This window comes from Dama dama, chromosome 7, assembly GCF_033118175.1.
Source record: "Dama dama isolate Ldn47 chromosome 7, ASM3311817v1, whole genome shotgun sequence".
Classification (NCBI taxonomy): Eukaryota; Metazoa; Chordata; class Mammalia; order Artiodactyla; family Cervidae; genus Dama; species Dama dama.
In genome coordinates, this window is record NC_083687.1 from 41,368,160 (window position 1) to 41,615,000 (window position 246,841).

General features: G+C 42.2%; 1 protein-coding gene and 1 long non-coding RNA gene across 11 annotated transcripts in view; one reads left to right on the forward strand and one right to left on the reverse strand.

The window, feature by feature from the left end:
- The first annotated feature begins 48,434 nt into the window (after window positions 1-48,434).
- On the forward strand, window positions 48,435-243,482 carry KIF13A (kinesin family member 13A). 10 transcript variants are annotated; one of them, XR_009693639.1, is made up of 40 exons: window positions 48,484-48,544; window positions 48,840-48,930; window positions 128,198-128,210; window positions 143,847-143,907; window positions 161,421-161,513; window positions 162,533-162,713; window positions 165,471-165,558; window positions 167,189-167,323; window positions 168,205-168,317; window positions 181,067-181,178; window positions 181,563-181,775; window positions 184,205-184,315; window positions 186,241-186,375; window positions 188,265-188,395; window positions 192,021-192,107; window positions 192,206-192,372; window positions 197,836-198,049; window positions 200,278-200,440; window positions 201,653-201,793; window positions 202,676-202,825; window positions 205,460-205,621; window positions 206,490-206,663; window positions 209,948-210,099; window positions 211,539-211,671; window positions 211,848-211,994; window positions 215,577-215,615; window positions 217,219-217,318; window positions 218,935-219,061; window positions 220,400-220,455; window positions 221,718-221,842; window positions 222,107-222,283; window positions 223,970-224,062; window positions 224,214-224,370; window positions 225,683-225,756; window positions 228,969-229,013; window positions 230,072-230,183; window positions 231,574-231,725; window positions 232,240-232,344; window positions 234,913-235,160; window positions 238,373-238,502. XR_009693639.1 is itself a non-coding variant. In XM_061147544.1 (40 exons), the coding sequence occupies exons 1-40, from the start codon at window positions 48,490-48,492 to the stop codon at window positions 241,922-241,924; spliced, it is 5,397 nt and encodes a 1,798-aa protein (XP_061003527.1). In that variant the 5' UTR covers window positions 48,484-48,489; the 3' UTR covers window positions 241,925-243,482. The 10 variants fall into 10 exon arrangements, 9 of the variants coding, with proteins under 9 accessions (XP_061003523.1, XP_061003527.1, XP_061003524.1 ...); XM_061147544.1 differs by lacking the exon at window positions 234,913-235,160 and adding an exon at window positions 241,904-243,482 and having other exon boundaries at window positions 238,373-239,164; XM_061147540.1 differs by lacking the exon at window positions 234,913-235,160 and having other exon boundaries at window positions 48,435-48,544; window positions 238,373-240,335.
- A 2,766-nt stretch (window positions 243,483-246,248) lies between these two features.
- The window catches only part of LOC133059188 (uncharacterized), a 15,054-nt gene continuing 14,461 nt past the window's right edge, over window positions 246,249-246,841 (reverse strand). The window contains exon 3 of the long non-coding RNA XR_009693489.1: window positions 246,249-246,516. This is a non-coding gene — a long non-coding RNA (uncharacterized LOC133059188). The remainder of the gene's footprint in view (window positions 246,517-246,841) is intronic.

A 246,841-nucleotide genomic window follows, 5' to 3' on the forward strand; every position in this document is an offset into this window, starting at 1 on the left:
CAACAGAGTACCAGACTTTCACCATGAGAGTCCAGGGTTGAAGTCTGTTCAGAACCATGGCTCTGTTCCTTTCTTCTATCATCACAGATAAACATAGCCACAGTGGCGAATTCCGGTGGCCAGTTATTAGCTCACACTCTTCTTAGGGTATTATTAATCACTTTGTAAGCATTCAAGTAACTTTCTGTTTGTCTTCTTTTCCTTCCTTGGACTAGAGTGTTCTCTTTCATGCATAGAATAATACAAGCAATTTCTACCTCTTTTCTACATAGACATTTTGGCCTTGGACACACCACTAACAATCATAAATCCAGAGGTTTACAGGGCATCATTCAGGTAACACACTGGATTAGCCAGGATTGAGAACCACTGACTTCGATGAATCAGGACTTATCCCCAAACCACATCAGGGAGAAGTGAAATCAGGGGTCAGCCAGAGGACAAGGGGAAATAGCCCTTAGATAGGCAACTCACAGATGACAAAGAAATATTTGTTGAATTTCTCCAAAGAAGATGCACAAATGACCAACAAGCACATGAAAAGAAGCTCAGCCACTAATCATTAGGAAAATGCCAGTGAAAATCACAAGGAAATACCACCTCATACCCATTAGGATGGCTACTATTAAAAAATAAGAAAAAAGCAAGTGTTGTGGAGTAGGGAGAAATTGGAACCCTTGTGTACCACTGGTTAGAGTGTACAACGGTGCAGCCACTGTGGAAAACAATATCGTAGTTTCTAGCAAAATTAAACATAGAGTTACCATGAAAAGTTGAAAAAGTTAAAGTGTAAGTCTCTCAGTTGTGTCTGACTCTTTGCAAACCCCTCGGCTATAGCCAGTCAGGCTCCTCTGTCCCTGAGATTTCCCAGGCAAGAATACTGGAGTGGGTAGCCATTCCCTTCTCCAGGGGATCTTCCTGACCCAGGGATTGAACCCAGGTCTCCTATATTGCAGGCAGATTCTTTACCATCTGAGCCACCAGCAATTCCACTTCTGGCAAGGGCCCCGAAAGAATTGCAAGCAGGATCTGAAGAGATATTTGTCCACCATGTTCATAGCAGCATTATTCACAATAGCCCAAAGGTGGAAGCAACTTAAGTGGCCACTGACAGATGAATGGATCAACAAAACATGGCCTATACATACAACGAAATGTGATTCTGCCTTAACAAGGAAGCAAATTCTGACACACGTGACAGCTTGAACAAACCTGGAGAATATTATGCCGAGTGAAACGAGCCAGTCACAGAAGAACAAATACTGTATGTCTCAGTCAAATCCATAGAGACAGAATACAGAATGCGAGTGCCCAGGGGCTGGGAGAAGAGGGTAACAGGGGGTTGTTTAATGGGTGTAGAGTCTCAGTTTCATAAGATGCAAAGAGTTCTGGAGATGGACTGCACAATGAATATACTTACCACTTCTGAACTGTACACTTAAAAGATGCTTAAGATGGCAAACTTTATATCACGTTTATTTTGCCACAACTGAAAAATAAATGTTCACCAATAGACGCAGAGCTGAGAAAACCATCTGGCTTCTGTACTGGAGACTTGGTGGTGGAGAACCCAGAGGAAGAAGCTGCATAGGTGGGGAGAACCCTGAAAGCAACATATTGCACTTCTTCAAAGAGCAGTGAACTTCAGATCCCTATGGTGTTCAGAGAGGAGGAAGGGCGGGAAATAAGAATCCAGAGAGAAATTCCAGCAAGAGCCTGCACCTAGATAGTTATCAGCCTACAGGGCAACTCCTGCCAGGTGTTCTTTGCAAAATGGCCTGAGGACCTGGCAAGACAAGGCAGCCCAAGAGCCCGTGGATTTTCTAAGTCTCAGAAGGGATTTTGGAAGGGGCAGGCTGAGCAGATGTCTACTCAGCCCTCCCTTTCCCATTCTAATGAAGCCACCGGGCCTGGGCAACCCTAAACCACGGGTGATGGCAAAGCCTCTTCTGTTTAGTTTAGGGCTGTTTGAGTACTGACGTTTACATCTGAATGGATATGATGGAGAGGGAATTTGTAGCCCATAAAGGAAGAAAATGAAGTCGTACTTCTAAGCTCCAGGTGGCGATTCAGGAGACACAAGAGGCAGGGGTTCAATCCCTGGGTCTGGAAGATCCCCTGGAGAAGGGCATAGCAACCCACTTAAGTATTCCTGCCTGAAGAATTCCAAGGACAGAGGAGCCTGGCAGGCTACAGTCCATGGGGGTCACAAAGAGTCAGACACAACTGAAGCGACTTAGCACACAGGCTAAGTCCTGGTGATGTAAGCTGGAAGCTCTCCCGTCAGTCTCACCTCCTGCGTGTCCAGGTCCAGCAGAAGCCATCTGCTCAGTTCCTCCCTGCTCACACTCCCCAAGGAGTGTAGACAGCATTCTGTAAGCCAAGGAAAACCACCAGCTTTCCCCACCCTCTTCCACCACTTCCACACCTCCTCAGCTTACTGTCTTTTTTTTTTTTAACCTCAACACTTCCTCAACAGGGCAGAGCACCTAATTAAATATTTTGGTGTAAAGGGGTTTTTCTTTAGGCTGTTGCTGATGAAAGGGAATTCGTCTTAGTGCTAAGACAAAGACTTTGAAGTTTTCAAACTGTGCTTCCAGAAGTGTGGACAGCTAGCCACCTGACTCGGAATTACCTGAGACAGCTGTTAAAGATGACACTTCCTGGGCTGTAACCCAGACCCACTGTTCCATGGTCTTTGGAGGTGTGGCCCGGGAACTGCCTTTTAACAAGGTGATTCTTAAGCCATTAAGCATTGAGATAGTCTTCAAAGAGCGGTTGCCAGAGAGAGGCTGCTGAGTGAGTGACCTTGAGGCAAACAGGTACAGAGACAAAGGAGGAAACATTGATTATCTCTTTTTAAGTATTTTGTATATAAACTATGCCATTTAAAGTTATCAATGGAAGATTGCCAACAAAGGTCCATCTAGTCAAAGCTGTGGTTTTTCCAGCAGTCATGTATGGATGTGAGAGTTGGACTATAAAGAAAGCTGAGCACCGAAGAATTGATGCTTTTGAACTGTGGTGTTGGAGAAGACTCTTGAGAGTCCCTTGGACTGCAAGGAGATCCAACCAGTCCATCCTGAAGGAGATCAGTCCTGGGTGTTCATTGGAAGGACTGATGTGGAAGCTGAAACTCCAATACCTTAGCTACCTGATGCAAAGAACTCATTGGAAAAGACCCTGATGCTGGGAAAGATTGAAGGCGGGAGGAGAAGGGGACAACAGAGGATGAGATGGTTGGATGGCATCACCGACTCAATGGACATGAGTTTGGGTAGACTCTGGGAGTTGGTGATTGATAGGGAGGCCTGGCGTGCTGCAGTCCATGGGGTCACAAAGCGTTGGACATGACTGTGACTGAACTGAGCTGAACTGAACTGAACTGAAGTGACTTGCCTAAAAGCTGAGAAAACTAGAATGTGAATCTAGTTTGTTGTTTGTTTGTTTTAGACGGAAACACATGACTTAGCAGGATCTTAGTTTCCCAACCAGATTGAACCTGGGCCCCTGGCAGTGAAAGCACAGAGTCCTAACCCCCGGACCAGGGAATGCCTTGAATTCAGTTCTAACTGAAAGCCCATGGCTCTGCCGGCTCCCAAAATCTGTCCACTTTTGCATTTGTCAGGAAAGCCTAGAGTGTGATGAACCGAGTGGCTGGCTGTCTCCTGTTTACCTTCATACCCTGTATTCATTTACGTCCATTGTACCCAGAGACCATTATATCTGTAACGCAAGCCCTTCACCCAATAGGAGGCTCAGGGACCTTCCAGGCACCTACTCCGTTAAAATTAGAATGTATAAACAAAACGTTAAAAATAGAAACAAACAGCTCCTCCTCATGGGGCGAGTGTGACTTCTGACAAAAGGAAGCGACACACCCTCAAATAAGGAAGAACTAGCCAAGTCCATGGGTGTGGTCTGATAGCAAATGCTCCTCTTCAGATCACATTTGAGCTTTGACCAGCTGCCGTTTTCATTCACCAGGAAGAGTTCACTTTCTGAGCTCTTGTGTAGTCCTTTACATCCTCGTCCATAGGAAGGTTCTGGTGGTCACAGAGGTCACAGTTCTTGGGAAGGCGATCAGGCACTGAAGCCAATCAGATGGTCATCCCACCAAGGTTTAGTAAGAAGCTGCAACTGTGTGCAAAAGTTAAATAAGGCACCACACCTGCTCCCAAGGAGCTTACAGTCCAGTGGGGGAAGCCACAGGAGACAGCCTGTTTTAACAAAGATCCACGCACAGTGAGTTTGGGGAGAACTGTGGAGCAGTGCTGAATCATTGTGGCCCAACCCAGGACCGGGCAGCAGAGAGGGCAGGGAAGGCTTCCTGAAGGAAATTACATCAAGAGAAAGGCTTAGAGGGATGAGGGGAAGTGACTAGCTGAAGGGGACTGAAGAGCCACCATGAGCAAAGCCAAGAAGGGAAGAAAACAGTGTTGAGACTAAAGATAAATCTGCATCTACTGCAGAGATTCCCATCAACCATTTCCACGTGGCTACGTCAGCACGTTGTTTTCTAGCAGATTTTCCCCAAACCTGTACTTCCCCAAAGGCCTTTTGGCTGTTGCCCTTTATTGTTTCCCTGACCAGCTTATTAACTCTGAAATTAGCAGAAGTTCATCTGGTCTACCTTTCCCTCCATGCAGAAATCTTTTTTCCATTTGAAGTTTAGAGCATTTGTATTCTGCTTTCCATCCGCACTCAATAATTCCTTAATGTTTAGACATTCTGTTGGGAGACTGTTTTTAGTTGAAAAGGCTGAAACTATCCTATTTGATTATTGTGGGATGAGAGAGAAGAGTAAGGTATGTATCTCTTGATGTTAAATCTGGAAAGTAGAAAGCTTACTTGAAGAGGTGTGATGACTCTGAGGGAGAGTATCGCCCATCCATTCGAAACACCCCCAGTGAGGTGTGAAATGCTTTGGTCTGGCCGACCAGCAAATGAGAAGAGTTCCCTCTTTCGGCCAGTCTTGAATTTTAAGCGACGTATTTCATCATTCAGAGCAGGCCCAGCGCCACACAAACAATCTCCTACATTTCTTTTAATTACTTCCTCATGAGAACAGATTTTTATGGATTGAAAGTCTATATTAATACAAATAGGATGAGAAACAGGAATCTGAGCCAACTGACTATTCCCAGGGGAAATGCCACCACACATTCAGGAATTGATTGGAAGGGCCCAAAGATGTGGAAATCTTTAGAAATTTTTCTGCAGGAAAATATAAGTTTGTGGAATTGCAATAATGAGCACCGGGCCACTGGAGCCTCAGTGATGACACATTACAAATATAATAAGCTTTCTTTTGACCTTAAAGGAATCATCCCAACCCAAGCTATGTGATCACCAATGAAAGTCTTACAGCACTCCTGACAGAAGACTGAAATTCAGTTGTTCTCTTAAATTCTCAATCATGCCTTTGTAATCGAACGATGAATCATAATTGCAGAGCCCAGGAATAACACAGTTATTAAGGACCCCAGTCCTAAATGGAAGGCTAGACCACTGTCTTAAGTTGCGTTCAAGACTGACTGCATAATTTGCAGAACCCAGTGTGCAATAAAAACATGGGGCACCTTGTTTATGAATTATAAATAATTTCAAGATGGCAACAGTGAAGTGTTAAGATCTTTCACAGGTCACACACACATAAAGCTAGCCCTAAAGTTCTTCCTTTGCAGACCCAGAGACTCTAGGTTATTTGGGAGGTAATTCCATGAAGCATCAGTAGGAGGAGTTGGGAAGGGCCATGGAACTGAAAATGTACCGTGTCCCTGGAGAAAAAGAAGAAAAAATTAAAAGGTTTAAGTATCTTTGTTATTCAGTTTTTAAAAGTATTATTTATTTGGTTGCACTGGGTCTTGGCTGCATCACTGAAGATCTTTGATCTTCACTGTGGCACGTAGGATCTTCACTGTAGCATGCAACATGTGGGATCTAGTTCCTCCCCAGGGACCAAATCCAGGCCCCATGCATTGGGAGCACAGAGTCTTAACCACTGAACTGTGAGGAAAATCCCTACCCTACCTATTCTTGCACAATGTCTATTTTTTCCATTAGACCCCTTATCATATTAATCATAGTTATTTAAAATTCCTGGCCTGATAATTTTAACATCTCTGTGATATCTCAGCCTAATCTCATGCTTGATCTGTCTCTTCTGTGTTTTTTGCCTTTTAGTCAGTCTTGTAATCTTTCATTCAATGCTGGATGTGGTATTCTGAGTTTTTTTTAAAAAAAACAACTCCCATAAACAGGCCTTCAGTGATGTGGTGTTAAGGGGTGACAGAAAGGGGAGCATTTTTTTTTTATCATCCTATGATTAGGACTCAGTCTTTTTTTTCTTTTAAAAATTTTTTTGGCTGTACCTTGCACGTGGGATCTTAGTTCCCCGACCAGGGATCGAACCCACACCCCCTGCAGTGGAAACAGAGTCTTAACTACTGGACTGCCGAGGAAGTCCTAGGACTTGGTCTTTTAGTGCACCTATGCCTCTGAACTGTGAACTTCACACGTAATTCTCAGTTTCCCTCCTAATCTTCAAGTAGGGCAGGATGACTGGAGTGGGCTCTGGAATTGGGTATTTCTCTCCTGTCACGTGGAAGGCTCAAGCCAGCTAGTTAAGTATTTTTCTCTCCCAAGATCCGTTAGTCCTTGATAAAAACCCTTGAAGATTAGCTCTGGTTAAACAGTTTCTCCTGAGAACAGAGTTTGTTAAGTGCAGAATGTATTTCAGGTGTATTTCAAAATGACTCCCTTTCCTGTTCTGCTGGAATCACAAGGGGATTTTTCTCTGAAACTCACTGTGAGGATCTGCTAGAGATTCTGAAGGCAAAGCTCACAAAAATGTGGAGTGGCTCCCAATTACTGGGTCCCTCTGGAGTTTTTAATCTCTTAGTCTTATCTGCATGGAGCCTCCAGCAATTTGTCAACTACAGCTCAAGTTCCCTACTCCAGCCCTGGTTTCCGCAAAGGTTTCTGCTCCAGTAAGTTGTGATTCTTCTTCTTTGCCTGTCAGTCTCTCTAATTCTGGGGGCAGCAGTTTGTCCTGTGACCTCCCTTCTCTTACAGATTTAAAAAGAGTTGATTTTCAAGTTTGTTCAGTTTTTTACTTGTTGTTAGGACAGAGAGGTGACTTTTAGCTTCTTATATGCTGGACCAGAAACCAGAAGTCTTATTAGAGTCGATTTTTGTTTTTATTGTTAGATAACAGATTACCACAAATTTAGCTACTTAAAATATTACTGATTTATTATATCACAGTTCTGCCAGTGTGAAAACCCGGCACAACATGGCCAAGTTCTCAGCTCAGGCTCTCACAAGCTGAAATTATGGTGTCAGCTGGGCTTGATTTGGAGACTTGGCTGATGAAGAATCTGCTCTGAGGCTCTCTCAGGGTGTTGACATAATTCAATTCCTTGTGGTTGTAGGACTGAGGTCTCTTGTCTTCTCAGTAGATGTTAACCTCAAGTCACTCTCAATTTTTAGAAGCCTTTCCGCTGTGTCCCCCTCCATCTTCAAAACCAGCAGCAGAGAACCTTCCTGGTATTGAGTCCCTTTCCTGCTTTCAATCTCTTCTTCAGGGTGAGCATACATGATTCAGTCAGTCAGCAGGTAACCTCCCTTTCTTAGCTCTGCCATACAACATGACCCGATCAAAGGAGTGATTCTCATATCATAGTCACAGGTCTTGAGGATTATGCAGGCTGTGTGCACCAGGGGCAGGAATATTAGAGGCCACCATAGAAATTTTGCCCACTACAGACTAAGTCCCTTGAGGGCAGAGATTGTATAGAAAATGCTTCAGAACCTAGCGCAGAGCCTGCCCATAGAGTTGTTGTTCAGTTGCTAAGTCAGTTCCGACTCTTTTCGACCTCCTGGACTGCAACACACCAGGCTTCTGTGTCCTTCACTATTTCCCGGAGTTTGCTCAAACTCATGTCCATTGATTCAGTGAGAACTGAACAACTATTGTTGAGCTAAAGAAGTACATCACTGACCATTGCATTTAAAATGGCCCGCACTCAGTAACCTTTTATGTACTTGATCTTCTTAGCACTGTTACCATCTGACATTATATGTGTATTTGTTTATTTATATATTATTTGTTCATTTTCTGCCCTCCTATCACTCCAATGAAAGCCCCATTGAGGCATGGACTTTTTCTAGCTTATTCATTCACCACTGAGTCCTCAGTGCTTAAAATGGACAGTGCCTGGCTTCTTGTGGCACCCGTTAATAAAAATTTGGTAAACAAATGAATCGCAAACCGTCCACATGTTAATGAAGGTGCTACTTTGGGGCTGTAGAGTTATATGAGTAAGTGTTCCAAATTTCAATCAAGGATAACTTGCATGTATTTGGAAGACACCAAACATGGGCATTCCTGGAATGCATACCGTGTGCCCAGCAGGATGCCAAGTATCTTACCAGCGCGGTCCATAGAGCAACCAGAGACAAAAAACTCAAGACCTAATCAGACCACGTCCCTCTTCGGCTCAAAAGCTCCCGATGGCTCCCATCCCACCCGGGGAAAAAACAAAGGTCATCCTCATGGCCTGTAAGGCCCCAGTGACCTGCCCCTTCCTCGTTGCCCTCTGCCTCATCTCCTCCCAGTTTCCCTCTGTCTCCCCTCCAGTCCTCCTGGCTCCTGGATGTTGCTTATACCAGGCTCGCTCCCAGATCAGGGCTTTTGAGCCTTCTACCGGTCCTGCTTCTTCCCCAGATGCTTGCCTGATTAGTTCCCTCAGCTCTTTCAAGTAAGTCTTCACTCAGTTTCCACGTTCTAAGTGGAGACTTCCATGGCCACTCTATTTAAAATCACAGGTATTGATTATCCCTCCTCACCTAAAACCCTCTCTCTCTCCCCTGTTCTAGTTTTCTCCTTAGTACCATGTACCACATATATTTCCTTTATTTGTTTTGTTTATTGTGTTGTCCTCTCCCACTGGAATGAAAGAAAAGCAGGGATTTTTGTCCATGTTGTTTGCCCATTGCTGTATCCCCAGTACCTGGTGCAGTGCCTGGCACATAGTAGGTCCTTGATAAATATTTGTTATATCCTTGAGAGCTGACAAGGATACAGCAGCAGCTCCAGTGAATTCTGAGTCAATATTTACCTGGTTAATTTCAAACTCCCAGGTTCTCAGGCTCTTATCCCGAGGAAAAATACAACCTCATCTCCTACCCTGCAAACAATTCATAAACCCCTCAGGAGAAGAGATTTTGATGTCTTCTAAGGAACCTAGTTGTCTTATTCTTTTCAATAGCAAAGTGCTTCTTAGCAACTCCTAGTAACATCTGAGCCTCTTGTTGCCTTTGTAGTTGGCAGGAAGAAGTAGGTTAAAGTAACTGAGCCTTTTATCTGAGCTAATGAAAGCACTTTGAGTCATTGTTTGCAATGGCTCGACCCTCCTTAGGAGAACTGTTGAACAAAAACATAAATGTGAGGTCTTGGGATTTCAAAGGGAAGATCCACAAAGGCTCAGGGGAAAGGGGAGTGTAGAAAACCCTGTAGTTATTACGATGCCTGGGCATCATCCAGAGGATTTAGGTTTGGACGGTGGAGCTGTGTTTGAATCCAGTATTGGCAGTCCGTGACTGGCTCTTCTCTGCTCAGCCCCCGTTTTCATTTCATTCAGTTTATAATAATGCAACCTCACATTTCACACAATTGCAGCTCGTAACCTCACTCCCAGCGTGACTTTATTCTAATAAGCTAACCACACGCAGCAGTTCCTAATGGATTCTAAACAGTGGCTGGACAATGTCTATAATTTGGGGTTTTGAAGAAAGTGAAAGAACCATAACGGTCCTCTCTCCTTCTGAGTCTCTGTCTGTGGTAGATTTGTCCAATAGAAACTCAGTCATGCTCGCAAGCCTCAGAAACCTGGAAGAATAGACACATTCCTTGGTGTTTTCTCAAGAACTAACCCCCTCAGAGCCTGCTCTGGTTAGCCTGACTATTGATATCTTCCTCAGACATAAGGATGAGCCAAGATCTCATTTAACTAGTTGATACTACAAGAGATGAGGTCATTTGTACCAGCCAGGATGTATGTTGTTCTTGAGTCCTAAGATGGATGTTGTGTTGTCTATATCGATAATTGCATTTTATATAAATATAAGCACCTGCTTATATGTCCAGAACAGAAAAAAAATGTGGAGAAAGAACAGATCAGAGGTTTCCTGGGATAAAGAGGTAAGAGCAAGGATTGACTGTTTGGGGAGATGCAAGTATTCTAAAACTAGATCGTGATGAGCCTTGCACAATAATATAAATTTACTAAAACTCATCAAACTGTACATTCAAAAATTCCACATTTTTAAAATTCAATTTACACTAGCATCAGAAAGAATAAAATGCTTAGGAATAAATTTAATCAAGAAGATGTAAGACTTGTGCTCTGAAAACTATAAAACATTGCTCAAAGAAATGAAAGAACTCCTAAATAAATGGAGAGACATGCTGTGTTCATAGATTGGAGGACTTATATTGTTTAAGATGTCAGTACTTCCCAAATTGACAGAGTCTGTGCAATCCCGATCAAAATGTCAATGGCCTTTTTTGCAAATGTCCTCAAATTCACGTGGAAGTTCAAAGGATCTCAAATAGCCAAAACAAGAAGCTATGTAAGTGACTAATGAGCACGTGAAAATATGTTCACCTTCACCAGACATTAAGGAAGTGCAAATCAAAACCACAATGAGATACTGTTTCACACTCACTAGGATGGAAATGGTACCACCACCCCAATAACAACAGAAAATAACAAGCATTGGCAAGGATGTGGAGAAACTGGGACCCTTGTACCTTTCTGATGAAAATGTAAAATGGAACAATTTCTATGGAAAACAGTTTGGTGGTTTCTCAAAAGCTAAACATAAAATTACTATAAGACCAAACAATTCCACTCCTAGGAACATACCCGAAAGAACTGAAAGAAGAGAGTCAAGTGGACACTTGTATGCGATTGTTCACAGCAGCATCATTCAGAATAGTCAAAAGACGTAAGCAAACCAAATATCTATCAACAGATGAATGAATAAACAAAATATGGTGTATACATACAATGGGATATTATTCAGCCTTAAAAAGAAATGCTGAAGTCCTGACCCACGATCCAGCAGGTACTATAAATGCATGAACCTTGACAACATTTTCCTAAGTGAAATAAGCCAGACACAAAAGGACGAATATTATAGGATTCCATCTATATGTTTAGATGAGGCAAATTCATAGAAGCAGAAGATAGAATGGTGGCTGCCTGGAAAATGGGAAGTTATTATTTAATGATTACAGAGTTTCTGCTTGGGGTGATGAAAAGTTTTTGGAAAAGATGGTGGTGATGGTTAGACAACACTGTCAGTGTACCTAATGCTACTGTACACTTAAAATGGTTAAAATGGCAAGTTTTATGTTATATATATTTTACCACAGTAAAAAACAAATAGAAGCAACCAGGTCACTCTGGAGAAGTTAATTTAAAAACTCTGATTTCAAAAAATAATAATGTGTACTGTGTGCAATGACTCCATCTGTTTCTTATCACTGCCGAGTAAACCCAGTCCTGTGTCATATAGAATTTGAGATACATGAGCACTCATTCAACGCTGACTAACCCTTTAAAATGGGATGATAGAAAAATCAGTTATAAGGAGGATAGCTCTCATCTATAAAATCATATTAAGATTTACCAGGTAACATTCATGGAGAGCAATCTTCCAAGCAATAAGACATGTTTCCCGAGTGACAGAAGAAACTGCTCTCTATTGAAACAGTTGCTAGTCTGGTATGCTGCTGCTGATGAAATGTGGAAGATGCTAGAATTTCCCATGGACATGAATGACAAAAATGATAAATAAAGGGCACCAATTAAAGCATCTTCCCTACTTGTTAAAGCAAAACATGCCCTAAAACACTGGCAACAATTTTCCGATGTCAGCCAGCAAATGACACCATCATCAAAACTCTGCTAAAATTTATTTTTCACTCATGTTCTTGCCAACCCAAGCTTTGTCAACTTTGCATCTGTCATACAGGCTGATGAGGACTTTTCCTTTGCTGGTGATGGAATTTAGTGCAAGGCTTAGAGGGATGCTGGCTTCCATGGTGGCTGAGATGGTAAAGAATCCGCTTGCAATGCAGGAGACCCAGGTTTGATCCCTGGGTCAGGAAGAACCCCTGCAGAAGGAAATGGCAACCCACTCTAGTATTCTTGCCTGGAGAATTCCATGCACAGAGGAGCCTAGTGGGCTACAGTCCATTGAGTTGGACTTGGCTCAGTGACTAACACTTTCACTTTTCTTTAAAGGGATTGGTCTGAGGCTTTCTTGTATCAGCCACATGTGAAGTACTACTGACCTGAGGGATCATCCGCACTGGTTAGAGGGGCCACTGATGGGAAAAATCTTATTTTTTTTCTTGTCACATACTGCTTTCTGTGTTACCATATTCCTCTTTTTTTTTTTTTTTTTGATTGAAGTGTAGTTGATTTACAATGTTGTGTTAATTTCTGCTCTACAGTAAAGTGACTCAGTTATGTACATATATGAGGCTTCCCTGGTAGCTCAGCTGGTAAAGAATCTGCCTGCAGTACCGGAGACCTGGGTTCAATCCCTGGGTTGGGAAGATCCCCTGGAGGAGGGTATGGCAATCCACTCTAGTATTCTTGCCTGGAGAATCCCTATGGACAGAGGAGCCTGGCGGGCTATAGTCCATGGGATCGAAAAGAGTTGGACATGGCTGAGTGAATAAGCACAGCATATACATATATACATTTGTGTGTGTGTCCTTTTCTATTACATTTTGTCCCAGGACATTAAATATAGGACCTTGTTGTTTATCTACTGTATGTCTGGTGGTTTGTATATGCTAACCTCAAACTCCCAATCCATCCCTCCACCTTGGTAACCACATATCTGTTCTCTCGGTCTGTTTCTGCTTCATAGGTAGGTTCATTTATGTCATATTTTAGATTTCACATCATATGGTATTTGTATTTCTCTTCGTGACTTACTTCACTTAGTATGATAACCTCGAGGTCCCTCCATGTTGCTACAAATGATATGATCTCTTTCTTTCTTAGAGCTGAGTATTTCATTGTAGATATGTATGTTATCTTCTTTATCCATTCATCTGTTGAGGGATATTTAGGCTGTTTCCATGTCTTGACTATTGTGAATTGTGCTGCTATGAACATAGGGGTGCATGTATCTTTTTGAATTATAGTTTCGTCTGGGTACATGCACAGGAGTGGGATTGCTTCTGCATTGCCCGCATTGCAGCCGGATTCTTTACCACCGCAGGGGATCTGGGTTCAAAACCTGGTCAGGGAAGTCGATCCCACGTGCCTCAACTAAGATTTCACAGGCTGCAACTAACGATCCTGCTTGCTGCAACTGAGCCCTGGTGCTGTCAGATGAATAAGTATGGTACATAAGGAAATACTTTAAGAGAAGGTGGTGAAGCACTCAGGGTTCTCCCTAAAGAGCGCCCGGGGCCACGCCGAGGACCAGGTTGGCTCCTGTAGCTCTAAGAGTGGCGCCTGCTCTCCTTCAGCCAGTGCTGGGGTTGGCCTTGCCCCCCGTGACCGCTTTGTCAAGGTCACTTCTTGGTATGGCGATGACTTCGCCTTCAGCAGCAGTGTGGTTGGACTTAGAGCCCACATGGCCTCTGAGGAGCACCTTGGGCCACCAGCCCCAGTGAGATCATGAAAAGACGAGAGCGGCCCTTGGCAGCTGGGGAGATCTTGCCCCACCCCCATACCCCAATACACTGAGCATCTCCTGTCCTCAACACGGTTTCCATCCCAGACCCCTGAAGATGAGGAGGGGCTAAGAAGCCCTACCTTGTCATGTGCCCTCCATGAAATATCCTGTCCCACCCCCCAAATTAGAGATGCTTAGATGCACCATTAAGTGCTTAAGCAAATATGCTAAAACATTAATAGTAGCATCGAGGGGGCAAGTACATGGAGATTAACTGCACAGTCTTTCCATTTGCCCATGGCTTTTGAAGCTTTTCCACAATTATATGTTGGGAGGGGCCTTACTACAAGACTGAGACTCATAATGTAATACAGGTAGCAAGTTGTCTGGAATCGTGTTACCAAGGTGTTGAAGCAACCTGAAAGCAGCATGAGAATTAATTCCACATGTGGACTAATAAGTCTGTTTACACATCACTGTCATCTAAAGACTTAATTGAGTGCTTATCCAACATGACCTTTGCTTTTAATCTCTGATGGGAAATGATTAAAGAGGGTGCCAGCAGAAAAACAGCAATCAGTTGCTACTGTGTACAGGTTAAGTCCTGTGCGATGAAGATAAAGAAGAGCTTGTATTGCAATTCCCTGCCCGCCTCCCCAAGCCCAGGATAGTGGTTGCAGGAAAAACATTTGGATTATAAACAATTAGAAAGTATTCAGTACTCTTATACTTCAAATGCTTTCTGTGGTCATTCAATCATTCTTATTTTATTTATTTTTGGTTGTACTGGGTCTTTTGTTGTTGTGCTCAGGCTTTTTTCTAGTTGGGGCAAGCGACCCACACCACTCTAGTTGTGGTGTGCAAGCTTCTCATTGCAGGAGCTTCTCTTGTTGTGGAGCACGGGCTGCAGGGTGCATGGGCTTCAGTAGTTGCAGCATATGGGCTCAATAGCCGCAATGCACAGGCTTAACTGCTCGGAGGCACATGGGATCTTCCCAGACCAGAAATCCAACCCATGTCCCCTGCATTGGCAGGCAGATTCCTATCCACGGTACCCCCCAGGGAAATCCCATCCAATCATTTAATTTATTGGACAACTATTTATTGGAAGCTCATGATGTGTTGGTTCTGTTCAAGGTGCTGAGGATTTTTTAGAAAGCAGTGACTAAAACAGTAAAATAATACTAGCCTTTTTGGTGCTGACATTGCAGTGAAGAGAAAAAGACCAAAGAAATAAATAAAGTAGATGTCACCTGGTAGTAAGTGCGATGGAGAAAAATAAAGATGGGAGGGAGTCAGGGGGTGCTGGGGTGGAGATGGACTGGGTTGCAGTCCCCAGGATGGTTAGAAAGCGCATTTCCGGAAGGGAGCTCTTGATCAAAGACCCCAAGTTGGTAAGGTAGTGAGCCAGGTGGGAACCTCAGAGAGGAACATTCCAGGAAGAGAATAAAGACTATTGTAAAGGCACTAAAGGGAGAATGTGCCCAGTGGGTCAGGGAACAAGATGGAAGCCACTGTGGGGTGGAGTAACTGACGGGGTTGTGAAGGGAGGTGAGGGCAGAGAAGTGGGGCACAGGCTGGGGAGATGATGCCAGTCCTTTGAAGCCCTCATAAAAGTGACTGTGGCCACTGGAGGATTCTCGACAGAAGAGTGACATATTTGCCTGACGTTAAACATTTGTTGGCTACCGGTGCTGTTCTAAAGGGTTTGGACCTTCCAGGCATGGAAAACCATAAGCATAGGGCTTGCTTATTAGTTAAGGTTAACCTGGAGAGTGAGAATTTTCCTTTCTTTGGAAATTTAGATTTTTCCTTTCTTTGGAAATAAATTTTTTAATTGTGTTAAAAACACATTAACATAAATTTTTACCATCATAATCATTTTTAAGTATGCAGCTCAGTAGAGTTAAGCCTGTTGACACTGTTGGTCAAAATATCTCCACAACTTTTTCGTTTTGCAAAACTAAAACTCAGTGCCCATTAAACAACACCTTTCCATTACTTCCTCCTCTCAGTCCTTGTCAACCACCATTCTGCTTTCTCTCTCTATGAATATGACTGCTCTAGGTACCTCATATAAGTGGAATTATACAGTATGTGTCTTTTTGTGACTGGCATATTTCAGTTAGCACACTATTTCTCAAGGTTCATGCATGTTGTAACAGGTGACAGGATTCCCTTCCTTTTCAAGGCTGAATAATATTCCATTGTATGGTTCTAGCATATATTTTGTCTATTTATTCATCCATCGACGGATACATGGCCATCGCTTCTATCTCTTGTCTATTATCAATAATGCCACTATGAACATAGGTGTGCAAACATTACTTTGAGGTCCTATTTTCAATTCTTTGGATATAGGCCCAGAAGTGGGATTGCTGGATCATATGGTAATTCTGTTTTAAAATATTTGAGGAATCACCATACTGTTTCCATAGGGCTGGCATCATTTTACATTCCTACCAACAACACACAGTGGTCCTAGTTTCTCCACATCCTCACCAACACTTGCTATTTTTCTAGTTTTTTTGATAGGAACCATTCTAATGGATCTGAGATTTCTCTCTTTCTTTTTAAACACCACAAATACACAGATTCTTTATTTTTTTAAAGATATATATTTTTTTTATGTGGACCTTTTTTAAAAAAAAATCCTTATTGAATTTGTTACAATATTGCTTCTATTTTATGTCTTGGTTTTTTTGGCCACGAGGTGTGTGTGGAATCTTGGCTCCCTGCCCAGGGTTGGAACCCACACCCCCTGCATTGGAAGGTGAAGTCTTAACCACTGGACCACCAGGGAAGTCCCTCTTTCTTTGTTTTTAACTGAAGCAGTCACTGTTCTCCAGTTCTCTTTACCACTTCTCGTTTTCTCTCTTACACCAAGCAAATTTCCACTAACCCTTCTATTTCTATTTTTCTGGAACCGGTTGTCTGGATACGGAGGCCAGGCCGGAAAAATTCCGAGTGACTGCAGTCCTTCTTTTCTCCGCCCCCCACCGCCCTCCCCATTTCATATCAGGGGAGCTGAGCATAAACTTTGCTAGGTTCTGGGGACAAAAGGTCATTTTTAGCACTGTGTGTTAGCCAGATTTCACCACAAAACACTTCAGAAATCTAGGAGAGAAGGAGTTTGATTTGTAGCAATAGTTCCCTTAAAGCGAAAGCGGCGTCCTCTGGGCACGGTGAGAGCCACCCGACCGGAATGTGTTTTGGCCTCTGTCGTGATCCATACTTAGATCGCATCCCGTGTTTATTGTCTGCCCGTTAAGATGTGTGTCTCCAGCTGATTAGATAAAGAATTCTGAGCACGGGTGGAGGAGGAAGATGATAACATTAAAGGCTTTTCTCTGGCAGTTCCTGCTCAGTGAAGCGGCCTTCACGCTCTGAATTTCCCTCAAGGAGAGCCACTTAGTAACCATGTCCTTGGCAAGTGTTGACACGTGTTTAAAAGTTTTCTGCTTTGAATAAAAAGTCTTTGATTTTTTTTTCCCCTTCTGCCCTTAAAATAAAAAAATGCTGTAGTTAAGTGCCCTGGGCCAAATTCTGCTCTTAGTTACTATTTCTATGGCATCTGTATTGTACACACAAGCAAACCCTGAAGTTGATTCCATTGCAGGGTTTTAATAACAGTTTACATCTTTGTATCATTTTATGTTGTAGAAGAGGATTGCATGTACATTTGCTCATCTGATACACACACACACACACACACACACAACTATGCAATAGGTAAGGTAGAAATATTTAATCCTATTTGATAGGCAAGATAACTGAGACACAGAGAGGTTAAGAGGCTGGTCCGAGGCACACAGGCAGAGATGGGGCTCAAACCCAGACATTCCAATTCTTAAATCTGTGCTATGGAGGGTTTTGTTTTGTTTTTGATGATTATGGAATTATCAGTACACATTGATAATTATATTATTCCCACATCGTGTATGGTGCTTCCAAAAGATGTAAAAAGTGAGGAAGAAAACATAATTGAATGAAAGTAACCAAATTTGTCATCACAGCAGCTGGCTCGGGGGTAAAGAATTGGCCAGCCCATGCTAAGAGACACAAAGGACAGCAGGTTCGATCCCTGGGTCAGGGACATTCCCTGGAGGAGGAAATGGCAACCCACTCCAGTATTCTTGTTTGGGAAATTGCATGGACAGAAGAGCCTGGTGGACTACAATCCATGGGGTCGCTAAGAGTCAGACACGACTGAACATACTCGCATGCTACCAAATTTGTGAAATGCAGGATACAGGTAAGAACTTTGTAGGAACTGTTTGAAAAGATTATGATAGACTGCAAGCTACTAAAGGACAGTGACTGAGGCTTAGTTATTTTTGCATTTTGTATAATCCCCAGCACGGCATATCTTGCATCTAGTGAGCACTGAATGTATGAAAGAATGAATGAGAACAATTACCTCAAGTCCTAGAGGAAGCTCGCCAAGGACTTGAAGTGGCAGGGAGAACTTCATGGAAGTTTAATGAAAAAAAAAATTTAATAAAGAGTTTAATGAAAATTTCATGAGGCTCTTCAGGAAATAAGGCCCAACTAGCTAACCGGAGATTCTGCTTCCATGCACCCAGAGAACAGGAAGAGGGGAGGAAATAGATGAAGAGCTGGCATTGATTTACTGTGACTTTTATTCCATCCACCTAAGGATTATATGGGTGATAATAGATACAAAATTGAGTGAACAACTTTTGCTGAGAATTTCCATTTTTTTAAACCTGTCATTATTGCTTTGACCTTATAGTAATGTTAATGATCCACAAGTTGATCTGAGTGTCTGGGGTCAATTGGGGCAGCACCTGACCCAGAGCAGGTGCTCAGGAAATGTTACTGAAAGAATGAATGAAGGTCAAGCATTAACCAGACAAAAGCAGCCTGCAGGGATGCCCTGGTGAAGGACGAGCCTCAACACCCTCTCCCCTAAGAGCCACTAAAGAGTGGGACCCCCAGATTGGAGGAACAGCACCCCTCTGCCACTCTCTCCTTCAGACTTAGGAAGGAAAAAACTCATAATCACCAGGCAAGCCCTTTGGCAAGAGCTCCTTAAGAGGTTGTATGTATGCTGTTCACATCGCCAGTGACATCCATTGATGTTTTTGAGGTCCACTTTTCCAAATATCTAGAGGGGATGATGATGGTTTATTTTAAAAGATACAGGAAATTTCTAAATGGATTCACAATTTAAATGTTTGTGTGTGCCTGGTTGCTCAGCCGTGTCCGACTCTTTGTGGCCCCATGGACTGTAACCCACCCGGCTCCTCTGTCCATGGGATTTTCCAGGCAAGAATACTGGAGTGGGTTGTCATTTCCTACCCCAGAGGATCTTTCCAACCCAGGGATCGAGCCCTTGTCCCTTGTGTCTCCTGCATTGGCAGGCAGATTCTTTACCACCGAGCCATCTGGGAATCTTTAAATGTTTAAAGGGAAGATTTAAATGTTTAAAGGGAAACTATAAAAATTATTAGGTACAATAAAGAATAGACATACACACTTCAGCAAATTGAAGAATTCTTTTATGTATTATCGCACCGAAAGTTACAGATTTCCTAAGTGTGTTTTTCATATTTCCAATTTTGTTTAAAGTCAGGTAGCCTATATTTTATAAATGTCAATTAGGTCCAGTTGATTGACAGTACAGTTCAGTTCAGCGATGTCCTCACTGATTTTCTGCCTGCCAGGTCTATTAACTACTGATGGAAGAGTGTTGATGCCTCCAGCTATAATAGTGGCTTCATCTATTTCTCCTGGCAGTTTTTGCCTCCTGTATTTTGATTCTCTGTTGTCAGGCACATATACATTAAGGACTGTTATGCCTTCTTAAAGAAGTGACCCCTTTATCATTATGTAATACTTCTTTTTATTCATGATAATTTTCCTTCTTCCATAGTCTGAAATTCACATGCTACCCTAGCTTTCTTTTAATGAGTGTTGGCATGGATTTATCTTTCTCCAGCTCTCTACTTTTCATCTGTCTCTGTCTTTATACTTAAAGTGTGTTTCTTGGATCTTGTTTTTAAATTCGCTCCGACAGTCTGTATCTTTTAATTGGTGTTATTTAGACTGTTCACATATAAGTTGATTATTGATATATTTGGATTAATATCTACCACGTTTATCACCATTTTTTTGTTTGTTGCACTTGTTATTTTTGAAAATTTTATCCTGTTTTTTGGCCTCTTAATTGAGCATTTTATGTGAATCCATTTCCTCTCCTTTCAGCGTATCAATTACACATCTTTCAAAAAAAATTTTCTTGGTGGATGCCCTAGAATTTGCAATACATATTTGCAACTAACTTAAGTCTACTTTCAAATAATGCTATGCAGATTCATGGAAAGTGCAGACAGCTTTTCATAGAGTATTTCTGATTTTTTCCTCCCATCCCTTATAACATTGCTGTCATTGATTTCACTGACCTATATGCTATAATCATCTAATACATTGTTATTACTATTACTTTGCTCAGTTGTCTAGTAGATAAATTAAGAATAAGAAAAATAGGGACTTCCCTGGCAGTCTAGGGGTTAAGACTGCAAGCTCCCACTACAGGGGACATGGGTTTGACCCTGGTCAGAAAACAGAGATCCTACATGCCATGTGGCATGGCCAAAAATAATAAATACAATAAAATAAAAATAAAAACAACTCTGTAAAAAAGAATAGGAAAATAAAAGATTTTATTCTATTTTCACTTATTCCTCTCCAACATTCTTCATTTCTTTACATAGATCTGAGTTTCTGACCTATATCATTTTCTTTCTCTCCGAAGAACTACTTTTGATGTCTCTCACAGGCAAGTCTACTGTGATGAATTTTTTGTTTGTCTGAATAAGTTGTTTTTCTCTGTCACTTTTTTTTTTCTCTGTCACTTTTGAAGGATAATTCCACTGGCTATGGAACTGTAGGTTGATGGGGTTTTTTCCTTTAAATACTTTACATATTTCACTCCACTGTTTCCTTGCTTGTATGGTTTCTAATGAAGTCAGATAAAATCCCCATTTTTGCTCCTATATAAGTAAGACTATTTTTTTTCCCCATGCTGGCTTCGTTTTTTTTCTTATTGTAAGAACAGGAGCGATGACTTCCAAGCATTTTACATGTTGTCACTGAAACTGGACCTCTATACTTAGAAAGATGCCTACTCTCTATTCACCCTTCCTTCTGGTAGAGAGCTGGGAACACTAAAGCAGAAAGTTACCAATGAAGGGAGGCAAAGTGATGACATTCAAGCCACATCATTCTTAGTTCCTAAGCCTTGATGCTATAAATTGTGTGCTTATCAGATATACTCCTCCTTCCTCTTGACTGGGTTATGATAGAAGAAAATACTACCAGGAGAAGAGATTTGAACAAGCTTTTCTACTCTGCCAAGGGTTTCGTTTAAGCATGCACAAATAGGTCACATAAATCAAGGGCTTCAAAGTCTAGAGGAGGGAGTTGTAGTTGCCTTGTTGAAAGAAAGCCATTCATGGAATATATGTGAGTGAAGACAAGGGAGGAGGAGTTACTTGGCTCAATCTCAAGATCTGACTAAACCCACTTCAGATGACGAGGTTCCACTGTTTTCAGACAGAAAAAGTGAAACTTAACAATTGCCATGATGGCCAAGTCAGCTTTGAACCCTAGACATGAGGTTTGAATGGAAAATAATGGGAGAAGAATCTGGGGGGGAGGGGGTTTATCTTTGGAATCCTCACACTTTTCTGTTATCTAGGCTGCCTTTCTCTAGTTCTTATGGCACAATCCTCTCTTCTGTCTTCCTGAAAATATCCAGTACCCAATTTTTGAAAGTCTGATTCTCAGGTAGTCATCAGCTACAGTAATGACCTTCTTGCTTGCATGACCAGCACATCCTAGAACATGCAAAGGTATGACCTTCCCAAAGAGCATGTAAATCTTGACAAGGGACCCCTTAGCATGAAGAAACTCCTAAGATAGTCACCAAGGATATATAGACTATGTTTCTCAGGCAGAGGATCCTACCTGACCTCTGATACATCCTCTCAATGGTTGTAGAGCCTCTCTTTTCATAGAAATGATTTACCCTTAATCCCTTTCATTAGTGGGCAGAGGAAAAGCTTAATATTAATCTCTTTAGAAGAAAAAAGTAATTTTAGAACCACAGGAAAAGTGCCAAAGGAAGAGACACTGGAATACAGCCTATGGATACCCTACTTCTCCTTGAATGGATAGCCAAATGCCATTATTCACAGCATACAATTTTCATTTTGAAACTGGTGGAGAAGTTTTTCAGAGAAAAGAGAAACTTGTGAAAGAGCTATTTAAAATCCAATGTAGAGTAACTTCCTGGTTTTCACCTTTTTCTTTTGCCCCTGTTTCATTTTTCAAAGCAAATGTCTTCTACATTTTGGGGAAAGATGTTAGGATCCAGATTACTTTTCTCTATCATGACTTTATTCTTGTCCACCTCCAGTATGACTTTGAAGTGGAACTTATGAATGTCAGTCCTGGACAAAAGCTCATATTGTAAAAGAAGAAAGAAATCTTTATTTTTAACTAGAGAAAAAAATTCCAAGAATTTTTCATCACTGAGTGGGGAAGAATACCTGTACATCTACAAGCCCAAACCTGTAATAATGCATTTAATCCTAGGCAATTCTTTTCTAGAAAGATAGATTGAAAACAAAGAGTAATTCAAAGAGGAGTAATATCCAACAGTATTTTAGTGATTGAGTTAAAGGAAAATAAAAAGATATTTTGGATACCATGTACTTATTTTTAGTTATTTAGTTGCTATTTAAGTTAGTTGTTATAATGGCATTGCAGTGAAATTTTAAAAGTTCCATAAATTCTGAGATGTATTCTAAAGTATATAGGGGTGAAAAAACATGAAATTTGGAATTTGCTTTAAAACATTTCAGAAGAGACAGAGTATTGAAGAAAGGAAAAAGAATAGGTAAAGCAGATATGGCAAAATTGCGGTTTTGAATATGCATGATGGGTATATATGGGGCATACCTGTTTCCTGAGACTGTCATAAAAAAGTCACTCTAACCTTGGGGGCTTGAAACAATAGAAACTTATTCTATTACAACTCTGGAGACCTCAAGTTTGAAACCAAGGTGTTGGCAGGCCCATATTCCCTTGGTAAGCTCCAGGGAAAGGACTTTCCTCACCTCTTCTAGCTCCCGCTAGAGGCATTCCTTGGCTTGTGGCTGCCTCACCCTGGTCTCTATTTCCATGGTTACGTCTGCTTCCTGTGTCTGTCTTCTCTTCTGTCTCTTATGAGGATACTTGTCATTTGATATAAAACCTGCTGGATAATCCAGGATGACCTCATCTCAAGATCCTTAATTATATCTGCAAAGATCTTTTTTCTGAATAAGATCACATTCATAGATCCCCAGCGTTATTGCATAGACATACCTCTGGCGGTGGGGGGGGGGGCGGGCGGGGATGCTTCCCAGGTGGCACTGGTGGTAAAGAACCCGTCTGCCAATGCAGAAGACGTAAGAGCCACAGGTTCAATTCCTGGATCAGGAAGATCCCCTGGAGGAAGGCATGGCAACCCCCTCCAGTATTCTTGCTTGGAGAATCCCCATGGACAGAGGAGCCTGGTGGGCTAAAGTCCATGGGGTTGCACAGAGTTGGACACGACTGAAGCGACTTAGCTCGCATGCATACATACTTTTGGGGAGGTGGGGGGACCCCAGATGGAACCAGGCAGCCATATTTTCCACTGGCCTCTCCTGAACATGGCTGGTTGGAGCAGGAAGAAGTGCCTGAGCCAAACAGGTGTGGGCTGTCCCTGGGCTGCCCATGACTTGCAGCCTGAACATGGCCAGGCAGCCACTCTCTGCCCCCGATTTGAACAGAAAAGTAGCCAGAAGAGGAGCTGGCAGCTGGAAGGACAGAAGCCAAAAAGATACAGAGAGTGTTGCCCAAGGTACTTACTTTGTGGCCATGAGGGCAAGTCAAACGTAAGGAATAGAAACTATGACTAAGCAGAAGAAACTCCCAGAGAGGAGAAGAGAAGTGACAAAGAGAGAAACAGAGGGACCCAGTGTTCCCTGAGAGACGACAAGAAGGCTCAGATCCCTGGAGGAGCCCCACTCCTGGCTCCTTTCCAGGTTGAGGGCCAGTGCCTATGAATTGTTATCATAAATCCCATTTTTCTCAAGACAATTTTATCAGATCTTTCTTACATCCAAAGTATCCAAGTCACATCACTTCCCAACTCTGTTCTGTTACTTGGAATCAGTCGTGATGGTGAGAGTGTTTACACCATGGATATAGGTAAATGGTGCCAGTCAGGACTTTCTCCCATGCAACCTCCTTTGGAATGAGAGAGAACGGGTAGGAAAGAGAGGAGTCCGAACTGACTCCCAGGGGTGTGCATAATTTTGGTTTACCCCAGTTACTCTTACTCCTGTTAACATCCCTAACTCGTAGAAACATAAATGTTAAGAATGGATTCGCTGTAATTTTCTTGCCTGGAAAATCCCATGGACAGAGGAGCCTGGCGGGCTCCAGTCCACGGGGTCATAAAGAGTTGGACATGCCTGAGCAACTAAGCAAAAGTAAGCACCTTTACTTTCATTAGGCTGTTGGGAACCAACATTGAAGACAATTACTTAAATGTCAAAAACAATCTAGAGATGTACTCCTCTTTGAAGAAAGAGTATATTTTCACTTAAGTTTTAGAAATTGCTTCCTTATTCCTTTAACAATATTATGTTACAAGCACAGTGTTTATTTTGTTTGACTTGCGAGTCCATAGAACATTCTAACACTGGCCCCGTAGAGTCTATGCCCAGAGTTTCTTTTAGTTAAAAGTTTGGGAGAGGCTATAAGGAATGTTGAGGGGATTGAGAATAAATAGAATTGTAGAGAACAAATAGGCTTCCAATGACCCCCAGAATTCAGGGCCCCAAATTCCTAAGCCCTCTCCAGCTGCTAATGAAACAGCTGTCCTCCCATGAGTTTCTCAAGAGACATATGTGCATAGGCTCAGGAACACTTGATGAAAATGACTTTGGATCCCGAACCTCAGTATTGTTCTCTAGTGAACTAGGCTGGATCTTATTGGTTGCATCACCTTAACTTGCTCCTCTGGCTAAGGCTTATACTTTAAGTGCAAAATAAGTTCTTTGTGCTTCTTCCCTAGGTCAGAACAACCAATATCTCACACATACATGGCCACTCCCACTTCTGTGGCTGTAGTGGATACTGTCGTATGCTACCCAGACCTCCCTTCAGGACCCACACATGCATTCCCCCAAGTGCTAGGAATGTTGGCTGCTGATGGCTTACAGTTGCATCCTTCTCCAAGGTTACAGCCCTCCAGGGTCAGTGTTGGGGAGAGTTGGGGAAAGGGGTTAGTGTTCGGGCCTGGCACTTTGCCTGATTTGGGACAGCCCAGTTCCAGATTCCCCCATGAAACTGGCTAAGGCCTTCATTGCCACTGCAATCTCTCCTTTTACTTCCCTCGTTTCCTTACAAGGGTTGTTCTTAGGGATACTTCCTGCAAGCAAGTCTCTAAATCTCAGAGTCAGTTTTTGTGGAATCCACCTAAAACGGTGGCCATTTTGGAATATATTGCTAATTAATCATGTTGCTTGCTTTCTCTTGCTGAGCAAGATTAAATCTTAAGGGTCCTCAAAATAGCCTTCTATATAATTACAAAAAAAAAAAACCAAACTGCAGTGATAAACAAGTTCAAACCCATTTATCATCCCTACTCTAAACCCTCACTTTAATATCACTTCTTTTTTTTTTTTTAAAGATCAGTTCTCTAAATCTTAGTGTTCTAATGGCAGGAAGAGACAAGGAGAGATAAGCCTAAGGAAAGTGCGTCAAGGAAATAAGAAGGCTACTTGAATTTAGCTTGAGCAAAGCCAATCTAAAATGTTTTCCTCCAATTATCCATGGGTCCCCTAAGTGCGAAATAACCAGTCAGCTATTTAGGGGAAGCCAACCCAAGTGGGTCAGTCCAACAAGAGGACCTGTCACTTATTTTCAACATCTCTACTGTCTGTCACATCAAATTTCTACTCCCTCACACCAGAGCCATAAAATATCCGTGGCCTTGACCATTCATGCAAAGATCCAAGAACTATCCCTTGAGGTCAACATGGACTAGAAATCTGGTGAACTGTGGTCTGTTCCCAACACTTGCAAGAAAATCGGCTTATATTAGAGTAAGACACTGGCTCACTTACCCAGTTATGAAATATCTTGGTTAAATAATAAGAACCTAAATACTTGCTTCATTATAAGACCTTAGTAAAATCCTTTGATGTCTCTGAACATTGTTTTTGAATCTATCAAGTGGACTGTATTTGTCAGAGATTTTGGTTGTGATGTCAGAAACACAACAGAAAATATCTTATACAGTCACTCTAAGCTCACATCTTTCTAGCTTAACAACTCTAGAATAAAACAAGCTTCTGTCTTCAGGAGCAACTCTGAGTAGTGAAGCTGGGATCACAAAGCATCCCTGAGACGATCACTGTGGCTGGCTGGAGTCCATATACCCTTAGAGTCAGGGAAGAGGGAACACCTCTATCGACATCCCCGCTGGTACTACACAGAGTAAGACGGTTTTCTTCAAGGAAAGATACTGGTAAAAAACTTGCTTACTAAAACAATGAAGATGATGAGAGTGATGATAAGAAAAAGGCCTACACCAAGGTACTTAATTATAAGTTTTCTGAAAACTGGGGATAAAGGAAGGATTTAGTTAATTTTGGATGCTTACATGCTGTCGCTTCAGTTGTGCCTGACTCTTTGTGATCCTATGGACCGTAGCCCACCAGGTTCCTCTGTCCATGGGATTCTCCAGGCAAGAATACTGGAATAGGTTGCTATGCCCTCCTCCAGGAGATCTTGATTGAGGGATCGAGCCCAAGTCACTTATGTCTTCTGCATTGGAAAGCAGGTTCTTTACCACTAGCACCACCTGGGAAGCCCAGTTTTGGATAATCATCATCAAAAATACTCCTTGATGAGGACTGAGATGATTGTGTGTATGTTTCCTGCAAATGCTATGTTTTCTGGAAATGTTCTCTTCTCTTATTGAAAGCCACTATTATTTTCCTTCCTTCTGCCCTTTGAATTCTGCCCACCATAAAATAATAAGCCAAATCTCTTTTCTTTTGCCAGCAGAAAATTGTCAAATGTTCAGGGGACTCATTGACAGAGTAGAATTCTCAAAGGAAAGGTCTGGAGTCCTGTTGCATGTTAGGGTTGGCTAAAGCAGGTAACGAACCTCAGCAAGTGATGCTTTTAAATTCATAACTCAATTGGAACATAAAGGTGTCCTTCTCTTGAAAGGCTATTTTTCAAACCCTCTAATGAAAAAGCTGGGGAATATTGCTATCAATTCTTCCTTTCCTCCCCAAGCAAATAGCATTCCTCCGCCTTGAACAGATGGGACTCTGTGTGATAAATGGCCCTGCGTTTCAGCCCAGCAGCGGATGGCACTGACATCTTGTCCCCAGTTTATAAGCTGGGCTGTCCCTCTGCCTTCATTTCCTTAAGAACTCATACATGGCAGGGGTTCGTTCCAACCCTCCTCGAATTCCAGCCATTCCTTAGGATAATGATGAGCAGGGTGAGTGCCTTCTAGGAAGGATTCTGGAGAGGGTGGGAGGTGCGGAGGAGGAGAGAGCACAGCCTCTCACTCCTGCACTGCTTTAGTGCTCGCTATATTAATAGCTCGGGCACGGACTGCTGCCGTGAATTGCTATTCCCGGAGGGTTCCGCTGGCTTTCCATTTACAGAGGCAGTTCTAACAAAGAGGGTACACACACATGCGTGCTACACACACACACACACACACACACACACACACACACACAACACACCCATGCCACTATTCCTGTTCTTCCAACTGTCTCCTGATGGTCTTCACTGGAGGCCCCCAGACTCACCATCATTGCTAAAAAGAATGTCAATCACCAGAGAGTGAAAAAATCACCCATCTCTTAAGGAACATCAGACGAGAGTGTTTGCTATTCTAATGATTTCACCTGCATTGGATGGAGCTTAGAATATGATTAACATGGCATCAAACTCCCCATTGTCACACTCTTGCAAATAAGGGCAGACTGCAGCAGCTACCTTCCAAAGGAGAAGGGATGGGCTATGTGACAGTCAGCGATGGAAAGAGCCAATTCGTTCTGGAGCAAAGGAATCTGTGTACATTTCCAAGCTTGTGATTTGTTCCTGTGATGTTGAATATTCTTCATAAATATTGTGGGTTGGTTCAAAACCAATGACATTTACATAGTTCTGTATATAAGTACCTTTGGATACAATTTTCCTTTCTGCCTCTGTTTGACACTCATTAAACAAACAAAAAAACATGTAATGAGGACCAGGTGCCAAGGGCATAATGTACAGGATCTCTAAACAGTGAACCTCAACAAATCTTTCTTGATAGGCTCTGAATGCTAGGTGCAGGGGATTCTAGCCCTCATGGAGCTTCCAGTTGGATCATTTAACATGTCTCATGAGTGTAGAATCCAGGTTGCCTGGGGTCAGAGGTGGGAGGAGCAGCTCTTTAAGAAAGACAGTACTGGGGAATTCTCTGGTGGCCCAGGGGTTAGGGCTGGGTGCTTTCACGGCTGTGGCCTGGGTTCAATCCCTGGTCCGGGAAACTAAGATTGCAAAAGCTGGACAAACTATCCCAACTAGTGTGGCCAAAAAAGAAAGAAAGAAAATATAAATTTACTATGGCCACTATTTATTTAGAATGAATATAGAAATTAACAAAAATTTGTAAGAGAGGCCCATCTGGGTGAAAGACCCATCTAATAAACCTTAAGGCTCAAATGTTTCATGGTAAATCCTCTGATGGGAAGTTAGGTATATCTTATCTCAGTTTGGGGCTTCCCTGGCGGCTCAGCGGTAAGGAATCCACTTGCAATTCAGGAGATGCAGTTTCGAGCCCTGGGTAGGCAAGATCCCTGGAGAAGGACCTGAACCCACTCCAGTACTCTTGCCTGGGAAATCCCATGGACAGAGGAGCCTGGTGGGCTACAGTTCACGGGATCTCCAAGAGTCAGTCACAAGTGAGCACTGAGCAACAACAACATCTCAGGTTTACAGAATATGAACAACTGAATACTCTGCGAATCAGTGTCTGATCTGGGTTCAGTAAGACAAAGCATTCCACTACTTGTCAATCGGGGAAGTATAATCAAGGACCAGAGGGTATCCAAGTGGAAACTGCTCTTCCTCAGCCAAGGCACAGTTCAGATCCTGCTGGCAGGAAAAACAAGAGGCTACCCAGACATCTCTGCTTCCATCCAAACCAGGGGACAGTTTGTCCCTCAAAACATTTATCACAGTCTTCGAACTTATTTTCCATGGGGTTCTGGTCCTTGCAATTCGGATATTTCTGACTTTCATTGCGGTTGAATGTGCTCAATTGTTTCAGTCGTGTCCAACTCTTTGCAACCCCATGGACTGTGGGCTGGGGCTTCTCTGTCCATGGGATTCTCTGGACCAGAATACTGGAGTGGCTTGCCATGCCCTCCTCCAGGGAATCTTCCTGACCCAGGGACTGAACATGCATCTCCTGTGTTTTCTGCATTGCAGGCAGATTCTTTACCGCTGGTGACTCAGATGATAAAGAATCCACCTGCAATGCAGGAGACTCGGGTTCGATCCCTGACTTGGGAAGATTGCCTGGAGAAGGGAATGGCAACCCACTCCAGTATTCTTGCCTGAAGAATCCCATGGACAAAGGAGCCTGGCAGGCTACAGTCCATGACGTCCCAGAGAGTTGGACATGACTGAGCGACACTTCTTTACTGCTAAGCCACTGGGGAAGCCCCTCACTCTGGTTGGGCCTGGTTTAAAATTCCATATCTGGCCTTCTGTGACTGGTGTGTAGAATAAAGAAGATGGACTAGGTTATCATTTCCCAAACTTTTCCTTAGAGCATTAGACCTGCAGGATGTGTACAAACACGCATAGCCTTTTGTATGCTTTATGACCTTCTAACCGAAAGTGGTGACAATCTCTAGGTTGTTCCATCATCTGCCACTGATAAGGTTGGACTGTTCTTGATGATGATGATGACAGTTATCATATGTTTCTCTTCACATGTACCATCTGTCATCCTTACAAAGCTCTCTGTGAGCATGAAAAAGGATGTGTTATCTTGCCCAAGGCCATACAATTAAAAAAATGGATCTGGGATTTCAACCCATGTCTGTCTGGATCTAAATGTACCATCCCTGGTACATTTCACTGCTCTAATTCCCCTGGTAGGAGTTTCTTTGCTACTGCTACCATAGTCTTCTCTTAATTCCAATGGAACCCTGAACTTTTTCAAAAAGAAACTGCCAGGGAGCCTCACACGTGACCTTCTTTCCCTCAGAGCCTCCTCAGTCAGCGCAGAGTAGGGCAGCCCCTCGGAGCCTTTTCCCGTCCTTTGTGGAGCAACTCCTTCAGTCTTGCTGATCGTAACTGCTCCTTGGCACTTGATAATATTCATCTTTATATCTGATAGCAACACAGACGGAGTTATCTTTTTAAATATATGTCGTATGCTATTTACACCAGTAGATTGGTAAACCTATTGTATTTTTTGGAGGACTGTTTGGCTACCTTTCAAAAGTCACTAAAATAGTCATATTCTTTGACTCACTAGTACTATTCCTGGGACTCGATCACAAGGAAAATACATTTTGAAAAAGTGACAGGTCATGATGCTTATAGTGGCATTTATAGGATATTTTAAAAATCAAAGACCCCCTCAAACCCCAGGTGTTTAACAGTTCAGAGTGATGAAGATTACATATGAATGCTGAGATATTATATAGCTACTGAAAAGAATAAATGTGATAGCTATCCTAACATTGAAACCAGTGAAAGAAGCTATGATCTAACTATGTGAAAGCAACACGCATATATCAATCAATCAATCAATACATGCATATTATCAAGGTTGGAATGAGTTTCATAATTAGAAAATAGAGGTACAGTTAAAGTGGTGTGAGAACAGGTAGAGATTTTTTTTCTTTTTTATTAGAATTTCTTCTTTGCAACGTTTTAAGATTGATGGAATGGTGGATTGTTAAAGTTCTAGAACAGTTTCGGGGGGTGTCTCTTCATTAATACTCAAGTTCATCTATAGGTGGCAATGGCTCTTCACGCCAGTGAGCAGTACCAGTCCCAGGCGTGACAGCTCTGGCTTCTCAACAGGTCTCATATCAAGAGTAACCTGCTGGAGAATTTAATTTGGGAGGAATGCATCCCATTGACATTGGAGTGTGAAGGGCCAGGAAACAAGAAAATGGGATTGATTTGCACATCATTTTCAGCTAGAATACCAAACCAGGCTGGTCTGTAAACAGATAGGAACCTCTGAGGCAAGCTCAGTAAAAATGAATAAGGTAACCTAGTAAAAATTCAGCCTTTCCCCCAAATCAGAGATTGTTTAATTTTCTCCTCCCTAAATTCTTTCTTAGATGAACCCCACCCCCATATGTTGCTCAAACACATTCTTCTTTGCACAGTTAAAAAAAAGCGGGAATTTTTAGTGGTGATAAATTAAATGTCTATCACTGACCCACTAGGATCCAGATAGTAAAATGTTAATCAGAGAAGTTAAGTAAACCATTTAAAAAAGTCCTCTGTCATACCAGTACTTCATCAGCAATGAAACAGACATGACCGATCTAGCCCCAGAGACACTCAGAGGGCAGACTCACCTGCAGAAGTCATCTCAGAGACATTCCACAATGATGGTGCATCGTACAGGCCACGACGTGAAAGTGTTTGGTCAGGTTGAGACTCAGCAGCTCTCCTGGGAAGCACCTCATGCTTAAAAACTAATAACATTATCCCAGAACTCGGAGAAAAAATGAACAGTTGAGCTTCAACCTTCAGATCACACGTGGTTTCCCCAGAATATCTGAATCCTTGAAGCTAGAAAAAGAGGAAGGATGTTTGCAATCACATCATAGCTCTGGAAACACTGAACTTCCTTCAAAAAGGCAGGATGGGTGGATGTTGAACTGAATTCAAGGGTGTGTCTGTTCATCATGGGGTGGATCAGGATGATGCATTAGTGCTGCTTCACCTACAGACAACAGGGTGATCCCAGCCCCGAGCAACAGCTCTGTTCTTCAGGTACAGCCCCTAGGAAGCCCAGGTTGAAATAGCTTCTTTGTATTATTAGTCAGGCACCAGCTGTTTTTAAGATGAATACTCCATTCATCCTTGCCGTGTGACCACTGCAGTCTGAAGGCCCTGACTCACGGCCCTACAGATTGTTCTCTGACTGTATCTTTATAGTTCAAAGGCAAGATGCTGTGCTTGGCTGAGAAAAGGAGCGATTCCTATTGCATGACCAGAGACTGGGGCAGGTGGTCAGGAGCCGAGGCTCCAACATTCAACTCAAGTTATGATGGGTATGGAGGGAAAGTACCAATACATACATTTAATGGCTACAAGAACAAGACGCTCGTGTTAGCTCAGGTCCTCCAAGAGCCAGATGTCAAGTTGGGATTAAAGTGAGATAAACGGAGCAGGAAAAACCCCTGTGTGAGAGAAAATGAAGAGAAAACCATGTGAGGCTAGGAGGCCCGTCAGACCATCATGCCAATCTGGTTCCAAGTGAAGGTGAGAGGGAAGGAAGATTGGGTAGAAGTGTCCTCAACTGCCATGCAGTCAAAGGAAGGCACAGCAAACCACTGGGTAGCCCCCAAACCACAGTCGTCAGCTGGAGAGGCATCCCCTGTCTTGCTGAATGGCCCACCTTAGCATCCTTGCTTCCCGCAGTCCCCAGCAGCCCGTGGAGGGGCATCCCCTTAACCCTACACACTTTAATGGGTTTCAGAGCACAGGGCTGGGGTCCTTGGTCAGTTACACTCTCCAGAATTGAAGATCTCTAAAGCATAGTCTCAAGGCTGTCTCCGAGTTGCCTACAAACCAAAATCCCACTAGTATTGGCCAAAAGAGTGGTTTGAGTTAGGATATAGATTATTTTTTTCCTTTTTCTTTTTTAAAAAAATTAATTTATGTATTTGGCTGTGCCAGGTCTTAGCTGTGGCACAAGGGATCTTTAGTTGTGGCATCTGGGATCTAGTTCCCTGTTGTCGTTCAGTTGCTAAGTTGTGTCTGACTCTTTGAGACCCCATCAACTGCAACATGCCAGGCTTCTCTGTTCTTCACCATCTCCTGGAGTTTGCTCAGATTCATATCCATTGACTCAGTGATGCTATCTAATCATCTCATCCTCTGCTGCTGCCTTATCTTGCCCTCAATCTTTCCCAGCATCAGGGTCTTTTCTATAGAGTTGGCTCTTCACATCAGGTGGCCAAAGTACTGGAGCTTCAGCTTCAGCATCAGTCCTTGCCATGAATATTCATGGTTGATTTCCTTTAGGATTGACTGGTTTAATCTCCTTGCAGTCTGAGTTCCCTGTGTTGGGAGTACAGAGTCTTAGCCACTGGGCCACCAGGGAAGTCCCTAGATTAAGTTAATACGGGAAACTGATGGAAAACAAAACAGGAAAACCAAGAACCAAGCTTTGGGAGAAAGTAAGAAGGTGAAAGTAAAAAGTAAGGTGAAAGAGAAAGTAAGAAGCTACTGGGGCTTCCCTAGTAGCTCAGTTGGTAAAGAATCTGCCTACAATGCAGGAGACCCGGCTTCGATCCCTGGGTCAGGAAGATCCCCTGGAGAAGGGAATGGCAGCCTACTCCAGTACCCTTGCCTGGAGAATTCCACGGACAGAGGACATGCCAGGCTACAGTCCATGGGATTGCAAAGAGGTGGACACCACTGCGTGACTAACTTTCCTTTTCCCTTCCAAGAAGGTGAAAAGAGAAATGGCAGGATCAATTTCTTACCTTAACTTTGTAGCCCACTCACCTGCTCAATTAATCCACAAAAACAGACTGACACTAGCCAGCTATTTTGCTGTAGAAAAGTCAACATACACTCACTACTCCTGATTGTTGTTATGGTTTGGACTTCAGTCTCAAAAGATGAAGAAGATTGTATTTCAGCAAATGGAAGATTTTAGAATATTTTCCCTGACCTGTTGGATATATTGCTCTGGATGGAGTTGGAATAAATTTCTACCAGAATCTTGGCTATCTGCCTGTTTATTTTGAATAATACCAGACTAATAACATACAGGCCAAAGCATCACCCTGAGACAGATCAGTCAAATCAAATGAAACATATGGAAAAAGACCCATGTGCAAATGAAAATGTACTATGTGATAAAGCTGGCATTTCTAATTAATAGGCAAAAGATAATATGATTATATTGTGTTGAAACAATTGGTAGCCAATCTGGAAAAAAAACGTTGGATACTTATCTAATATGTTATACCAGAATAAATTCAAGAAAGATTAAAGATTTAAATATTAAAAATAAAAGTACTGATGGTAGAATTTTAAAATCCTCTCTCAGCGGCAAAGGACTTTCAAAATGTGAAACAAAACCCAGACACCATGAAAAAAATAGAAATATTAATTTGATACAAGTAATTTTTGCACGGGGGGAAAAAAATCCTTAAAAACAGAAGACATAAACTACAAAAATATTTTTGCAGTTTGTATTTCAAAGGCCCAAACTCCCTAAAATATAAAGAGATCCTATAAGTCTGTAAGAAAGACCATCAACCCAATAAAAAAGATGGGCAAAGGAGATGAAGAGCTATCTTATGAAAAAAATATATATAAATGGTTCTTCAGTATAAACATGCAGCTTCACTCATAAGAAAAATACAAGTTAAAATTATGCTAAAAAGTGAAAAATCAGAATTTTTTGAGATGCTAGATTTTTACCTATTGTACTGGCAGAGATGACCAATATGCTGTTGTAACTCTGGTTTCCTGAAAAGCAGGGATCAAGATGGGATTAGACATGCAAGAGATGGACTAGGGGAACTCTAGTGAAGGCAGAAGAGAGCCCTTTAGCCCATGAGGCTAATCTGACGCTTGGGAAGGCAAGAGGGGAAGAGGAAGGAGGATGGGATAGGGAGAGTCTCAGGCTTCAGCACTTCTAAGAGTTTGGCCAGGCTGATGGAGAGTCCTTGAGCTGAAGTCACCGGCAGAACAATCCCACATCTTTCGGGACTGGGCCTTCCTGAGGGTCCTGGCTGCACTGAGCCCCTGCCTGGGAGGAGCCTCTGGGAAGCCTGGACTCCGTGCGTGGGCAGTGGTGGATTCCGACCCTTCGGAGATTACATTTTCTGCAGCACAAAGTCTGAGTGGTGCATTTTCAAGGCAGTATCATGCATGCTTTGGTAGCAAAGGTAGAGGAAAACAGGCATTCTACACCGCTGAAGGGGCTGTAACTTGGTATAACCACTCTAGATGTAAAACCTCTCAGAATTTTAAATGTACAAGTCATTTGAACCAGCAATCCCACTTCTGTGAATTTTCCCTTAAGACCTTTGTATGTTTGAGAGCATTCACAATAGCAAAAGACTGGTAAGAACCTAAATTGAGCCCTAATGCAAAGGTGTAGGCTCTGATGAACATATACCCTTGGCCCTGCAGACTTCTTACCCCAGGAGAAGGGGTCTGGCTGGAGAAGGGCAATCCTCTAAAGCAGAGCAGCCAGGTCAGGGTTCTCAGGTGCCCAGGAATAAAAAAACAGCCCAGGGTAAGAGGACAGAAGGTGCCTGGAGAAAGGCAGCTATTTAAGACAGATGGTCAGGGAGACTGTGAGACATTTTCTACTACTTTAACCTTCCGATTTCTCTATCACGGTCATGCTCCTGTGTTCAATATTGTCATTGTGTCTGATCATGAATTATTGACGAAGTTCATGGAAAAACCTAATTTGCTTTGCACGAGGTTTGCAAATGACCTATTTTTGGTTCATCATTATCTCCATTTGCAAAATGCATCTACTTGTTTTGTGAGTAATGATCTGTTTCTAGTATTAGAGTTTTCTTTAGAAATTTTTAATTTGCATTTTTATTTTAAGAACACTTTATTATGAAATCTTCTTAAACATTATGAATCAAGAGAATATTATAATAAACCCCAGCATAACAGTCACCTATATTAACTGACATTAAGTCACTTTTGCACCATCTGTGATACATATTTGATAAAGAATTTAAAGCAAATCCCATACATATTTGCCTTTAACTATTTCAGTATATATCTTTTTAAAAAATGACATAATTTACATGACCAAAATATTATTATCACTTCACAAAAGTAACAATTTTAAAAATGTTTTACTTAATTATCTTGTAATACCCAATCCATATTGAGATTTCTCTGATTGGCCCCAGAATACCTGTTCATAGTCAATTTGTTTGAACTGGGATCAAATGCTCCATACTCTGGATTTGGTTAAGTTTTGTATAAAAGACTTTTATAGGAAAATTTATTGTCACTCCTTTCTCCCTTTGTCAAATATATGAAGATATTTGACCTTTTATAATAATGATTTCATAGACTATGGAGTCAATACATACATATGCAGCTAGAGCCTTTCCAAGGTCAATAGATGCTTGAACTTTGTAGAGCTCTGTGGAGAAAGCATTCAGATAAACAGCCAGGGTCTCAGTAGCCTCACAAGTGTTGCCTTACAATCTATTTTTGGAAACACATCTGTCCGTGGCCACTTCAGTGCATTACTCCCTCCACAAAAATGTGGGGTTTTTTAATTCAAAAGGGAACAGTCATTTTTAGTGCTGTTTTTCTTCCACTTGTCTCAGAATTTTGCCAAAGTCTTTAGGAAATGCTTTCTAAAATTACAAAGCTGTACCAGCAGCACTACCTGGAAAGCAGAGCAAGTGAGAAGGGAAATTAACCATCCCTGAGCAAATGCTTCATATGGAAACCTGAACGCCTCAAAGACCCTGCAGGTTATTCTTTCCCTTCCATCTTAAACACCTTCTGGAGACAACCACAGTCCCTACCAGCAAAGATGTGTAGAAGTGCTTAAGGAGGCCCTCAGAAGTTAGGAATCCTAGTTCAAGGATCGGGCGCACATCCTGAATCTTTTTGAAGGAAAAAGGGATTTTTCACTCCCATGGGGAGGGAAATATTATTTCATTTTGGTGTTCAGTCGCTAAGTCGTATCCGACTCTTTGCGACCCCATGGACTGCAGCACGCCAGGCTTCCCTGTCCTTCACAATCTCCCAGAATTTGCTCAAACTAAGTCCATTGAGTCGGTGATGCCATCCAACCGTCTCATTTACAGCTGCCTTTCACTGACTCCAAACATGGTTAGTGTGTGACTTTCCCATGAAATTTTCACTAGTCTATCTTTTAAAATTTTTCTTATTTTTATTTGTTTTAAGATTTTTGTTTAATGTGGACCATTTTTTAAAAGTCTTTATTGAATTTGTTACAGTACCGCTTCTGTTTTGTTTTGGTTTTTTGGTCATGAGGCATGTGGGAACATGCCTGACCAGGGATCAAACCTGAACCCCCTGCATTGAAAGGTGAAGTCTTAACCACTGGGCCACCAGGGAAATCCCTGTCTTCTTTTCTTTTAATATGAAAAACTTTTAGTAATTTACTCAAGTATCTAATTGTTACAATTCTAGTAACAATTAATTTATAGATCTATAAAACCCCTTATTATACATATTATATTTTGGTTTGTATTTCACTCTTTCTTGCATTTCTGTTCTGATCTGTTTTTCCTATTCTACTCATTTCAAAGTACATTATTTATTGAATTTATAATACATATTTTAAGTAATTACTATTATAGTAAATCTTATTTTATTATTTTAAATCACTATCAGTACTTTATGTTTTAATATTTACTATGTATTAGGCACAATGCTAAGTGCTTTAAATGGATGATAGCACTTAATACTCAGACTACTACAAAGGGCATGTTATATCTATCTTAATCAACTGAAGTAACAATGGTTCAGAGAATGTAACTAAATTATCCACAATGACATAGCTAACAACTAGTTATATGTCTTGATAGTAACATGATAAAAGAAAGCTGTTCTTTTTAAACAAATGTGTCCCTGCTTGTTCATCACCAAGAGCATGGTCTTTATTGAACATCCCAAGTAGGCAGGAGTTTGTGGGAGCTGGGGGCAGGAGCAAGGTAAATTTGTATCTTTGGTTGTATCAGATCTCGGACTCTGACAGATTAGTACTTACAGGAAAAGACAACAGGAACCCTTCTTCACTGGGTTATGCAGGAGAGTTAAGCTCCAATGCTCCAAAGTATCCATTGTGTGTACTGAGTTAACTTTTCTCCCAGGCATCTAGAATGGGGCTAGTTAGGAGTTAACCTTGGGAGAAATGATTAAAATGTCACTGGAATCATTTTCTTAGTTTCATGGCTCAGAGGAGGAGCTTGGGTTGATGAAAGTCTACAAAGCATCAAGTTAGAAGGCTTGGGCAGAGTTGAGGTCAAGTAAGATGCTGAGGCTCTCCAGGCCTGCAACTTCACAGAAAAGGAGTTTTAGGTGAAAAACCTGTGACCTGGCCAAGGGTTAACATCCTGAAAGATGTTAGGGATTGTGGGGGGCTGGTGTGGACAGCCCTCTTCAAAGCCAGTTCACACATTTCATTGATGACATCTTAGCACTTTGGGGACTCCTCTTTTGGAATTGCCATCACTCTTTTTTCTTTTTTTTGCCATCACTTTTATGAGAGCAAGACAGACTAGTTTATTTTCACTTATATCTTGGTTTTGAACCAACCAATATTACCCAGAGGATTCACCCATTTTATCTCCAGACTTAACTACAAATAACTTTAGGCTGTTTATGAAAAAAGTGAGAAGACAGTCCATGGAATGGGGAAAAAATTTTGCAAATCATATTTGGTAAGAGGTTAATATCCAAAACATATAAAGAACTCCTATAACTCAATAGCAAAAAGCCAAATAACACAATTTAAAAATGGGCCAAGAACCTAAAGAGATATTTCTCCAAAGAAGATATAAGAAAGGCCAACAGGTACATGAAAAGCTGCTCAAAGTCACTAGTCATTACGGAAATGCAAATTAAAACCACAGTGGGCTATCACTTCACATCTGTTGGAATGGCCATCATCAAAACCAGACAAGAGATAACAAATTCTAGTGTGGGTGTGGAAAAGGGAACCCTTGTGCACTGTTGTTAGGACTGTAAATTGATGTAACCATTATGGGAAACAGCATGGAGAATCCTCAAAATGAAAATAGGGCTACTATGTGATCCAGCTGGGAATATAACCAAAGGAAACTAAAACACTCACTCAGATACCTGCACCCCTATGTTCATAGAAGCATTATTTATAATAGACAAGCAAGCCATGGAAACAACCTGTGTCCATCAATGGATGAATGGAGAAATTGTGTGTGTGTGTGTGTGTGTGATGGAATATTATTTAGTCATAAAAATGAGGCAATCCTTCCATTTGTGATAACATGCACGGACCTTGAAGGCATTATGCTACGTGAAATAACTCAGAGAAAAACAAATACTATATGATCTCACTTATATGTGGGATTTAAAAACCTAAACCAAAAAAACAACAACAAACTCATAGTAAAAGAGATTAGACTTGTGGTTACCAGAGGCAGGGGGTGAGGTGGAGGGGGGCGGAAATGGAGGAAGGTGGTTAGAATGTCCAGATTTTCACTTATAAGCTAAATCAGTACCAGTTCACTGTAGTGAACACTGCCAGATGATACACAGGAGAAGATGGATGTTTGCTGAACCTATTTTGGTAATCATTTCACAATATATGTAAACCAAACCATCATGCTGTGCGTCTTAAACTTATAGTGATGTATGTCAATTACTTCTCAACAGAACTGGAAAAAAATCACACCCATCTTCCTGGCCTTGTTACTGACCAGCTGTTTAACTTCAGTCTCACCACCTAGTGTCTCAGGGGCCACTTCTTCTAAGGCAGTGACTGGATTAAATGATCTCTAAGATTCCTTCTTGCTGGAAAATCCCAGGACCAGGTAACCAGTGAAGATCTGACAATGCTGAGAATGTTCAAAAGAAGGCATCACAGACTCTGAAGGGAAAATAATTTGAAAACATCACAACAGCCTATGCGTTTACTTCCATGCTATTTTGCAGAGGACAGAGACCCTACTACCCCATTCATTCATTATGGACTGGCCACATTCAGACGGGCAGGGCAAGTTTCTCCCATGCTCAACAACAGTCAGGATGAAGATAACTTCCTTTTACTGCGGCCCTTCAAAGTGCCTGTCACTTCGTAGATTCTAATTCTTTAAGGACTTCACAGTCCAAGAGGGAGACAATCAAACCAATGGATTACAGCTGCCTTTAACTAACTCCAAGTAAGTTTACTAATTTCCCATGGAATTCTCATTGCCTTGAGTCTGTCTTGATACTAATTTGACTAAATGAAAACTGTTGCTTTAAAAAAAAATATATCAGTGCATGTTCACTGACAGAAGCATTGTCCAGACTGGACATCATTACTAATGGTGTTACTAATAATGCCCCGTCATCCCCCATTTTTCTCGTCTGTCTCCCATAATGTTTTATGACCCTTTTATGGAAGCTACATAGTGCATTAAACTGTAAATCATAATAGTAACAGACTATTATTTATATTGCCTATTTAATTTTTTTGCGCCAGAAAAATATAGGTGAGTCAGGGGAAATCTATTATCCTTTTTATGAAAATCACTCACATGCATGTTTCAATTTGTATGTGCATTGAAATCCCAAGGCTGCCACTTCCCTTCCTTGAACAGCTTACCTAAATTTTCTCTTTATTTTTTAACCTATCATATAATGCAGGATAATAATAGTGTGTGTCTCAGAGGGTACTGTGAGAATTAAATAATGAACCTGTGCTTGGGAGGTAGTCAATGTTGAATAAATATTCGCTACCATGAACCATTGTGAGATATAAATGTTATTGTGGTAGATGGCTGGAGACCTTCTCTAAAGGAAAAAACACACTTTGTTGTCCATCTAGTCACTGAATACGTCTGTACTCCAAACAGGTAGGGTTTTTCCTCATACTAAGCAGTTCTCCAGTTTTCAGGAGATTCCAACTGGTGCCCTACAGAAGTGTTAGTCACTCAGTCATGTCCGTCTCTTTGTGACCCCCTAGTCTGTAGCCCACCAGGCTCTTCTGTCCATGGAATTCTCCAGGCAAGAATACTGGGTTGCCATACCCCTCTCCAGGCGACCTTCCCAACCCAGGGATTGAACCCAGGTCTCCTGCATTGCGGGCAGATTCTTTACTGTCTGAGCCACCAAGGAAGCCCAATTTAATTCAGTTCTGACAGCATCCACCTGGATGTAGCATTGGATCCCACAGGTTAAGGGCTCCATCCCTCAAGACTGTTCTCCCTTCCCACTTCAGACATCAATAGCAAGTCCAGGTCATGCTACACATTCCCATGACCCTCTCCTCTGTTCAGTAATTTGCTAGAGCAGCTCACAGAAGTCAGGAAAAAAGCTTACTTACTAGATCACTGGTTGATTATAAAAGGATACAACTCTGGAACAGTCAGATGAAAGAGACACAAGGGCAAGGTGTGTGGGAAGTGGCACGGAGCTTCCATGTTCTCCACGGCAAGCAACCTTCCCAGCACCTCCACGTGCTCACCAACCTGGAAGATTCCCAACCACCATCATATTTTTTAAATGGAGGCTTCCTTGTATATGACTCACTTGAAAAGACCCTGATGCTGGGAAAGATTGAAGGTGGGAGGAGAAGGGGACAACAGAGGATGAGATGGTTGGATGGCATCACCGACTCGATGGACAAGAGTTTGAGTAAACTCCTGGAGTTGGTGATGGACAGAGAGGCCTGGCGTGCTGCAGTCCATGGGATTGCAAAGAGTCGGACACGACTGAGCAACTGAACTGAACTGAACTCCTTGTATACATATGGTTGATTCAATCACTGACCACTGGTGTTTGATTCAACCTCCCTGCCTCTGAGATAGAGGTAGAGAGGGTAGGTGAGTTTTTAATTCCCAGCCTTGTAATGACATGGTCGGTTTCCCTGGCAACCAGCCCTCATCCTGTGGTTATCTTTCCAAAAATCTCCTCATTTCCCCTTTAGTGCTCTGGAGCTATTTCAGGAATGAAGGATTAAAACCAAATATTATAATGAAAGATGCTCCTATGCTCTAATCACTTAGTTAATTACAAGAGTTATAAGGAGCCATGAGCCAGGACCCATGATGAACCCCAAAATATATATTTCTTTAAAAAAACATTTTGCATCTTTGATAGAAAATGATAACACAAAGGTGCACTAGAATGGCCACACTTTTATTCTGATGGCAGTAATTTTTCCTATCAGTTTCTCTTGGGAAGCAATTTGTCACCAGATATAAATACATTCCTATCTGGTTCTCAGCATTGTGGGAATCTTTCCTGGCTTTAATAATCCAAAATGCAGAAGGTCCACGAGTGGAGATGTTTCTTGGTCCAGTGAAAATTGAGAAATGATATGCATAATTTCTGAGCAAAATCTTGAAGAGTCATTGTGTGGTCTGCCATCCTTTGCTTTCCTTCTGCCACAAAACTGGCATTGTCCCAGGTGGAGGCTGTTTCATTGGCCCGGGACTTGAATGTGACAGGGGCAGAGCCACAACCGAGCTTTGGTGGACACGTCACCTGAGTTGGGCATAAAGCCTCATTTACACAAGCCCCCAAGATTCAAAGTTTGTGGGGTTACCACGGCATGACTTAGCCTAGGCTGACGGATACCGTTGTTAAAGTAGATTTATGGAAATCCTCTTATTTAAGTATTTGCCTTTGCCATCATTACTCTTTGATCCTCTGTAGACTTAAGCCATTAGCAGTTTTGACATCAGCCTGGCAGCCCCCTTCTGGCTGAAATAGCTTGAAATCAGATGATTCCAGAGTCCTCGTAATGTTTGTGATCGGGTGTCTGTTGGGTTCTTCAGATCCCAGGGCATTTCCGGTTTCTAAAGTAAAGGCTCTTCCTAACAAAGAGCATATGTGTAAAGTGCATAGACTGGGTGGATGGGGGCGTGTCTAGTGTCTAGTGGACGCAGTAACTGTATTCACTGGTTATGCTGGACTTTGGGGATTGCAGAGATGCTTGAAAAGAAAGTCTGGGCCAGGCTGTGCTATCAGCAAAGCTCCCCAAAGCCTGTGCATAGCTCGGACCCACAACCAGGATCTTCTCAGTCTAGATCAGCTCTCTGATGAACCTTTAATTCTCTACGGCAGTCTCGTGGCTGCAGAAACCCCAATGGTTGTCCACCTAAGAAGGATGCTGCCTTGCTGTTCCCTGAGCTGCTTTGTCCTCAGACCGACCCCAGAGTGTGACACTGTCTGGCCCCAGAACTCCCCTTGATACCACTAGAGAAAAGCACATCCATTCTTTTATCAGCTTTTTTTTTTTTTTGCTGCTTACTTCAATTAAACAAAGACAAGAATAAACAACAGCAAAATCCAATAAAGCCTTATGCAATAGAAGAGTCCAGATTCTTTTGAATAAGCCCATCCAGTTAAAATCCCTGGTCTACAGCCTCTGACACCTTCTTAGATCGATAACCACTGGGATTTCTGCCTGCCAAATGCCTGAGGTCGGGTTTCCCATAAGCGCTCCTCCCCTAAACACCCTTCGGGAACTTCTTTCTACGGAAGAGCCCTGGGAACGGCCCCCACCTCATCCCCTCGTAGCAAACCGGCCTGAAGAGCCAATTGTGGCAGGACGACAGGTTCCCTTGTTGGCCTTGAGTGGGCCATGTGCACGTTTGGGGTGTTGCCTCTGCGCATGTCAGAGCTGGAATCGGAACCCCGGCTGCATGAGCCCAGGGAGAATGCCTTCGCTGCCTGCTCTGTGCTGCCTTTCATGCCTCATCATGTTTATAGTCTGTGTCTTTCCTCCACATACTCCCCTTCTCCGGATAGGGGTCAATGCCAACAATATTTTGCGTCACTTATTGACATTCTCCAAGTGGACAAAATACCATTGCTACTGTTCCATGAGCATCTTCTGCCTTCTCAGGTCCATTGCACTTTTTCCCAGGTCAGTTCTCTTCTCAGTGTAGATTCAAGGAGCAGGAATGGAGCTCAGCCTTAACAGAGTCTAGAAGAAGAACCTGGAAGGATCTTAGAAACCTGGAAACGCAAACCCAAACAGTTCTCACTTCCCTTAATGTCCTGCAACAATGACTTCTGAACTCTTTTTCAGTGTGAACCTCCCTGTGATCATGAAGAAGAGTCTTTCCAGAGCCCTCAGGTTGATTCCAGGGAGGTGCCAGCTTCCACTTACAATGCTGGGATGAGATCAACACAGATATGAACTCCTTTTATCCTCATAACAACCCTATGTAGTAGGGACTTTTTCCATCATCAATTACCATCATCCGAGTTTTTTCTCCATGAATGCATCTAATCTTTATAAGTAAACACTGGGCTTTATGGGCTTCCCTGGTGGCACTGCGGTAAAGAATCCACCTGCAATGCAGGAAATGGGGAGACATGGGTTCGATCCCTGGGTTGGGAAGATCACCTGGAGAAGGAAATGGCAACCCATTCCAGTAACCTTGCCCAGAAAATGCCATGGACAGAGAAGCTTGGCAGGCTACAGTCCATGGGATCACAAAAGAGTTAGACACAGCTGAATGACTAAACAACCACAGCATCATCCAAATAAGGAAACTGAGGCCCAGAATAGTTAATACATATTTTCTTGCTCAGAAAAGGAAGTTTCAGGATTCAAACCAGACAATTTGATTCCAAGAGTCATACTCTCAGTCACAACCCTCTGAATCCCGAGCCTAGATTTCCAGGGGGAAGAAACGGATAGATTCAGCTTGTGGCAGGAATGGCCCTTGGGGTCCACTGAATTTTACCAGGAATGTGGGGTTATATCGTACAAACATGGTAGCTGAGGTCCAGAAGTCAAGGGGTGATGGAGGGAGAGGGAACAGCTGCTCTCAGAAAAAGTGAACATTGTATGCCAGGCATTTACTCAAAAAGGTGTTTAGTACATCTTGTGGGAGAGGAGTTCATAGTTCTTCTTTACTCATGAACCAGTTGAAAATTTGTTGTGGGGAGTTCAAAATTTGTTCCAGGCCACATGTGAGACAAAATTCAAATACAGTCTATCTCATTCCTAAGCCTTATCTTTCTTGTTTTTTTTTTTTTTTGGCCACATGGAGTGGCATGTGGGATCAAACCCATGGCCCCCTGCCTTGGGACCGAGGAGTCTTAACCACTGGACCACCAGGGAAGTCCCCTCACTTTGTAATAGTTTCAGAGAAGGATGCCCACAACAGTTGAGAGAATCCAATATGTGGCAAGCTGGCTGCACTTTACAAAAAGGGCTACAACAAATGCCTCCCACATCACAAGATCTTGAAAGATCCACTCTGACATTTCCCCCAGTGAGATAAGGGGACTGTAGTTCTCTCCTGGGATCCAGGAGGGCTTGTGAGACTACAGAAGTGGCACTACAGAGCTTCTAATGTAAGGTCATAAAAGCTGGAAGAGCTTACACTGCGACTGTTAAAATGCTCACACTTAGAACCTAGCCACCATGCTGTGAGGAAGCTCAAGCCACCCATGCAGAAAGACCATACGGAGAAAGCTTGAAAGTACCTAGAGAGAGAAGAATGTCTGATCTGCTCCTGCTGCTCCAGCTCCCACGTTCCAGCCTCAGCTACCACCTGACTGCCATCTCTGCAATCTGATTGAACCAGATGAGCCCTTCTCAAATGGCTTTAAGCTGTAAATCTGCCGGGAGGATGTGTTATATAACCACAGTAACTAGAACAGCATATTCTTTTTTAAAAAAATAATTTATTTATTTATTTGGCTGTGCCAGGTCTTGGTTGTGGCATGTGGGATCTTCTATCTTCATTGCAACATTCGTTGCAGGTCTTTAGTCGTGGCCTGCAAACTCTTAGTTTTGGCACGTGGGTTCTAGTTCCCTGACCTGGGATGGAACTCAAGACTTCTGCATTGGGAGCATGGAGTCTTAGCCACTGGACCACCAGGGAAGTCCCTAGTACAGCATATTCTGAAGAAAGGTCTTCAGAAGAGCATGAGAGCCATTTTCAAGTGTCTGAAGGGCTGTTGGTGTAGAAGAGGAGTTTAATTTGCAGTGGGGGAAGCTCTAGACGGCAGTGCTGAAATCCACAGTTACAATTTACAAGGAGGCAAATTTGATTCTTCATGGTGGTTTAGTTGCTAAGTCGAGTCAGACTCATGTAACCCCGTGGACTATAGCCTGACAGGCTCCTCTGTCTATGACATTCTCCAGGCAAGAATACTGGAGTGGATTGCCATTTCCTTCTCCAGAGGATCCTCCCGACCCAGGAATCGAACCCCGGTCTCCTGCATTGCAGGCAGATTCTTTACCAACTGAGCTAGGAGGGAAGCGCTTGTACGGAGCCCTTCTCTAACAGTAGAATGTTAGAGTCACCCATGAGAGAGCACTCTGCCAGCAAACAAACTCAAGCAGAGGGATGACCATTTGGGAGGAGGGTTGTAGAAGTGTCGTAGGGACGTGCTAAGTCATGTCCAACTCTTTCTCGACCCCATGGACTACAGCACACTAGGCTCCTCTGTCCATGGGATTTTCTAGGCAAGAATACTGGAGTGGGTTGCCATTCCCTTCTCCAGGGGATCTTCCCAGCCCAGGGATCGAACCTGCATTGCAGGTGGACTCCTTATGGATGGGGCCACCAGGGAAGCCCAATCTCACATGAGTTAGGGTTAAAACTGTTTGAAGAAGAAACATTTGGTAAACTGTTCTCAGAGGAGGTAAGGATTGATTTGGGACTTTCAGTTTGAGAAAGATGGAAAAACAGAAGGACCACTTGGCAAAAACAAACAAAACCCCAACCAACCAACCGACCAAAAAACAAGAGGAAACTGTTTAACCAGCAAGGGATGAGATCAACACAGATATGAACTCCTTTTATCCTCATAACAACCCTATGTAGTTTAACCAGCAGTAGCAAATTAACCATGCCCTTCTCACCTTAAGACCTCTTATCTATCTATGGTGTGTTATGGGCCAGCATGGGCTTCCCTGGTGGCTCAGAGGATAAAGAATCCGCCTGCAATGCAGGAGACCTAAGTTCAATCCCTGGGTTGGCAAGATCCCCTGGAGGAGGGCATGGCAACCCACTCCAGCATTCTTGCCTGAAGAATCCCATGGATAGTGGAGCCGGGTGGGCAGGCTACAGTCCACAGTCCATGGGGATGCAAAGAGACACGACTGAGCCACACACACACACACACACACACACACACACACACACACGTGTGCCAGCATCTTCCCAGACCCTCAGTTCTCACATCCCAGTGGCTGCTGAGTTATTTCACTCTTATCTCCACAGTAAGCCCTGCTTCCTGCATCTTCACCACCGCTAGCTCTGCTCTAGCCATCATCACCTCTTATCTTGATGAGAGTCTTAGAGTCCGTCCCCGGCTCCAAACCCAAAGTCTCCATTCAGTTTCCCCTTGCCTTTCGAATAAAGTGGAAATTTCTTAGGTATTCCAGGCTTTCATGATATGACAGAGGATGGGGGTGGGGTGGGGAAAGAGTCAAGCCCCTACTTGGCACCTGTTGGAGGCAGAACTGAACCTCTTGAAGCACCTCCCAACAGTCTGGCGTCACACCTGAGTCGGTGCTATTTTTCTCTCCATAGAGTGTGTGTCTGCAGTACTGGATGCTTGACTTTATTCACGTTTTTGCGTGTCCTCCACAGCACCTTGCACACAGTAGGCCCCCAAGACAACTTCGAATGACCTTATGAAAAATTGAATTTCTACATTTAAGCGAGCTAGAAAGATTTCCCCTGATCTCAACTCGGGATTATAGACTCTGTGTACGCTTCAACAGGCCGGGCACCTAGTGCACGCCCAAGAAGCACTTGTTGAACCGCGCAGAATAAATCAGATCCCCCCCCACCCCCCCCAGTCCCGCCCTGGCAGCGAGGTCGGTCTTTGGCAAGCGCGACCAAAATCCATGGCTCTTAAATTCTTATGTAAGAGTTAATGACCCTCCCAGCCCACTCTGGACATCTCTCCCGCCGGAGAAGCGCAAGGGCCGGGAAGGAAGCGAGAGCAATCTTTGCAAACACGCTCGTTTGGTGGCGGAGGCACGGATTGACCTCCAGCCTCCTCGGCTCAACATCGGAAAACGCCGCTGCGCGCTGGGCGCGGGGCGGTGCGGGGCGGGCGGAGGGGGCGGCCGGCCGGTGGAGGCGCGTTTCCCCCGGTGGGTAAGGCCTGCCCACCCGGCACGCCCAGGGGCTCCCGGGGGCTGCGGTGACAGCGGCCCCAGAAGGTGACTCGAGTTCTAGGCGGTGCCCGTGGGGTCCCCGCCGGCGCCGGGGGCGCGGGGGACAGGCCGGGCCCCGGGGGGAAAGCGAGCGCCCCGATCCGGATCGCAGCGGCGCCCCCAGCCCCGCGTGCGCCGCGCGCCGCCCGCCGCCCCCGCCCCGGGTGCCGGCCGGCCGGGCCTCCGGGCGCCGCGAGGCGGGGAAGATGGCGGCGCGGCCCGGCCCGGGGCGGCCGCGCGGGGCGGCGACGCTGTGCGCGCGGCTGGGCCGGCGCGGCTAGAGCAGCGCCTGGGCCCGGGCGGCGCGGCCTCCTCCCCGCCCGCCGCCGCCGCCGCCGCCGCCGCGGCCGCCGCGCCCCGCCCCGCGCGCCCGCCCGCCCGCGCGCCCGCCCCTCCCCGGGCCCGGCCGTGCCCCGCGTCGCGCTCCCCCGGGATGGCCCGCGCGCCTCGGCGCTGCCTTGCGGAGCTCACGGCGGAGCGGCGGCGGGCGCGCTCGGGGGGCGCGCGTGCAGGGGCCGCCTGGGGGCCGAGCGGGCGCCGCCAACATGTCGGATACCAAGGTAAAAGTTGCCGTCCGAGTCCGGCCCCTGAACCGACGAGGTGAGCAAGCTTTCCGCTCCTTTGCGCGTTGCGATCGGGGCTGAGGGCGGGGGGGTGGGGGGCAACTTTGGAAAACTGCGGGGCCGCGGGGCTGGGGGCGGCGGGAGCGGGGAGGCGAGCCGGGGCCGGGGTCGCTCCGGGGAGGAGGCGGCGCCCGCCGCGGCCGCGGGGACCCGGTGCGCCGGCTCCCGGCTCGGGCCGCCTCCCGGGGGAGAGCGCCGCGCGGGCGCGCAGAGGCGGGCTGCGGGCGCGGATGCTCGGCTCTGCAACGCTGTGCCTACCCTTTTGCTTTCAGAACTGGAACTCAACACCAAGTGCGTGGTGGAGATGGAAGGGAATCAAACGGTCCTGCACGCTCCTCCTTCTAACAGCAAACAGGGAGAAAGGTAAAAGCGGGTGCAGCCCCGCCGCCTCCTACAAGTTTGAGCCAGGAAAATGGGAGTGCTCTTTCCTATTGTTAGGAGGACGGCTTCAAGTTTGTCGCACGCTCCCGTCTGAAGCTCTTGCAAGTCCAAGTTCCTCTCTGCCTTCCCTCTGCCCCCCTCTCCCTTGTCCCCTCCCATCTAGAGGCAGGACTCCCCGGGCCAGAGCCGGGACCAGCCCTGTGTCCCCGGCCCGCGGTGAGACACCCCGAGAGGGCCGGCTGGGACCCTCGAGATGATGGTCCCATCGCCACATTTTACAGATGAGAAAACTGAGGCCTGAGGCGAGGAAGTGACCACCCAAGGCCGGCACCGTGGAACCCGGTGCCCCTGGTTCTTTCCACCCCTGCGCTGTTGGCTTTATTTGGCAGACTTGTTAAGGAACTTTGTGTAAAATCGGGAGTGGGAGGGAACCCCCCACCCCCACCCCCGCAGTAAAGCAAAACAGTTTTGTACGATGCAGGCTCAGGCCTGGACCATTTAAGATCTATTATTTTGTTGGTGCTGGGTTGAGATAATGCCTGAATGTAATGCGCGAATTTTGATTTTCAGGAAAACAAAAGTAGTGCCCGGAGCTGTGTAGACACTGGGGGGATGTTTAAGAGGGGCCGCATTTACTAGATGGCAACATATTTGCATGTGAAAAGTGGTAACTGTTGGATCCTTATTAATTCTGCTCTATTCCACGCTACAGTATGGGAAAATGCCCTAAAATAATTTGAATATTTGGCATTTTTCTGGTAAGCCCCTGAGAAGAAAACGGTTGGAATTCATTCAGTAAAGCAGTGCGGTAGCTTGGAAAAATAGGAAAGAGAAACCAGGGAGATTTGAAAAATTAACTCCTCCGGAGTGAGTTTGTGTTTCTAAAAGTCACCTGTTACCTGTTGATTGATGTGATACAATTTAGCAATTTTTTTGCTCTCTGGAGATTTTTTTTTTTTTTTCACTGAACAGCATCTCTGAAGTAGGGTTTGTTACTTTATTGCTAAAGGAAGCAATTGCCTTCATTCTATAATCATGCAGTGTCCAAGGCATAGTTTACTAAATTTGGGGGAAAAAATTATCAGGAGGTAAGTTTGAGAATTTTTTGCTTTTTGTGCTGAGGCTAGAAATTTTTATCCAGTGTGCAGATTGTTATGGTGATAGTAAATAGCTAAGTTATATTTAAAATGTATTAAATGCTTTTTAACAGTAATGGTTGTATCCTTGGATAATATTTTTAGATACATTTTAAATATTTATAGTATTTTAGATCCATGTATAGCAATATAGTTGTATATTTCATGTTAATAGCAAGTAAACTCATTGAGTAAATTAAGATATTTACAGATTACATTGGCTGCCTAGATCACCAGTACATTTCCCCCATCCCCCCCACCCCCAAACTGAATATTTTCACATGTTTCAGAAGAAAATTCTGCTGGGTCAGATTCTTCAAAGCAATCTAGGAAACAGGTAGAATTGTCAACTCCTATGTTTCTGTGGCTTCTATTTTCCTTGCTGGTTTGGCACCTGCTTCTTGCCACTCTTAACCATAAGGATTGTTACTATTAGCTACTATTTAATGTTATGAAGCTTTGTCCATTGTGGACAGACAGGGATTTAATTTTGTGGAATGTGGATAGACTTTACAACTGCAGACACTTGGCTGGAAAGGCTAAATAATCAGTTGATCATTTTTAGGGCCACCACCGTCATTATTAATCAGGATCTTTTAAGTAATGATTTGAAGGGTGATTTGGGGATTTTGCCATATGCTTGCTTCTTGGAATAGCCAGTTATCTGGAGCTATAAGAATAGTGCTGAAACATGTTCTCACCTCCTCACAGAATTCTTTGAGTGGTGGATGGGCTCTTTCTGTGGGTTTTGCCTAGGTACCTGTCATTCAGTTTATAGACAAACGGGGAGGATTCAACCCAGCAGCACTGCTTGCACATTAGGATTACTGTCTTTGCAAGGATGGAGACATCAAATGCGTTTTGATTTTCATTATGCAGCTTGGTTTCATCTTTCTCCAGTGGGTTTTCCCTTAAAGCAACAGTGCATTTAAAAATAGACACAGTTTCTCCCTTGCATTCTAGGTTGATTAATTGCAACAATGCTTCTTGTTATGTTTGCAATTCATTTCTTTCATTTGTTTTGGAATCGAGCTCAGAGCAAGGTGAGACTAGTATTTTTCTTACCTAGAAGTCCAAGGCTTGAAGTGTAAGAAGTTTTTAAATGAATCTTGGTAAACCTTATCAAGTTGAAATAGCTGTTTTTCCAAATATTGCAGGAAATTACTAATGTATTAATGGTGATTGGAATTTTAAGTTACTAGGTCCAAGTTTTCAGTCCTACTAGTAAAAACAAGCAAGAGTACATTGGTTTCCAGGAAGAAACGGAGAGGCTTAGCTTTCATAATTTCCCCCTTTATGGAATCAAAGCCAACCTACATGTTAAGGTCTAAGAGATCACAGGGCTTCTGACGTTAAAGATGTTTGTTTTGGTCCTAAAATTCTAAGATTATAATGTACCACAGAATTCTAGATTAATAGTTGATAGTTAATAAACCATTCTGAAACATTAAGAGTTATATGGATGGGTTTCTTAACCTACCTTCCATTACAATGCAGGAGACATGTATGAAGTTCATTATAAAGTTCAGATCATGCTGGTGCCATGCTCAGCATGGGGGATCCAAAGACCACTGTGGACCCAGAGCCTATGCTGGAGGCTCACACCTTTGAGAGATGTGAGAAGAGAGAAGCAAAACTAGTTAAAATATAGTGCGGTAGATCATTTAGCTAATGCTTTTGCCTTTATATATACCATATCTCTTGAAAATTGCCTGTTTCCTCTTCTGTCTCCTCTCCTTTCGGTTGTCAGCTCTGGGAAGGCAGGAACCTTGTCCTACTGACTTTTGTCTTCCATACCTACCCACAGCACCTGGCATGTAGCAGACCCTTAGCAAATGTCTGCATGGTGATGGTTTGTACTGTGATGGGAATGCTGAGGAGGGGCTGTGGACGTGACCCGGGGCCTTGGCATCCTGTAAAGACAGGTGGCATTTGTGCTGGTCATGGGGGGTGCTAAGAGTGCAGGTTCACTTTTTCAAAATCGGTAGAAAGTCCTTAGTCAAAGAAACTGAAAGCATACCTGCCACAGATTACTTCTGGCTGATTGTGTGTGCGTGCGTGCAGAATGTGAAGCAGGGTGCAGGATCCAGGCGATTCAGGAAGGAGGACAGAATGAGAACCCTTGACTTGCCAAAATATGTAATAGTTTAAAAATCCAAGTATCCATTGCAAAGTTTTCCTCTCATTCCTGCTGTCATCCTTACACTTTATATCCTCTCACCTCTCCCAAAACAAAAAAGGTGACCTCTGTTATTGATTTCCCATGCATATTTTCAAATACACACACAAATATATATATATATATATTTTCCACAAATATCTTTTCTATCCTTTAATAACAGTATGTTGACTCCTTAAAAAAAAAAAAATCCAGTATGGGTGGTAATTGTGGTTTTAAAAACATACATGTTCGTGTGTGCCCGGTCATGTCTGACTCTTTGCAGCCCTGTGAACCGTAGCCCACCAGGCTCCTCTGTCCCCAACTTTCCTGGTAAGAAATAATTGGAGTGGGTTGCCATGCCCTCCTCCAGGGGATCTTCCCAACCCAGGGATCTAATGCATCTCCTGCATTGCGGGTGGGATTCTTTACTGCTGAGCCACTGTGGAAGCCCATAAAAAATATATATACCCATGTATATATCAATCTGATCTTTGTAGCTTTTAGGAAGTGAAGCTTTATCATCAGAATGTAATGGAACTTGCTTTGTACAGAGATTTTTGTTCTTGATTGTTTTAAACCATTTTTAAAGTAAGTAAATTGTAGGGTAAGCAACTGAAGCAGTGTGCATATATAACCTAGTTAAGTTAAAAGAAAAATTGGATAAATTTAGGCTCTTAGTAAAAGAGCATCAGAGTTTTAACTTCTGGCCCAGTTTTTCCATACTGGAAGATGGGCAGTGTAGCTTACAAGGTACACGAAGGTCAGACAGTGGAAGAAAGCTACGGCTTGGTCGATTCGACTGCATCTATATTTTCCAGTTTATGGATTATATGTTGCAAGTTTTTGATTGTTTATTCCCCCAGACTGGTTTCCCCTGCTATTACAGTGGTTTCTAGGATGGTTTCTTCTCCTCAAGTAAAACTGTAGAGTGAAAATGGAAAAATTAGTTGAAATCATATCAAATGAAAAAGATCCATCACCAAAGAAGCAGTAATATTCTACATTATCTAGGTGACTTTGAGTTTTATTGTATTTTCTGTGTTGTTACTCTTCTTTATGGCTCAGTATTACAAAGTTGATTATAAGAAAGCAGAGTATTTAGATTTCACTAATATAGGAGTGAGCATTCTTCGTGCATGATATCAGTGGTATTTTTAAGAATGTTATAATGGAATATTTTCATTAGATGTCCACGGTTTCCATTTTTGTTTTAAAATAGGTTGTCATCTCTCACTTTAAAAGACAAGCCTAAAAGTACTTATAATGTACTAAAGATTAGTGACTAAAAATTATTTTGTTCACAGTTGAAAATGTATTTTACATTATGCACTGTTGTGTGCACCTATATAAAGGTTCATTAAAAAATTTACTATGTGCAATATCTGTTATTTTTCTACCCCTTTCTGTTCATTCATTTTAGAAACATAGGTTGTGACTTACCAAATTAACTTCAAAACCTGCTAAAGGATCACAAGTTTATAATCTGAAAAATACAAGTTTAGTGGGTAAGACTTTGGGTTCTGCATACATACATATGTATAAATATTTTAAATCAGTGTAAATACTTTGAAGTGTGGAGTAGTTTTATAATTTATAAAGGCTATGCCTGATGCAGCTATCATCCTGGGGGTTCCTGCCACATCATTCTGAGAATTCCTTTTACAGGCTCTTTTCTGTGTGGAATCTCTTGTTTTTCTGTTTCTCTTTTCTTTCTTTCTTTGCTGCCTCAGTTTTGTAGAGCATATCCTTTGGTTGCTTCCCCAGAAAGAATTTTGGGAGGTGGAGTTTTTCATTTCAAAAATGAAAATATCTTCATTCCACCCACTTACCTCGTTAATAGTTTGGATGGGTGACAAATTCTATTTTAAAGATGTTGGTTGCTTTAATGTCATCTTGCCTCCAGTGTTTCTGTTGAGAAGTCTGAAGCTATTTGGATTTCCAGCCCTTAAGACATGACCTAGATTTTCCCTTTCTGGAATCCTATAGAATATTCTTTCTTCTCCTTTTTTGTGAAATCACAGTGGTGGGCCTTTTGGACCTGGAAACTTGTATCCTTCAGTTCTGAAAAGATTGATTGAATTAATTCATTAGCAAATGCTCTCTTTTTATTTATTCTTTTCTGGAGCACTTATTTAGACATGGAGTTTCCTGAACTGGACATCTGATTATTTTATTTTTCCTTTCTGCTTTTCATCTATTGTTTTTGTTCTGCCTTCTGGGAGGTTTATCCACTTTATCTTCCAAACTTTATGTTTAAATTTCTCCCCTGATATCATATTTTTAATTTCCAAGAACTCTTTTAGATTAAAAAAAATATATAGCATCCTTGCTTATTTTCTAGTTGTGGCATTTTCTGTCTTTCTGAGGACCTAATGATACTTTTCTCTATATAGTAGGCTTTTTCTTTCTTGTTCTTTTTAAAGTGCATAGTTTTGTTAGTGTTGGTGTCTGCCTTTTATGTTAAAGGGTTTTCTCAAATATATAGATTTGGGGCTTTCTCGAGGACAAGTACTATATATGATTTATCTTTGTATTCTCAGGGCCTAGATTCAAGAGTGCCCAGTGGACAGAAAGCATTTTTGTAAATTCTTTGTTGTTTTTAAAAAAATTATTATTAAATGTTCTGTCAAATCCCTTTTCAACTTTCAACAATAGAAATAAAATTGTTTTTTTCTTAAGAGCACATATAAATGCTATAATTAAAGGTAGTAGTTGCCTTATGCAACTCTTAGTTACTAGCATTCATGAAGATAATTAGTTGTTATCAGTACAAAAGTTGAAAAAAATTAGAAAATCCTAATTTTGTATTACTATTGCAAAAATATTAGTTGAATTTTTTTCCTTTGTTTTTTTGTTATTGTTAAGCTTAAAATATATATGCTTGTTGGGCTGGGGAGATTTTTCAAAATGATAACAAACTAGCCAGTTTATCATTCTACCACTTGGATTCTTCTGGCAAAACCTAGTCAGAGAAAAGTGGATAACTTGAATTGTTTCCAGTTTTCAATAAAATTGAAACATATGCTATGACTCATATTTTAAAAACATTTATAAGAAAACTTCTTCCCCAAATAGTAGGCTTTCTGAAGACATCAAGGTTTCTCAGTTATTCAGCCACAGTTACCCTTTCTCAAATCTTTCCAGGAGCTAGAACAAAGAAGGTGTTTCTGCATTTAGAATTTAAAGGACTTTGGAGAACGTTACCAGCAGAGGAAACAGAATGGCAGAGAAACCAACAAGATATATAGAAACACTCAAAGAGAATTTTGTACCTTAACAACAAAAATGAAATTTACTAACAGCAGAGCTATCAAGAAAGGAAGTATATACTAAAAGTCACATGAAAACAATCAAGAGTTGATTTGTATGGAATTCAAGAGCTATCTTTTCAAGATCACTCTACAAAATATTATATTTCTGGGAATTTAGCTTTGCAAATGTAAGAGGAAAATATCAGAAATTCTTCCTTGGGTATTAGTTTATTTGGCATTTTACCATCCAACAATGATATGGAAACCAAATAAGCATGGAAAAATGTCAAGTTTTCATAGCTCTAAAATTTTATTGTAAAAATGAGTAATTTGTTTATTTGATTGTAAGATCTAGGGTTAAAAAAAAAAAAAAGGAAAGTTTTTTATTTTTCCTTATAGGCCCTCGTAGACCCTCAGAATTAGGAGGATAAACAGTCCAAGCCTCATCATTTGCTTGAATGCAGTCTCAATTTTATGTTTTACCAGCTGAGCCACCAGGAAAACCCCCCAATTTTATTTTTTGCACTGGAGTGTAATTGCTCTGAGTGTTGTGTTGGTTTCTGCTGTTGATTTCCTTTTACTATGAGATGCACAGTTCAGTGAGTCATTAATAAAGTACTAGAAGTATTTTACCAAATTGTTCTTGAAGTGAACTTTTCACATCAAAGCACAATTGTATCTTTTTAAAAGATTGCTTCCTGAGATAGTCTAAAATGTTTTATAAGAAGCATGGCAGAAGTTTAAAAGCGGGGGCAGGGGGAACGTGTCATTATTCAATCAAACCTAACATCCGTTATTCTTCTTTTTCCCGTTCCTTCATTTTGTCCTTGTCCATAAACATAAATATTTGTAGTTAAAATTTTGTGTTTTGCTTTTGTCCCATTTACATTTGGTCAGGCAACATGGTTTTCATAATTATAATTTTAATAGTTGAGTACTGTAGTCTGTTGAGTTTCATAACTTTAAAACCATATTTCTATATTTCTGGACCTAAAAGTTGCTTCTCTTAACAATTATAAATAACAGAGAGCATAAAAATAACTGGAACTTTTTAAGAATCCTTTGCCAATTGCAAAGCATTTCTTCCTAAGCGAACTTACTCAACACAAAAATGCATCTCTGAAATTGTATGACAACATGAACCATTCCCTTACATTAGTATGGAGTTCAAAGCTTTCATATGTAGGTATGAGCTAGGCCATGGAAAAAATGATTTTGTGTGGATCTAATAACAGCCCAGGGGTTCTCACACTTGAGAGTGCATTAGGCTCATTTGGAGACCCTCACTCCAAAAAGTTCTGAGCCATAGCTCGGCCTGATATCTTGCACTTGTAACAAGTCCCCAGGGGATGCTGCTGCTCTGAGCTCAGGACCAAGCTTTGAGAATCACTGCTCTAGACCAGGACTGGTCCATTAGAATTTTCTGTGATGGTGGGAATATTCTACACATCTGCTGTCCACTGTGGTAATCGCTAGCCGTGTATGATGACTGAGCACTTGAAATGTGGCTAGTGCAACCAAAGAACAGAATTTTATATTTTATTTCATTGTCATTAAATTTATTTTACTTTTAGAATTTTATTTATTTATCATCTATGGCTGCACTGGGTCTTCATTGCACTGGCTTTCTCTAGCTGTGGCAAGCAGGGGCCGGTCTCTAGTTGCAGTGCGTGGGTTTCTCCTTGTGGTGGCCTCTCCTTTTGCCGAGCATGGGCTCTAGGGCTTGCGGGCTTCGGTAGTTGCAGCCCATGGGCTCAGTATTTGTGGCTCCCAGGCTCCAGAGTGCAGGCTCAGTAGTTGTGGCACAGGGGCCCAGTTGCTCTGGGGCACGTGGGATCTTCCTGGATCAGGGATCGAACCCGTCTCCTGCATTGGCAGGCAGCTTCTTCACTACTGAGCCATCAGTGAAGCCCATTAGTTTAAACAGCAGGTGGCCACTGTGTTGGACAGTACAGGCCTGGACATGGTTCTAAACCTTGGTTGCACGTTAGAATCATCTGGCGTGCTTTAAAAATGGATGCCTGACTCCTACCCCTAGCATTTCTGGCTTCATTGGGCTGAAGTGCACCGTAGGCATTGGGATTTTTAAACACTTGCCAGGTGTCCCAGTTACTGTTATTGTTTACAAATCAGCCCCAAAGTTAATAGTCTGAAAACATTATTTTGTAATGCCCCTGAATTCTGTGGGTCAGGAAATCAGACAAAGTAGACATAACTTGTCTCTGCTCCACGATGTAGGGGTCTCATCCTGAAGACTAGAAATCTGCGAGTGTAGTCATCAGAGGGCTTGAGTTGGTGGAATATCCGAGATGGTTAACTCACATGGTTGGCAGTTGAGTCTCATGTGTAGCCAAGGTTGATAAACGCTGATCTAGTTTAATAAATTAGGTTTTAAAGCCTGGTTTCACAAGTTGTTCTTTGGTTTATTTCCCTATTTTGATTGTGATCATGTATGTACATTCTCAGAACCATTAATGCTCTCAAAACTAAAATCTGAAAGCCTCAGACAGTAAGCCTTATTTTATCTTATTTACCTTACTAAGTTAAGGGTTTTCCCTATTAAGGCAACTTATGGAAATTTACTGAAGTCTTCCTGTGCCAAGGGTATGTATGATTGTGCAAGTGAAGCCTCACAAAGTTGAGTTCTGTCCCATTAAAAAAATAAAAGCCTCCTATTCTCAAGCCAGGTGTATTTCATCAAAATGCCTCTTTTTATTTGTTTTTACTTGGAATTGTGGCAGAGAGGGAAGGAATTACCTCAGTTATCTAGATGCAGGGAACTTGCTTATCCTTCAGTCAACCGCTTCACCTGCCTCTTTTTCATCTTTCTAAGAGCCTCCTGATGAAAGTGAAAGAGGAGAGTAAAAATGTTGGCTTAAAGCTCAACATTCAGAAAACTAAGATTATTGCATCCAGTCCCATCACTTCATGGCAAATTGATGGGGAAACAGTGGAAACAGTGGCTGACTATTTTTTTGGGCTCCAAAATCACTGCAGATGGTGATTGCAGCCATAAAATTAAAAGACACTTACTCCTTGGAAGAAAAGTTATGACCAACCTAGACAGCATATTAAAAAGCAGAGACAGTACTTTGCCAACAAAGGTCCGTCTAGTCAAGGCTATGGTTTTTCCAGTAGTCATGTGTGGATGTGAGAGTTGGACTATAAAGAAAGCTGAGTGCCAAAGAATTGATGCTTTTGAAATGTGGTGTTGGAGAAGACTCTTGAGAGTCCCTTGCACTGCAAGAAGATCCAACCAGTACATCCTAAAGGAGATCAGGCCTGGGTGTTCATTGGAAGGAGGGATGCTGAGGCTGAAACTCCAATACTTTGGCCACCTGATGCAGAGAGTTAACTCATTTGAAAAGACCCTGATGCTGGGAAAGATTAAAGGCAGGAGGAGAAGGGGATGACAGAGTATGAGATGGCTGGATGGTCTCACCGACTCAATGGACACAAGTTTGGGTAGGCTCTAGGAGTCGGTGATGGACAGGGAGGCCTGGCGTGCTGCAGTTCATGGGGTTACAAAGAGTTGGACACGCCTGAGCAACTAAACTGAACTGAATGGCCTGTGGACCACGGTTCCCTGCTTCAGGCCCTGGAACTGTATGGCATTCCCAGCCTTAGCTCCTGTACCACTGCAGGATCCCAGGCACCCCTTCTATGTGGAGGGTCAGGATGGTGTGAGAGCTGGATGGGAAGTCTGGATGCTGCCTGGTCCTGCCACTAACATGGTCTATACCCTTTGAGCTAGTAATTAATCCTTTCCATCTGAGTCTTCATCTGTCAAACTGCAGGCTAAACTAGGTAATCTGTAAGGTTTTTTTTTTTGGGTTGCGCTGGGTCTTCGTTGCTGCACGCGGACTTTCTTTTGTAGTGGAGAGCGGGGGGGCTGCTCTCTAGTTGTGGTTTCTAGGTGTGGCTTCTCATCGCAGTGGCTCCTCTTGTTGCCTAGCATAGGCTCTAGGCACACGGGATTTGGTCGTTACAGCACACAGGCTCAGTATTTGCCGCCTGCTGGCTCTAGAGTGTTCGGGCTCAGTAATTGTGGCACATGGGCTTCGTTGCTCCATAGCATGTGAGATCTTACGGGACCAGGGATCGAACCCATGTCCCCTGCATTGGCAGGTGGATTCTTATCCACTGTACCACCAGGGAAGTCCTGTAAGGTCTTTTTAGCTTTAAAATTGAGATTTATCCCAACTGTATTTACATGTAGGTGGTAGTGGTGGTTTAGTTGCTAAGTTGTGTCCGACTCTTGCTATCCGTGGACTATAGCCCGCCAGGCTCCTCTGTCCATGAGATTCTCCAGGCAAGAAGACTGGAGTGGGTTGCCATTTCCTTCTCCAGGGGATCTTCCCAACCCAGGGATTGAACCCAAGTCTCCTGCAATGCAGGCAGATGATTTGCCAACTTACATGTAGAGTTGAGTCAAATAGAGTCATAGGTAACATTTACAGCTTCTGAAATGGGTTAGGTTGTAATTTACTTCTTGTGACAGTGTTAGGAAAACCAGGGAGAAAAGGTCACTTTTCTTGGGAGGCTGAGTTAGCCTGCAGTAGCTGATGGGAGAGTGGAAGGTGTCAAGTGAAAGAAGGCAGCCACGAGCTCCAGATAGCAGAAGCCGCTATCAGCCAGCCCGGGAGCGTGGGCTCCTTGCAGACATTCTACGAGCCTCTTGTCTCAGTTCAGACAGCAGCTTTTCGTGTGCCCTACAGGACATTATAAATCTTCTGACTTGGACCTTTCAGTTAGTTTTCATCTGGTACAGTTGTGTTCTGTTGGGGGGAAACCAGTGATTTTAAAGGTATTCTTGCAGGCATACAGCTGTTTTATGTGATAAGTATGTATGTATACGGGGGTGAAGAAAGGACATTTCCAAAGCCTGTTAGCCACTTCCTCGGGCAGCTTGTTTTGTTTCTGAGGGTTCTGTTGTCACCCTACCAAAAGTATGGTTAATCCCCAAGATTTCTTACCTTCCTTTGTGAGATGAATTCCGATCAACAGGCGAGAGAGAGAGAGAGGAAGGGAGAGTGGGTGTGTGTTTCCCTTCTGGTTGTCCTCTTAGCCATTCTTTTGAAAGCAGAGTGGAGGTATTGATTCTGCCTGGCCCTTTAGAGCCGGGTCTGTAGGTGTGATGAGCTCTGCTGCTGTTAGAAAAGGCCGAGGAAAGCAGCTGTGCAGTTCCCTTGCGGGAAGAAGTTCTTTTTTTCTTTTTTTCAAAAAGACAGGGAACAGGAAGGAAGGCTTTGAGGAAGGGGAAGCTTTGCTATGGGCTCTTTGTGCAGTCTTGAAAAAAAAAAAAACTGAAAACACTCCCTAGGTTGTCCACCCACCAGGAATGACCACAACCATTCGTGTGGGGAAAATCAGAAAGGGCAAGCCATGCTGAGCTGCTCGGGTGTTGCGCTGCAAGTCCTGAGTCGATTCAGCCCCAGTTTTGGAAGGGCCATGCAGTAAACCCTCATGTGGTTCGTTGAGCAGATTAACAAGCCTTTAGTGTACTTAACGTTTTGTAGTTTAATAAAACAGGTCCCCAGAATCGATGCTTTGGTGCCCACCAGTCTGTAATCCCAGCTCAGTAGAGAATGTGTCACAGAGCTAAACTTGTAACTGCCTTTTTTTTAAATTGGATAACAAACTGTTAGGGTTTTTGTTTTGTTTTGTCTTTTGTTCTCTATCCTTAACGACTTCTATTTATATAGTTTAATTAAAGTTTAGTAGTCACTATCCAAATTGTAGTGGGGATGGTTACTTTATTGCCTCGAGAAAGATCCTTAAAATTACTTGTTTCAAGAGCAATGTTTTGAGTAAGGAGGGAGGAGAGTGGTGGGGAAAACTTATCAAGAGAATGGTGTTAAATTTGAGCAGCCTTATCCAGTTTTAAACATCTCCTTTTTTTGATCTAGAGTTACTGTAACAAATAGGTAACATTAGCATGGTAAGGTAACTAAATTTTTTTTTTTTTTTTTTTAAAGCCTTTAAGTATTACTGGCTTTGAGAGAATAGTATTCCCTTCTCTACAATGACAACTTAGTGTGCATTTTTTTTGTGATGAATTAGGCAGTGGAAATAACTTCCCCCATTTTCCTTTTAAAGATTGAACAAAGATTCTTCCCTGTTTGTGTGTATAATTGAACTTTTTGAATGGCAGGGTACATCTTTGCTTTTGTAGTTTGATACATTGAACTAACCTCACCTGTCTATTTAAAAATTAGCCTAAAGTTGAAACGTTCATAAGCATGTGAATTACTTTGTATTTGAGCCAGAGTTTTTAACTCAGTGAGAGGAGATCTTGTGTTTGCCTTTTGTGTGTTTCTGTGGCCATCCACTGGGTGTGAATAACTAGTTGTGTAAAACACTGTCAAGTACTGTGACAGAGTGATGTGGTGGTCAAGAGACACTCGGAGGACCTGGGGGGACAAACTGCTTATATTTGAAACTGACCATGCAACTTACTAGATGGGAAATGTTTGGCAAGTCCTTTAACCCTCTATGCTTGAGTTTCCTCACCAGTAAAATGGGAGTAATAAAATTACAGACCCATAGGGATTCTGAAAATTAGTTACCCAAAAGACTGGGTTCACCTCTTGGTGGGTATTAAACCAAATGACCCAATCAAGAGGGAGCAGGAGAAGGAGGATTTATTACTTGTAGCCAGTTAAAGAGAACATCAGGGATCTTGCTCCAAGCTGTGGCTCCCCCATAGCAGAATTGGGGAATTTTTTAAGCCCGGGGTGACGGGGCTTGGGTAGTATATGCATATTCATGAAGGGGCTGGAGCCAGGAGGATTCAGCATAGAATTGGGGCAAAGGTCAACATCATTTCCATCCTCCACCTGGGGGGTGGACTCAAAAATTTGTCTGCAAGCTGCAGTACTTTGGCCACTTGATGCTAAGAGCCAGCTCATTGGAAAAGACCTTGATCCTGGGAAGGATTGAAGGCAAAAGGAGACGGGAGTGGCAAAGGATGAACTAGATGGCATCACCGACTCTGTGGATGTGAATTTGAGCACACTCCGGGAGAGAATGGAAGACAGAAGAGCCTGGCATGCGGCAGTTTGTGGGGTTGCAGAGTCGAACACTTGATTTAAATACGGACACTTCATGCGGTGTGTGTTTGAAAGACCACTTTTATGGTATCAAATCAGCCATTTGCCATGTCTCAGCTGACAGACCACTGCTCTGTGGGGATGGGCGTGTTGAATTTTCTTGAAAGGGAAATTCCTTCTATAACAGCTGTTCCCCAGTCTGGTCATTTGTCAGTCATTCATTTGGGTAAAGAGTATATGTCCAGAAATTGTATGTGAATACATTGAGAAGTAAAATGTTCTTGACCCGTGTGTGTGTGTGTGTGTGTGTGTGTGTGTGTGTGTGTGTGTATACACTCAGTCATGTCCGACTCTTTGAGACCCCACGTACAGTAACCCACCACCAGGCTCCTCTGTCCACGGAATTTTCCAGGCAAGGGTACTGGAGTGGGTTGCCATTTCCTTCTCCAGGAGATCTTCAGCACCCAGGGATCAAATGTGTCTCTTGTGTCTCCTGGATTGGAAGGTGGATTCTTTACTACTGAACCACCTAGGAAGCCTGACACAGTTTTGACGCTTTTGTAAAAGTGTATTTGGGGAGAATGAGGGGCTGGCGATGGGAGGGCCCTGGCGCCCTGGAATGAGATCTGAGGGGGGAACCTCACGGCAAAGAGCCTGCCCTGGAATCTGACCCATCACCAAACTATCTGAGTAAAAGGAGAGCCTGTTTGGAGACCTGCCCTGGGTCCCAGGGATGGGACTGTGGCTCTAATCCTGCAGCTTCAGCTCTGGGTTCTAGGTAGTTCATTGTTCCCGTAGACATAATGCGTTCTCAGTAAATATCTGTTGTATTTGATCATACCTATTAATTGGATACATGTTACCAGCCTGTGGTTAGTATAGGAGATTTGTAGATGGTTAGCACTCCCTAGTCATAGACTGACTTCTGAGGAAATGAACATCTGAAACTAACAAAACATGGTGTTCAATAATACTGGGTTTCTATACTTTTAAATTTTTTTTTTCCTGAGGAAACTGACTTTCTTGTCCCAGTTGGTAGGCTGTGACTCTCATTCCAGTGTTTACCATACTCGAGACATAGACTCAGGGCCTATTAAAAATTCAAAGTGGAGAAATAGTTTTACTTGTATATCTGGTTCTCTGGCATGCCTTAAGTGAGTATGTTTTATCGCGAACTCTCTTATTTATCTGTTTGTTGTGATCTTTTGGTTTTTAATAGCCTTCTACTGGCACTCTAAAATTCAGAAAATATATTTAGGCTATTTCATAGAAACATTCGTATTTCCTTTGAACTTACTAGTCATTGTCTTCAACATTTTCCCAAAAAGATGTACAAATATGGAAATCTGAATACATGCAGATGTTTGGTGTTTCTTTTTTTTTTTTAATAAGGGAGAGATGTGAGCGGTCTCAGAAATTTTGATCCGGTTATCTAACTTCCTGTGTGCAGAAATACACAGAAACTAAAGAAGAAGATGAAGAAAGGTTTTGTTGTCGTAAATACTTTGTGCCTTTACGTGAATGAGCATCAAGTGTGTGCTTCGCTTTTCTCCTTTCTCCCTCTGTGTGTAAAACATCTCAGCCGACATCCCCCGCCCGTCTCTTTGTTCAGTGGGGAAAACATAGGCGTGTTGCTCCCATGTGCCTCACCCTGCTCTCAGCTGTGCTGTCTGATGTCTTCCAGGCTCTCCTGAGTTCACGGCTGCTGCCCTTGTTCCACCCCTGGAAGCAGAGAGTTTGGTGGGGGCAGTGGGGAGGAATTAAAGAATTTGATTGGCCTGGCCCCAAGCCTTGCAGGCCATTCCCAAAGCCTTCTCCGTGATCTGGGGTCAGCATTAGGCCAAGATTGGAGGGGGGCGGACGGGCTTAGACTTCGTGTGCTCCATTCCACAGCCGGAATGATTTTTAAAATATCAGAGGTATGTATTAGATATCTTGAGTTTTCAGTTGGGAAGATAAAGCCCTTTACTTGATTAGCCCTTCGTGATTAAACGGCTATTGATTGGCATGAGTCAGAGCCAGTCAGAGGGTATCATTCCAGGTGGGTCCCTGGATGCAGAGGAACATTTTAATTTTCAGGATTCTGAACATGAGATCTAATGACAACATGAAAGTAAATAAATTTCAGATCAGTTCCATGCTTACAGCGGTTGGCCTGCTTCAGTTGCCATTGTGGTTTGATTTTGATCAGTTTCAACGCAGCCTTTGAAAGGTCTGGATCCTGGATAGTCCTGGCTCTGAGTGTTAGCAAGGAAACTCCTCCCTAAGCTTCTTATGTAGTGAATTCTTTCTGGGGATGTCGTTCATAGGCCCTTGTAGGAGTGCTGAACGGAAATAGGGTACAGTCCTTTAAAAGCCTTGAATCTGTTCTCCTGATCACTCTGCCCTTCCTCCATCCATGTGGTCAAAACCTGTAGTCAAAGAAATAAGCATCACAGAAGGCCAGCTTGTTCACAGTGCTCGGCTCCGTGGGCGGCTGTGAACATGCAAGCGGATTGGTCCTTGATGTGTTTCAAGGTTTGGTTAAGTACAAGTCAGGTGGCACTCGTGAGGGGACTGAAAACTCCTGTTAGTATTTGGGCACGTAGAAACTTAACCAGACCAAAGCTACCTTTTCTGGCATCTCCTCCTCTATTCCCCCAGTCGCCTGGGTAGAATGAGGGAGGGTCATGCTGCGTGTAACGTGTGCAGTGCAGGTGCTTCCTGGCGGGAGCCCCTCCGTCCCACGCTTGGAGCCTCCCTCAGCCCTGCTCGCCACACAGGTGCCCCGTGTCCTTAGGACATCGCGGGCTGCCCTTTCTCTGAGCAGCGTGGAGTTGAGAGAAGCTATAGTTCAGGAATTGATGTACATTTTGAGGCCTGTACATTGGGGGTAAAAAAGAAGCCATTCATGCTTCTCTGTGTGTGTGTGCTCACTTCAGTTCAGTCGTGTCCGACTCTTTGCGACCCCATGGACTACAGCACGCCAGGCCTCCCTGTCCATCACCAACTCCCAGAGTTTACTCAGATTCATGTCCATTCAGTCAGTGATGCTGTCCAACCATCTCATCCTCTGTCTTCCCATTCTTCTCCCACCTTCAATCTTTCCCAGCATCAGGGTCTTTTCAAATGAGTCAGTTCTCATCAGGTGGCCAGAGTATCGGAGTTTCAGCTTCAGCATCAGTCCTTCTAATGAACATTCAGGACTGGTTTCCTTTAGGATGGACTGGTTGGATCTCTTTGCTGTCCAAGGGACTCTCAGGAGTCTTCTCCAACACCACAGTTCAAAAGCATCAGTTCTTTGGTGCTCAGCTTTCGTTATAGTCCAACTCTCACATCCATACATGACTATGTTTGGAAAAAACCTTAGCTTTGACTATATGGACCTTGGCAAAGTAATGTCTTTGCTTTTTAATATGCTGTTTAGATTGGTCATATCTTTTCTTCCAAGGAGTAAGCATCTTAATTTCATGGCTACAGTCACCATATGCAGTGATTTTGGAGCCCCCAAAAATAAAGTTTCTCACTGTTTCCATTGTTTCCCCATCTATTTGCCATGAAGTGATGGGATTGGATGCCATGATCTTAACTTTTCTGAATGTTGAGCTTTAAGCCAACTTTTTCACGCTCCTCTTTCACTTTCATCAAGAGGCTGTTTAGTTCTTTTTCACTTTCTGCCGTAAGTGTGGTGTCATCTGCATATCTGAGGTTATTGATATTTCTCCCAGCAATCTTGATTCCAACTTGTGCTTCTTCCAGCCCAGCGGTTCTCATGATGTACTCTGCATATGAGTTAAATAAGCAGGGTGACAATATACAGCCTTGACATACTCCTTTTCCTATTTGGAACCAGTCTGTTGTTCCATATCCAGTTCTAACCGTTGCTTTCTGACCTGCATACAGATTTCTCAAGAGGCAGGTCAGGTGGTCTGGTATTCCCATCTCTTTCAGAATTTTCCACAGTTTATTGTGATCCACACAGTCAAAGGCTTTATCATAGTCAATGAAGCAGAAGTAGATATGTTTCTGGAACTCTCTTGCTTTTTCAGTGATCCAGTTGGCAATTTGATCTCTGGTTCCTCTGCCTTTTCTAAATCCAGCTTGAACATCTGGAAGTTCACAGTTCACGTACTGTTGAAGCCTGGCTTGGAGAATATTGAGCATTACTTTGCTAGCATGTGAGATGAGTGCAATTGTGTAGTAGTTTGAACATTCTTTGGCATTGTCTTTCTTAGGGATTGGAATGAAAACTGACCTTTTCCAGTCCTGTACATTTTGAGACCTGTACATTGGGGGAAAAAAGGTGCCAATCATGTTTCTCTGTGTGTGTGCGCGCTCAGTTGTGTCCAACTTGTTGGGACCCCATGGACTGTAGCCCACCAGACTCCTCTGTCCATGGGATTTCCCAGGCAAGAATGCTAGAGTGGGGTGCCATTTCCTTCTCTGGGGGATCTTCCTGACCCAGGGGTCAAGCCCAAGTCTCCTGCATCACCAGCATTGGCAGGCGGATTCTTTACTACTGGCCACCTGGGAAGCTCTTATTCACGTTTCTAGTTTTCTAGAGCTGTCTTTCATGAGAGCTCTTCAGTTTTCTTGTGGCTTCTCACTTGCAGAATGTGGCCCTTAAATGAAGGCTTCTGGGACTTCCCTGCTGGTCTAGTGGTTAAGAATCCACCAGCCAATGCTGGGACATGGGTTCTATCCCTGGTCCGGGGAGATTCCAGACTAAGCCCCTGAGCCACAACTACTGAGCCCACGTTTTAGAGCCCAAGAGCTACAAGTCTTGAGCCTGTGTTGCCTAGAGCCGGTGCTCTAGAGAAGCCACTGCAATGAGAAGTCCTCGAAGGACAACTAGAGAGCAGTCCTTGCTTGTCACAACTAGAGAAAGCCCGCACGCAGCAACGAAGATGCAGCATAGCCAACAGGAAATAAATAAATAGGAAGTTAATTTTTGAAAAAAGACTTCTGTGCTGAAAGCAGGTTGTCCCATCAGCACACACAGCCACGTGGCACTGGCGTCCTGACTGTGAATGTCCCCACGTGAAAACTGTCAGTGGGGGCAGAAGCCCCGGTCGGTGTCTGGAGCCACCTGCTCCGGGGGCTGTAGCGTGGAGGCCAGTCAGGTGGAAGGTGCCTAGAATCTTCTATAGTCCTTCTGACGGGGCGGCAGACAGATGCTAACGGGGCACCTTGCTGCCCTGCAACGGCTTAGTGAGTGATCTTTCGGGTGTGGAATCTTCCAAACTTGAAGCACCTGTTTCTCCTTTTGGCAGGCTGGATCCCCTTGACATTGGGCTGGACTTCTGGGAGGGAGCTTGGCATTTTTACATCGAATAGTCCATCCAGTCTTCTTTGTCTCTCTTGGCGATTGGGAGGCTCTGTGGGTGGTAGAGAAGAGATAGAGCACATCTAGGGATCACGTGGATACCTTGGTCCAAGTACACTGACCATTTGCCACCTCCATCCCTTGGGAGGGTGGGTGCATCCAGACAGACTTGTTCTGAAGAGGGCACCCAGGGGCTTCAGGTTATATGGCTCAGGAACCGTAGGTCTGTGAAGAGCTATTCCAGGCTCTGGTCCTTCCTCACTCGTTTCTAGAGTATTCTACAGATTTGAGACCTGGCTTAGTGTGAACATTCTGTTAGCTCATGCATGCGTGCTTCTGTACTTGCTTGATTATTTGTTTGTTCTGCTTATTTGCAAGCAGAGTGATACTTGTCTAGTGCCTTGTGTTCACTTGCTGACAGTTCATTATAGCTCTGTGAGTTCTGCCATGGAGTCCTGAGTCAATATTTTAAAATACTTGAGTGTAAGAGACTAATAACCAATTCCATGGCCCTGGAGAATTTGTGCAAACAGTTTACTGCCCCTGCTAGATCTAAGCTTAGGGGAGAACCCCTGGTCTTATTTATCTTCGATTTTTCCTTTGTACCTTTCCCTTAGAAGCCAGCACATGCCTTGTACATAGTAGGTGTTCTCTAGATGTTTGTGATCAGACATAGTGAAAGGTATGGATATGCATTTTACAGGAAGGCTGTGCCTGGTACGTGAGTCTATGGGTGGAGTGTTTTTGTTTGATCCTCAGGCTGTGTCTGTCATGTCACTAGTGGTTCTGCTGCTTATTTAGTCGGGCCCTACGAGATCTTTAATTTTTGCCTTCTGTCGTTACATCATGATAGGCTCTGCACTGTTTTGTGATTTGTTTGTTTGTTTCTGATAATGGCAGCGCTCATACGTCTCCTGAGTCTTACAACTTTGACTAACGCTGCCTGGGGCTGACAAGCAGAGACGATAGCTGCTTAAGTGAGTGTTAGTCGCTCAGTCGTGCCTGACTCTTTGTGACCCCATGGACTGCAGCCCACCAGGCTCCTCTCTGTCCATGAGATTTTCCAGGCAAGGATACTGGAGTGGGTTGCCATTTCCTTCTCCAGGGGATCTTCCCAACCCAGGGATCGAACCCGGGTCTCCTGCACTGCAGGCAGATTCTTTACCGACTGAGCTACCAGGGAAGCCCATAGCTGCTTAGTGTCGCTTAAGTAAAGATCAGTCCGGCCAAGGTGTCACCCAGACTTTGACAGAGTTCGCATATCTAGTGTCAGCAGCACAGCATACGTGGCAGCCTCAGCAGCGAGCTTTGTACAGGTAATTAGCAGAAGAGAATCCTGTTCTGGGCAAAGTCATGAGGCTAGGTGCGTTTCACTTGCTGTAGCACGAGATCTGTTATCTGCCCCAGAGGCGGTATGTGGTCCCAGACTTGGGTGGATCCCACAGCAGGCTGACTTGGCCGTGGTGTGAGTCAATATGGGGAGAGAGGAAGTGTTATGGGGAGAGAGGAGTGGGGAGACAGAACGAGAGGAAGGAAAGATACTGGGGGGGGGGGCGGTTTGCCCGTGCACCTTCTTCCAACTTTACCTGGAGTCCAGTGCCAGGTCACTGGGGTCAGCTCCCTGGGTGGCAGGGGCTGCTGGCCCACGCCCTCTACTTTCTCCTGGTGGGTTAGGGGCGCCTCTCATCCTCTGTTTCCTTGGCAGTTGCGTTGATACCACATCTGCTTGTCCTCAAGGCAGTGTTTCTGTTGTTAACTCTGAAGCAGACGTACCAAAGGATGCTGCTAAGGTTATCACTCCCCCAGGGGTTCCTCGAGGGTGGTAGGCAGTTTGTACCATATTGTCCAAGGATGCATATGGGAGTGGAAGGCATGTGAGAATGGGCCTCTGTAGGGATAGCCAGTCTGTTTTTATTTGTATTTTAAGTAAGCTATTACAGACTTTATTGTCTCTCTCAAGTCTATACAGACTTTATTACATAAGTACTTTATTAACAAGTTACTTTTGATACATCTCACAGTGATTACCAAACAGACACTGGTAATAGTCCCATGGATGAGCCTTGTTGCTTCAGAAATCAGAGCAGGAAGGCAGAAGGCTCAGAGGCGAGCTAGCTGAGAGCAGCGGAGAACCGTGGCTGCAGGTCTTACCAGTGAGAGAGGCAGGGCGGTTACTGGGCGTCGTTGCCCACAGCGGTCTGTATGGTCAGGTATTTCTTGACCCTGGAGAGAACCAGGCATCCAGGCCCTCGGAACATACAGGCTTCTGGAAAGCTTTGGAATTCAGATAATTTTCTCTGCTTTAGTCAGGTTTTTCCAGTCCTTGAGCAATCTAGTGTAAGATGGGATCCCGCTGTCTTTCCTTCTTCACAGCACTTTTGAAATGACAGAGTAACAGATAAATCTGTTCTACTTTCATTATTAGTTTTTATAACCCAAGGGGCTGGGTAGCTGACCTCTTGGGAGCTCACAGCTGACTTTTGCATGGCTTAGGGCTTCCAAATGCAGGAAAGTAGGAGGCATATGTCCTTCCTTCTCTTTTTGGACTCTCCAGTAACTTTTTTTAATATCATTTTTCTTCTAATTATAAAAATGATGCATATTCAGTGTTAAAAAGCTTAGAAAATATAGACTATTAGAGAGATGTAAATAAAACTTGCTCCTCATCCTGTTAATATTTTGATGCAATTCCCTTTTTTTGTACATGATATTTTACACCGCTGAATGAAGAACTTCCTTCTTAGGGTTATGAAAACACAGCACTTGCACACTGCCTCTAGGCTCTGATGCTGTCTAAAATTTCAGAATACTAACTTCATCTCAGTATTTAGTCTAAATGAGTTCTCATTAGACATTTTATGTGTGTGGTACTTTAATATCTCCCGTCACCAATGCCTTCCCCTCCTCAGACTACTTTTTCCTCGAGAAAGAGCTCAGCACCAAAGGGAATAGAACGTTTACTCAGTCAGCCAAGCAGGATCTGTGGAATATTTGGAATGTTCCCTCCCTCATTGATGAAGCAGCATTAGTGGATAGTTCTGGAATCCAGGCTCCCTGGGTGTCAATCTCAGCACCGGCTTAACCTCACCGAGTTTTAATTCCCAACTTTGTTTAAAATAGATAAAGCAGTTAAAACAGTTTCTGGAAAATATTGTGTTAGCTCTTTTTATCGGCACATTGTCATAATGCAATATGGTAAGAACCGTGAGAGGGATGACGCTGATGTAGTATGATGAGTAATGATGAGAAGAACAAAACTACTTTGAGATAATTTCTCAGTTATTTGATGAGAGGATGCAGTTGTCTGTGCCTGATCTATGTTGAAACAATCAAACATTGTACTGTATTTGGATTAGATCTGGTTATATTCATACCCTCCTTTTTGTAAATGCTCAAATGGTCACCAATAAGAATCTTCTGAGTTGTGTTCTTTCAGCTACGCTTCAGAACTTTTGAAAGTGCACTTTGCTTTTGGCAAAAGTATGTTCCAGAATCTTGAATACTTACTGTGTCAAGCTATAAACTCATTTAGTGGAAAAGAACATTAGAGACAAATTCCAGTGGATGTACCAGGTTATTTCTTGTCAGTATTAAAGTTGCTATGTTAGGTCACTTTCGAGATAGAATTAAAAATATACACGTGCAGATTGTTTAACTTTTTTGAGTTGACTTTGCTAATTTTAATTTTAATCTCTCCATGATCATCTTTGCATTAAAGAACTATGGACAGAGGTTTGCTTGCTCCTTGATGAAAAGCTATGACCAACCTAGACAGCATATTAAAAAGCAGAGACATTACTTAGCCAACAAAGGTCCATCTAGTCAAAACTATGGTTTTTCCAGTACTCATGTATGGATGTGAGAGTTGGACTATAAAGAAAGCTGAGTGCTGAAGAATTGATGCTTTTGAACTGTAGTGTTGGAGAAGACTCTTGAGAGTCCCTTGGATAGCTAGGAGATCCAGCCAGTCCATCCTAAAGGAAATCAGTCCTGAATATTCATTGGAAGGACTGACGCTGAAGCTGAAACTCCAATACTTTGGCCACCTCATGAGAAGAACTGGCTCATTGGAAAAGATCCTGATGCTGGGAATGATTGAAGGCGGGACAAGGGGACGACAGAGGATGAGATGGTTTTATGGCATCACTGACTTGATGGACATGAGTTTGAGTAAACTCCAGGAGCTGGTGATGGACAGGGAGGCCTGGAGTGCTGTCGTCCATGGGGTTGCAAAGAGTCGGACACAGCTGAGCGACTGAACTGAACTGTGAGAGTTGGACTATAAAGAAAGCTGAGTGCCCAAGAAATGATGCTTTTGAACTGTGGTGTTGGAGAAGACTCTTGAGAGTCCTTTAGACTGCAAGGAGATCCAACTAGTCCATCCTGGTGGAAATCAGTCCTGAATATTCATTGGAAGGACTGATGCCAGAGCCGAAACTCTAGTACTTTGGCCACCTTATGTGAAGAACTAACTCAGTGGAAAAGACCCTGATGCTGGAAAGATTGAAGGTTGGAGGAGAAGGGGACGACAGAGGATGAGATGGTTGGATGGCATAGCTGACTTGATGGACATGAGTTTGAGCAAGCTCCAGGAGTTGGTGATGGACAGGAAGGCCTGACATGCTACAGTCCATAACGTCGCAGAGTCAGACATGACTGAGCAACTGAACTGAACTGCCATGATCAGCTACTTACCTGTCTGAAAGTTTTTAGCCCCACTGTTGTATTTCTTTTTTATTTGATGAGCTTGTGATTATTCCTTAATCTAAAACTGTGACAAAAGCTAATGTGTGCTTTATCACCACAAAGGTAAATTTAAAATAAAGCAGTAAAGTCAGTATCAACCCTGATAATAAAACTACTGAATAAGTCATAAGATTTAACATCACAGATGTCTTCGATGGTTGTACTTGGAAAACATCTCACTAATGAAGCAAAGTTAAATTACTTTGTTTTGAGTCACTTGTAATAATTTTTTTCCCTTCCTGCTTCTAAAAAAAGAATGGAACTTTTGACTTAGTAAAAGCTATGTGAAATTTTGTAAGGGCCAGGGAAAGAGTTTCTCTGTCTGAACAGTTTCTCTCAATAATTGTTGAAATACTGGCCAATAAAATGGCCTTTAGGAGACTTGAATCAAATAGAACAAAAGCCTTATTCTTCCCCACCTGTGATTTTTAATATTTGAATACTGTTCTCAGACAGTCAAGTTTTAGTATGTTTAGCATTGCTGGAAGTGTTTCTTTATCACCAAATTAAATATGTGGACAGACCATATCTAGAGATTGACCGAAACTAAGAACTAGCAGAGAAAACTAAACCAGCATTTTCAGTTAGGATGCTTTAGTTTCCTTTAATTTTTTTTTTTTTTAAATGTACCTTTCAAAATTCCAAAAACATTTATCTGGAACAAAATCAAATAAGCTTTGAAGACCTTCAGATGGCGATCACCTTAGCCTGTGAAAAATTTGTCAGATTAGTATCATTTTTGTCCAATTAATACCAGAAACAAAAACAAAAACAACAACAAAAAAAACCCCAAACCAAAATTCCCGAACAAACAAACTTGAAACTTCTGTGTTTCTTTTCAGGAAAGTAGCATCAGTGTATGCTCAGTTTGACAGCATCCTACTTTTATTTTCTTTCTCTGTGTAATTCAGTAACTATTTTGATGAATTTTTTTACTTCCGCTTTATTAGTGATGGGGTTCAATACTTATTATCTTTGCTTTTTCTACATTTGAGGGCAATAGGGAATAAGGTACAGTTTCCTGATGTTAACTTACGAGAACCACAGATTGACTTATTAAAACATTCTGTTAGGCCAGTGAATGATCATAGCTTCCTAGAAGTAGGCGAATGGACTTACTTGAATATTATTTGCATTTTGCCTATTTTTCAAATGGATTTGATTTGATGTATTGATTTGATATATTTGCATATTACAAAATGATCACCACCTTAACTTAGCACACAGCTCCGTCATGCCTCATAATTCTATTTTGCGGTGAGAGCATTTAAGATGTGGTCTCTTAGCAACTTTCAAGTATGTGATAGAGTATTATTAACTATCATTGCCATGCAGTAGATCCCCAAACTTTAAATACAGTCTCTTTGACTGGAGTGTTTTTGTCTGTTTCATGTGTAATAGTCGGTAATAAGTGCAGTTTGCATCTTGGTTTGGCCTAATTAAAGGATAATATAAAGGGCTTAAAATATGTTTGGTATTTGTTGGGCCAATTTTGTGGTGATTTCAAGTCTCTGACTTGCTTGCTGGAATTCAATTTAGCTTGTATCTTAATAACTTGCTTGATTATCTCCACATCAGTTGCTACTTCTCACCTTGGTCATCTCAACTCCTTGTTGGGTTTCCAATTCTCTCCCCCAGCTAAGACTCTCCCCTTAGCATGCCCACATCTTATTAAATTACACATTCAAGTTCTTACATTCTTATTTTCTCCAGTCTGAAATGTCCTTTTAGCCTCTCTGTCCATTCATGTTCATTAGTTCCTTCTATATAGTCATCTAGATCATTCATTCAAAATTCATTTCATTCAAAATCCATCCTCTTTTCTATGAACCTTGTTTTAATGTCAAGTCCTCTTAATGTTATTTAGATAGTTTAGCCATGTTATCATGAATTCGTTCACTTACTTTTTTATAAATAACCCCCCCTTTATTTCTTCTTGAAAGAAAGCTTATAAGTTGTCTTTACTTCAGTGCATCAAAGGTGTCTAGTGTGCCAGAGGACACTCAAAAACATAGTGGGGGAATTGGTGATTTGTGGTGCTCGGAGCTCTCTTTTTAGTGGTGGAGTCAGAAGGGCCTTCTTTCCACCTCCCTTCTCTTTTGCTTTGCTGTTTCTCATGCATGGCTTCATGATGGACAGTACATCACGAGTCTACTTACCTGAATTCTCCAGGGAATTCTTACCTGTATTTTTCTTCAGATAGCATTTTTCTCCTGAGCAATGACATAAAAAGTATTTCTCAAACATTTAAAACCATGGCCCCTTTGGATCACTCTGAAAATCTCACATCCTCCTGAGAGACAATATTCTCATATATCCTCTGAGAAAAGGAAGGGGGAATCCTTGTAACTTTATCCCAAGTATAATTGATATGACTGTCCTCTTACTTACTGATGTTGAAGATTATTACTGTAAAATAATGGCTACTTTTTAGGCCAACCTGATTACATTCATAAATGTATATTTAGGGTATGAAAGGAAAAATTGTATTTGTGGAGAAAGACTTGCTAAACGAAGAGGTCTTGGTTTTGAAGCTCATCATGGTTGTTTTTAGTTATATTCATTTGTTAAGTTCACAGCAAACTGGGAAATTCTTAAAGAGAGACGAATACCAGGCCACCTTACCTGTCTCCTGAGAAATCTGTATGCACGTCAAGAAGCAACAGTTAGAACTGGACATGGAACAACTGACTGGTTCAAAATTGGGAAAGGAATACAACAAGGCTGTATATTGTCACCCTGCTTATTTAACTTACATGTACATCATGTGAGATGCTGGACTGGATGAATCACAAGCTGGAATCAAGATTGCCTGGAGAAATATCAACAACCTCAGATATGCAGGTGATACCACTTGTAATGGCAGAAAGTGAAGAGGAACTAAAGAGCCTCTTGATGAAGGTAAAAGAGAAGAGTGGAAAAGCTTGCTTAAAACTCAGCGTTAAGAAAACTAAGATCATGGCATCTGATCCCATCACTTCATGGCAAATAAATGGGGACAAATGGAAAGAGTGATAGACCTTATTTTCTTGGGCTCCAGAATCACTGCAGATGGTGACTGCAGCCATGAAATTAAAAGACGCTGACTCCTTGGAAGAAAAGCTATGACAAACAGATCGCGTTTTAAAAAGCAGAAACCTCCCTTTGCCGACAAGGTCCATCTAGTCAAAGCTATGGTTTTTCCAGTAGTCATGTATGGATGTGAGAGCTGGACCATAAAAAGACTGAGTGCCAAAGAGTTGATGCTTTTGAACTGTGGTGCTGGAGAAGACTTGACAGTCCCTTGGAGAGCAAGGAGATCAAACCAGTTAATCCTAAAGGAAATCAACCCTGAATGTTCATTGGAAGGACTGATGCGGAATCTCCAATACTTTGGCCACCTAATGTGAAGAGCTGACTCATTGGAAAAGACTCTGATGCTAGGAAAGTATTTCCAGTCAAAGTAAAATCCAAAATTATTTTTCATGACCCTCAGTCCCCAAAAAGTTTTCAAACTGAAATGTATTTGTCATATAACTTTGTGTGAATTTAAAGTGTACAACATGTTGATTCGATAACCTTATGTATTGCAGTATGACTGACATTGTATTGTTAGGCACTGTCTCTATCACACCACATCATTATCATTGCTTTTTTGTGGTGGAAAAATTAAGATCTAGTCTCTTAGCAAGTTTGATGTTTATAACTCGGTGTTGTCTATAATTGCTGTACTGTGCATTAGATCGCCAGGATTTACTTATCTGCTAGTTGCAAGTTTGTATCCTGAAACAACATCCTTCCCCACCCCTGATAGCTACCATTATATTCTCTCTTCTTATGAATTCAGCTTTTCTTAGATTCTACATGTATGATAGCATACACTGTTTGTCTGTCTGCTTTTTGCATTTAACATAATGTTTTCAAGGCCACCCACATTGTTGCAAATGGGAGCATTTCCTTCTTTCTCATGGCTGACTAATATTACACACACACACACACACACACACACACACAGTATCATCTTGATCCATTCATCCCTTGACTGGAACTTAGGTTGTTTCCATTTCCGTATCGTTGCTATTGTGAACAACGTTGCGATAATCATGTGAGTGCATATGTCTCTTTGCTCTCTTGTTTTTATTTCCTTTGGGTGTATACTCAGAAGTGGAATTGCCTGATCATATGATAGTTCTGTTTTTAAGTTTTTTGAGAAACCTGTGTGTTGTTTTCCTTAGTGGCTGCAGCAGTTTACATTCCCACCAAGAGTGTACAAGCGTTCCTCTTTCTCCACATTCTTGGCAATGCTTGTTATCTCTTTTCTTCTTGATGATAGCCATTCTAACAGATGTGAGATGATATTTCATTGTAGTTTTGACTTGCATTTCCGTAATGGTTAGTGATGTTGGTACTTATTTGTGTACCTGTTAGCCGTTGGGATATCTTCTTTGGGAAAATGTCTCTTTCGTTCCTCAGCTAGTTTTTAAATCAGATGTTTGGTTCTTATTATTGAGTTATATGAGTTCTTTATGTATTTTGGATATTAACTCCTTATCCCATATATGGTTTGCAAATATTTTTTCCCACTCTATTTTCATCCTTTTCATTTTGTTGAATGTTTCCTTTGCTCTGAAGAATTTTTTATTTTTGATTTCCATTGACTCATACACTTTTCTTACGATTCTGCTGTTGGCAACTTTTAACTCCTAACATTTCTCTGCTGGTTATGGAATCACAAATGTCATCCAAAATGAATGTACAGTGCAACTTTTCCCAGACTTTGACCATAGTGCTCTTGAAGGGGTCATGCTGTTTGGTGGAAACTGAGAACTTTTAATTGCATGAAGAAACCTACCATTAGATGTCTCCAACATTCATATTCATTTTGGGGGTGAATGCAGTGGTTTAATAAGTGTACATTGAAAATAACCTGTCTCGCCTAAAGAGAAGTCCTCTTTACTTCAGGCAGAATGGTGTCTCAGCAGTAAAGAATTTGCCTGCAATGCAGGAGATGTGGGTTTGATCTCTGGGTTGGGAAGATCCCCTGGAAGAAGAAATGGCAACACATCCCATTGTTCTTGCCGGGAAAACCCCATGGACAGAGGAGCCTGGCAGCCTACAGTCCATGGGGTCACAGAGTCAGACACAGCTGAAGGGACTGAGCATGCACACAGGATACATCTCTACTTGTTGGGGACAAAACTACTAATACAAATGGGTTGGGATCATCTTATTTGGGGATTGTTTAGTGACTGCCTGTTTCCAGCCAGTTTATTTTTCTAAGAATACATTCTTTCCTCTCCTGCTTTCCAACTCTTGACTTGTATGTGTCCATACAGAGAAACATCTGGTATTCTGAGAATTTTATTTTTGGTGGCAACTGAATATTTTTATAGCACTGTGTTTGTATTGTAGCTCCCAATCATAATGGAGAATGATTAATAAAGAGCAATTTGCAAATGTACATAACATACATGATTTTGTATGAGTATGATTGAGTGTTCCATGAGGCTTTGTGAGCATAAACGAGAATTTCTCTCGAGAAGCACTCATGAGCTTCTGGCATCATGTCAGTTTTACTTGTCATTGTGTACTTAGCACAAAGACTTACAGTAAACCTTGAATGAATGGTAAGATGTGTATAGTTCCTAAACATGACTTGTATGTGGCTTACCAGCATATTCATTTTTTACTTAGAAATAAATACATGAAATGTTTGCATTGCCAAAGTAAGCTCACAGTTGGATTTTTATATGTTCAGGAAAATAAATAGGGGATGAAAATCAGTTTAGTGTTGGGATGACTAAAACCATGATGATGGGTTAGATGGAATAAATGAAGTTAAAATATAAGAATAAGCCATACATCAAGAATTAATTTGAAGTATCACATTATACATTCAAGGTGATGATGAAGCAGTTGAATAGAAGTTTGAAATATGAAATGCTATGAGGATAGTAGATTGGAAAAAGTAAGTTGTTGTTAGAATATCCAATTGTTATGGTCTTTGCCTCTCAAAATTCAAATAACAGCTGTACTACATTTATAGAGAATAGTCTTCACTATTTATAGCTTGAGAACCAATGTTATAAGCAGGAAACTATGTATTAAGATATTTATAGAGATTTTACTTCACAATTTTAGATGCGCAAAAGTCTGATGTATCTAGTTTTCACCAGTTTTAGAGTTAGATGTGTGCTGTGCAGAACTCTCTATGCAAAGAAACATTTTCTAAAAGAACAATTGCAAGAAATTTTTCTGCTAAGAGGGGCCAGAGATCACATGTTCCAGGGAAGAGTTTTTGCAAGCCACTTTGGTGGGTTTTGAGGCATTTAGGTCGACATGAGGGGTCATCTGGACATAGTAGATGAAATCAATATCACGAAGACAAATTGATTAGAACGGATGGTGACTGTGCTTTGGCTAAATCCCTCGTTGTGCAACAAGGTATAATTGTAACTAGATGAAAATGCAGCGGCTTGTAGAGGCGGGTGTCTGTTATATAAAGAGATTTCTATTTCTGTGTGAGGTTTCGGACAGAAGGCTGCTTCAACAGCAGGGCTTGGGGATAGTTTTTAGAGACATTTCGTGGTTGAAATGTCTCTCTGTGATTGTTTCCTGGCAGAAGGCCGGTGCAAGACTGTAGAGTGTTCCTTTAAAGCTTTTTGAGAAACTCTGGGAACCATTGTGGTAGGCAGTTTCATGACAGTGTGAACTGAAGGAGCAAACCGCTATCAGGCTCTTAGATGCTCCACACATGTCATGTCTTCAGATGCTGTGAGAACCCCAGCACTGCTTTCACTGATCATTTCGTTTAGGCATAACTTGTCTCCCTAAATTAGGTGATTAATTTCTTGTATATTGAGATCCTGTCTTAGATTCCACGTTTCTATGTTGGTTGTTGTTACAGTGCTAGGCAAGAAGCAGACGATCGTAAGACTGTGCTAATTCATTTGGAAAGGTTGGCCCATAAGCAGGAGCCCACTCATAGCTGCGTGGTTGATAGTCTTTGCAAGAGTGTGTACACAACTGGATTTCTGTGGACCTTCTGCACAGTGGACCCATAGGGCGGTGGTTATAAGCAGAGACTCTGGAGCCAGACTATCTGAGTTCAAATCCCAGCTTTTTCAAATACTGCTGTGTGACCCTGGACAAGTTCCCCCATCTCTCCATGCAAGTTTCCTCATCTGTCAGTGAGGATGACAGGACCTGCTTGGGGTGGATGTAAGGATTACAAGAGTTAACACTCGAAGACTGCTTAGAACAGTGCCTGTTGGGACTTCCCTGGTGGTGCAGTGGATAAGAATCCGCTTGCCAATGCAGGGGACATGGGTTTGATCCCTGGTCTGGGAAGATTCCACGTGCCACAGTGTAACTAAGCCCACTGGCCAGCGTGCTGCAACCACTGAAGCCAGCGTATCTAGAGCTTGTGTTCCACAACAAAGGAAGCCATCGCAATGAGCAGCAAAGAGTAGCCCCTGATTTCTGCAACTAGAGAAAGCCGGCGCAAAGCAGTGAAGACCCAGAGCAGTTAGAAGGGGAAAAAAAAAACCCAGCACCTGGCACTGAATCTGTGTGTCAGCTTGCTCTGCTTTCTGTTCACCCTCAAATTGTTAGCCAATAAGATTTAAAGTAATATTTACTTTTAAAAATTGTATTTATGATCTGAAACAGATGGGTGTCATTTCAGAGAAACCTGTTCACAGGGATAACAGGCACTATCAGTGGCATCATCTTAAATATAAAAGACAATGGTTGACTGGGGTGATGAATAAATTTGCATGTATTTAAGCAATTATATGGATGTGTGAACACCAAGTTGGTATAAATTAACTCACAGGTTAACGCATGGAAATAAACCATATTGATTTGGTGCAACCTCTTCCTGGGACTTGGCAAGGAGTCACAGTAAACGGGGGATTTATTATTTACACATAGCCCACAGCCTCTTTGGTTTAGTAAACCATGATGTTCCTTTTAGCTGTTATCACATCCAAATGGCCAAATCATTAAAGATTAGTTCCATTGGTGTATTGAAGTAAGATAAATTTTGACCCAGAAATGGATACTTCTTGTGTTCCAGACACTGAGTAAATGCATATTGTTGTGTCTGTTTAAGAAAGACACTTGTTCAAGAATATTCTGAAATTACAGGGAAGATTTTACTTAGTGTCTGTGTGATTTGTTAGCCAGATATCCAGATTGGTGTGCAGGGAGAGAAATTCACATGAAACTTTGTCCAGTCAGTTCTTTACCTGAGTGGTTCAGAGGTGAAAGAAAGCAGAATGGGCTGTTCAATGAACTGATAGAATAGATTTCTTGTTGTTTTGTTATGTTTAAATAAAAATGGATGGAAACCCAGGTTCTAGTTCTGGCTCGGCTGCTGATTGCCTGATCCTCGATGAAGTAATTAACATCTGCAGGAAGAGCCCCAGTTTGTAAATTGAGGAGGTGGTACCAGATTGAGGAGGTTTGGCCTAAGGCCTCATCTGACTGTCATGTTCAGCGATTCTGAATTTAAAGAATTGTGTGAAAGTCCTTGTAAAAGGGCAGGTGCTATAGTCAGTTGAACTTGGGTCATAGAATCAATATAATTCTACCTGTTGTGAAAATGTCTTCAATGTAAAGGAAGATACAATGTTGAAAACCAGGCAAAATCAGGTAATTAGAGTGAAAACTAAGAAAAGGTTTTCAGAACAAACCTAATACTGTGTTCTTCTTTCTTTGTTTTTGTCTGTACTGGGTCTCTGTTGCTGCGAGGGCCCTCTCTTGTTGTGGAGCAGGGGTGTAGTTGCTCTATGGCATGTGGAACCTTCCCCAAGAAGGGATCAAACCTGTGTTTCCTGCATTACTTTACCACTGGAACCCAATGAAAGCCCCTAATACTGTATTTTGGTGGTGGTGGTTTGGTCACTAAGTCATGTCCGACTCTTGCGACCCCATGGTCTGTAGCCCGCCAGGCTCCTCTGTCCATGGGGATTCTCCAGGCAAGGATACTGGAGTGGGTGCCATTCCCTCCTCCCATACTGTATTTTAAAGTATGCTATATATTATACTTTAAATTGTAATACTGGTAGCATGTTTAGTAAGCTGTGTTTATTGAGCAGCTGTTCCAAACCGAAGGAAGGATGAAGTTTGTGAAGACCTTAGTCCTCCTCCCCTCAAAAAGCAGGGGAAGATGTTGTCTTTGAACCATAGGAGTTTATTATCTGTTCAGAATTGCTGATCTAATAATTGTCCAGTTTCCAAAGATTTTTTGCAATTTCAGTTAAGTGATACCTTTCACAAGGGCTTAAACTTTTTTTTTCTTGCCTTTCCTTCTGATTATTAGGAGAATAAATGATAAGCAAGAAACCTCTGCTTTCCCTTTTATTCCCTAAAGGCAATCGTTTTTAAAAGTTTGTATCCTTTGAGAAAGAGACGGACTATGGAAGTGTATTCAGGCACGTGTGTTTACACGTATATGTGTGTGTGTTCAGTCACTCAGACATGTCCGACTCGTTGTAGCCCTCCAGACTCCTCTGTTTATGGGATTTTCCAGGCAAGAATACTGGAGTGGGTTGCCATTCCCTTCTCCAGGGCATCTTCCCTGATAGAACCAGCATCTCTTGCATCTCCTGCCTTGGCAAGTGGATTCTTTACCACTGTGCCCCTGGGAAGCCCTTTTACCTAAATAAGATCATCTATATGAACTGTTCTTTAAGTTGCTTTTTAATTTAACAGAATACTGCCTTCCTTTCTCTGTGAATGTGTATGCAGCTACCTCAGTATGTTTAACTGTTTCATTTTATGAGAATGATAATTTATTTACTCATTCTCCTATTGAAGCATACACATGGATAACTTTCACTATAAACAGTACTTTAATGAGCATCATTTTTCCTTTTGAAGCCAAAGAGTGAGTTTATTTGGGGTTTGTTAGGACTGCAGCCCAGGAGACACACACAGACCCAAGAAGCACTTGAATTGTGCTCTACCAAAGTACAAAACGGGGCAAGTTTATTCCAATGAGCATCGTTGTACATTTATCTTTACCTTCTTAGTTATTTCCTTAGAACAAATTTTTTGATGTAGAAACCCGAATAAAAGGTTATCAGCATTTACAACTTAAATACAAGCCATCAAACTGCTTGCAGAAAAGTTGTATATAAAATATTTTTGAAAGTTTAAAATTTGTTTAAAAAGTTCATTTTTAATTTTTAAATTAAAATATATGTAAATAAGTTCAAAAAAATTTAAGCACAGGGAATATAGCCAATATTTTAAAATAACTGAATGAAGTATAATCTATAAAATTTTTGAATCACTGTGCTTTATATTGGAAACTAATATATTATAAATCAACTATATTTCTATACATGTGTGTGTGCATATGTATATAACTGAATCTCTTTGCTGTACACCTAAAACTAACACAACATTGTAAATCAACTGTTTCAATACAAATTTTAAAAAAATTTTTCAACAGAAAAAGATTTGATGAATATGAGGCCCTGAATGTCTTACAACTGATGACTAGATAAATAAAATATGATCTGTCCCTACAGTGGAATATTACTTGGCAATGAAAAGGAGCAAAGTACTGACGTGTGCAGTCGTAAAGGACCACATATTGTATGATTCCATTTATATGAAGTGTCCAGACGGGCAAATTCATAGAGACAAAGTATGCTTGGTGATTGTCTAAGCCTGGTGGAGGGAGGGAGTTGAGAGGACATGAGACTGCAAACAGGGGTAGAATTTTCTTTGAGGGTGTTGAGAATGTTCTACAATTAATTGAGGTGATGACTATGCAACTCTGTGGGTATACCAAAACCCTTCCCTGGAGGCTCAGATGGTAAAGAATCTGCCAGCAATGCAGGAGACCTGGGTTTGATCCCTGGGTCGGGAAGATGCCTTGGAAAAGGGAATGGCCACCCACTCCAGGTTTCTTGCCTGGAGAATTCCATGGGCACGGTACCTGGTGGGCTGCAGGCCATGGGGTAGCAAAGAGTCGGACACGACTGAGTGACTATAACACTTTTCAAAGAATTGTATACTTTAAATTGGTGAATTGTATGGTATATAGATTATATCTCAATAAAGCTGTTATTTAAAGATGGAGTGTATGGAAAATTGCATCAGAGCAGACATGGAAAGTGGAGGTTGGCAGCAAGGAGCTCCTTAGGCATGGGTTAGCAATAGCCCACATATTTAGTCATTCACAGCCAATAGTATTCTTTTAAGATATTTAAAATTAAGAAAAAAAAAATAAAGTCCTTTAGTAATCAGAGGCTTTTCTAGGTGGATGGTTAAGGGATATTTCTAACCTTTATAAGTATTTTTTAAAATGTTTTATTTGGATTTGGTTAGGTATGATTAAACTATACTTGAGGATTATTAGAGGAATAAGGATAAATTCCTAAGATTGAGAGATAGTTATTGCTTTGTGGTTTTGCAGATGCTCAACTGTTGAATAAATAATGCTTTTGTTAAAATTCCATGGGGCACTCATCCGGAAAATAGGGTATAAGAAAGGAATGTGTGTTTGTGTGCATGTGTTCTACTATCTGTTGGTCCTAAAGAACGTAAGAAAGTAAGTTTGACCAGTGAAGTTCATAATTATGGTGCTTTATTTGGTAATCCATTAATGAATTATTTTGTAACATCACATGTATTTGAGTAATTATATTTTAAATCTTCTGTTTCTCTAATCAGAAATAAAGTTTGCAGTCAGATTTGTTCAAATCCCTTCTGGTTTGTTAGAATTGAATCAGCTCGCTCATAGCTCCTCTCTTCCTTGTACTTTAGGAAGCAGAGATTTGTAATTTTGTATTTACGGAGATCAACAGAAAAGATCATTTGCCCCACACTCCGAGACTCTGCCAGATGTAATTTACATTTGAACAAGGATTTACAAAAGAACAAGGATTAAGTTAAACAATTAGAGCAGTATGCTACAGACTATATCCTAGGAAAACTATTTGGGTCAATAGTTTTTGTTTTCAACAGGCTCTTGCATTGTGAGTGCCCAGTAAATTGGTTGTAATTAATAATGGTCTTAGTGCTATTCTTTGTTTAGGAAGAAGGGAGCTAACTAAAAGAAGTTTCTGACTGCATTTTGTATCATCTTGGTTAATCAGAGAATTTTGTTAGTCTAACAACAATTATAATGTTTACTTTTAAAGTCCACCAGTAGTGTATTTGTCATCTCTTAGCTGTGCTTAAGGCTTCCCTCGTGGCTCCATGGTAAAGAACCCACCTGCTAATGATACAGGAGATGCAGGTTCGATGAAGATTCCCCTGGAGGAGGAAATAGACCACTCCAGTATTCTTCCCTAGAAAATTCCCATGGATTGAGGAGCCTGGTGGGCTACAGTCTGTGGCACGCACACACACACACACACACGCACACGGTCGCAAAGAGTCAGACATGACTGAAAACACACACACACACAGATGTGTTTGTGGGTGCATGTGTAATTTCTAAGGGTGGAAGTTCATATCTTTCATCAAAATATCAAAGATCTCCACAACTCTAGAAAATTAAGAACCCTGGTGTCAGGTGTATTTTATGACTGTGCTTAGAAGCATGTTTTTCTTTTCCTATCCTGACTGGTTTCTTATTCCAGCCTCACTAACAGCAGAATACATTTAGAGAGCCAAGGTCTCTAGACTTTAGTCACTTTGTTGTTTTTACCAAAGTGCTGAAATATAACAGCAGCTGCCTGTTATTTCTCTAATCACTCAGTAGCCAGAATGAAAATGTTGTGGCTGGCTTTCATTCATTGCAGAAAGGCCTTTGTGGTCACTATAATAAATATTAATCAGAACTTCCCCAAAAGCCATTGGTCACATGCTTTGTCTCACTAGTAATTAACTTATCAGTGAGCTATGGCACACTCTGGTGACATTTCCCTAAAAGATTTATATTTAAGTTAAACCAGGGCATGATAAATTTTTCTATGCAAAGTGCCTTTTTGACCCAGAGGAGGCTAATGTAAATTTCTAATAAGCTATGATGTATCGTGGTCAGTGAGTTTCAGCACTTCCTTTGAGATGGTATACACCCCCATCTCATCTGGTCCTGTTTTTCCTTAGGCCATGTTGTATAGTGTACATTTGACTTGTGTATTCATAGTGAATGTAATATTCTAAAGCAAGAAACTATTTATCATTAGCTTTTGCTTTCAAAGAGCTGGTAATCTCCTGCATAGCGCTTCTGTGCTGTGAAAGTGGACCTGTGATCCACTGTGTGTCAAGTTGGGGAACAAAAACATTTCCCTTCAGTGTTCAGGCAGCGTAACTTATTTTGCTCTAGAAAATCCACAGTGCTGGAGAGAGTGAGTTGATTCCTGTCACTGTCTTCAGAAGTTGGCAGACATTTGTCTTTTTGTATTTCTTGGTCTGCAAAGAAAACAGTGCTCTTTGTAAACAGACGTTTGTGAATCTACAGTGTCCTCATCCAAAGCACCAGCACTTGTGGTATCATAAGAAACCGCTTCACTATTATGACAGTTTTAGGCCAGGACCTCTTAATAATGTCCTTTTGGGTGCTTTAGTCTGGGCATTCCAGAGTCTCTTCATCTGAGACCAGTGGGAGGGAGCAGGTAACGCTCTTCTGCGATTCTTTACAATCCAGCATGATTAGAATAGGATCGAGGCATTAAAAAAAGTATCCTCAGTATCCAGTGACATTTCCTATGCTGAGTTTTTAGTCTCTCCTTTTTTTTTCCCCCCTGCTCAGTCGTGTCCGACTCTTTGTGACCCCATGGACTGTCCATGGAATTCTCCAGGCCAAAATACTGGAGTGGGTAGCCTTTCCCTGCTCCACGGGATCTTCCCAACCCAGGGATCGAACCCAGGTCTCCCGCATTGTGGACAGATTTTTTACCAGCTGGGCCACAAGGGAAGCCCAGTCTCTCCTTGGGCATCAGTTAAAACAATTTTTTTTAATTTTGAAAATATGTCAGGTTGCAGATTTCCACCTTTTAAGCCTTTGTTGCTTTTGCTTTATGATATCGTTCTATGTATATGAGATGTATATATACCAAACATATATATAATTTATTTTTTAAACTGTTTGAGAATAGGTTGCATACATCTTAGCCCTTTAGCCCTGAATATTTCAGGGTGTATTTTCTTAGAAGATAACCAAAATTAGAAAATTTAACAATCAAATTTTGACATTAAGGAGGAATCTAGAAATAAAATGTGGATCAAACCCAGGTCTCCTGCATTGCAGGCAGATTCTTAAACAGCTGAGCTGCCTGGGAACAAAATAAAGTAGCTAGCCTTAATTATTATTTGTTACCACATTTTGGTAAGATAAATTTGTTCTTTTACAGTCAAGCTCTCTAAAACAGAACTATGTAAATTTCCTTTATTACAAAGTTTTTGAAGCATTGCATGTATAATAAAGGAGTGCATCATTTATATATGTTGCGTTTTAACAGTAAAGAAAAATGTTGAAGTACCCAGTATCACTACCCAGTTTGTACTTTTGAAGTCCCTTGTACTGACTTTTCCTCACTCCATTCCTCTCCATGGCCCCAAAAGGAAACTACTCTCTGACTTTCGTGTACCTCTTTCTCTTCATTTTCTTTATGACATAACTAGATTTAGTTTTCTGTTTGCCTGATAATCATGAAATTAAATCTTTTTCTAAGTGCACTGATACTTGTTGTACTTTCCTCCCCACTTAATTTGCTTAACTTTTGTGGGGTAGAGCTTTATTAAGGCATAATTTGCATGTGGTAAAATTTACCCACATATTGTACAGTTTTTGGTGCGTGTTGGTAAATGTACACCATTGTGCAGCCATCTCCACAGTTAACTTTGTTTTGAAGATTCGTTTGTTCAAGTTGATACAAGTAGCTGCGGTTTATGCACTTCTGCTGTTGTGTGGTATTCCATTGTACGAATATACTACAGTTTATCCTTTTGTTGTTGGTGGACATTTGGGTGGTTGCCAGGTTTGGGCCTTTATTAACAATGCTGCTATGCACATTATTACTGGACTGTGGGATGTGTGCGTGTGTAACATTTTTTCCAAAGTGGTTATGTCACTATCAGTAGTATAGGATAATGATACTACTTGTGTCAATGATAGTACTTGATATTATGCAACTTTAAAATTTTTATCAATTTGGAGCATGTGAAATACTGTCTCAATTGTGGTTTTAATTTGCATGTCCTTCATGACTAATGGCTTCCCTGGTGGCTCAGATGGGTAAGAATCTGCCTGCAATGCAGGAGACCCGGGTTCTTTCCCTGGCTTGAGAAGATCCCCTGGAGAAGGAAGTGGCAACCCACTCCAGTATTCTTGCCTGGAAAAGCCCATGGAAAGAGGAGCCTGGCGGGCTACAATGGGGTCACAGAGAGTCAGACTGAGCAACTAACACTTTCACTTTCCTTCATGACTGATATGATGAACATCTTTTCAAGTATTTATTGGCTGTTAATTTGCTTTCTTTTTAAAGTGCTTGCTCATTATTTTGCCCACTTTCCTTATTTTTTGCCTTTTTTTAAAATTGAGTCCTAGAAGTTATTTTCAGACTGTTCATATCACTCTTCTGTCATATACAGATATCTTTTCCCCAGCTTGTGGTTCCTCTTTTCACTTGGTTTTAATTGCTTTTGATCATCAGAAGCTCTAGTTTTAAAAATACTCAAATCTACTGTTTATCTTTATTTAAGATTAATATCTTGTGTGTCTTGTTTTAAAGAGTCCTTTACTGCCTGAGGACTATAAAATATCCTTGAATTTTCTTCCATACATTTTGAAGTTTCACATTTCACATTTGAATCTTTGAAATCCTTGAAATTGATTTTTAAAAATATGGTATGAGGCAAGGATTAATTATCCCTCTATACAGATAACCTGTTGCCCAGCACTGTTTATTGAATAGCCCAGCCTTTCCCACTTACCTATTCTACTAATTCTGTCTTATCATGTTTCCAGATAACCAAGGATCATTTTCTGAGCTCTTGATTCTGTTTCAGAGCCCTTTGTATCTTTCCCTGAATACTCCATCCTCTGCAATACTGATAACCATAGGGCCAGCTTCCCCTCTTTGTTCTGCTTCATGGGTAGATTGGTCCTTATAGATTTCCATTAAGAAATTACATTGTGGGTCTGTCTCCCAAGGCAATAGAAATAAAAGCAAAAATTAACAAATGGGACCTAACCACACTTACAAGCTTTTGTACAACAAAGGAAACCATAAAGAAAACAAAAAGGCAGCCTAGGGACTGGGAGAAGATATTTGCAAATGATGCAACCAAGGTCTTAATTTCCAAAATACACAAAAAGAAATTATGTTGTGATGGCTTTGGGTGTATAGCTCAAGGTGGAGGGAACTGACATCTTCATGGTATGGGATTTTCTAGCCCGAGAATATGGTGTCTCTCTCAACTTCTTCTTTAACAATGGATTTTAAATTTAAGAAGTCTTCATAAAGTTCTTACACAGATTTTCTCAGATTTGCACATAGGTCCTTAAATTTGTTGTTTTGCTATTATTAATTGGTATCTTTAAAAAACTTTTATTGCAGTATGTAATATGATGTGCAATTTTTTTTTCTGCATGTATAAATGCACAGTTTGCTGAGTTTTAGAACGAATCACCAGCACCCTGATCAAGAACCAGAAGATTCTGCAGCAGCTCTGCTCATATTCCTTTAACTGCCAGCCCCCTAAGGGCTGCCCACTCTCCTGACTTCTAAAAGCATGGGTCAGTTCGGCTTGTTTGTGGACTTGATGCCGATGAATCAGAGGGTTTGTGTTCTTCTCTAACTGGCTTCTTTTGCTCAATGTTTTATTTGTGTTCATCTAGTTGTAGACGTACAATAGATTCTCAATGTGTAGTATTCAGCTGTGTGCCTGTACCACAAGTGGTCATTTTAAGTTGCATTTTCTGAGTCTTTTTGTTATGCTAATGACTGTAGCATATATTGATTTTTATAGGCTGTAAGCCTGCTAAATTCTTGTTAATTCTAACATCTCTTGGTAGATGGTTTGAGGCTTTCTTTACAGTTGCTCATATTGTTTGTTAATAATGATTTTCTATTTTGGGTTTTTTTTCCCCCTTAGTCCTTATATCTTTCATTTCTTTTGATTAAGATAAGAAACCAGCAGAAGAGAAGCCAGATGTGAAAATCATGGGATATGTATTTTCTAAATAAGTTAATCAGGTTTTCCTTAGATCTTGGAACAGAAAGTGGCTGGAATTTCTACTGTTTTTTTGTGTTTTCCCAGCCCTGAGTTCGGCTCCCTTCCAGCGCCTGTTCCGCTTAGACAGGAGAGTCTTGAAGTCGGTGAGACCAGGGGCGGTAGCTCCTTTGCCTGTGGCCTCTGGTTCACATGTGTGTGACCGGAAATGAGTCTTTTTCCTGGGGATCTTGCCAGCCTGTCATAATTGGTTACTCTGTTCTTGGTTTACCAGTACAGTTGGAGAGCCAAAGGATGTGGAGGTCATCTGTGTTCTAGCATATGTTTGTTGTTTAATTGAATGAAAATAGATTTGGGATGCGCTGAACCCAGAAAGGCACAAGGAAGTTCCAGTCTCCTGGATCTGCTTCTGAAGCACTCCAGTGTATATGAATTAGTCAAAACTCCTAAGAAGCAAGGTGAAGTTTTCAAAGAAACTTACTAAAGTCACACAAAAGTCTTGAATCACAAGTTACCATGTCATTTCTCAGATGATGACAGTGATAAAGACAGTAAGGCTCACCTGTGAAGTCTCAACAGGGAATTTTCATACCTACAAATGAAAGCCTGATCGATCATCCTGTATAGTAATGTAATTATAGCTTGAGATGCTGAGTAGTGAAGAAAGTCTTAAATAAGCGTGTGATGATTAGAAAAGCACATTTCTAAGTCAGGATTCTTCTCCCCTGTGTGTTGAAAGTGGATGTGGGAAAGTGTCAGGCATCATCTTAGTACAGTTGAAGTTTTCTTAACTGATCTCCACTTGCCCAGTTCGCAGCACTGACTGGTGTTCCCTGCTGTTTTTGTACCACAAATCAACTGATGTCCATGGTAGGTATAAGGTTAATGGACATTCCAGTTGGACCCCCAAGCATTTCCACCCCTCCCAGTGGAAGCTACCAAGCATTTGTCCTCAAGTTGTGGAATTTAAGAAAATGTTATGTAGGTCAATGAAATATGAATGCAGAAAGATCCCCATTCTGTGAAAGATGGAAATCTCAAATCGGCAGCATCAGCATATTATGGGAATTGTTAAAAACGTAGCTGCTTGGGCCTCATCACAGACCCGATGAATCAGAAACTCTGAGAGAAAGGCCCAGGAATCTCTGTTTTACCAAACCCCCCAGCTGATTGTGAAGCATGCTAATGTTTGAGAACCACTGTGCTGAGAAATATTGCAGTTGGGGGATTCCCTGGGGGTCCAGTGGTTAGGACTCTGGGCTTTCACCACCAAGGGCAGAGGTTCAGTCCCTGATTGGGGAAACTGAGATCCTGCAGACTGTATGGTGTGGCCAAAAATACTGCAGTTGAATTAAGTACAGGAAGAAAGCGGGATTATAAAAATATAGGAAACTTCTGCACTCAGATTGTGTTTCAAAGATCTTTTAGTTCTTGAGTGTCTCTAAAGAAACACAAGTCAAAAATTGATTACGAATCATGGTGTCGTTTACATAGAAAAAAACAACCAGAACTTCATTCAGCAGACCATTTTCAAAGAAATGGCCTTTGCCTCACAACTTAAGGTTGAGGAATGAATGAACATATGACATCAATTGACATAAACGTGTTTAGAAGTGCCAGTATCAGTTTTTACGATTCTCCGCTTTAATCTCTTTTTCCACTGACTGTCCAGCTGCTGAAGTGAGTCTGTAAGTGAGGAAAGCTTTGACTGTGTTTGATAAATCTAATAACCAGGGCTGATAGACATCCAGTACACATTGGAAGAGCTGATCAGCCAGCGTCTGTTCTGAAATCTGTTGTGTTGTTTAATCCGTCTCATACCTTTATGAAGTAGGTACCCATTTTAGAGGTGGATGGGGCTCAAGTTTGAAGACTGTACAGCTAATTAAATGGCGGCACCAAAATTTAAATCTCTGTGAGCTGCAGGTGGTTCTGCTGGTGGCTTTGTCTAGATGCTGGTGAACAGAAGTATATAACTGATATAGAATACCTAGCATCGTTAGAAAGAGAACAAATACTTTGGTATCTGTGACAAGGCCTTCTAATTCTCACTAGGGGCTTCCTGTGCCCCAAAATTGCTTCAGTCATGTCTGACTCTGTGCGATCCTATGGACTGTAAATTGCCAGATTCCTCGGTCCATGGGATTCTCCAGGTAAGAATATTGGAGTGGGTTGCCGTTCCTTCTCTAGGGCTTCTTCCTGACCCAGGGATTGAACCTGTGTCTCTTATGTCTTCTTCATTGGCAGGCAGATTCCTTACCACTAGTGCCACTTGGAAAGCCCTAAATCTTAACATGATTAACTTAAAAGATTTCATAATAAGAAAGTGAGTATTATTCTCTGAATCACACATATAAGAGTATAGTGAGTTTCTGCTGTCTTTCACTCTGACTTGAGAATGAAAGCAAAAAGCAAATGTATTAGTTCGCTAGGGCTACTGTAATAAAGTGGCATAGACTGGGTGGCTTAAATAACAGAACTTTATTTTCTTGTAGCCCTGGAGGCTAGAACTCTAAAATCAAGGTGTGGGTAAAGTCGGTTTCCTCTGAAACGGCTCTCCTTGGCTTGTAGATGGCTGCTGTCTGCCCCTGTCTTCAGGTGGTCGTCCCTCTGTGTGTGCCTGTATCCTCATCGCCTTTTCTTATGAGGACACCAGCCATAGTGGATTAGGGCCCACTCTAACAATTTCATTTAACTTAAAGACCTCCCCACCTCCAAATCTAGTCATGTTCTGAGATACTGGAGATTAGAACTTCAACAGAAGAATTTTGCAGAGACCCAGTTAAGCCATAACATCAACTAAGATGCTTTTGGTAAATTAGAGTTTTTTCCAGAAGGTCAGGATCCTTCATTTGAAATTTGAATGTCCTTCCCTCTTTTTTTCAACACAATTAGACCAGAGTTCATGGAACCAGGCCAATTTGAAATCCAGGTAAGAGCAAACCAGCTTCTTAATGGGTTTTAGGAGAGTCATCTATTTGGGTAGCAGAATGGATTCCATCCTTCAAAAACCAATTAAAGACTCTTTGATGATTTAGAATCACATGCGTTAATCCTAACCAATTAAAATTTCATCATAAAAACTGCCAACTACAGGAATTCATGTTATAGAGGGAATAGACTTGTAGGATTTGAAATGTAAATAATCCTGTTTTACGTCAGGTTAATTATTCAGTCATTACTCCAAGTCATGCCTTCAGCTGTATTTTACATACGTCCCTCCTGTGAGAGCGGCTTCTGGAAGCATGTCACCTGTGTCTGCTAAGGAGAAATGAGATTTCTCCCTTCACTCTGCTGGTGCATCTTGAGAGAGGGGAAACGGTCACTGGCAGGACAAAGTATACGCTGCATATGATTGATTTTTGACTGCTGGTTAGGCTGAATCTTAGGTTCACTCACCGTGTTTTCTTCCCACGTGTAAAATCCACTAACAGAAAAGCTTTCTTCTTGGCAAATAATTCCTGTGCCCTCACGTCTCATTACTCATTGTGACACGTGTGAGAAATGTAGAATCTCAGCCCCCAGTCCCAGGTTTCATGAGCCAAAACCTGTGTTTTCACACGATTCACAGGGAATCTATTGCATAGTCACGTGTAAGAAGCACCGCTTTGAATGATGAGAGCAGCAGGACTTTATGGGATTTTTTTAAAAATTAAAAATGCCCTACAGTGTGATTTGCCTCTGTTTTCTGTTCCAATGTTATCTCCAGCAGGTCTCAGCAGAATTCTGGAGGACTCTGTGGCTTGTAAGTTGTGGCTTGTTGGTAAGGCTTCACTTACCAACTATATAACTTTGTTTTCCTTTTCATTTTGTCCTCACTTATAAAAGAAGATAAGATCTTAGGAAAGATGAAAGGAGTAAATATACATAGGGTTCTTAGAACAGTGCAGGGCACGGTGAGTTCAGTCACGCTGACTTTGTTGTCATTATTATCCTCATTAATTATTCCTACCAGTCACCACTGCTGCTACCATAACTGAATCAAACAGCAATTACTTGGTCTAGTAAAATGCCCACTACAGAAGTGAGTGATAAAATGTCACGATTACTTTATGAAAAGCAATTCCTACCATCAGTACAGATGTCATACCAACCTATCAGATAATTCACCCAGGCTTTTAAACCCCGCTTTGAAAGAAACACCAAATTACAACAAAATATTTAAAAGCTTAGTGGAGAAAAAGTGTGCATGAAACCATCCATTTTTCCCTTGCCTGTCTCCCAGCAGGAAACTTGAGCTCTGTGTTCAGTCAGGATGTCTTTAACAGAAACTGTCGTATCCTTAACCAGAGAAGTTCTGGCTGCAACAGTATTGGTGCAAATGGCAGGCCGGAAACCTGGGGCCCTGCTCCTGTGTGTCACTGACCAGCCGTGCTGACCTGAGCGAATTTACACACATGTGAAATGAGACTGGACTCCACCATCGCTGTGGTTCTGATTCTGCGTGTCAGTAGCGTTCTAGCCAGTACAACCTCCGTGAGCCTCATTTCCGTTTCAGATGGTTAGACTCTCAGACCGCAGAAGAGTTGAACCATAAGCTTCTGTTTGAGGAGTAATTATAAATCAAAACACGTCAAGTATAACTTCTCTTTCTTTCTTATGTCACACTGAGGTTTCTCATCCCTGATTTGGATGATACTGGATTTCAGATGTACTAAAACATCTGTTACTAGGATATGTACCAGAATGCCTTATGTCTTCCTCACAGGAAATGTTGTTTATAGACATCTTCTGTTGTTTTAGTATTGTTAATATGTAGCAGATGCATGGGGCGGTGAGGGGAGCGGCAGGCGAGGAGGGGGAAGCAGCCTTGAGCACCTTAGAATTGTTCCAAGATTTAAATTTGTTTCTCTTTGAATTTTTATTCTATAGGAACAAATAACAGAGGTCTTAAAGAGATTTGTGCCAACTTGCTTGCATAGCAGTTGCATATGTATTAGGGTGAAATGACACTTGTCTTTATCATCATGGGGTTTTTGACATGTAAAGACTATAAAATTGAATGTGATTGGTTGACTAAATTGAACTGATTTTACAGAATAAGTAAATAAAAATTAACTGAGTACATCCTACATATTAAAACAGTGCTTTTACTCGTTAAAGATGTAGCTGCTTCAGGAGTTAGATCTAAAGACTTTCAATTCCCAGAGACTGGTTCAAGGAAAACCTACATAGAGGAAACAGGTTTTTTGTTTTTTTTTTAAAGTACCATATTGAATCCATTATAGTTCAGAAAACTAAGGTACTAGTTTCTGACATTTCGGTGAGACTTAGTTGCCAGGTTTCGAGGGAAAGATATTTCAATTAGTGCTTCTTTATTCTTTGAATGAAAGTAATTTTAGATCAAGTCATAAATGTGTTTCAAGGCTGCCAGAATAGAATAAGCCCTATTCTTCATTAGGTGAAACAGTAGACTGACAAATTGCCTCATCTTTCAGGGCCAGGGTGTATATTCCATCTTCCTAAAGGCATTCATGATTTCTTCTGCTGTCATCTATGTCTCCACCCCCCAAACTTCAGGAACACCTCATACCTTTCTTATCCCATTGTGCACATTTTATGTTATTCTACCATTTTTTCATACATTTATTTTATCTCCGTCTCTCCCTCATCCCTTCCTTCCTTCCTTCCTTCTACAGGTCTTTATTGAGTACCTACTGTGTGTCAGGCACCCTGATTCCTAATTGGATTGTCATCTGTTTAAACGCAAGATGGGTTCTTGACCATTGTTACATCATACAACTAATAATTAAGGAACTTTGATGCTTGAGGTGCTGAGTCTATCTCTAGAATTCTCTAATTTCACTTGTCAAAGGCCTGAATAAATCACCCTAGTTCTGCACTTAAAAGTCACCTTTGTTTGCTTCCCATAACTACACGAAGAGACCTTCTGTCACTTTTCCAAATGTTGTAGTTAGACACACAATCTTCAGGGCTATGGAATAAGCTCTTGCAAGCTATGCTCAGCAGTTGCAAAAAGCGTCTACAAGGGTGTCAGAGTAAAGCAAACACAGATCACTACTATTAATACGTCAGAATGTAATCCATACTGAGGGTGTGCTTTCACTAGCGTTTAGGACTGGCCAGCAATAACACCTCTTGGAATTGCTGGAGACATCAAATTGCTGTTCTTGGCTTTCGGTTGTTGGTGGTCTATGTGAAATCCTGACTCCCTTTTCTTTTCCCCTAACAAACTTTCCAGTTGTTGCTCTTCAGTTTTCCTTTTACCCCTGATGCTGCTGCTGCTGCTAAGTCGCTTCAGTGTCCGACTCTGTGTGACCCCATAGACGGCAGCCCACCAGGCTTCTCTGTCTCTGGGATTCTCCAGGCAAGAACACTGGAGTGGGTCGCCATTTCCTTCTCCACCTTTTACACCTAAGGAAATGAAAACATATTTAAATGTAATACATAAATCTGCTTCATAGAAACCCCACCATGCATTAAAAATAAATGTTTTTAAAAATAGTATGTTAGTGTTATTGTTGTTCAGTTGCTAAGTCATGTCAGCTCTTTGTGACCCCATGGACTGCAGCACACCAGGCTCCTCTCTGTCCTTCACTGTCTCCCGGAGTTTGCTCAAACTCATTTCCATTGAGTCAGTGATGCCATCCAACCATCTCATCTTCTGCCATCCCCTTCTCCTTTTGCCTTCAGCCTTTCCCAGTATCAAGGTCTTTTCCATTGAGTGGGCTCTTTGTATCAGGTGGCCAAAGTATTGGAGCTTCAGCTTCAGCATCAGTCCTTCCAATGAACATTCAGGGTTGATTTCCTTTAGGATGGACTGGTTTGCTCTCCTTGCTGTCCAAGCGGCTCTCAAGAGTCTTCTTCAACACCACAGTTGGAAAGCATCAGTTCTTCAACACTGCCTTCTTTATGGTCCAACTCTCACATCCGTACATGACTACTGGAAAAACCATAGCTTTGACTATATGGACCTTTGTCAGCAACGTGATGTCTCTGCTTTTAATATGCTAGTTACTGTTGCTCGTTAATTTTACTTGTGAATATACTTGAGACTGTTGCCTTGCTGATTTTCAGGAGGTTTGTTAATTTTCATGAACCTCTTCTGTGAACTAGGGTAGTAGTAGCAACATCATGGGATTATGGTGCTCAAATGAAATGATACTTGGCACCAGGCCTGGCACATTGTACTGGGTTGGCCACAAAGTTTGTTCAGGGTTTTCTGTACCATCTTCAATTTTTTTAAATCTCCTTTCTCTTCTTACAACATTGTTCATGACTGTGAAGCCTAAAACAGTGCTTACATTTAAGCCTCTCAAAGATGAGAGGCTCGTGTTTGGGGAGTGGGTGGGGTGCAGAGACATCTCACTGCCTTACTGAAAATGTAGGGCAGTGTGAAATAAGAACTGTGTAAATAGCCTCTGCCTATGTTCCTGACACAGAAATCCTTAAATCCATTGGATCTTTCTGGGTGACGAGGACACCTTTTGTTCTAATGAAGGGACTCCTGGTGGGCTCCTGGTTGAGGACTGTTCACAATAAAGACCAAACCATGAATAGAAGCTTGGACCCTTCAGCACCTTTCTCCCCTTCTGAAAGGTGATTGGAAATGTAGTTAATAATCTATCATGCCTAGGCAATGAAGCCTCCGTTAAAAACCCAACAGTTTGGGATTTAGAGGGCTCCCAGGTTGGTGAACCAACATCCATGTGCCAGGAGAGTGGCCCATCCCCCCTCTACAGGGTATAGAAGCTCCCACACTCGGGACCTTTGTGGATCTCTGTCTACGTACCTCTTCATCTGCTTGTCATCCATATCTTTTCAGTTCAGTTCAGTCGCTCAGTCGTGTCCAATTCTTTGCGACCCCATGGACTTCAGCATGCCAGGCCTCCCTGTCCATCACCAACTCCCGGAGTTTACCCAGACTCATGTCCATTGAGTTGGTGATGCCATCCAACCATCTCGTCCTCTGTCGTCCCCTTCTCCTCCCGCCCTCAATCTTTCAGAGCATCAGGGTCTTTTCAAATGTGTCAGTTCTTCGCATCAGGTGGCCAAAGTATTGGAGTTTCAGTTTCAACGTCAGTCCTTCCAATGAATATTCGGACTGATTTCCTTTCGGATGGACTGGTTGGATCTCCTTGCAGTCCAAGGGACTCTCAACAGTCTTCTCCAACACCACAGTTCAAAAGCATCAATTCTTTGGTGCTCAGCTTTCTTTATAGTCCAGCTCTCACATCCACCCATGACAATTGGAAAAACCATAACTTAGACTAGATAGACCTTTGTTGGCAAAGTAATGTCTCTGCTTTTTAATATGCTCTCTAGGTTGGTCATAACTTTTCTTCCAAGGAGCAAGCATCTTTTAATTTCATGGCTGCAGTCACCATCTGCAGTGATTTTTTTAGTATACCCTTTATTACCTGATGAACCAGTGTGTGTGTGTGTGTTTCCCTGAACTCTGTGAGCTGTTCTGGCAGGTGACTGAGCCTGAGGAGGTGGGTTGGGAACCCCCGGTTTAGAGCTGGTTGTTCAGAAGCACAGGCGATAACCTGGACTTGCATCTGGAGTCTCTTGCAGTGGCGGAGAGCGGGGGGCGGTCATGTGGACCTGAGCCCTTACCCGCAGGGTCTGATGCTCACTCCAGGCAGACAGTGTCAGAATGGTGTGGTGGGGAAACCCACAGGTCTGGTGTCGGAAGAGCTGTGAGTGTGAGCGTAAAAGGCGAACAGTGGTGTTTTTCTAGATAGGCAGTGAAGAGGTGGCCCAGCTCTCTCCTGTGATGTCTGATCAACTGTTCTAATAGTGTCGATTTATCATTGAGTTTTACGTAAGTGATAAGTCACGATTAGTTATTCGTCTTCATTTGTGTTGGTTGTGTAGGGGCTTCTGTGTTATTCTCATTGGAGGAAATTTCTGTTTTCATTTAAGAACGACGTCTGCACGAAGATGAAAGGAGGTGAGCTTTAAAAAGTAGAGGTCATGTGGTTTTAAGATCTCTTTAAAGCCAAGTAAACCACCAGATTCTGTCTTAACTCAGAAATTGGGTTGGAAATGAGTAATTTCTCTTTTTAAAATCCTCATTTATACTAACCAGTGTAGTGGAAGTTAACTTTTGAATTTCTAAATGAGCCAGTGTTTGCTATACCTGTATAAATTGAAGATAACAAAATTTTATTTACAAGATAATCTTATGAAACTGTCAAGGGTAGTCTTCCATCGTTCCCCCTTCCTCTCTTCTGTAGATTAGGGCAAGAGTCCCGGGTTTTGAAAGAACTGCAGTTTCTTCTCCCTTGGGGGCTTGGTGCTTGGAGCTTCATGGACCTACTAAGGTATTAATTCTCCATACCTGGCTACATGTTAAAATCACTTGGGTGCTTTTAAAAACATATTCTGCATAGCCCATCCTTAGAGCTTCTGAGCTTCATCACTTCATGAGGACAGAAAGATACAAGATGAATTGCTTTTGTGGGGCAGTTGGGAGGATTGTATGCCCAGGTATTCCACACCCCCTTCCTCAGGCAAAGTTGCAGCTGAGCCAGGGGTCAGGGGCACTGAATTTCCTTCCCTGAGCCCCTAGGGACTCAGGGTTTTTCTGCTTCCTCCTGCCTTGGGTCTCAAACTGGCTATATTTAGCAGGAATTATCTGCCAAGGACAGGAGGTGGTTAAGCAGGAATTTTTTTCCCTGATGAGTATAAATGTTTCTTGAGCATCTGCTTGTGACATTTACTCAGGAGAGTAACTATCTTAAAAGAGTACTAAGGCATTAAAATGCTCATCGTAGAGAATTGGAGAACTGTGGAAAAGCAAAGACAAGAAAAGGAAAAAGTATCTGTAGTCTCCTCTCCGTGAAGGAGAACCACCGTTAGCATTTTGGCCTTTTAATGCCCCTTCATCTTGCCCAGGTAAATGAAGAAAATGACAAAAACAGGCAAAACTAACCTTTCATTTATTGAGTACTCATTTGGGGCCAACAAGTGAAAGTGCTGTTACCCTTAGAGTGGTAAGAAGCCTGAAGTTCAAGGTAGAAAGGAACTGGCTTCATGTGTTGCAGCTGATAAGCCAATACAGGATCTACCTGGGTGCAAGGTGAGGGGTTCTGATCCCTGGGAGATAGATATGTTTATATTTGTGTAATGCTTTAAAAAAAAAACCAAAAACTGGGTCACATTCTACATTGGGCATTGGCCATATTTATGACTTGCAGCAGTTAGCACAAGAGTATTATTTTTAGATGTTGTCTTTCTATTATGACATTATAGGGGAGTCTGTGTTTATAATATTAGAATATTGCTAGAATATCTCCTTTGACATTCTAGCTGTGGAAGCATGTACCATGGGGAGAGTTCAGAGTTCCTAAATTAGGAATGGGGTAGTATTCAGCCTCGTTGTCTTTAGTAAGCAGCTGGCTGAGGTTTCTCGCATGACCACCTGCCAGGGAGTAAGAGCTGCAATCTGGACTCTGCTCTGACCCCGCTGGGGTCACTTAAGGATTTGAAGAAGGGCATCACCCTCTGGTCGTTAGGCAGTAGTGACCAAGATATTGCCTCCTTTGTAATTACAATGAAAATCTGCCCTAGATTTTATTTAAAATTTTTTCCCTTTTTAAACTTTTTTCCACCTAAATACTTGTTGCCTCCATTTTTTAAAAAAATGAAATTGACCCTAAATGACACAATTTACATGGAACTCAGTGATAAAAAAGCAGCTCTTTTTGTTTGTAAGAGAAAATACAACTTTTAAGTCCTATGTTTCCATAGTTACATTGCATTGTAATAAGATAAAAGTCAGGCTGAAAGATTGGAAAGGCACTCCATGAGCTGACGGAGATCAATGTGGTTAGAAAGCCGCAGTGCCGGGATTTTAGTCAGGCATTCGGCAGGCAGGCTGGACTGGTTGAAATTTTGCTTTAGAAGAAAGGCATTTCTGATGCTTTGTGTTTAAAGGTAAAAACAAATCAGGAAAACTTGGACCATTACTTCTGTGTTGGAAATTTGTATTTTACCAATACTTAGAAACACAATTTGCTCATATTGAAAATGTACACAGTTTTCTTCCCCCATGCGGGAAATAAATATGAAAATCTTAATTACCAGCTTGATCATTTTAATTTCTGCTGCTTTTCAGCTCCCATTCATTTCATTATTTTCTTTATTCCATGAGTCTTGGAGACTTTAGGCTAAGTGTGTACTTTGTATGCATGTGTGTGCTCAGTCACTCAGTCGTGTCTGACTCTTTTCGACCCCATGGACTGTTGCCCACCAGGCTCCTCTGTCCATGGAGTAGTCCAGGCAAGAATATTGGTGAGGGTTGCCATTTCCTACTTTACTGGACCCCAATTTTTTGTTTCTTTTATTCTGCTTATTCAAATAGCATTACCAACAAGGACCTAGTGTATAGAACAGGGAACTATACTCAATATCTTGTAATAACCTATAATGGAAAAGAATCTAAAAAATATAATGTATGTACATACATATATATATATAACTAAATCACTGTGCCGTACACCTGAAACTAATACAATATTGTAAATAAACACTATTTCAATAAAGATTTTAAAATAAATGGCATTAATTTAAAAAAGTTATTTAATGTGCTTTTGTGATTAGATTTCTTGATGAGACCTGGGGTGGGAGAGTGAGGAGGAAATGGCACATGATCAAAAAATTCAACAGTAATATTTTCTATTTGAAGCATTTATTATTGTTTTTCACAATAAAACTAGTGTGAAGTCATCCAAGTTGTTTGATTTTTGTTTCATTTTCTAAGCTTAATAGGAACTCAAAAAGGATAGATTCAAGATTTGGTATAGAGATTTCAATAGTGATTAATAGTCTCCACTATAGAGTTGTAATAAAAGTGTTCATCACTCAGTCGTGTCTGACTGTTTGTGACCCCATGGACTGTAGCCCGCCAGGCTTCTCTGTTCGTGGGATTCTCCAGGCAAGAATTCTGGAGTGGGTTGCCATTCCCTTCTCCAGGGGATCTTCCTGACCCAGGGATTGAACCTGGGTCTTCTGCATTGCAGGCACATTCTTTACCATCTGAGCCACCAGGGAAGCCCTCGTAAATTACCTTTGGCTCAGTCTTTTTTTTTTAATAGTTTAATTTTGGCTGTGTTGGGTCTCTGATGCCGTGAGAGTTACTTTCTAGTTGCGGTGAGCGGGCTTCTCATCGCAGTGGCTTCTCTTGCAGAGCACAGGCTCTAGGGTGCCAGGGCTTCAGTAGTTGCAGCTCGTGGGCCCAGTAGTTGTGACTCCCGGACTCGAGGGCACAGGCTCAGTAGAGGCGGTGCATCGGCTTAGTTGCTCCGTGGCATGGGACTCGAGGGCACAGGCTCAGTAGAGGCGGTGCATCGGCTTAGTTGCTCCGTGGCGTGAGGGATCTTCCCACACCAGGGCTTGAACCCTCTTCGCCTGCACTGGCAGGCGGGCTCTTTACCACTGAGGCACCAGGGAAGCCCCTGCCTCTACCTCGCTCCGCACTGGACCAGTGTGAACACACTGCTCTGAGCGCTGGTAACGGGGCTTGTTTGCCCCGCTGTCCATAGTTTATAGATTAATTTATGCTGTTCTCGGAGATTCATAGCTGCTCTTTCTGTTTGATGTACCACAATTCAGCCTGATGTGTTTTCTGTATGAGAACATAAACAACTAACTCTGAAGATGTTTTTGGAATTTGAAGCAGGAACTTTAGACGGGCCATGAGTGGGATCTTATCATTTACGAAGTTACTAATCTCATGGATGATCATTTCCTTAAAAATCTGCTTTGTAGGATAATTGTTAGTCTAATTTACAAGAAAATGGAAGGTATTCCCTGCTTTTTTAAAGCATCCCTCTCCCCTAAGCAGGGGAAGTATACCATTTATTATCCATGGCATCAAGTTAAAAGGACATTTTAATAGCATAAAATGTCTAAGGGTAAAAAATGAGGTTGGAAAACCTGATTGAATTACTCTCTTAAGAAGAAAAGTATAAAATTTCTTCCATTTCCCCCCCCCTCTGCTTTTTTTCCTGTGATTAATTTCAGGAAGTAGCTGCTCAGAACTTTTCATATTTTTCACATAAAGTGTATTATAAACATGGTTTTATTTTCAGGGCAAGGGCCTAATTATTTTTATGTTTCCAATTTATTTAGTAATGGTTTCAGTTATGTATTATGGTTCCTTCTTTTAACTTTCTGTCAGTCTTTCAAAGTGATTCTCCCTGTGGCCTATGTCATTCATTTTCTCCCCTTATGTTGTGCTTGTATTTCCAGGGTTTGCTGCTGGAAATTGTTTTCAGGAGCCTTTGTCTCATAAACTGTGTATGACATTTGCCTACTGCCTGAAAAATAGCCATTAATAAAATGATTTTATTGCAGAATCAAATAAGATGGCTTTCTATGAATGAAATTCTTCATCATGTCATATCACTGCCTGATAAGAACAGCCAACCAGATTATGGATGGGGCAAACATTCACGAGGAAAGTTGTGCCCTGTCTTTTGTTTCCTAGTTACTTGATATGGAGAGTGATGGCTCCATTCATTTTGGCCCCAGCCTGTGGATTGTGATACTACTGGATTGGCCAAAATGTTGGTTCAGGTTTTCCATAACATCCTTTGGCCAACCCAATACAAATTGCCATTATTATTAATACAGGTGACGTGGTTAATTTTTAAAGAAACAAAGTGTGCAATTGAAGCAAAATAAAACATTTAAGACAGAAGAAACATAGCTATTTTTGTAACCCAAAGACAAAAAAATATTTTGGTGCGTGGTTTTGGTTTTCAAGGAGGGTGACCTCTGAGCGAATCGGTAGAGTCTGTGGTTTGGCCTGGGTCTGGTCAGTACTGCTCTGCTCCCTTTGGGTCATCTCTGCCTAATGCAGGCTGCTTTCACCTTCCTGGTGCAGGCCATAACTCTCAGTTTAAGCAACTTGTTGGAAGCCACACAGCTCAGAACTGGAGGTGCTGGGTTTTGAACTTAGTTTCTCTTCTGCCTGTAACCTTGAGTCTTTTCTTGGAGCTACTTTGTTTTTGAACTTTGTGTTTTTTCTTGGAGAATGGCCGATTAACAATGTGATCGTTTCAGGCAGACAGCAAGAGGACTCAGCCATACATCCACATGTATCCATTCTCCCCCAGATCTCTGAGCCACTTTGATCTCTAGATGCGGGTGGACACGTTGCCCTTTGAAAAACAGTGCTGTCGTTCACGGAGTAGGTAGTCTCCAGTAGGATTTAGGGCTAACTGACCCAATCCATCGTCTGCCTTGTTGGCGGTCCCAGGTCATCTGAGTACTTATTATATGGTTTCTGGCACAAGCTACATTTTAGTGGTGCTTGCAGGCCATAGCTGCTTCATAGTTTCTACCCCTTAAGAACATCCAGTAGTATTGCTAACAATATTGTTGATCATTCTAATAGCTAAAACACACAGATAAGAAGTCGTCTTACGTACTTTTCACAATCACTTAATCCTCACAAAACTCTGTCAATCCCATTTCCTAAACGAGAGAACCGAGGTTCAGTGATGGGTGACGGGCAGTTCACCCAGTTGGTAAGGGGTAAATCCCGCTCTCCGGTCTGGGCATTCTGGCTCCAGTCTGCACGTTAGCTGTTCTCCACCATGCCTTTCGTCCTGTGCCTGCAATACCTTGTCGAGCTCTACTTGTGAAGTTTCTCACAAAGAAGAATGTCCTCGGAATGGATTCTTTTCTTTGTTGTTGAGGGGAGAGAGTGCGAGCCAGTAAGTCTTTCACAGATGGCTGCAAATCTTGTTATACTCATAGCCCTGTCTTGGGTTTCCTTTGTGGCCATCACTTGTCAGCTCTTCAGGTCAATTTCTCCAATCACATGACTCTTACAGAAGAGGAAACTGAGGCCCAGAGAGATTTAACAATGTGCCCAAGGTCGCCAAGCTTATGTGTTTTATAAAGTAATAAGGACAGAGTACAGATATTCTTATCTTACCATGCATTTTTTTTTTTTCCAGTTAGGCTTTTTGGATAACCTTGAGCAAATGAAAAGTTTGCCTTTTCCCTCTGCTTTCCTCTGTTGTGGTTTCCCGGGGGCTGGCAGAGATTTTCAAAAGTTATGTGTTCCGGGACTCGAGAAACAACTTGGCAGAATTGAGCAAAATCTTCACTGGATGTTGGTGCCACTCGCTCCAGTTTTCTTTTCTTCCTGTTCTCACAGACTTCCTTCTTGCTTTGACCCTTGCCTCATTATCTCACTCAAAGACCCTGGCCTGAACACAGGCTTCCAGAGCTTGCGGTGCTTTTCTGGAATTCGTGCCGTGGTGGTCTGCTCTGGTGGGCGGAGGTGACACGAACAATATTTGGGTGACAGTTCCGGTGTGTGCAGACTGCTGGATCAGGGAGCTGCTTCTAACCCTGGGATGTTGGAAAACAAAAGTAAGTTTCTAAGTAACCCCAAAATAGAGTCATGGACAGGATAGAGAAGCTATTACACATGTTCCTTATTTCTTTCTTTCTTTTTTTTTTTTTTTAAAGATAAGATCTAAAAACCTTATGAAACTGTTTAGGGGTTTTTTAAAAGTGGAGTTTGTTAGGTCCCCACATTGTTAACTGACTTGTTTATTATTGAGCCATCAGTGTTTTAGGCTGGCTGACTCTGATGTTTAATTGCATTTGTTACATGAACCATTTTGTGATATTTTTCACTGAGGCAGAAGACATTCAGGCATACAATAGAGTGTGCAATATTTAGGTAGCTTACGAAGTAGAAGTTTAATATGGGTTTAAAATTTTAAATAATGTGTATATCATAACCCCATTTTGGGGAGAGAAACGTGTCCGTGTGTTTTGTGTGTCTGTGTGTGTGGCCTGTGTTAGAGATTCTCAAACCTTGGCACACATCAGAATTATCTGTACATAGGATTTCTTATTCTGTAGGTCTGGGTTGGGAGAATTTGCTTTTCTAACAGGTTTTCACATACTGATGCTCTTAGTTGGGGTCCATGTTTTGAGAACTGTTATGGGAAAGAGAAGCATAGAAAAAAGGATGCTGCACCATAATGTTGAACCTTATTTCTGGGTTCATAATTTCTGGGTTCATAATGTGTTAACCTCATTTCTGGGCAATGGGATTACAAGGGCTTTTAAGTTCTATCATTTTTCTTTTCTGTATTTACCACTCCCCGCCCAGTGACTATTACTGTTATCATCAGAAGAAACAGCATTTACAGTTTTCTTAAAAGTTCTAATATTTCTATGCTGATGAGCATGCATAGAGTCTATTCTCCATTATACCACTGCTGTTATTTTTTAAAAGTTTTAAGAACTCAGTGTTGTTTTTTTTTTTTTTAATTTTTTTAATTTTTTTATTAGTTGGAGGCTAATTACTTCACAACATTTCAGTGGGTTTTGTCATACATTGATATGAATCGTGTCCCTTGTTTTTATTTTGTCTTCCCAAGATGTGATTATATAGCGGGCCATTTTTGTCACATGGAGTTCTTCCCAGTCATGGTGCTAAACATGACATGTTCAGTAGGTTCTCAATGGCTCAGTTAGTTAGAATACCAGATTCTTTTATGCCACATCAATTCTCTTGAGACCCCATGGGATCCTATTTCATGAATCCAGATTATATTTGACATGCCTTTGGAAGAGCAAAGTCTCCTCAGAATCTGAAAAAAGAGTAAGACATTTGCCTAAGACAACCAAAATAAGTCGAGACCGAAATGATCGTGTTAACTCTCTTGACCTCAGAATAAATCAACCAGCCACCAACCAAAAAAAGCCCGTAACTGAACGATCACTTCATTATGTAAAAGGCTCTTCCTAGTTCACCCCTTCCAGTTTTCAGAATAGTATGTACATAACAGTAGACATGAAAAGCAAAGCCTCAAGAATGCAGTGCTTTGCCACAAAAGAATAGCAAGGGTATTATGCATATATATGAGTTCCATTGATGTTTTAGAAAGGACCTCTCTTAATTGAAAATATATTTAGATATTGACTCGCTGAGGAAACACAGGACTTAGAATCTAGAGAACTAGTTTCTGGGTCCAGCTCTATCAGACTGTAGGCACGTTACTGAGCCCCTTGGATCAAACCCTAGTCTGTCAGTGGGTATATTGGCCCTGTGAACGCCCTGGGTAGTTACCATGATCAAGTGAGTCAGCTGTCAGGAAAGCTGGTTAAAAATGTTTTACAACCTAAGGCAGTGGTGTGGTCTGAACAGAGACCAGCACTGCCCTTTCTCTTCCCCAGCCTGGGGGTCTCTTGTGGAAGTTGACGTAGCTCGTGGTCTTGTGCCTGAGAGAAGGTTGTGGCTCAGCTTGGCAGATCCAGGTACTTGTCCACCCCTCCATCCTGCCCGGCCCTTCTGGCCTTAACACTGATTGACCTCTGGATGACCTCTGAAGTCAGCTTTAGAGCAAGCAAGATCTTTTCTGAAGGGTGTTTTTCCTGATAACACTGTTAAGTTCCTTTCCAATTATGATGTCTCCAGGAAGTTAAAGTAGTTACAGTCTCTATGGAAATACATAAATCTGTTATATAAAAAAAAAAAATGATCTCTCACCTGAGGAATTTGTCACTTCATTGTTCACTCCCTGTCTTGGGAAGCTAGGGAACTAGTCCTTTGTGAACCCTCCCTTATAAGTTCGTCCTGTTCTTCACAGTTCCAGCTAAGCTGACACTTCATCCGTCCACTTCCTAAGTATTAATAAATGTTCCAGAATGGTTTGATGTGCATTGATGAAAATGTCAAAATTGCGAATTCTTAAGAAAGGGGTGGTTTTGCTCTGCTTTCTGGTTCCCATAGCACCTGGCCAAGTTTGGGGGTGCCTCTTAATTCTATCCTTCAGAGTAGAAGGGTAATGTGCTTCAATAATGGTGCCATCTTTTTAAGCATTGCCAGCAGACTATAGCACCATGTGTCTTAAGGTCTTTTCTTTGTCTTAAGGGCTAGTGAGTCTCATGTAACTGTCTTCCTGCTCATCAGCTGTCCTTCAGTTGTATTCTGTTGACTGTGTGTGGCCTGTGGTCGTGGGGTTGTTGCTGTCGTGAAGGTTGGTTAAGACATGCACATACCAGTGCTCATTCCGGCTGGAAAAGGAGGTCAAAGAGGTAAAACCAGGCGACTGGAGTATGGTTTTTAGTCTAAAACGTACATTATTCTGATCTCTACAAAGCAGTTAATGATTTAGAACGTTAATTATGGGAGTCTTATGCCTTTTTCTCGAAGAACTCCTCTACTTGTTGGAGAAACTCTTGTTGGAGTTGTTGCTTATGACATAAGCTTGTTCTGGAATGCTTCCGCGGTGTTTGTCATCTTGTTTAGCTTTTATGTTATTTATAGTGTCTGTGATCTTACCTTAAATTCTTCCTCAGTATTTCCATTGCATACTGGTCTTTCTATTAATAAGTTCACCTTTAAAGTATTAGCATGACTCAAATTGTTAAGTTGAAGTTTAGGATTTGATGTGACCTCTAGTAGGTGTTTTTGCTAATGTCTTTTTAAATATTATCACTTTTTTGGTTATCGTATGATGGTATTTAACACAGTAGGGAAGGAAAGATGATTTTCCCTCTATCCTCTTGTGTTCATGGTTGAAACCCCCTGTAATGAAAGGTTAACAAGAGAAAAACACACAAGTTTATGAACATATATACATGAGAAGGGGCTTCCCCAGGTGGCTTGGTGGGAATCCACCTGCAATGCAGAAGCCCAGGAGCCGTGGGTTCGATCCCTGGGTTGGAAAGATCCCCTAGAGGAGAGTATGGCAACCCACTCCAGAATTCTTGCCTGGGAAATCCCGTGAACGGAGGACCTGGTGGGCTATAGTCAATGGGGTCACAAAGAGTCAGACACAACGGAAGTGTCTTAGCACACAGGCATGCATACATGGGAAGACCCAAGGAAAAATGAGTAACTCCCTGATACCTTAAATACCATCTTCCGCTAAAGACAAAAGAAAGGGTGTGTGTGTGTGTGTGTGTGTGTGTGTGGTGGGGCGGTTACGTGAAGTTACCAGGAAAAGAGCAGTGTAAACAAGAGAGGGTAAGGTTTGTTAGGCTGAAGACCGTGCCATGTCCATTGAGTTTCTTGTGATTTAAAGTCGTCCTTCTCTTCCTGGTACAGTGAAAGAGGTAATCTTAAACAATGGTTATTTCTTTTATAAATGTAGATGTCGCTTAAAAAGGAGGAACGTCTCTGTTTTCTGAGCTTCCCCTACATCTGCTATTTCTCAAAATAATCCTTATGCCAAAGAAGCATGTTTTGGGGTGGCACGATCTGCTGCCCTTCAGCACACATGGCCTTACTTGGAGCAGGGAGGTAGTTCTTGCTTCATACTGTTGTAATAATAGTAAGATGTCTCGGACTGCCTGATACAGAGCAGCGAAGAGAAGGTATTTATAGTGAGGCTCTTGTTGCCTTGCCATCTACTTGCAGCATACAGCTGTGGAGGCCCGACTGTACTTGGCCATTTTATGTAAGGGATGGACTTGAGCACCTGCAGATTTTGGTATTTGGAGGGTGTCCTGGAACCAATCCCCTGCAGATACCAAGGGATGACTGTCTATAGCTGAATAAGATGAACTCTGGACTGTCTTTTCCTTTGCTCCGTGAATAGCACTCTGGTCAGTGAAGTAGGACTCTGTAGCTTGTTTCCCATTGTGTCCGTCGGTGGTGGCCTCTGATGTAGCAAGCAAACTGGTATTGCCAGCTTCTAATTTGTTTCACCGAATCCCCAGGTTTTTAGCTCCCTGGTCCTACTGCCGCCGCCACCCCAGGCGTCCTGAGACCATCCTGATGCTTGTTATCTGTGCTAACTGGTGTGAAAAGATTCCTTTGAGCTCCATCCAAGACTGGTTTGGAGCACTTCAAACATTTTGAAGAATAAGAGACTTGAAGACAGCAAGGGCAGTATAGGGGTAGGGGATTGAGAGGTACAAACTGTTGTGTATAAAATAACCTACAAGGATGTATTGTACAACACAGGGAATACAGCCAGTCTTTTGTAATAATTGTAAATGTAGTATGGGCTTCCCGGGTGGCTCAGTGGTAAAGAATCTGCCTGCCAATGCAGGAGATGCAGGTTTGATCCCTGGGTTGGGAAGAGCCCCTGGAGAATGGAATGGCAACCCACTTCAGTATTCTTTCCTAGAAAATTCCACGGACAGAGGAGCCTAGCAGGCTGCCGTCCAGGGGTCACAGGGAGCCGGACATGACTTAGTGACCGAGCACACAATAGCACATATTGTATACCTGTAACTTACATAATATTTTGCATCAACTCTACTTCATTTCAAATAAAAATGAAGCTCCAAGAGTACGTTTACACAAAATACCCAAGCTGTAGAGAAGCATATACATACACAAGTGTTGTTCGTTTTGGTTCCTAAAACCGTATTTGGCAAAATCTGAAAGTGAGATGTGTTGGTTCAGCTTACTATCAACAGCTCCCTGACTCTGACTTATTTTCATGCTAAAACCAGCCTGGGAAGTAGAAGCCTCAAATTCTGCCGAAGATTTATAGCTTTCAAGTATTGTGTTTTCTCATAGCTTGCACTTTAACCCCATGTACGTAATAGGATGATTCCGAGTGGCTTTTCTCTTCTAAGTCTGCCTTCACTTATCACCTGGTTACTGATGGTGAACAGGTCAAATATTATTACTGCTCGCCAGCGTCTGTCCCCGGGGTGTTTGGAGGTTGGGGCGCCAGTGCTTCAGGGGTGTACGTGGCTTGTTTATACCAGGAGTCTTCTTGCCTGGGCCAGACTCCTCTGCATTGACACCTTCCTGTTCCTTCTAGGAGAAATCTTGCTCTCCTATCCATCTCTGAACTCAGTGATTATGAAAGTAAGGAATTATCTATGCTCTGGTTAGATTGCTTATTGTGGTAAAATATTCATGACGTGCACTTTGTCATTTGAACTGTTTTAGTGTGGAATTTGGTGGTTTTCAGTTCATTCACACTGCAGTGCAGCCATCACCGTTTTCAGAACGTTTTCATCATCCCAAACAGAAGCTTAGTCCCCATTAATCAATAACTTCCCATTCCTCCTCTCTTAGGCACTGGTAACTGCTAGTCTACTTTCTGTCCACGTGAACTTGAGTATTGCAAGTCCCTGATAGAAGTAGAATCTTTTCAGTATTTGTCTTTTTGTTTCTGGTTTATTTCGCTTAGCATAAGGCCTTCAATGGTTCATCCATGTTGTGGCATGTATCAGAATTTCCTTTTTAGGCTGAATAATCTTTCCTTTTGTGTAGACATCTTGTTTGGTTTATCCATTCTTTTGCTGATGGTCATTTGGGTTGCTTCCATGTTTTGGCTGTTGCCAATAACGCTGCTATGCACATGGGCTTGTAAATATCTCTTTGGGTCCTTTCTTTCAGTTCTTTGGGGTTCATACCCAGAAGTGGGATTGCTGGAATCTCAATACATTTTAAGACACCATTTTCAGATCTGACCACAAGGTAGTCTTCGTCTGAATATTCCCTAGTTTACTTAAGCACTCTCTAGTTATTATGCATTTAAATTGTAAGTAATTTTTATATCACAGAAACTATCAGCTCCCTTCTTATTAGTCCTCTGCTTTCTCAATGAGTGTGAAATTAGCAATATGGTCTAGTCAAGAAGCAGCTAGCTAAACTTTCTTTTGAATACTGGAAAAAACGGCTGTGTTCTCAGAAATGCACCAGGAAATAAATAAGTTTTAGGAGCTCATGGAGCTATTTAAGAACTGAATTTCTTGGCAGGCTTATAGTTCAACAAAATATAATGTCTTTCTTCTCTTTAATAGAAACTTGGACATAATGACCACTTCCATCCCATGTTTGTTTGACATCTTCATTGTAAGATGAGTAGGTTACTCAAGGATGAAATAAACAGGCCTGCATCTTCTGGTGCTGATGGGCACAGCAGATTCTCTTGAGAGTCGGATTAGGGGTAGGTAGAAATAACTGACAGCTTTAGTAAATGTCACTGTTGGTACTAGCAAAAGGTTTCCTTCTGATTTGCCTCTCTCCTAGCCAAATACTCACTTTAAGTAAGTAGTTTCCAGAGCAAACTGACATCTAAGTATCTCTTTACTGAGTGTCCCCTGCACTTCTAAGATGTAACACTGTTTGCTTTTGTCTTTCTATGGCTACCCTCCATGGGAGACTGTGGTCAATTGAACCTGTTTCTTAATGGAGCACTGAGATGATGAACTCTGCTTGAATGCCGTGGACACATATGCTCACACTATCTGAGATCTGCCCCTGCCCCCAGGGATGTGTTGTTTAGATGTTCTCCTAAGTTCAGTGTCTGTGACATTCTTCTGCTTTCTGATGTGAAACACCCACTAGCCTGTTTCTTTGTAGTGATGGAGAAACCATTTACACAAGATAGAATATAATGTCATCCAAGTACGAAGCTTAGAGGATAGTCTTTATTCCGACCTCTTGTGTATCTAGACTGCCCACCTGCCTTCTCCACTTACATGTCTAATTGGCGTTTCAGACTCCTGCTCTACCTACAAAACTCTTCTCACAGTCTTCCCATTTTAGTAAAACACAATCCCAGGCTTCCTCTTGCACGGCTCTAGCACGCAGAGGCACAAGTCTCATGAATTCCTCTCTTCCCAGACATTGCATGCTGGTTCACCAGCACATCCCTCTGCTCTAATTTCAGACCATGCCCTGGAGGTGACACTTAACATCTTGGTCCCCAAGTGTGGGCTTGCCTCTGTTTTTGCTCTTGTCAGTCCCTTCCACTGGAATCTCGTCCTCCCTGGTATCTGGTCATTGGGTTTGAAGCCTTTGTTGATTTTTTTTTTTTTTTTTTTCTTTTGAAAGACATGTTTGGGGAGGGGCGAATTTAATTAGATTCTTACATGGAGATCCTGTGTAGAGATAATACATTTTCTTAAGACTATAAGGCTATCTCTCCCTTTTCCTCTTAGATAGTGCACATCATAACGTGTAGGGGAGCGCGGGTAACCCAGGTTTTAGGCATTTGTTGCCATCACTTCTGTTTTTATCTATTTATTTATTTGTCCATGCCACATGGTTTGTGGGATCTTAGTTCCCCGACCAGGGATTGAACCCACACCCTTTGCCTTGGAAGCTTACAGTCTTGACCACTGGACTACCAGGCAAGTCTCCTGTTGCTATTACTTCTGAACCAACTAAATGTTGCTAAATGTTCATATCATACCCACCTACAATCAGTAATATGAGAAAAAATTGTACACAAAATATAATAATAATTATGTTGTGTATATTTCCATCTACACAGGGAGACTTTGCTGTTTAATAGTCTTCTTTGAAGGTTCTTTTTCTCTGTCTTGCCCTTTCTAATCCATGTCTTCTGAGATCCCAGTGCTGCCCTTCCTATAACTCTTTGTCCTTGTTCTGTTGTCTCTAAGGGAGACAAATTTTTTCTTTGGGCAAAGAAAGAATATTTAGTCCCCCAAAATGCAAGCTTTATTTAAAGGAGGCTCTCCTCAGTAGAAATGTGTTTATTGCTTATAGACTTTTCATTTTACCTGCCAAGTCCTATTACTTGAGGGACTAAAAAAAAAAAAAAATCTTACAAAAGTACTTTTATTGATGAACACAAGGAGAAAATTAAGCTTTTAAATCAGACAAAGGGAGAACGAGGCACACTAATACACTGAACTGTAAATTAACAGCATGGAGTGCATCCTATGGACCGATAGCCTAATTTACTTCAAATCCAAGACTGGACGTCATGCAGAAAATCCCCAAAGTGTCTATTGTAAGCAGCTCTAACAAGTGTTGTAATTAATGGCAGGAAAATATTCCAGACCAAATACAGGTCCTGCTGGAACCTATGGGTGTGACTTTTCTAAAATGTTAGTAAACTGTATCTCAGATATTATATAACTAGAAATATAATCTCTGCTCATGATAGCATCTTTTAGTTTTAACATTTACTCAATAATCCTGAGTTTTTCAAAAGTTTTAAATAGAATTAATTTAAAAATCCTAGAATCTTATTTTAAAGTGAAAGATTTTTGAGCACCTCCATGTATCAGCTATTGAAGAAGCTACTGAAGATGCTGTCGGACTGAGACCTGGCTGACCTAACGTGCTTACTGTGTGTGTGTGCATACCGGTTACTATCTTCCTGGGGCTGCTATGCTGGATGAATCTCAGGGAAACATTCTTGAGAGTTTTGCCCTCCCCGCCCATCTGAGATCAGACACCAAGACTGCTGGCATATTCCCAGCTGAGATGCTGGTGAAAGGTGACTGGAGGATTGGGATATGTTGGGAAAGAGTTAAAGAGCTTTTGTGTGAACCTTCAAGTGCAACTGTTGGAAGATTTTGGTCTCCTGCCTTTTTGCTGTCCTTAGTCATTTGTCTGTATGGTTCATCTGAAAAGTTGTCTATTAATGCAGTAATTATGTGAGGAGGGTTGCTCCTAATCACCATATATTGTCTTTCCACAAGCATGAAAAAAATCTAGACTGCCAGCTCCTGAAAAAACCACAGGGACTTGCATCTGGCAGCCTCCAAGTCTCTGGTACAGGGAAGATGTCATGGAATTTCCTGTTTTAATTGCAAAGACCGATTGAATTCCTGGGGCATTTTTGACCTCACCTTGGTTGATGAGTCTCCTGACTCATCCACTTTATTTAAAAAAAAAAAAAAAAAAAAAATTTTTTTAAGAAAAAGCTTAAGGAAAGTCAATTATTTTAAGTTTTGAAATATATCATATCTGTGTGTATGTTAGTTGCTCAGTCGTGTCAACCGTTTGCAGCCCCATGGACTGTAGCCTACCAGGCTCCTCTGTTCATGGAATTCTCCAGGCAAGAATACTGGAGAGGGTAGCCATTTCTTCCTCCAGGGGATCGTCTCGACCCAGGGATCAAACCTGGATCTCCTGCATTATAGGCAAATTCTTTACTGCCGGATCCACCAAGCATATAAAACACACATAATGACTAATAATAATAAAAATGAACACCTATATGCTCCATTCATCTGAAGAAACAGTTTACCTGTGCTTCAGAAAAGGCGAGTAGACAGAAAGCAGTATTGCTTTCAGAATAACCACATTCCTGATTTTTGTGTTCATTATTCCTTAGCTCTTTTCTTTCATTTTTTTAAAGCATTTTTACTTTTAGCTCTGTATCCCCTGGATAATACTTTGTTTAGTTTTGCCCTTCTTGGAGAAATAGAAATGGAATCATGCTGAATATTTGGGGGGACTTTTTTCTTTCTCTCAGCATTTGTTTTTGAGATTCATTCAGATTGATGTGTAGTTCACGTGTAGTTCATGTTCTTGCACTGCTGCAAAGGGCCACATTGCGTGGATCACCTCTGTGTATTTTTCCGTCCTCCAGGTTTCTTTCTTTCCTGGGGTCTGGAAAGCAGCGTGCTGTGCTTAGTCGCTTCAGCCATGTCCAACTCTGTGCAGCCCTATCGACTGTAGCTCACCAGGCTCCTCTGTCCATGGGGATTCTCCCGGCAGGAATACTGGAGTGAGTAGCCGAGCCCTCCTCCAGGGGATCTTCCCCACCCAGGGATCGAACCTGCGTCTCTAAAGTCTCCTGCATTAACAGGCAGGCTCTTTACCACTAGCATCACTGGGGAAGCCCCCTGGAAAGCAGTGTGGACCCCAAATTCAGCAAGTCAGCTAGCCATTGAAAGCTTCAAAGATTGACCCCTTTCTAGCCAAATTCCCAAGTGGTTTGCTTTCATTTGTGGGAATGGTGAAGGCCCTCATTTCTGGAGACTTTCTAGAGCATGGACTTGCTTTTTGCCTTCTCCAGGGGCTGTTAGCTCTTGACCTGATTCTACTCCGTCCGGAATCACAGCCCTGTTTCTGCAGGATCTTCCCGAGGCTTTCTTCCCTGTGTCCGAGTCCTTCCCCCCTGTTCACCACACTCCTTTTAAGGACTGATCTGTTTTGGGGGTAGGGAACAGCTAGGAAACCAGATGCTCTAGCTAGAAGGAGGCTAGTCTTCAGAGACAGGAAGGTACTGAGACTTTCTTCTTCCTGCACTTGCCTTTCTAAGGGCCTTCTTCCTTCCTTCCGCTCCGTCCCCACCTTGTTTCTCATCAGAAATTGGCAGATGTTCTGTTCCACCCCTGTCTTAGTGTATCTCGCAGTAGTAACCCTCCCCAGAATACTCCTTGGGAAAGGCATCGTTAATATATTTTCCATTTGTTTACATTGGCTCCTTTTACCTAGATCTCAGGAGTGCAGTGGAATCTTCTAGTACCTTAAGATAAGTCCATTTATCTTGAGGGAGAATGTGAACCATTAAGGGCAAACTAATTTTCAGTTTGCATTTGATTTAGAATGTATAGACCAAATGATTTTGTGTGTGTGTGTGTGAATGACAGTAGGGCAAAGAAGGAATTTTGTAAGTTGACAAGAAGAATACAGTCTCAGCTTATAAAGGATATTTATTGCCCTTGGAATTATATTCTATGAAAGTAGGAGAGTAACAGAAAGGGCCCAAACCAAAATTATCTTTTTGTAAATGTCTCCAGGCAGAGAAAGATTTTGTACATAAAAACACTATGAAATGGTTGATCTTCCTAATGATGGTAAATGAAAAATTCTACCCTCTTTCTACTCCTTCCCTCCCACCCTCCCTCCCTCTCTCCCTTCCTTTTTGGCAAGTGGACAGAAGTGAAGGTGAAGTCAAGGACATGGATTTATCCTTTGTTAAAAGACTTTGTTTTATGACAGGTACATGCTCTGCTGATCAGGGTATATTAGATAGATTTTATTTGGGGTTTGTCCAGAATATGTTTTCTTCTGTCAGTTACTTTTCTATATCCTCTTGACTTTGAATGGATAAAAGAGATGGAGACTGAAATGAAAACTGCATCTAATTTCACCTTTTCCACCAAAATACTAAACCCCAAAGCAGAGAAGCTCAATTCTGAATAACTGAAAATTGGGTATAATCCTTATTTAAAATACTTCTTATCCTGATTAAAAAAAATTTTTTTTTCAAGCTCTTCCTGCTGCTCAGATTCTCTTACCCATAAGTATTTTAATGTGAGTAAAATTTCCAGCCGACTGGCTCCTCTTGCTTCAAACACCAGACCTGAACCATTTTGCCCTGTTTGCCGCTCTGTCCTAAGCAGAGGCCGGAGGTGATTGGACGTGATCACGAGCAGCTGTTGCTTTCTGGGCGGTGAAGCGAGCTTGGCTTGCTCTCAACTTCCCATCTCTTGTCACAGTGATGGGCTGTCAGGAGACCCATCCCGCTGTCGCCTCCCTTTCGCCCTGTGTAGTGGCTGTCATATCTGCTGCATGCAGGAAAGCCAGATAACAGATGGGAGTGAGTACTGCAGCCTCAGAATGGATGAGTTAGGAGTGGAGGCGTGGCTGACCCCTTGGGGCTGTCAGACATCTATTTCTGGGGCTCCTACGCTTTCCTCTGGACACAGGAGGACTAAAGTCCCTGGGAAGGGAGTGCCTGCTGTTCTCACTTCCCTGTAAAACCTTTGCAAATTTGTAATCTACTTGTTTGTTTCTCCAATCTGCATGTGCATCTGCCTTGACATTAATAGAATTTTAAAAATTCTCTAATAGCCTTATCTCAGGAGCATCAGCTATTCATTATCTACACAAGACTGGCTCTGTATGCATACTTCTTAAGGATGGGTTTATTATGCTCTGTTGTTATATGGTGGATGTGGTGTGATGGTCCATGATGCTATACTACACTATTCCCTTTCCATTTGTGTGTGTTTGAAATTTCCCCCAGTAAAGCTTTTGTGAAAATGCAACACTGCATATATATTTGATTGGTCTTCAGATAAACCCTCAAGAGTGGAGTAACTCAGGGAAACATTGCCATTGTCTCAAATGGTACTATCAATATTAATAGTGATCTGGTGATGTGTCTTCATATATTCATTCATTCACCTATATTTATGGTGCCTGACTATGTTCTAGGCACTGGGGGACAAGCTAGAGGGAAGCCCCTATATCTATGAATCTTCTAACCATTACGTCCAGGGGAGAAGGTCTGTAGATAGGTAAGTAGGTAAATAAACAAGATGGTTTAAGGTGGTGCAAGGTGCTGAGGGAAACAGAACCAAGTACTGTGAGACAGTGGAGGTGATTTGGTGCAGACAGCTAACATGAAAGTTAAAGAAGGCTTCCCCAAGAAGGGGAGCAGGGTCGTGGGGAGGGAGGGGTCCCCAGGCAGAGGGAGATTCTGAGCAGACGTCCTGGGATGCCAATTCTCTGGGGTGGGGGGTGCCTCTCACTTTTAGGAAGGCAGCCCCAGAGAATGTACAGTCCAGCCAGTTCATCCGACATACGTACCTCCCGGCACCCAGAGTTGGAAATTAGCCTCCAGCCCAGTACCTGCTGCTTTAAGAGCTATCGAGTGAGCCAGTAAATAAGCCAGTAAATATATCCTTATTAAGAGGGCTTTCAAATTAGTGGTTAACCAAAACAGTCACTTTTCTGCAGTAGTAAAATAAATGTACCCAGTTATTTGCATACAAATAGGCTGCCTTTCAAGTATGACCATCATAAATGGCCTTGTGGGACACCTGCCTACTTTCTGAACATGGTTCTGAGGTTATCTTTTAATGCCTCTGTGTGTGTCTTTGGTAAACGCATGTTCTGTCCTGGGCAACAGGCGCCGTGGAGACTGGACAGGACAGAGTGTGACCCAGCCTCCGCCTGGGGGGCACCCAGAGAGGGAAGAGGCAGGGGTCTGTGACCAGGCCAGATGCTTACCACGTGCCAGGCGTGGGGTCAGTGGTCGCGAGCAGAGCAGACAGTCCTAATGCAGCTCAGCTTCACGTGGATGAGACAGACAATAAATCACAGTGCTGACGAAGTACAATGGATGCCACGAAGAAAATTGATGCGGAATTCCAGATGGGATGGTCAGGGAAGGGCTCTCTGGGGAGGTGACGGTCACACCTAGTGTGAAAAAAAGAACCAAGGGAGAGGACGTTCCTGGCAGAGAGAGTGGCGTGGATGATGGCTCTGAGTCAGAGAAGAGTTTTATGAGTTCACGGTGCGTAGAGAGGAGGAAATGAAAGATGGAAAGGTGAACAGAGGCCAGATCCTATCGATGACATTAGAGAACTCATTGACATTATTCCAAGTGCACTTGGAAGTTATTGCAGGTGTTAAACAAGGAGAATGGTAGGAAATGTATTTTCAACATATCACTTTAGTCACAAGGTTAGATGTAGGCTTAAAGGGATTCACCAAAATATCCTAATCCTAGTTTTTGCCTGGTCTTTACCCTAGCCATGCATTTACTTAGCTATGTAGGCTGTTTATTCATCTGAGAAATGGGGGTAATACAGTCCACCTCCTGTTGTGGTGAGGATTGAGTGAATAAGATAAGGTGTCAAGAACCATGTACAATGGGCAGAACGTACTCAATAACATCAGTGCCCTCTTCATTGTCCCTCCTTCCCATGGAGTAAAATCTAGGTGCAAAGTGTTCTGGGGTCAGTCTCTGTGGCCCTGGGGCCAGCATCATGGAACCCAGTGGCAGCTCCATGAGGTGATGGCCACCACGTCCTGCTGTGGGGCTGAGTGCCGAAGAATGGATGCTTCTGAGCCGTGGTGCTGGAGAAGACTCTTGAGAGTCCCTTGGGCTGCAAGGAGATCAAACCAGTCCGTCCTAAAGGAGATCAGTCATGAATATTCACTGAAAGGACTGATACTGACGCTGAAGTGCCAGTACTTTGGTGACCTGATGCGAAGAGCTGACTCATTGGAAAAGACCCTGATGCTGGGAAAGATTGAAGACAGGAGGAGAAGGGAACGATGGAGGATGAGATGGTTGGATGGCATCTCCAACTCAATGGACATGAGTTGGAGCAAACTTTGGGAGATCGTGAAGAACAGGGAAGCCTGGCATGCTGCAGTCCATGGGGTCACAAAGAGACAGACACGACTGAGGGACTGGACAACAAGTTCAGGGTTGATTTGACCCATTCAAGAGCTGGATTAGTATTGGTGGCTTTATTAATGACTTGTTCTAATTGAGATGATTGGTTTAGTCTAACAGTTTCTCCTTTTTTCTTGATGCCTTTTGAAGGAAAGAACCAAGTTGCAAATGGAGCACCACTGTTGCCCTTTCACTGATAATTCTAAGTTCTCTTAGGACAAACCTTCATGCTTCTTGTTCATATCTGAGACTCTCATTTAGACTAAAGACATGTTCTTCGCTTGATTTACATGGACTTTCTTGTTGTTTTGAATCTCTAAATGTCTTCTGTAAATAATCAGTGTCTTATACACTTTTGAGGGAGCATTTAATTCTCATGAATTCCATAATAGTGTTCATTGGGTTCATGTTACAAGTTTGCTTCGTGGGTGTAAGGTTTATTTGTTTTTAATGATGTAAATAAAACATGTGAAGAAAATGCTGTTCAGTGGTGTGGGGGTAATAAATATGACCTGGGAGAGTAGCAGCTGCCCTCGAGGTGCCTGTAGTATGATGGCAACCTGTGTTAGGAATCCTGAACCTTCATGAATCGGCATTAGACTTGCCCATAGTCAGTTCTGCCCTGGGATGGATAGGCATTGTAAGGAGGTTTACACGTGCAGTGCTGGTTAGATGGTGTTGTTTTTGTTGTTGTTATTTTGTTTTTGTTATGTTTTTGAGGGGGTTTATTTGTTTACTTCTAGCTTAGCTTAAAAAATCTTCTTGAGTAAAAACTTTTATTAGAGCCATTTGAGGTTCACAGCAAAATGCAGAGGAAGGTAGAGATTTCCTGTGTGCCCCCTGCCTCCACTCATCCGTAGCCTTTCCATCATCAACATTGTGCTCTACAGTGGTACATTTGTTTCAGCTGATGAACCTACACTGACACGTCATAGTCACCCAAACTCTGTAGTTGTACGTTCTATGGGTTTGGGCAAATGTATAATGAGATATATCCATCATTAGATCACACAGAATATTTTCATTGCCCTAAAAATCCTCTGTGCTCTGCCTGTTCATCCCTTCCCACCCTTCCAAACCCATCTTTTTACTGTGTCTGTAGTTTTGCCTTTTCTAGAATGTCATGCAGTTGAAGTTATACAGTATGTAGCCTTTTCAGATTGGCTGCTTTCACTTAGTAATGTGCATTTAAGGTTCCTCCATGTCTCTTCCTGGCTTGATAGCTCATTTCTTTTTAGTGCTGAGGTTGGATATAATTTAATATCGACCCATGCATCCTGCCTTGAATGTTTTTAGATATCCCTGGGCTCTGGAATCAAAGTGTTCCTGGTGGACTGTCCACAGTGGAGGTTGAATTGTAATTTTCCTGCCTTCATGATTCGACTCAGCGTGACCTTGAAACTTAATGGTTCTGCACAGACATCTTTCAGCACATGTGGGCTGCTGAGTCGGGGGTGTCTTGGTCCCACAGCCCTCAAGGAGGTGGGTCCTGCAGGCTCTCAAAGTCCACAAGCATCTGGCGTCAGCAGAGCAGCTGTTGCTATGGCAGATGGAAGGAAAGAGATTATATAAAATAAATGGCTAAGTAAGTAAAATAAATGGCTGGAAGTGGGAGAGTTCCATTACTGGAAAGTGGTGGTGGCAAGAAAAGAACCCCATCGTCTGGTTTCTGCATCCCTGCTCTTAGCCACCATGCTCGACTGGCTCTCAGAAAAGGCTGTTACCTGTCTCTACTACTCAGCTAACGTCTCTGCTTTCATGAGGCTGTTGCATGGAGCGTGGTGTTTGGTTCTGACTCCCTAATGTAGGAAATGTAAATATTGTTCATGCAGCTATAAGCTTGGTAATCATAAGTATATGCTGTGCTGTGCTTAGTCGCTCAGCCGTGTCCGACTCTCTGCGACCCCGTGGCTGTGGCCCGCCAGGCTCTTCTTTCCATGGGGATTCTCCAGGCAGGAATCCTGGAGTGGGTTGCCATGCCCTCCTCCAGGAAGTATATGCTATCTAAGTACAAATTCTCACATAAGTGGAAAATTAATCCTGGAAGGACAAGTAAAACTGATAAGATGTATGCTTCTTCCAAACAGCATGTTAATTGAGGTCCTGTCTAGTAATAGCAGCTGAGAACTAGCCTGAGAATGGCCTCACAGAGGGGCCTGATTCTTGATTTTAAATCAAGAATGGGTGCTTACTGCTGCTGTTTTTGTTTTTTTTTTTTTAAGCTTCGCTGCATGATCCTTTTGAAGACACAGCAAGAAAATTGCACAAGAGCCGTGTTTTCTCTGCTCAACTTTGTTTTGGTTAATCTAGTGTGAGTTCTTGCCAGGCTCCCCTGCACTGGGAGTTGCATCCATGGTGATGAGAAGCTGGAGCTCCGTGCAGTGGCTCGGAGAACTCTCCACAGAGATGGCCAGGGGCTTCTCAGAGGCCTGTCACCCACAGCAGTAGCTGGCTGTGTTTCGTTAGTCAGGGGGAATAGTTCAGGCATTTTCCTTGACAAATATCGGGAGAAAAAAGGCAGGAAGGCTATTATCAGTGGATAGTAATTCCATCAAATAATGTCCTGTAACTTGCTAACCTTTCCATTTGCTTTGTGTATCCATTTTAATTTTGGAAACACACACACATATACACATATATTGAATGAACATCATTAGGTTGAATTAATAGTTCTGTGGATATGCTCGTGTATTCCCCTCAGGTTTTGCATTGTATTGTAGCAATTTATTTAAATTAACCAGTTCATTAATTCTTTGGCCATTTGCAGTCTTCTTGTGGTGGGTGTCAAGAGCTCTTGAAAATGTATATGTAACCCCATCTGCTTTTTGGGCTTCCCTAGTAGCTCAGATGGTAAAGCATCTGCCTGCAACGCGGGAGACCTGGGTTCGATCCTTGGTCGGGAAGATCCCGTGGAGGAGGGCATGGCAACCCACTCCAGTACTCTTGCCTGGAAAATTCCATGGATGGACGAGGAGCCTGGTAGGCTACAGTCCATGGGATCGCAAAGAGTCGGACTCGACTGAGCAACTTCACTGGATCTGCTTTTTATGACTCATAGAAGTGCTTGCTATATAGTTTTGTCTACATGAATATGTTCATTTGTTGGTATACAAGTATATGAACTTATCTTCAAACTACACTTAATAAATCATGGTGGAAGATGAACCTTTATGGCCTCCCATCAAACACAGTCCCAACCCTGTGTCCTACTGTCTCTTTCTGTGGACAGACTACTGAGCTCGTACGAGGCTGTGGTCCTCGAGCAGGCTGTGCGCTCCAGTGCTTTTTTGTGCTCACAGTTCTCCCTGTTGAAGGGTCGTTTCTTTACCCTGTCAGCTGGGTGACTCTCTTCACCTCCTAGATACGGCGCAGGGGTTTCCTTCTCTGAGAAACTTCCCTTCTTTTCCAGGTGATCTTTCCCTCTGGGGCTGCTGTGCACGTCACATTTTGTATCATAATTGTGTGTATAAGTTGCATTTATTGTTGTCTGAAAGGCAGCATGTCTAATTTGTTTCTCAACAAAGCACACAGTATGTGTTAAATATTTGTGGACTCGAATATAGCTCTTCGTTTCTGTCTGTGCTCCATCCCACGCATCCCAGTCTACTGGATAGTAGTTCTTCATGAATGTGTCTGTCTCTCTCACAAGGTGTTGAGGTCAAAGACTACGCCTCATTCTTCTCTTATCCCTCAAAGCACCTATGGTGTTCAGTGTAGTGATCGGTACTCAGTAAATGCTTGCCGGTTTAACAGTGTTACCTGGACTCTGATGTTTAGTTCTCAGAGTGAAAGTGGAAGGTGGAAGTCAAGGGCTTTATAAAGTATAAGTCCTTAGAGTAGTCTCTAAGAGTCAAATATCATTTAATTCTGTATCTTTCTGATGTAGGTTGTTAATTGCCAACAATTAATCAAAACATTTTTTTGCACATGGAAGAGAATTTTCTGTTTCTGAAGAAGGCACTCATCATTCGTGTCTCTTGAAGCACTGACTGGGGTTAGAGCTTGTGGGTATTGGAGTTTGGGGCCATCTGACTTGTAAGTAGCTCACGCTGTAGGTAATGGGCTGTAAATACTGAACAAAAGGCTCCTTGCCCTGAGCATCATCTTTTGGTGTAAGGTGTGAAGAGAGAATGACAGCTACATAGGATTGTTGTCATTGTAATATGCTATTTATACTGCCTTATTTATTTCACTCTCTTGTTAGACTCTTATATAGCCTACTAAATTCAGTACCCACTGCTCATTTCAAGACCTGGCCAGATACAGGTCCAGCTTATCTTTGCAGTCCCATATCCATGTGTGTGTGTATGTGTGTGTCTTGTGTCATCACACTGAACCTGCATTTCTGAGTCTAGTTGACTTCTGAAGCTCTTGAGGACTTGACCCTAGCTAACATCCCATTGAACTTCTCTATGTGAAAAGCTGATCTAGAGAAATAATTGTATTTAAATAAGACATAGGAAATGGTCTCCATTTTCTGACAGTCCTTGACACCTTCACTGCTGCCCCCTGCCCCCAACTTTGGAATTGTGAGATTGTGGTGGTGATGAAAGAAAGGCTTCACATCTAGATTATGTTTAAGCCACAAGGGTACAAACTTACTTCTGAGTTCTTCCAGTGATCTCAGGACTACATAACTGTGTGGGCTTGGGGACCGAGATATCATGCAAGTAGTACATTGCATGGCTTCTGCTTTCAAGGGTTTAAGTCTTAAGGATACACAAGACTCACATTCAGACAGGATCACTGAAGACTGCAGGACTTTATGTGTGGTGGTGATGTTAGGCTGTTTTGTTGACCATAGGAATCTTCAGCTATCAGAGCTGCTGAAGGCCAGTGTGGTCTCAAACAATTGTCGAGGAATTGAGGGTGGAGCGTGGAGCTGGGTTTTGGAGAGGGGTGATTTGGTCAGGCCGAAGGGAGAGACCAAGTGGGTGAAAGGCATGGAAGTTATAGGAGTTTTGTGGGGAGTGCATCAAGTGTGGGTGACCTTGAAGAGACCCATCAACTGGTTTGTCCTGAGAGAGGAAAGAACCTTCGGTGTTTTACACAGTAGGGTTGGCATCGATCAGTGGAGAACCACGCATTCTTATTTTCTCTCTAAGCCTGTGTCTGCAGGTCAGTGAGTTCTTAAAAATATATATTTTTTAATATTGATTATGTTCACGATAGATGTTTATATTCATCTTTTTTCATAGATACATGAGAGAAAACTTTTATCTTTACATTGCAATATCACATTAGTTTTTTCTTCCCCCCACCCCCCAAAGGATAACATGCTGCATTTGGTTATAGTATCAGTATTACTCATGTTGGAAAACTTTTTTCTTCACAATTACCAGAAAATACAGAGCCTCTGGAAATTGGGGCAGTAAACTGTGGTTCTGGATTAGGATGCTTAGTTTCTTATCAGCTAATTCAAACCTCAAGAAATGTTTATCAGTTAATGAAGTATAGTTGTGATAAACCAAATGACTGACTTTTCCTTCTGCAGCCAGGATCCTTGATCTAAAATGATGAGTAATTTGGGTAGTGGCAGTTTCACTTAGTGACCTGCCTTTCCCCCATGCATCCTGGCCTCCATTTTTTATTGTTAACATTTAATATTTATTTATTTGTTTTGGCTGTGCCCGGTATTGGTTGTGGCGTGTGGGTCTAGTTCCCTGACCTGGGATCAAACCCGGGCCACCTGCATTGGGAGTGCAGAGTGTTAGCCACTGGGCCACCCAGGAAGTCCCTCCATTTATTCCTAACAAACCATCCTCAGAAACATAAAAGAAGATAGTGGAATGATATTGGCATTCCCATATTATGTGCTTTCTTTCTAAGCCAAAGAGATACACTTAACAAAGTACTTAAAATGCTGAAATAGGATTGGTTTCTAATAGGAATAAAGAAAACTGTGTTGAAATGTCAATAAGGAAAGAATCACTCACTTATTGGGTGGCAAAGGAGGTCAGGGTACTACTGGCTAAAAACCAACACTTTTTTTTTTTGCTGCTGGTGATGATTATTATACAGTCGTGAAGCACAGGAGAACCCTGGGGAAATCCCTGGAATTTCTGTTAGCATGTTCCACCCCCATTAGATTCCTTGGTTCATTGTAGCCTTAATGTGAAACACGTATTTTACTAATTTGTCCCATGCTGTCTCATATGATTGCTTTACTGTAGGCCAAGTCAAGTGGCTTTTCTTTACCTCATTAAATAAAGCTGTGATTTAAATGGCTTTTAAAAAATAAAGCAGGCAATATAAGAGAAGGCTTTATCAAAAGTACTGTGAGTGATGTTTTTATTATTATTATTATTGTTCTACCTGTTCAGAACAGATGCCTTTTAGAGCAGTTGTTCCACTTAAAGAAATTTTCTTGGAAGAAACCTCAAGCTTTTATGTACAGAACAAAGACCCATGGCTGTCTTAGATTTAAAAACATGCGTGCATTGTTATAACAACATCCATTAATGTTGGTCTTGTTTAAAAGGATAGATGTGTAGAATGTTGAAACTTCTTAATTGCAGCTTGAGATACCAGTTTTTCTAGGTAGTTTCCCTCTGAAATCACATTCCTCTTATCTCTGCCTGCGGTCGTGACATAAGGATTCATTTCTTTTTAGCTAATTCATGGAATTTCAAGAAGATAATTCTTTATCTTCATCATTATAAGAAATGTCATGATTTTCTTTCCGTAGATTTAAAGGTTAGGGTAATCTACCTAATTGTGGAATCCATGGAGTTTCTTTTCTTGATCTTGAACTCTGGGTTTTATTTGGGGAGCCTCAGAGTTCTGGGAGGGATATTGAACACAGTTCAGTTCAGTTCAGTCGCTCAGTCGTGTCCGACTCTGTGCAACCCCATGGACTGCAGCACGCCAGGCCTCCCTGTCCATTGCCAGCTCCCGGAGTTTACTCAAACTCATGTTCATTGAGTCGGTAATGCCATCCAACCATCTCATCTTCTGTTGTTCCCTTCTCCTCCTGCCCTCAATCTTTCCCAGCATCAGAGTCTTTTCCAATGAGTCAGTTCTTCACATCAGGTGGCCAAAGTACTGGAGTTTCAGCTTCCACATCAGTCCTTCCAATGAATATTCAGGACTGATTTCCTTTAGGATGGACTGTGTGGATCTTCTTGCAGTCCAAGAGATTCTCAAGAGTCTTCTCCAACACCACAGTTCAAAAGCATCAATTCTTTGGCCCTCAGCTTTCTTTAAAGTCCAACTCTCACATCCATACACAACTACTGGAAAAAACCATAGCTTTGACTAGACGAACCTTTGTTGGCAAAGTAATGTTTCTGCTTTTTAATATGCTGTCTAGGTTGGTCATAACTTTTCTTCCAAGGAGCAAGCGTCTTTTAATTTCATGGCTGCAGTCACTGTCTGCAGTGATTTTGGAGCCCCCTAAAATAAAGTCTGTCACTGTTTCCACTGTTTCCCTATCTATTTGCCATGAAGTGACAGGACCAGATACCATGATCTTAGTTTTCTGAATGTTGAGTTTTAAGCCAACTTTTTCACTCTCCTCTTTCACTTTCATCAAGAGGCTCTTTAGTTCTTCTTTGCTTTCTGCCTTAAGAGTGGTGTCATCTGCATTTCTGAGGTTATTTATGTTTCTGCTGGCAATCTTGATTGCAGTTTGTGCTTAATCATTGAACACAGTGATGGAGAAAGGGCACCGTGCTGTTCGTGCCTATACCTTTTAGTTCCCATGCCCTCTGCCCTGGAAAATCCTTTTTTTTTTTTTTTTTTTTAAATTCTCATGGTTCTATTCCCTATGAAGAAAGATTAAAGCCACGGGAAACCTCCCCCCCCCCCCCCATTTCTTTTTAACAATCATTTTGGAGTTTCTGAATCGATGTTTCGGAGACTAGTTAAGAATTTCCACATCCAGGTCAAGCCCCTGTGATAGGATTGCATACCATGTAAATTATAGTTCAGCTCCTTAACTTTGTACACAATCAAACCATTTACCAAGGAAGTTAGTCTAATGTTTTGTTACTTTGAAAACCATTTCCTTTTCAGAGATTTTACTGGATGCAGAGGTGTTTTTTTTAAATGCAGAATTGAATGATAAAAAAGTTCATGTGTGGTTGATGATAAGGATGCAATTTGCTTTTAAATTTATATTCAGGGTTGAAATACGTGAAAATTGTCATCTAAACAGTGCTTTCTAAATTGGGGAGAAATCCCATATTGATTAGAGTATTTTTCAAAGGAGATATATATATATATATATGCCAATTTAAAAAAAATTCAAATATGAAAATTGATTTTGAAGTATTTGACCACAAGCAATATGATTGCAGAGTATTTCTTTTTTTTTTTTTTCCTGATGCTCTTTTTGTTGGCCATTTTATAATCATTAAAAATACCTCTGAATGACTGGATAGATTCTGTTAAGCCAAGGAAGAAACTTATTATGCCCACACTGTGTTTTTGAGCAAATATAACAGTTTATTGCTTCAGGCAGTGGAGTAAATTTGGCTTCTGATTTTTGTAAGTAGAGCATATATTAGATCATGTAATCAAGATGCTGAGTTTGCCTTGTTTTTTTTTCTTTCATTGCTTCCTTCTGATGTATTGCTGCTGTGTGGACAACCCTCTCTACTTCTGCTACTGAAATTTTTTGTTTCCATCATTCAGGAAACCTCCCAAGGTAAGCACCGATACGGAATTTAGTATGCATGCTGGCCAAGTGTGCCAAAATTTTGAATGTCATTCGTCACAATGACCCCTCTGAAACACCTCTGCTTTTGAGAAGACAGCTGGGCATTCTAATGTAAAACTTAAACCATGAACAGTTAATGTTGGTAATGATATTAAATGTGAATGGTCCCCTACATCTTATAAAGCACTTTCATACATTATTTCATCCTTGGAACTAATGCGTGGGTTTTCAGGACAAACCTATCTGGCTGTTGTTTATATTTTTTTGATGATGACATGAGGCCCAGAGAGAGGAAATAATTTGATAATAACAGTAATTCACAGATAGGGTAATGGAGAGTGAAAGTGGAAGTTGCTCAGTCATGTCTGACTCTTTGCCACCCCATGGACTATATAGTCCATGGAATTCTCAGGCCAGAATACTGAAGTGGGTAGCCTTTCCCTTCTCCAAGGGAAATCTTCCCAACCCAGGGATCAAACCCAGGTCTCCTGCATTGCAGGCAGATTCTTTACCAACTGAGCTATGAAGGAAGCCTTCATAGAGTAATGCAGAACTATATAATATCACCACCTAGAAAATGGGAAGACAAAAATGGTAACATCATGGTAGGTTGGTAACTGGATTATTGACTGGACAGACTATCTTTTCTGTGTCCTACTAAGAATCATTGATATCACCAGAAAAATTCTCCAAACTTTTAGAGTTTCAGCCATCTGCCAACTTTATGTGCTCCTTTGGAGTTTCTAGCCAATTGCAAAGTCCACTAATTAGAGCCAGCCCCCATGTTCCGGCCAGCCTTTGTTGACATGTGTGCCAGTGAGAAGCCTAAAAATTAAAGAGTAGGTAGAAAAAGAAGCCAATGAGAAGCAGGACATCATCTGAATGATCAACTCTTGAATGAATGAAGGCTGATTTTTATTACCGGTGAGTATTTTATTGGTTATCCAAGGGACACTTAGTACCAAAAGGAAGGAGAAATGCAATCAGCCTCTGACCAGTGATGCTGGTTTTAGCTTTGGTTTTTGAGATGGGATCAAGTCAGGTTACACCCACATATATTATATGGTCAGAATCTAAGACACGTTGGGTAAGGAGAAGAAATCCAGCATAGATTAGATTTACTTATCTCTGGGATTATGAAGGAAAATCTAACTTAGCTTTTGGAGTATTGAGACCTCCCTAAAATGCTAAGTGTTATCCTTTATGTTTATTAAAGGCAGTATAGGAATTGTCCTTGGCGTTAAGAATTCCAGCTCCAGTAAGGAAGCCGTGCATTGAACAAATAATATGAAATCTTTTAAGAAAGAGGCAGTGTATGATGTTTAGAAATAAAAGCACTCGCATCCTGGCCAAATCTGAGGGATTAGAAGGTTATTCCTGAGCAATCATTGACGTGGTGTGTGTGCTCAGTCATTTCGGAGTCTTTTGTGACCCCATGGACTGTAGCCCTCCAGGCTCCTCTGTCATGGGATTTCCCAGGCACGAATGCTGAAGTGGATTGCCATTTCCTACTCCAGGAGATTTTTCCGACCCAGGGATTGAACCCACATTGACAGGCGGGTGCTTTACCTCTAGCGCCACCTGGGAAGCCCCTATTGATGTGGAAATGTGTAACCAAAAATGTCTCTGCTACTCAGAAAGATGTGAGCTCCCCTTAAGTAGCTCTTTCTTCCCTTGCTGTTGGTTCCTAAAGGTTTCAGAACAGACAGCCAACCTTATGATGTATTTAATTCTCTCCCTACAGAAAAAGGCACTAAAATCCTGAGCAGTTCCGCAAAGGTTACTTAATGAAGGAGAAGCAGTGAAGTGAAAAAGAGGCACAAAACCACATTTTTAAAAAATCACTAATTGCTTCATATACAGAAATGTTCTGGTTACTTTCTACCTGGTATATAATAGTTTCGTGGTTTCACTAGGTATCCTATTAATAGTTCCTATGAAGTGTCATGAAATTTCCAAGGTAAAATGAATGACATTAAATATAAATATATATATACATGCACACACATATGTGTGAGTGTGTGTGTATGTGCACGTGCACACACATGCCATAAGGCACATCTGGAAAGTATGAAAATCATCTTAAATTCAAACAAATGACATAGCAAACTGAAGTTTTTTAAAAAGATGCTAAGATAGATAAGGTCTTTTCATGCAGAAACTATGAATATTGAAAGCAAATGGGAAACATATTTTTAATGATGACTATATAAGCATAAACTTTTATTTATTTCAGACAATGAGATTTTGACATGCATAATTAGTAAAAGCATCAGAGAAGACAAGCTGGTTTCATTTAACAAATATTTTGGGCAGGGGCCAAGTGCTGCATGCATCAGACCAGATCCTAGCATTCTAATGGGGTTGGAGTACGGAACATGTGCATAATGTAATGTAAAATCAAGAGGAAACTATCTGTCAAACTCATAGGATGGAAAGTCCTGTTCTGACTTCTGCAGAACTGACAGCTAAGACCGGACAAAATATTAAAAACCTATACTTGAACCTTTACATGGCATCTACACAATGACTGTTGAATGAATGAAGAAAAAAAAAAAAAAGACCTGTTGTACCAGAAGGACACTTCACCAGTTTAGTAGAAAGAAGGTTCAAGTTTAGCTAAGTCATGTGTTCCCTTCACTGGTGGACAGAACCACTTTGCTAAAGACTGAGCCAGAGAATAGGTGGGGAAACAATGACAGACTTTATTTTGGGGGGCTCCAAAATCACTGCAGATGGTGGCTGCAGCCATGAAATTAAAAGATGCTTGCTCTTTGGAAGAAAAGATATGACCAACCTAGACAGCATATTAAAAAGCAGAAACATTACTTTGCCAACAAAGGTTCGTCTAGTCAAAGCTATGGTTTTTTCCCATAGTCATGTATGGATGTGAGAGTTGGACAATAAAGAAAGCTGAGTGTCAAAGAATTGATGCTTTTGAACTGTGGAGTTGAAGAAGACTCTTGAGAGTCCCTTGAACTACAAGGAGATCCACCCGGTCCATCCTAAAGGAAATCAGTCCTGAGTATTCGTTGGAAGAACTGATGCAGAAGCTGAAACTCCAATACTTTGGCCACCTGATGTGAAGAACTGACTCATTAGTAAAGACCCTGATGCTGGGAAAGATTGAGGGCAGGAGGAGAAGCAGGTGACAAAGGATGAGCTGGTTGGATGGCATCACCGACTCAATGAACATGAGTTTGAGTAAACTCTGGGAGCTGGCAATGGACAGGGAGGCCTGGCGTGCTGCAGTCCATGGGGTTGCACAGAGTCGGACATGACTGAGTGACTGAACTGAACTGAACTGAGCCAGAGAAAACACTCTGTCCTAATTCCATTCTCAAGTAGACCCAAATGCCCGGCTGGGTCGTAATCCCGATCGTCTTCTGTGGCCTGTCCCCAGAGGGAAAGTGCCCATTGGACCTTACAAATCTCACCAGTAATTTGGATTCTCTTGTCGTTACATTAATTTGTGTTTTCCTGAGGAATATCTGCCTTTTCCTGTAGTCTGTGTTTGGACAATTATTGAAATTATGCCTAATGATGTTGGTAAATAATAATCACCTCCCTATAGTATTTTCTGTTTCTATTATGTGTGAGGATTTTGCACATTTTAGAGGTGCTGATTAGGAGAAAGGAGGGGCTGTCTCTTAGAATATTTGGTTGAGTTATCACTGTTCCTACCCAGCTGTTACACAGGAAAGAAGTCTCACAGTCTTTTTATCTATCCTTGGAACTGTACTCTTAGAATGCTATGCTATTTTCATTGTTTCTATTAATAATAGCTATCTTTAATTCAGCACTTAAAATATGCCAGATTCACTTTAAATCCAAATTAAAATTTAATGCGAACTTGGATGCCTTCAGAGAAACAGGGGCAAAATGAGTGGTTGCCAGGAGGAGTGAGAGGAGAGGAGAGATGAATAAATAGGTGAAGAACAGGATTTTTAGAGCAGTGAAACTATTTTGTATGATACTGTAAAGGTAGATATATGACATTATGCATTTGTCAAAACTCATAGGACTATATAGCTCAAAAGAGTGAACCTTGACATATGGAATTTAGTTGTTAATAATGTATTGTTGGTTTATCAATTATAATAAATATAGCATAACTAATACAAGGTATTAGTAATAACAGAAACTGCTGAGGAGGTGTTTGTGAAGAGGGGGTATATGGGAACTCTTTGCACTAGCTGATCAGTTTTTCTGTAAACCTAAAACTGCTTTAAAAAATAAAGTATTAATTATGAAAAAATAGATGTACTTCATATTCACAGAATAAAATAGAAAAAAAACTATGTGAAAAGCATTTGACAAAGTTCAGCACTTGTTTATGTTATAAACTTGTAGCAGGTTGTAGTAGACAGAAACCTCCTCAAGATGGTAATGGGCATGCATTAAACATATAGAGCTGTCATCATATTTAACGGTAAAAGACTGAACGCTTTCCATCCAAGATGCGAAATAGGTGAGGATTTAGCCACTTCTATTCAGCATTAACTGGACTTCTTAGCCAGTGTAATTAGGCAAGAAAGAGAAAAGAAATTCAGATCGGAATGGAGGAAGCAAAAGCATCTTTATTTCTAGACAATAAAGTCATATATTTGATAAACATTAAAAAATCTCCAAATAAGCTTCTAGAACTTACAAGTGGCAGAGTGGCAAGAAAAAGGTCAAAATAAAAATTGTACCTCTTTAAAATAGCATGAGCAATTAGAAAATAAAAATTAACAGCAACCCAATAATTTACAGTAGCTTCAAAAACATTAGATATTTAGGGATATACTTAGTTGAAAATGCACAATACCTTTCTATTAGCATCTCAGATATAGATGACCATTGGATTGTAAGCAGATGTGCAAAGAGATGGAGAAAATATCAACTGTCATTCAGAGAATGACATAGCATAGAGTTGGACTGCTGGTACATGGAAGGGAACCCTGGGTGACATATTTAGAAGGAAGTTGAGGAACTTCTCTGATGGTCCACTGGTTAGGACTCTGAGCTTTCACTGCCAAGGGCATGATTTCGATCCCTGGTCAGGAAACTAAGATCCCTGGTCAGGGAACTAAGCTGCATGACATGGCCAAAAAAAAAAAAAGGAAGAGGTTGAAACCAAATCCTGCTGTGGAGGGCCTTGATACCAGGGTTGTCTCTCGATATATTCCGTGTCTCTGTTTTGAACAAAGCAGTGGCCTGATTCAAACTCCCTTTCAGGTTAATCTGAAAGCAGAGCATAAAATAAATTGGGTTTGGTCAGTGGGTGGGAACAGGATGGTATGCAATAAAATGAGCCAGGAATGAGGTAGATTCATTACCTCTTTTTCAATAAAATGAGAGATAATGAGGGCCTGCATTGGTGCGGTGCCATGAGAGAAGAGGAAGGGAAGGATGATCAAAACATTGCAGAACTAAAATGTCCAGGACTTGCATGCTGGTAGCATGTGGGAGAAGACAGTGCCACAAGAGGAGGCAGAGATGAATCTGGAGTTTAAACCTGAGAAACTGAAAATTCGGCAGGAACTGAAGAAGAAAGACCTGGTTTGGTGCAAGGCAAAGTGAAAGAGTTTAGTTTTAGGGTGAATTGAATCAAATGATGATAAAGCATCTGATGGGGATGCCTAGCAGGTAATACACGGTTTGTAGTCTGCCCTACAAAGGTCAGGTACATCCTGATGGGAAGGAGATAGGAGGTAAAGCAAGAGGTATTGATTATGTTGTCAAAGAAGAAAGGATTAAGTGGGATAGAAGACGTGGGAGAATAGGGGTGAGCAGGGACCCGTCCTGTTTTCGGGAATGGATGGGGAAGAGCCAGTGAAAACTCAGAAGAGAAACCAGGTACCCCTGTGGTGCTGCTGCTCATGGTGACTCTGAGGACAGTTACACTTGTTCTCGCCGAATTGTGTTTCTTTTGTTCTTCAAAGTTATTTTTTCTAGTGTTGTATTAGGACAAGGAGAAAATATTCTTCTGGTTGAACTTGAGAGTAAGATTGAACATTTTTTTTATATTGCACGTGCATGTACAATAGAAAGAGAAATTTCCACAAATGTATCCTTGTGTAAATTGTTTGGTACTATTTATTTGGATTTTCTTTTTGGTGCTACATTTTGTAAATTTGTACTCCAGAGTAGAGAAACATTTATTTCGGCCTGGGCCTAGTGCATACCATTTAATCCTTTCACCAGTAGCATATCATGCAATGTTTATTGGAGCGTGTTCTACTTCCCTTAAAAAGAAAAATAAGCTTTTAGACAAACATAGAGACGCCTGATTTATGCCTCTTCATTCGTTTAAAATAAAGAGCCTTTGTCTCAGAATTTTCGGAGTTGAAATAGGTGTGTTTTTCCTTATTGTGTGTGTGTGAAGATCTCTGTCTAAATATGTGTTATGCATGCTCTATTGATGGAAACCAGGAAAATGTACCAGTCAAAGGAGCTTTGCCTTTAGAAGCCCAATTCCAGGTCTCCCTGATGGCCCTCTGAATGTCAGGCATGTTCTAGGACACTTCGCTATTCATGCTTCTGTCATCTCTGGCACAAGCATCTTACTTTCCCAGGGAGCAACACTGAAACACATGCAGAGAAAAATGAATGAATTCTTCCTCCTTTTTCTGTTTTCTTCTTCACCCTTCAGTGTTTATTGAGAACTATCCATGTGCCAAGTGAGCACTTTGGAACTGGAAGAAATTTCTGAACTGAGACCATTCAGAGTCTGAGACTAAGGAGATGGAGGCTTAAGGAGTGAATCGGCCCAGACCATTCAGTGAGAGAGCTTTGGGCTGCAATTCTAGGCCTTCTGATTGCTGCTACTGTCTATTACACCATGTGCTTGTACAATGGTTTTTCTGTTTTTTGGGTTTTATGGAGTAAAAAAAGCAGGAAAGAGTAAGAAGGAAGAGTCTGAAGCAAAAGTAAATATCTGCAAGATCACTTTGTTTACAGTCACATTCTTCTTTACACCATTTGCTCATTTTTAAAGCCATGGTCATCATTTTAAGATCTCCATAAGTTAGTTTAAGAATCATTTGAACAATTTGATCTTGTTAATTAAACTCACTTTGGAGTGAAAGTCTTAGTAGCTCAGTTGTGTTTGACTCTCTGTGACCCCGTGGACTATATCCCACCAGACTCCTCTGTCCATGGGATTCTCCAGGCAAGAATAGTGGAGTGTGTTGCCATGCCCTTCTCCAGGGGATCTTCCTGTTTTTTATTTACAAGCCCTGTTTGGAACTATTGACCTTAAGGATGTTTAATCCCTCTTCTAGTTACATAAGTTTGTTGGTAAAATCTTGAACAGGAGAAAATGACAGCATAACAAAAATAAAATTGTCACTTTTTGGAGGCAGTATCCTTTAAAGGGTCATACTGCCGTACCAAAACACCTGAATACAAAAAAAAAGGCTCAGAAATAAGGAGGGAGAGATCACTCTATACAGTTTATGCCATCTGAAGTGCAGTTTCATTCAGACTCATTTTACAGTCTGTGACTACCATCATTTTCATCATTTACTTTGTGCATTTCTGAGAACTGAGCGGTGGCCTGGAATTAGATGAGTTCTAGACCTGTTCTGGCCAACAGCAGCCACTTAGCCACACATAGCATTTGAACATGTGCTATGTGGCTGCTCAAAACTGAGATTTTGGTGAGTGTAAAAATACACACCAGACATCAAATACTTGGTATGAGGAAAAAAGTAAATATTTTAAAAAGCGTATTAGGTTAAATGAGAACGCTATTTAAATTGTTTTATCTCTTGACTTTTGAGTGTACCTAGAGACGCAATTTGAATTACATTTGTAGCTTGGATCATGTTTCTGTTTCAGACCAAACATATAGCTGAATATGGAGCTTCTTTTTAGCATCCATCCTGAGGTTTTTGCTCAGTTTCTCTTACCCTGTTAAATGCAGCCACTCTATCGTCACCCCTTACATTTCTGCCTTTATATCTGAGCCCATGAGTGTTGCAGCTGCGTGAACTGAATGGCAGAAAGGCGGCATAGCCCCACCACTCTGCGTTTTTTCCTAGGAGGCATTTTTACTTTATTCATTCAAATGTCATTTATTAGATGACTATAATTGAGAATGTTTGCAAAAAGTACAGTCTGAAGAATTTGTGGGGCTTAAGAGGCAATTTAACTAGTGGTGCCTGCTCTCCGGAACTCACAGTATGGTGAGGAAGGTTAAACATGTATAGCATTGTAAGTGGTGGAAAACAGATCATGCTAAACATCATCATTTCGACAGGACATGAATGTAGGGCTGTAATTCTTTTTGGTCTGGTTCGGTTCTCTAACAATGTGTCGTGAACACACTTGGCACACCACATCTCTCATAGTCATCCTACTCTTTCAAATGAACAGAGTTGAAAAGTAACCATCCACAGGACATGGGTTCGCCGATATTTATAAAACCAGAGAAAAGGGGTTTATGGAGAGATCTCAGGTGCAGTTCCAGAGTCGACAGCAGCCAGGACAAGCTGTGAGTAGCAAGCAGCTCAGTCCGCAGATGTGAACAGTGGGTGAATTGTACCCGGAGAGGAGGGTGGCAGGATCGTGTGAGCACAGAGAGACACACTCCTTCGTGCAAAGCCCAGCCAGCCCACATAGAGTGGACATTTTCCCTCATGGGAAGCCCTTTTCATTCTGGACTTGGGGGCTAGGAAGTACACAGTGAGTCTTGTGTTGATCCTTTTGACGAGGAACTCGGTGAACTGTAGCAGCTCTCTTCTTGTGGCCCTATGAACCTTCCTTGCCTTTTCATTTTTCTTTCTTTATTTGACTGAGCAAATACAGAGCACCTATCTACTGTGTCTGTGCTTGTAAGGATTCAAGAAATGAATTAGCACAGGCCCTGGCCCAGGAAACCTCCAAGCTTGATGAGAAAGTAACACACTTAGGATGGTGCTTGCTACATAATAAACACTCTGTAAATGGAAACTGTGCTATACTGTTAACTGGGAGAGGAGCCCAACAGTGTTGTTAACTGGGAGAGGAGCCCATCCGTAGAGACTGTCAAAACAGATAGCAGTAGCTGCCATAGACTGAGTTTTACTGTGCACCGTGCATTGTATTGGTGGACACTTTGCGTAAATGCCCACAGCCCTCATTTAATATAAAACGTGTGATTACTTCAGTAGGCTGTGTATTCGAGAAGTGAAGCTATTGACTGAAAGAGCACAGAGGAGGGAAGTCGAGGACGCACTGGAGGAGGTGACCTTTGGGCAGGTCTTGAAGAATGGCCAGGGGGTAAAGAGAGGCAAAGGGTTGTCAGAGGGGAGGTTTTCTTAAGACTTCCACATTTTCTCTTCTCCTTTATTCCCCTGGACTTCCCACTGTGCTCATCCACCATCCATGTCATTGGTGGAAGCTCTCAGAGCTGGAGAGATGCCTGACTCTTGACATAATCTATAGGTGAATAGGGGAACTTGCTCCTGTCTTTTGGGGAAGGAGTGGGAATCCAGTAAACACACAGATCATGTTTGTATGGAGACATTGGTCTTGTCACTTTCACAGTCGAGTGGGACCAGCCTTTGACCAAGTACTGTTGGGTAATCTACTACCCTACTCACCAGTGTGGGCTGTTTTATTTAAGTAGTCGTCATGTGTGATAACACAGATTTACGAGATCGTTTTTAGGTGAATAGTCATTCACTGTGAAGTTGCTGTAACAAGTAAATTCTCAGAGTATTTTTGTTTAGTGGAATTATGGGCAATAAAATCATTAGGAAAACCAAGGTCTTGACCTCTCAGAATTAATAATGTAGAAGAACAAAGGGACTCTCTTATACATGCTAACACATTCAATCTGGCCAGAGAGGTATGAAATTCACAGTAAGAAGAAGTAGTGTCCTTAAGAAAGGTTTCATAAGGGAGTGACATTTGAGATGATGCTAAAATAATTTAATAAGGAGAAATAAGAAAGGGAGTATGCTTTGATGCATTTTGCAGAAACTCTGATGTGTATGTTTGGAGGTGCTTATTTGCCTAAAATTAAATTATCTTGAGAAAAGTATTGGGTTAATCACTTTCTGCCTGGAGAGGAGTTGAAAGGTACAAAGATGATTTTTGGGGGGAAAAAAGTGCTTTTTAATTTTCAAGAATAATTCTTTTGTTTTGTCTTTGTAACTAGACCAAAAGCGACTAGAGGACAGAAACACATGCCTAATGTGTATTTGAGTTCCTTGAAGTGCCTCAGACTGAGAGCAGTGGCAACTAGGCATTGCTTGAATGCTTTCTGGATGAACTATTTTATAATTGGAGAACATATTAGTGAAAGTGTGCAAGTAGAAAGAGATATGCAGTTGAAAGTACCTTTATGTTTGGTATTTATGGATCAGAAAAATGATTACAGATCACATTTCTTAGAACCCTGATGTCCTCTGTTTCTTCGAGGAACATAAAAGATGCATTTTTTCTTTTTTTAAAATGGCAACTTGAATTTTGCTGACATGCCAGTGAAATGAGCCTTTTCGGTAAGAGTGGGGTTTTTCTGTGGTGTGTCCTGCCTCTGCGTCCTAAGGCACGTTTGCCTCCGAGTGTGTGGTACCCAGCACATCTGCCTTATTGAAAACAGCTTGTGCTCACCCTACAGGATGCTCAGTGGTTCACAGAGATGCAAAGAGAACATTTTTAGGAGGGTGTTGAAGGTGGGACCAATGTGTCCAACAAGCTTCAGGGAATTAAATCCTGGTCTGAGTTTTACAAGCTGGAAACTTAGAGGAGGGCGTGGGATTCCAAGCAGGTGGAGTCACATTTCATTGAAAACAGTGAAGACGGTGGTTTTCAGATTTTGAGAACAACTGGGGAGCATCTGTACTTTTGGTTCTTTTTCTAGATGAAGGCTCTTGGAAAATGTGGGTTGCTTTACAAAAAAAGTTCACAGTGTTGATTGGCATTGGTGAAATATGAAAATTATACTTGGTTTTCAGATTTGATTTTTTGTGGGGGGGTCAGTTGTATACATTAAAAAGTCCCCCATCTCCTATATTCAAGATGCCAGTGACTTCATAATGAATAGGTAAAACAAACATTTAGGAATTCTAATGAAATTAGAAGTCTTGAATAAATATATTTCTCTAGTATAATGTGCTGGCTTCGAAAAAAACTGATTTCCTCTCTATTTGAAGTGGTTAGTTTCCAAAGAATAACTCTCATGAAAATAGTTTAGTTATCTCTTTTGAAATGTCAATGATTTTTTTTTGAACTTTTTATTTTGTCCTAGGGTATAGTTGATTAATAACGTTGTGATAGTTTCAGGGGAACAGTGAAGGGACTCACCATACATGCTTATCTATCCATTCTCCTCTAAACCCCTCTCGCATCCAGGCTACCCCATAACATTGAGCAGAGTCCCTTCTGCTATATACAGTAGGATCTTGTTGGTTATCCACTTTAAATATAGCAGTGTGTACGTGACCTTCCCAAACTCCCTAACTATCCCTTCCCATTGGCAACTGGAAATGTCAATGATTTTTGTATTAGAAAATCAAGATTTCTTTAAAACCTAAGAAAACCATGTCCTCTTTTGTTACAAACCTTTGTGATTAAGTTAAACAATTATTTTTTTTTTTTTTTAGCCAGGAAAAGAAAGATAATTGTTTGTGAACACTAGTTTGTTTATAGTACTAACAAGATTGCAGGGGAAATGATCATGCTACCTAAGATAAATTATTTTAAACTTTTGCACACTGTTTTCATAACAGTCATACCAAATAATTATTCTCACAACAAATAATTATACTTGATGTGGTCGTACTAGTTTATGCTCGTGAACCCTGGAATGATGGTGCCGGAGAGGACTCATCTAGTGACCAAATCTGTATTTGACCATTAAAGGCAACAAGTTCCCTGAAAACCTGCATCTGAAAGTAATGAAACATCTAAAAATCTGTCTTGCAGTTTGAACTTCTACTTTTTCCTAACATTTCCTCATGTCCATTCCATGTTCTTGTCTGCATTTCCACTTCTTCTCCTGGCCTTATGTTTATTTATTGAGAAAATATTACGTACAGTGCCTGCTCTGTATGAGATATGACCCAGACACTAGCATAAGACAAAGCCCCTGCCCCCAACAGGTTGGCCTTGAAGTGGAGCTGAGACCCACACAAGAATTAAGCCATGAAACAAGACCACATATGAACTAGTGCCATGGGAGGTTGTAGAGTGCTATGGAATTTCATAGATGGAGTGGCGGGGAGTCACTGGCAGCCTTTGTTACACAAAGAAAAAAAATGACAGCAGAAATCTTTCCAGTTGCTTTGAGTTTTTAGGGGAATCCTTCAGATTTCTGGGCTTAACTTTCTTATGATAAGTGCTGAGTAAAATCATAACCCGTACTCCATGACTGGCTTGAGGCGTGCCCATTCTAAAATGCTTGTGATCGCAGCTTTTAAAATTTGAGACATAATTCAGTCCAGGGAGAGGCCAGTATTTGGCAGGCCAAGAATGAGTATGTCTGCCAGTACTATCAGAGCCCTTTGAAAAAAACGTTTTTTAACATTTGTCTGAATTTGGGAGTGGGGGCAAGTGCCTAAAATGAAAATTTTATCTTCCTTTTTATGATCAAAACCAACTTTAGACTATTAACTAGTTTGTTAGGAATAAAAGTTGACACAGAATTTGAAATGATTATTATTAAGGGCAGACCCCTGGTTTGGGAGTGGATTTCATTTTATTTCAAGTGACATTACTGTGAATATAGATCTGTAGCTGTCTAATCTTGTATGCAGAATAGCAAACTGTTATCAGTAAGTTTCTGGTAGGTATGAAAAATTAGCATACAGGAGATAAATTATGATTTCACTGTATGTAGCAACTACTAAGAGGAATTCATTGGCGTCTAGAGGGAAACAGTACCTAAAAATTGGAAAGGAGCCTCTGTTGGCCGTTTAAAGTCAGGAGAGTTGACTTAAGTCAAAAGGAAAGGAAAATACCCTGGAATTGAAAGTTAGGTGTTATAAAGATGCCATCAAAGGGAGGTTGTGGAATCTCCTTTTCTGGAAATGTTTAAAAACAAGACAGATCTTCATCTCTCAGGAGAAATGTTGAAATTCTGTCCTGCCTTGAGGCAGGAAGATTAACTGGATTATGCCTGTGTGGTCTCTCAAGTCTTTGGAAGATCCCTAGAATGCAGTAAATATTTCACACTCTTTTGGCTGGAACCGTTGTTTCGTAGCTGTTCATTTTAACCTTGATTATTATGAGACCAGAGTGAGTGTTTGTATACATAACAAAATTGAATTTGGATTTGAGGTTGATGATATATAAGTTGTGTGTGGACCTGAATCCATTTAAAAGCACTGAAGTACAGATGGTGCTGAAACTATTCAGAGTGTAACTTAGTCTTTTGATGATGTGGAATGTACCTGCTTTCTTCCAAGGTCTTAATGCCAGTTATCATTTAATAAATAATTATAAAGCAACCACTGTGGACACTGCATGATACAAATAAGAATTAGGTATGGTCCCTGCTTTCAGGGACCTTTGTCTAGGAGTGGAGGTAAAACCTATGCACAGATCATACACATGGTAAGTGAAAAAGTAATTGATAGGAGTCACAAAAATAGGATTTAGCAGTGTTGTGAGAGTGCAGAGAAGAGAAAGCTAATCCCTTTGGGTTTAACCAAAGAATGCTTCCTGAACGAAAAATATATTGGCATTGGCCTTAAGGAGTATGAGGCATTCTGAAGGATGGAAACGAAGCAAATGACAGGGGTGGAATTGTACCTAGTAACTCCGAGGTACGGACAAGTTCAGCTGAAGCATGTGGCTGTTGGGAGACTTAGGCTGGAACAGTCCCTTAGGGCCAGTTTCTAGGACCAGGTCAGAGTGTGTGTTTCTGCGTGCCCAGTGTTTATAATCTCTTGGAAATGATTAAACCTTCAAGAGTCTCTGTCCACAGGAGGATTGCATTTTACTATTGGAGTTGCACGGAGGAGCGGCGAAGGCTGGGACAAGGAGCCGAGAAAATAGCTGCTGAGTCACCTGAGTCAGTTAGCTTGAGGAGTAGGAGGGTGATGCTGAGAAACACTAGCTTCAGGGCACGTTAATGGGTGTTACTCAAGAAAGGGTCCCTGGGCTTCCCCGGTGGCTCAGTGGTAAAGAATCTGCCTGGGAGACACAGGTTCCATCCTTAGATCAGAAAGATCCTCTGGAGAAGGCAATGGCAACCCACTCCAGTGCTCTTGCCTGGGAAATCCCATGGACAGAGGAGCCTGGCAGGCTATAGGCCATGGGGTCACAAAGAGTCGGACATGACTTAGCGACTAAACAACAAGGGTCTCCTCATCAAAAGAAATTGGAGAAATAAAGTGACATAACCAAATGGGTTTATGTATGGATGCCAAGGGGGAAAGGGGAGATGGGAAGAATTGGGAGATCGGGATTGATATTTAATACATATACACTGTCGATACTATCTGAAAAATAGATAACTAATAAGAACATACATATCAAACAGGAGATTCTACCTAATGTGCTGTGGGGACCTGGATGGGAAGGATAGTCCAGAAGGGAGGGGATGTGTGTCCCTCCCCATATATCCCCTTTTATATCCCCATATATGTCTCCATATATGTATGGCTGATTCATTTTGCTGTACAGTAGAAATGCAACTTGGTAAAGCAAGTATACTCCAATAAAAATGAATTTTTTAAAAATGGGTTTATTTGCTGAAGACTTTCAGCACCTTTAATGTTGAGAATTGCGTAGAAAATCTTAAACAGGGTAAAATATGTACCATTTCCAACATGGTGTAATCTTTATTTCATGGACTGTCTCATGAAACTGCTGTTCCTTGGTGCATACTGTGGGGAGCGTTGCCCTGTGCGTGTGGTAAAGATGGCTGGAACATGAGCGGTGGTCATATGCATGGAAAACAGTGATTAGATGTGTGTCCTTATGGAGCAGGGAAGCCTGGAGTGCAGCAGTCCATAGGGTCGCATAGAATTGGACACGACTGAGCGACTGAACTGAACTGAACTGATAGGGTAGCATCAACCATTCCTAGTACATAGTAGGCATTCAGGAACTATACAGAAAGCTAAAGCATGCAAGAGTGAATTGATACATTAACAATACTTGGCCCAGGATTGGGAGTCTAAGATTTCTGGAAATGTGAAAAGTTTTGACAAACCTTTAGCTATGCTAGAAATGATAAGGTCATGGAAAGTTAGGTGGGACTGATTTCAGTGAAAGTTGATCACTTTAGTATTTCTTGTGAAGCCATGGAACGTCCACCATGGAATGTCTACCTGGTCCACTGTTTCAGCCTCTGCTGAAACTGCAGACTTGGGAGAGAAGCCATTGTCTTTTCTCACTAAATGTATAATTTAAAATATTTTGGCTAAGAGGTCTGCTTGCTTGAATGTGGAGTAAGTAGCAATTTTCATATACAATTTACTCTAATATAAGAAAATAACCTTGTATTTCTTGTAATACAAGAAAATAGCCAATTTAGTCTGAAAGAAGCTTCGGGGTTAATAAAGCATCAGACTTCTGGTTTTTGTTTTTTCTTTTAAATCAGACAGAATCAGGCATCCTCATCAGTGAATTTTTTTTCAGTCTGATTTACTCATGGAAGTTAATAAGTTTTTAAGTTTAATATTCTGTTCTTTCATCCAGGTATTTGCATTTGATTATTGCTTTTGGTCCATGGATGAATCTAACACTACAAAATATGCTGGTAAGTTGATTGTCTCTCTGTACTTGATGTTGGTTGGGCCTCTGGCCTCTTCTTCCGTTACTTCTGTTTTCTTTAATTATTCCGGAGTTCTGTTTTTTCCATAAAATTTGCACTCATTCTTTCCAGTTCTAGCATGTGGGCTTTGAAGCCAGTAAGATTTGGTTTCAGGATCTGGCTCAGCTACGTACTTGCTAAGAAACTGAAGACAGGTTCCCCCTCCCTGCCCCCAAGCTCCTTAAGCTTCAGATTTTTCACCTGTAAAGGGGGTATGAAGTGTCTTTAGAGGTGTTCCAAGGATTAGAGATAACGGGGAACCACCTCAAGCTGTATTGTGGTTATCACACGAAGAGGAGGTTGAATGTGTCCTGTCTGCCCTCATCTCTGACTTATAGTGGATGCTCTGCTCATTTGAACAAGCAAAGCACAGATGCTGTTGGTTTACAGGACCCTCTCACGTCCTGAGTGTTCTAGAGAGTCAGTGGTGATGTGAACTAAAGCTCTTCTTTCTTCAGGGAAACATGGCCTCCTGGCCCCCTGTTTTGCTACTGTTCCTTCCTTTTGAGGCATTTTATCCCTACTTCATTAAATACAAATGACTGCTATTAATAATTTTATTATTTGTGATCACAGGTGAATCTTCATCTTTGCTAGGAGTTAAAATAAGCTCAAGAGGGAAGCACTTGCTTTAGTGGAGGAGGTCTTCATTCCTTTCCTTCTGACTGTGACCCCTTTTCTTAAATACATCGCCTTAATGAGTATTTCCTCCTTACTTCTACTTAAGAGAATCTCAGCTGGGACTTCCCTGGTGGTCCAGTGGCTAAGACTCCAAGCTCCCAATGCAGGGGGCCCAGGTTCCATCCCTGGTCAGGAAACTAGATCCCACATGCCGTAACTAAGAGTCCACATGACTTACTAAGACCTGTTGCAGCTAAATAAATACATACATACATAAATATTAAAAAAAAAAAAGAATCTCAGTTGAATGACTTTTCCATTTACTGAACGAAAGGGCAAGAGGATAATGGAGAGGCTGTAGATCTTAAAAGATTAGAAGGCAAAGGAAGTCATCTGCTTGTAGGAAATTTTGTTTCTTGATAATCTTTTCCTTGCCACGTAAAGAAAATTTGCTGAGAATTTATTTGATATATAGCTTTTTCAAAAGTTAATCTTGAAGTTGGAAAATTCCTTCCGGGGCTCACATTGGGTAAATAAGCCTTCTTTCCAAACATCATTCCTGCAACTTCAGCAGTGTATTTTATTAATGTGAGTAAATAATTTTTAATGTTGGCTGTAATTAATTTGTCTTTTTATTAGTCCTTTGGGATGCTCGATAATATATTCTACAGAGTCTGCCTTGACTGTTAGCACTGTGTGTATTTTCATTCTGGATGTGTGCTTTTGGATTTAAATAAAACACTTCATACTGTGACAGAAACAAATGAGGACAAATGCTATGGCTATACAAAGCACAGTGTCTCATTCTGTTCAATTGATATTATTCAGGATGTAGTCAGATATAGCTCCCTGGATTAAAACTCTTATGAAATTCTCAAATGCTTTAGAGGACTCCTCATCACTTACAGATAAAATCTATACTCCTTGGATGACATTTAAGGTCCTTTATTATTAATATATAACCCCGTCTACCTTCCCCACCCACTGCTCCCTGTCTCCCTACCGTCCATTCTGTGCTCCAGCCTGGTGTGATTGTTTGTTCTTCTTATTTAACCCAGGAAGCCAGAAAGATTCAGAACAGTTCCTTAAATATTCATCAAACCCCTACTGTGTGTGCAACCAAGGAAGCCCTTGAGAAATTAAAACCTAAGTTGGAAAGCAAAAGAATGCAAACAAATAGCAGTAAGCATTTGGAGATAATATTTAACCTCAAAATTTTACAGGTTTTAAGTACTATAGAAAACCCAAGGAGAGGCAAAATCTGAAAAGACTGAAGTTGCCTGGGAAGAAATCATAGAGGAAGTGGGACTGTAACTGGACATAGAAGTTTCACTTAGATTTAATCAGAGGGCAGTATGGAAGGCAGGCTTCCCAGGTGGCTGAGTAGTAAAGAATCCACCTGCCAGAGCAGGAGATGCAGGAGAGGCAGGTTCGATCCCTGGGTGGGGAAGATCCCCTGGAGGAGGAAATGGCCACCCCACTCCAGTATTCTTGCCTGGAGAGTTCCCTGGACAGAGGAGGCTGGCAGGCTACAGTTCCTGGGGTCACAAAGGGTCAGACAGGACTGAGCACATGCACAGTATGGAGGGCATCCCGACGAGAGGAAGCGTATGGTGTCAAGGAAAGCATGTGGACTCTGAAGTCCACTCTGGTTTAAGTCTCAGGAGGCTTGCTTTGATTCTCTCAGACAATTTAATCTTTCTGAGTTATAGTTTCTTTTCTGTAAAATGGGAAGCATGTCAATGATAGGACTTAGATGTTGTTATAAGGGCTCAGTAGGTAGCTTCATGAGCTGACCAGTGGAAGGTGCCCGTAAATACTTCATTTGGCTTTTTCATAAGTGAGGGTGCAGAAGTGGAAGTGAGCATAGTGTGTAAAACTGGTCCAAGCAGAAGATGCATCTTATGGGGAATCAGTGAGGGACTTACTTGTACATGTTGAATGAAGCCAGATAACAGGAAATTTTTAAAAAACTAGGCTAAGAACTGTAAAAAAAAAAAAAAAAAAAAATAGAGGTTGTTGGAGTGATGTGGTTAGTAGAATATTTTAGGAAGATTGTTTTTCTTTCTTTTCCACATCTCTACAATCATGTCCTCCATTAACTGCCCATAGAGACCATACTAGCATTCTGCAATGTATCATTCATACTTCTGAATGTAAATTTTTTTCCTACTGGAAATAACTTTATTAAGTACAGATGATAAAATTCAAATGTGAAAGTCAAGATTTCTGTAGCTTTTCACTACATATAGTATGTTGATGAATATATAAAAAAATAAAAATGCTTTCTAAACATACTGATAGCCTAAACTTGACTAAATCTTTGCATGATCACAGTAAATTCCAAGTTCCAATTAGCCTTAAACAGGATTTTCTTGATTGATAGAGTAGCATCTATTTACAAAGTGTGGGGAGAAAGTTTCTTATTCTTTAGACATTCCTGTTATTGTACAAATGCTGTGACCACCTCAGCAGTAAAATTGTTGCTCACCACTCTCTCAGGTTTTTTGGCACTCACTGCAAATAATCTGCCTAGTAAATATATTGCTAGTAGATTAGTTGAATGGTTTCTGTACTAATTTGATTTACTTTTTTTAATTCAATGTTTATTTTTAAAATTTATTTATTTTTAATTGGAAGATACTGCTTTACAATATCGTATTGGTTTCTGCCATATAGGCAATTTTCATTTTATATTGAATTATAGTTTGATTTCTTTTATCTTTAGTTAAAAAAAAAACCACACAATTCCTTCTTAATTGTGAATGGAAACATTAAGATAGAAGCATTCATTCTCTGATCGGGTATAGAGGAAACGGAGAAGGGGAAGCACATAGTTCCTGCAACCAACCTATTTGTCAGGCTCAATAAAGAATGGCATCATTGATACTGAATCAGAGCTCTTGAGGCAGCTCTCAAAACTCAGGGGGCTGAGAGGAGGTGGGAGGGAGAGAGATGAGTGCCTGGACTGAAAGAGCAAAGGGAGGCTCTCAATTCCACAGGGTGTGTCAATGTTCAATTCTAAGTTGTGTTTTATGTTACTGTATTTATTAAAGGCACTACAGCAAGCAAGAGCTTCCACTCTCAGGCTAATGTAGAAATCCGTAATTCTGTAGTACGTTTTAAGGGCACAGCACTGTGTTGGGTGGAGTGGTGGAAGCGTGTGGGCTTTTAGATCAAACTGCCTGGGTTCCAGTCCCACCTCCAGCCAGCGCCTTTTTATCTGTGTCAGGTCAGGCGAGTTCTGTTTCCTCTTAGGTTACATAATTATATTAATCCTGCTCCCATAGGTTGAACTGAATGACCTGTTCATGTAAAATACCTTAAGCCATAGGAAAAGCTCACTTAATATTTATCATCATCTTTATCACTGTCTCGCTATGGCAGTAGTAAGGATAGTAGCATCAGTATCTTGGGAGAGAAAATGCGTTGTACGTGCTGGTATCTGTGAGACCTGCTTTTGCCACAAACTGCTAAACTTTGGGAGTGTCTGTTTCTTCATCGGTAGAGGGAGGATCTGTGGCCTAGAATGGTCTCAGATCTCCTCCAGCTCTCGGATTAAACATGAATCAGACATTTTATGCTGGCCGCACAGCTGTTGCAGTGGACTTTTCAGAGGCAAATCAAAGGCTTGTTTGTTAAGCCATTTGAAATGCATTGAATCATGCTTTGAGACATTGCACATTTTAATTATATTATTGCTTATTACTACCTTTTGGTTAGTGAGTCATAATAATGCTTGTCTGTGCATTGTTCTGAATCTTTAAGCAAAAACCTCTGTGACGGGGCTTAAAAAAAAACAAGTAACCTGCAGAATTAGGCATTCAAAACATGGCGTTTCTACGTAAACCCATTTCTCCTCCCCTTCCCAAGCCCATAAATATATATACGTAAACATAGATCCACACTCGGGATTAAAAAGTCGGTATAAGTCAAGTAATCCTGCTGAAGGCCCATTATTAAGAAAGCCATTACCTCTCCATTATTTTCAATAATTAAAAAAAAGCTTATTATAGTGAAATTTTAGAGCACCATAACAGATAATAGGTCTTTGTAAATGTTTAAATCACCATTAATTTCATTTAAGGGCTTCTTGGCCATAAACCAATACATTTTTTTATCATGTGCCTGAATGTGTCAGGTTGGTAAATAACAGTGACTTCCAGTAACCTTGGTTTCACTTTTCTTCCTATTAGGAGAATATTTTTCATAAACCTGTTTTTCTATAAATCTTCATACCAAATAGAAATTGGTCTGTGATGGCATTTCTGGGGAATCTATGTGGACATGAATGTTTCCTGACCTGAGAGTCTAAACTGTTGACTTATAAATTATATAACAGTTCTCACCATATGGTATGTTGCTCAGATTTGCTGAAGCCTGTGTTTTCAGTTATTGTAATACCCTGCAATTCAGGACAAATGTTTTTCATCTGATTCCTGTTCTGCTAATGTTTCTTTGTACCATGAGGGCCGGCTGAGTGCCCCCCTAGCCATGGGCAATCTCTTTGGGGAGAGTAGCCATGTCTGAGTCTCTTCTCTTGATGGGAGAGTTTATGTGCTCAGAGGTAGAAATGTTTTCTGTTTCATATTATTTGACTGTGCATCAAAATTTACATTCTAAAAAGTGGCAGTAGCCAAAATAAAACCAGTTTTTTTAAGCAGAGTTCCAAAATACTCAATTTAGCATATTCTTTTTAAAAAAATATTCAAGTGTATATAAACCCTCAGCAAGTACCTTGCATAGAATTAATACTCAATAATTGTTAGCTGTTACATTTGTCCAAACTGTGGAAGTTTTCCCTGTGGTTATGAGAAGCAATAGTACTTGACTATGTGAAAAGTTAGAGAGAGAGTCACTAGAAGTGGAGCATGCCATCTTAAAAGACATTTATGAAACAATCTGACTGTAGAATCCTTCTAGATTTTTCTTTGTCTTTTCCAAATTCTCACCCATTCCTAACTTGACATTTCTTTTAGTGACTCACCTTTATCAAGTTGTCCCTCAGCATCCAACCTAGTTTTCTTAAAACCAGCAGCTCCCTTTTTGCATGTGTTAATTATGTAATTATGGAGAAGTGCAACTGATATAAGCCAGTCTAGGAGCGAACACAACTGACCCTTTGTAAGAACATAACTCATCTGCTGGGAGTCTAGAGAGTTGTCTACCAGCTGGATGATTTAGTATGCAGCAGGGATGCCCCAGTGTATTTTACTGGGGAAGAGAGAATGTTCGTTAATTCAGAAAATTGGGTAAATGAAGGTCAGTTAAGAAAAATTTCTCTGAGTAGGCTAAGTTGATACTGTTAAATTTTTTAAAAGAATATATGTATATTCTTTTTTCACATCTCTACTCCCAGATTTTTTAATCCCACCCAACCCTACCTTCTTCCGCTTTCCTTTCTTTGTCCATATCTATTCCTTGGGGCTTCCCTGGTGGCTCAGAGGTAAAGAATCCGCCTGCAATGCAGGAGATGTGGGTTCAGTCCCTGGGTTGGGAAGATCCCCTGGAGAAGAAAATGGCAACCCACTCCAGTATTCCTGCCTGGATAATTCCATGGACAGAGGAGCCTGGTGAGCTACAGGTCATGGAATTGCAGAGTCAGACATGACTGAGCACACGTACACATTCCTTCGAGCCTTGGTCCCCATGCTTTTTGACACTAGGGACTGGCTTCATAGAAGACAATTTTTCCATGGACTGGGCGGGTAGTTCGGGATGATTCAAGCACATTACGTTTATTGTGTGCTTTATTTCTATTATTGTTATATCAGTTCCACTTCAGATCATTAGGCATTAGATCCTGAAGGTTGGAGAACCCTGCCTTAGAGTTATTTCTTGGCACCCAGAGACATTGCTTAACTTAGCTGAGTGCATTTATAGGGGTGGATAATAATAACAACAATAGAGAATAGAATCCTGAGCACTAGATTCCCAGCACTGCACTTACTCCTTTACCTGCAGCAGATCATTTAATTGTCAAAACGCCCAATCAGTGGAATCTGATATTGGCCCCATTTTACGAAAGAAGAAACTGAGGTTCAGAGAGGCCCTGCTACTTGTGGGAGAGCTGAAAGCAGTGGTAAAGGTGGATTTGGGTCCATGACAAGTACGCGTGAGGACTTTATGGATTCTGCGGCAATCCTGGGCCCTCTTCTCTTTTCTCTCATCCCAGCAGGAGGCTGTGCTTAGGAAATCATACTGTTGAAGTGTTCTGGCTTGGCACCTAGCCAGGAATAATACTGTTCGCCTTCTCCCTCCTGTCGGAAGTTCTCTGGAATCCTGATTGCCTGTGTTTGGTTTGGCTTTGTTCTCCCCTCCCCTCAAGTGCTGTCAGTCCCGCGCACCCCACAGTCCAGAAGAGATACTGAGTCAGGCCTGCCTCCGAGTCGGAGACAGTGGCAAAGCGTCGAGCAGGTGGAGGTGAAACACAGTGACTTTTTCAGCAGCTGTTGAATGTGAAAGCACCCTACTGAAAATGACTCCAAAACGCATTTTCTGCTGAGGCAGGCCTCACAGGTCTTTCCTCCGGGGCCCCCGACGCCTGACCCTCCTCCCCCCATGACTCAGCCACTTTATCAGGTGACAGAAAAAGGCGCTGAAGTTCACTGCCAGCTCGTGACGGGCCCCAGCGCTGTCGCTGGGCTGGGCACGTCTGTCTGGGTGAGTCACCCAGGCCGAGCTGTGAGGAAGGCCGCTTGGGACTGCGGGGCTGGCCGCTCCCAGAGGCCACTGTGGGAAACGGCCCGCGTCGACCTTTACGCTCCAGGCCTAGGTTCTCGGGGTCCTGGTTCTTACCCCGCCCCTTGAGGGCAACCTTCTATAGTTGATTAAAACTTAAATCTCATGTCACTCAGTCAAGCCTTGAAAGCCCTAGTTCCTCTGTCTAAAATCTGTAGTTTTTGGTCATTTAATGCAAACCAGGTTTATGGCCTCTACACGTGACCATTTCTGAGAGTTGCACTAATTGAGGGAGAGATTTACTGAAACGTAACCCTCGCCCCTTCGGGTTTGTGTGTGGAGGCTGACGGCTCTCACCCGGCCCAGGTGCTTGGCTTGGGAGCCGTGCCACCTGCCAAGTCCAGACTCGTCACAGTCGCTAGGGCTGTCAGCCTCGGTTAGGAGTGGAAAAACACCCTCCCAAACGCGCAGGCCCAGGAATTCCAGGTCATAAATATATGGTGTTGTTTTTTTTTTTTTTTTTTTTCCACTCTAACTCCAGTGAGAAAAGAGATGGGAGAAAGAAGGAAGACTGGAGGTTCTGTTTAAAGTGATAAAATGCTGTTAAAATTCTGACTGCTCTTCCACTTCACTACTTTAGAAATATTCTGTGCTTATGCGTGTCCAGCCCTGGATCTCCAGACTGAGTGCTTTGGTCAGCCCTGATCTGTGCGAGGCTGGCTTGATTGATGCAGATTGTGAACGAGACAAGGTTGTGCCCTCTTTGGGGCTTTCCCGGTGGCTCAGTGGTAAAGAATCCGCCTGCAGTGCGGGAGACTCAGGAGATGCGGGTTTGATCCCTGAGTTGGGAAGATCCCTTGGAAAAGGAAATGGCAACCCACTCCAGTATTCTTGCGTGGAGAACCCTATGGACAGAGGAGCCTGGTAGGTTTCAATCCATGGGGTCGCAAAAGAGTTAGACATGACTGAAGTGACTAAGCACACATGCACATGCCCTTTTTGAGTTTCTGGGGGCTTTTTTGGCCACGCTACCTGGCGTATGAAATCCTAGCTCCCTGACCGGGGATCAAACACCTGCCCCCTGCATTGGAAGTTCAGAGTCTTATCCGCTGGACCATTACGAAGTCCCTAGTTATGCCCTCTTATTTTGTTCTCCCTTTTCCTAGAGTATAGCTACTGTGAAGAATTGGCATATGTGTGGTATGCACTTTCCCTCCCATCCCTGCTTTCTCTTCCTCTGTACTTCGGTACCAGGGCCCTGCTAGAGAGAGAATTCCCTTGGTTCCTCAGCTCCCAGTGCACATGCCTGGTAGCTCTGAGGCCATTGCTGCTGTTCCCAGGAGGGACAGGCTATGCACAAGAGTGGAGACTCAGGGTGTTAGCGTTGCAGAGGTCTGTATCATGTGTGACTCAGGGCTGGGTGGGTCAGGTCTTCTGTGACTTGGCTTGCAGAAATTCCAATCAGGAGCCCTCTCTACCATTCTGACATTGTGTTGTGGGTTGCTGCGGGCATGCCTGTATTTTAAGACTTGTCCACACGGTTATAGGCGTCTAATCATAAGCCCCACAGAGGAAATTGGCATCTTGGTCATGGTTCTGAACAAGTGAGGTCAGGTTTGCCCCGTGGACTCCCCGCGCCAGGCACATGGAGCTGGCATTGGCAGAGTGGCTGTCTCCTGTTGGGCAGGGGTCCTGCGGAAAAGCCGCAGGCTCGTGGGCTGGACCAAGTTGTGCCTCTGCATGGATTGTCTGGGATAGAAAGAAATTCTCATAGATCCTTCTGCTTCCCTCGGGACTTCTGGGTTTTCCCTTCTGGGCTGACATTCATTCTCCTGGACAAGGGCACTTCATTCCATTTGTGAACTGGAGTCAGGAAACATTAAGGGTGGGAGTAGAGCATCTTTTATGAATTCCCTGATTCCCACCATCCAGCATAAGCAGCTCCTTTTCTTTTGTTATTGTTGTTGTTACTTAACTAAGCTGCTAAAAGCAGTGGGCAAGTTGCTTTTTCTTGTACTGAAAAAAAGGGATTCCTGTGTTTAGAAAGGAACAAAGTAAAAACAAACACCTTCAGTCTTTTGGATAAACCAGACTCTGCTTTCTCGACTGTGTAAGGGTCTTTGACGGTTAATATTTTCTGTCCATCACAGAGTGAAGTGTGGGCACTGTTCATGTGTCATGGAAAACTGATTATGCTGAGGAGGGCAGAAGAGCGTGTAGCATTCCTACATGGAATTTTTAGGCTTTGGAGACAGTCTTGGCTTTTTTAAAATAATTGTTTATTGTACCAGTGGTGACTGAAAGTCACCAAACCAAAGAAGTGATTAAGTATAACCCCAGCCAGGTATTCATAGAGCTACAAAGGCACCAGAATTTAAAAAAAAAAAAGTAAGGGCAGCTCTGTAGAGAATATTTCTGTTTAGTTTTATGATATGATTTATTAAATTGCTTTTTTCCCTGTACCTTTCTGAGATATCTTAATGTTATTAAAAAACGGTAAATATCTTTCCTCCACTGAACAACCTGGGTTGGCATATCCTGCTCCGAATAATTAATGATACTGTTCCTTCTTCCTCTTCTCATTATGACCCAGAACACACACACACACACTTGTTCACATGCCCCCTTTTTGCTCTCACCTGTGAGTACACCATCATAAAACTTAGAAAGTGGGACCCCTAGAGGCGCTAGAGAAATAGCAACAAATGATTCCTTTTTTTTTTTTTTTTTCCCTAAGAATAAGTGTCTTTTATCTTTAAAATGGGATTGGATTGTCTCACAGATTTGTTGCAAAGATGGAGGAGCTATTTAAGGAAAAATAATTAGATGAGTACCTCCATCTTTATACCAAAATTAGTTTTAGTTGGTTAAAAATTTAAGAGGTGATATTAATTATGGATATTAGCTAAAATATATTCTAGACTTACAATGGCCAGACACTCTGGTAAGTGCTTTACTGTACTGCCTTATTAAATCACATCAGCAATTCAGTAAGAGAGCAAGTATTATTCCTGTTTTATTACTAAAGGAGATCTTGCCCAAGGTTACACAGCTAATAAGAAGTAGCATTCAAGCTTGGAAATAAAACTCGAAAAACCAAAATAAGACTAGAAGAAGATATGCCTGAATAGCTATGTAATTTGGGGTAATGATAATCCAGAAGGATTTTGAAAGTGTAACGTATACCATAAACGACAATCATAAAGGAAAAGATAAGAGATTGAATGTGAAAGACCAAAAGCTTTTGTATGACAAAGAACAACATAGGACTGAAAGGTAAATGACAGACTGGGAGAAATATGTACAACATGAGACAGACCAAAGGTTGATATCCTTAATATATGATGGGCATCTTTAAATGAACTCTTAACCAATTACTAAGCCGATTGATTTATACAAGTAAACATAGGACTCAGTCAATTTACTAAAGAGTAAACACAAATGGACAAGAAACTAAGGAAAGGGAAGTTTTAATTTAACAAAGCAAGGAGCTTGCTTTTTCTGTTAATCAAAACCAGGAAGAATGATAATAGAATTGTTGAAGTTGTAGAAAGAAAGACTCTTGCATTGCTAGAGGAGTTAGTAATTCAGTGTTTTTGGAGTTTTGCCTAGTAAAGTTAATAGAAAAGTGTATATAGATAAATATGTAAGGATAAATATTGCAGGAAAAAAGAAAAAGGAAACAATCTGAGTATCTCTAGTAGGAAACTGCATCAGTAAAGCATACAGGGGAAACTAAGCGGGGCTCTTAAAAAATGTAATGTTGATGTATTTTTGTAGAACAGGGAAAGTGTTCATTATTTCTTGTCGTAAGAGTAAATTTCCCTCGAGACATGAAGCCATAGTGATAAAATGGATTCTAGTCTCACTAGAATACAGCCTTGCTTAGATTTGTAAAAATCCATGAACTTTACAATATGGTTCTTTGTATTTACCCTTTTATAAATTGTGCTTTGGGGTAGCTATTTAAAGACAGAAAGAAGAAAGATTCTTTTCAGAAACAGAGTATAATTGTTTTCTACTTTTTCATATTCCATTTTGTGTTTCCAGTCTTTTTCCTTTCCTAGTTATAACCAAAACTTTATTAAATACACTAAGTCTGAATTACATTCTGTCTGTCAAATGTAACTAAGTACTTAACTAAAAGACCTTGACTTCTTGGAAAACTTATATATACATTTAGTGGACATCAAAGAGACTGATTTATTTTTTTCAGTCACATAGATTTTGTTTTAATGACTAGGAGGTAATGTGGGTGTCAGTGAAATCTGTAATTTTTATCAAAATTATTCAATTAGTAGTTACAGATGATGTTGACATGTGTGTTCACACCCTAGTACCTTGTTCAACAAAGACTATTGTGGTCTTTGGGGCTCATTGGAATTTCAGAAACAGCTGTACTTTGACCAAAGTGTAAATCCTACAATTAACTTTTGAAAGTTCAACAAACAGTATTTTGAAACCTTTACCATCACTAGCGAGGAAAGGGGCCCCCAATTAAATACACATTAGACAGACGATGAAGGATCTGGGTAGCACTGAAGGCTTTTCAGCTTCCATATACAATCTACTCATGCTGTTTATAACGTATTTAAATAAAAGTTTTCTCTGAAAAAAAGAATACACATTAATCTGAGAACAGCAATGTCACCAGGGACAATTCCATAATTAAGAGTGCATACTGTGTGCCAGGTACTATGCTAAGATGCCACAGCTCTTGTTTTCAAAGGAGCTCACAATTCAATGGTGTAGAAAGACGTGGGGAAAAAAGTACTGGAGTGTAATGAGTTCTGAGAGTTTGTTTAAAAAAAAAATTACCATGGAAACCAGAGATGGGAGTAACTGATTTCCAGTGTCATGCAGCCTGAGTCACTGATGATCGATGGGCCTCGGTCCATCTGGGAGTCATCACCCATAGACCCAGGTCCTGCCTCTCTCTGGTGGCCATGTCTTGGGCAAATGACTTACACTTTCATAGTGGCCCCCTCATCTCCTTATTGATCACAGTCCATACCTACCATATCTGGGTACTGCACAGATTCAGCGATACAGATAGAATACGTAAATTGTACTACAAACAGAGCAGTTGACAAAAAAATTAATTTTTCTTCTTAACATAAATAATAAAGGTATATAGGTTTAATGGGCTTCCCTGGCAACTCAGTGGTAAAGAATCCACCTGCTAAGCAGTAGATGAATTCAATCCCTTGGTGGGGAAGACCTCTTCCCCCTGGAGAAGAAAATGGCAACCCACTGCAGTATTCTTGCCTGGGAAATCCCATTGACAGAGGAGCCTGGCTGACAGAGTCAGAAAACTTAGCGACAAAACAGCAGCAATAATACAGGTTAAATAGGTTAATTCATATCCTGTTTAATATTTGTAATAATTTAGAAATAGATCAAACTGAAATTTATTCTTGTATTTTTACTTGGAACATTCTTTTATTATTTGTTATTTTTAGTGTAATTTTAGTTTACATACCCTGAGTTGTTTTATCAATTGATTCATCATAAACCTATTTCATATAGCTCTATAGCATTCATTCTTGGGTGTTTTTTTTTTTTTTTTTTTTCCCTGTTAATGATCTTTGGTTTAAAAGGCCATTCCTGCCAAGGTAAATGAAAACTCGTGACCTGGCCTTGAAGAAAACATTGAAAAAATAATCCCTCATAATTCCAGCTTACTCAGCATCAGAGCAGAAACCAGAAAGTATTCCATCTCACTCCCTGATAAAAGAACAGATATAAATCCTTGATGACTTAATGACTTCAAACTCTGTGAAACCAGAGTAAAAGCTCTTTGACCACAGTGCTTCTCCACAGTTAAGTCCTTTTCATCGGGTCAGGTTCTTGCTTTTTTATTTTTATTTTTTCAAGTTACTAAATATGAGTCAAAATCTTGAATTACGGTCAGGATGTTTGATCCAGCCAAGTCTTAAAGCATCTTGTCCCCACCCTCACCCCACTCCCTTTCTGGGGGCTGGTTAACCAGTATGGAAGATCAAACGAGATTGCTCCGTTCATCAGTTTGTGCCAAGAAAGCGGTGCTTTTTGAAGGCTTTCGATGGCACTTGGGTCCTGGCGAGGAACCACCATCAGTTTTCACAAACCTGAGCAGAAGCTGTGTTTCGTTCCCCCATCTTCTGCACTACAGGGCTCAGGGCCAGATTTAAGCCTGTGTTTTGGCATGGGCCTTAGGACTACATGTGGAATAAGGGAAGTCCTTTGAGCAAATATATGAAAAAAATATATCAATGGATATGAAAGGTTGGCAACAGGGTGGGTAAGATATTTTCTTTTTTAAAAAAATTAATTTATTTTAATTGGAGGCTAATTATGTTATAATATTGTAGTGGTTTTTGCCATACATTGACATGAATCAGCCATGGGTGTACATGTGTCCCCCATCCTGATACCCCTTCCCACCTCCCTCCCCATCCCATCCCTCAGGGTTGTCCCAGTGCACCGGCTTTGAGTGCCCTGTTTCATGCATCAAACTTGCACTGGTGATCTATTTCACATATAGTAATATACATGCTTCAGTGCTATTCTCTTGAATCATCCCACCCTCGCCTTCTCCCACAGAGTCCAAAAGTCTGTTCTTTATATCTGTGTCTCTTTTGCTGTCTCGCATATAGGGTCATCATTACCATCTTTCTAAACTCCATATTTATGTATTAATATACTGTATTGGTGTTTTTCTTTCTGACTTACTTCACTCTGTATAACAGGCTTCAGTTTCCAGATACTTTCTTAATGAGCACAATACTCTTTTTTTTTTTTTCATTTATTTTTATTAGTTGGAGGCTAATTACTTTACAATATTGTAGTGGGTTTTGTCATACATTGACATGAATCAACCATGGAGTTACATGTATTCCCCATCCCGATCCCCCCTCCCACCTGCCTCTCCATCCGATTCCTCTGGGTCTTCCCAGTGCACCAGGCCCAAGCACTTGTCTCATGCATCCCACCTGGGCTGGTGATATGTTTCACCATAGATAATATACATGCTATTCTCTTGAAACATCCCACCGTCGCCTTCTCCCACAGAGTCCAAAAGTCTGTTCTGTACATCTGCGTCTCTTTTTCTGTTTTGCATATAGGGTTATCATTACCATCTTTCTAAATTCCATATATATGTGTTAGTATACTGTATTGGTCTTTATCTTTCTGGCTTACTTCACTCTGTATAATGGGCTCCAGTTTCACCCATCTCATTAGAACTGATTCAAATGAATTCTTTTTAATGGCTGAGTAATATTCCATGGTGTATATGTACCACAGCTTCCTTATCCATTTGTCTGCTGATGGGCATCTAGGTTGCTTCCATGTTCTGGCTACTATAGACAGTGCTGCAATGAACATTGGGGTGCACGTGTCTATTTCAGATCTGGTTTCCTCGGTGTGTATGCCCAGAAGTGGTATTGCTGGGTCATATGGCAGTTCTATTTCCAGTTTTTTAAGAAATCTCCACACTGTTTTCCATAGTGGCTGTACTAGTTTGCATTCCCACCAACAGTGTAAGAGGGTTCCCTTTTCTCCACACCCTCTCCAGCATTTATTGCTTGTAGACTTTTGGATAGCAGCCATCCTGACTGGCGTGTAATGGTACCTCATTGTGGTTTTGATTTGCATTTCTCTGATAATGAGTGATGTTGAGCATCTTTTCATGTGTTTGTTAGCCATCTGTATGTCTTCTTTGGAGAAATGTCTGTTTAGTTCTTTAGCCCAATTTTTTGACTGGGTCATTTATTTTTTTGGAATTGAGCTGCAGGAGTTGCTTGTATATTTTTGAGATTAATCCTTTGTCTGTTCCTTCATTTGCTATTATTTTCTCCCAATCTGAGGGCTGTCTTTTCACCTTGCTTATAGTTTCCTTTGTTGTGCAAAAGCTTTTAAGTTTCATTAGGTCCCATTTGTTTATTTTTGCTTTTATTTCCAATATTCTGGGAGGTGGGTCATAGAGGATCCTGCTGTGATTCATGTCAGAGAGTGTTTTGCCTATGTTCTCCTCTAGGAGTTTTATAGTTTCTGGTCTTACATTTAGATCTTTAATCCATTTTGAGTTTATTTTTGTGTATGGTGTTAGAAAGTGTTCTAGTTTCCTTCTTTTACAAGTGGTTGACCAGTTTTCCCAGCACCACTTGTTAAAGAGGTTGTCTTTTTTCCATTGTATATCCTTGCCTCCTTTGTTGAAGATAAGGTGTCCATAGGTTCGTGGATTTGTCTCTGGGCTTTCTATTCTGTTCCATTGATCTATATTTCTGTCTTTGGAGCACAATACTCTTATACTTAACTATAACATAAAGGCAATTTTGGAAATGTGTCTTTAGTGGATAAGAATTTTGACAGTACTTTATTCTTCTCCATGTATTTGTGTATGTGTGCATACACATAGTCTTTAGGTAGTCTTCCTAACCCTTATGTTTAAGAAGCCTCTTACAGTTATATTCTTCTTAAAAAAAAAAATCCACATATTCCACCAACATGTTTTAAATGCCTCTTTGGTAGAAGTCAGAAGTTGAAAAATAAGTTTATATAAATTTGACATATTTTCTTCTGATCCAATTTTTTCTTTTACTTTAGCACACATAGAGAACACACATACATACTATTGGACATAAATTTTTGTATTATATATACAGCCTGAACATGACTTTTTGAAAAACTCAACAATGTTTTTGAGTTCTAGCACTGCCTAAACACATAGATTTGTTTTGCTTGTTTTTTTAAGATGATGTATTTAAATATTCCATCATATAAAATACATTTTATGTATCTACTACTCCCTTACTAATTGGCATTTAACTTGATTCCAACTTTCAGTATTATAAATAATGCTGTGTGAACATCCTTTTACTGGGGTCTCCTAGGGAGTGGGTCTCTAGGGCAGATGCCCATAGTGGGCCAGAGAGCCAGGACATATTCCTTTTTCTTGGTACTGTGAGGTTTTCCTTAGAATGGCTGCATTCATTCATTCTCCCACCAACAGTTTATGAAAATACCTATTTCTTCAGTCCAGCTATATTGGATATTTGTCATGTGTTGTTTTTTTTTTTTTTTTGCCAACCTGATGATTGAAAATATTGTTTCATATTTACACTTTTGAGTCCCATTCTGCAGCTGTGATATGTCATAATATAATGAGACTGCTAAAATCAGATGCATGAAAGAAAAACATACACCTAAGAGCTTATGTTATATTGCATTATTTCCAAATGTAAAAGGAATTGTCATTTGGATAAAAAGATTAAACCGACTAATTCTCTGGACAAACATTTATTAAGCATTTCATACGAGGCACTAGGATCACAGAGATAAACAGATTATGGGCTGACATCAGTCAGGGGCTCCAGTAGAGGAAACAGGTACTTCAACCAGTAATTTCTGCACAGAGGAAGGAGAAAATCACTTTAATTTTCTTGATGGTGGGGATTGCATGTTAGAAAGACATCAATTTTAAAAGGCAGTAAACGCCTCATTAAATGTTTAAAAGATTTTCACACCTTTACTCTTCGGCTGGGCACTACATGATATAAACAGTCCATGACAGAACACCCCTAGGAGTCACAGTGAGCTGTAAAAAGATGCACAGATGAGAACTTGTCCCCTAACCCCCATGGGAGCACAGTTAAGAGGTTACCTGTGCTCAGCACACCCCCTCTACCAGTAATGAAATTTCTCAGCACATGGCATGTACTTAGCACCATGCTAGGTGCAGAGGTGCACACACATACCAAGATGTGGGCGACATGGTTCCTGCTCATCAGAAGCTCAGAATCCAGGTGGGGAGACAAGGCAGTTTATATTGAATGACCCTTTCATACTAACTCAGGAAAAGGAACTAAACCGAATTCAAATGATACTTCCATATGACCCACAGACAATGGACAGGAAACTTGAACACCTAGAGAAATGTCTTAGAGGGAAGCAGTGGGTAGAATGATAAATTGTCCCAGGTACAGAGTTATAGTGTAGAAGAATAAATAATAAAATTGCATTCATTATGCTCTTAATCCACAGCCCTGCACATAGTAGGTATGCAATACACTCAACATCTTTTTGGGGTTGAGAGAATGTTATTAGTGACTGGGGCTCAGTTACTAATACAAATATGTCAAGAAAAATCAGTCTTTTTATTTTTGTTTTTTTAGGTCAAGAAGTGGTTTTCAAGTGCCTTGGGGAAGGAATTCTTGAGAAAGCCTTCCAGGGGTATAATGCTTGCATTTTTGCATATGGACAGACAGGTAAGTAGCTGCTTTTCTTTACAGTCAGTGATATTAAATGTTCATTTCTTAAAACAGAAATAGAAAACACTTTGGGAAGTCGTAGAAAAATGCTTCTGACTTCACAGGTTTAGCTGAATTAAATGATCAAAAGTAATCTTTTTGAAGGTTCAACAGTTGTGAAATGAAGTAATTTAAGTGTTAATGAGCATGGTAGTTTCAAACTATTAAGTGTCATTTTCCTAAATTATAGTTTTAACCTGTATTTGAGCTAGAAAAATAATTACCAGTTTCTTAGTACAAATGTTATAGTGAAAAACTGTAGAAAAACTCTTAGTATCTATCATCCTATACAGAGGACTTCACTAGGATATAGAAGTGATGATAGGTTATTAAACAAAACTAGACTAGGGGTTCAGCAATTAACACTGTAAGCCACCCATTATTTCAACTATAAAGTTGGAATAAATTAATTAAATGGTAATAATACTGCCTATTGTCACATTACAGGACATCAAGGAGAATATATAGCAAAGCACTTTCAAAAGTGTGAAATATTTTGTGGGTAAAATATGTTAATGTTACTTGATGTATAGTTGATATTTACACACTTTTTAAAGCTTTCTGTCATATATTGGAGTATAGTTGATTAACAGTGTTGTGTTAGTTTCAGGAGTCCAGCCAAATGATTGTTGTACATATTTAGGCTGTTACATAATCTCAAACAGAGTTCCCTGTACTATACAGTAGTTCCTTTTTACTATATATACTTTTAGAGATTACATATTTGTAGCGCTTACATTGGTACGCATCCATCTGGAGGTACCCTCTGGGTCTCACAGTGAAAGTCAGACTGGCGGTCAGGAGTGTAATAGTGTAAATAGTAACTCTGGTGTCTGAGGGCCTGGCTCTGGGGGCCAGATTGTCTGTCTCCTTCTGCTGTGTGACCTTGGCCGATGTGTAGGATACACTTGTACGACTGAAGCGTTACACATTGCCTCCTCGTCCATCCTCCTCTCTTTCTGCTCACCTTTCTCCAGGCTCAGGAAAATCCTTCTCCATGATGGGCAATGCTGAGCAGCGAGGCCTCATCCCAAGGCTCTGCTGTGCTTTATTTCAAAGGATCTCTCTGGAGCAGAATGAGTCACAGACCTTTAAAGTGGAAGTATCCTATATGGAAATTTATAATGAGAAAGTCCGGGATCTTTTAGACCCCAAAGGGTAAGTTAGTGGTTGACACAAACCTTATAATGGGGGTAGTAATTTTAAATGATCCTGAAGTTAAAGCTGCAAGTGAGTTTATGTGTTTGAAGCCCTCGGTCACCACTCCCGTTTCAGTTCGTTTACTGAGAGATCATCAGCTTCTCAAAGTCTGTCGTTATACCCAGGATTCAAAGTGTATCCTACACTCGTGTATAAAGTTGCTTACCCATGCCATTTAGATGCCTGTTTTTACTGTTTTGGTATTTTTGCCACTACGGTTTATTCGTATTTATTCATTGAGTTAAGAATGACACAGTGGTCTTTCCATCTGCTCTAAATCGGAGGTGAAGCGGTCGAAGGTTTCAAATGACCTGGCCTAGACAAGCCATTCTCTTCCATGGATGTACATTGGAATCACTCGGAGGCTTTTTAATGCATTACTGGCCTGAGCCCCTCCCATAGGGCTGATGATTCAGTAGACCCAGGAGGAAACCCAGGCATCTGTATTTTTTAAAAACTAGGTGATAAAAGCCAGATGAGTTTGATTCATAGAGGAAGGAAAGGGCCGTTTACCTTTTAATTAAAATTTTTATTGATTTAAGAATAATATATATAAAAATTTAGAAAGTAGGTAAAGTGTAAGAAGAGTAAAAATGGCCTATAATCCTCAAAAATAACTGCTGTTAACACTTTATGCATTTTGGTGTCTTAGATCTATGGAGTGGATATGTAGTGTGTGTGTTGAGGTGCTTCTCTGAATACAATTCAGTATCCTGAATTTTTTATATAATATGATGAATACTTTCTCATGTTATTAAAAATATTTTTTAAATACTTTCAGCAGCTGTATAATCAAGGGTATAATCAGAGGTATAAGATAAAAATTATGGATGGCAAGGAAGTGACCCAGTCACCGGAAATGTTTTTACTTTTAGCTAATAACTGTGTAATGCATATGAAAGAACATTTAGGGATCGGGATGGGGAACACATGTAAATCCATGGCTGATTCATGTCAACGTATGCCAAAAACCACTACAATATTGTAAGGTAATTAGCCTCCAACTAATAAAAATAAAAAATAATTAAAAAAAGAGCATTTATGATACATGTAAGATATAAAGAATAATAAAATCAATGACTGTCCTGCTCACCATTTGGCTTAATAAATGGAACGTTTTTATGCTGCTCATTATCTTCCTTCTCTTTAAGAGTCTATGCGTAATTTTGTAGTTTTTACCTGCATATGGCTTCATAATATGTTTGTCCTTTGATGACTTGCTACTTTTCCCCTCAATGGTTGGTTTGTTCTGATGCATGCAGTACTAGCGCGTTAATTCTCACTGCCCTCTGGTGTCCCACTGTGCGAGATACCGTCGTTCATTCATTTGATCTCCTCTCGCTCCTGCGGCCCCCACTTTTCGCCGCAGCTGCCCTGCCCTGAGCATCCCTGTACACCCCTGCTGGCGCACAATTGCAGGAGTGTCTAGGGGCTGCGTCTAGGAGTGGGAGTATGGGTCACAAGCTGCGGAAGCTCCAGCCTTGGCATTACAAAACTGTTCCCCAGAACAGCTGTACCAGTTTACGCTCCCCCCAGTGGCGTACAAGAATCCCGGGTGTTAGACACCATCGGAAGGACTTGATATTGTGCTTGATTTACTTTTTCTTGCCCACGAATAGCGATAGTCTCTGATGACGCAAACGGAGTGAGCCAGGTTCTGGAGGCATGGGCAGCTAGGCAGCTCTCTTGAACTGGTGCACTTGGTCTGCCCTTGTCTCAAATACAACAGAATTGCTCATTGTCGTATTGAATTCTTCAAGCTTAAAATGAAGTTAGTAAAGCCAGCTTTATGGAGTTGTGAGATTTAAGATTGAGATAACTGAGAAGTTTTTTAGGGAGCAAGGTCTAGATTTAGGGATGTGCGCATTCTTAGTTTCTTCTTGCCACATTTGAGTGATGCTAGGCATTGACTCTTGGTTTGAAAAGTGATCAGTATTTGATGCCACGAAATATGTGACATAATGCAATATGGCCATAATATATATTATATATAGTTTTACTTTTCATCTCAGTTGTCTGTCGATAAGCTCTTCAAGTGGGTCCCAAACCAGGTTTGCCTTTTAAAAATTCAGGAGTCCTGAAATCTTGACCAGCAGAGCCAGTTCTCAATATAGAATAATAATTATCAGTAACTACAAACAACTACTGTCCTGTAACATCATTCTTTGTATAAAATGGTCAGCACAGATCAGCATAAATCAGTGCTCCTAATCTGAAAGGGTAGATTAAAAGTAAAACATTTTAATATTGTTCAATTCTTGCTTAAAACTGTTAAGACATTACTTATTGAGAATATGCTTACTTATAAAATAGCCTAAAGGTTACATTCAGTACTGTTTGCTCTTTGCTTCATTTCCCTCTCCCCACCCCATGTGAAATTAAAGTTCATCTACTAAAACAAGTTAGCCTAACCTAGTATTCTGTGTGCTGGTTGTTTAGTTTGGGAGTAGAGATAGAATTTTTAAAATAGTATGTTACTTTAAATAGAAATCAGAGTATAAAAGACATTACTCATAAGGCATGATGTTTTGCTAATCCAAGCTTTTAGAATAGTTTTTTTTTTTTTTTTCCTTAGAATAGTTTTTGATCGTTAAAAGAAAAATTCTTTTGAAATTGCAATCTTAATTTCTGAGTACTTTTGCAGGTACTTTTTTTAAGAGAGAAAATCTCCAAGTTGGGTATGATTCATTCATTCCTTTTTCCTTTCTCTTCAAGGAGTAGACAGTCTCTTAAAGTTCGAGAGCATAAAGTTTTGGGACCATATGTAGATGGTTTATCCCAACTGGCTGTCACTAGTTTTGAGGTAAGTGTCATTTGAAAAAAAAAAAAAAAAAAAGATATTAAAAGCTGACAGTAAATTGAAGTGTATAGATCATATTGAATATATTTTTATGTGAATGCTTTATGGCATATTGTTACAATTCATGGTCTCAGAAACCCAGTATCAACCACCCCAAACAGAAAATAAAGACTTTTAATCAGTCTTTAAGCCGCTTGGTTTTGGAGGGTTTGCAGTGTTGCTGGGAGGCCCAGCATCCTGAGGTTGCTGAATATTTTCATGAATAGCACTCTATTGAAACTCTTCTCCCTAAGGTTGCCAGTGATGTCCTTCTGGACAGATGTAAACACTGTTTGGTTGTTATTTCAACCCTTTCTCTTTGACTGTGTCTCCGATCTTAGTTTGCATTCCTTTTCACTCTTCTGATTCTTCTGTTTTTTTGAACTGATCTCCCTCCATTGACCAATCTGTTTCTTTTTCCTACTCCTTGAAATGAACGAAGACCCCTCTGGTGGGAAAGTGCAAAGTCAGCACTTGTGCTTAGGTGCCTGGCTGAGCGTCACTGGGGCCAGTGACTGTCTCCTCCTGTCACTTATTAGTAAGAGTTGGGGTGTCCGTGATTTGTATCCAGTTCTGCCTCTTATTGGGCTCTCCAAGTGACTCAGTGGTAAAGGATCTGCCTGCCAAGCAGAAGATGTGGGTTCAATCCCTGGGTCAGGAAGATCCCCTGGAGAAGGAAACGGCAACCCTATCCAGTATTCTTACCTGGGAAATCCTATGGATTGAGGAGCTTGGTGGGCTACAGTCCATAGGGTCGCAAAAGAGTCAGACATGACTTAGCAACTAAAAAGCAAACAACTGCCTCTTATTAGATGTGGGAAGAGTTATTTGACCTCCATGAACTTCAGTGTCCTATGTGTATAATCAGATAAATACTTCTTTTGTAATATTCATCAAACATTGTTTAAGAGTCTTAGGTTCCGGGTGTTCTAAAGCAGGTTTTTCAGAGTCGAATAAGGAAAATTCCCTGTCCTGAGAGAGCCACAGTGTTGTAAATTCACTGCATGAAAGTGTTGGTCATTCAGCCATGTCCAACTGTCTGCAGCCCCATGGACTGTAGCCCACCAGCCTCCTCTGTTCATGAGATTCTTCAGGCAAGAATACTGGAGTGGATTGCCATTCCCTTCTCTAGGGGATCTTCCCAACTCAGGGATTGAACCCAAGTCTCCTGCATTGCAGGCAGATTCTTTACTGTCTGAACCACCAGGGAAGCCCCTTGTTGGAGAAGGGAGGCTACTAATCATACAGAAGAGAGCTGTGCAAGAGAGTCAGAATAAAATAAGGTCATCATTGCTATTGAGTATCTGAGCACAGTAAATGTTAGCTCTTTTCTCCTTAGGAACTTGCAGAGGGAAAAATAGGTACTCAACCGAGAAAGGAGACAGTTTTAGTTTGGAAAGAATGGGTGAAACATTTCATCCACTAGAAAGCACTGAGGGAGTGGAAGTTTGAGCCGGGCTCTGTGGAAGAGAGGTGAGAGGTTTACATGCAAGGGTGGTGACGGAATGCGTCATAATTAATACATCCATGGGTGGGCAGGACACTGTTCTTAGGGATTTTTTGCTTAGAATGTTTTTCTTGTGCCTGCCTCTAGGACATTGAGTCACTGATGTCTGAGGGAAACAAGTCTCGGACAGTAGCTGCAACCAACATGAATGAAGAAAGCAGCCGCTCCCACGCTGTGTTCAACATCGTCATCACGCAGACGCTATACGACCTGCAGTCTGGGGTGAGCGATCGGGTAGAATGGGTGACAGTGAAGGGGCTCACAGTACCTGCCTGGGTGAACCGCTCCGTGGCTGGATTCGGTTCCTGCTCTTCTGCTTACTGGATCAGCTGCTCTGCTTACATCATGTAATGTGTTAGGTCTTTCCCTCGTAGCTCTATGATAGGGAACCCACCTGCCAATGCAGGAGACGTGGGTTCAATCTCTGAGTCGAGGAGATGTCCTGGAAAAAGAAATGGCAACCCACTCAAGTATTCTTGCCTGGGAAATCCCATGGACAGAGGAGCCTGGTGGGCTGTAGTCCATGGGGTCGCAAAAGGGTCGGACTCGACTCAGAGACTAAACAAAGCAACAACTTTAAATATAACATTAAAAAAATGGAATCCTTGTATAAACGCTCTAAAGACCATGATGCTGTCACCATACCTCTTTTAATATGTATCCTTCCATAGTGAAATTCCCCTAGAAACAGCTGGGTTTACCTCATAGTCACTAAAAAATATGAAAGAGGAAACCACGACATTCAGCCTAAAGATAGCTTTAAAAAAAAAAAAAGTGAAGGATTTGACCTAAATGTGCAGGAACCCTCATGTCCTAGAATGTTCTCATGGATGCATAAAAGCTCCAGCTTTCTAAATATATTCTGAAAGGGCCAGTGCACTTGCTACCCAGCCACAAAGCAGAATTCCATGCTGCCACACCGACTTTTAATTTTTAGCCTAAAACTGCTAGTCCAAAGAACTCTTCTTACCATTTAAAATCTTCTCAAGTTTGCCTCCTTGAAGCAAGACGGCTTCCGTGGTGGTGCTGACGCCTGCGTGGGTATCGCTGTGGTTTCTGTACTCACGTCTGTCTGTCGTTTCTCTCTCGTCTCCCACAACTAGAACTCAGGGGAGAAGGTGAGCAAGGTGAGTTTGGTGGACCTGGCGGGCAGCGAGAGAGTGTCTAAAACCGGAGCTGCGGGAGAGCGCCTGAAGGAAGGCAGCAACATTAACAAGTAAGGGGCCTGTGCGATTCCCACGGGAAACCCCAACGTCCCACCAGCTTCCTGTGTGTCCGGGCAACTTGTCCCCTTATGGTCAGATGGCTCTGATCACAGCTGGTTCAGAGTCTGTGTAGCTTTAGTGAAATGGGTTGAAGAAAAACATCGGCCTGCCTCTGTTGAGATGCATGAGGTTTATTTAAGTAAAACAGCACGAGGCAGCCGGGTTCCAGCAATGTCCATACAAACACCCAGAATATCATTGTATAATGTAATTAATCTTATGTAAATGCAAGTAGCAGTTTTAGAAATCAAATCATAGTTTCGAGCTAACTCTAGGAGCTTATTCTAAAGAGAAAATCTACTTCAAATCCCTTTGTAAGGCTAATACTTGTCTTCCCTCGTGGCTCAGTAGTAAAGAATCCACCTGCCAATGCAGAAGATGCAGGTTCAATCCCTGGATCAGGAAAATCCCCTGAAGAAGGAAATGGCAACCCACTCCAGTATTCTTGCCTGGGAAATCCCATGGACAGAGGAGCCTGGTGGGCTACAGTCCGTGGGATCCCAAAAGAGTTGGACATGACTTAGCAACTAAACAACAGAAACAATATCTTCCCCCCAAAAGTAACAGTTATAGAATAACTGCCATCTTGAAATCTCATTCTTTGCCTTGAGTGCCTGTAGCGTGCCCAGGGATGCGGGGAAGGCTGAAGGAGAGCTGAGGGGTGCAGGGTGTGTAGGAGTTGGCCTATTGGACAAGGAGGTGAAGGCTTTCAGGGGAGGGTACAGCAAAGGCGCAAATGAAGGATTAGTTCATTCATTTTCTAATTATTTATTTGTTTGCACTGGTCTTAGTTGTAGCATGTAGGATCTTACTTCCCCCTACCAGGGACCGAACCCATGTGCCCTGCATTGGAAGGTGGACTGACTCTTAGCCACTGGACCACCAGGGAAGTCCTAAAGGGCTGGTTCTTTGGGACGTGCTGTCCAAGGATGCCCCCTGATGAGCCAGAGAAGTCCGTCTTCCCCAGCATGAGAGGGAGCAGAGTTTGCCCTTTGAGGCATGTATGCTTGAGCAGGACTGCCTGGGTCATTCCTGCCTCTCCTCCACTTACTAGATGCAGATGTATCCCGAGCAAGCGGATGTACCTTCCTTTTTCTCATCTGTATAATGAGGACAGTAACAGTATCTGCTTCATTGAGTTGTTGGGGATTAAGTGCCCGGAATGTGCTTAGAACAATGCCTAACACGTAGTATGCACTGAAGAAATAGTAATGGCTCTAGCCATTATTTTTATAGCTTGTGTAAACAGCATAATCATTATTTCAGGTTCAGCAGAAAGAAACATGGTTTGTACATGTATGTTTCTTTTGAGACATAATGACTTGGGCTTTGTATGTATACCAGATAGCTGATTCACTTTGCCTTACAACAGAAACTGGTACAATGTTGTAAAGCAGCTATACTCCAAGAAAAAAATTAATGAAAAAGAAATAACTTGGGGTTTTGTTTAGGCCAGAAGGGGACAAGAGATAATAGGTTCAGGAACATCTTAGTGCAGCTTGCATTGCAAAATGGCACTAGCACATTGTAATCTCACAAAAGTTTGCAAAAGTAGCAGTGAACTATCACCCCCTCTATCAAATGGGCGTAGCCGTGCTCACTGCACAGGCTGCTGCTTGAGGGGGTCAACTCCCAGTCAGTCTGTCTCTTGCTCTGATAACAAAGGATTTTGCTCTGTTTCATGACAAAGCGTTGTAGCAGCCCAGACTGGCATACAGCTCTGCATTTTGAAATGAGTACAAGACAGGGAACTCTGTTCAGCGTTATGTGCCAGGCTGGATGGGAGGGGAGCGTAGGGAAGAATGGATACATGTGTACCTATGGCTGAGTCCCTTTGTCCTCCACCTGAAACTATCACAACATTGTTCATCGGCTAAACTCCAATATAAAATAAAAAGTTTTTAAAATGCAGAATACAGAATAAAATAAGTAAATGCGTGCACACAGCAGGATGGAGAAACAGAAATGGGGGTGTGAGGAAGCAGGCACCAAAGAAAAGATTGTCATCACTCCTGGAGGTTTGTGTACTGGTGCTCAACCATGCCAGCTGTCGGCCTGTGCCTGCACTTATGGGCACACACTGGGAGTTCTCTAAATTCATGGAAATTGAGAGTATGACTGGCCTTGACGTGTAAGGATCACCAACTTCTGTTACCCTCTTACTAGGTACACTAGGCACTATACTGTGTACTCTGTTGTAATAATTCATCTGAGCCTCACGTCACCATTTTATAGACGAGGAAACCAAGGCAGAGAGCAGTTAAATAATATGGCCAAGGTCACAGGGCTCTAAGCGTGGATCTTAGACTTGGTTGTAGGTAGTTTGGCTCCAGAGCCAAGGCTCACTCACTGACCTGCCCAAGTATTGTGTTGGCCTGGGAGAATCCTGACTGATTTTTGTCCCAGAGGAAATGTTAATAGTGCCCCCCCTCAATTTGGACACTAAATTATATAGTGTCTCAAACTGGCCTACCTCAAGGCCACACATGATTTAGATATTCCAGCTACTGGCTCTTTTGCATTATGATTTAATGAATTGAATGGATTTCTCTTAGCATCCTGCTGTCTTTCCTTATGTGGCTCTTTCACAAATGGATGTATGTATTCCTTACTACTAGTCTGTGAGATACCTACATTTTTAGGGTTCTTTTAGTTTGGGGACACTTTCATATGCATTATTTCATGTGAAGTTCATTATATGTATTTATATCTCTGTTTAAGGATGAGGAAACTGATGGTTGGAGAGAGACATTTATATAATACGAATAAAAGCTGGGCAGGCCTCTACTATGTGTCTGGCACATTAAATGTGGAGATGCAAGAGGAACTTTGTTGTTGACAGAATACTGCCTCCCTGTCCCCAAATACATCCAAGTCCTAATTCCCAAAACATGTGCATACATTACCTCACAAAGGGATTTCGCAGGTGTCATTAAGTTAAAGATGTTGCAATGAGAAGATTATTTGGATCAGTTCAGTGCAGTTCAGTCACTCAGTTCTGTCTGACTCTTTGTGACCCCATGGACTGCACTACACCAGGCCTTCCTGTCCATCACCAACTCCCGGAGCTTGCTGAAACTCATGTCCATCAAGTCAGTGATGCCATCCAACCACCTCATCCTCTGTCATCCCCTTCTTCTCCAGCCTTCAATCTTTCCCAGCATCAGGATCTTTTCCAATGAGTCAGTTCTTCACAGCAAATGGCCAGAGTACTGGAGTTTCAGCTTCAGCATCTGTCCTTCCAATGAACATTCAGGACTGATTTCCTTTAGGATGGACTGGTTGGATCTCCTTGCAGTCCAAGGGACTCTCAAGAGTCTTCTCCAACACCACAGTTCAAAAGCACCTTTTCAGTGCTCAGCTTTCTTTATGGTCCAGCTCTTACATTCATACATGACTGCTGGAAAAACCATAGCTTTGACTAGAAGGACCTTTCTTAGCATAGTAACATCTCTGCTTTTTAATATGCTGTCTAGGTTGGTCATATTTTTTCTTCCAAGGAGCAAGTGTCTTTTTATTTCATGGCTGCAGTCATCATCTACAGTGATTTTGTAGCCCAAGAAAATAAAATCTCTCACTGTTTCCATTGTTTCCCCATCTATTTGCCATGAAATGATGGGACCAGATGCCATGATCTTAGTTTTTTGAATATTGAGTTTTAACCCAGCCATTTCACTCTCCTGTTTCAATTTCATCAAGAGGTTCTTTAGTTCTTCTTTGCTTTCTGCCATAAGGGTGGTGTCATCTGCATTTCTGAGGTTATTGATATTTCTCCCAGAAATCTTGATTCCAGCTTGTGCTTCATCCAGCTCAGCATTTCGCATGATGTACTCTGCATGTAAGTCATAAGCAGGGTGACAATATACAGCCTTGACATACTCCTTTCCCAATTTGGAACCAGTCCATTGTTCCATGTCTGGTTCTAACTGTTGCTTCTTGAGCTGCATACAGATTTCTCAGGAGGCAGGTAAGGTGGTCTGGTATTCCCATCTCTTGAAGAATTTTCCACAATTTGTTGTGATCCACACAGTCAAAGGCTTTACCGTAGTCAATGAAGAAGTATATGTTTTTCTGAAATTCTCTTGCTTTTTTGATGAACCAACAGATGTTGGCAATTTGATCTTTTGTTCCTCTGCCTTTTCTAAATCCAGCTTGAACATCTGGAAGTTCTCAGTTTACTTACTGTTGAAGCCTGGCTTAGAGAATTTTCAGCATTACTTTGCTAGCATGTGAGATGAGCAGGTCTGTTGTCATCACAGAACCCCTTACAAGTGAAAGGAGGTCGGAGAGCCAGTGTCAGAGTGACATGGGGTGAGAAAGACCCCATAGCTCACTGCTCACATGTGGGTGGAGGGAGGGGCCATTAGCCAAGAGACAGGGGCACCTGTGGAAGTTGGAAAAGGCAAGGACACTTTTAGCCCAGAGAAACCCGTTCTGGACTTCCAGCCTCCAGAACTATAAGATGATTGGTGTGGTTTTGAGCCACTACCCCTGTGATTATTTGTTACAGCATGATTACTCCCCTTGAAGAGGAACACATAGGTTGAGATACAGTAAGTTATTAATACTTAATCTGAAAAAGCAAAAGGCACATTAGAAGTGCTACATCACCCAGCACTGAAGCATGAAACTGGTTTTTTTTTTTAAGACACATTTACCAGTCCATGGGTGTTTGCCAAGTTGGTCTTGTGCTTTTCCCAAAATAGCTGGCTCGAAGGGAGTGGAGCTGTGTCTGAGCCCTCTCCCTTGAACCTCAGTCCAGGGCTGTTTTCATCCCCCCAGCTGTCTCTCTCGGCTCCCTGAATGGGTCCATGTATGCCAGGCTCCCACCGCGGATCCAGATCTGCACCAGGAGTCCTCCAACTCTCCACGTGGTCACTGGTTTAATGGGACATCTTACAGTATGATCATGCCCTGAGGTCTGCACAGCTGTCTTAGAGACCTTCATAGAAAGAGAGTCCCACAGGTTTTTACCTGCAGTTCCAAAACCCACAGTGAAGTCACTTAGTTGTGTCTGACTCTTTGTGACCCCATGGACTGTAGCCCACCAGGCTCCTCTCTCCATGGAACTCTCCAGGGAAGAATACTGGACTAGGTTGCCATTTCCTTCTCCAGGGGATCTTCCTGACCCAGGGATCGAACCCCGGTCTCCCGCACTGCAGGCAGACCACCAGCCATCAGGGAAGCCAAAGTGCTCTGAAAACCAAATGCTTTTCCTGTTTCCTTTGTAGTTCACTCGTTGGGGAACCCTCACCTGAACTCAGATGAGGTCTCTGTCTTCACTTATGGTCTTTATTTACTCATTTAGTGTGGCCATTCATATGTTTAGCTGTACAAATGTTCATGAATTTTACTATGGGCTGCTGTCCCAGATCCCCCCAGTGGTCATACGTAATAGTGTATGCACTGAACTTCCTAAAATCCAAAAACATTCTGAATTCCAAAACAAACGTGGCCCTAAGGCTATCAGATAAGAGATAAGTGGACCTGTACTGTTTTGCTCCATCTAGCAAATAAGTGTCGAACACTGACTGGGCATAAGAAGAAAGGGTGACGAAGATGAGACCCTGGCCTTGGGAAGTTCAGGATCCAGTGGGGAAGGAGATCTTTGGTAGGGGAGTGGAGGAGGAGGGAGTGATATTAATACATTAAGTGCCAGAAAACTTACATACAAGGTGAGGTGCGGACATGAATGACGACACAGCTGGAAGGTTTGGGAGGCTTCCCAGAGGAGATACAGGAGTTTCTTAGTTACAGAAACTAAGGGTGTGACCCTTTTGTGCCTCAGTTTCTTCACCCGTAAAATGTGGATGAGGAAACTCTCTGAGTGGGGCTGTTGTGGGGATTAAATTAGTGACGACTTGTAGCCCACTTAGAACACTACCCACTTAGAGCCTACCGGTAGGAAGCTCTCTGTAAGTGTGTCCTAGTAACGGAAATAAATAATGTATCGAATCTGCTACCCATTAGTTCCACAAATGGCTTTCTAAGCCTTCACGTCAGTGCCCAGTGGAGGGCTAAAATGAAGGAACTCTCTGACACGTTTCCTAAGCTTTCTCTCGGCCGCCTGTTGGGGTTTCTTTGGATGAAACACAAATAATCCTCTTAAGCAGACCTGTCTCACAGACATTAGTGTCTGCTTAATGGGCTGTGGATTTAAGAGCTTCATCTCTCCTTAAGCTCTTAAGAGCTTTGCAGCGCACGTTGCTCCTTCACGTGGAGCGCCGAGGCCCTGTGTGGATGCTCCACCGTGGCCTGTCCAGGGCTGGGGAGGGATGGGTCGTCTGGAGACCGTCTTCACAGAGGACACACCTGGGACTCCATCTGCTGTTCACCCTTCTACTGAGGGTGGAAGGACAAAGTCTTTCCCTGCTGCTGGAGCCTGGCTGGTTCAGCTTCTCTGAGAATTCACTTGTATCATGGGACACTCTCATACCCCAAGGGATGTCACCAAAGATGGTTCTGTTTTATCCTCAGCAACAGCCAACCTTTAAATGCCAGCAGTATTCATCTGATGAGTATCTTTCCTAGTCTTTTTTCTATTTCAGTTACTGCGGTTAATAGAGTATATACCAAACATTTCTAAAAAATGGGTTCTACTGAACACTTGTTCGAGGGATATTAATATATGTTATCCATAGGGTTCTGTCTTATAATTTATGTTGTCATAACTTTTAAACACAGTGTTTCTAATGTTTCATGTGACTCAGTCCTCCTTTTTTTCTTCTTGAGTACCCTCCATGACGCTTGTTCATTTCTTCCTGGAAACCTCACGTCAATGGGTTTTGCCGGCATAACCTGACATGAGCTTGTATCTTGGAAGAATGAAAGTGACCTGCCTTCTGTCCATTATTCGGGGATGCGTGGTGGTACTTGTTAATTTACCACTTGTACATCGCATGGTCCACATATGTGAAGAAAGATATCCACATAATCTTAACAGAAGAGACCCATGAAGGACATAGAAAAAATCTGCTCCTGGGAAGGTAGTAGCCACATCTTTGAGGCATGTGCCTTTGTCACTTTAGGCTTTCTCAAAGAATTCTTGTGAAATACTAGTTCTTCAGGTGGCTCTAAGGAGAAAATGACCCCTAGATAAATAATTTTGAGAAAGATTACTTGTAAAACCTTCCTGCAGAGGGACTTCCCTGGTGGTCCAGTGGCTAAGACTCTATGCTCCCAATGCTAGGGGCACGGGTTCGACCCCTGGTCAGGGAACTAGATCCCACATGCTGCAACTAAAGATCCCACACACCACAGATAAGATGGGCAAATAAGTTAAAAAATACTTCAGGGCTTCCCTGGTGGCTCAGTGGTAAAGAATCTGCCTGCCAAAGCAGGAGACACGAGTTTGATCCTTGGTCTTGGAAGATCCCACATGCCGCAGAGCAGCTAAGCTCTTGAGTGAGCCACAGCTACTGAGCCCACGCGCCCTGGAGCCCATGCTCCACAACAGGAGAAGCCACGGTAATGAGAAGCCCACACACCACAATTAGAGAGTAGCTCCCACTCTCTGAAACCATAACTTGCTTGGAAGCCCCTCCTACAAATGTCTCCCTCTCTGCATCTCATTGGCCAGAACTATGTTTCATGGCTTCTCCAAGCTGCAGAGGACTCTGTAGAGTTCTTAGCTTGACGTGTGCTTCCCCGCATATTCAAGTATCCATTAGCAAGTGAGAAAGGGAGAATGGGTATTGGGCCAATAGCCATAAAGTGTAGCAAAACCATCACTGAATTAGTCCTTTCTAGAAAGAGGTTCGTGTTCTGTTCTTCAGTGTATTCTGGAGTCCCTGTAACTTGGCAAATATTGAATGTGTGCTTTTTGTAAGCCAGGCACAGTCATCTCTGCTACCAAGGTGATCACAGTCTATAGAAAGAGAAATACACACCTAGCTCTGATAAAGTTTCATAAGTGCTACACTTATTATCTTAGAAAAAGGTCACTGGAAACATGGTAAAATAAATTTGAAATCCATCCTAGGCGATACAGGTAACACATCACATCATACCTACTCCTATGGGAAGGAATCTGATGAGTAGAGTTTCAAGGAAACTAGGTTTAAGGAAGGTATCAGTTCAGTTCAGTCGCTCAGTCGTGTCCAACTCTTTGTGACCCCATGGACTACAGCACGCCAGGCTTCCCTGTCCATCACCAGCTCCCGCAGCTTGCTCAAACTCTTGTCCATTGAGTCGGTGATGCCATCCAGCCATCTCGCCCTCCATCATCCCCTTCTCCTCCTGCCTTCAATCTTTCCCAGCATCAGGGTCTTTTCCAATGAGTCAGTTCTTCACATCAGGTGGCCAAAGTACTGGAGTTTCAGCTTCAGCATCAGTCCTTCCAGTGAATATTCAGGACTGATTTCCTTTAGGATGGACTGGTTGGATCTCCTTGCAGTCCAAGGGACTCTCAAGAGTCTTCTCCAACACCACAGTTCAATTGCATCAGTTCTTCGGCACTCAACTTTCTTTATAGTCCAACTCTCACATCTATACATGACTACTGGAAAAAATCATAGCTTTGACCAGATGAAAGAAAAGCAAAAAAAAAAAAAAGGTTGGAATTATGACAATTTTTTTTCAGTGAATTACTTTATTTTGCTTTTGATCCACCCAGGTTTTATTTGCTTTCTTTTTGGTCCCAAATTCTCCCTTGTTATAGATAGTTGTTTATAGATGTTATCTCCTGGCTTAAGTCTTCCTTCATCCCCAGCCAGCCCCTCTCCCTTCTCCTCCCCACCACTGTGGCCAAGAATTTATGGTGAGAGATTTACTGATTAGGCGCTTCCTCACTATCTCCAGGCTTCCCAGGCGGCGCTAGTGGTAAAAAATCCGCCGCTCAATGCAGGAGACATAATAGATGCTGGTTCAGTCCCTGGGTTGAGAGCATTCCCTGGAGGAGGGCATGACAACCCACTCTAGTATTCTTGCCTGGAGAATCCCACAGACAGAGGAGCCTGGTGGACTGCAGTCCATGGGGTCGCACAGGATCGGATATGACTGAAGCAACTAAGAGCATACACACACGCACACTATCTCTACCTCCAGCAAGTTCAGAAAAGGAACACTGATCTGCTAGAATTAGAAAGATTCCTTTTCAGCCCCTAAAACTGACCAAGAAACTCCCACCCATTCTGATATCTGTGAGCTGTTCATTTGCCTCCAGGCTAAGATGACAGGACTAGAAGGATCCATGATTAGTGATTTTGTTATATTTTAAGTTTCCTGGATGTAGAAGTCCCATTAAAATATATAAGCCTGGTGTTCAGCTTTCAGACACTGAACTTTCAAATGGTTTTTAGGATTCTACAAGCCCCCAGATCACTGCTTCTAGGTGGGACCTGGAAGGGGGTGTTGGCATGGACCCCTTGTCACTGGTGATCTGGTGACTTCTCAGGCACCACTGAGTCCCACTCACCCTGCAGCTTATTTCTTTTTGTTTCACGGAGACCATAATAGGTTTAGATGAAGTCCTTGTTTTGAGGATGTGCACACTCTTAGGTAAAGAGTGTGGCCTCTATGAGTAATAAGCTTCTCTAACTGAGCAAGTATATAGAACTGTCAGTTCAGTTCAGTTCAGTTGCTCAGTTGTTTTGCGACCTCATGGATTGCAGCACACCAGGCTTCCCTGTCCATCATCAACTCCCAAAGCTTGCTCAAACTCATGTCCATCGAGTCGGTGATGCCATCCAACTATCTCATCCTCTGTCGTCCCCTTTGCCTCCTGCCTGCAATCTTTTCCAGCATCAGGGTCTTTTCCAATGAGTCAGTTCTTTGCATCAGATGACCAAAGTGTTGGAGTTTCAGCTTCAGCATCAGACCTTCTAATGAGTATTCAGGACTGATTTCCTTTAGGATTGACTGGTGGGATCTCCTTGCACTCCAAGGGACTCTCAAGAGTCTTCTCCAACACCACAGTTCAAAAGCATCAGTTCTTTGGTGCTCAGCTTTCTTTATAGTCCAACTCTCACATCCATACATGACTACTGGAAAAACCATAGCTTTGACTAGATGGACCTTTGTTGGCTTGTGCAGTTATATAGAGCTTGTTTATAAACTTGTTCAGTTATATAGAGCTGTAGGACCCCTGTTAACCTCAGAGTTGCTGATATTGACCCTTGAGTCACTGAGCTCTTTATGGAAGGTATGAGTTAAAGTAATTTCTGCTGCATTTGGGTATTATAAATCATGAATAGTCCAAAGGATTGCTTCCAAATGAGAATTCCATTTCAATAGTTGCAAAATGTGAAAAATGCCTTATATTCTTTATCTAGGCAGAAATGTGTTTTTGCCTTATATTGAACTCTTTTTCCCTCTGTTTCATATAGGCCACGCACATGTTTCTTTCTTAAAATTGTTAACCATTGGTTGGGGACCTCCCTTCCTGGACCAGGGATTGAACCCGTGTCCCCTACATTGGCAGGCAGATTCTCATCCACTGGACTACTGGGGAAGTTCCTCATTCAGCTTTAAGAAAAGTAAAAGATGTTTTCACCAAGAACTTTATTTAACAACATAGTCACTAATTGAATGAGCTTTCTGGCTAACCCAATAATTATGCAAGGACCTTATTTGCAAAAGAGGACACACCCGAGGCTCTGGTGGACATGAATTGGATGGTGGGGGGCACTATATAACCCAGGACAGTGGCTTTTTGTGTTTGGCTTCTTTCTCTTATCATTTTCAAGGTTCTTCATGTTGTCGCACGTGTCAGAACTTCATTCCTCTCGTATGGCCGAATGCTAACCCACTGCAAGGACATATTGCATTTTATTATTCCCTTCATTATTCAGTGGACATTTGAGCTGCTTCCACACTTTTGGCTGTTGTGACTATCGCTGCTATGAAATTCTTATGCAAGTTTTTGTATGGACATATGTTTTCATTTCTCTTGCGGTGGATTTGTTTAACTTTTAAATTTGTCAATTATGATGTACATCTTTATGTCACTTAGCAGTAGTGGCTGTTAGTTATTAAAATTCTGGCTCATTTTTTGCCTCTTGGCATTGCTTTGTATTTCAGTGACTTCTCCAGTGACTCACCTTTGGAGAATTGTATTTTGTGGGAAATAACGATTTTACTCCTTTCAGCTTATTTAATGGAAATCTACTGTTAATGTTAGGAAGAAAGCTATGTTGTCTTTCACTTCTAACCTCTAGTCCCTTCCTGATTTTTATAAATAAGTAGTAGCATTTAATTTTTTCATCACTTACAAAGCCTTTTGTCTTTGTGGTATCATGTTACCTTCCTAGCAGTCCCGAGAGATGTCCTGAGACTGATCTTTTCTGGCTACTAAACTTGGAATCCAGTTAATTGCTTTTAAAAGAACAGTTGGTACTTAACTATGATATGAGGCTGTCCTTCATTCTTCAACACCACAGATCTGTTGTTTCTACGGTGATCTTTTTTCCAAGTACAGAGAATATGTATTAACCACCAGTGGAGGTTCCCAGGGGGCGCAGGTGGTAGAGAACCCACCTGCCGGTGCAGGAGACATGAGAAATGTGGGTTCAAGCCCTGGGTCAGGAAGATCCCCTGGAGGAGGGCACAGTCACCCGCTCCAGTATTCTTGCCTGGAGAATCCCATGGACAGAGGAGTGTGGCGGGCTACAGTCCATGGGGTCACAGAGAGTTGGACACAACTGAGTGACTCACACTTTCACTTCCACCAGGGGAAGCTCATTAACCTAGACCTGTGGTTCTCAGACTCTTCTTGCATTAGAATCTTCTGGAAGGCTTGTTGAAGCTCAGCTTCCTGACTCAGTAGGTCTGCTTGGGTCGGAGATAGTGCATTTCTAACAAGGTCTCAGGTCATGTTGATGCTGCTGGTCCCAGCACCGTTTTGAGCCTCAAAGTCCTGGCACCTGAATGTACGTATCACTTTGGGTGCTGTTCAGCCAGTGCTTCTCAAAATTTAATGTGCATGTGAATCACCTGGAGATACCTTTTACTGGTTCTGACTCAGTAGGCCTGGGAAGGCTTCCAGGGTTCTGTTTGGGTGGTTCTTTCCCTGGTAGCTCAGACGGTAAGGTGTCTGCCTACAATGCAGGAGACCCGGGTTCGATCCCTGGGTCGGGAAGATCCCCTGGAGAAGGAAATGGCAACCCACTCCAGTATTCTTGCCTGGAAAATCCCATGGACTGAAGATCCTGGTAGGCTACCGTCCATGGGGTCGTAAAGAGTCGGACACGACTGAGCGACTTCACTTCACTTCACTTCATGATAACTCGGCGTTGAAAAAACCTTGCCAGCTTTAAGCAGATTAACAGGATATACCTTGTAACCTGTGGTGGAAGTATGCTTTACAAGTTACGTGGTTACTCCTAGAAAATCAGAGGCCAGAGTAGTCCTGGTTAGACTCAAAGAGCAGATGGTTGAGACTTTAAATGTAATATTCAGAGTAAATTATAATTCTCTCGAGGAATCTTTTAATTGTATGTTTCCAGGTTCTGAAATGTTTCACAGCTCCTGTCTCTTGAACAAAATAGATTCTACAGGGATTCTAAATTCATTCTTTTAAACTAAGGGAGTTACTTTTTGTTTTTCATTTTTTCAACTTCTCCACGAATGTATACTTGATGAGATCAACTTTAGGGACTTACTGTTTTGCATAATTTTATACTTAGTACCTGGAAGGATTATTATATTATATAAACAAAATAAATTCTCCATAAAACTAATTTTTTTCTTTTTCTCTTGGCAGATCACTTACAACCTTGGGGTTGGTTATCTCATCGCTGGCTGACCAGGCAGCTGGCAAGGGTAAAAACAAATTTGTGCCTTATCGTGACTCAGTCCTCACTTGGCTGCTTAAGGTAATTCATTGCTCTCGTGTTCTTTTCCAACTAGAAATTGGCTGTTTCAGTAGTGACAGCTGAGATGTGTGTGCAAAGCTAACCAAAGACAACATAGCGAACTTCTGACAGTAGTGTTACTATGATTCCTAAACACGCAAGGATGAAGACTCATTCCCGTTGCCATTTTTCCATTATAATGCTGTTCCACAGGCATTGTGCTTCGATGTGAATAGAGAGAGATCACCGTTCCTCTTGTCACAAAATTTTTTGTGAAATACAAGCCCATTTCCACATCAGGTTCTCTTCACAGAGAAGGTCATCCGCGCACATTTGCCGCTTCCCTGTTGCGTTGTGCTTGGAACAGGCTCTGTTTCCTAAGATGCTATTTGAAATACGTTGCAGGACAATCTGGGGGGCAACAGTCAGACCTCCATGATCGCCACCATCAGCCCAGCAGCAGACAACTACGAAGAGACCCTCTCCACGCTGAGATACGCAGATCGGGCCAAGAGGATCGTTAACCATGCCGTCGTGAATGAGGATCCCAACGCGAAGGTCATCCGGGAACTGCGGGAGGAGGTGGAGAAGCTGAGGGAGCAGCTCTCGCAGGCTGAGGTACGGTGAGCCCGGCGCGCCCTGTGATACAGGCTCCCTGGCTCCTGGTGCCTGAGGGTCGAAGATGAGCTCGCTGGCAGCTCAGCTCACCTCATGTCGTTCAGCAGTGCTGAGCTGATGGACGTCTTCTCCGTGCTAAACACCGGGAGGACAGCAAGCATGAAATGCAAGGCTGCATCCCAGGCACTGACCGTCGAGGAAGCAGACAGTTAAGAGAGTTGCTGCCACTGCCTAACTGTTTGCTTCAGGCAGTCAGTTGGCCCTTGAGCCAAGATCTCTTCCAGCGTGAAATCCTAAGACCCCGAAGGTGCTGCTTTGATTAACATTGTAGATGACAACTTCCACGTGGCCTTGCCATTTCCAGAGACCTTAGCTCTATATCATCTCCTTATTAAGTCGTGGCAGATAAGGTGGTCAAAAATAATTAGCATTAGGAGTAATTCATTTTGTATTTTGTTCATTTGTATCTACTCTTGACAGGGAGCCAAATCACTTTGCATTGTTACCATCTTTCCTTGGCTTTACCCAGATTTCAAAACCATACCCACTTCCCAATAGCTGTTGCCAGGGGAGGCACTGTCTCACTGCCCTAGTAGCAGCACTGAGATGGGGCCAAGTGCCTCAACTTCAGTTACATGCTTCTGCCTGCCAGGACTCGGGTGTGTACCTAAGGCTTCTGAGCTCACTTTCCTTCATACAGCTGTCTTCTGACCCCACAAACAAAAGGAGGTAAGAACTAGGGACCTGAAGATTCTATCTACTGGTGATCATGGAGTTGCATTATAACTGTTTGTTTACATGGCTTTCTCCTCTTCTGGGCCACGGGTTCCTCAAGTGCAGGAAGCATGTTTTATTAATTGTGTTTATCCCTAGTACAACAGTGATACTGGAAAACATTTAGCACAATGAGTTGCCCATGGGAAGTGCTCAGTGAATGGTGCTCTTTTTTATTATCATTCCAATCATCATTGAGTGCATCAAGCTTAATTTGTTTTTCACTGATGCCAAGAAGGGTAGCAGAACACCTGGAAAATTAAAATGCTGATAAACTGTGATGAGAGTCGTTCCTAGGAGGAGCATGATGACTCTGGAGTTTGTCTGTAGGGGGATCATCTCTGTCCTCCCTCCTGTCTCTGAATCTGCATTTCTGCTGTGACCCTGTAATCCAGGCCTGGTAGCCAGAACAACGCCTGGCCACACGGTAGGCCAGAGGAACCACAGCAGGTTCACGCTGTAGTTCAGTCATGTCTGACTCTTTGCAACTCCATGGACTGCAGCATGCCTGGCTTCCCTGTCCTTCACTATCTCCTGGAGATTGCTCAAACTCATATCCGTTGAGTCAGTGATGCCATCCAACCATCTCATCCTCTGTTGTCCTCGTGTCCTCCTGCCTTCAGTCTTTCCCAGCATCAGGATCTTTTCTAATGAGTTGGCTTTTCGCATCAAGTGGCCAAAGTATTGGAGCTTCAGCTTCAGTCCTTCCAATGAATATTCAGGGTTGATTTCCCTGCTGTCCAAGAGTCTTCTCCAGCACCACAGTTCAAAAGCATCAGTTCTTCAGTGCTCAGCCTGAAGGCTGAATTTTCACGTGTGTCCCCTTGGACCCAGCACTAAATGTCACTCTCAGGTTCTGTTAACACAGTGAGACACAGTTAACACATCCTCAGCCAGACCCACATCATCGCCACTTCAGCTTCCAGTCCAAGCTCTGCCATCTTTTTTGTTCATAGGGTTATCCTTTGCAGAGCCTCATGTTACTATAGAGTGTCATAAAAGCATATGGGGGCCAAGGAAAGGCCCCCCCAAGATTTCTTAAGCTGCATGTCTATATTTAGACTTCTTAATTATTCTCACTGAGCAAACTCAGAGGGAAATTACTGCCCTTTTAACCAGATGTCCTATTTCCAAGTGAGTAGTAAACATGCTAAGTTTATTACCGTCAGTAAGAAAAGTAGTTCAAGTGGCCCAGACTCAAACCTTAAAATAATTGAGAAGAGTCTCTACCTTTCCTGGTAGGTTAATGTAAGTGGGATGTGTTTATTAGTGATGTGTGTTGGTCTTTGTTTTATTGAAAAAGAAATCTACTCAAGTAATTTGTTCTCATGCTTTTCTATTTTGAAGGTGAACTTTAGCATCTTTGAGGTCTTTAAATGTGAAATTTAAGTATGATGGATAAAATTACTCTGGGATGATTTATATCAATTTAATTCAGGGCACTGGAATTTCTTTTTTCTCATTTTAAGAGGAGCAGCCATTTATTATTTCATTTCATTTGATTAATAAAGGTCTAAAAAAACCCCCTGACAGTGTGTGGCTTAATTGCTTCCAACAGACAGTTGATAACCTCTTAAGAAGGACAATAAGGGATTGTCTTGTACATAATGGTGGAAAAAATGAGAAAATCAGATATCTCTGCTTTCACTTTAAAGGCTATGAAGGCCCCTGAACTGAAAGAGAAGCTCGAGGAATCTGAAAAGCTGATAAAAGAACTAACGGTGACTTGGGAAGAGAAGCTCAGGAAAACAGAAGAAATTGCACAGGTAGCTTAATAACCCAGGCCTAAAATATTGTGATTCTTTTTTTTTTTAATTGAGGTACAGTTGACATAGAGTGTTGTGCCGTACAGCCAAGTGACTCAGTTGTACACGTATACACATTCTTTTTAAAAATATTTTTTTCCATCATGGCTTATCACATAGGATATTGAGTGTCATTCCCTGTGCTATAGTGATTCTTCTTCATTTGCCATCTTTTCTGTTAAACTACTTATCATCCTCAAAGAGTCTTAAGGGGATTTCCCTAGTGGTCCACTGAGTAAGACTCTGTGCTCCCAGTGCAGGGACATGGATTCAGTTCCTGGTCGGGGAACTAGACCCTGCGTGCTGCAATTGAAAATCCTGCATGCTGTAACTAAGACCCAAGAGAGCGCCCCCCCCCCCCCCCCCCCCCCCGCCAAAAAAAAAAGCCTTAAGGAGCTTTTTCTGCTGAATTAGAACCTACAAAAATTCCACTTTTAGACACTGAGTCATTGTCTTGTATCAACTACTGTTTGGTCCCTGTGTTTGCTAGAAGTGTTGGAGAGTTCAGAATTTGTGCAGGCATGGTACAGGAACCATCTTTAATGTGTCCTGCTTTTCACACTTGAAACAAAAATCTGTGATTTCAGATCACCGGACAGAGCATTGGCAGAGAATTTATAATATACAGCACATCATAGACTTTTCAATGTGTTTGATTCTTTGGCTCCTTAGAAAATGCTGCTATGAACTTTGAGATAAAAAGCAAGGACGGAGCATGCACACGTGTGTGCATGTCTGTGTGTGTGAGATATGAATTCTACACTGTGCATTTCATGACATTTTCATCTCATTGACCACTTGTGAGCATTGGACCACCCCAGTCGGATAGCTGAATATCAGTAACTGGAACCTAGGCCAGCCTTCTGCTTAAATGTGTTTTTGTAGATATCACAGGCACACACCTAACTTTCTGTAACTCCTACTTTGCTTGATTTTTCTTCATAGCACACATCACCTTAGGAAATTCCGTATTTAACTTGTCTATTTTGTTATGGCCCGTGTCCTTCCACTAGAATATAATTTTTTGTGAAAGAAGTAACTTTGTTTTCTTTGCTCTTGTATCCCCAGCCCGAGGTTAGTACCTAACACAAAAAAACATTTCATGAATAACCTGAATGAATTCAAGGCCCTCTGCAAAAAGGAGAGGGCTCTTCCAGCCCCATCTCCCACTACTTTCCCACATTGACTAGGGATTCTTTACTTTTTTTTTAACTTTTTATTTTATATTGAAGTATAGCCGATTAACAATGTTGTGACAGCTTCAGGTGCACAACAGAGCCACTCAGCCATACTTATACATGTATCCATTTTCCCCCAACTCCCCTCCTATCCAGGCTGCCCATAACATTGAGCCAAGCTCCCTGTGTTACACTGGGGTCCTTGGACTAGGGGTTCTTGACACCTGCGTTCATCCAGTGCATCCTGAGTCCTTAAAACCATACTGCCTTCTGCCCTTACCTTGGTACTCCCCCGTTTCTTCCTCTTGAAATTCTTGTGCCTCAAAAACCATCTCAAATGTGTTATCTTCCTAAAGCCTTTCCTGGACTCTTAACCCATCACAATCTCCCTCCTTGAAGCCCCGCAGCACGTTGTTCCTCTTCAGAGGCTCGGGGTCTCCTCTTTCATTTCTAGCCGAGGGGTCTTATCCCCTCCACTGGACTGGAAGCCCCTTAAGGGCAGGACGGTACCTGGTTTGCCCTCGGTGCTCCTGTGACACTGACACAAGATGTCACATGTCTTAGATGCTCAGAAACTTGGTTGAGCTCAGTAGAATGTGTCATTTCACCGGCATTGTCCCCAGAGATAGTGACTTAGGCTTTCCATAGGTACATCCCCTGACTCAGGCAACAAACAGAGCTTTCTTGCTTTTGTCTGTCTCTGCACAGGAGAGGCAGCGGCAACTTGAAAGCATGGGGATTTCCCTGGAGACTTCTGGTATCAAGGTGGGAGATGACAAGTGCTACCTGGTCAACCTGAATGCAGACCCTGCTCTCAACGAACTTCTGGTTTATTATTTAAAGGTAAGAGAGTAAATTAATAGATAGTTGCCACCCTGATTCCTTCACGTACAATCCCACTTGGGTCTGGGTACCTGTCCTCATGATTTTGCTTTTTGTATCCAGCTTAGTGCTCATTAAAAAGTAAGAGGGATGGTAGTTCAGTCAAATTACCAAGGTTGTATTGTGTCGGCCAAAAAGTTTGGGTTGGCCAAACATCTTTTCCATAAGATGTTATGGAAAGACCCCCAACAAACTTCTGGACCAACCAATATTATACCGGGGCTGCCTAGCTGGGCTAATTTTCAAAGGGGTAGGGGAAGCCACCGAGGGTGTCAGGGTGATCTCTGCCTATGGCAACAGGATTCTGAGAATCTCTGGAGAGTCACCATTATGCTTCTGAGTAATCCTAAGAGGATCTTGAGGTCAGCACAAGCCTAAAGCAGACTCTGATGGGAGATTACACAACTAGGGTTTTTCCCTGGGATTCTCCCATATCCATCCCTTCTAAACCTGCATCCTCAGGAAGTAACTCTTGATCCCATGATCACCCTCAGGTGTGGATATGGGTGTGGGCTTTGGGGTTTGGCCCTGTGGCCTCAAGGTCATGTCACTGACCATACTGCAGGGGTCAGCGCAGTGGCTGTCAAACTCCGTTGTTAGGAATTCTGAGCTGCCTCATGAATATGCAGAATGCAGTGGAGATAAGCTTGAAGTGAGGAAAGGAGCCTCAGTCTTCTAGAATCCTTGTTATTCTACTTTCTCCAGAAACCGATATGGCACAAATAGCCCCTGACCTATTGAGAGTCCACTCACAGACTTAAGATCTGTTAATTTAGGAAAGGATGAAGCGGTAAGGGATTGTTTTCGAAATCTTGATTTTGAACGACCATGCATTGCACTTTCTCTGTTAAACAGGGAAGTATTTTTATCATCACAGGGACTGCGTGAGTTTTAGAACAACAGAACAAGCCAAGAGGCTGCACACTGGGCCCAGTCACCAGGAGTTACAGTCCTCACATGTCTGAGTTTTGAAGTACTGAAGAATCATGCTAATCTGTACATTGTATAACCCACAGGCATGAATACTCTGTAATTTGTTATTAGCAACTCAGCTGTTGTTTATCATTTTAAAAGTTGTATATTTGAAATTTTGGTTTTCCATGAAACTATTTTCAGTGGTTCTTGAATTTATATAGTTTTTCTCAAAGACTTTCACTGTTAATTCAGGTGATCCTTGAGAAAGAATCCTATTCATTAGATCATAATAATACTGTTTTGGTTTTGCAGGAAAAAAAAAACAAACAGGCTTAGAATGAAATGGCTTGGCCATGGTCACATAAATAGTCATCAAGTTAAAATTGGAGCTCAAGGTCAGTTCAGTTCAGTTCAGTTCAGTCGCTCAGTTGTGTCCGACTCTTTGTGACCCCATGAATCACAGCACACCAGGCCTCCCTGTCCATCACCAACTCCCAGAGCTTACTCAAACCCATGTCCATCGAGTCGGTGATGCTGTCCAGCCATCTCATCCTCCGTCGTCCCCTTCTCCTCCTGCCCCCAATTCCTCCCAGCATCAGGGTCTTTTCCAAATGAGTCAACTCTTCGCATGAGGTGGCCAAAGTACTGGAGTTTCAGCTTCAGCATCAGGTATTCTAGTGTCAAATCTGACTTCTTTGTGTTCTAAAATAATAGCTAATCACAGTTAATTTTTTTTCTATAGTGTTTAAACATATTTTAAATTTCGTGTGTTAAGGTAAGTTTTTGACCTACAACGCACCAGATCTTGCATCTCCCGTCTGGTTCACCTAATGTTGTCATGCGTGGTCTGTTAGGTTATTCAAATTGACTGTGATAAACTTTTACTGAGTTACCTGCAAGTGTAGGTGTTTCTTTCTTGAACAATCTGTTACCAGGACCACACCAGGGTAGGTGCCGATACCTCTCAGGACATCCAGCTCTTTGGGATAGGAATTCAGCCTGAGCACTGTGAGATCGACATTGGCTCTGATGGAGAGGTCAGCCTCACTCCAAAAGAAAATGCACGGTAAGAAAAGTACCATACAGATAACTAATGAGAGCCTACTGCATAGCGCGGGGAGCTCTACTTAAATGCTCTGTGAGGACCTAAAGGGAAGGAAGTCCAAGGAAGAGGGGATATATGTATCCACGTGGCTGATTTACCTTGCTGTACAACAGAAGGTAACAGACCATTGTAAAGCAACTATTGTTGTCGTCCCCGTTGAGTAGCTAAGTCCCGTCCAGCCCTTTAAACCCCATAGGCTGTAGCCCACCAGGCGCCTCTGTCCATGGAGTTTTCCAGGCAAGAACACTGGCATATTCGGTTGCCACGTCCTTCTCCAGGGGATCTTCCAGACTCAGGGATTAAACTCGTGCCTTCTGCATTGGCAGGTGGGTTCTTTACTGCTGAGTCACCTGGGAAGCCCTAGACTCCAATAAAAATTAATTTTAAAGTAATAAAAATAAAGAGATGGTAGGGAAGAACAACAAAAAGTACCTTAACATAGCCTAAGTGCCTCATTTTCAGGAGTAGACTGCCCCTTTCTATTTGTTCAGTTATCAAAGTTAAGGCCACACTAGCTTCTGCTTTCTGCTTGTAGAGAGCTGTGTAAGCAAAATTTAGAGCACCAGCTTCGGCGTGGCTGATTCTGCCTTCACTAGCTGGGTGATCTTAGATAAGATACCTCTTTTATCTAATCTTCAATTCCCTCATGTGATAAATAAGGCTAAGGGTAGACAAAACATATAAATCACTTCCCTCAGTGCCTGACACACATAAATATTGAATAAAGTTAGTTGTTACCCATTTAATGCATTATATGAAAAGCCATTATTAATCAGATAACCCCATTATGTGAAGAATTCCTACACTAAGCTATAATATGTAAAAATTTGAGAATTGATAGGGTAATATATTTACTTTTTAATTTCTACTAAATGATGTCTTCAATTATTTTATAAGCACGTATAAAATGAAGTCTTAAAACAATATTCATTAACGCACAACATTATAATTCAGAACATACATTTTTATGAAGAAAACTACATTCTTGTCAAATTATTCTGTTAATATCAGCCATATACATTTCCAAGTGATGAAAACCTGAGACTAAAACTACTAAAACGCAAGATTCATGGAATTTGTAGGTCTTGTGTTAAAGTGATATATTGTTATCTTATTTAATGATAAAATGATACTATTCCTTACTTTTTATTTATGCCAAGTACAAATAAAATTTAGCTTTGTGCTGTACTCCACCCCCATTAGAAGCTCTGGAGTTTTTTCCTACTTTTTTAATTGACAAAATTATGTGTGTATATACACACATGAGCACACACACACAACATGACAATTTAATCATTTTCTCTTTCAACTCTATATCTGAAAATGATCTTATTTAGTTTTCCTCATACCTGATTTTACCTCCAAGTCTTTTTACCCTACTTTTCTTCCGTTCCCACCATGCCCCATCTCCTCCTTTCCTATAACCTGAGGGCAGTGGTTCATTCATTCAGTATACTTGCTTTAGGCTCTGTGCTGGGAATGCCCAAGTATAGTGACTCAAAGCCTAGTGGAGGAGGATGTATAGAAACAATGGTTATTTTACAGGAAGCTAAGTGCTCCTTCTAAAGTGATCTTTATAACCTGCAAATCTGATCACTATAAAAGTGTGTGGGGTTTGCAGGACTTAGGATATACTATTGTCATGGGAATGCACAGTAGCAAAAGAAGCGAAGAACAAAATATATTTTAGAATTGTGTAAGAGTTGGCGAGATTTAGTGATGTGCTCAGGGACAGCATAGGAATTCAGTAAAGGAAAATAAGTCAGCGATATTGAATTTCTGTCTTAGAAATGAGATAAACAGTGGTGCTACTAAATCAAGATAAGGTATATTAGAGGAGGAACAGGCTTGCAGGATGATAGGTAATGAGTAGTAATGAGTTCAGTTTGGGATATTTTGAGTTTGAGCTGTCCTTGGGGAATCAGTGTGAAGATTTCCAGGTGCATATTGGATTTAGGGCTGTAGACCCTACACTAAAATACAGAGCTGGGTGTTATGTGTTGCCTGTTTTGAAAGTGGACCTAGAATGAATAGTGGAAGCATTAAACCAATGTCTATGGGACGATCTGAAGATAATCCATGAAGGGGGCTGAGACAGGGAGTCAGAGAGGCAAGGTACAATGATGGATTCCAAGGAAAGAGAACATTTAAAGAAGAGGTCAGTACAGAAGTTAAAGAGCTTCTTTGGGACTTAGCAGTTAGGAAGACATTAACAACCAGGGGATGTTTGAGTACCAGGCAGTTGTGGGTATGGAAGGAAAAAGTACAAAGAAGGAAGAATAGGAGGTGGGGAAGTGGGCAGAGAATCTTGGTTGTGTTGATGGGAATGGGATTGGAGACACTGCAAGAGAAGGATGTGGGGTGAAGGGATAGTCCTTGTTTCCTTGGATCTTCCCCACATCCACCGGTTCTCTCTTCACATGTCTTACCTGCTGCTTAACTACATTCTATTGAGTGTTAATCTCAGGGTCTCTGTTTTTCATGTGTAGAAGTCTAAGAAGTCTTTTTTAAGATATGCCTGGTCTCTATTAGTAGAATTTTGTTTTTACTCCATTGTATGCTTTAATAATTTTATTTTTACTTATTTCATTGCCTTTATTTGGAAATGCTCTTCTTTGATGTTGTTGGGGCTTCAGTCCAACTGTTTGTTGTATCTACTGATAACTTTGCTTCCTAGAGCAGTTCATGATTTTTTAGATTTGTTCCTCTTCAGTGGTTTGTAGGAGTCTTGTGGCCTGGATGAGGCTACATAATTTCCTGCGAAGAGATTTTATATTTGCTTCCTCCATGTACCCCTGGCATGTGTCCAAGTGGAAATTACTTCTATGCTAATTTCTTGGCTTGGGTACATTGCCAAACCAGGCACTTTCCGTAACTTTTTCTTTTTTATATTATTGTATTAAGAGCATGATATGTTTGTGTGTATGTGTGTGTATAAGCAAGCACCTAGAATAGGGATCCTCTAAAGATACAGATGATCACAAAAGTAATAAGTTAAAGAAGTAAAGCTTATTATATTTCTCTCTGATTTACTCTGGAGCTGTTTTTAGTTTTATTCTAGAAGAACGCTGCTCAGTAGAACTTTCTGAGACCGTGGAAAGGTTCTCTATCTGCTGAGACCATTTTGGTAGGCACTGTCGAGGTGGTGTGGGCTTTCCTGGTGGCTCGGCGGTAAAGAATTCACCCGCCAATGCAGGAGACACGGGTTCAGTCCCTGAGTCAGGAAGACCCCCCGGAGTAGGAAATGGCAACCCACTCCATTATTCTTGCCTGGGAAATCCCATGGACGGAGGAGCCTGGTGGGGCTACACTCCATGGGGTCGCAAATAGTTGAAGTGACTCAGCGACTGAGCAGGCGCACACACAAATCCATGTGGGGCTCTTGAGCATTAACATATGGCTAGTGAGCATGAGAAGCGGGGTTTTTAGAAGGATCATTCAGCGTTTAGAATAATAAAGGACACGGCCTGACACATTACGTCTCTTAAGGGAGAGTTCCCCTGCTTAACCTCTTGGGCTCCTGGGTCGGGGGTTTCCTGCTCGTTCCTGTTCAGCTGACGTGTCCCCCGCTTCCGTGTCCCCCCAGATCCTGTGTAAACGGCACGCTCGTGTGCAGCACCACCCAGCTGTGGCACGGGGACAGGATCCTGTGGGGGAACAACCACTTCTTCAGGTAACCGCTTTGTGCTCACTACCGTGTTCACTGACACACCTTTTCTGTTACCCGAGTGTGAAGCACGTTGATTTTCGCTAATGGTCAAAACCCCACAGAATTAATTTGCCTAAGAGGAAACGGCGAGATTGGTTGAAAGATTTTGAAAAAGAGACCGGCCCACCGGAGCACGACCTGGATGCGGCCAGTGAAGCTTCCTCAGAACCAGACTACAACTACGAATTTGCCCAGATGGAGGTTATCATGAAAACGCTGAATAGTAACGGTGAGACCCTAAACAGTTACTTTCTCTCTCTCCTCTTTAAATGACTCTGAGAGGAATTTGAGCATGGCTAGAGAATTGTCAGATTTCTGGCATATCAAATTGGGTATTCTGTTGCAGGAATAAAGATTTTGACCTTTTTTGTTTATTTCTGGATTTTTAGCTTCAAGGATCCCTCTTTTTAAAATGAAGTATTAAGAGAAGGCTAGATGAGAAAACAAGTGTGATGTATTACTGTGTAGAGTATAGAATAATAGAAAAGAGCATCATTAAGATTAGGGATTAAGGGACTTCTGTGGCGGTGGTTAAGACTCTGCCTTCCAGTGCAGAGGACACAAGTTCGATCCCTGGCTGGGGAACTAAGGTCCCACGTGCCATGCTGCGGCCAAAAATTTAAAAAAGAAAAAAAGAGATTAAGATTAACTACGGGGGCTTTTGACAACTCAGCACACGGAGGACCACGGCCGGGACTCAAGCTCCAGCCTCTCTGCCACTTGCTCACCAAGTTGGGAGGAGTCCCGACAGACATTTCATGCTCAGACAGAATCACGTTAGTGGGTCATTTAACAACATGCCTGAGCAGCAAGTCTCCTGTGAGTGGTGGTTTGGAAGCCCCAGTAGGTGCAGGGTGTGACAGGAGGGTGCAGTTCCAAACTCCAGGTGAAGGAACGCCCATTAGAAGAGAGCTTCTTTCTTTAGATGCAGTTGCAGACTTCTGGATGTCTCTGTTCTCCAACTCTGTGAAGTATCTAAGTGGTAGCTATTTAATCATCTCTCTATCATCCCATGTCACACATTTCTAATTTCTCCAGTCACTACCTGCTTATCCTATATATATATAAAATCCCCCTGGATAAGCAGCGAGTGTGTAGTACTTGTTAATCCCTCCAGTCTTCTTAGCTGGAACAATTAGTCATCAGTGGCGGGGCGCATGGTGTTAACGTGAGTATCCATTTGTGTTCTAGATCAGACTTTGATCTCTAGTGTTGATTTCATTCATGTAAAAGTAATGTTTCCCCGTCACTATGCTTTACCCTCTCCCCTTGCTAAGTGGAGCTCCCCTGTAGGGCACACCACTGTGCTCCGATAAGATGCTGAGATGCTGGCGCCCCGACAGAATTCACGCTCTTCACCTCTACTGCTTAGGTGGCTTCCCGATCATAAGCCTGTCTGCCTGGTGGTCGTCCCCTTGGTGGTCCTATTTGAAGATTCTCTTCCCTCTCATGTGGTTTCAGACGAAGCTCCTCCACAAACACTGGGATAAAGGTTTTAACGGATTGGCTTTAGCTTGAGGGAGAGCTTGGCTGGTTTTTAGTGGGGCTGCCTGTTGGCGCTTGTGCTTCATGCTTTGGCCAGGTCTAACATGATGGGGAAGACACTGCAATCTTCTGCCTGGCAGAGGTGCTCTGAATTCTTGTTGGAGGAATGTTCCCTTTTCAGTGATGACCGCTTCCTCCCCGTTTCTGAATTCCACGGCCTTCCCAAAGGTTAGAATCTGGTGGCTGTTTTTTTTCTCATGTAGCCGACAGCAAGAAGTGTCTCTGGTATTTTTATTTCTGTCGACAGCACTGCAGTTCAGGCTATGGTACTTCTGGGTAAATAGTCACCTGCATTATCCCAGTGATAAACGAAATAGCATATCTTCAAATCTCTAGAATAATTAATGGTCTAAAACCCAATTCATTTGAATTAAGAGTGAAAGCAAACCTAGTATTTTTAGACCGTGATATGTTTTTCTCGACAACAACTGTTTTCACAGAGTCAGTGGTAGCTCCAAAATAAAGAAGAACTGAGGGGCTGGTGAAGGGCCCAAGAGCTTATTCCATCTGGGATTAAAAGGTTCTTTTTTCCCTTGAAGGGTCTATTCTGCCCTTTGATTCAGTGCCTGAGGTATCTTGATATGAATTAATTCTAATTCTCTGGGTCACTTTTTTTTTTTTTAATTTTCTGGGTCACGGGGCTTCCGTTGTGGCTCAGCTGGTAAAGAAGCAGTCTGCAATGCGGGAGACCTGGGTTTGATCCCTGGGTTGGGAAGATCGCCTGGAGAAGGGAAAGGCTACCCAGTCCAGTATTCTGGCCTGGAGAATTCCATGGGCTGTATAGACCATGGGGTCACAAAGGGTCGGACACAACTGAGTGACTTTCACTTTCACTTTCCTCTGGGTCACATAAATGCCCTTCAACCTTTACACCATCACCCTCTCTCTTTCCCATTCTCAGGACAAACAAGGAAGTTTGCGCTCATTGCGTAGCTATGTACCAGGCAGAGAATAAAGTAAGGAAGAAGGGAGCATGCGATGCCCAAAGGAAAAGAGGTCCTTTCTCTCCTAAAACACTTAGCCCTTTGGTTTCTTGGCCTGAGGCTTCAGGCTCACTGAGTTTTAAAACAGTTCATTCACGAGAAAGAGAGTGATAGGGAAATGAAGGAAACTGTTAGCAGTCTCTTGATAGTAGACTGGTGCTTTGAGAACAGGCCAGATCATCTTTGGTTTCTGTCCTTGCCCATATCACAGAGTCAGACTGACATGCTGATTGGGATGATCTTTTTAAGACTATGCAATATAGGGAGAACAGATACATGTGTAGGTATGGCTGAGTCCCTTCGCTATTTACCTGAAACTGTCACAACATTGTTAATTGACTATGCCCCAATACAAAATAAAAAGTTTAAATTTAAAAACAAACAAAAAAGAATATGCTGTATAGGGAATTCCCAGCGGTTAGGATTCTATGCTTTTACTTCCAAGGGCCTGGGTTCGATCCCTGCTCGGGCAACTAAGATCCCACAACCCGTGACATGTGGCCAAAAGAAAAAAAAAAATCCTGTATAGTGAGAAAGGCTTAAAACAGGTTAATTAATTCAGAAAGAAAATGTTATCAAATATGTCTAAGAGAAAAGTGTTTCCAGACTTGTGTTGGGGTCAGAGGGAAAAAGAAACCTCAGCCTCTGTACCTCACCTGGACTCTGTGTATCCCGGTCACACTGGAGTCCCCGAGCAGGGCTTCCCAGGCTGGCCCATGGCAGGCGAGCGGAAGGATGCTTGGAGTTGCCCTCTGGTGCATCTGTGTGTTGATCCGTGGCTCCTGAGAAGGCCTGGTGAGCAGTCGGGGCGCTGTGTCATGACCAGTCACATCACCTGTACGTTGGCATGGAACCCCTTCCTCAGCCACTTGTGATAGATGTGTTTCTATACACCATTGACCAGCGAGTAGAATGAGAATTAAACATCTTATTCAGTGTCTTTTAGCCAAAGCTCTAGAATATGATTTTATAAAAAAATTGATGTGTTTTCCAGTTTTCTTTCTCTGAAAAAAGGTTCATACACACTAGGTTAGGGCCCTATAAATCGATGGTGAGGACCCTGTCCTTTCTTTTTGACACCTAGAGCCTAAATAGAGAAAAATATATATATAGTTTGAGAAATATACATATATATAAAATTCTGAGAGAACTTTTCTTCTCTCGCCCTTACATGTAAAATTTTTTAAAACTCACTCAAAAAGCATTACCATATTATTCACAATTTTTCTTCCAGAGGTTATAAGACTGTATCAGAAGTTCTAATCCTTTGGAGCATGTCCGTTTTCACTACGGGAAAGGTCTTATGCAGCCGTGGTCTGTCTTTGTGTAAGAGGGTTTTTTTTTTTTTAGGAGTCCATTTTTCACTGGCCTTTCAGGTAATGAATTTCAGGGACTCTTACATCAGGACTCTGTGAATAAAAATATTCTGCTTTGGAAAAAAAATGAATTTTAGAATTTTACATCAGCAAAGAACAGTATTTTTTAAACATCTGTTCTTTAGCAGAGTACTAATTCTGAGGAAAACATTGGAGGTAAGAATTATTACTATTTCCTACCCCAGATAATTAACTCTGGTCTGAGTTCAAAACCTGGCTCTGTTGCTTTGCTTATTAGCTGTGCCATCTTAGGTTGGCCACTTAACCTTTCTGAGCTCCAGTTGTCTCATCTTTAAAATGGGAATGCTGTCCACCCCTAGGTTTGTTGCAAGGCTTTCATGAGATGATGCATGCGAAGCATATAGTGCCTCTACCCTGAGACATAAGCCAACAGATAGTTGAATTATTATTGCTGTTTGTGGTCATCGTTTTTATTAAAACAACTCACCTATACTGTGCATATCTAGTGATTTTTAAAATTACTTTTACTCTCTTTTGTATTATTTAACTTTCTTTTTAAAGCTAAAGTGCTATTTTCTTTTCACCTCTTCTCATATAGAAAACTAGTAAAATATGAATGCTTATTTCACAAATTGATAGGGTCTTCTGGTCAAGTCAGTCAGTATCCATCATCAGGGGATGTGAAGATTCCTCTTAATTTCCTTCTCTTATCCCAGAAGTTGAGAGTCAATTTGTAGAAATAGGACACTGCACTGAATAATAGGCAAGTCTATGAATCACAAGCTAGTCTGAGAATACAAGTAAATCTCCTAGGTCTTATGTACTTCAAGGAAATACTTACCCTTATGGTAAATTTCTTTGTTTACCACCCAGATTGTCTTAACATACTGTTTCCCTATTATGGCCTCCTCACTTAGATGTGTCATAGCTTTCTCTTTCGTACACATGATCTGTGCTTTCCTTAATCCTTGTCCACTGCATCCAGGTCATTGGCCGTTAGCAAGCTAATGTCCTGGCACAGCCAGCTAACTCTTTAGGATTGAGTCCTACCTACACCATAACCACCCCTCGTCATAGTCGGGGCCCCTTTAAACAAGATCTGTTAGTGTTTCCAATACCTGTTCACCCACACATATGTTGGTCATCGCTCAATCTGCAAAAGCAGAAAAGCAGAAGTAGACATTTGTTTTGGCAAATGAATCGCTTTCTTGGCTATTAACACCTGAGAAATTGCCAGGCCATATATGCAGTTCATATTTTCAAACAGATGCTGTGATCTCTAAGTTTCCTCCCACATTAGAGAAATTCAGGAGAAACAAATTTTTAGCCAAATTGGAACTAGAAACCCTTGGTCAATGGATTTGTCCATGGGAACTATAAACCCTTTGTCAACTACAACCAGTGCTAAATGCACCTAAAAAGTGACGACATAAAATCAAATCTTGTGTGGCTCTGTCTTTGAAATCACCTTAGGTTTCGTTGAGTCTTTCTTCTCGGTGGATAGAATACCATCCCTTTTTCCTTTACCCTCTTCTTTCTGTAGTTGAACCACCTATGTAGACATCAGGGCAAGCTCATCAAATTGAAGAACGTAATAATAGATGCGAGGAATGTTTCCATACAAGGTGTTTAATCTGAAATGTTAAGAAAAAGGAAATGGAGAGAATTCCACCTGGCCGGGCCCGGCCGGCCGCTCACAGACAAGCCCACGGAAAGGCTCCGTCTGGGGGAGGAGACGGTCCTTGTTAGAAGCCTCTCTGGGGCTGGGGGGCGCCGCCTGTCCGAGCCACCGCTGAAGAGCCCCTTGCCTTGTCTCCTGGTCGCCAGACCCAGTCCAGAACGTGGTGCAGGCCCTGGAGAAACAGTACCTGGAAGAAAAGCGAAGCGCCCTCGAGGAGCAGCGGCTCATGTACGAGCGGGAGCTGGAGCAGCTCCGCCAGCAGCTGTCCCCGGAGCGGCAGCCCCAGAGCAGCGGCCCCGACCGGCTGGCCTACAGCAGCCAGACGGCGCAGCAGAAGGTGACCCAGTGGGCCGAGGAGAGGTAGGAACGGGGCCCGGGGGCCGGGGCAAGGCCTCGGGGCCTCGGCGGAGGCCGTCGTGAGGCACGTCAGAGGGGGACAAACCTAGCAAAGAGGGAAGTCTTACTTCCATGTCTGAATTGTTAGTGGTCGCCTTGTCTTTCAAGGAAGATTCCCCTGGAGAAGGAAATGGCAAACCCACTCCAGTCTTCTTGCCTGGAAAACCCCATGGATGGAGGAGCCTGGCGGGCTACAAGTCCATGGGGTCCGAAAGAGTCGGACACAACTGAGAGACTTCACTTTTCCACTTTCAAGTATGTTTACTGTGACGTCAGTTGTTAAAGATTTCACCTGCCCCGTTACCCGTCAATAAAAATGGTTCCAAGTTAGAATACCACTGTTTGGTTTTGAAGTAGAGAACAACTGAATGGTTCTAAAGTATAAAAATGGGCTTCCCTGGTGTCTCCCATGGTAAAGAATCCGCCTGCAGTGCAGGAGATCCGGGTTTGATCCCTGGGTCCAAAAGATCCTCTGGAGAAGGAAATTGCAACCCACTCCAGTATTCTTGCCTGAGAAATCCATGGACAGAGGAGCCTGGCCGGCTACAGTCCATGGAGTCCCAAAGAATTGGACATGACTTTCACTCACTCAAAGCATAAAAAGCATTTCTTGTTATTTCTCTTACTTTGGAGTCAATTTAAATGCAGTTTTAATGTTAAGAAATCTGAATTTTTTAAATTTACAACTTTAAAATATTTGTATCAGAACTGAGGCAGTGGTGGAGGAAATGGTAACAACAGTAAAGACAATAAACTATTTCAAAGCGTTCTTGCCGCAGTCTGGGAATGGTGCTTCTTTATGATCCCAACAGCACCAAGTCATGGGAAATATTATTTCAATCAATCAAAATATCCTCTCAGTCATGCATTCAGTAAATGAAAAGGCCAGGCTTTGTCAATAGTCCATTAATAACTCCTCTGTTGTAATAATAATAGCACTGGATATTTCTTAAGCATTTATCATGTGTGGACACTACATGCCACAGAAAATCCGTGACTTTGCAGTTGGTCCTTGATATCTGCATTCCACATCCATAGATTCAAACAACCATGAATCATGGAGGAAAAATTCCATATCTAAGTGGACCTATGCAGTTCAAACCCATGTTGTTCAAGGGTCAGCTCTACTCTTTCTTTCATTCACTGGGTAATTTTTGCATATTCTATGATGGGCCATGTACTTGGCCAGGAATTAGATGTAGTGACAAGCAAAAAAGACGTGGTCCCTGCCCTAGGGGTGCTTACAGCTTCACAGGGGAGATGAGTGTTATTAGTCAAATAATTATACAAATAAGTGAAAAATTGTAATTGTGATGAAGACCCAAAGTGAAAGTCACTCACTCATGTCCAACTCTTTGCCACCCCATGAAATAGACCATGGAATTCTCCAGGCCAGAATACTGGAATGGATAGCCGTTCCCTTCTCTGGGGGATCTTCCCAACCCAGGGATCGAACCCAGGTCTCCCGCATTGCAGATGGCGGATTCTTTACCAGCTGGGCCACCAGGGAAGCCCAAGAATACTGGAGTGGGTAGCCTGTCCCTTCTCCAGCGGATCTTCCCAACCCAGGAATCGAACTGGGGTCTCCTGCATTGCAGGCGGATTCTTTACCAGCTGAACTACATGATGAAGACTACTGAGGCAAAAAATGTGGCTCTGGGAAAATATGTAACAGGGTTTGGATCTAGTCAGGATGTTAGAGACACATTTTCAGGAAGCACTATCATTTAGAGTCGAAAAGCAAACTTCTGCTGCCTCAAAAGTACCTACTTCTCACATCTACCAAATGAAGAAATCACATAAAACACTTTCTCCTTATTCTAGATCTCCTCCACTGCAAAGCTTACAAAAGTCATAATGATTTCTTTTTCCTAAAGGAATGCTTTATTGGGCTTTTTTTTTTTTTTTTTTGCATTTTCATATCAAAATCGATTCTTTTTCAAATATTATATAATTTAAAACATGGTTGGAAGTTAAGTTACCCCACACATTTGCTCCTCATCCCTGGTTACCAGTGAATAGCCCATGGAACCCCGGTGGGAAGAGGGAAGCATAAGAGGTGAATTGGCAACAATAGGTTGAAAGATAGTCTGAGAGGAGATTCTTACTACTTTCTAATAATATGACTCACTTGGAAAACGGGATTGCGGTTTTCTTCCGGATGTTCTCAGTTCCTTCTCTGCTGCTCGCAGGGACGAACTCTTTCGCCAAAGCCTGGCAAAACTGCGGGAGCAGCTGGTGAAAGCCAACACCCTGGTGAGAGAGGCAAATTTCTTAGCCGAGGAGATGAGCAAGCTCACCGACTACCAGGTGACTCTGCAGATCCCTGCCGCGAACCTCAGTGCCAACAGGAAGGTGAGAATGCTCTCAAAGAGGAAGGAGGAGGGCAAGAGGCGCGGCAGTAGCTTCTGAGAGGTAGAACAGAACCTTGACATCTGCAGAACATCTGTGAAGAGACCCTGACGTGAGCCGGAGGGTTTGTTCTTTTAGAGACCCCCCTCTAGAAACCTCTTTGGGTATATATGATCAGAATATGAGAATTCAGAGGGCTAAAAGACTTGCTAGTTTAAATGCTTTCTTTAAAACATTGAAACTTGGGAATTCCCTGGTGGTCCAGTGGTTAGGACTCTGCTCTTTCACTGCTGTGGTCCAGGATTCACTCCCTAGTTGGGGAACTAAGATGCCACAAGCCACGCGGTGCAGCCAGAAATAAATAATAAAACCTTGAAACTAGAAATGGATATAACTAACTCCTCTTGCTTTTCTCTCTCATATACATGCCTCCTGAAATGGGGGATGTGTAAATATCTTATAATAGTACCATTCTGAGAGAGTGACAAGAAAGGAAAACTCCTATGATCCCTGTTTTATGTACACAGAAGGATTCTTTGCAGCCCCTCGGAAGTTTCCATCATTAAAACTTCAAGATTTTTTTCTTTAGGGAGAAACTTTGAAAAGTAATTTTTCCCTCCGTTCATTTTTCCCTCCCTACAAGTGAGCGAGAAATGAGTCAGAGGGTATCTCATCAGCCTTCTTGCATTTTAGTCTTTTGACCAAGCAGTTCTCCTTTGTGACATTTACTCTAAATCCATATTTACACAAGTGTTTGTAAAGGTTTATGTGCTTTTGTACAAGGCTGCTTATCATAGTTACCTTTGTAATAGCAAACATTTGAAACAGCCATGATCTTGGGCAGTAGACTAATTAGTCAAATGAGCGATACATCCCCATAACAGATCACTTTGTTGCTATTAAACATTATATTTCTGAAGAATATTTAACCACACAAAAAGGTTAACTGTGGAGAAAGAATTGGGATGGGAAATCTGTATTTTTGCTTGGTTCTGATCATGATTAAAAATAAAACGTGCGTGCACAGCCCTACAAAGAAGATTGAAAATAAACTAGAATATTCCACATATGGTAGATTTCATCTTCTTTGTATACATTATGTGTCTTTTTCAAACTTTCTACTTTGTGATAGTGCATATTGCTTTAGCAATCCAAAACGTTATAACAAGATTTGCTGTGTTTGTTTTTTTGTCTTCGTTTTCCTACATTCTACAGAGAGGAGCAATAGTGAGTGAGCCAGCTATTCAAGTGAGGAGGAAAGGAAAGAGCACCCAAGTATGGACCATTGAGAAGCTGGAGAATAAATTAATTGATATGAGAGAACTTTATCAAGAATGGAAGGAAAAGATTCCTGAGGTAAAAGGGACAAAATGTCAAGGAGCTTTGGTTGCATTAAAAGGACAGAATATAAGTGATTTAGCCATCAGAACTGGAGAAGGAAATGACAACCCAGTCCACTGTTCTTGTCTGGAGAATTTCATGGATGGGGGAGCCTGGCGGGCTACAGTCCATGGGGTCACGAAGAGTCAGACACGACTAAGTGACTAACACACAGTCGTCAGAACACACACACGGGCATCACTGAATATCTGTAGTGATGCTTGGGACATTTATATTAGAAATGTAAAGTGAAAGTGATCTTGAAAGGTCAGTTGGATGGGTCATAAAATATGTGATCCTCACACAGATAGGAACTAAGTGAAGAGAACATCTAGCACCTTCTGCAGCTTGAGTACATTTCAAGTGAAATGAAGTGGAACAAAGTGGATTTGTGCTGTTTTGTAGGTGGTGTTAAAAATCAGCTTAGATGGGCCAGCATGGATTTTGTATTCATTAGCATATGCTCATGCTCCCCTAGCCGTGTTCATGGCTGGGTACATGCTAAGAATAATTTTAGAGAGCATGGTCCATTGTTCGGACATGAGTAATGGAAAAAAGGTAGGGTGTGCCAGGGAAGACGGGGGGAGGGTTGGGGTGCGGTGTGTGGTGGGTGGGGCTATAACTGAAGAAAGGCTTTCCACGCCTTTTCATTAGTTATTGCCCTAACTAACAAGCCCCTCCCGTGTGCTAGTTTTGTTTTATTTTATGACATGATTCTGATTTTACTTTTAATTGATGTGGATAAATGCTTTCTTTTTGAAACATTTTAAAATAGATGGCTTTAAATAGTTATTAGGTTGATGTTTTCTTTCCTACTCACCCCCTACCCCCAACCCCCTAACCTGTCCTGCCACTCAGGCTAAGCGACTCTGCGGGAAACGAGGTGACCCTTTCTATGAAGCCCAAGAGAATCACAACCTGATTGGTGTCGCTAATGTGTTCCTTGAGTGTCTCTTCTGTGATGTGAAGCTTCAGTATGCAGTTCCTATCATCAGCCAGCAGGGGGAGGTAAGGACGAGCCAGCCTGGGAGAAAATGACCATGGCTCAAGTGTGGTTTTTTTTGTTTGACTCCATTTAAGTTATGTTCTTGATTTAGACCCAGAAACTAGGGTGAAGCCTCAGGGCCACATTCTCTTTTCTCTACTAATATCAGTAGAAACTATCGACATTAACTCATGGCTTTAAAAGATTATTAGAACATGTTTTTTGTTTGTGGTTCACAAGGATTTTCTTCGTTTTAATCGAATTAGAAATCTTTTGGAGAGCAGATTCGGCTCTGTGCCCCACATTGACTCCTCTTTTAAGCTTTTACCTCCATAATACCCTTTAGCTCCTTCCTGGCCCCTAAGTGATCTTTACAAGATGTAAAAATGAAAGTGAAAGTTGCTCAATCATGTCCAGCTCTTTGTGACCGGATGGACTGTATAGCCTGCCAGGCTCCTCTGTCCATGGAATTCTCCAGGCTAGAATACTGGAGTGGGTAGCAGTTCCCTTCTCCAAGGGATCTTCCCAACCCAGGGACTGAACCCAGATCTCCCACATTGTGGGCAGATTCTTTACCATCTGAGCCACAGGGGAAGCCCTTATAAGATATAACTTGAGAGGATTATTTTGAAATCTGAAATATTCAAAACAAACAAGCTTAACCATCCCATTGTTACCACCTCTTTAAAAAAAAATGCCTCTCATATTTTAATTATTTCATTATATTGGCCTTATGTCAGCCTGAAACATTTCAGAAAATGTTCAAGTTCTAACTTTTTTTTATTTCCCAGTTCATCAACAAATGTCTTCATTTTAAATTTAGTAACATCAATATTTCATGATGCTACTAAATTTAAAAGTAATTTGTTCTTTAATAACATGCAAACTTGGAAATACTAAGTTGCTTTTCATGATTCTTTTTTTAAGTTACATTTTTATTTTACTTTTAAAATTTATTTTTAATTGGAGGATAATTGTACAACGTTGTGTTGGTTTCTGCCATACATCGACATGAATCAGCCATAGGTATACATATGTCCCCTCCCTCTTGAACCTTCCTCCCACCCCATCCCACCCCTCTAGGTTGTCACAGAGCACCAGTTTGAGCTCTCTGCATCATACAACATATTCCCACTGTGTAGTTTACATGTGGTTTGTGGTTCTTAGAGCAGGCTGAGAATAGGGCTCCACTCTGCCTGAAGTGAACCCAGAAAATAAACCCGAGGTTCCCAGCTGTGATGTGTAAGTACATGGCTCATATTCCTACACGTGTAACCCACCTCTGAACACTATGCTGCTATAGGAGACTGTTTGCCATGTTAAAAATGGGCACAACTCCAATGACAAAGGGACGTAATAGCTGAGTCCCTAGTCAGGGTTACTTAAGCTAGGGTCCATGGTGGGCTTTGAGTGTTCCACTGATACCCCTAAAATTTTACTAAAAATGTATTAGGTTCTCAAAAAGCATTAGGGGAAGAAAGCTTTAAGAAGTACCATCTTCTAACTAATTTCTCCTATTTCCTTTCTTCCCTTTCTCATTCTCCTTCCTCCACATTTGTCTCACTTGTCAAATGCCATCAGCTCATTTCTCGCAGGTCCTGGGTGCCAGGGCCAGTTGCTCTGCAGAAGGTGGTCTGAGCTGTCTTTGAGAATGAGCCTCACTGTTTAAGATGACAGCAGCACTGCCAGCGCGTGTGTCCCCTTCACGACTTGTCACTCCAGCCTTAAAGTGTGGTCTCAGGGATAAACCTGGCCGATGACCGCACTCCAAGTCTGCGAAGGTTGGGGTGACTCCACCCATTAAATTCAGTTCTGTGCCAGCAGTTATAGGAGAGATGCTGCTAAACTCTCAACGATCCAGAGAACCACTAAGGGGCTGGAGACTTCAAGCCCCACCCACCCCCTTTTTTTAGAAAAACCACCTTAAAGGACCTGTTTCCTTATAACTTAGTGGCTTTGTATTTGTCCTCCCTCCTGGAGTAGGTCTAACCCTTCACCCTGCTTCCAGCCACCATATGAGGTCTGTTCGCCTTTTTTGCTTCCAAGAGAATAGAGGCCATATGAGCCCAGTGGCCTGACTGTTTGGTTTACTGTTGTAAACGCAATGCTTCGTACCTTCCCTGGCACCCAGTCACTTCTCCGTAAATATTTGTCAAGTGGATAAATTCGTCTCGTGACAACCCGCACATATCTCTGTTAGAGCAGTTAGTCTATACTGCTGTTCCTGGGTTTTTAATTCTCTGTCTCTTCGTTTGACTGTGCGCATCCAGACAGCAGAGCCCGTGTCTTTGTCTTGGTGTTCCCCACGATGCCAGGTATTTGATCAGATGAGTATGTGAATGAATATATGAATAAGGGAAATAGATGACTCCAAGTAGCATGTGTTAGCTGCCTTTGTGCTGTTCATGAACTGTCCTGTATAAGAAGGGTAAGAATGAAGATGATTCCAGGAGGCAGATTTCGCTCCAAGTAAAGCCTGGTGATTATAGAGCAGGTGATGGAGCAGACTAGCTCTGGAAGTTTCCTGTTGCTGGAGGTGGCCTAGTTGTCACGGTGGACCTGCTCACTGGGGGTTATGGTTGCATCCTTTCCATCTCAGGTTGGTTTTGTCCACAGGCTGCCTTTTAACCCCTCGGTGCTCTGGTTCCTTGACCCAGGTTGCAGGGCGTCTCCACGTGGAAGTGATGCGAGTTACAGGCGCCCTCCCGGAGCGCATGGTGGAGGACGACTCCTCGGAGAACTCCAGTGAAAGTGGGAGTCTCGAAGTAGTAGACAGCACCGGGGAAATCATTCACCGAGTCAAGAAACTGACATGCCGGGTGAGAGGGCGGGGCTGCGGAGGCTCGAATAAGTGATCTCCATTCAAAACAATTTGATGGAAAATCTTGGGCATTTTGCATATAACATGAGTGAGTGAGTGAGTGAAAATCGGTCAGTCGTGTCCGACTCTTTGCGACCCATTGACTATACAGCCTATGGAATTCTCTAGGCCAGAATACTGGAATGAGTAGCCTTTCCCTTCTCCAGGGAATCTTTCCAACCCAGGAATCGAACCCAGGTCTCCCACATTGCAGGCGGATTCTTTACCAGCTGAGCCACCAGGGAAACCCAGGAATACTGGAGTGGGGAGCCTATCCCTTCTCCAGCGGATCTTCCCGACCCAGTAATCGGACCGGGGCCTCCTGCATTGCAGGCAGATTCTTTACCCCTGCACAGAACATGGTACAAGTTAAACTTTCTGACAGCAAGCATGGTAATGGACAGTACTTTTTCCAGAAGTATAGCACACTTTATGATGACAGTTGTGTGAGGTTTCAAAAGTGTCTATGCCTGTGAGCTTCAAGGAGTGTATATTGTTTAGTGAATCATGCTTTTCTAGTAAAGGTTGCAGCTGTATCTGAAACTCAGTCGTTAGGAAAGTTTGAGAGCGATGTGTGCATTTGTCACCATGCTCATATACTGCAGTTACAAAACTGTGGTACAGATGTCATTACAGATGCTCTTGTATGCGTGTGTACTCAGTCATGTCCGACTCTGCCAGGCTCCTCTGTCCATGGAATCTCCCAGGCAAGAATACTTCAGATGTCAAATGGATGACTGATTTATTTCATCCCTATGAAAAGCATGCATAGTTTGTTTTCTTTATGAGAGTTATATTTGCATGTTTTGTGTTTTTTTTCTCTTCAGGTAAAAATTAAAGAAGCAACTGGGCTGCCCTTAAACCTCTCAAATTTCGTCTTCTGTCAGTACACGTTCTGGGACCAGTGTGAATCCACGGTGGCTGCCCCTGTTGTGGACCCTGAGGTGCCTTCCCCGCAGTCCAAGGATGCCCAGTACACCGTGACCTTCTCTCACTGTAAGGTACAAATGCCACTGCAAAATGAACTACCTGGGAGGCTGCCGGCCGGAGCCCAGTTCAGAAGTCTACTTGTAACTTATAGGTTTTCCCCATTATGAAACATAAAATGTTTATTAGGCTTTTTAACCTCCAAGTGTACTTTATTTTTTACATACAGTTCCACTATATATTACAATTATTTTCCACGGACAATTCGTAATAGATTCTCAAGACTACTATTTTTTTGAAATTGTGCCCATTTTTTCTGGTTCAACACTTAGAAAACACATCCATATCATCACTTGTAAAATTTCACATATGTAAAGTCTGTCAAGTCATTCTTTTTTTTGCCTTTTTAAATTTATTTAATTGATGGATAATTGCTTTACAGAATTTTGTCGCTTTCTCTCAAACCTCAACATGAATCAGCCATAGGTGTATATATGTCCCCTCCCTCTTGGACTTCGCTCCCATCTCCCTCCGCATCCCATTCCTCTAGGTTCATACAGAGCCCCTGATTGAGTACCCTGAGACCTGCAGCAAATTCCCACTGTCTATCTATTTTACATATGGTAATGTAAGTTTCCATGTTACTCTTTCCATATGTCTCACCCTCTTCTCCCCTCTCCCCATGGCCATAAGTCTGTTCTCTATGTCTGTTTCTCTATTGTTGCCTTGCAAATAAATTCATCAGTTGTCAAGTCATTATTTTTATGAAAACAAGTAGCCCACTTTTTTTAAGCTGTGTTCACCAAGTCTATTTGTCAATTCTTTATTAATCTTTTGTTGTTGTTGTTGTTCTCTGAATATTCTTTTAATTATTTCTCATATTTCTTTAGAGCCAAAAAGCTGCTCCTTTAGAAGGGTGAAACCTGGATTTAAAATACGTCCTAGTTAACAACTAGCTTAATAAATACTAGTCTCAGAGGCCTTGGACTCACTATGTGACCTGGAATTTTTTTTCACCCCTAAAATGTGTAGTTTGTGCTAATTGGTCATTAAGTTTGTTTTCCTTTTAAAATTCTGGCCCTATCTTCAAATATTCCAATCCCAAAGAAAGGCAATGCCCAAGAATGTTCAAAGTACCACACAATTGCACTCATCTCACGTTCTAGCAAAGTAATGCTCAAAATTCTCCAAGGTAGGCTTCAATAGTATGTGAACCGAGAACTTCCAGATGTTCAAGCTGGATTTAGAAATGGCAGAGGAACCAGAGATCAAATTGCCAACATCTGCTGGATAATAGAAAAAACAACAGAATTCCAGAAAAACATCTACTTCTGCTTCATTGACTGTATTAAAGTCTTTGACTATGTGGATCACAACAAACTGTGGATAATTCTGAAAGAGATGGGAATACCAGACCACCTTACCTGCCTCCTGAGAAATCTGTATGCAGGTCAAGAAGTAACAGTTAGAACTGGACATGAAACGATGGACTGGTTCCAAATTGGGAAAGGAATACATCAAGGCTGTATACTGTACTGTCACCCTGCTTATTTAACTTACATGCAGAGTACATCATGTGAAATGCTGGGCTGAATGAAGCACAAGCTAGAATCAAGATTACTGAGAGAAATACAATAATCTCAGATATAGAAATGACACCATTGTTATGGCAGAAAGCAAAGAGGAACTGAAGAGCCTCTTGGTGAGAGTGAAAAAGCTGGCTTAAAACTCAACATTCAAAAAACGAAAATCATGGCATCTGGTCCCATCACTTCATGGCAGATAGATGGGGAAACAATGGAAACAGTGGCTGACTTTATTTTTTTGGGCTCCAAAATCACTGCAGATGGTGACTGCAGCCATGAAATTAAAAGACGCTTGCTCCTTGGAAGAAAAGCTATGACCAACCTAGACAGTATGTTAAAAAGCAGAGACATTACTTTGTCGACAAAGGTCCATCTAGTAAAGCTATGGTTTTTCCAGTAGTCGTGATGGATGTGAGAGTTGACCATAAAGAAAGCTGAGTGCCAAAACATTGATACTTTTGAACTGTGGTACTGGAGAAGACTCTTAAGAGTCCCTTGGACTGCAAGGAGATCAAACCAGTCAGTCCTGAAGGAAATCAACCCCAAATATTCATTGGAAGGACTGATGCTGACATTGAAGCTCCAATACTTTGGCCACCTGATGTGAAGATCTGACTCATTAAACAAGACCTTGATGCTGGGAAAGATTGAAGGCAGGAGGAGAAGGAGACGACAGAGGATGAGATGGTTGGATGGCATCACCAACTCGACAGACATGAATTTGAGCAAGCTGTGGGAGTTGGTGGACAGGGAAGCCTGGCGTGCTGCAGTCCATGGGGTCGCAAAGAGTCAGACACGACTGAGTGACACGACTCCAAATAAAATAATTAGTTAGGTAGTATAACGTTAAACCAATATGGCACAGCACAGCCTTTCCACTTCCTTCCCTTTCCTGCTAATGGGAAGGAAGTGAAAGTGGTTCCTTGCCTGCTGCTTTGTTCTGGGCGATTTGCTTTGCTGCTCCATCCATTCAGCGTCTATTTCTTCACTCATCTGCGAAAAGTTGGAGTGAGAGGGCCTTCCTGGTGGCTCAGTGGTAAAGAATCAGCCTGCCGGTGCAGGAGACATGGGTTCAATCCCTGTTCTGGGAAGATCCCACATGCCAAGGAGCAACTAAGCCGGTGTACCACAACTGCCAGGCCTGTGCTTAGACTGTGGGAGCTGCAGCTACGAAGCTCGTGCACCTGGAACCTGTGCTCTATGGCAGGAAAAGCCACCACAGTGAGAAGCCCGAGCACTGACATAAATAAATAAGTAAACATTTTTTGCAAAGTTGGAGTGGGAGAGTTTAAGAGCAAGAGTGCAGATGGGTGGAGATAATCATACAAAATTTAATTCTGTTTTTAGTCTCCTAAGCCATAGCGAAGAACAATCATAAATTCCTCTTTTTTTTTTTTTTTTTTTTTTGCTGTGCTGATTGGTCTGTTCCATCTGAAAGTCGGAGTGGTGTGGGGAAAAGAGACCGAACCACAAGGAAGGGAGGACAGGTTCAGCTCTGCAACAGCAAGCGGTGTGACGTGGGGCAGCTGCTTTCCTCAGTGTCCTCTTGTATTAAAGAAAGGAACTCAATTCAGTTATCTCGGAGTATCCCTTCCCATCTAATAATGCTGGTTTCTTTGCTGTTTTCTGTCCAACAGCAGTAATGGGTTTAAAGCTGGGATCAGGCTAACCTGCTCTGAAGTGAATCTGTCCAGTTGAAAGGTAACAAGGACATTTCACAGATTCCTTTCTGCATAATTCCTGTCCTGTTCCCTTTCCCCTGCTTATCCCAGGACTATGTGGTGAACGTAACAGAGGAATTCCTGGAGTTCATTTCAGATGGAGCACTGGCCATCGAAGTGTGGGGCCACCGGTGTACCGGGAATGGCAGCTCCATCTGGGAAGTCGATTCCCTTCACGCTAAGACGAGAACACTGCATGACAGGTGTGTGCTTGGCTGAGGGCTTCAGACGCGGGGTCAAGGCTCACGCTTGGACAGCAGTTGAGAATTAGGACTCTCTGAGCCTATCTTCTCCTTTGTGAAATGGGAATGATGAAAGAAACTACCAGGTTTTGAAAAAATTCAATGGGGAAAGGAACATCTTTTCAATGAGACTGAGACATCTGGGTATCTATTTGGAAGAAAACAACCTTGATCTTAATTCACATGATTCCACAAAACTTAATTTGAGATGGAGCATGACTTTAAATGTAAAAGATACAACTATATAGCTTATAGAAGAAAACAGGAGGGTATATTCTTCTAAAGCTGATCATTTGCTTCTCCCATGACCCAGCAATCATCCTTCTAGGTATTTGCCCAAGAAAAATGAAAATGCAAGTCCATAAGCAGCCTGGTACATAAATGTTTATGGCAGTTCTATTCATAATGTCCCCCAAACTATAAACAACCCAGATGTCCTTCAGTGTGAGAAATAAACTGTGTTATTAGTCACACAATAGACTATTACTCAACAATGAAAAGGAAAAGGACTCTGTCCCACTCTTACCCATTTGGACAAATCTCACAAACTTTGTTTTGAATCAGAGAAGCCAGAGCTAGAAGAGCACAATACTACATGATTCCATTTATATGAAGTTCTTGAACAGATAAAACTAATCTGAGGTTATACAGCTACTGTGAATGGTATGGGAATTGAGGGGGAAGGGGCCTGAGCAAACCTGCTGTGGTCATGGCCAGACAAGGGGCACAGATGTGTGCATTTGTCATGACTCATCCAGCTCTATGCTTGAGAGCTAAACAGTTCACTGAATATGTGAACTGTCTATTTTATTCACTCAATAAAATAAATAAAAGGAACCTATACCATAGGAGGTTGTTTTGAGAGTTTATTAAATAAGAAAATAATTTGTGTGATACATATAGCACAGTGCCTTACGCATAATAAATGCTCAGTGACTTGGGGCTTCTTCCTATTGCTAATAATGTGTTTGATTAATAATGACATGGATGGGACTTTCCTGGGGCTCCAGTGGTTAAGAATCCATCTTCCAGTGCAGAGGACGTGGATCAATCCGTAGTCGGGGAAGTTACACTCCTACTTGTTGAGAGGCAACTAAGGTTCTTCCCAGGTGGTGCCATGCTAAAGAATTCACCTGCCAATGCAGGAGATGCAGGTTCAATCCCTGGGTCAGGAAGATCCCCTGGAAGAGGAAATGGCAACCTATTCAAGTGTTCTTGCCAGGATCATCCCATGGACAGAGGAGCCTGGCAGGCTATACAATCCATGGGGTCGCAAAGAGTTGGACGAGATTGAGCACACACGCGTGCTGCAGCAAAGACCCGACAAAGTCAAATAAATAAGAATAAAAAAATGTTAAAAGAATAATGACTTGGTTGTTTGCTGGGACGTGTTTCTGCAGGTGGAACGAAGTTACTCGCAGAATAGAGATGTGGATCTCCATCCTGGAGCTAAACGAGCTGGGGGAGTACGCCGCCGTGGAGCTTCACCAGGCCAAGGACGTCAACACAGGCGGCGTCTTTCAGCTCAGACAGGTACTCGGTTTGCCTCGGCTTGCTTCATGCTTTCTCCGTCACAGACATTTTCTGGGACTATCTAGTTCTTGCCTCTCTGTTCCATAATTCTTCCCCCTCTCCTTTATCCTCTTCACCTGTCCCTCCCGGTTCCCATTCCTGGCACCCATTTCCGCATCGCACCCCCATCTCTGCAGGGTCATTCCCGGAGAGTCCAAGTCACAGTGAAGCCTGTCCAGCACTCCGGCACACTGCCGCTCATGGTTGAAGCCGTCTTGTCCATCTCCATCGGCTGCATCACTGCCAGGTCCACCAAGCTCCAGAGAGGGCTGGACAGCTACCAGGTGAGACCAGCAGGTTTGAAATCGTGTTTAACAAAGATTGGTTAATACAGAACTAAGGCAGTCCCCTTTAGGAATATAACTAAACTCTTTGCCTTAACCATGTATCTGCCCCATCCCCACCCCATTCCTATGTCCATCCGTTGCCTTTTTTACTAGGTTTAAAATACCATATTGGCTTAGTGCTGCGTAGTAATAATTTTATTTATAAACACACATTGATGCTATTGTACTCATTTACTTTAGGCAGGTTTTATTTTACATCAGGCCCAAATTATGTTGGGTATGTGACTTTGCTGGCTTTGGCCTGATTCCACTTTTATTAATATAAAATTGCCCCCAGACGCGGCCATAGTTAACCAGCTCTCTGAAAGCTTTCCTTTTTTTAAATTGAAAGTGGTCCTCATGATCGTTTATGTTCATTAAATCTCCTTTTGCTAAATCTTCTGTTTTCATTTTTTTTTAAATTAAAAGGTGGGACCACCTAAGAATTCATCACATTTACCAATCACAATAAACTTTGAGATCAGGGACTTGTCCCCAGGGGCCTGAAAGAACTCACATGCTTCACTGAGTCCCTGGTTTGCAATCAAATACAATTAGAGACGAGCTTTCCCAATGGCTCAGTGGTAAAGAATCCACCTCCCAATGCAGACGGAGAAGGCAATGGCTCCCCACTCTAGTACTCTTGCCTGGAAAATCCCATGGACGGAGGAGCCTGGTGGGCTGCAGTCCATGGGGTTGCTCTGAGTCGGACGTGACTGAGCGACTTCACTTTCACTTTTCACTTTCATGCATTGGAGAAGGAAATGGCAACCCACTCCAGTGTTCTTGCCTGGAGAATCCCAGGGACGGGGGAACCTGGTGGGCTGCCATCTATGGGGTCGCACAGAGTTGGACACAACTGAAGTGACTCAGCAGCAGCAGCAGCCAATGCAGAAGACCTGGGTTCCATCCCTGGTTGGGGAAGATCCCCTGGAGAAGAAAATGGCAACCCGCTCCAGTATTCTTGCCTAGAGATTGCCGTGGACAGAGGAGCCCGGCAGGCTACAGTCCATGGGGTCGCAAAGTCAAACACGACTTAGCAACTAAACAAGAGCAACTTAATTAGAGACTTGGAAGAATCATATCATTGAATCCTGGCTCCCTCACTGCCACACGTGAAGGCAACATGCTCCATGTCATGATGGGGAGAAAAGGTTTCTCTGCAGAGTCTGGGCAAAAGCCCAGACTATCCTGAGAATGATTCATCTTCCAGCCTTTTGGCTTCTTGGCAGCGAGGACTTTCCTGAAAGCTAAAAAGGACATTGGAAAAAAAAAAAAAGGACATTGGCTTGGACTGTTGGGCCAAAAGGAAGGCACAACTTTGGGAGACTCACCCCAGGCCAAAACTGCCTCAGACTCAAAGCCTGAGAAGAGTGTCAATGGAGCTGTGAGGCTGGAGTCTGTTGTCTCCGGGGATGCTTCTCCACCAGACTTTTCCTTGTGTGTGGAGTAGATGTTATTAATAGGCTGTCCTTCACTTGGCCATCAACTTTGAGGGCAGCTACAGGGCCTGGTAGAAAGAGCTCAGACTTGGAGTGAGGATACTTAGTTTTGTTTGACTTAACCGAGTCATTTCAACTTTGAGTTCTGGGACTTCCCTGGTGGTCAAGGGAATTAAGTCCTTTTGAGACTCAAACCCAGAAAAAGCTCATTTCACAATAGTTCTACATCATGAAAGCTCAAGCTGGTTTTCAGTGAACAGAAGTATCTCCTTGGTCTAAGAAATAATGATAAATTAGGGATGTTTGTACTTTATTCATTAGTATGGGGAATTAATTCGAGGAAAGTTATTGCGTTATTGGGCTTGCGTTTAATAAGTTAGAGTTATCCAAATGAAAATGATGATTACCAAACTAAAGCCGAAGTTTAAAGTCTACACAGAGAATAATTTTAACAGTATTTTTTTAAGCACTTTTGAAAAGCAGTATATTTGGAAGTATACTTCAATATGAAAACAATGTAATTATATTTTTTAAAGTGCTTGGAAAAAGTAGTCTTTTATATGACCAGGCCACTCCACTTCCTTTTTGATATTAACCCTCTAATAACCACAGAAAAATGAAAGAAGGATGTTTCATTTTAAGTAGAACCTACCTCCATAGAGATGGATATTCTCTACAAATCAGGATTTCTTTATTTTTGCTTCTTTCTCTTTTTTGAGGGGCTTGTAGCTTCTGGGATGTTAGTTCCCTGACCTGGGATCAAACCCAGGCCCTCGGCAGTGAGAGCTCAAGAGTCCTAACCACTGAACTACCAGCGAATCCCTTTTACCTCCTTATTCTTATCTCTAAGGAAAATCGTCTCAACTAAGACCCTTTAATTTTCAACACAATCATTTTGTTTGGCAAATGTGTTTGCCAAAATGCTTATTTTATGTAGCTTCTGTAAAGTGTTGTCATGGGTTTAAGACAGTTCTGGTTTTTCTCACCTGACTGATACATGAATGCTGGTCTGTCCTACAGTGGTGGATGATAGAGCCATGTATCCAAAATCACGGGCTGTGTTCTTACCATGAGTGAGTAGTAGTCGCTCAGTCCTGTCCAACTCTTTGCGACCCCGTGAACTGTAGCCTGCCAGACTCCTCTGTCCATGGAATTCTCCAGGCGAGAATACTGGAGTGGGTTGCCATTTCCTTCTCCAGGGGATCTTCCCCACCCGGGATCCAACCTGGGTCTCCTGCATTGCAGGCAGAGTCTTTACCATCTGAGCCACCACGGAAGCCCCACATAGTCATAAACTCTTACTGCAGTGGTTTAGTATACAGAACCTCTGCAGTCTTCCCTTGGTATCCAGGGGCAATTGATTCCAGAACCCCGCTTTGGATACTAAAATCTGGATACTAGAATGCTCAAGTCTCTTACATAAAATGGCCCAGCACACTCCGCCCTCTGTATCCGGAAGCTTCTGCAGCTGGTTGAATCTGCAGATGGGGGACTTGTGGATGCAGAGCACTGACTGGACGTGGAGTCTTAGCTTCCCAGTGGTTTTCCGCTGGGATCATGTCACAGTGGCTGAGGTGTGGTGCCAGGTCAAGGGCACAGACCTGGCCTCAGTCCTGACCCTGCCACTATCCATGTGAGCCTCGGGTTCAATCATTTTATCCTTCAGGTCTCACCTGCCTCACGGCTAAAACCAAGAGACTGAGCAAGAAACTCCCCAAAGTCCTTTCTAACTTTGAGCACTCTAAATCTCAGTTGACAGCTCACCCAGAAACTAATAGCAACTTTGTATAACAGTGGGGTAAGTCTTGACCCAGTGGGGTTGGCTCCTCTCCCCAGCTAAGAGAATCTAAGACAGTTCCTATTTTTAGATGACTGCTTTCTAGATGAAAGAAAAAAAATAAAATCTTAAATTCTCTTAAGTTAACTATAGGCAAGGGAATTAAGTCCAGTTTTTGAGACTCAGTTCAGTGTTTTATTATGCCAATGCTGTTTGTGTGTGCCCTTTGTAATGTGTGTGTTAAGCTTAAAGACCTATTTTCCTTGTGTGCTGTTTGAGAACCAAAATGCATGTCCTTTGTGTTTATTTTTTTCCTACCAGAGAGATGATGAGGATGGTGATGATATGGATAGTTATCAGGTATCACTGCTGCTATCAATCCTGTGGCATGGGGCACAGCTGCTGCTAATTGCCCGCATCCGCAAAGCCGAGGGCAGGGAGGAGGAAGGATCATAGAGCAAGAACATGCCGTTTTCACTCGCTTTTGATTTGCTTTCAGCATAATCAGGGACACAATCCTGTTGCTACAGACTTTCCCGTCAGTTTAAAATGTACACACAGATACTTCATTTTTGCTATGCCATCTCGAACTGCCAGCTTGTAAAGCTTTATCTAAGCAAGACCACTATAGCCATATTAAATTGGTGATCTTAAGAATTGTAGTTATCCATCCATAATCTTTAAACAGACCTGTGTTTCCTATGTGAACCTGCAGTGAGCACCTTACACCCGAGCACGTCATATTGTTCTAACACGCCATTTGATTTTTAAAGATTTTTGCTGGATAGGAAAACTGGAGACATTTTAAGCACATAGTTTTGTTTAGCCAGTTTTCTTCATTCTGTAAGGGCAACCTTAGTTATTCATAACCTGGAGAATTTAACTCTCAGCCTTAAATCTTTCTGGAAATCTAGAGGAAAAAGTACACAGGTGAAATCTTACTTAGTGCTGACCAGCCTGCAGTCAATGGGATGTGGGATTACAGTAATGGGCAAGGTGACAAACCAAGATGAAGTTTTCTGGGTTGGTTCCCCGTCTCTGTACTGATTCTCTACATAAATGTCAAGAGCATGTTTTCTGGTGTGCCTTCCTCTAAGTAAAGTGCAGGTCCATCATAGGGGACACCTCAGAAGTCCTCAGGTGTCTGCTCTTAATAGACCATCTTATGGGTTAGACTGGAATTAGGCAGTCAAAGCCTTCTGAATAGGGTTAGTAGGTGTCTTTTCTGCCTCGTAATTTTACTGAGAAAGAAAACAAACAAGTAAAAACAAACCTTAGGGTAAATACCAGTGTCCCCTTGAATCTCAGCAACGCCATTAGCTAACGTCCTGTGGCTGGCTCTGCACTTCCTGCCCCGTGGTTCAGAGTCAGGTCCAGCATCCGCTTCCAGGATTTCTCAGCATGGCTGACTGCATGTTGGCTTTTTGCATGGGGCATTTTTGGTTAGCCTCAAGGTAGAGGTTAGAGGTAAGATCTTTGCAGCAAGTGCAAGAGGTTCTCTGCTGATCTATTCTCTGCCTTTCAGAAAATACATGTTACCCAGCCATTGAGCTATGAATGGTGAAAATGTGATTCTCCATTACATTTGCTGTTTTGGAATTGGGGGTCTGTTTCTGGTGCCCTTCCTCTTAGAATCACAAACCTCTTCAAATGAACAGCTACAACTTAAATACATAGACACACATATTGTGTAACAGCTGGTGTAGTTGGAGCTTCTCCCGCTTTTAAGTGTAATTATCCTTTCAGAAGTCCAGGGACTCTGATTTTCTGAAAATCAGGATCTTCAATCAGCATGCAGGGTTCCTAAGGCTTCTGTGCTTTCTTGCATATTAATCACACGGCAACACTTAATGGCCTTTTCTAATGAAAAGTTTCCTAATCAATTGAAACATCTTTTGTTAAAAAAAAAAGAAAGAGTTGTCTGTGCACTTTACAGGAAAATGTTTTCCCTTCCTGATGCCAGGAAGAAGACTTAAACTGCGTGAGAGAGAGGTGGTCGGATGCCCTCATTAAACGGCGAGAATACCTAGACGAACAGATTAAAAAAGTCAGCAACAAGAAAGGTACATGGGATGAAACTCTCGGCCGGGAGTTGCTTTTTCACTCAAGAGTGGGGCTGGGCTCTTTTCCTCTCTTAGCTGCACAACAGTATCTCAGATTTTTAACCCTGTCACAATTATAGATATTAGTGAATCGTTGCTGTGCAAGGTTGGTTTAAACAGGCCTTGAATTTGAAAGTAGTAAGTTTCATTACTTGGGTTGACTGTGACATTAAATGTTAAATTCAATTTTCGTTTGATGAATGCAAATGTCATCAATATCAACATGTCCATATGAGGTATTCCAGGCTCAGATCCCGGGACTGACAACAGCAAAAGGGTCACTTCTGAACCCACGACACGTGGCAGGTGGGCCCTGGCTACCACTGGCCGGTAACCATGTGCCCGGCTTGTTGAGGGTGGCCAGAAGTCAGCCTGAGGCTCTGCTCACCACTGCCCAACTTGGAGGATTCTATTTGCTTCCAACGGCAACAGCCATTTGGATTCTAGAGCAGAAATATGCTCTTAAAACTCCAGTTTCTCATCCAGATTGTGTGCTTCACTCACTGTGGTTGATTCTCCACCGCAGGACATGTCCTGAATGTGAGTCCACTTCACATAGAAGTCAGCGGGCGTCCTCTCTCAGGAAAACATCTTGGTGTCAGTTTTTGTATGTGCTCAGCCTGCTAATGAAAGCCCACTTTGGATTTCCCTGGTGATCCAGTGGTTGAGAGTCTGCCTGCCAATGCAGGGGGCGCCAGTTCAGTCCCTGGTCCGGGAAGATTCCACATACCGTGGAGCAGCTAAGCCTGTGTACCACAACTACTGAGCCTGAGCCCTGGAACCCGGGAGCCGCAAGTCCTGCAACCCGTGCACCCCAGAACCCATGCTCCACAACAAGAGAAGCCACTGCCTGAGAAGCCCGCGCTCTGCAACTAGAGTAGCCCCTGCTCCCCGCAACTAGAGAAAGCCCGAGCACAGCAATGAAGATGCATCACAGCCAAATATAAATAAATTATTTTTTTTTCAAAAAATAATAAAGTTCTGGGAGTTAGAACTTCAACATGTCTTTAAAACAAACAAACAAAACAAACAAACAAAAACTCACTCCAGAGTTAAATTAGGCTAAGAGGATTGCAAAATAGATCAAATAAAATCGCTTGCATTCCAAGTATGAAGGAGAGTAAGTTCATTTTGCAGAGTGCAGGAGACCGTGTTTAATCCTCTGTAAAATGATGTGTGGTTTCATAAAGCAGTGCCCTGTCCATTATTGCACTGGATCCTTCTGACCAGTGCATGAAGTTAACATGACTTGTAGGATCCCTATTTGACAAAGTAGGAAATGAAGACCCATCTGTGGAATAACTTTCCCAAATGACAGAGCTCTTGAAATGACCCGAGTCTTCTCATTCCGGTTCCACTGCTTTTTCTACTCTTCCTGGCTTAGGCTCTGCTAGGCCGGTGTTCTAGCCTCCATGAGCTGCTCAGGCTTAGACTTCAGAGCCTCAAATCTTTTTTTTTGGCGGGGGGGGCATCACGGATGGTTAAGCCACTTGTGGATACCACCCGGTGCAAACCGATTTAAATTTAGAAATCATCCCTCCTCCCCCGTGGTGCTCATGCCCCCGTTTCACCCGCAGAGAAGACGGAGGATGACGTGGAGCGGGAAGCCCGGCTGGTGGAGCAGTGGGTGGGGCTGACGGAGGAGAGGAACGCCGTGCTGGTGCCTGCGCCGGGCAGCGGGATCCCCGGGGCGCCTGCCGACTGGTGAGCCCCCTTTCCTTCTGTGGTGGCCTGGGGCAGGTCAGGCGAGTTACCTGCCAGGATTGTCACAGAAAATGTTAAGTACTACAAGCTGCCCTGGGAAGGGCCGTCCAGCCCCAATGCCCCTGTCCTTCTTGTCCTTGCCCGCTGCAACCACCATCCTCTCACAGGAAGCCAGAGATCATTTATCGCTGGCCAGGAATCAGATACCATGCTCCTCAGTTCCCCGGAATGAGCACCTCAGACATGACTTCCCGATCTCCAGAAATTCTCGTTGTTGTTCAGTCACTCAGTCGTGTCTGACTCTTTGCGACCCCATGGACTGCAGCACGCCAGGCTTCCCATTCTTCACCATCTTCCAGAGCTTGCTCAAACCCATGTCCATTGAGTCAATGATGCTATCCAGTCATCTCGTCCTCTGTCATCCCCTTCTCCTCCTCCTTCAGTCTTTCCCAGCAGCAGGGTCTTTTCCAATGGGTCAGTTCTTCACATTAGGTGGCAAAAGTATTGGAGCTTCAGCATCAGTCCTTCCAATGAATATTCAGGACTGATTTCCTTTAGGATAGGCTGGTTGGATCTCCTTGCTGTCCAAGGGACTCTCAAGAGTCTTCTCCAACACCGCAGTTCAAAAGCATCAATTCTTTGGTGTTCAGCCTTCTTTATGGTCCAGCTCTCATATCCGTACATGATTACTGGAACAACCATAGCCTTGACTAGATGAACCTTTGTCAACAAAGTAATGTCTCTGCTTTTTAATACACTGTCTAGGTTTGTCTTAGCTTTTCCTCCAAGAAGCAAGCGTCTTGTAATTCCACAGCTGCAGTCAAGAAATTCTTATATCTTGACTTAAAAGAAGGGTGCTTCTGCAGCATATTTGTAAAGGGCAGAAATGTCTTCTTATTTGTCTTCATGCCTGTTTAGTTTGGTTACCAGCATAGAGTCAACACTTAAGCACTACATCAACAGTGATCCATCAGTTGATTTTCAGTCACTCCTGATGCTCAAAAGAAGCTAGGCAAATCAATCCAGCTTTCTGTACCACCTCTAAAATAGTCAATTCTTTTCTTCCCATCACTAGAATTATTCTTAGAAAGACTTCAAATAATCTTTGTTTCAATTAGTTACATGTAATTCATATAACTGGTAGTTCTTTATAGAAATCACACAAATCCCATGATTTGTGTTAAATAAGGATAAGAATTGTGAGAATGTTTCATTTGTAAGAGCTGTATCTATCTCCACGATGGTTCTCCTCTGCTTACCTGCCTCTGCGATGTTTAGTTATTTAACAAGAGGGAAAACACGTATTTTGTTATGATGAAATATTGTTATTAAATTTAGGATCCCACCACCTGGAATGGAAACCCACATACCGGTTCTCTTCCTTGATTTGAACGGTAAGTAGACACCTGTTGTTCCAAGGCTTGTCACCCTGAATTAGGTTTGCAATCTAGTCAAACCCACAGCATTTTAGCCCTTAAATGACGTGTCTGATCACTCACATGCCTTAACCAAATGTATAAAACCTGATATATAGAATCACTAAAAGACAGATGTAGAAATTTATTCTTCAAAAAAAAGCGCTTGAGAGATTGAGAACTGCATACAAAAACTGTAGTTCAGTTATTGCTCGGAAACAGTAACAGACACGGAAATTACATGAGAAGGTCATCACCCTTAGGGTTCTGAATCCTTCTTTGTTGCGAGTGCTCAGGAATCTGCATTTCTGATTGGTGCCCTTTGCTCCCCACTGCCAATGGTGGTGTTTCTAGACCATGATGACTTGTAACCCTACATGAAGGGTTATCTGTTATTGTAGCAACTAGATTGAACCTGAGTGAACCTAGGACAAATGTCTTCAATGCGTTTTAGCAGCAAAATCTATTTTCAGTATGAACTCGTAAATGGAACCCCACGTGTGGAATACGAGAGGAGAGCTGCTGAGTTTAGGGATGGGCAGGCCCTTCTGCAGGCCCCTTGGGATTCTCAAAGCACAGCCTAAAAAAGACCAGGAATAGATGAAGACATGGGAGGTTGACTTTGTCTCTTCATATGGGCAATTTTTTTAAAAGCTTAGAAATAGACTGTTACTTCATGAAGCAGTGAGTTCCCCATTATTGGAGGTTCCCCATTATACAAGTAAAGGCTGAAAAACTATATCCAGAGATCTGAAAAGAGTGAATCCTATATTGGGTAGGGCATTGGAGAGGATGGTCTTCAAATTTCTCCCAAATGAACAGAACTTTGTTTCTAAGTTGGTAATTTAACCAATCAAATCTCTAATTTAGTGTAAGTTATATAAGTAGGACCATAAACTGAATACTAGGTTATAAGAGGAATTGGCATCAGAAGGCAACACAATTCTAAGGTGTGTTTATGTAGTGAAAATGTTTGCTCCCGGGAGTACATATGGAATATATTCAGTCCATTTTATAGGAGAGTTGCAAAGACATCTTTTTGGCTCCCAGAGTTGTTTCTGTAAAGGATAGAAGCTGTTGTGGACACTGGAATCACTGCAGAATAAGGGATGAAAAAGATAAATAAATTGCATTACCTATAAACTTCATCTGTAAAAAGCATATTTAAAATTTTGGGGTGCTTGCTTAAAAAAATATCTGATGTTTCCCCCACTTTGTATCTGTGCCCTGGACTTCGTCAGCGGATGACCTCAGTGCCAATGAGCAGCTCGTGGGCCCCCACGCATCAGGCGTGAACTCCATCCTCCCCAAGGAGCACGGCAGCCAGTTTTTCTACCTGCCCATCATAAAGCACAGTGACGAGGAGGTAATGGGCCTTTAAGAGTCTCTTAAAAGGGCTTCAGGTTGATGCACATGCCTGTGGGCCTGTCTGCCCATTAAGCTGCTGTGGTCTGGGCTTTTGGGGAAGTGGACTAGGAACTTTAAAAAACAGAATAGATGTGTTATCCAAAAGGTGAGGGAAACCCATCTGTGATTCAGTAGAGTTGCATGTGGTTTTCTAGCTCATGATGTAAAACTGCTACAGCTGAGCTGTCTTATTTCCATGTCCCCCTCCTTCCTGGGTCCCTAGGTTTCAGCCACAGCCTCCTGGGACTCCTCGGTGCATGATTCCGTTCACTTGAACAGGGTCACCCCACAGAATGAGAGGATCTACCTGATAGTGAAGACCACAGTCCAGCTCAGCCACCCGGCAGCTATGGAGCTGGTCTTACGAAAACGGATTGCAGCCAACATTTACAACAAACAGGTAGTAATGGGGCCTGATTCTGCTGCTGCATGTTGTTGTTGTTTAGTCACTCGATCGTGTCCGACTCTTTGCGAGCCCAGGACTGTAGCCCGCCAGGCTCCTTCGCCCATGGGATTTTCCAGGCGAGAATTACCGGAGGGGGTTGCCATTTCCTCTTCCAGGGGATCTTCCCGACCTGGGGATGGAGCAGCATCTCTTAGGTCTCCTGCATTGAAGGCAGATTCTTTACTGATAGCTCCCTGGTAGCTCAGCTGGTAAAGAATACGCCTGCAGTGCAGGAGGCCCCGGTTCAATTCCTGGGTTGGGAAGATCCACTGGAGAAGGGAAAGGCTACCCACTCCAGTATTCTTGGGATTCCCTGGTGGCTCAGCTGGTAAAGAAGCTGCCTGCAATGCGGGAAACCTGGGTTCGATCCCTGGGTTGGGAAGATCCCCTGGAGAAGGGAAAGGCTACCCACTCCAGTATCCTGACCTGGAGAATTCCATGGACTGTATAGTCCACAGGGTCACAAAGAGTCGGACACGACTGAGCAACTTTCACTTCACTTTACCACCCTCACCACCTTTATATGAGCACTAAGTTTCTTGCTCCTTGCTATCACAAAGTGGTGTTTGGGGGTGTTAATTCAGTGGCTGTGCAAATCGCTACCAGGTTATAATCTGATTCTCATTTATCTAAGATGACAGGGTCTGAGGATAGCAGAGCTAAATGTCATTCAGCAAAGAACTCTTCCACCTTGACCAATTTGAGACCCATAATCCTAGGAGGCAGTGAAGTTATGACATTTCTCTGTTTTAAAAAGGTTGAATGCCTGGCTCAAGTAGGTTAATGACAAAACCAGGACAAAGGCAGGTTGCATATAAGTCCGTCTCCTAACGCCTCCCCAGATCTCATCTCAGAGGCACTGTCAGCAGAGCGGATGCTCTGAGCTGATTTCTGATGCTGCCAGGATGGACTGATTAAACCCTGACAGCACCAAGAAGAAAGATAGCAGATGGGATGGGAAAGAGAAGCATTGAATCCCAGATTTCTCCTAAGAGAGAAACTTTTCCAAATGTGCTTTTTCCCCTGGAGTAAAAGAATTTTTTTTCTTGAAGAAAATGTACAGCTTAAAAATCACTTTCAGGTTTTTTTTTTGAAACAGTGGTAAAACTTTTGACAGGCAATATTAATTACATATGATGATGATGTATAGTATGTTAATGTATAAAGTGGTCTTCCCAGGTGGCTCAGTGGTAAAGAATTGGCCTGCCAGTGCAGGAGACACAGAAGACCTGGGTTCCATCCCTGGGTGGGCAAGATCCCCTGGAGTAGAAAATGGCAACCCACTACAGTATTCTTGCCTAGAGAATCCCATGGACAGAAGAGCCTGGCAGGCTAAAGTCCATTGGGTCACAAAGAGTCAGACACAACTGAGCAACTAAACATGCACACAGTAAAGAGAAGTAACCACAGAAAGCCTTGGCTGGACTGCAGATTCTGTCATCTAATCCCCAAATTTAATAGCTGGATGTTACTGTCCTCCAGGATTAAGGACAAAGATTTTTCCGTTCAGTGTTCTTCTGTTTTGCTGTGTAGTGTGTGTGTTTCAAAAACATAGTCATTGGGTTTTTTTTTTATAATTTATAAGATACTAAATAACTTATATTTTCCACATCGCTTAATTTAGCTTTCCTTTTCTACCAGAGTTTCACCCAGAGTTTGAAGAGGAGAATATCACTGAAGAATATATTTTATTCCTGTGGTGTAACCTATGAAATAGTATCCAACATACCAAAGGTAAAAAGCGTGTATTACTTTTTTGAAATGTCAGAATCTGAGTATTGGAGAACGAGTTAGGTCTCAAAACTCTTAAACCATTTTCTCACCACAATTTTGAGAGAAATATTGTTCACGTAACAGTAATCTAAGTGCCTGCTTGTCTCCTTAGGCAACAGAGGAGATTGAGGACCGGGAGACGCTGGCTCTCATGGCCGCGAGGAGTGAGAACGAAGGCACGTCGGATGGGGAGACGTACATCGAGAAATACACGCGAGGCGTGCTGCAGGTGGAGAACATTCTGAGCCTGGAACGACTCCGGCAGGCAAGTGACTGCAGGGTCTGGACTGGAGGGTGAGATCGCCAGCAAGTGAAAACTGAAAGTGGTAGATGCTCATTCGTCTCCGACTCTGTGCGACCCCAGGGACTGTAGCCCACCAGGCTCCTATGTCCTTGGGATTCTCCAGACAAGAATACTGGAGTGGGTTGCCATGCCCTCCTCCAGGGGACCTTCCCGATCCCAGGGATCGAACCCTGGTCTCCTGCATTGCAGGCAGATTCTGTACCATCTGAGAGATCACTAGCCTTCACCCCAAATGGATAAAGATGAACTTATTTAACAACACACTTTCTCTCTCAACCCATGAGAGAAGGAAGACTTGAGTAGCTATCTCATTAGACAAAATAGTTACTTTGACAAAAGAGTGACACAAATTCCGATGAGTGCATTTTATTGAACCCCTCCTAGGGAAGCCCCATTATTTCATCTTCAAGATGGATGATTGTGGGAGTTGGACAACAGTGTGAACGTACTTTTTGCCACTGAACTGTACAGTTAAATATGGGTAAAATAGTATGTTTTATATTATGTGACTTTAACCACCATAAAAAATTAAAAAAAAAAAAATAATAACCCTGCGAGGTAAATACTGTCATCATTTCCATTTGTAAATGAGAAAATTGAGGCTGACAGGAGTTAGCCACCCTGCCCAAGGGCACCCAGCTAAGAATTGGTACAAAGTCAGATATAAACCCAGAACGCTTGACTCTGAAGTCCACATCCTTAACCGCATAATCTCTCTCTCCCTAGTTTTTGGACCAAGCTTAACCTCTGTGGCAAGATATTGCCAGGTGAAAATAATCCACTAGGTCGTGAAATTCCAGAAGAGGTGTCACTCGATAGAGGCAGTAGAAGTTATGAAAAGTGTGCTTTGAGCAAAAAGAGGACCAAGATTGGCATCTGTCAGAAAAATCTTCCTTTAGTGGAATTCCCAACCAAACTGTGGCAGAGTGAAACACAGAAGCATAAAAGTTGATTGTAATTTCACAAGTGACATGTATCGTTAGTGATATTTTATCCATTTTCTCTGCCCACCTATATGTAAATCTGCAGCATAAAATACCTTTAGTTCATCAGTCTTCCTGGTTTTATTTATGAAAAAACATTTTTCATAAATTAAGCAAAAAAAACATTAGTGAAAACAATAAGATCCAGTTTTGTAAATACAGGGTGGGGATGGCTGGTAGTGTAGGCTTGAAATGACGTTTATTTCTATACTTTTGAAATCTTTCACAATAAACGTATATTTCTTTTGTCATCAGAGGAAGAAAAATCAATGTCATTTTCAAATTTGCAGGCAGTCACGGTCAAAGAAGCGCTTTCCACCAAAGCTCGGCACCTGCGGCGAAGCCTCAGCACGCCCAACGTTCACAATGTGAGCTCACCCGCGGCAGGGCTGTCTCGTCCGAGTGACTCATCTCAGGGTTTGGGGTGCGGCAAGTCAGGGGAATCAGGTCAGGGTTTATCGGTGGGGAGAATTACATTTGGCCCAGGTGTGGGCATCCCAGGGTGCCAAGCCTGCGCCTCTGTTCTAGAGGTGCCCACCAGAGAGCCATTACAAGTAACAGGACTGGGGGGGGGGGGGGGGCGGTGTGTGTGTGTGTGTGTGTGTGTGTGTGTGTGTGTGTGTGTGTGTATGTTGCTCAGTTATGTCTGACTGTTTTGCGACCCCATGGACTGTAGCCCACCAGGCTCCACTGTACATGGGAATTCTCCAGACAAGAATGCTGGAGTGAGTTGCCATTCCCTTCTCCAGGGGATCTTCCCAACCCCAGGGATCCAACCTGGGTTTCCCATATTGCAAGCAGATTCTTTACCATCTGAGCCACCAGGGAAGCCCCAAGCTTTTAGTGGAATCTTGCAAATTTCTCTACTTAGAGTTGCATGTCCTTGGAAGAAGTTTCTTGGGATGTGAATTGCATGTTGGTTTGAAGATGGTGGGGTCAGAGGTCCTGTGCCAGCACTTCTGAGTCCTGCTCTCCAGTCTGTGCCCACTTCGAGCTGCCCCAAGGATCTCACTGTCGGTGTGATAGGGCTCCAGGCACCTCCATGTAGACCCTCCCATGGTGCCTGCTGTGTATGTTGATGACCTTCCTCAACAAACCATTTCAGCAAGGAAACCCAGCTGACAGACACTGTGTCTAGTGGAAGGCAACACTGTCATAGGAAGAAAAGACAGAGGAGCGCGTGGACCACTTCAAAGTAGCCTCTTTCTCGAAGCAGCAGAGCGAAAGACAGATCCTTTCAAGGAAAACTGTGATTTGCTTTCCCATTCTCAAGAATTGCCAGATAATGGTTACAAACATGATGAACATTTATTTAATATTTTTTGATCCTGCATGACATGTAGGATCTTAGTTTCCTGACTAGTGATTGAACCTGTGCCCTTGCATTGGCAGCTTGGAGTCTTAACCACTGGACCTCCAGGGAAGTCCCCTTGGTGAACATTCGTGAAACTTGTCTTACAGTAGTCCGAAAAGCAAATCCCTATAATCACTTTCATACAGATCACTTTTTCTGACCACATTTCAGTTCTTTTAGTTGATGAGACTCATAAAGTTGTGAATTATGGGGGTGGGGGGCGGACACAGTTTCTAATTAATTTAGGCATCAAAGAAGAGATCATAATGGAAATTAGGATGTATTTAGAACTGAATGATAAACTGATACATATACCAATACTTGAGGGATGCAGTTAAAGAGGGAGTTCCTTAGCCCTGCTGCTGCTGCTAAGTCACTTCAGTCGTGTCTGACTCAATGTAACCCCATAGATGGCAGCCCACCTGGCTCCTCTGTCCCTGGGATTCTCCAGGCAGAAATACTGGAGTGGGTTGCCATTTCCTTCTCCATCTTTAGCCCTAATTTTCCTGTTATTTCATTTGTACTGCAGAATGCTAGATGGTAGGGAAAATGAAAGCACTAGAGCTATTGTTGGGGGGAAAAAAAGGAAAACTCATAAATTGAAAAAGACTTATGACATATATCATCCAGTTGCAATGGATGTTCTGCTTTGATCCCGACTCAGAATTAGCTGTGATAGTGTTTATAGACATTTAACCACTGGGATATCTGATACTATTTCAGTTCAGTTCAGTCGCTCAGTTGTGTCCAACTCTGCGACCCCATGAACCGCAGCATGCTAGGCCTCCCTGTCCATCACCAACTGCCAGAGTCTACCCAAACCCATGTCTATTGAGTCGGTGATGCCATCCAACCATTTCCTCCTCTGTCATCCCCTTCTCCTCCTGTCCTCAATCCTTCCCAGCATCAGGATCTTTTCCAGTGAGTCAGATCTTCACATGAGGTGGCCAAAGTATTGGAGTTTCAGCTTCAACATCAGTCCTTCCAGTGAACACCCAGGACTGATCTCCTTTAGGATGGACTGGTTGGATCTCTTTGCAGTCCAAGGGACTCTCAAGAGTCTTCTCCAACACCACAGTTCAAAAGCATCAATTCTTTGGCACTCAGCTTTCTTTATAGTCCAACTCTCACATCCATACATGACTACTGGAAAAACTATAGCCTTGACTAAACGGACCTTTGTTGACAAAGTAATGTCTCTGCTTTTTAATATGCTATCTAGATTGGTCATAACTTTCCTTCCAAGGAGTAAGGGTCTTTTAATTTCATGGCTGCAATCACCATCTACAGTGATTTTGGATCCCCAAAAAATAAAGTCTGACACTGTTTCCACTGTTTCCCCACCTATTTGCCGTGAAGTGATGGGATCGAGAGTCCCTTGGACTGCAAAGAGATCCAAACCAGTCCATCCTAAAGGAGATCAGTTCTGGGTGTTCACTGGAAGGACTGATGCTGAAGCTGAAACTCCAGTACTTTGGCCACCTTATGTGAAAAGTCGACTCACTGGAAAAGATCCTGATGCTGGGAAGGATTGAGGACAGGAGGAGAAGGGGATGACAGAGGAGGAAATGGTTGGATGGCATCACCGACTCAATAGACATGGGTTTGGGTAGACTCTGGCAGTTGGTGATGGACAGGGAGGCCTGGCGTGCTGCGATTCATGGGGTCGAGAAGAGTCTGACATGACTGAGCGACTGAACTGAACTGAACTGAACTGATGGACCAGGTGCCATGATCTTAGTTTTCTGAATGTTGAGCTTTAAGCCAACTTTTTCACTCTCCTCTTTCACCTTCATCAAGAGGCTCTTTAGTTCTTCTTCACTTTCTGCTATAAGGGTGATGTCATCTGCATATCTGAGGTTATTGATATTTCTCCTGGCAATCTTGATTCCAGCTGATACTGTTTAGGAATTGCTTCATCTTTTAAGATGCAGTAGTATGGTTTTACAAAGAGAATAGGAATTCCTTGTCTTTTAGAGAGTCATAGAGAAATATTTATGGATAAAAAATTTTAAGTTAGAAAATCTGAATACTTTTTTAAAGGTAATGATAATTATTACAGCACAATTATGATAAATTCAAATAAATAAAGAAATAATAAATATTAGGAGAAAGAATGACGGGAAGAAGAAGGTCATACAACCTTCAACTGTATGTGTGATATTTTATCTAGTTAGTTATGTTAAATGTATAAACCACACTGATGAAACCATTCATCTCTTACAGGTCTCTTCCAGTCGACCAGACCTTTCTGGCTTTGACGATGATAAGGTGTGTGCCTGTGGGCATGGTCAGGTTATTAGTGGGATCTAAGTCTGGAAATTTAGTTTATCTTGGTGTTTTTAAAATCTCTGAACTTCCCACCTTAACCTGATACAGATCATTGTCTCCATGTGTCCATTCCCAAGTTCAAGTATTTGATGTGAAATTGCTATGCCCTCTGAGTATTACATTGTTACTTAGCATGATACGTTCCTTATCAGGATCATTGCATACCTAATCAAATAAATATGTGTTTATGGGTCTAACTCTAAGTGACTATATCCACCATAGCAAAATCAAAATTATTTCAAATGGGGAAAATTAGGAACTTGAAATTAAGGATATTGTACAGCATTATCTTATTCATATGTAAGTTATTATTCTGGGGACTATAGATGATTCAGGAAATATCAAAACAGATTATGCCTTCAAGCATTTTATTTTTATTTTTAATTTATTTTTTATTTTTTTAAGCATTTTAAAATCTAGTCCTTAGAGATGACATTTCCTGAGAAGCTGAAATAAGGTTAGTTAAGTGTATATGATAAAAAGGAGGTTTCCCCCTTTACTATACCAATATCTTTGCCAGCTTGGAAGTTTTACATATTAAGTATATATAGAGTAACCATACCACCTAATTTGCCTGGGGCAGTCCAAGCTTATGCCAGGCTACCTAGGAAAAATTGTCAATGGAACTGTTTCACTCTCAAGTGTTGTAGGTTGATCTTTAAATTATCTGGTCATCTTAGGTACATAACAAATTTATAAAAGTGGAGCTTTAATGAGTCCTATAGGGGTCCAAAAGAGGATTTCACTATATCTGTAATGATTTTATTAAATCTTGAACAAATAGAATAAACTACCAACATTTCTTCACTCTGGGTATAACCTTGGTTATGATAACACTGGTCATATCGTCCAGTATTTTTCTACGTGTTAGATCTATTTTATAATTTAAAAAAAGAGCACATACTGCCATAAAAAGAAATAGGAAAAAACTCCAATCAGGCTTCTTGTCTCATTTTAGAGGAACATAATTACACTTAACCCGCGTTTCTACCTTGTAGGGTTGGCCAGAGAGCCAGTTAGACATGTCTGACTACAGCCCGAGTTACCAGGATGTATCGTGTTATGGAACTTTGCCTAGGGATTCACCTCGAAGGAGTAAAGAAGGTAGTGGTGAGATATTTTTTTCTGTGTTATCTCTTTATAATTTCTTAGGAAAGGCTGGGGGGGGAATTCTTTTCTAGATGGCATTTAATAAGATAGAAAGCTGAAATTCTAGTTTGCTAGATGATCCAAAAGTGTCTTCTTGAATAGAACATATCCTGCTCACTTATTTAATTTTCTTTTCTTTGTATCCATTATATCATCCAATTAATAATAGGCTTTTTGTGTAGCTCTTGTAATTTTCAAATCACATTTCATATATCATTTCCTGATTTTGAAATCAGTTTTGAGACACATACAAATCTTATTATTACATTATGGTTAGAGTTCGTTCTTTACCAAAAGCATATCCACCTCCATCATGGTTTTGTGCTCAAATCAAAGTATGTTTTTACAAGAATATGTCTCTGACTCCTAAGGAAATTTAAAAAAATGATACCAGAAATGAATTTGGTCAGTGACAACATTATTGCCTAAATATGTAATTTCCTAGTGCCCTGAAAGGAATAGCATTCTTAGAATTTTTCAATCAGCTCTGTTACCTTACCTACACCTTATATTTTACCTACTATGTTCCTTTGTACCAGTGAATTGAAGAGAAAAATATAGAAGGAGAAATAGAGACCCCAAAAAGTAAAAAATGAGTAAAAGCAAGAAAAAAGGAATTGTCCTTCCTTAGTCATATGGAGCAAGGTGGCTTGAGGGAACAGTGGCTTGCGAGAGAACTCACCTAGTACTCCGTTACTGAGTTAAGATTGAGCCTCTCCTTGCCTTATGCAGGGACAGAAACCAAAAGATGCCAAGATCTTAAAATCCAGCTGTGAAAATGAGATATGTAGAAAATAAGCCAGTAAATCAGAAAGTGCCAAAATGCATTTACAGATAATACGGGCTCTGAGAATTCAGAGAAATAGAAAATCAGCGTGAGTTGAAATTGGTCTGTGAAGTGATGCTCAAGCTGGATCTTGACAAGAAGGTAGAAAATTTGGTTTCTGATTTCTTTGCTGCTGTCCAGGCCTTCGATGATTCTTTTTAACTTTGTAGATCCATCTCCATTCTTGCCGACCTGTCTTAATGCTCAACCAAATACAGCCATCACTCAGTATCCGAGGGCCACTGGTTCCCGGAGCCCTTGCGTACAAGTCCCATAGTCAGTCCTCCGTAATCCTCGGAGGCAAAACCCTGAGGCTATTGAGGGCCAACTGTACATTTAATGAAAAAAAATCCATGTGTGAGTGGACCCATGCAGTTCAGACCCGCGATGTTCAAGGTCAGCCGTATTCACACACTGGTTCTTTTGTTCCGCCAGATATTCCTTCTGGCTCCGTCCCTGCCTCGCTCCCTGTGGGTTGGTTAAAGTGCTGTGTGCCTGTAAACCCGTGCCTTTTGTCTTCCCCAGGTTGTACATCAGAGAATCCTCATGCCTTAACAGTCAGCCCTTTCAAAGCATTCTCTCCTCAGCCACCAAAGTTTTTCAAGCCCCTAATGCCTGTAAAAGAGGAGCATAAGAAAAGGATAGCACTTGAAGCAAGGCCTCTTCTAAGCCAGGAGGTAAATGCTTGACTTGTCTGTACTGTGTACAATAGAATGGACGCTCTGTGCCCCAGCAGAAGTAATGCTTTGCATTAACACAGTCAGATGCCGCAGGTTGGCATGTATGGGTTATCACCCCGTGGATCCTGTTCAGAAATAAATAACCTCTTTCTCAAGCACACAGGGTCATGGTAGAATTTCCTGCTTCTTGTTACTGCTGTTATGTTCCTTGTGCTTATGGCTTTTTTCAGAGTATTTCAAATGAGAAAGAGATGTTCCCTTGGTGTTTTGCAGATAGAAGAGATCCTTTTTTTTAATGTGATAAATTCAGTTACACTGTTTGCATAGAATCTGTGTAGTCTTGGGAGATTTTCACCAGTAGCTGAACTCAAGCCTACAGACTGTTGGCTGCACTACTCACACGTAATACAAGTGTTTGCGTTGCTTTTCTAACGTGCACGTACGGACTTAAGGTGTGTCTCGGCCATGGCCGTCTCCTGTGTGATGCATCTGTGTGTCTTAACCTTTGCAGAGCATGTCTCCACCTCAGGCACATAATCCTGGCTGCCTTGTGCCCTCGGGAAGCGATGGCAGCCGCATGCCAGTAGAACTCAATAGCAAACGTGAGAAGAAGATTGTAAGTCCTGGAACCATTTCTGTCCTATTGCCTGGTGGTGGGTTTAAGGCCCTTTCACAGACAATCATCCAAATACTTTAGAAGAAATTAAGAGATGTATTGAGTCTTGGCTTTTTTTTTTTTTTTTTTCTTTCTGACACATGTGACCATCAGTAATGAAATTTTGCATGAATGTGGCCGTGACCTGTGATTTTTCTGTGTTCCATTTACTGATTTAATATTACTTTGCTTAGTATAAATTTGCTTAGAAAGAAAAAGGCACCTTTCATGATTCTAGTCTTTCAAATGTGTAACAATCACTTGAACTAATATTGAATCTTTCTAATGAACCTGTACACGTTGCCCAGATTCTGAAGTTAATCTACCTTGAGGAATTGCACTTACTTGGAGTAAGTAATCATGCATTTAGGTGTGGGTGTGTGATAGCTTTTCTTGTGTTGCCTGATGCTGTTGCCAAGATTATCCTGTAGTTTGTAGCTGCTCCGCCATCCATCACCGGCCATCCCCGTCATCTGGACCTCTCAGGTAGCCTCTTTACATTTGCTGGCAAAATAGATTCCAGCTCCCTCGGTGTCAGTCTTGCTTTTAGGATGGCTTCTCTGTATTTTACCACGAGTAGGTTGAAACTCTACCTTAAAAACCTCATTTCCTAGCACTTGGTTTTCACATTTCAAATTTGAGAAGTGTTTTTTAGAACATGATACACTAGACACTGGGGATCATAAGTGCCACCTCAATTTAAAAACGGAAGTGTGTGCTCTGGGGCCTGGAGAGAATTCTCAAATTCTGTGTCTCAGCTTTCGTTCTCCTGTGGTTCCCCAGGCTTCGAAAATGGGAGGCAGCTTGGAGCAGGAGGGGTCTACTTGCTGCGCTCGTCTGCATGCAGTCGGCTCTGCGGGCAGAGCGTGGGCCCTTGCCTTCCCCAGCTGCCCCATGTCAGATTCATTCCAGAGTGTCATCAGTGCGGGATCCTTTGTTTGAACCTCTAGATTCTAGAAGATGCTGCTGACGCACACGGTGTGATGCTAACTAGAACCTCCCCCTGGGTGTGCAGCAAGCCAGGCTCCTGCATGCTTGGAGCGCTCAGGGATCATAAGAAATGAGCTGCTCATTCCGCCTGTCCATTGAGGAAAGAAGAAAAGGCCCCATTGTCCCCTTCTGCCTCTCTCTTCCCCACTTTGTGCTCTTTCTAGTCCCCTCCCTAATCCCTGCTGGAGGAGAGCTTGCACACCAACAACTGCTCCTCGTCTCCCCCAAAGTTAGTGAGCTCTCCAGTCACACACTCGACTCCCCCTGCTTAACTGATAAGGGCTGCAGCCTGGGCCAAAGAGTGTGTGTGTGCGCGCGTAATTGCTCAGTCGTGTCTGACTCTTTGCTACCCCCTGGACTGTAGCCCGACAGGTTTCTCTGCCCATGGGATTCTCCAGGCAAGAATACTGGAGCGGGTTGCCATTTCCATCTCCAGGAGATCTTCCCAACCCAGGGATCAAACTTGCATCTCCTGCATTGGCAGGTGGATTCTTTACCACTGTGCCCCCTGGCAGGGCCCAGGTTAAAGGAGCCAGGGTCTAATTTTGTTACCCCTTCAGTTCTCTGGCTGGCCAACTATCTGTTTATTGACATGGCACCCACCTACACACTGCATGGGTACTACATTGTAACCTATCTGAACCATACGTTTTGGTAGAACACACCATCAAGAAATTGCCCCGCAGATAGTCTCACAGTTCACAATCTGCTTCGTAGTTATTTTCTTCACTTTCCTTTAATTATTTTAAAATAAAACCCATCTCAGGACTGTTAGCTAGCAGAGAGAGTAGGATAGAACTAGATTCTCTTGATCCAAGAAGTTCTGAGCAGCAGTTAAGATTCTCTGTGATCAGACTCACCGTGAAACCCACTAATCAGGGTTTGATGGAGCCATTTTTCTTGCTGGAGTCTTATTTGAGAGACTTGCATATACTTTCTTAGAAATCTGGCTCACCGCAGACTTTTCATCTCTGAAACTATTGAACCGTTTGATTTATTTCAGATAGCAGCTTTTCCAGGATGTTTCGGTAGATTTTAAGGGTATTACTTGCTTGAACTGAGGTTCTAGTTTCTGTTTGGGAAGCTTTCATTTTATTTCTCCTCTTATAAGTGGATATAAACTGATTTATTCCTGAGTTCCCATTCACTTTCTTTCCTTTTCCACTCTTGGAAAAATAGAAGGCAAATCAGTGGTTCAGTCTGATCAAAGGAGTTTGAAATCATGTTGAGAAGCAATATGGGGACATTGTTCCTTTTATTTTTCAGCCCATCCAATTACCAAAGTAACCTGTCATTTCACATAAAATATAGTAAATATAGCTGTGCTTGATTCTTCAAGCAATATTTTATTGTCTCATCCAATTTGGGAAGATAGACAAATGTACGTTGTGCCTTCCATGACTAAGATAAAAGTAACAGGATGTCTTTGCAGTCTCTCTTTTAAAGTCATGAAGCAGACAGAAGAGCAGAAAGAAAGTCAATTCTCCCTCTCTTGAATCCTGCACAGACAGCATATGGTTTTTGTCTCTCATCTTACAGAGGAAGAAACGCGAGACTTGTTGAGTGATTTGCCCAGTCTCACAGTAAACGAGAACATGGGAACAAAAGCCCCATCCATCAGTAGAATGGGCTGACACCCCAGTGACTCCTGGGGCTCCCAGTCCAGGGCAGTTTCATCACCCTGCTGCTGCTGTTTCTTCAAAGGGTCCACCCTCCCCTTAGTACCATGGACAGAAGTACTAGGGACCCTTGGCTGATGGAGTCTTTCTGAAAACAGAGACCATCAGGTAGATAACTGATGAGAATGGGAGTGCAAATGACTTTAATCAGGGAAAGTCCTTACAGAAGGTCACTGCTTTAATGTGAGTTTTGATTCTCCTTAAAATCAAGGTGTTTCCTCTAGAGGTAAATATCAGCTGCATAAACTGAATCTCAAAAAATCAACTCATGAACATAGTAGCCGCAGAGAAGCAGGAGAACTTGACTCTGAGTCCTACTTTTAGGACAGGTTTTCACTCTGTCCTTAAGACATAGTAGGGAGGTGCTTAGTTTAGCCTCCTTTAAGGTAAATGGTAAATAATATCCCTGGCATAAAATGTTTCTAATATGTAAAATGGATAAGCAACAAGGTCCTACTATATAGCACAGGGAATATATTCAGTACCTTGTAATAACCTATCATAGAAAAGAATATAAAAAAGAATGTGTATGTGTGTGTATATATATAGATATATATGTATAACTGATTCACTCTGTTGTACAACAGAAACTACCACAACATTGTAAATCAACTATGCTTCCATTTAAAATATAATAAAATATATACAGAGTGAAGAGATACTGCCAAAAAAAAAAAAAGTCTGTCTAACCAAATTCCTTTAAAATGCAGTTTAAGCCACTTAAGTTCTCTTTTCTCCTTGGAAACCATAATTTCATAAACTTTCTGTCTCCCTTTACATGTTGGAAAATGATTAATCTCTACTCAGTTTTATTTTTTCTGGAACTAGTTGTTCCTATTCCTTTAGCCTTTCTCTTTAGGTCACTCCCAACCCCACCCCAGGTGCCTAACTTTGTCCTGATCCCTATTTGTTTTTGTAGACCCTTCAGTCTTACTAAGGTCATTCTAAATTATTTATCTTTCTGATATTAATATATGTATACCTATTTCTACACATTAAATTTGTGATTGAATGTTTCACTCTGCAAAGTTATATTTTAGGTTGACCTTTCCTCAGTGTTCAGAAGAAATAGCTGCAAGCATTAAAAGGGACCCAGAATATTTAATTCTCATCTTCAAATTAGGTTTTCCTTGCAACAGCTAACTTTTTAGTAATCAATTGCATCATGTACTCTTGGGCTTTGGGATTACGCTTCTTTGCCAGCTTCAATTAGAAGGAATTATAAGAGAAACAAACACTTGAAATCCAATTTGGAATCTGAACAAGTCTAGCAGTGTGTGTGCTAAGTTGCTCAGTCGTGTCTGACTCTTTGTGGCCCCATGGACTGTAGCCCTCCAGGCTCCTCTGTCCATGGGATTTTCCAGGCAAGAATACTGGAGTGGGTTGCCATTTCCTACCCCAGAGGATCTTCCCAACCCAGGGATGGAACCCTCATCCCTTGTGTCTCTTGCATTAACAGGCGGATTCTTTACCACTGAGCCATCTGGGAATCAAGTCGAATAGAGCATCTAGAAAATAGAGCGAAGGTTACAGATTCAGACAGATCTGTCCAATTTGTGCTCTTTTTTACAAACGTTTTCCCCTAGCCCCCGGGGAGAGAACTCTCTACCCCACCCCCGTTGAAACAGTGCTGTTAATACTTGATTAAAATATAGTTAAAGGTAAGATAGCAAGGTCAGTATTGCCAAAAATTTGGTTTGCTAATTTCTGGAATTTTATCACTGATATTTAAGAATCATCTCTGATTAACAGCCAAGGAATGAAGACTAGTGACGCTTTTAAATCATTTATATTCAGGCTGTTTTAAAATCTAAGAAGCATTAAAACACAGCTATTTTTTAGGTATTTAGCATCTTGTGAGATAGGGAAGGTTGCTGTGAAATTCAGTGGATGAAATTTATGTTCATTTGTGAATTCCATCTGCTGTATCTGTGGAGTGTCTTCTTCCTTCCCTCCCCATCCTTCTCTCTCCCCATCCTCTTCGCTGTCTTGAAATGAATAAGGGTAATGTTTTCAGGTCTTTACAGTCACCCTGTTGTTTTACTGAGTGAAAGGTCATCCATCCATCAGTGTCCAGGGACGTCCTAAGAGCAAGGACCCACTGTTGTAACTCCCCGAGGGCAGGGGCCATACCTGTCTTTGCTCAGCATTGGTATTCCTGGTTCTTAGGACAATGACTGGCACGTAGAGGATGCTTAATGAATATTTGTTGAACAAAGGTCACATTTTAGAAGAGAAAAGGAATACTTGCTGTGTCATCAGATGTTTATAAGGTTAATTAGAAATGACTGGATAGTAATAGGCAAAAGGAGAAGATGGCCACAGAGGAGGAGATGGTTAGATGGCATCACTTACTCAATGGATGTGAACTTGAGCAAACTCCGGGAGATAGAAAAGGGAAGCCTGACATGCTGCACGCAGTCCATGGGGTCACAAAGAGTTGGACACGACTTAGCGACTGAACAAGAAGATAATCCTATTATTTTTTATTTGAAAAGTGTCCTACATTGTTTTCCACCAAATATAAAAGAATCATTCACTTGGGAAAAGAGACTGGAAGTTGATAATACCTACTCTTGCATATTTACCAACCTTTATAAACAGAATCCTAAAGCTATTTGACAAAGGAGATTTCCATGTAATTCATAGTATCTTCCTCACCTTGTAGTCAGAGGCTTTATCCCTGCTTCTCAAAAACCCTGGAATAACAGTCATTGTCAGATTTAGTATTTTACACAGTTAGAGTGTTTGGTGGAATACTGAGAATGGCTGTTGAAATTGTGTTCTTTGTCCTTTTGCTATTGTGGGGGCCTTTATTTCCTGCTTTTCCTTCTCATAATATAGCCCAGAAACTGTTTGCCAAATCATCTTCTTTTTCTGTACTCTGCTCCCCGAGGTGAGGATTGTGAGAATAAAACAGCAGCTCTTCCCAGCCTCTGCAGTCCCTCTGCTCATTTAATTAGAAAAGGGAAAACCTCCAACTGGAAACTAATCATGAGGAACTAATCAAAAGGCCACTGCACTTCCTTCCATCCTTGCCCTTAAAGCAGGAAAGGTTTCTAATTATTAGCATTGAGTGAGCACCGAAGAAATAAACCTCCTGCATCCTGAATGGTAAGAGTTTCATGCTCATAGATCTCTGAGGATAAGGTACCTGTGTCCACAAACAGGTGACAGGATTTAACCAAACTCAGGAAGGAAAAAGAAAAATTCCTAAACGTGTGAAGGCAAATGCCTTTAACAGTAAAGTATTTGAAACTTGTCTCAACCATCCAGTCGCTATAAGGAGCTCATGGCTGACTTTTGCTTTGTTTCTGTAGGACTCTGAGGAGGAGGAAAACGATCTAGAAGGTCTCAGCCGGAAGCTGATAAGTTCACAGCCTTATGTACCTGTGGAGTTCGCTGACTTCAGCGTTTACAATGCCAGCTTGGAGAACAGGGAGTGGTTTTCTTCTAAAGGCGATCTGACGAACTCAAAGGTCCTAGAGAAGGAGGTGTCCCGCAGCCCCACCACCAGCAGCATCACCAGTGGCTACTTTTCCCACAGTGCCTCCAACGCCACCCTGTCCGACATGGTGGTCCCTTCCAGTGACAGCTCAGATCAGCTGGCCCTCCCGACGAAGGACACAGACTCCAGCGAGCATCCCGGACCGTCCCTCGTGCAGGATTTCAGGCCATCCTCAAACAAAGAGTTGACAGAACTAGAAAGAGGCTTGGGAAAGGAAAAGATGACCGAGGTGCCACTCAAGGAAAACAGTGCCTTAGCCAAAGGGAGCCCATTGTCCCCCAGCATCCCGGAGAAAAACTCCAGAACCCTCTGTAGGACCAGCTCATGTTCAGAGCAGGATGCCTGCTCCAGCAAAAACGGCCAGCCGGCCAGGGAATTCTGCCCCAGGGAGGTGACCGTGGAGCACACCACAAACATCCTCGAGGATCACTCTTTCACAGAGTTTATGGGTGTGTCAGATGGGAAAGATTTTGATGGTTTGACAGATTCTTCTGCTGGAGAACTTTCAAGTAGGAGGAACCTACCAAATACAACAGACAGCAGGAGTGTCTCACATGGGCCACAGGACCCTGGCCAGCTATGTTCCTCGGCAGAGAATGACCAGGTGATACATTCCAGGGGTGGTCCTTTGGGTCCCGTGGTATCAGTGATGGCCACTCATTATGCCCCAACCCCCAGAGGCCCTTCCTCACGGTGACTTAGTAGGAGAGATTCATCCAGGTGTTTCTGACAGGGTAGATGAGCCCTCTCGAACCATGCTTACATGCTGCCCAGCTAGCTGGCTATGGGGGAACAAGTCTGTAAGTCTACTTTCTTAGTTTCAGAGGGGAACTATGACTTACATAGGACCCATGGCTTTTTTACCTGACATATAGGTTGAATTAATCATTCACATGGATAAGGATCGATCTCGTATTCATTCCCTGAGATGTTTAATTCCTGGCTATCTCAAAGGATTCTGATATGAAATATGGTAGATTTCATCAAATCAGTGATTTCTTTTATTAGATACACCTTTTTTTTTTTTTTTTTTTGCCAAACCGTGAGACATGTGGTATCTTAGCTTCCCAACCAGGGATCGAACCATGCCCCCTGCATTGGAAGTACAGAGTCTTAAACCACTGGACTGCCAGGGAAGTCCCAAGATACACCATTATTTTATGTATCATTAAGAAAAAAAATACTTCCAATTAAAATCAACCACATCAGCAATTTCAGAGTTGTAAAGCACAGGCAGGGGGAAGGCATGCCTCACAGATTTGATAAAATATAGACGTTTGATGCCCAGAGGATAAAAAATGCGTTGGGGAAACAGAGGTGAGTTCCCTGAGAAATTAAAGTTTGGGCTTTGGAAGTTACCCAGGCTGGGTTTTTACAGTATTTAATTTTAATAGTGGAACAAAAAAAAGTGGGGTCTTGCTGATATTCCCAAGGAAACTAGTGAATTATGTAAAAAAGAGGTGATGTGCTTCTGAGTACCACTATCCCCTCTCATCCAGGACCACTGTTTTGGTCCCAGACCCCAGCCACAGCTGTGTAAAGGGTATGGAAGCACCAGGCTTAGCAAAACAAAGAGCTGACAGAACTAGGACTGCGCTGGGTGAAGGCAAAGGTGATCCGGGTGCCCTTCAGTCTCTCTGTTATGCGGAGGAAGCAAAACAATCCAGTTTGGTGCTATTCCCCGCCCCCCGCCCCAAGTTTTCTGAATTAGCCCTTAAAATTTCAGTCTGTGGTCACATATATAGCATATTCATAAATAAACTGCAAATACCAAAGAGTGGTCTCTTTTACAACTCAAAAATGACTTCTTTGCCCAACATAAGCATAAAGTTACTCATTGCTTTTCTAACAAGCTAAACATTCATTTGTGTCAAAGTCTTCAGCCTCCTTTTACACTAATCTTAAGCAGAATCTGCTTTGCTGGTACATCAGCTTTTCAGTCCTTTTCCCAAGAAGTCCAGGAAGAATGTGGTCCAGGGGTTAATTCTTCAGTCTGGAACAGTGCTTCTCAAACCTAAATGCGCAATAGACCCACTGTGAGGTGTGGGGAGAAGAGACTTCTTAAAAATGCAGATTCCCAGGGGCTTCCCTGGTGGCTCGGTTGGTAAAGAATCTGCCTGCCTTGCAGGAGACCCGGGTTCGATCCCTGGGGTCGGGAAGATACCCTGGAGAAGAGAAGGGCAACCCACTCCAGTACTCTTGCCTGGAGAATTCCACGGACAGAGGAGTCGGGCAGGCTACAGTCCCTGGGATTGCAGAGAGTCGGACTCGACTGTGCGACTAGCTATTCCCTGGTGACTTAGTGGTAGGGAGTCCGCCTGCCAGTGCAGGGGATATGGGTTTGATTCCTGGCCCAGAAAGATGCCACATGTCACGGAGCAGCTAAGCTCATGTGTCACAACTATCGAGCCTGTGCTCTAGAGCCCAGGAGCCAAGATCGCTGCAGCCCGAGTATGCTAGAGCGCATGCTCTGCAAGAAGAGAAGCCACCACCACAAGAAGGCCAGATGCCGTAGCTGGAGGGTGGCCCTCACTTGCTGCAGCTAGAGAAAAGCCCGCACAGCAACGAAGACCCAGCACCCACCGAAAATAAATACATAAATAAAATTATAACAGCAGCAAAAAAAAGTACAGATTCCCAGTCGTGGCTGCCCCGCACACCTCATATTGTGCTTCAGTACCGGGTTGGGGGAAAGATGTTTTCACAAACCCTCTGCTGGAGAAATATGGGGTAGGCTGTCTGAGGGCCGCACTGTTTGAGGCACGGCCCAGAGAGGAGGGAAGGGGACCGCAACCCCCTCACCCTCTACTCCTTGTTTTGTCGCCTCAATTATTTAGAAGCCAGTAACGGGAGCAGTACCTGAATTCTGCTCCAGAATAGCGTGTCCCTGCCAAAGATCTTGGTTTAAAAGTGAAATTTACAAAAATATTTATTGCATCAGTGTAATAATGTTGGAACTATGGTGAGTTTTATCTTTTTTTTTAATTGCTTTAGTGTTTTTGTTATCTTGGTTTTAATCAGTTGTTTCAACTGTGTTAAAACCGGAGGACTGTTGAAGTCCTCAGGTTTGACTTTTGTTCTCACCCTGGTCTGACTTCGAGTTGTGGACCCGGGAATGACGTGATTTTCACTCTCACTTTGGGGCTTGCAGTCATTACTTTTCCTAGAAGCTTCACCTTGGAGCTCGATTCTTCCCCATACAGTGTAAGCTCCAGAACAGGATTCCACAGTAAACTGGGTCCTGTGGTTTCTTCTAGGAAGAGCCCCTCATGGGGGGTGGTCCCCGTGGGTGGGCAGGGCAGGTGGGGACCGGAGCTTGCACTCACCCGCCTTTGCGTTCCAGGGGAGCACCACTGCTCGGTGAGAGGCAGTGAGCACTTCCTCCGAAGGCCACAGCATCTCTGCTCCGGTCACGTCCCAGAGCACCAGCCCATCTATCAAACACGCTGCGGCCCGGCCGGACCTCACACCAGCGCGGAGAAGCCATGGCTTCCAGGGCCACCTCCTCCCTTCTCCCCTCCCGAGCCGGGAGAAGCGGCACTTTGTCACTTGGGTGACTCGGGAGCCTCTGCTTCCTTCCAGAGAACTGAAAATCCTGGCTTCACAAAGTGACAGTATTTTTGTTTGCACTCACTACACACCCCCACGGTGTAGAAACCTCCACAGATTCAAACAGACTTTATTCTTGTACAATTTTAATCAGTTCTTACTGTAGAATCTGGAGTCAATGCTCTAATTTTTTTTATAAATAATATATATTATGTATATGAAATGTATATCTATAGTATGTCTGGAGAGACAGGACTGCACACTGAAATGGATAAAAGTGGTTTGTAGAAAATCGTAAGGTACTGGACTTTCTTACAAAGCAGCTCGGGCGATCTCTCAGAACACAAACAGATGAAAGAGATGGTCTTACCTGAGAATGAGGTTGCAAATCCCTCTTTGCAGCAAAGGTTACAGAATGCCGTTCTTTATAACCAAAGAACTTACCCAAGACTGAATGTTTTTTGCTGTCCACTCTTGTTTTATGTGTACATACGTGTTTGACTGCAAGTTCGGTGCCATATACCCTGTGGCTCCCAGGCCACGTGCTGCCGTTCTCTGTCGTGTTTCCCAAGCACACTGAAAAATCTCACGGCTCCGTTCTTTGGTCTTCCACCTGGTCTGCCGCCTGCTGACTTGACGCGGTTCGGGAACCCTTGACAGCGACTGGGGCTCTGATCCCCGCCTTTCCTGTCCCTCGGTCCAGCCCAGCCAGGCAGCTGGGATGCAGAGAGCAGTATTACTCTAAGAAAACACATGGGGTTTTCCTTAAGAGTGGGGTTGGGCGGGTGGGTGTCGGTTTTCGTCTCTTCGTGGTTTTGTTTGGGGTTTGGTAGGTGTTTGTTGTGGTGTGGTTCTGCCGTTGTTTTATTTCATTTCTGGAAAACGCTGAAGGGATGACACGAGCCGTGAAGTTCGCGGGTGCCCACTTCACAGTGTCCGCAGGAGATGGTTGAAGACAGATGACCCTGCTGTGTGTCTTCATCTGTAGAATCCTTTTACCGATGGAGACCCTGAAGAATTATGTGTGCGGAAGTTCTTACAAAAGTGCTTTCCGTACCTATTGTGTAGATGCTTGTATAGCTGGTCCAGATGTACAGTAATAAATGTGTTGTGGGCGTGAGCGAGGGTGTATAGCCTGCTGTACCTTTTCCCTTGAAGTTCGCAGCATCCGTAAGTGAGTAAGATTTTAATGCAAAGCTGCTGTTCATGATTTTTGTGTATAGTGAGCTGACTGTAGTATTTTACTATTGACTGTTTAAAAAGAGAAAGACTGTAATTTATATCCCCTTTCAACTTTATTGTATTTAATTGGTACAGACTGTGTGTGTGTGTGTGTGTTTTAGAATACAGACTGTCTAATTCCGATTTTAAAACATCCATTGTTTGTCTTTAATAACACTGCCACTAGTTTCAGATCAATTTTCCAAATTTGTTTGTATGCAAGTCCATGTGACTTAAATAATAATAGTAACAGCAAACATTCATTGGGGGTTTACTATGTACTAGGCACTATTCCCACCTTTTGATATTTATCTCGCTTAATCCTCACAGCAGCGGATGCCATGGGTTCTGCTGTTATTAAGTGTTGGATGAAAGGAAAACAGAAGCGGAGTGGTTGGCGACAGGGAGCAAGCAGCAAAGCCAGGATTCAACCCAGGCTTCCGTCAGCATCTGCTGGTGCTGGGTCTGGTGACGCGGCGTGGAGGGACGGGCCCCCGAAGGGGGAGAGAGCAGGAGGGCGGTGGCGAGAGTGTCTGGACTGAGCGACATTAGCAAGGAGCCCGTGCGGCAGACAGGCCGCGGTGGGTTACACAAGGTCCCGACACTCCAGCACTTCTTTAGAGGAAGGAGCAGGGCCTGCCACCCCGGGAGCAGTGGCACACGGTCACTTCATCTGAAAGAGCTATCTAAAAATGGCTTTCCAGAATCCTTTCAGAAAAAGTTCCATTCACAAGAGCCTTTCTGATGTGATCAGGAACTAGTTCTAGCCTGTTCTGGACAGACCGTGACTTTCGTAGATTTCCAGGAGAAAGTAGATGGGGAAGAAAATTCAAATTATTTTCATTGTATAGAATGGGAGTTGGGGGAGGGAAACAGCTATTTAATGTTCAAATCATGACAACTGCAAATACAGTTTAAGAGAAAAGAAAAGAAGCAAATTGTCACTGCCTTTACTAGTATGAGATAAGTGGTATTTGGTCATGGGCATTGTCATTTCTCATTGGCTATGGGAAGGCACACTGTTTTTAAGATGTTTTGGATAGTTAAATGTAGCCCTGTGTTTACCAGTTCATTTCCAAAGTACAGTATGACTGCTGTCATCGCATTTGTTTATCATTGTTTGGACACACATTTAGCATAGCAAAAATTTAGCTTTGTGTTTCTAGGGGACCACCTTGTGGGAAGAAAACCTGTTCATAAAAAAAAAACATATACCTTTAGGATAGCTAAGGGCTAGATATGGTCTTCTAAAAATTACCCTTTCTAGCCAATAGTTACTTTGAAAATTATAATATTCAGCTTTAGAACTGTGTTGGGGGGAAAGGCAACTAATTACATGATTACTCTTTATTTTTTAAAAGTAAAGCTTTCTGGTCATGTACATTTGAACAGTCTTAAAAGATGTAATGGAGTAAGAATGCTTGCTTTTTTTTCTAGACCAAGAGATAAAAGTAGAAAAGGATGCTACCAGTACACAACCACGTAGAGATTTTTGTATTAAACCTTGAACTTACTGCACTAGCACAAGTGTCTTTCTGTAATATTGAGCCTACTTCCTGAATTTAAAAAAAAAGACAGGAAGTCAGTCTGAAATGTACAGTAGTTTGTCTCAGGGTTTCTCCTAACCTGGAGAAAAGGCAGTCTATTCTCATGCCCAGACATCTGAGGGTAGACAGCATCCTGCTGGCAGGGGAACCTGGAATGTGGAAGATACCACGAAAATGACAGGAGGCAAGTTCTGCCCTTTAATACAGCATGAATTGGAGCTAACAGGAGTGGAAAAATCCCAAAATCTTCCAATCAACCTGCTTGTCCTTTGTTTCTAATCTCCTGAGCTGAGGGGAAATATAATTGTAGGCTCGAGTGCCACTTAATAGTCTTTTTTTTTTTTTTTTTCGCGGATGCTGTGAGTTAATTTAAGTTGAAATAAAACTTAGTCTTCATCTTCCTGATGTTCTCAGACATACACTCACCTCTGTGTATTTTTTGGAAAGACAAGTTATTCTCCCTTTTGTGAGTGGTGCCCGGATCATTGTTTCAGTTCTTAGACTGGAGCTCAAGAAGATGCTTAGGATGGCTCAGTCTGTGGAATTTGAGCCCCGCTGGCCACGGCCACCATCTTGGAGCTTATTACTGTGGGTATCTCATCGCCAGGTGGCCTTTCTGAGAAAGGAACTCTCAAATCGTTGTGAGACCCTATGTATGAAGAAGACATTGAGATGGTGATTAATAGAACAATAAATGTTTCACATACAACAAAAGGTAAGTTAGAACTGGAGTCTGGGGAAGAAGATCAACTTGAAGGGGGCGGAAAGTCCAGTTTGGTTTAGAATTAGAATAGCACAAACCAACTTGACCCTTTCATGATATCTAAAACACTTGTAACTGTTTACATTTTAAACCCAGAGAACATTGGTGTTTATAACAACTTTGTGTACCTGAAGCAAATCACATAGGGATTTCTTAGGTTTGTTATTGTTTGTCTTTTCTTAATCTAGCATGTGTTTGGGAAACTGTCACAGCAGAGTAGATGTAATTGTCTTTGACTGAAGGTCCTTGGAGAATGAATCTGAGCCAAAAGCCCTACCTTCGTGTGATTGATTAGTTACACTTGTTGAATCAGCATAATCTTTACCAAGTGTATGGTTAACCACAAGTAATCCAAGCTCCTTAGAAACACTGGAGTTAAAGTACTTAGCCACAGCAACAGCCAAGAAGAGAGCAGTTCACCAAGAATGATTTAAGATCTAACCTCAGTACCACTTGTGTCCAAGGCCGTCTTAATAACAGTGTGAGAACCCCAAGTTACCAACATTTTTTTTTTCAGTTCTTCTATATGTAGTGGCGTATGTTTGTGAGAAAGCCAGTGCATTAATGTCTAGTGCAAAATGAATTACCCTTAAACTCAGCAGCTTAATACAAATTTATTATCTGACGATTTCTGCAGGTCTGGAATTCAGGCGTGGGCACTTGTAGGTGGTTCTGCCTCTACCTGCTCATGAGGTTGCCGTCAACAAGTCAGCCAGAGCTGCAGTTATCTGAAGGCTGGACTGGAGCTGGGAGGACCCACTTTTCCAGTGATTCAGTCACGCAACCTGTGAGCTGGTCTTCCTCCCCACACGGGCCTCTCTGTGATCTTCGAGTGTCCTTCCCCGTGGTGGCTGACTTCCCCCACAGTGAGCAGTTCTGGAGAGCAAACACAAGCCGCGGAACCTCAGACATCACACTTTGTCAATCGTACCGTGTTCTGTTCATTTGAAATGAGTCAGGAATCCAGGGTAGAGAACTGGGCTGTTTCATGTCTTTTCATCTTTTTTTTTTTTTGGCTGCACCGTGTAGCTTATGGGATCTTAGTTCCCCGACCAGAGATAGAACCCGTGTCCCACCGCGGTGAAAGCATGGAGTCCTAACCACTGGACTACCAGAGAATTCCCAGACTCTCCCTTTTGAAAAGAAGCATCTAAGAATTTGTAGGCATATTTTAAAATGGCCATAATTTGTTCGGAGTTAT

Bases quoted from the DNA above. Each gene is read 5' to 3' on its own strand.
- KIF13A (XM_061147540.1), top strand. From the start codon at position 48,490: ATGTCGGATACCAAGGTAAAAGTTGCCGTCCGAGTCCGGCCCCTGAAC. The intron at 211,672-211,847 runs GTACTCGGTTTG...CCATCTCTGCAG, and splicing joins GCGTCTTTCAGCTCAGACAG to GGTCATTCCCGGAGAGTCCA. The intron at 222,284-223,969 runs GTAGTAATGGGG...CTTTTCTACCAG, and splicing joins CCAACATTTACAACAAACAG to AGTTTCACCCAGAGTTTGAA.